We start from the raw sequence: 288,358 nt of genomic DNA, 5'->3' as shown, positions 1-288,358 counted from the left end.
AATAGGGTCCAGTATGCAGCTTGAAGGTGTAGAGGCCAAGAGTATTTTCATGAATGTGTCGAGATATAGTATTAAAAAACTTGAGTGTCTCCCTTGATCCTAGGTCCTGGCAGTGTTGTACAGACTCAGGACAACTGAGCTTTGGAGAAATACGCAGATTTAAAGAGGAGTCCGTAATTTGATTTCTAATGATCATGATCTTTTCGTCAAAGAATTTCATGAATTTATCACTGTTGAAGTGAAAGCTTGGGGAATGCTGCTTTTTAGTTAGCTTTGCGATAGTATCAAAAATACATTTTGGATTGTTCTTATTCTCCTCAATTAAGGGTTAGGGCTCTTAGTACCGTGCAGTATCGGTCTTTCCAAGCTAGTCGGAAGACTTCCATTTTGGTGTAGCGCCATTTCCGTTCCATTTTTCTGGAAGCTTGATTCAGGGCTTGGGTATTCTCTGTATACCAGGGAGCTAGTTACTTATGACAAATGTTTTTTGCTTTCAGGAGTGCGACTGCATCTAGGGTATTATGAAATTTAGTTCCTCAGGTGGTTAACAGTTTGTTGTACTCCGATGTCCTTGGGTGGATGGAGTATGGAAGGGCATCTAAGAATCTTTGGGTTGTCTGAGAATTTATAGCACAGCTTTTGATGTTCCTTGGTTGGGGTCTGAGCAGATTATTTGCTGTGATTGCAAACGTAATAAAATGGTGGTCCAATAGTCCAGGATTATGAGGGAATAAATATTTTGGATCTTAATGTTTTAAGATCCAAAATATTTATTCCACGGGACAAAACTAGGTCCAGAATATGACTCTGGCAGTGAGTAGGTCGGGAGACATGTTAGACAAAGCCCACTGAGTCGATGATGGCTCCGGAAGCCTTTTGGAGTGGGTCTGTGGACTTTTCCATGTGAATATTAAAGTCACCAAAATATATATATATTTTTATATTCGAATATGAGCACTCGCTTCTTCCTTGCTGAGCGGCCTTTCAGGTTATGTCGATATAGGACTAGTTTTGATGTGGATATAGATACTTTTGTACCTGTTTCCTCCAGCATCTTCACATGGTCCTTTGCTGTTGTTCTGGGATTGATTGGCACTTTTCGCACCAAAGTACGTTCATCTCTAAGAGACAGAACGTGTCTTATGACGGCTGTGTTGTCCCATGGTGTTTATACTTGCGTACTATTGTTTGTACAGATGAACGTGGTACCTTCAGGCGTTTGAAAACTGCTCTCAAGGATGAACCAGACTTGAGGAGGTCTACAATTTATTTTCTGAGGTTTTGGCTGATTTCTTTAGATTTTCCCATGATGTGAAACAGAGGCACTGAGTTTGAAGGTAGTCCTTGAAATGCTTCCACAGGTACACCTCCAATTGACTCAAACAATGTCAATTAGCCTATCAGAACCTTCTAAAGCAATGACATAAATTCTGGAACTTTCCAAGCTGTTTAAAGGCACAGTCAACTTAGTGTATGTAAACTTCTGACCCACTGGAATTGTGATACAGTGAATTATAAATGAAATAATCTGCCTGTAAACAATTGTTGGATAAATGACTTGTGTCATGCACAAAGTAGATGTCCTAACCGACTTAACAAAACTATAGTTTGTTAACAGCTACCACCCCCCTTCTTTCAATTTCCGCCTGAAGACATTCCCAAATCTAACTGCCTCTAGCTCAGGCCCAGGAGCAAGGATATGCATATTCTTGGTACCATTTGAAAGAAAACACTCTGAAGATTGTGTAAATGTGAATTGAATGTAGGAGAATATAACACAATAGATCTGGTTTAGATAATACAATGAAAAAACCATACGTTTTTTCTTTTTAATTGTTGTATCGTCATCTTTAAAATGAAAACGATAAAACAAACATTCAGATACGAATATGGGGACAATTTCAGTGAAAAACATGAGAGGGCAACAGTACTTGTGCAAAGTTTCAGAATGATAATTTCCAAAATGAGTGTGCTACATGACATTTATCATGAAGTCACCCAGGTGTCCCACACAAGTAGCCCAAATGTACCCAAGTGGCCAAATTGGTGAAGTTATACATTTTGAAACAAATAACTATATACAAAATACCAAAATGGTATTCTAACACACCCCCCCCCAAGATATGGGCAATTTCGTCTGAAATGTACCATTGTTAAACATATTACCGTTACTTTGTAGACATGACTTCTCTTCAAGCTGCCTCCTTAGATTTGATTGATGGAACAATCCAGCCAATGGTTGCAGCAATACTGAAGAAAAAAAATGTTGTATACAAACGTACAACACTTTCTATACGCTTATGAATCTCTTGGTAACGTGACAAGTGTGTGCAGATAAATCTGCAAGTGTGATTTTGATTCACAGCAGAATATTAATAGTCGTAAATGGACTTGCAATAATTCTGCAAATCTTATTGAATGTATTCAAATGTCATGTTTCAAGTTTGTGACTAGGGATGTGATATGACATTTGTCTGATACCGATATTCTCCCTGCCAAAAAACCCGATACCGATATTTATTTTTATTTTAGCGGCCTTTTAAGCATTCTAGTACACTTAAATAGTTTAAACACACAAACACTCTGACCAAAAAAGTTATACGTAAATGCCAACCATTTTTGGTTACTACAATTTTTTGGTTATTACATGATTCCATGTGTTATTTCATAGACTTGATGTCTTCACTATTATTCTACAGTGTAGAAAATAGTTAAAAAATAAAGAAAAACCCTGGAATGAGTAGGTGTCCAAACTTTTGACTGGTACTGTATGTAAATTTGCTTTCTGTATTACATTTTCAATAAATGGGTGAGGAAAAATATTACATTAATCCGTTTGAATTCAAGCTGTAACCCGACAAAATCCAGGGGTATGAAGTCAAGGGGTATCAAAACTTTCTGAAGGCACTATTAAGTGTTGAGTCTAGCTTAGTCTAGTTTCACAGCATCTGTAGTCCCTGTCCAATTGATAACTGTAATCTGACTGGACACACTGCTACTTTGTTGCAGAATTAGCACAGAAAGCAATATAAGGCTAGTGATCAAAAAGTTACTAAGAATTTAGTATCATTTGGCATCAAGGCGACCCACACCATTCAATTAGCTTTAATGATATACATACCAATCATGGAGCCCGTGTCTGTCTTTGCTGTAGAGCCCATGATGTATGTCTATGCGCTTGGCGGTGCCCTGTTGAATGAAACTGCAGGCCTTTGTCTGTCTGCAGCCTGACCCATTATGTATAAATAGAGGCAGCTTATGATCTGATGGACATGATGAGAGTGTTAATTACTGTCAGACTGACACTAATCTGTCAGGGCGGGGAGATTTGAAGGCTGCAATGGAAGGAGGAAGGGAGGTAAGAGCTGGAGAGGTGTTTTGCTAAAGTGTGATGCAAGTACTTGAGTTGTAATATGTGTAGGATCTGTACAATAGGTTAGCCCAGTTTCCAGTTGTATTTAAGATTGTTTGCTCTTTGATATTTTAAATAAACAATTTTTTAACCAGGTAGGCCAGTTGAGAACAAGTTCTCATTTACAACTGCGACCTGGCCAAGATAAAGCAAAGCAGTGTGACACAAACAACAACACAGAGTTACACATGGAATAAACAAACATACAGTCAAAAACACAATAGAAAAAAAGTCTATATACAGTGTGTGCAAATGGCGTGAGGAGGTAAGGCAATAAATAGGCCATAGTAGCGAAGTAATTACAATTTAGCAAATTAACACTGGAGTGATAGATGAGCAGATGATGATAATTCTTAAATTAAAAGTTAAATTAAAAGTGCAGATGATGATAATTCTTAAATTAAAAGTTTCTCTGCATTTCATTGCATTTTACTGCATATTGTTACATGCAAAATAATGTAAAAAAAATTGATGGTAGAATGTAGACTACACATTTCCTAGCATCTAGCTTACATATCTGCCTGCGCTAAAGCTGTGCTAAAGCCTTATTGAGTGTGTTGTGGATTCTGACTGAAAGCTGTGATCACTTTCAAATGCAAGTTAAACCGATTCTTAACCGAAAGAGCTCTTTGGATTTTAAGAGTAAATTACATGTTTCCTTTACATGCACGAACTGTGCATTTTAATGGTGCCAACCCACCAAGTGGATTGAGTTTGAACAACTTTACTACTACTATCTTTGTCTTTCCTGAGGGCTTCTAGACACACGTTCTCAGTGTGACTGCCAGGGTCTGTTTAGTGTGCCATTCCTAGCACTACCTAACTATGGAGCACAGACCCAGTGATGTCAGACTTGGGACATCCTCTTCCCAGATGATTGTGGCGGCCTCTTTGCTGAACTGGTCCTGCAGATCACCGGGCCTCTGAAAGTGAAACCTTTGACCCAACGGTTGTGGGGATTGGAGCAAGATTTTCTCATTGTCTGCTCCACTAGGGCCTATGCTAAGGCAAGCACTTACTACCGGTGTGAATCGCAGTGCAGGGGTATAAATCCTATAGCACTAACTGCTGCCGCCTGGGTTGTGTTCATTAAAGCATGCAACAGAAAGCGTTTAAAAAAGTTTTGCAATAAAAAACGAAAGTACGTTTTTCTTATTTAATTTTGTGCCTACTGAACATGGCCCTGGTGAAACAGGCATGACCCAGCCAGTGAGTCAGATCCTCAGTGAGTAGTCCTAACTCTTCTGCTATCCTTCTGGGCCTGTTAGGTTCCATTCAAACTGATGGCGGTGATGATGAAATGTACTTTCGTGAGCAGTGTATTGATTTCTGCCTAGTGCTTACACAGCCTATTGACTTTTCCAGAGGCTCATGTTGGAACTTATTGATAAATGTCTCAAGATGTTTACTTGAGTCTTTGCAGGTTCGTGTGTGTGTGTGTGTGTGTGTGTGTGTGTTCTTTGGTTGAATAATGTTGGCAAGGAGGAGGCAGGTGGTCTGACACCAAAGTCAGCACATGTTCCACAAGGGAAAGGCATGTCTGTCCTGTATGGGCAAGGAGTGCCTTTGGACACAATTACATTTATATTACTTCAGAAATGTATTTTTCTTAATTAAACATAAAAATTAAAAGCGTTTGAGCGTATGTCTAATACATACTCTGTCTCTCTTCTTTACCCAGGTGGTGCGGGCGCGGTTGGAGGAGAGGGGCGTGTCAGTACGAGACGTGCGGCTGAACGGCTCTGCAGCCAGCCACGTGCTCTACCAGGACACTGGCATGGGCTACAAGGACCTGGACCTGATCTTCGGTGTGTCTCTGAAGGACGACCAGGCTTTCCGGCTGGTCAAGGACGTGGTAATGGACTGCCTATTGGACTTCCTACCAGCGGGGGTCAGTAAGGAGCGCATCTCGCCGCTAACCCTCAAAGAGGCCTACGTGCAGAAACTGGTGAAAGTATGCAACGACACAGACCGCTGGAGCCTTATCTCACTGTCCAACAACACGGGCAAGAATGTGGAGCTCAAGTTCGTGGACTCTCTCAGGCGGCAGTTTGAATTCAGCGTGGACTCCTTCCAGATTGGCTTGGACTCGCTGCTGCTGTTTGACCACTGCTCAGAGACGGCCATGTCCGAGAGCTTCCACCCCACCGTGATTGGGGAGAGTGTGTATGGGGACTTTGAGGGGGCCATGGGCCATCTGTGTCAGCGGATCATTGCCACGCGCAGCCCCGAGGAGATCCGAGGCGGGGGGCTACTTAAGTACTGCCACTTGCTGGCGCAGGGGTTCAGGCCCATCTGCGAAACAGAGATGAAGGCTCTGCAACGCTACATGTGCTCGCGCTTCTTCATCGACTTCTCTGACATCTGCGAGCAGCAGCGTAAGCTGGAGGCCTACCTGCAGAACCACTTTTCCGGCATGGAGCATAAGCGCTACGAGTGCCTGATGACTCTGCACCAGGTGGTGAATGAAAGCACTGTGTGTCTGATGGGCCATGAGCGGCGCCAGACGCTCAGCCTCATCTCTATGTTGGCGCTGCAGGTGCTGGCTGAGCAGAACGCCATCCCCACGGTGACCAACGTCACCTGCTTCTACCAGCCCGCACCCTACGTACGTGACAACAACTTCAGCAATTACTACATAGCACATGTGCAGCCACACCCACCGCAAGTTCACCACAGTAACTCTCACCATACTTGGCTGCACTGTAACTGAGCTAACAAGCATGTGCAGGGCAGAGGTGGATGTGGCATCCAATGTTTCTCTCCATTGGGTTTGAGTGAGGAGAAGGGCTCGGCGGAATGGCAGCATTGCTCTTTGTCTTTCAAAATAAATAAATAAACTAAGCAAATGGAAATGTGACTTGACTGAAACAATCCTTTACTGCTGTATGATTTTAGCCAATCTTCTCTCAAATTTTTTTTTTCCTCATACGTTTGTTAAGCTGATGGTCCTTTCCACATGTAGCAAGAATGTTGAAGAAGTGAGAAAGAAATCTTTGTTTTTATTTTCTTATTAAAAAAATATTTTATTTTGGAAGAAACAAACTATGAAGCTTTATTTTCAGACTGCTGCTTCAGTTGACTTATTTTTTAAACAACAGTTACAGAACCAAAGATGTATTTTGTTCAGAACAGAAGGGATTATTGTGATTCCAAGTGCCTAAAATGATCTGAGCAATTTACAAAAACGCCTCTATAAAGTGAGAGCTGTGTTTTTTTTTGTTGTTAGGTTTGTGTTGCCTAGATTACTCCAAATCTCTTTTCAGGGACAGAGACATCCATCTTTATGCGATTTAAATACATTTAATTTAAAAAATCCCTATCCTCGTGTTTTTTAAATTCTGAAATATGTGTATTATAAGCATAGCCTGTGTAAATGGGAAAGAAAGGTCTTGATACTGTTGGGTTCTGAGAATATGAAATATACTTATTCATGTCTCTGAGGGAGTGCTGAGGTTTAGAGCGTGTACACCAGAAGTGAATGGTTATAGGAGGAAGGTATATAGTGTGTGCAATTAAGCTTGGAATGTGTTGAGTTCAGGGAAGCAATTTACATGTGGCAGGCATTGATAAGGGGAGAGAGCCATGGATTAGTGATGGAGTGGGGTTGAGGTCAGGTCAGGTAACATTAAGGGAGAAATAAAAGTTTCTGGCGCGTATCACTAGTGTCCTGCCTAGCAGTAAAGAACGATGTTTGTACAGATGTGTAGGAGAAGACTCAGCCTATGAGGAACGGTTAAATATCAGTGCTTGTGTGGAAATGTTTTTGTCTAATGCAGCTGTATTGATCCTCTGGGAAGAATAAACTTGGTTAAGCTTTCATAGTGTCTGTTGAGTTTTTTACTCTGAGAATTAGAACCTAACAATTCCAAAATAGCTCAATGGCCTTGAAATGAATTAGATCAACCTCCTAGTTTATGGATCCTGTCATCTGTTGTACATGCATCTTTAACTACCCATAAAGTGATAGGATTTCTACACCATAGAAACCGTGGGGACTGTAAGTTGCTCTAGATAACAACAAAAATGCAGCTTACATGTCCACCCTTTTTAGAGAGTAATGTAGCTTTGATTATCTTGATGACATACTGACAACTAAGACAACCCAGACCAGTTCCAGGAATTAGCCCGTGGAAAAGCATAGTGTCTGTTGAGTGAGTGCCACTTCTTAAACTGGGCTTGTAAGATCCATTACAATCTGAGGACATGAACCATAAGAAGGCCTTTCTGAAGCACAATGGCCTCTCTCTGGTGTGATACAAAGGCTGGTTTGTTCTCCCACCCATGTTGCCAGTGGAAACGGAATCCTATTTGCTTGAATAATGCCATATCCATGTTATTTTGCTTGTGTATATATATCAGAATATGGTTGCGTCACTCTGGTTGAGTGGCCAGCGTGGATTAATACATGGTAAAATGTGGCGGAGGGAGTGGATGCCCATCTGGAATTGCCATTTCCTTTCACTTGCTTGATTGATACTAGGGAGCATACATTAATGGTAACATTAAAAACTTACAGAACACTACAAAGTGCAATCATTTAGCTTAAGTTATCCAAATCCAGACATTCCCGAGAAGATGTATTCAGTTTAGCATGCATACACACATAATGGTACTCAAAATGTCAGTGCAAGGAACGTGATGTAGCTTCTCTCTTGCTATGTCGCTGCCATTTTATTTTCTCTCCAACAAATCCAAAAACACCACATTGAGCTACAGAATACATGAATAGTTTATATTGGTCTTAATGTGAACTAGTCTGCTTATACAGTGGCAAGAAAAAGTATGTGAACCCTTTGGAATTATCTGGATTTCTGCATAAATTGGTCATACAATTAGATCTGATCTTCGTCTAAGTCACAACAACAGACAGTCTGCTTAAACTAAAAACACCCAAATTATTGAATTTTTCTTGTCTTTATTGAATACATAATTTAAACATTCACTGTGTAGGTTGGAAAATGTATGTGAACCCCTAGGCTAATGACTTCTCCAAAAGCTAATTGGAGTCAGGAATCCGCTAACCTGGAGTACAATCATTGAGACGAGATTGGAGATGTTGGTTAGAGCTACCCTGCCCTATAAAAAACACTCACAAAATTTGAGTTTGCTATTCACAAGAAGCATTGCCTGATGTGAACCATGCCTCGAACAAAAGAGATCTCAGAAGACCCAAGATGAAGAATTGTTGACTTGCATAAAGCTGGAAAGGGTTACACAAGTATCTCTAAAAGCCATGATGCTCATCAGTAAGACAAATTGTCTATAAATGGAGAAAGTTCAGCACTGTTGCTACTCTCCTTAGGAGTGGCCGTCCTGCAAAGATGACTGCAAGAGCACAGCGCAGAATGTGCAATGAGGTCAAGAAGAATCCTAAATTGTCAGCTAAAGACTTACAGACATCTCTGTAACATGCTAGCATCTCTGACGAGTCTCCAATATGTAAAACACTAACCAAGAATGGTGTTCATGGGAGGATCTGGATGTTCCACAGCGCTACTGGAAAAATATTCTGTGGACAGATGAAACTAAAGTTGAGTTGTTTGGAAGGAACACACAACACTACAGTGGCTTGCGAAAGTATTCACGCCCTTGGCATTTTTTTTATTTTGTTGCCTTACAACCTGGAATTAAAATAGATTTTTTGGGGGTTTGTATCATTTGATTTACAATACATGCCTACCACTTTGAAGATTCTAAATATTTTTTATTGTGAAACAAACAAGAAATAAGACAAAAAAACTGAACTTGAGCATGCAAAGTCAATACTTTGTAGAGCCACCTTTTGCAGCAATTACAGCTGCAAGTCTCTTGGGATATGTCTCTATTTGTATTTATTATGGATCCCTGCCAAAGCAGCATGTGACTGTGCATGTATCTGTGCCAATGTTTGTGTTGCTTCACAGTCCCCGCTGTTCCATAAGGTGTTTTATTATCTGTTTATTTGCTTCTCCTGTGGCGGGCCGGGCGCAGTGCACACTGACATGGTCGCCAGGTGTACTGTGTTTCCTCCGACACATTTGTGCGGCTGGCTTCCGGGTTAAGTGGGCATTGTGTCAAGAAGCAGTATAGGCTTGGTTGGGTTGTGTTTCGGAGGATGCACGGCTCTCGACCTGCGCCTCTCCGACATTCGCCTCTCAAATGTATATACATTTGCAAACATTTCTAAATCTTGTTTTTGCTATGTCATTATGCTGTATTGTGTGTAGATTAATGAGGGGAAAAAAATATTCAATACATTTTAGAATAAAGCTGTAACGTAACAAAATGTGGGAAAAGTCCAGGGGTCTGAATACTTTCCGAATACACTGTATGTGTGTGCTGTGTGGAGAAGAGATGACAAGGCAGAGACATGCTAATGACAGACTTGCTTTTTAATGGCCTCCGCAACACACTTCCGCAATTTATTATGGTCTGTAGCTAAGAAGGGATGGTCCTGGTCGGTCCCTGGATGGGAGACCAGATGCTGCTGGAAGTGGTGTTGGAGGGCCAGTAGGAGGCACTCTTTCCCCTGATCGCCCAAAAATATCCCAATGCCCCATGGCTTTGATTGGGGACATTGCCCTGTGTAGGGTGCCGTCTTTCAGATGGGACGTTGTTAAACAGTTGCCCTGACTCTCTGTGGCCACTAAAGATCCCATGGCACTCATTGTAAGAGTGCGGGTGTTAACCTCGGTGTCCTGGCTAAATTCCCAATCTGCCCCTCATACCCTTATGGCCACCCAATCATCCCCAGCTTCCAATTGGCTCATTCATCCCCCCTCCTCTCCCCTGTAACTATTCCCCATGTCGTTGCTGTAAATGACAATATGTTCTCAGTCAACTTACCTAGTTAAATAAGGGTTCAATAAATACAATCTATAGTACTTATCTCCAGTAATGAAAAAAGGCATGTTTGCCAAAGGGATGGTTTACAACCTCTTGATCCCCATCATCTATGGGATTTGCTCCCAGGAATCTGCCCAGATTTTGTCTTCAAATTGCACATGTTGTAGAACAAATTTGATTGTCTGTCAGATTGTGTCAGCTCTGTTGTCTATCTGCAGCGTTCAGAAAGTTTCACATCCCTGAATACACTGCAAGTCCATCGAGCATTGGGAGACTGGCAGGATATAGGTGTTTTTCATTCAGCTTTATAATGGTGATCAGATGGCCTTTAGTGGAGTTACATCATGCTGTAGGAGTTGAAGGGTAACACCGCTGTCACCGCTGAACGGGATGATGGGCCAGACGATTAGCGATTAGCTTTGCCATGGCACCACTTTCTGTCCCCCACCATTTGGGATTTTCACTCTATCCTCAGAATAGTTTGAAAGATTGAGACAGTGAGGAATATGCATCTTCATTTTGTTTATCTCCGTCTCTTCAATATAAACTCTCCTCTCTCTGTAATAAACCAACAGATGCTACCACTTTCACTCAGTAACCAGACGGTCTGAACAGTTTGTGTGTGTGTGCACACGTGGGTGTATGAATGCCTGTGTGTGTGTCTGTGCGTGTCCATCTGTATGTGTCTGTGTTTGCATGTGTGTCTGTTTGTCTTTTCTGGTTCGCTCCATTGTCTTTGCCTTCTTTCAATGTCCAAAAAGTTATTGTTCAACTTAATGTCTTGAGTTCATCATGTAAAGTCTTTGTCAGCTTAAAAAATCTAGCTGTCTGGTAATAATGGTCATAGAAGTTTTCACTTATTTTAGCTGTAAGCGTATATTGTTAAAGACATCCGAATGTTGATGTAAGTTCTCCAGTTGCCTCCCTATGAAACTGAAAAACAGTCTACAGTCAGATCAGGTGATGGGTTAGGACCTCACTTTTCCATGGGCCCACCTACACAGCCTGGCGTCATGTGGAGCTCGTCTAAGGCTCCTCATTGTCTCCACTGCCTGCATTCCTGGAAGCAGACGGGATGTTTGATGGAGAAGGGGTCGTCTTGCTTTTCATCATTGGTGGAGAGGTGCTTCGCAGGCCTCTCAGTGGCTGTATCAGGAGACATGGTTCGTCCCCTGGGGTTGCTGGGTTAGCTGTTTAGATTATGATCCAATCAGATGTCGGTTTGTTTTAAAGTTTTCCACGTCTGATTCTGAAATCCTTCCCTCACTCCCCCTCACATTCTCTCTCTCTGTCAGTCTGCAAGCCGTCCTCTCTCTGTCAGGAATGTTGGTTTCCAGATTAATGAGATCTATTTGTAATGATTCCATTTCTTTGACATTAATCTCTGATATGCAAAGATATGACCTGATCCTGGATGTTGTGAACTGCTCCTCAGGAGTCTCAAAAATCCAGACTGCAGTGTTCAATAATCCAGACACTGGTTCACAATGTGTATGCTTTGGCCAGAGTACTAGTTTCATCCACAGTCTCTGGTTTTACCCAGAGCAGGTGTAGGCCTGTGTGGGATCAACGACCTGTCTGTTTCATCCAGTCATGTCAACTGGCATCACATTTACAAGCCTCCACTTGTTCAGTTTTCCCAATGAGGCAAACTCATAGTAAGTGGTGAGGGTGGACTCCCTCCCTACCCGCCACTTGCTCCAGATGTGTAGTCCAAATGTATTGACATTTCTCCCCTGTCTTTGGACAATGGTTCATCCTGTCCACGTTGCTTTCCTCTCACTGAAGGGGGTTCCAGTCTGGGATGTGATTTGTAGCAGCTATCTCACTCTTGGCTCACAGGGAGGGGAAGGGGATTAAATCAAATGTTATTTGTTACATTCTTCGTAAACAACAGGTGTAGACTAACAGTGAAATGCTTACTTTTGGACCCTTCCCAACAATGCAGGGAGAAAAAAATATATATACAAAAAACAAAATAAAAAAAATAATATGAGGAATAAATACACAATGAGTAATGATAACTTGGCTATATTCACGGGGTACCAGTACCGAGTCAATGTGCAGGGTACGAGGTAATTGAGGTAGATATATACTGTAGGTAGGGATAAAGTGACTAGGCAACAGGATAGATAATAAACAGTAACAGCAGCGTATGTGATGAGTCAAAAGAGTTAGTGCAAAAAGTGTAAATTCCGTTAGTCCGGGTAGCCATTGGTTAACTATTTAGCAGTCTTATGGCTTCGTGGTAGAAGCTGTTTAGGGTCCTGTTGGTGCTGTGCGGTAGCAGAGAGAAAAGTCTATGACTTGAGTGGCTGGAGTCTGACAATTTTTAGGGCCTTCCTCTGATACCGACCGGTGTAGAGGTCCTAGATAGCAGGGAGCTGGCCCAAGTAATGTACTGAGCCGTACATACTACCATCTGTAGCACCTTGTGGTCGGAAGCCAAACAGTTGCCATACTAAGCGGTGATGCAGCCAGTCAAGATGATCTCAATGGTGCAGCTGTAGAACTTTGAGGATATGAGGGCCCATGCTGAATCTTTTCAGCCTCCTGAGGGGGAAGAGGTATTGTTGTGTCCTCTTAACGAATGTGTTGGTGTATGTGGCCCAGGAGAATTCCTTAGTGATGTGGACACCGAGGAACCTCTCGACCTGCTCCACTACAGCCCTGTCCATGTGCTTTCTCGGCTCGCCTTTAGCCAAATACATTTAAACTCAGTTTTTCACAATTCCTGAAATTTAATCACTGTAAAAATTCCCTGTCTTAGGTCAGTTAGGTTCACCACTTTATTTAAGAATGTGAAATGTAAAAATAATAGTAGAGAGAATGATTTATTTCAGCTTTTATTTATTTCATCACATTCCCAGTGGGTCAGAAGTTTAAATACGCTCAATAAGTATTTGGTAGCATTGCCTTTAAATTGTTTAACTTGGGTCAAACGTTTTGGGTAGCCTTCCATAAGCTTAGCAACATAAGTTGGGTGAATTCCTCCTGACAGAGCTGGTGTAACTGAGTTAGCTTTCTAGGCCTCCTTGCTCGCACACGCTTTTTCAGTTCTGCCCAACAAATGTTCTATACCAGTACCCCCTGTATATAGCCTCGCTATTGTTATTTTATTGCTGCTCTTGAATTATTATTATAATTTTTTTTTGTATTTTTAACTGCATTGTTGGTTTAGGGGCTTGTAAGCACTTCACTGTGGCAAATACAATTTTATTTGATTTAAAGGGAATTCATTTAAGGGGAGTTATACTTGTAAGGGGTGCGTACTAGCGGCAGAGAAGTCAGGCGGAGGAGTGCAAAAACTGTGTCTACAATGGTGCAGTTTAATAATAACAACCACCGGAAACCGAACAAACAATCAATGGGTACAAAACCCGTTGTACACCAGATAAACCTGCACATGCACTTACAATAAACAATTCTGGACAAGGACATGGGGGGGAAGAGGGTTAAATACACAACATGTAATGATGGAATTGAAACCAGGTGTGTGGGAAGACAAGACAAAACAAATGGAAAATGAAAAGTGGATCGATGATGGCTAGAAGACCGGCGACGCCGAACGCCGCCCGGAAAAGGAGAGGAACCAACTTCGGCGGAAGTCGTGACAATCCTAAATGTTTATTGCATGACTACCTAGTAAAGTTCAGAATACTGCAGCCAATGTTAATTGGTGATGTGTCCCAAAAGTATTGATATATTAAGTTTCCGACAGGATCGGGCATCAGCAAAAAAAAGTTGTGTAGTGAAAGTTTTCAAAATTATTACAACCAACCAGAATCAATTATTAATACATAATGCAGCTTTAATATTTAAATAAATGTATGATTTCTTAGAGTGGGTAAACTGAGCATTATACAAAATAGTTATGTAATGTATGTCAAGGGACTATATAATGTTACAATATGGGCAATGTTACCATAAAAACATCTTCAAACCTCTTGGAAATAGGGGGCGCCCTTTTCACTTTTGGATAAAATGGTGCCCAAATTAAACGGCCTCGTACTCTGTCCTAGATCATATGATATGCATATTATTATTACTATTGGATAGAAAACACTCTGAAGTTTCTAAAACTGTTTGAATTATATCTGTGAGTAAAACAGAACTCATTTGGCAGGCAAACTTCCAAACAGGAAGTGAAAATTCTGAAATGGGTCTCTGTGAAAGGCATCGCCTATTCAATTGCCTTGTATTTATGGGTCTGTATGCACTTCATACGCCTTCCACTAGATGTCAACAGGCAGTAGAACGTGGAATGAGGTGTCTAGCCTGATGTGGGACCGAATGAGAGCTTTTGGAGTGACAGGTCAGCCATATTGGCAGTACTTGGCAACGCACCTGGGTATGTCATATCTTTGTCTGCAATGCGTTAGGTAGACACGAAGAAATGCTCCGTCTGGGACGTTATTGGATATATATGAGAAAAACATCCTGAAGATTGATTCTCAACTGAGTTTGACCAGTTTATTTGACTTTTATTATCACATATAGAAGTTCTCGTTCAATGCGTCAAATCTTCATGGACACGTGAGCTACACATGCTAGCCAAAGTTGCTAATTCGACAGAAGAAATGGACATTAAAACAAAACAACGATTTATTGTGGAACTAGGATTTCTGGCACTGCATTCTGATGAAAGCTCAAAGGTAAGGGAATATTTATGATGTTATTTCGTATTTTTGTTGACTCCGACATGGCGTAGAATGGCTGAGCGCTGTCTCAGATTATTGCATGCTGTGCTTTTTACTAAAGTCATTTTTTTAAATCTAACACAGCGGTTGCATTAAGAACCAGTGTATCTTTAATTATATGTACAACATGTATTTTTCAGCAAAGTTTATGATGAGTTTCTGTTAGATTACGTGGCTCTCTAAAATTTCTCCGGACATTTGAGCAATTTGTGACCATGGCGCGCCAATGTAAAACCACGATTTGTAGCTATAAATATGCACATTTTCGAACAAAACATAAATGTATTGTATAACATGATGTCATAAAACTGTCATCTGATGAAGTTGTTCAAAGGTTAGTGATTAATTTTATCTCTATTTGTGGGTTTTGTGAAAGATATCTTTACGGTGAAAAAATGGCGTTGTGTTTTGGGCTATTGTGGTGAGCTAACATAAATATATGTTGTGTTTTCGCTGTAAAACATTTTAAAAATCGGACATGTTGGCTGGATTCACAAGATGTTTATCTTTCATTTGCTGTATTGGACTTGTGATTTCATGAAATTATATTAGATCCCTGTGGCGCTAGGCTAGGCTATGCTAGTCAGCGTTTCTGATGACAATGATCCCGGATCCAGGATGGGTAGTCCAGAAAGGTTAAAGTAAATATGGACAACATTTCATTTACATGTGCTATGGCAATAAAAACAGACACTAGCTGCTAGACAGCTTGTGGTGCAGCTAGTTGATGAGGGTTAGGGAGAAGCGCCGGTGGGACTTTTTGAGCTAAGTGTCTAAGGGCAGTAAAGGATATCAGGGTGCCTAGGAACTTGAAGCTGCTGATCATCTCCATGTCAATGTACAGTAGATGGGAGAATGGTCATTAGGTCTAACCATCTACTTTGTTTTGCTTACGCTGAGGCTGTTGTCCTATCACCATTATGTGAGGTCCCACAGCTCCACATTTTTGTATTAATACAAATTTGTTATTACAGGGTTTTCACCCAGAGGCCTGAGTCTGCTAACCAGTTTGTGAGGCAGGATGGAAAGCAGAGCTATAAACGAAAATGCACTCTGACGCATGTAAAATGCATAATTGACAAATTTGTTGGGACAATAGGCAAACTGGAGTTGGTCCAGTGAATGTTTGCAACCATGTGCTACACGATATCTATTGTTCCAGTTTTTAAAATCGATATCTATTGTTCCAGTTTTTAAAATCGATATCGACCGGGCTGCAGTGGAGATGGTAAGAAGCTTCGATATCATGGGGACCTAACTTCTAACGTCCTTTCCTGGTACACCCACACAGACACTGCAGTCAAAAATGCCAACCAGCAGCTCTCCATCCTACGGTAGCTGAAGAAGTTTTGCCTGACAAACATGAAGAAGCCTATCGATCCCAATGGCTAGCTGACTACACAACCACTTTTGCTAGGTGAAGCTGACCAGCCTAAACTTCCTTTAAAGGTTCATAAGTACACTTATTGACTCAGTGTAACTCACTTTCTACATCTCATGGCTCCTCATTTCACCCAACATTTCTCCTTCTCCGTTTTCTAAGTTCCACCTCTGTTCTCGTCTTTCCAGCAAACCGATTCGCTGAGGGGAAAACTTTTTGCAACTTTTTTTTTGTTGAGAAAACTGTCCAGTTCTCAGCAAGTGTCTCTTAAATCAGAGGTTCTTAAAGTGGGGTCTGCGGAGGTACTGCATGGGGTCGTGGCCAGATAAAAAAATATTACATACATATTACATACAGCTTTTAGCACGATGTCTGGTCACTACAAGTACTTGGCGATGCCATTTGGCTTAGCCAATGCTCCGTCAGTGTTCCAGGCATTCGTCTAAGGAGGTGTTCCTGGACATGCTCGGATGCCAGGTGGTTGTGTATATCGACCACATCCTGGTCTACTTGGCTACCTTGGAGGATCACATTGCTCACGTCCGATTAGTCCTGGAATGCCTCCTGGCTAACCAACTGTTTGTCAAGACCGAGAAGTGCCAATTTTGTCAGGAGACTGTCTCCTTGCTAGGCTACCAAATGAGCCCACAAGGAGTGAAGATGGACGTCAAGAAGGTAGATGAAGTCAGGTTATGGCCAGTTCCAACCACCATAAAGGGGTTACAACAGTTTTTGGGGTTTGCCAATTTCTACCATCGTTTCATCGCCACTCCTCTTTCCTCAAGGGTGGTCCCCGTAGGTTGGTGGGGAGTCCAGCAGCTGATGAGGCCTTCCGCCTATTGAAGTGACGTTTCACCTCCGCCCCATTGCGCAAACACCCAGATCGAAAGGTTTCCTTTGTTCTGGAGATGGACGCTTCAGAGGTGGGCGTGGGGTCAGTTTTGTCTCAACGACAAGGTAATTCACAAAAAGTGTGTCCGTATTACTCTAAGAAACTGTTCCCTGTAGAGAGGAATTACGACGTTGGCGATCGAGAGCTCCTGGCGGTGAAGTTGGCATTAAAGGAGTGGAGACACTGGCTGGAGGGCGCCTAGGACCCATTTGTCATCCTCACCAACCATCGGAACCTGGAGCACATACGAACAGCGAGGAGGCTGAATCCGGGCCAAGCAAGGTGGGCCCTTTTCTTTACGAGATTTGACTTCACGCTGACCTATCGCCCAGGCTCAAAGAACACCAACGCCGATGCCCTGTCCCATCTCTACGATTCGAGAGAGGGTCCTGAATGCACCCATAATCCCTTCCTCTCGAGTTGTAGCCCCTGTGGTCTGGGACGTAGATGTGGACATTTGCCAGGCTCTAGAGAAGGAGCCCGCACCCACTACCTGTCCTCCTGAGCGAATCTACATTCCCACGGGGGTAAGGGATCAGCTGCGGATCTGGGAGCACACAGCTGTTGTTGCTGGAAATCTATATTTTATTATTTATTTCACCTTTATTTAACCAGGTAGGCTAGTTGAGAACAAGTTCTCATATGCAACTGCGACCTGGCCAAGAGAAAGCATAGCAGTTCGACACATACATAACATACATATCAAGACTAGTCATTCAACTGAGACTGCTCTTCTCTGTGTCACGGAGGCGCTCCGCACTGCTAAAGCTAACTCTCTCTCCTCTGCTCTCATCCTTCTAGACCTATCGGCTGCCTTTGATACTGTGAACCATCAGATCCTCCTCTCCACCCTCTCCGAGCTGGGCATATCCGGCGCGGCCCACGCTTGGATTGCGTCCTACCTGACAGGTCGCTCCTACCAGGTGGCGTGGCGAGAATCTGTCTCCGCACCACGTGCTCTCACCACTGGTGTCCCCAGGGCTCTGTTCTAGGCCCTCTCCTATTCTCGCTATACACCAAGTCACTTGGCTCTGTCATATCCTCACATGGTCTCTCCTATCATTGCTATGCAGACGACACACAATTAATCTTCTCCTTTCCCCCCTCTGATAACCAGGTGGTGAATCGCATCTCTGCATGTCTGGCAGACATATCAGTGTGGATGACGGATCACCACCTCAAGCTGAACCTCGGCAAGACGGAGCTGCTCTTCCTCCCGGGGAAGGACTGCCCGTTCCATGATCTCGCCATCACGGTTGACAACTCCATTGTGTCCTCCTCCCAGAGTGCTAAGAACCTTGGCGTGATCCTGGACAACACCCTGTCGTTCTCAACTAACATCAAGGCGGTGACCCGTTCCTGTAGGTTCATGCTCTACAACATTCGCAGAGTACGACCCTGCCTCACGCAGGAAGCGGCGCAGGTCCTAATCCAGGCACTTGTCATCTCCCGTCTGGATTACTGCAACTCGCTGTTGGCTGGGCTCCCTGCCTGTGCCATTAAACCCCTACAACTCATTCAGAACGCCGCAGCCCGTCTGGTGTTCAACTTTCCCAAGTTCTCTCACGTCACCCCGCTCCTCCGCTCTCTCCACTGGCTTCCAGTTGAAGCTCGCATCCGCTACAAGACCATGGTGCTTGCCTACGGAGCTGTGAGGGGAACGGCACCTCCGTACCTTCAGGCTCTGATCAGGCCCCACACCCAAACAAGGGCACTGCGTTCATACACCTCTGGCCTGCTCGCCTCCCTACCTCTGAGGAAGTACAGTTCCCGCTCAGCCCAGTCAAAACTGTTCGCTGCTCTGGCACCCCAATGGTGGAACAAACTTCCTCACGACGCCAGGTCAGCGGAGTCAATCACCACCTTCCGGAGACACCTGAAACCCCACCTCTTTAAGGAATACCTAGGATAGGATAAAGTAATCCTTCTAACCCCCCCCCCCCCCTTAAAAGAGTTAGATGCACTATTGTAAAGTGGTTGTTCCACTGGATATCATAAGGTGAATGCACCAATTTGTAAGTCGCTCTGGATAAGAGCGTCTGCTAAATGACTTAAATGTTAAAATGTTAAACATACAACAACACAGAGTTACACATGGAATAAACAACATGGTCAATATTACAGTAGAAAAAAAAGGAAAACAAAAGTCTATATACAGTGAGTGCAAATGAGGTAGGATAAGGGAGTTAAGGCAATAAATAGGCCATGGTGGTGAAGTAATTACAGTATAGCAATTAAACACTGGAATGGTAGATGTGCAGAAGATGAATGTGCAAGTAGAGAACTGGAAGGAAAGGTGGCCAAAGTATGAATTGGCTTTGGGGGTGACCAGTGAGATATACCTGCTGGAGTGCAAGGTACGAGTGGGTGCTGTTATGGTAACCAGTGAGCTGTGATTAGGTGGGTTTTACCTAGCAGAGACTTGTAGATGACCTGGAGCTAGTGGGTTTGGCGATGAGGGCCAGCCAACGAGAGCGTACAGGTCGCAGTGGTGGGTAGTATATGGGGCTTTGGTGACAAAATGGATAGCACTGTGATAGACCACATCCAATTTGTTGAGTAGAGTGTTGGAGGCTATTTTATAAATGACATCGCCGAAGTTGAGGATCAGTAGGATGGTCAGTTTTACAAGTGTATGTTTGGCAGCATGAGTGAAGGATTCTTTGTTGCGAAATAGGAAGCCGATTCTAGATTTAATTTTGGATTGGAGATGCTTAATGTGAGTCTGGAAGGGGAGTTTACAGTCTATCCAGACACCTAGGTATTTGTAGTTATCCACATACTCACATAATCCATACAGAGTTGTGATGCTGGACAGGTGGTTAGGTGCGGGCAGTGATTGGTTGAAGAGCATGCATTTAGTTTTACTTGCATTTAAGAGCAGTTGGAGGCCATGGAAGAAGAGTTGTATGGCATTAAAGCTCGTCTTGAGGTTAGTTAACAGTGTCCAACGAAGGGCCAAATGAATAAAGAATGGTGTTCTCTGCATAGAGGTGGATCAGAGAATCACCAGCAGCAAGAGCGACATCATTGATGTATACAGAGAAGAGTGTCGGCCCGAGAATTGAACCCTGTGGCACCCCCATAGAGAATGCCAGAGGTCAGGGCAACAGGTCCTCCGATTTGACACACTGAACTCTATCAGAGAAGTAGTTGGTAAACCAGGCGAGGAAATAATTTGAGAAACCAAGGCTGTTGAGTCTCCCAATAAGAATGTGGTGATTGACAGAGTCGAAAGCCTTGGCCAGGTCGATGAATATGGCTGCACCATAACGTCTCTTATCAATGGCGGTTATGATATCAGTTAGGACCTTGAGCGTGGCTGAGGTGCACCCATGACCAGCTCTGAAACCAGATTGCATAGCGGAGAAGATACGGTGAGATTCGAAATGGTCGGTAATCTGTTTGTTCACTTGGCTTTCGAAAAACCTTAGAAAGGCAGGGTAGGATAGATTTTGGTCTGTAGCAGTTTGGGTCTAGAGTGTCTCTCCCTTTGAATAGGGGGATGACTGCTGCAGCTTTCCAATCTTTGGGAATCTCAAACGATACGAAAGAGAGGTTGAACAGGCTAGTGATACGGGTAGCAACAATTTCGGCACATAATTTTAGAAAGAGAGGGTCCAGATTGTCTAGCCCGGCTGATTTGTAGGGGTCCAGATTTTGCAGCTCTTTCAGAACATCAGCTATCTGGTTTTGGGTGAAGGAGAAATTGGGAGGCTTGGGCGAGTTGCTGTGGGGGGTGCAGGGCTGTTGACCGAGGTAGGGGTAGCCAGGGGGAAGGCATGGTCAGCCGTAGAAAAATGCTTATTGAAATTCTCAATTTTAGTGGATTTATCGGTGGTGACAGTGTTTCCTAGCCTCAGTGCAGTGGTCAGCTAGGAGGAGGTGCTATTATTCTCCATGGACTTTACAGTGTCCCAGAACTTTTTTGAGTTTGTGCTACAGGATGCAAATTTCTGCCTGTAAAAGATAGCCTTGGCTTTCCTAACTGCCTATGGATATTGGTTCCAAAATTCCCTGAAAAGTTGCATATCACGGGGCTATTCGATGCTACAGGATGTTTTTGTGCTTGTCAAGGGCAGTCAGGTCTGGAGTGAACCAAGGGCTATATCTGTTCCTGGTTCAATTTTTTTTGAAAGGGGCATGCTTATTTAAGATGGCACTTTTAATGAATGACCAGGCATCCTCTACTGACGGGATGAAGTCAATATCCTTCCAGGATACCCGGGCCAGGTCGATTAGAAAGGCCTGCTCACTGAAGTGTTTTAGGGAGCGTTTGACAGTGATGAGGGGTGGTCATTTGACCGCGGACCCATTACGGATGCAGGCAATGAGGCAGTGATCGCTGAGATCTTGGTTGAAAACAGCAGAGGTATATTTGGAGGGCAAGTTGGTTAGGATGATATCTATGAGGGTGCCCGTGTTTACAGATTTGGGGTTGTACCTGGTGGGTTCATTGATAATTTGTGTGAGATTGAGGACATCAAGCTTGGACTGTAGGATGGCCGGGTGTTAAAACCTCTTGAAGCCAGGGGGCAGTATTTTGATGGTCGGATAAAAAACGTTCCCAAAGTAAACTGCCTATTTCTCAGGCCCAGAAGATATAATATGCATATAATTGTCAGATTAGGATAGAAACCACTCTAAAGTTTCCAAAAGTATCAAAATATTGTCTGTGAGTACAACAGAACTGATATTGCAGGCGAAAACCTGAGGAAAATCCAACCAGGAAGTGCTGTTTTTCTGAAACTACTCTGTTCCATTGCAAGCCTATCCCCCATTTAAAGGGATAACATTCAGATTCCTTTCCCTATGGATTCCACAGTGTGTGAACAGTCTTTAGACATAGTTTCAACCTTTATTCTGAAAAATGAGCGAGAATGATCACATCGCGTCAGTGGATAGCCAGATGTCCTTAGATTTGTTCATGCGTGCGCCACTGGTAGCGAGACATTTTCTTTCTCTCTTGTATTGAAAAGTTTAGCGTCCGGTTGAAATATTAGCGATTATTTATTGTAAAAACAACCTGAGGATTGATTATAAAAACTTTCAACATGTTTCAACTAACTTTACGGTACTATTTGGAATTTTTGTCTGCCCGTCGTGACCTGCACGAGCCTGTGGATTACTCAACAAAACGCGCCAACCAAATGGAGGTTTTTGGATATAAAAATAATCTTTATCGAACAAAACAAACATTTGTGTAACTGGGAGTCTCGTGAGTGCAAACATCCGAAGATCATCAAAGGTAAGCGATTCATTTTATTGCTTTTCTGACTTTCGTGACCAATCTACTTTGCTGCTAGGTGTTTGTAATGCTTTTTCTACTGAGAGCTGTCCTCACATAATCGCATGGTTTGCTTTCGCTGTAAAGCTTTTTTGAAATCTGACACGCCAGGTAGATTAACAAGCTAAGCTGTGTTTTGGTATATTACACTTGTGATTTCATGAAAAGTAAATATTTTTAGTAATTTAATTTGAATTTGTCGCTCTGCAATACAGCAGATGTTGACGAAAATTATCCCGCTAATGGGATCGGTGCGCCAAGAGATTTTAAGCATGTCCCATGTCCCAGTTTAGGTCACCTAGCAGTACGAGCTCTGAAGATTGATAGCTGGGGGCAGAGGGTGGCCTATAGCAAGCGGCAACGGTGAGAGACTTGTTTCTGGAAAGGTGAATTTTTAAAAGTAGAAGCTCAAATTGTTCGGGTACAGACATGGATAGTAAGACAGAACTCTGCAGGCTAACTCCGCCCCCTTTGGCAGTTCTATCTTGTCGGAAAATGTTATAGTTAGGGATGGAAATTTCTGGGTTTTTGGTAGTCTTCCTGAGCCAGGATTCAGACACGGCTAGGACATCCGGGTTGGCAGAGTGTGCTAGGGCAGTGAATAAAACAAACTTAGGGAGGAGGCTTCTAATGTTAACATGCATGAAACCAAGGCTTTTACGGTTAAAGAAGTCAACAAATGAGAGCGCCTGGGGAATAGGAGTGGAGCTAGGCACTGCAGGGCCTAGGTTAACCTTCACATCACCAGAGGAACAGAGGAGGAGTAGGATAAGGGTACGGCTAAAGACTAAAATAACTGGTCGCCTAGTACGTTCAGAACAGAGAGTAAAAGGAACCGATTTCTGGGCGTGAAGAATTGATTCAAGGCATAATGTACAGACAAAGGTATGGTAAGATGTGAATACAGTGGGGGTAAACCTGTGCATAGAGTGACAATGAAAGAGATATTGTCTCTAGGAATATAATTTAAACCAGGTGATGTCACCGAATGTGTTGGAGGTGGAATTAAAGTGTTCACTAAGGCGTATTGAGCAGGGCTAGATATGGATGCTTCTACACCTGCATTCTAGCTGTTTGGGGTTTTAGGCTGGGTCTCTGTACAGCACTTCGAGATATTAGCTGATGTACGAAGGGCTATATAAAATACACTTGATTGATTGATTGATTGATAGCTAGAAGCTCTACAGTGAAACCAGGCAATAAATACTAACCAAAACAGCAATCGACAAGGCATGTATATATCCCCGCCATGCTCCAGCAGGGAAACTCCGTCCCCTTCCTGTGCCTCAGCGTCCCTGGTCTCATCTATCCATTAACTTTGTCACTGATATACAGTGTAGACATGGTTAATGTTGTAAATGACTATTGTAGCTGGAAATGGCAGATTTTGTTAATGGAATATCTACATAGGCGTACAGAGGCCCATTATGAGCAACCATCACTCCTGTGTTCCAATGGAATGTTGTGTTAGCTAATCCAAGTTTATAATTTATAAAGGCTAAATGATTATTAGAAAACACTTTTGCATTTATGTTAGCACAGCTGTCCTGATTAAAGAAGCAATAAAACTGGCCTTCTTTAAACTAGTTGAGTATCTGGAGCGTCAGCATTTGTGTGTTCAATTATAGGCTCAAAATGGCCAGAAACAAAGAACTTTCTTCTGAAACTTTTCAGTATTCTTCTGAGAAATTAAGACTATTCCATGCGATAAATTTCCAAGAAACTGAAGATCTCTTACAGCGCTATGTACTACTCCCTTCACAGAACAGCGCAAACTGGCTCTAACCAGAATATAAAGATGAGTGGGAGGCCCCGGTGCACAACTGAGCAAGAGGACAAGTACATTAGAATGTCTAGTTTGAGAAACAGACGCCTCACAAGTCCTTAACTGGCAGCTTCATTAAATAGTACCCACAAAACACCAGTCTCAAAGTCAACAGTGAAGAGGCGACTCCGGAATGCTGGCCTTTTAGGCAGAGTTGTGAAGAAAAATCCATATCTCAGACTCGCCAATAAAAATATAAGATTAAGATGGGCAAAAGAACACAGACACTGGACAGAGGAACTCTGCCTAGAAGGCCAGAATCCCGGAATCGCCTCTTCACTGTTGACAATGAGACTGGTGTTTTGCGGGTACTATTTAATTGTAGGCCTGGTCCTAGCTTTGTGATATATAGTAGGTTGGTTCCTGCTAGTACTATAAAGTATAGGGTAAGTCCCGGAAGGTAAGCTCGAGCAGGCTGGTACCTGTAGGGAAAGTCCTAGGGCGTAAATCCTGATTGGGTTAGTTCATGTGACTACTATAAGAACAGGGTGAGTCATAGAAGGTAAGCCCAAGCAGGCTGGAACCTGCAAAGGGTAAGTCCTAGGAGGTAAGACCCGGGTGGGGTTGGTTCCCTGCTAAACCTTTAACGAGAGGGTGAAAGTCTCAGCCGCAGTGGCAATGAGGCAGTAGAATGTGTATGGATGGATAAAGTGACATGCTTGTTTCCTACGATAAAAAGTTGCAATTCAAGGTTAAAAGAAAAGCAATAAGATGTTTGAACACTGTTGAATTTGGGTGTATTAGCAGTAGTAATAAAGAGAGGTTGGTTGTATGCCCTGTTGGGGTGGTGAACCATGACAGATTATGTGGAAATAGGAAGATAAGCATGAATAATTTTGGTAATGTGTGTTATCAACAGTGATATTTGAGGCGCAATACTGGAATAAGACATTAAGTAATCCTTCTCTCCAGTAATATATTTGCAGACGCTATGGTATAGGTTCTAATACAAGGTATTAAGTGCCGTGACCAATTAATAGGCACAAATACAAAAACTATTATCCGGGGAAGTGGCTAGTGCTACCTTGGAAAATTGTTAATAGAAGGTGTGTATTAGAGACAGGAGTGAGGAAATCTAAACACCCTGGGCACCGATGGGAGAGGTTTGGGAATAATAACTATTGATATGGCAACAGAGGGCCCGATTCTCCAAGCGGAGTTAGAGGATTTTAATAAAGCCATGGAGGCGCTGAAAGAAACTGACGAGCATTCTACCAATTCGGCTCGAATATAGGTAATTAATATATGTATTTAGCTACAAAAAGACTGGTACTTCGGCTTCGATGGCAGGTTTGAAACCTGTGATCAAAACGACAATAGTGGGGGCATTGGATGAAATAGAGCAAGATGTTTTAAGAGTGGAATATAACTCCGCTCACTTCGCAGACGAGCGAGGGGTTAATACGGCCACAGTGAAAGTCACCAACAGTGATTTCAATGGCCAAGGTAAGACAAAGAAACGTAGCGAAAAAACATCAAAGCGTAGGGAGATAGTCCCACATCTAAAACAGGGAGCTATCGGACTTTGGAGGAATGGAATTGAGCCTACTGCATTCTGAGGAAATGCTGCCATGCAAACCTTCATAGTGGTTTATGGCTCGGTTCGATCAATAGTGGATCAGAGCCAACTTTTTAATAGAGGCCAGGGATCAAATATTGCGGATTCCTTATGATGAGAAATTGGCTAAATTTGTCACAGGAAATTATATTTTGGATTGAAGAATCTAGGCGAAATGCCAGGGGAATGGATTCTAGAGGTAAAAAATTTAAATTAACTGGCCAAACACTCCTTGTAAACTCAGAAAGCCTTGGTTTTTCTTTGATGTCATGAGACATTTTATGTGGTATTACTCTGAAATAAATGTTTTATCTATGTCGTCTTATTCTGAAATAGATTTCTAGAATGTACGAAAGGGTGGCGGGGTATTGGCGAATTAGTGAAGGGATTACTAAACCGAAAATAAACTTTACACTTTTTTAGTTAGTTCATGAACATTGTGGTGCGGTGGTTATGGAGAATAGTACATTAACTTCTTTGGGATAGTTGGCAGTATTTTCACGTCCGGATGAAAAGCGTGCCCAGAGTAAACTGCATGCTACTCAGGCCCAGATGCTAGGATATCCGTATTATATTTGGATAGAAAACACTCTGAAGTTTCTAAAACTGTTTGAATGATGCCTGTGAGTATAACAGAACTCATATGGCAGGCAAAAAAAAAGGGAAATCTGAGGTTTGTAGTTTTTCAACTCTTTGCTTATCCAAGATAGTGGAAATGGGGTCATATTGCACTTGCTAAGGCTTCCACTAGATGTCAACAGTCTTTAGAGGGGGGGGGGGGGGGGGGGGCGAATGAGAGGGGATTGAGTAAGGTCTCTCCCAGATTGCCATGAGCTGACCACGCGTGATCACGTGAGAGTTAGCTTGAGTTCCATTGCATTTCTGAAGACAAAGGAATTCTCCGGTTGGAACATTATTAAAGAATTATGTTAAAAACATCCTAAAGATTGATTCTATACATCGTTTGACATGTTTCTACGTACTGTAACAAACATTTGACTTTGTCTGCACCTAGTGATCGCGCCTCATGAATTTTGATTACTGGGCTAAACGCGATAACAAAAAGGAGGTATTTGGACAAATGATAGACTTCATTGAACAAAACAAACATTTATTGTGGAACTGGGATTCCTGGGAGTGCATTCTGATTTAGATCATCAAAGGTAAGTGAATATTTATAATGCTATTTCTGGCTTCTGTTGACTCCACAACATGGCGGATATCTGTATGGCTTGATTTTGTGTCTGAGCGCTATACTCAGATTATTGCATGGTGTGCTTTTTCTGTAAAGCTTTTGAAATCTGACACAGTGGTTGCATTAAGAAGTATATCTTTAATTCCATATATAAACACTTGTGTTTTCATCAACATTTATGATGAGTATTTCTGTAAATTGATGTGGCTCTCTGCAAAATCACCGGATGTTTTGGAAGCAAAGCTAAACATAACGCGCCAATGTTAACTGAAATTTTTGGATATAAATATGAACTTTATCAAACAAAACGTACATGTATTGTGTAACATGAAGTCCTATGAGTGTCATCTGAAGATCATCAAAGGTTAGTGATTCATTTTATCTCTATTTCTGCTTTTTGTGACTCCTCCTTTTGGCTGGAAAAATGGCTGTGTTTTTCTGTGACTAGGCACTCACCTAACATAATCGCATGGTATGCTTTCGTTGTAAAGCCTTTTTGAAGGCTTTTGCCCTGCCATATGAGTTTTGTTATACACAGACATCATTCAAACAGTTTTAGAAACGTCAGTGTTTTCTATCCAAATCTACTAATAATATGCATATCGTAGCTTCTGCAACTGAGTAACAGGCAGTTTACTCTGGGCACCTTATTCATCCAAGCTACTCAATACTGCCCCCCAGCCATAAGAAGTTAAGCTTTCATAGTGTCTATCAAGTTTTTTTCCCCTGAGAATTAGAACCTAACTCTTCGGATGAAGAGGAGGAGCAGGGATTCGACCAAAACGCAGCGTTGTGAAATGACATTATATTTATTTAACAAGACAAAAAACAAACTATACTTGATACTAAACAAAATAACAAAACGAATGTAGACTGACCTGAACGTAAGAACTTACATGTAACGAAGAACGCACAAACAGGAAAAACAGACTACACAAAAGAACGAACGTACAAACAAACCGAGACAGTCCCGTGTGGCGCGACAAACACAGACACAGGAGACAACCACCCACAACAATCAATGTGAAAACACCTACCTTAATATGGCTCTCAATCAGAGGAAATGAAAACCACCTGCCTCTAATTGAGAACCATATCAGGTCACCCTTTACCAACATAGAAACACATAACATAGACTGCCCACCCAAAACTCACGCCCTGACCGACTAACATACAAAATAACAGAAAACCGGCCAGGAACGTGACACTAACATTATACATACTATACACATTTAGGAAGACGTCATGAAGTACTCACCAGCCAGTTTTGGTACACCACACTGTTCACAAAAATGAATTGCTCCTACAGACAGGGAATGCAGTATAAAGCAGGCAGGTGGGCATTTTGGCATTCAGTTACTGTTAGATTGAACGTTAGAATGGGCAAAACTAGTGACCTAAGCAACCTAAGCAACCAGCGTGGTATGATCATCGGTGCCAGGCGCCCTGGACCAGATACTAACTGTTACTATTGATTTTGACCCCTCCCCCCCTTTGTTCAGGGACACATTATTCAATTTATGTTAGTCGCATGTCTGTGGAACTTGTTCAGTTCATGTCTGTTGTTGAATATTGTTATGTTCATACAAATATTTACACATGTTAAGTTTCCTGAAAATAAACACAGTTGACAGTGAGAGGACGTTTCTTTTTTTTTGCTGAGTTTATATCTAATGCAAATAACTTTACTTGGTGAAGGATGTTCAAAAAAGGGGTAGTTTGAGTTTACCCTCCACAATGTGTGGTCACATTTCAAAAAGGCTGACATCCCCCCAATTAAATGGCTATGGGTTCCTAACATTTAGCAGTGCTGGCTATTCATTGAAATGTACATTGCAAGTTGCAATGTTGTCTGTGGCTTCGATTTGAACATAGTTTGAAGCAATAAACAGGTCATGAAATTAAATTTACATTGGAATGTATGCTTTGTATTAATTAATGCCCTCAATACGATAGACTATAATTGGCTTGACCACAGACAATTTCACCCTTAATGACAGTGATCAACACTTTGTGTGAAGCGGTTTAGAGAGTTGCATCTCTTTAACAAAGCAACTGGAGTCAGGTTAAAGTGAAGACAAATATTCTTAAAATGGTCTGTGGCCGGGGTAAGCCAATCTAAGTTAAAATCCTCTAAAACGAATCATTTGGATGACAGAAAAGGTTTGTAAAGAACACTAAAGTTGTAAAGAACACTGTAAAGACACAACCCCATCTCACACAACTTTGTCAAAATAGTCCTCATGATAAGATACCCAATACCAGAGTGACATCTTCTGCACAATAAAGGGACTCCAACTTTCCTGCGCAATAACGTGACTCCAACTTTCCTCCATAGTAAATTAATGTGAACACTAGAAAACACTCCAACTTGTGTGCACACTTGTGTACTACCTACTAGTTATTTTTTTGCAGCTGTCAGAGCTGTGTAGCTTGTTAAAGTGGAGGTGTGTCACCACATGACTAGCACCCTACATGCGGGGTTCAATGATGTATATAAACACTGGATTGCTATTGGCCAATAAGAAGCCTTGAAGCCATTAGTTGCTATATTGACACTCCCCAGAAGCAGTCCTCTATAGGAATGAATGTAATTTTACAGTATTTCAAATAAATGTTTTAAGGACAAAATTACCGGTATTTAAGTATTTTTCTTGTTGTAGTGGGGACAGTAACAGTCAAACGTTCTATCTAAAAATTATACTTTAAGGAAAATGTTTTATTATATATTTTGTATTTGTATGTTTAGCTCACATAATATAATAAAAAATAATGCATTAAGGTGTATAATAGAAAAAATGTGGCGAAAACAAATGTAGACATTAATAAATGCATTTCTAAAGCTTCCAAAATATTTGTTACAACGTTGGGGAATTGCCAAGATGGAGGTGCGGTGGCTTCAAAACAGCGCCCCCTGTTTTGTCATCTAGTGCATATATAAATGATTGGCCATATTTCAATGTATTAATCAAACATTAACTTCTGACCTTGTTTTAGGCTACATGGTTTACTACTAACGTATATCATATAACATTATTCATTATATCTTCAAACTAAAGTGTAGACCCACAGAGTGGGATATTTTAGTGTGTGGATCAATACGCAACTAGAGAGAGCAATAGTAATGGGAAAATTAATGTTTGTTTTGGGATAAATCACAATCACAGGCTTAAGAGATCATATATGTTTTGTTCTGAGATAATGTCATCAGCTAACGTCACTTCTTGTGAATTTTGAAGCATGTATGTAATAAAAACAAGCACATAATATCATGACCTTTATGAATTATGAAGCCTTTATGTGCTTTATCCCATAGAACAAAACAAAACATATTACTGCACCTGTACATAGCCCATCTATAGTTTAGCCCAAACAACTACCTCTTCCCCTACTGTATTTATTTATTTATTTTGCTCCTTTGCACCCCATTATTTCTATTTCTACTTTGCACGTTCTTCCACTGCAAATCTACCATTCCAGTGTTTACTTGCTATATTGTATTTACTTCGCCACCATGGCATTTTTTTGCCTTTACCTCCCTTATCTCACCTCATTTGCTCACATTGTATATAGACTTCATTTTCTACTATATCATTGACTGTATGTTTGTTTGTTTTACTCCATGTGTAACTCTGTGTTGTTCTATGTGCCGAACTGCTTTGCTTTATCTTGGCCAGGTCTCAATTGTAAATGAGAACTTGTTCTCAACTTGCCTACCTGGTTAAATAAAGGTGAAATAAATAAAAAATAAGATGTGTTAACGTCAAACATTATTTATGTCGTTTATCACAAAACTCCATTATTTCCCCATTAATTCCCCCTATAAGAATTGCTGAACGAACCAGAGTAACTAATTTCCGGTTTTTAGGACTACAAACTGGCAATCACTATTGAGCAAGGCTCATTGGCATTGGGGTTCTCTCCAAAGTCCCCTGAAAAAGTTTGCATAGCCCACTGTATTAAAGTAAGATCATATAAAGACGATATTAGTGTCAGACCCATAGAAAAGTCTATATTTAGTTGTTGCCATGTGTCTCATGGGCATTTTGACCTAATGGTCAGACGATCCGACAAATGTCGTTCTGCCTGTAATTTAAGGACACGCCTCTTCTCCGAATGGAATGGACCGCGCCATAACGTAAAGTCCTATCTACGTAGGATGAACATTTACATTTTTTATTATATAGCATTTTACATAACATATTATTGTACGTTTAATCCATGCCAGAAACTATGACGCGAGAAGAGGAGTTAATTCGGATTGCAAAAAAACTGGACAAGATGGTGTCTAGAAATAACACGGTGAGTGTATTTTGACGCCTTGTTTTCTGTCGCATGTTTTTCTGTCACCTCGTGCAGTCAAATGTATGAAATCATGTGTAGATACATGCTTTATTTTGAATTTGCAATGACGTATTCCATTTTATAGTTATCTACATTTAATACAAAGTTTTACATTTCGAGGTTGTGCTTTAAAAAGTTGTGCAAGTGGCAAATGCTGAACGGGTGTTTGGCACAGGATTGTCCAGCTTTTGCCTATTAAGCAAGACCGTGCGATATACACACACACACTGAATAAAACTACGAATGCAAAAGTGTGAGACTTAAAGCATTCTGGTATTCTACAACAACTCCGTGAATGGAACCGAAAGTAAAACAACGCACGGTCGTGACAGTGGCGTGCTATGGGGCTGTATTTTGTTAGTATGGGCCAATTGTTCAGTTCTGTTTTGGCGGATTCACTGATCGTTCACTGATACCTTTAATGATATTCCTTATTAACATAGACTACATAAACACAACTATTTTGACTATTAGGCTACATTACTATTACAAGATTTGTACATAGTCATTATAGTATTACAGTTTGTTATTGATTGTAATTTTGATTAATACCATTGATTACGTGTCAATAGTGTGATCACTTAAAAACAGACTGTAGAAACATGTGCAGCTGCTACAGTAGGGCTACTAATTACAGTACAAACCCGTCCTGCAGCATTAATTCAATAATACTATGCTCCCACCATCACCCTGCTCTTCATAGTCAGCACAGGGTACTACACAGAGGTGCAACTTTGGTTTTAGAAATTGCGGGACCTAACCTGTCTGCGGGTCCTCCCTCTGAATTGTTTTGGGCATCTAGAGCTAATTTTCTGCATTTCTACACAATATAATATTACCCTTTTGCGGTCACTTTGATTGTAAGAATATAATATATTTTTAAACACTTCTACATGAATGTGGATGATACCATGATTATGGATAATCCTGAATGAATAGTGAATAATGATGAGTTAGAAAGTTATAGATGCACAAATATCATATCTCCACTGCGTCTCCAGACTCTGTCACGTCTGTCACATGTGCTCAGTGTGAACCTGCTTTCATCTGTGAAGAGCACAGGGCGCCAGTGGCGAATTTGCCAATCTTGGTGTTCTCTGGCAAATGCCAAACGTGCTGCACGGTGTTGGGCTGTAAGCACAACCCCCACCTGTGGACGTCGGGCCCTCATACCACCCTCATGGAGTCTGTTTCTGACCGTTTGAGCAGACACATGCACATTTGTGGCCTGCTGGAGGTCATTTTGCAGGGCTCTGGCAGTGCTCCTCCTTGCACAAAGGCGGAGGTAGCGGTCCTGCTGCTGGGTTGTTGCCCTCCTACGGCCTCCTCCACGTCTCCTGATGTACTGGCCTGTCTCCTGATTTTTTTGACCACGTGGACTGGGATGTGTTCCGAATAGCCTCAGACAATAACATTGATGTATACGCTGACTCGGTGAGCGAGTTTATTAGCAAGTGCATCGGAGATGTCGTATCCACTGTGACTATTAAAACCTTTCCTAACCAGAAACCGTGGATTGATGGAAGCATTCGCACAAAACTGAAAGTGTGAACCACTTCTTTTAATCATGGCAAGGCGACTGGAAACGTGACCGAATGCAAACAGTACAGCTATTTCCTCAGCAAGGCAATCAAACAAGCAAAGCGTCAGTATAGAGACAAAGTAGAGTCGCAATTCAACGGCTCAAACACAAGACGTATGTGGCAGGGTCTACAGTCAATCACGGATTACAAAAAGAAAACCAGCCCCGCGATGTCTTGCTCCCAGACAAATTAAACAAATTCTTTGCTCGCTTTGAGGACAATACAGTGCCACTGACACAGCCTGCTACCAAAGCCTGTGGGCTCTCCTACTCCGTGGCCAACGTGAGTTAAACATTATAACGTGTTAACCCTCGCAAGGCTGCCGGCCCAGACGGCATCACTAGCCGCGTCCTCAGAGCATGCGCAGGCCAGCTGGCTGGTGTGTTTACGGACATATTCAATCAATCCCTATCCCAGTCTGTTGTCCCCACATGCTTCAAGATGGCCACCATTGTTCCTGTTCCCAAGAAAGCTAAGGTAACTGAACTAAATGCCCCGTTGCACTCACTTCTGTCATCATGAAGTGCTTTGAGATACTAGTCAAGGATCATATCACTTCCACCCTACCTGATACCTTAGACCCACTCCAATTTTCTTACCGCCCCAATAAGTCCACTGACGATGCAATCGCCATCACACTGCACACTGACCTATCCCATCTGGACAAGAGGAATACCTATGTAAGAATGCTGTTCATTGACTACAACTCAGCATTTAACACCATAGTACCCTCCAAACTCGTCATTAAGCTCGACCCAGCCTTGTGCAACTGGGTCCTGGACTTTCTGACGGGCCGTCCCCTGGTGGTGAAAAGGAATCAACATCTCCACCCCGCTGATCCTTAACACTGGGGCCCCACAAGGGTGCGTTCTCAGCCCTCTCCTGTACTCCCTGTTCACCCATGACTGCGTGGCCATGCATGCTTCCAACTCAATCATCAAGTTTGCAGACGACACTACAGTGGTAGGCCTGATTACCAATAACGATGAGACGGCCTACAGAGAGGAGGTGAGGGCCCTCGGAGTGTGGGGTCAGGAAAACAACCTCTCACTCGACGCCAACAAAACAAAGGAGATAATCGTGGACTTTGGGAAACAGCAGAGGGATCACCCCCCCCCCCCCCCATCCAAATCGACGGGACAGTAGTGGAGAAGGTGGAAAGTTTTAAGTTCCTCGGCGTACACAGACAAACTGATATGGTCCAGTGTGTTGAAAAAGGCGCAACAGCACCTCTTCAACCTCAGGGGGCTGAAAAAATGTTGGCTTGTCACCTAAAACACTCAAACTTTTACAGATGCACAATCGAGAGCATCCTGTCGGGCTGTATCACCACCTGATACGGCAACTGCACCGCCCTCAACCACAAGGCTCTCCAGAGGGTAGTGCGGTCTGCGCAACGCATCACAGAGGGCAAACTACCTGCCCTCTAGGACACCTACAGCACCTGATGTCACAGGAAGGCCAAAAAGAACAACAGCCACCTGAGCCACTGCCTGTTCACCCCACTATCATCCAGAAGGCGAGGTCAGTACAGGTGCATCAAAGCTGAGACCGAGAGACTGAAAAACAGCTATCTCAAGGCCATCAGACTGTTAAGCAGCCATCTAGCACATTGGAGGCTGCTGCCTATAGTCATAGACTAGAAATCACTGGCCACTTTAACTTCTCTGCGCTACGGATCCCTTTTACGGGATCACTTTCCTAAACAACCGCTAGAATTGCAGGGCGCCAAATGCATAAATATTACAAAAAATATTTATAATCATGCAATCACAAGTGAAATATACCAAAACACAGCTTAGCTTGTTGTTAATCCACCTATCATGTCAGATTTTGAAAATATACTTTACAGCGAAAGAAATCCAAGCTTTTGTGAGTGTAGCAATCAATGCTACAGCAGCTAGCCCCAAATTAGCATGGTCACGAAAATCAGAAAAGCAATAAAATTCATCGCTTACCTTTGATAATCTTCGGATGTTTCCACTCACGAGACTCCCAGTTACACAACAAATGTTATATTTGTTCGATAAATATTACTTTTATCACACAAAAAACGCCATTTGGGTTGCGCATTATGTTGAGAAAACAAAAGCCTTCTTCCATTCGACAAATTCCAAAAAGTATCCGTAATGGTCATAGAAACATGTCAAATGTTTTTTATAATCAATCCTCAGGTTGTTTTTAACAAACATAATCGATAATATTTCTACCGGACCATAACCTATTCAATAAGATAGAAAAGAAAATGAGGAGCCCCTCGCACGCAGGAAACATTCAGAGGACACCTGACTACTTATGAAACATCTCGCTCATTTTTCAAAATAAAAGCCTGAAACTGTCTAAAGCCTGGTCACAGCCTGAGGAAGCCATTGGAAAAGGAATCTGGTTGATACCCCTTTAAATAGAGGATAGACGGTCCAGGGAACACAGATTAATTAAAAAAAATAATAATAATCACTTCCGGATTATATTTTCTCAGGTTTTCGCCTGCAGAATAAGTATTGTTATACTCACAGACAATATTTTGACAGTTTTGGAAACTTTGGAGTGTTTTCTATCCTAATCTGTAAATTATATGCATATTCTACGATCTGGGCCAGAGAAAATGTCCGTTTACGTTGGGAACGTTTAAAAAAAAAAAAAAAAAAAGAGAAAAAAAAGAAAGAAGAATCTGACCCCTAGCGCTAAGAGGTTTTAAGGAATGGAACACTAGTCACTTTAATAATGTTTACATATCTTGCATTACTCATCTCAAATGTATACAATGTATTCTATACTAATCTACGGTATCTTAGTCACTTAATAATGTTTACATATCTTGCATTACTCATCACATATGTATATACTGTATTCTATACTATTCTATGTTATCTTAGTCACTCGTTCATATGTATATAGTCTTAATTCATTCCTACTTAGATTTGTGTTTTGTGTATATGTTGTGTAATTTGTTAAATATCACTTGTTAGATGTTACTGTACTGTCGGAGCTAGAAGCACAAGCATTTCGCTACACCCACAATAACATCTGCTAAACACGTGTATGTGACCAAGAAAATTTAATTTGATATAGATAAGGAATAACAAAAATCCAATTATCGAACCCTGTGGCAGGATGTCTTGATCCTGGTTGATGCACAGCAGCTAGCATAATCAAATTGTTGTAATATTTCATGATCAAACGCTTTGGATAAATCAAAAAAAGATTCCGAGAGTGTATTCATTATTGTTCAGGGTGGTAAAAATGTTGTCCACAAGTTGCAAAAGATCCATCTCTGTGGAGAAGTTTTTTTAACGAAAACCATATTGGTGCTCATATAGAATACAGTTTTGATTTTAAATGTTTCAACATTCTCTTATACACCAATTTTTCTAGGATTTTTTAAAAACATGATGGTACAGATATTGGGAGATCATTTGTAAAATATCTTGGATCCCCAGATTTATAGAGGGGGATAACTTTAGGAACAATACCAGTTTGCATAGATTTGGTGAAAATATACGTTAGAGGCTCAATAATTTATTTAAATTTAAACAGAGAAGGGAAATGTTCCTTCATGTAATCCAAGGTATTTCCATCAGTTTTCTCTATTTTCTTTGACAGAGAGGAACAAACATTCACAAAAAAGTTATTACATTCACATTACATCAGGATCACTATAGGTCTTACTACCAACAATAAATTGAGATGGGATAGTTGTAGATTAGGACACCTACACCACCCGATGTCACAGGAAGGCCATAAAGATCATCAAGGACAACAACCACCCAAGCCACTACCTGTTCACCCCGCTATCATCCAGAAGGCGAGGTCAGTACAGGTGCATCCAAGCAGGGACCGAGAGACTGAAAAACAGCTTCTATCTCAAGGCCATCAGACTGTTAAACAGCCACCACTAACATTTAGCGGCCGCTGCCAACAAACTGACTCAACTCCAGCCACTTTAAAAATGGGAATTGATGGAAATTATGTAAAAATGTACCACCAGCCACTTTAAACAATGCCACCTAATATAATGTTTACATACCCTACATTACACATCTCTTATGTATATGTATATACTGTACTCTATATCATCTACTGCATCTTGCCATCTTTATGTAATACATGTACCACTAGCCACTTTAAACTATGCCACTTTATGTTTACATACCCTACAGTACTCATCTCATAGGTATATACCGTACTCTATACCATCTACTGCACCTTGCCTATGCCGTCTGTACCATCACTCATTCATATATCTTTATGTACATATTAGTAGTTGCGGAATTGTTAGGTTAGATTACTTGTTGTTATTACTGCATTGTCGGAACCAGAAGCACAAGCATTTCGCTACACTCGCATTAACATCTGCTAACCATGTGTATGTGACTAATAAATTTGATTTGATTACTTGTTCTTATTCAACAGTTGATTGATGATTTTCCAAGTTGACTTTATATTATTTAAGGATTCTTGGAATTAAAATACATTTTTGGGGATGTCCATTTTGGGGATGTTATATATTTTATTCATCTGCAAAAGTTCACTTCAGCGCCATCACAGGCTGGTCTTCTCTGGTTGTCTGACTGTGCTGAGACCCCTGTCACCATTTGATTACCTTGGTGTACATTATATTATCCAAGAATAGAATCAATGATTCAATCATTTAAATTACCGTTATTCCCAGATCCCAGACTGTAGACTACCCATGAACTCAAGATGGAACTTTGTTTCCATTCACTGATTGTTATAATATACTGCAAAATTCACCTGACCTCCGTAGACTGGTCTTCCCTGGCTGTCCGACCCTGCAGGGACACCTGTCACCATCTGATCCTGCTAAGACATGATGAGAATAGTGTTGTGTACTGACTTTGCACCATGACAGTGAAGCCTCTAGAGCTGTTTATTACTGTCAATGGGAAAAGTAAGGAATTCCCTAGGGAAACTGACAGATCAATAACGTTTCATTGCTACTGTATACTGACTGTTGGGGGGGAAATAATATCAAACGTTAGCCAACTTTTGGCTAGATCTAATGGTAGATCAACTGGCGAAAACGAGGCAAGTTAATTTACTTCTGTTGAAACGATTTCCATACACACAACAGCTGTTCGATACTGCTACCTGACAGATTGCTAGGCTAAACTGGCTGTGGTAGCTACTAGCTAGCTAGATAGCTAGCTAAGTTAGTTCATTCACTTCAGACAGAACTTCAGTCGAGAGGGGATGAAACATTAGCTAACGTTACATGTCAGTTACACTACTAGCTCAGCTCTGGGAATATAATTTTTTCCTTTCTGTTAAGTCAAACAGCAGTTACCATGCCAGCTACATCAGTCAAATAAAGAGTAGCTAGTTTCTGCCCTACTTGCTTTTACAACTTAGAAAAAATCACAACACACACATATAACAACTGCCTCTGTTCGCATGCTCTGTGGTCTCCGGACGGTCCTAAATCCAGCCGGTTGAAACCACCAAACAGCCAACCCGACCACTCTGAGTTGTCCGCATGGTCCTAAAGCACACCGGGGCCACTTATTTTTATTTATTTATCACAATGCAATGATAAAACTGGGGGGTGGCAAAAATGCAATTTCAGAATGAGGGCAACTTTCACATCCCCAGTGAAAGTTGCACCCCTGGTACTACATATGTAATGAAAATAAATAATTCTGCTGCTCTCCCTGTTGGCTACAACTTCCAATACCATCATCTCCATCTTTGTGTACATAGGAGGGTGCCCTGGACCTGCTGAATGAACTGAAGAGCTTCAACATGACGCTGAAACTTCTGCAGGTAGAGGACCTTCAACAGGAAAATCCCACTCACCTGTTATGTATCATTTAGGTGTACAGAAGTTTCATATTTTAGGCTACTTCTACGTTCAACATTAAATATTATCAAATGCATGGGGAATACAGTGCAGTCAATTTCCCCACAAACACGGAATGGATTATATAGTTATGCCTACTCCAAATGATGTGTGAACTCATTATAAAATTGTAAACTCATTATTTCAAGGATCACATGCAACAAAACATTCTCTCTGCTGAATAGGAAACGAGGATCGGCATGTCTGTGAATGGAATCAGGAAGCACTGCACAGACGACGTGGTCGTTTCCCTGGCCAAGATCCTCATCAAGGACTGGAAGAGACTGCTGGGTAGGATTGTAGGAGACTGTCTTTTAGAACGTGGAGCTGTCTGGAGTTGCGTTTTACACTTTACACAGTACCTAGAGACAACATTTTACCCTCTTTGCCCCCTAGATGCTGCACGTACTCAGAGTACTGAGAGGCCCAATGACATGAAGAATGGGGTTGACTCCAGCAAAGCCACAGGGTCCTCAGTCAGGTCCCCTTTAGAGAAAGACACCAGGTAGGTGCATACACACACACTCAAACCATTGCCTGCGTGTGAAGGCAAAAATGTAAACATAAGAAAGGGGAAGATATGGTATCTGGTGTGGTCTGTTTTTTTTGCTATAGTCACAAGAGGCTGGATGTTTCTGATTCAGATCCTCAATCTGAAAAGGAAGAACAATGTTGAACACAAAAAAAAAGACGAGGAAGCTGTTGACCTTTAAAAAGAGCGATATACAGAGGCATTCAAAATCAAAACGGCATGCAGAACAATCCAAAAATGGAAAACATATAGAAGATGCCAGAAAAGAAAGACCTGTAGAACACTCCAAAAAAGAACAACACTTAGAAGAACCCAAAAAATGAGACACTTCGAAGGATCCAGAAAAGAAAGACATGTACCTGTACATGACACAAAAAAATGAAAGATGTGCAAGAACCCAAGAAAGAAAGACATTTAGAAGAACCCCAAAAATGAGAAACACAGACGAACCCAGAAGGGTGAGTTTTGCAGATGAAACGAGAAATGAAAGACACACAGAGGAATGCACAAAGGAGATACCATTGTACGAACCCCCACGAGAGACCTGTTGAAAACCGCAGACAAGGGTGTGAGAGGTGCCTCTGTTAAGTTGATTCCATACAGTCTAGAGAGGACAAGTGCTGGGCCTCAGGGATGTATTGTGCTTTCAGGAGAAGCGTCTTGGATGATCTTTACCCCTCTTGTTACTCTCCTCCTTCGGCCTCCCCGACCACCCCGTCTTCCTCCCCCTGTCAGACGTATGTCTGAGGAGGTGAATAAACGGGTGAAGAAGGAGAGAGAGAGAGGTCAGGATGGATAGATACTCTAGTGTCAACGCATGGAACTTTTCTGAGAACACTATTACTTTCAGATGCTTTGGTACATTACTGAATGAGTGGTTTGTACAGATATAAGGCTACAGCTCGAGATGTTTATATTGGAAGCCCTTGAGATGGACTGCACACTAACCTTGTTGTTTAACTGACTTGTTCATACGGCATACCACTGGGCACCACATGTCATTTCAACGTAGAAATGTGGGTAATATTTGGTTGAGACGTTGATCAATGAGATTTCAACCTTTATTCACCCACTCAAAAAGTCAGACGGAAGTTTGTTGAATTACAAATGCGTTTTCACTGTGCTTGCAGCCATCTAAAAGCATATCTAAATTCCAATGGGGAAACAATGTCAGATTGTTGGTTTAGTCCTCATCTAAATGTGTTAGCAGTGTACTTTCAACCATTTTAAAAGCACCACAAAGTTGAAAAGGGGAATACAATGTCAGATATTTAGTATTTATACCTAAACGTAATGTTTTATCACTGTGCTTCATCTAATTGCACTACCAAATTACCTGGATTGCAGTTGAGATTACATTAAAAGTACATAGTGCAAGTGTACCAATGCTTTAGATATTCTGCACAGATTATTATAGCAATTGTGAAGATCTCCACAGAACGGCAACTTTTGCACGCTATCTTGAACATGCACGCGTTCTATGATTACATAAGAAGACATTTATAGTTACAGTTGGCTAACTTCAATGTGGCCCTTTCCTGCAGTCAAATGACCTAGTGGTCAAATGGGTGGAATATTATTCATAATTTCATAATTAATAAACAAATAAAATAATGTATCCGGTGTTTCTATGTCAAACGGGTTTGTTATAGTTCAGTCTTCTGTGATGTATATAAAGTGTAATATTGGAATGCAAACTAAACATTTTATACATCTCTATATCTGATATGGTACATGTCTTCTTTTTTTAAGCCCATAACCATGTGTGTGAGGTGTATACTTTTGTCTCAAAGTATATTTGAAACACTCTGTGTGACCCTGTTTAGCCCACTGCAGTAAAAAGTTAAGGTTGAATAAATACTGTTTCTTTAGTTTGTAAAATTGCCTTAACTTTATGCCATTTACTGTATTACAAAAGTCATATTGAATTGTGTTTGGTTGTCAACACAATCAAATATCAACATTTTAAAGGATATACTGTATAATGCTTGGATGGTTTCATCTGAGCCACTGGCCTAATCCTATTCTTTAACGTTTTATTTTTTATTTAGTTGGAGATGTGAATCCAACATAATTTCTTAACTTGACGACACGTTATTATGCAATTTATTGTATTGCAAAAGGGATATTGAATTGTGTTTGATTGTCAACTCAACCAAATATCAACATTTGAACATCAACATGTGTCTTTTGTGCCACTGACTTAGTCTGGCTTTAATTCCAGTTTGTTTACAAATGAATAATGTATATGTTGGATTCATTTCTCCATTTCAACCAAGAATCAAAGTTAAAGATTACGACTAAATCAGTTTGTGCCCAGTGGGTAGTGACCTTGAAGAGTGACTTACCCAGCACCCACTTCTGCATGGTGCGCGGTGTGAGCACGGTCAATGCATGCTTTCCTTGATCATTCGATTTGTGCTAGTTGTATTCGTTTCGGAAAGCATGGTTTGACTCAGATTTCATTTGGACTATTTCAATTTCCATTCAGGAGAGATTCTTCAGACACTCTGTCTCCTTCTCATCCTCGTCCCACCCCTCCGTCCAGATATCACTCAGTGAAGGTGAAGAAAGAGAGGTCAGAGGGCATGCTGTTTGTGAATAGACTGAGTTGTCTATTTTGGTCCATAGTTTGTGATAGATCATCACTGACCTCTGTTTTATCAGACACAGTGAATTATGCCCTGAAATCACTGTTTTACGGTTTGTTTTGTTATCATAGGTTGTACTTTTATACAGCACAGCAAAGTCAAAATCATTGCAACAATGAGCATGTTCCTCGTTTTTTGATGATAAACTCTCAGCGATACACAGAAAATGTCAAAAGTTTTCAGAATTGCAATAGATTTAGTCTGTTGGTTTTTCATTTAGGAAAAAAGCTCCTCCTGACCCTAATGCCCCACTTCCTCCTCATCCTTATCCTTCTATGCCCACTGCAGCAGAGGTCAAGGAGAGGTCAGTCACCTTCTCTTCTGTCAAACTATATTTATTTCACAAGACATATTGGACTACAGTATAAATTGTCCTTCCTGTATTACACTTTTGCTCAAATTTGTATTCTATTCTACTGAGCCATTTACTTTATGTTCATTCGTATTCTTATCTTTTATTACTTCTTATAGTTGTTGCATTGTCGAGGAGCAACCTGCAAGCAGTGATGGCAAAAGTACGCAAATGTCATACTTGTGTAAAAGTAAAGATACCGTAATAGAAAATGACTCAAGTGAAAGTCACCCAGTAAAATACTACTTGTGTAAAAGTCTAAAAGTATTTGGTTTTAAATATACTTAAGTATCAAAAGTAAATGTAATTGCTAAAATATACTTAATTATATTTACTTGAGGCGGCAGGTAGCCTAGTGGTTAGAGCATTGGGCCAGTAACCGAAATGTTACGGAAAATGGGTGTCAAGGAAAATGTATGGAGTGAAAAGTACATAATTATTTTTAGGAATGTAGTAAATTAAAAGTTGTCAAAAATATAAATTGTAAAGTACAGATACTGCAAAAAACTACTTAAGCAGTGAATTTTAACTTAAGTACTTTACACCACTGCCTGCAAGTAAGCGTTTGGTTGGATGGTGCATGTGTATCCCCTATATACGACTAATAAATCTTGAAACATGAGTGTGCTATCGATAGTAGTGATGATCGAAAAGAGCCTCCGTGGATTTCTGTGGTTAGAAAAGAGACTCCAGACCCCAATGCTCCTTTTGCACCTCTTCCTCTCCATCTCCATCCTCCCCCTCCTGTGAAGCGTCCGTCAGTGGAAGTCAAAAAGGAGAGGGTCAAGGTCGCTTTGATGTTGCATGGTTGTTTTTTTGTGTGGTTACTTTTGAGTGTCAGCAATGTTTGTTCTCTGTGACATTGTTGAACTGCTCCTATTGACAGATATGCTAAATGGATTATATTCATTCCGACACAACGCACTTTTGTTGCTTTTCCTTGTGAGGTTTCAAACATCACTTTCTTTGCTGTTTGCGACCCAGAGAGGAGTTGTCAGATTACAAACCCGTTTCTCTGAAGGTGATGTCATCTGACCATGTGAAAAAGGATGGGTCTGGGATCTGTAAATCATACTACCTCATTCATGTTGAGTGTGCTCAATTGTGTTTCGCCTTTTCAGTACATGTTCCTAATGTCATGATAAATATAGTATCCAACAGTCATTTAATAGTTCCTGTTATATAGTGCCTTCGGAATGTATCCAGACCCCTTGACCTTTTCCACATTTTGTTAGGTTACAGCCTTATTTTAAAATTGATTAAATTGTTTGTTTAAAAAAAAAAAAAATCATCTCTGGGTAACACATTACCCCATAATGACTAAGCAAAAACGAGTTTAGAAATGATCGCTAATTTATTAAGAATAAAAACAAAAAAATATCAGTATTCAGCACCTTTGGCAGTGATTACAGCCTCAAGTCTTCTTGGGTATGACGCTACAAGCTTGGCACACCTGTATTTGGGGAGTTTCTCCAAGTCTTCTCTGCAGAGCCTCTCAAACTCTGTCAGGTTCGATGGGGAGCGTCGCTGCACAGCTATTTTCATGTACTAGAGATGTTCGATCGGGTTCAAGTCCGGGCTCTAGCTGGGCCACTCAAGGACATTCAGAGACTTGTCTCGAAGCCACTCCTGCGTTGTCTTGGCTGTGTGTCTTGGCTGTGTGCTTTGGGTCGTTGTCCTGTTGGAAGGTGTACCTTCACCCCAGTCTGAGGTCCTGACTAGTCTCCCAGTCCCTGCTGCTGAAAAACATCCCCACAGAATGATGCTGCCACTACCATGCTTCACCGTAGGGATGGTGCCAGATTTCATCCAGATGTGACGCTTGGCATTCAGGACAAAGAGTTCAATTTTGGTTTCATCAGACCAGAGAATCTTGTTTTCCCATGGTCTGAGAATCTTTAGGTGCCTTTTGGCAAACTCCAAACGGGCTGTCATGTGCCTTTTTTTACTGAGGGGCTTGCGTCTGACCACTCTACCATAAAAGCCGAATGGTGGAGTGCTGCAGAGATGGTTGTATTTCTAGAAGGTTCTCCCATCTCCACAGAGGAACTCTAGAGCTCTGTCAGAGTGACCATTGAGTTCTTGGTCACCTCCCTTGACCAAGGCCCTTCTCTCCCGATTGCTCAGTTTGGCCGGGTGGCCAACTCTAGGAATAGTCTTGGTGGTTCCAAACTTCTTCCGTTTAACAATGATGGAGGCCACTGTGTTCTTAGGGACCTTCAATGCTGCAGAAATGTTTTGGTATCCTTTCCCAGATCTGTGCCTCGACACAATCCTGTCTTGGAGCTGTACAGACAATTCCTTCGACCTCATGGCTTGGTTTTTGCTCTGACATGCACTGTCCACTGTGGGACCTTATATAGACAGGTCATGTCTAAAAGTGCCCAAAAGAAAGGCAGGTCATGCCTTTCCAAATCATGTCCAATCAATTGAATTTACCACAGGTGGACTCCAAGTTGTAGAAACATCTCAAGGATGATCAATAGAAACAGGATGCACCTGAGCTCAATTTCGAGTCTCATAGCAAAGGATCTGAATACTTATGTAAATACGGTATTTTTGTTTTGCAAACATTTCTAAAAACCTGTTTTTGCTTTGCCATTATGGGGTGTTCTGTGTAGATGGCTGAGGAAATTGTTTTATTTTATCCATTTTAGATTAGGGCTGTAACAAAATAAAAATTGGAAAAAGTCGAAGGGTTTGAATACTTTCATGACATTCTCTAAATGTGGATGATGATGATGATGATATAATTTTGATAAATTAGATGAAGATTATTATGACAACAGTTGCAAAGCACTGCTAAACGTTCTCCTTTTGCAGAAAATACTCCGATAGCATAGTGCCCAAAAGACCATCTGTTGATGCCAAGGAAGAAAGGTTGGCAAGCCATAGTGCACAGGAGCATGCATAATTATACACTGCATGTGGGCCTATGTGCTTGTTTGAGTTGAATCCCACTGACATGAGTTGTGGTTGTATATTTGGTGATATTAGAGAGTTGTGTGTTAACCCCTTCATTGGAGCAGAGGTCTTCATAGGGAAATACTGTATGTGTGCATATTTATCTGTGCTTCGCCACCTTGTCATGTTGTCTGCCCTCTGCTGGTGAAGCTGTTTGATCAAGCATGCCTGCTCCCTGAATGCCATGTGCTTTTTGCCTATCAGCAATGGCTGCAATACATGCAAATATTACATACAAATGTTTCCTGTTTTAGAAAGGATTTGTCAGATTCCAAACCAAAACCTGCTAAATGGCCAAGTCTGGATGGCAAGAAAGACAGGTCTGCATAAGCAGCATCATATTATGTACCCAATAATTGGTGGATGTACAGTCGTGGCCAAAAGTTTTGAGAATGACACAAATACTAATTTCCACAAAGTTTGCTGCTTCATTGTCTTTAGATAATTGTCAGATGTTACTATGGAATATAATATAATTACAAGCATTTCATAAGTGTCAAAGGATTTTATTGACAATTACCTGAAGTTGATGTAAAGAGTCAATGTTTGCAGTGTTGACCCTTCTTTTTCAAGACTTCTGCAATCCACCCTGGCATGCTATCAATTAACTTCTGGGCCACATCCTGACTGATGGCAGCCCATTCTTGCATAATCAATGCTTGGAGTTTGTCAGAATTTGTGGGTTTTTGTTTGTCCACCCACCTCTTGAGGATTGACCATAAATTCTCAATGGGATTAAGGTCTGGGGAGTTTCCTGGCCATGTACCCAAAATATCGATGTTTTGTTCCCCGAGCCACTTAGTTATCACTTTTGCCTTATGGCAAGGTGCTCCATCATGCTGAAAAAGGCATTGTTCGTCACCAAACTGTTCCTGGATGGTTGGGAGAAGTTGCTCTCGGAGGATGTGTTGGTACCATTCTTTTTTCATGGCTGTGTTCTTAGGCAAAGTTGTGAGTAAGCCCACTCCCTTGGCTGAGAAGCAACCCCACACATGAATGGTCTCAGGATGCTTTACTGTTGGCATGACACAGGACTGATGGTAGCGCTATCCTTGTCTTCCCCGGACAAGCTTTTTTCCGGATTCCCCAAACAATCGGAAAGGGGATTCATCAGAGAAAATGACGTTACCCCGGTCCTCAGCAGTCCAATCCCTGTACCTTTTGCAGAATATCAGTCTGTCCCTGATGTTTTCCTGGAGAGAAGTGGCTTCTTTGCTGCCTTTCTTGACACCAGACCATCCTCCAAAAGTCTTCGCCTCACTGTGTGTGCAGATGCACTCACACCTGCCTGCTGCCATTCCTGAGCAAGCTTTGTACTGGTGGTGCCCCGATCCCGCAGCTGAATCAACTTTAGGAGACGGTCCTGGCGCTTGCTGAACTTTCTTGGGCGCCCTGAAGCCTTCTTCACAACAATTGAACCGCTCTCCTTGAAGTTCTTGATGATCCGATAAATGGTTGATTTAGGCGTAATCTTACTGGCAGCAATATCCTTGCCTGTGAAGCCCTTTTTGTGCAAAGCAATGATGACGGCACGTGTTTCCTTGCACGTAACCATGCTTGACAGAGGAAGAACAATGATTCCAAGCACCACCCTCCTTTTGAAGCTTCCAGTCTGTTATTCGAACTCAATCAGCATGACAGAGTGATCTCCAGCCTTGTCTTCATCAACGCTCACACCAAGAGAATCACTGACATGATGTCAGCTGGTCTTTTTGTGGCAGGGCTGAAATGCAGTGGAAATATTTTTGGGGGATTCAGTTAATTTGCATGGCAAAGAGGGACTTTGCAATTAATTGCAATTCATCTGATCACTCTTCATAACATTCTGGAGTATATGCAAATTGCCATCATACAAACTGAGGCAGCAGACTTTGTGAAAATTAATATTTGTGTCATTCTCAACTTTTGTCCACGACTGTACTAAACTTCACTCTAAAAACACTTATTGACCTCACTTTTAAACCTGTATGAAGTGAACTTTGAAGGAAAATTATTAAATCAAGAAATATTGTAATTTGTAAAGCTCTTTTCTCACACCCAAGCACAGATTTTTTAAAATTATATAATAATAAAAGCACATCAATCAATGCTATATGCAGGTGTTGACCAATCCATTGAACAGAATTAACATTGGTCATTGAAAGCTCTTCTGAACAGCTCAGTCATTTAGTTGTGCCTTAAGCAAGGCCAGAGACTCTACAGCCCTGGCAGTGACTTTAAGTGCGTTCCACATAGTCACCCATAGTTTTTTGTCTGCTGTGGGACTGCTGAAGGGAGATGGACCTGTAGGAGCGAAGGGAGTGTACGACGAAGTCAGACAGATACTTGGGTCCAGAGTTGTGGATAGCTTGGTAGGTGTGAAACATAATTTTAAAGTCAATGCGTGAGCATGTGGGGAGCCACTGGAGGTTGAACAGAGCTGGAGTGATGTGCTCATGGGGGAAGTGTGGTTGAGGACACATGCAGCACAGTTCTGGACATATTGTAGCCTTCTTAGGCACTTGTCAGATTGTTCAACCAACACGGTATTACAATAGTCCAGACGGGATAAGATAAACGTGTGGATGAGTTGCTCAGCTGGAGGCTGTAAACGCGTAGGTTACATAGGTCGTAACCTGGCAATGCTTCATAGATAGAAACATTTAACTTTGGTAACACTTCTGATGTGGGCCTCAAACGAGAGCTGACTGTCAAATATCACACCCAGATTGCGGACCTCACTGGAGGGTAGGACCTTGACACCATCAATATTGAGGCCGTAGCTGCTGATTTAGTCGATGATGCGAGTGCCAATCAGGAAGACCTCTGTCTTTTTGCAGTTTAACTGCAGGAAACTCAGCTGTAACCACGCTTTGATGTCCTGCAGGCAGCTGACCAGGAATGCAGTGGCATTGGCAGTGTTTGTGGAGATATACAGCTGAGTGTCGTCAGCATAAAAGTTAAAGACCAGTCCATGTTTCCCAGTGGCAGCATGTAGATCCAAAACAGTAGCTGCCCTAGGACCGAGCCTTGAGGGACCCCCTGGCGGATCAGTGAGATAGGACCTGAACCAGTCCAGGACAGTGTCTGACAGGCCCGGTAGCTTCATCATGCCATCCAGCAGAATGGCATGGCTGACCGTGGCAAATGCTGCATTGAGGTCCAGCAGTTTGAGGATGCTGGCAGCCCCAGAGTCCGCATTCATGAGGAGGTCATTGGTGACCCTTACCAAGGCAGTCTCTGTGTCTGAAACCAGACGGCAAGGGCTTGAGTAGGTTGTGATTGGCAAGATGTTGTTGGAGTTGACTAGACATATCATGTTCGAGGAGCTTACTCAGCAAGGTCAGGTTGGAGATAGGCCTGTAGTTCTGGAGGTTGTCAGGGTCAGATCCAGGCTTTTTAAGTACTGGTGTGAGTGCGGCGAGTTTGAGCTGTGGAGGAACACATCCAGTGGTTAATGATTTCTGTAAAAAAAGGCTCCAGAACAGATAACTAGGACTTGACAAGTGAGGTGGGGATAGGGTCAAGTGAGCAAGTGGTGGGCCTCATTATTCTAACCAGCTTGGTTACATCAGCTGCAGGGAGCGTAGGACTGTGTAGATCAACTACAGGGGCTGGAGAGGACAGGATGGTGTTGTTATTTTAGATTTTCAATTTTGCTTTGGAAGAAACAAAGGTATTGATTGCACCGTTCTGGGGAGGCTGAGGTAGCAGAGTTGTTCACAGGCTGAAGCAGCTTGCTCACAGTAGAGAACAGCACCTGGGAGTAACCAGTGCTTTTGGTGGTGGTGGTGGTGGTAGTAGTAGTAGTATGGTCAAATGAAAGTAAGAAAAACAGTATCTAGCACTCACTCAGATGAACAGCAGTGTCACAAGGTGGTGACAGGGTTTCCTCTCTCTCTCGTTGTAGGAAGGACTCCACTGACTCCAAGCACAGTCTTTCTGTGAAACGTCATTCGACTGACTCTAAATCAGACAGGTAGGTACTGGCTCTCATTCAGATTCATTACTATGACTGACACTTCTCTGGTCATTACTGCTAAATGCCTTAAAATGTTGCCATGAGCTATCCAGTGGGCGAAGTACATCCGTCAGCATCTAGTTTTAATTGACATTCGATTGAATTTCAAATAACATGACATCAATATTAAATCAACATAAGTGAAAAGGAGTGGGAAAAGTACTCAATTGTCATACTTAAGTAAAAGTAAATGCTAGTAGATTATTTATTTTTTTACGGACAGACGGGGGCACACTCAAACACTCAGACATAATTTACAAATGCAGTATTTGTGTTTAGTTAGTCCGCCAGATCAGAGGCAGTAGGGATGACAACGTATTCTATGTGCGTGAATTGGACCATCATTCTGTCCTGCCTGAGCATTCAAAATGTAACGAGTGCTTTTTGCTACCAGGGAAAATGTATGGAAGTTAAAAGTACTTAGTTTCTTTAGGGATGTAGTGGATTAAAAGTTGCAAAAAATATACCAAACAAAAAATGTAAAGTGTTGGTCCCTTGTTTCATGAGCTGAAATAAAAGATCCCAGAATTTTTTCATACACACAAAAGGCTTATTTCCCTTAAATTGTGTGCACAAATTTGTTTACATCCCTGTTAGTGAGCATTTCTCCTTTGCCAAGATAATCCTTCCTCCTGACGTGTGGCATGTCCTTGTGCTGGGGACATAGAAGGCCACTCTAAAATGTGCAGTTTTGTCACACAACACAATACCACAGATGTCTAAAGTTTTGAGGGAGCGTGCAATTGGCAAGCTGACTGCAGGAATGTCCACCAGAGCTGTTACCAGATAATTTAATGTTCATTTCTCCACCATAAGCCACCTCCAACGTCATTTTAGATAATTTGGCAGTACAACCAACTGGCCTCACAACCGCAGACCAAGTCTCACCATGTGAGCCCAGGACCTCCACATTCGGCTTCTTCACCTGCAGGATCGTCTAAGACCAGCCCCCCGGAAAGCTGAGGAAACTGTGGGTTTGTACAACCAAAGAATTACTGCACAAACTGTCAGAAACCATCTCAGGGAAGCTCATCTGCGTGCTCGTCGTCCTCACCAGGGTCTTTACCTGACTGCAGTTCGGCATCTTACCCGAGTTCAGTGGCAAATGCTCACCTTCGATGGTCACTGGCACGCTGGAGAAGTCTGCTCTTCATAGCTGAATCCCGTTTCAACTGTACCGGTAAGATGGCATTGTGTGGGCGAGCGGTTTGCTGATGTCAACGTTGTGAACAGAGTGCCCCATGGTGGCTGTGGGGTTATGGTATGGGCAGGCATAAGCTACGGACAACTAATACAATTGCATTTTATCGATGGGAATTTGAATGCACAGAGATACGTGACGAGATCCTGAGGCCCATTGTCGTGCCATTCATCTGCCTCATGTTTCAGCATGATGATAGTGCACGACCACATGTCGCAAGGATCTCTACACAATTCCCTGGAAGCTGAAAATGTCCCAGTTCTTCCTTGGCCTTCATAATCACTAGACATGTCACCCATTGAGCATGTTTTGGATGCTCTGTATCCATTTCCCGCTAATATCCAGCAACTTCGCACAGCCTTTGAAGAGGAGTGGGACAACATTCCACAGGCCACAATCAACTCTATGCGAAGGAGATGTGTCCCGCAGCATGAAGCAAATTATTGTCACACCAGATACTGAATGGTTTTATGATCCACTCCCCTACAATTTGTTTAAGTTATGTGACCAACAGATGCGTATCTGTATTTCCAGTCATGTGAAGTCCATAGATTAGGGCCTAATTTCTTTAGATGAACAGTAACTTCATTTATAGTTGTTTCATTTATATTTTTGTTCAGTGTATAAATAGTAAAGTATAGATACCACCCAAAAAATACTTATGTATATTTACTTCAAGGAAAACTAAAAACAGAAAATATTGCATCATAACGGGACAGATTTTTGTGTTTTTCAAATTATGTATCCTGAGAACTTGATTGCTGACACAAAATATTGTGGGTCTATATCAACAATGGACTAAGAAATCTAGCCCGTATGATGATTTTGGATCATATGATGCTCCGTTTTGCAACTTTCAATAATCAATGAATCAATTTCAGTAATCTTGTCCTGTAGGAAGCATTTTGCATCATATGAAGCCAAATGCATTTCTGTATTTTGAAAGTTAGGTAACTTGATTGCTTTCAGAATAGAGTAATCTGGCCTGTAATGATGCATTTTGTGTCATATGAAAGTTACGTATCTTGAAAACTTGATTGTTGACATGCAAAATATTTTGGGACAATATCAACAATGGACTGATGAAACAAATACCAAAATACACATTTTGGGGTGTAGTTTTCCTTTAAGTACTTTACACCACTGCAAGCGAGCCATGTCATTGCATTTTAGTTAAAATGTTGATAAAAAAATACAATTTCCGTGTACGTTTTCCACATTTTGACAAAGTTCGATTTTTTTTTTACATTTTATTTGTTGAAATGACATTGAATCAATCAGTGGGTAGTAACCCCTTCTCTCTTTCAAATTGTAAATAATTTACTACCTCTCTTTAGGAGGGACTCTATGGGTTCCAAGACTAGCAGCTCACCCTCAGCTAAGAAGCTCCCTAGTGAGACGTAAGAGTGCCCCTTTCTTATGCATACAGAAAAGCTCATTTCCTTTTCTTATTTATTTTACTGCGTCATCAAGGCTTTTTTATTTACTTTGCATAATGGAGCGCATTAAGATACGGATGTTTGTTCACTCCATTGCTTTTTCTGTCTCTGTTTGTTTCAGGAAAGAATCTCATGGCTCCAAGTCCTCTCACCCTGGCCCTCTGCAGAGAAAGTCCTCAACGGACAGTATTGAACGGTACCCTTTTTAACTGGAAAATACTATCTACTGTACTACTGAAATCATTATGGATCAGATTTTAAACTCTTGATTGACGTATATGCTGTTTGGCTTGTGTACGATGACCAGGAGAAAGAAAGAGATGCCAAAGATCCCCACCACCCCCACCAGTCCCATGTCCCCCTCCTTCAGCTCAGCAGGGGTTCCCCTGTCCCCTTGCCTGGCCACTGGAGAAACCATCAGGGACAAATGCATCGAGATGCTGGCTGCAGCTCTACGCACAGATGGTGGGGAAAAGAGCAGCCACTAACTGAATGGATCAGAGTACAAGTACAGACACTCACAGAGATAAGAGATCAAGAGATCAATCTGCACATAAAGTGACTCAACGCACATTCATTCACACACACAGTACAGTATGGAAATGAACGGTTACATTAAATTAATAGCGGTTACATTACACACAGAATGATAGATTTTGTAGATGAAGAGAGTAAACGTAATACCCTCAGTTTTCTCTCCTCAGATAACTTCAAAGAATTTGGGACAAACTGTGACTCAATGGCAGCAGAAATTGAAGATCATATCCTTTTAAATCTGCTTGTGGTTCTGAAGTATTTTAGTTTCAATTTGCAGTGTGTTTGCAGAGCTGCCATTTGCTCTTTTGGCTTTGAATATAACACATGTTATATTTGTTTGAACTTTGATTGTCACCGTTAGATATTTCAGCCAGGTGGTGATGAAGGCTTCCTTAACTGTCCTCCGCTGCACATATTTACAAGGAGACGGGAGCCACAGATATGAAGTATAAAAACAGGGTGCGGAGCCGCATCAGCAACCTGAAGGACTCCAAAAACCCTGGGCTGCGGAGGAACGTCCTGGCTGGAGGCATAGAGCTGAGACGCTTCGCCATCATGTCTGCTGAGGTACTGTAAACTTCTGTCATATCAACCCGTGACCCACCCCTGCCTCTAACATATTCCTAAGATGTTGTATTAAAGAGAGAGTCAAGCACCTACCAAAACATTGAGTAGACAAATTTCCCTCAGAGATTTCGTCTGTCTGTCTAGGAGATGGCTAGTGATGAGCTGAAGCAGCTGAGGAACAATCTGACTAAGGAGGCCATTAGGGAACACCAGCTGTCCAAAACCGGCGGTACCATTTCTGACCTGTTTCAGTGCAGCAAGTGCAAAAAAAAGAACTGCACCTACAACCAGGTAAACAAACCATACTCTGCATACACACCATATTCTGCATATTACAAGGTATATACTATATTTTACTTAAACAGATACACACGGCTCACTGCTCACTGCACTGAAAACATACATATGCTCTACATACTGACCCAATATCAGTTTTATATTGTACACTCCTCCAGTTACATTTTACACAGTGAGATACAGTGGAGACAGCCTGTTCTGTTGAATGAAAGCTGCCTTCGTATTAACTGTGTGTGTGTGTGTGTGTGTGTGTGTGTGTGTGTGTAGATGCAGACCCGCAGCGCTGACGAGCCTATGACCACTTTTGTCCTCTGTAACGAGTGCGGGAACCGCTGGAAGGTGAGACATTTCCCTCACCAGTTCAGATAAAGCCCATTTAAAATAGATAACGCTAGTCCAGCACATACAGTGGTGTCTCTGAGGCATAACAATGGTCCACAGACATAAATAATCTATCCATTTACTAATATTCATTTTCTTTTCTATTCCAGTTCTGCTGATGTGGCCCAGCTCCAATGACGATGTTGCAGACCACATTTTTTCTATGAGGGGTTATAATGTTTAGCAATGAGTAATTTTACAAAAACAAAAATGAATACTTACAATTTACTTTTTAAGATGGGCTCCCGAGTGGAACAGCGGTCTAAGGCACTGCAAGAGGCGTCACTACAGTCTCTGGTTCAATTCCAGGCTGTATCACATCTGGCCGTGATTGGGAGTCCCATAGGGCGGGGCACAATTGGCTCAGCGTCGTCCGGGTTTGGCCTGGGTAGACTGTCATTGTAAATAAGAATTTGTTCTTAACTGACTTGCCTAGTTAAACAAAGGTTACATTTCAAATATGGTGCTTTTAATGGGGGTTGCATTTTTTTTGTAAGAGGCAGGGGTTGAGACAGTCTCCAGATTGATGGCAGTGTCATTTAATCTGTCCTGGTTGGACACATGGTGTTGAGGAGATTGAATGAGTAAACAGTATTGAAATTATGCTAATTAATACAAAATAATGTCATTGTCAAATTGTGTTTGAACTACCGGTGAAATGGAAAGTCAATATACTGTACCACTAAGAGCAGCCACAAGATGGCGAGGAAGAGTAAGTTATACTGTAAGAGCTCCCACTTGCAAATGACATATCATTTAGGGAGTGAATGTTATTTACAGTACCAGTCAAAAGTTTGTACACACCTACTCATTCAAGGGTTTTTCTTTATTTGAACTGTTTTCTACATTGTATAATAATAGTGAAGACATCAAAACTATGAAATAACATATATGGTATCATGCAGTAACCAGCATTTTTTTACATTTACATTTACATTTAAGTCATTTAGCAGACGCTCTTATCCAGAGCGACTTACAAATTGGTGCATTCACCTTATGACATCCATTTTAAAACAAATCAAAATATATTTGAGGTTCTTCAGAGTAGCCACCCTTTGCCTTGATGACAGCTTTGCACACTCTTGGCATTCTCTCAACCAGCTTCATGAGGTAGTCACCTGGAATGCATTTCAATTAACAGGTGTGCCTTGTGCGTTTGAGTCAATCAGTTGTGTTGTGACAAGATAGGTCTATCTTCTGTATACCACCCCTATTTGGTAAAAGACCAAGTCCATATTATGGCAAGAGAAGCTCAAATAAGTTCATTAGAGTTAACTGCACCTCAGATTGCAGCCCAAATAAATGCTTCACAGAGTTTATGTAACACATCTCAACATCAACTGTTCAGAGGAGACTGACTGCATTAATCAGGCCTTCATGGTCGATTTGCTGCAAAGAAACCACTACTAAAGTACACCAATAAGAAGAAGAGACTTGCTTGGGCCAAGAAACATGAGCAATGGACATTAGACTGGTGGAAATCTGTCCTTTGGTCTGATTAGTCAATTTTTTGAATTTTGGTTTCAAACGCAGAGTTGGTGAACTGATGATCTCTGCATGTGTGGTTCCCACCGTGAAGCATGGAGGAGGAGATGTGGGGGTACTTTGCTGGTGACACTGTGATTTATTTAGAATTCCAGGCACACTTAACCAGCATGGCTACCACAGCATTCTGCAGCGATGCGCCATCCCACCTGGTTTTCCCTTAGTGGGACTATCATTTGTTTTTCAACAGAACAATGACCCAACACACCTTCAGGCTGTGTAAGGGCTATTTGACAAAGAAGGAGAGCGATGACCTGCTGCATCAGATGATGACCTGGCAATCACCTGACCTCAACCCAATTTAGATGGTTTGGGATTAATTGGACCGCAGAGTGAAGGAAAAGCATCCAATAAGTGCTCAGCATACGTGGGAACTCCTTCAAGACTGTTGGAAAAGCATTCTAGGTGAAGCTGGTTGATAGAATGTCTAGAGTGAGCAAAGCTGTCCTCAAGGCAAAGGGTTGCTATTGTAATGATTCTTGTCTACATTGTAGACAATTGTAAAAAAAAACATTCAATGAGTAGGTGTGTCAAAACTATTGACTGGTACTGTACAATGAGGGTTACATGGAGAAAAATGGACCTCTGAAATGAAAATAGACAGCCCTTCAGCAAAATATATTTTACCTAACGCATTTTACCTAATGCCGAAAAAAACAAGTGACCCTTCATAGCCTGGTTCCTCTCTAGGTTTCTTCCTAGGTTTTGGCCTTTCTAGGGAGTTTTTCCTAGCCACCGTGCTTCTACACCTGCATTACTAGCTGTTTGGGGTTTTAGGCTGGGTTTCTGTACAGCACTTCAAGATATTAGCTGATGTACGAAGGGCTATATAAAATAAAATTGATTGATTGATTGACCCTTCGCTATACCCAATATAATAATTAAATTCATAAAGTGGATAGCAGAGAACATGTCTACCGTTCACCCTCACTTCTTGGACAGACCAGAGCCTTCGATATGCAGTTTAGAAACTTTTCTTCATGCTTTAAGCATGGCAACGCAGGAATTTTGATAGCGCACACAGGGCTCAATTTGTAAAGCCTGATAAGCAACTAATTCTTAAACACTGAGAAATATTGACAATTCATCTATTATATACTGTGCTTCTACACCTGCATTGCTTGCTGTTTGGGGTTTTAGGCTGGGTTTCTGTACAGCACTTCGAGATATTAGCTGATGTACAAAGGGCTATATAAACTTGATATTACAAGTTAAATGACATGCCCCTACACTGACATTGAAAATAATACTAAACCCTCCCCATTTTCCTCCAGGTACCCATTATGCACATTTTGATCAATCCTTTAGTATCTGGCATTTTTCATGTTTCCAGCTGTGTGAAATTAGGCATTTTAAATAATTGACTCTTTATCATTGATAAGAAAAACAATAGTTACAAATTCACTGAGGCTCTGTTTCAATATTTACAGTACTTAGAATTAAGTCATGTAGTTGGGCATGCATTCTAAGTAGGACATTGGAAGGTAGCCTGACAGGATTAGGAGACAGACATGAAATATCAACAGACCAAATATAATAAATCATGTTCACAGCTTCATTCTACAACCCCTTGTACAGTAGTTATAAACCTATTACACGTATCGCCTCAAATCAGCCTCTGTCTATTGTGAGTGAGATGGTGCTATCGAGCAAGATGAATCATCATTGAGCAAGCAAACACTTGAGTCGAGAGTGCAGAGGATGGGTCCAACGAGCAGAGGATGAGTGCATACATTTTGTGGAGAGGTTAGAAGGATGTGTTACGCGAGCGGACAGGCTTAACTTGACCACTTGCAAGTGTGACTTTGGTCGAGCAGAATATAATTGCCACAAATCAAAAAGAAAAATGTCTGATTCATAAAATATAGAACCATGAGCTAAGAAACAGTTCAAACAGGTAAAACATTTATTTAAAAGCATCAAATTGTCCACCAACAATAGTTACATGTCTGTCAAGTTTTCACTCTCAATTTCTCAAGTTGCTCTCTCGCAATCTATATAGAGGACAGGAAGATACAGACAATGGAATTAGTAGTATGAAGTCTAAGGGCTGAATCCCAATTTAAAATACTTGTAGCTCAAATTTTTATGCAAATGACATCAATGCATGATTTACGCAAAAGTCTCAGTTGTGTTTAACAGTGTCTGTATGTGGGAACTAACCAAGTCGATGAATGTGTATAGGGACTGGACATCACTGAGTGCGGAGTAGAGGGGTAAGCTCAGATGAACAGTGTACTCCATCCTTACCTCGAAACACAGGTCTGGGGAGCACCAAATATCTGAGGAGAAGAGAGGAATGTCACAAAACACTGCACTTAATCACAAACAAGAAAAGTGGGCAAACGAAAATACAGGCTTGTAATATAGGGTGTATACAGAGAGTGGAAAATAAAACAAAGGAAGGGCTAGAAAAGTAACGATTTGGTGAAGTGGTAAAAGAGGATGATAGCAGTGTTATGTGTGATGATTGTGAGGCGCTATACAAATTTGACAGTCACAAGATGGGGACTTCAAATAGGCCTATGGCACGTCATGGGAACTGTAGCCTGCTGGTCAGATATGTTAAATGGAAACTGAAATCTGAGCACTGACTGCAGGTCTATAACCTCTCACATAGCCTCAGTGGCATGTGTTCATGGAAGCCTGGCTTCCCCAAAACATTTACCAAGAAAAAAACATTATTTTATCTTTCGTCTCTCTGTTTCATAACTTTCCTTCAATTCCCAAGAGGCTGAATGTACTGTATCTCACGGGATGAAGCATTCAAGCTAAACGGCGCCCCTCTGACTCTGTATGTGTAGGCCATCTATCTGATGCTTTCTGGTCCAAAATAGTATGACATTATTGCCACACTTAACATTGAAAGCAAGGGAAGTCAGCAAGCATTTGGCCTCCCTTGATAAAAAAAAGTGTAAAATAATTGCCAATCAGCGTTGAGCTAAACTGAGTGTGCTCAACAGTGAATGATCCTGGCTCACCCCCAAAAAAGCGTCAAGGGAAGCCAGTTTGGATTTGGCGTCACTCCTATCAAATCACATTGTGAGCATATGTGACCTGATTGTTGCAAGTCACGACTTCACAGGAGAGCCGTTTGAACGTAAAATATTTTTTATCAAAATGCGTTTTTTGGCAGAAATGCCTTCTCGAACGTGAACTTTCATGTGCCTTAATAACAAAGTTGTATACCATCTGTAAATACGAATACAATTGTTAAATTATGAGCCTTGTCGGTTAAGCTACAGAAAAAGACAGCAACCTTCCCATTAGCCATGATTGGCTGAGATAATGAGTGGGCTACATGCCGAGAGATGAGTTTGGATTTGTCTGCCATGTAGAACGCTTCTGTCTAGTTGAGCTTGTCAGTCTGTGTTGGTAATCCTGTCGAACGCGGCTTTTTTTTTTTTTGTGTAGTCGAGCTGCATAAGTGTTGCTCTCCACTTTCTGGAGGATCAAGTTTTGAAATCAGTAGAATTAGAGTATGATAGCTAAAGAGATGGAGAAAACACCTGTCTCTAGATTAAATAAAACAAAATTTTATTTTTCACATGTGTAAAATACAACAGGTGTAGTAGACATTACAGTGAAATGCTTACTTACAAGCCCGTAAATAAATATTTTTGGGGATAGGGGGCAGTATTCGGAAGTTTGGATGACTGAGGTGCACAAAGTAAACTGCCTGTTACTCAGGCCCAGATGCTAGGATATGCATATAATTAGTAGATCTGGATAGAAAACACTCTAGTGTCCGGAACTGTTAAAATAAGGTCTGTGAGTATAACAGAACTGATATGGCAGGCGAAAACCTGAGGAAAATCCATCCAGGAAGTGGGATATTTTTGATGTGAGTACTTTTCAATTGAATGCCAATACAGAATGTAATGGGTTAGGACCCAGATTGCAGTTCCTATGACTTCCACTAGATGTCAACAGTCTTTAGACATTGTTTCAGGCTTGTTTTCTGAAAAATGAAGAAGAATGAGACCATTTTGTAAGTGGACTGTAGAATGAACCAGAGCTGGTTTGCGCGCGTGACCGATTGAGCCCCCTTCGTTGTTTTTCCTTACTATTGAATACTTTATTGTCCGGTTGAAATATTATCGATTATTTAGACAATAGACAACCTAAGGATTAATTATAAACATCGTTTGACATGTTTCGACGAACTTTACCGGTACTATTAGGATGTTTTCGTCTGCATGTTGTGACCGCCTTTGAGCCAGTGGATTACTGAACAAAACATGCCAACAAAACTGAGTTTTTGGGAAATAAAGAGGAACTTTATCGAACAAAACAAACATTTATTGTGTAACAGGGACTCTTGTGACTGCAACCAGATGAAGATCATCAAAGGTAAGTGATAAATTATATCGCTATTTCAGACATTCGTGACTCCTCTACTTGGCTTGAAAATGTTTGCATGCTTTTGTAAGCGGGGCGCTGTCCTCAGATGATCGCATGGTTTGCTTTCGCCGTAAAGCCTTTTTGAAATCTGAGACTAACAAGAAGTTCATCTTTATTCCGATGTATAACACTTGTATCTTTTATGAATGTTTATTATGAGTTTTTCTGTATTTTGAATTTGGCGCTCTGCAATTTCACCGGATGTTGTCGAGGTGGGTCGCTAGCGGAACGCCTATCCCTAATTAACCAACAACACTTTAAAAATTAAAGTGTTAAGTAAAAAATAATGAATAAAAGTAACATAATTAAACAGCAGCAGTAAAATAACAATACAGTTGAGGTAATATGTACATGTAGGTAGAGTTATTAAAGTGACTATGCATAGATTATAAACAGAGAGTAGCAGCAGCGTAAAAGAGGGGTCTGGGTAGCCCTTTGATTATTTGTTCAGGAGTCTTATGGCTTTGGGGTAGAAGCTGTTTAGAAGTCTTTTGGACCTCGACTTGGTGCTCCGGTACCGTTTGCCGTGCGGTAGCAGAGAGAATAGTGTGTGACTAGGGTGGCTGGAGTCTTTGACAGTTTTTAGTGCATTCCCCTGACACCGCCTGATATAGAGGTCTTGGATGACAGAAAGCTTGGCCCAAGTGATGTACTGGGCCACATGCATTACCCTCTGTAGTGCCTTGCGGTCGGAGGCCGAGCAGTTGCCATACCAGGCAGTGATGCAACCAGTCAGGATGCTCTCGATGGTGCAGCTGTAGAACCTTTTGAGGATCTTGAGGACCCATGCCAAATCTTTTCAGTCTCCTGAGGGGGAATAGACTTTGTTGTACCCTCTTCATGACTGTCTTGGTGTGTTTGAACCATGACAGTTTGTTGGTTATGTGGACACAAAGGAACTTGAAGCTCTCAACCTGTTCCACTAAAAATGGCGCTGGAGAAGAAGGCAGACGTTTTACTTGTCCCCAACCGTGTTTGTGTTTTTTTAAATAATTTTTTTACTTATTTTGTATACCGGGATTCCTCTGATGGCATTGAGGAGTACACCACATCAGTCATTGGCTTCATCAATAAGTGCATCGATGACGTTGTCCCCACAGGTACTGTACGTACATACCCCAACCAGAAGCCATGGATTACAGGCAACATCCGCACTGAGCTAAAGGCTACAGCTGCCACTTTCAAGGAGCAGGACTCTAACCCAGAAGCTTATAAGAAATCACGCTATGCCCTCCGACAAACCATCAAACAGGCAAAGCATCAATACAGGACTAAGATCGAATCGTACTACACCTTCTCTGATGCTCGTCGGATGTGGCAGGGCTTGCAAACCATTACAGACTACAAAGGGAAGCACAGCCGAGAGCTGCCCAGTGACACAAGCCTACCAGACAAGCTAAACTACTTCTATGCTCGCTTCAAGGAAAATGGCACTGAAACATGCATGAGAGCACCAGCTGTTCCGGAAGACTGTGTGATCGCTCTCTGCAGCCGATGTGAGTGACCTTTAGACAGGTCAACATTCACAAGGCCACAGGGCCAGACAGATTACCAGGACGTTTACTGCAAGCATGCGCTGACCAACTGGCAAGTGTCTTCACTGACATTTTCAACTTCTCCCTGTCCGAGTCTAATACCAACATGTTTCAAGCAGACCACCATAGTTCCTGTGCCCAAGAACACTAAGGTAACCTGCCTAAATGACTACCAACCTGTAGCACTCACGTCTGTAGCCTGGAAGTGCTTTGGAAGGCTGGTCATAGTTCACATCAACAAAATTATTCCAGAAACCCTAGACCCATTCCAATTTGCATACCGCCCCAACATCCACAGATGATGCACTCTCTATTGCACTCCACACTGCCCTTTCCCACCTGGACAAAAGGAACACTTATGTGAGAATGCTATTCATTGACTACAGCTCAGCGTTCAACACCATAGTACCCTCAAAGCTCATCACAAAGCTAAGAACCCTGGGTCTAAACACCTCCCTCTGCAACTGGATCCTGGACTTCCTGACGGGCTGCCCCCAGGTGGTAAGGGTAGGTAACAACACATCCGCCACGGTGATCCTCAACACAGGGGCCCCTCAGGGGTGCGTGCTCATCCCCCTCTTGGACTCCCTGTTCACTCATGACTGCAAGACCAGGCACGACGACAACACCATCATTACGTTTTCAGATGACACAACAGTGGTAGGCCTAGTCACCGACAACAACGAGACAGCATATAGGGAGGAGGTCAGAGACCTGGCTGTGTGGTGCTAGGACAACAACCTCTCCCTCAATGTGATCAAGACAAAAGAGATGATTGTGGACTACAGGAAAAAGAGGACCGAGCACGCACCCATTCTCATCGATGGGACTGCAGTGAGCAGGTTGAGAGCTTCATATTCCTTGGTGTCCACATAACCAACAAACTAACATGGACAGTCGTGAAGCGGGCACGACAAAATCTATTCCCCCTCAGGAGACTGAAAAGATTTGGCATGGGCCCTCAGATCCACAAAAGGTTCTACAGCTGCACCATCGAGAGCATCCTGACTGGTTGCATCACTGCCTGGTATGGCAACTGACATTTACAATAATTTATTATTATTTGACCATGCTGGTCATTTATGAACATTTGAACATCTTGGCCATGTTCTGTTATAATCTCCACCCGGCACAGCCAGAAGAGTACTGGCCACCCCTCATAGCCTGGTTCCTCTCTAGGTTTCTTCCTAGGTTTTGGCCTTTCTAGGGAGTTTTTCCTAGCCACCGTGCTTCTACACCTGCATTGCTTGCTGTTTGGGGTTTTAGGCTGGGTTTCTGTACAGCACTTTGATTTATCAGCTGATGTAAGAAGGGCTATATAAATACATTTGATTAGGTTTGATTTACAGAATGTAGTGCGAATGGCCCAGTACATCACTGGGGCCAAGCTTCCTACCATCCAGGACCTCTTTACCAGGCGGTGTCAGAGGAAGGCACTAAAAATTGTCAAAGACTCCAGCCACCCTAGTCACATACTGTTCTCTCTGCTACCGCACAGCAAGCGGTACCGGGGCGCAAAGTCTAGGTCCAAGAGGCTTCTAAACAGCTTCTACCCCCAAGCCATAAGACTCCTGAACATCTGGTGAAATGGTTACCCAAACTATTTGCGTTGCCCCCCCCCCCCCCCCACCTTTCCACACCACTGGCACTCTCTGTTGTCATCTATGCATAGTCACTTTAATTAACTCTACCTACATGTACGTATTACCTCAACTAACCGGTGCCCCGCACATTGACTCTGTACCGGTACCCCCTGTATTGTTATTTTACTGCTGCTGTAGATACAGTTGAAGTCAGAAGTTTACATACACAGTTTGGAGTCATTAAAACTCGTTTTTCAACCTCTCCACAAATTATTTGTTAACAAACTATAGTTTTGGCAAGTCGGTTAGGACATCTACTTTGTGCACGACACAAGTAATCTTTCCAACAATTGTTTACAGACAGATTATTTCACATATCACAATTCTTATCACAATTCAACTGGGTCAGAAGTTTACATACACTAAGTTGACTGTCCCTTTAAACAACTTGGAAAGTTCCAGAAAATTATGTCATGGCTTGTAGAAGCTTCGGATTGGCTAATTGACATCATTTGAGTCAATTGGAGGTGTACCTGTGGATGTATTTCAAGGCCTACCTTCAAACTCAGTGCCTCTTTGCTTGACATCATGGGAAAATCTAAAGAAATCATCCAAGACCTCAGAAAAACAATTGTAGACCACAAGTCTGGTTCATCCTTGGGAGCAATTTCCAAACATCTGAAGGTACCACGTTCATCTGTACAAACAATACCACGCAAGTATAAACACCATGGGACCAGGCAGCCGTCATACCATTCAGGAAGGAGACTCGTTCTGTCTCCTAGAGATGAACGTACTATGGTGTGAAAAGTGCAAATCAATCCCAGAACAACAGCAAAGGACCTTGTGAAGATGCTGGAGGAAACAGGTACAAAAGTATCTATATCCACAGTAAAACAAGTCCTATATCGACATAACATGAAAGACCACTCAGCAAGGAAGAAGCCACTGCTCCAAAACCGCCATAAAAAAACAGACTACGGTTTGCAATTGCACATGGGGACAAAGATTGTACTTTTTTGTAAAAATGTCCTCTGGTCTGATGAAACAAAAATAGTTTCGCCATAATGACCATTGTTATGTTTGGAGGAAAAAGGGGGAGGCTTGCAAGCCGAAGAACACCATCCCAACCGTGAAGCACGAGGGTGGCAGCACCATGATGTGGGGGTGCTTTGCTGCAGGGGGACTAGTGCACTTCACAAAATAGATGGCATCATGAGGTAGGAAAATGATGTGGATTTATTGATGCAACATCTCAAGACATCAGTCAGGAAGTTTAAGCTTGGTCGCAAATTGGTTTTCCAAATGGACAATGACCCCAAGCATACTTCCAGTTGTGGCAAAATGGCTTAAGTACAACAAAGTCAAGGTATTGGAGTGGCCATCACAAAGCCCTTACCTCAACCCTATGGAAAATGTGTGGGCAGAACTGAAAAAGCATGTGTGAGCAAGAAGGCCTACAAACCTCACTCAGTTACACCAGCTCTGTCAAGAGGAATGAGCCAATATTCACCCAACTTATTGTGGGAAGCTTGTGGAAGGCTACTCAAAATGTTTGACCCAAGTTAAACAATTTAAAGGCAATGCTACCAAATACTAATTGAGTGTATGTAAACTTCTGACTCACTGGGAATGTGATGAAAGAAATAAAAGCTGAAAGAAATAATTCTCTCTACTATTATTCTGACATTTCACAATCTTAAAATAAAGTGGTGATCCTAACTGACCTAAGACAGGGAATTTTACTAGGATTGAATGTCCGGAATTGTGAAACTGAGTTTAAATGTATTTGGCTAAGGTGTATGTAAACTTCAACTGCAGTTATTTTTTACTGCTGCTCTTTAATTACTTGTTACTTTTCTCTCTTATTCTTATCCATATTTTTTAAAACTACACTGTTGGTTAGGGGCTCGTAAGTAAGCATTTCACTGTAATGTCTACACCGGTTGTATTCGGCGCATGTGACTAATAAAATTTGATTTGAAAAGGATTTGAAAAGGATTCAAAACGGACGTCGGAGCGGATAAACAACATGATTAGAAAGGGAGGAAGGAGTGAATAGGACATTTATTCAACTGTGAAGACGAACTTTGGAATTACAAACAGTAACATTTTCTTGGTGCCGTGACCCTGTCCATGAATTTCAAGGCCGCATAGACACAATGACTTATCAGTGACCCACTCTGTCGCTGAGTTGTTGCTGTACATTGTCCCAAGGGTGTAGGTAGTTATAATGTAAGTAACCTAATTTATGTTCCTCTCACTCCCCTGAATGCCTCTTTCAAATTCAACAGCTATTGTCAGCAGTATTCATACAAGTTATGGTGTTAGCACTGAGGTGGTTTGCCCTAGTAGGAAGCCCCCTGTGTAGTTCACCATGCACTATCAACTCAAACATAAATATCACTGTCATGTCTACCTCTGATAAAAATCCCAGTAAAGCAATAAAAACAATCAAGCATCCCAGAAAAGCGCAAAAAATATCCCACATTAACATATGTAGCCTAAGAAACAAGGTTCATGAAATTAATAACTTGCTAGTAACATATAAATATATATATCCGCCGCTATGACTTCATGTTTTAGCATGATAGTGCACGACCACATGTCGCAAGGATCTCTACACAATTCCCGGAAGCTGAAAATGTCCCAGTTCTTCCATGGCCTGCAAACTCACTAGACATGCCACCCATTGAGCATTTTCGGGATGCTCTGTATCGACATGTACGACAGTGTGTTCCAGTTCCCGCCAATATCCAGTAGCTTCGCACAGCCATTGAAGAGGAGTAGGACAACATTACACAGGCCACAATCAACAGCCTGATCAACTCTATGCGAAGGAGATGTGTCGCACTGCATGAGGCAAATGGTGGTCACACCAGATATTAACTGGTTACTCCACGCTCCTACCGTTTTTCAAGGTATCTGTGACCAACGGATGCATATCTGTATTGTCAGTCATGTGAAATCTATAGATTTGGGCCTAATGAATTTCAATTGACTGTTGTCCTTATCTGAACTGTAACTCAGTAAAATCTTTGAAATTTTTGCTTTTATATTTTTGTTAAGTATATATAACTACTGTAACCTTTTTAGATTTAAAATCGCTCTACCAGTGGTTATCCAGGATATTGGGCTCCCGAGTGGCGCAGCGGTCTAAGGCTCTGCATCTCAGTGCTAGTGGCTACCCCCTGACTAACCTCTTTGTCCCGAAGCAAGCACCTGTGAGCCTGGAACTAGCCTCGTGCTAGGCCCATCCCCCGGCTAGCTAAAGAGGTCCATCAGCCACTCCTTGGGCTACAATACATATTTTGCCAATTGTCCTATGCCCCTTTTACTGCAGACATGGAGCCCCGCCGATTCCATCACGACTGGTCTACAAACGTAACTGCCGAGGGGTTTCAACAGGCTCCTCCGTCGCGATGTCCCTTGAAGGCCCATCTGCCAGCTTGCTAGCCGCGGCCCGCTAACTGTCTAGAGCATATCGGACTGTTAGCTGAAGAAGACCATCAGCCAATTTCTTGTGCTACAATACCTATTTTGCCAATTGGCCTGGACCCTTTTACTGCCTACACGGAGCCCTGCCGATCCAACACGGCTGGTCTGCCGACGTAACCATCAAGGGGGCTACAACAGATTTCTTCTGTCGCGACATCCCCCTAAAGCCCATCTGCTAGCCTGCTAGCCCTGGCCCGCTATCTGTCTGAATCGCCGTGTCTCCAGCTCGCCTAGCTTCCCACTGGTCCCTATGATCACTCGCCTACGCATACCTCTCCCTAATGTCAATATGTCTTGTCCATTGCTGTTTTGGTTAGTGAGTATTGTCTTATTTCACTGCAGAGACTCCAGCCCTGCTCAATATGCTTTAGCTAGCCCTTGTTTCACCTCCCACACATGCGGTGACCTCACAGGGTCTAAATGATGTCTCTAGAGACAAAATCTCTCTTTTCGTCACTCAATGCCTAGCTTTACCTCCACTGTACTCACATCCTACCATACCCTTGTCTGTACATTATGCATAGAATCTATTCTTCCGCGCTCAGAAACCTGCTCCTTTTATTCTTTGTTCCGAACGCAGTAGACGACCAGTTCTTAAAGCCTTTAGCTGTACCCTTATCCTAATCCTCCTCTGTTCCTCTGGTGAGGTAGAGGTTAATCCAGGCCCTGCAGCGCCTAGCTCCACTCCCATTACCCAGGTGCTCTCATTGACTTCTGTAACCGTAAAAGCCTTGGTTTCATTCATGTTAACATTAGAAGCCTCCTCCCTAAGTTTGTTTTACTCACTGCTTTAGCACACTCTGCCAACCCAGATGTCCTAGCCATGTGTATGAATCCTGGCTTAGGAAGGCCACCAGATATCCTGAAAGTTCCATCCCTAACTATAACATTTTCCGACAAGATAGAACTGCCAAAGGGGGCAGTGTTGCAATCTACTGCAGAGATGGCCTGCAGAGTTCTGTCATACTATCCAGGTCTGTGCCCAAACAATTCGAGCTTCTACTTCTAAAAATCCACCTTTCCAGAAACAAGTCTCTCACTGTCGAGGCTTGTTATAGACCACCTTCTGCCTCCAGCTGTGCCCTGGACACCATATGTGAATTGATTGGCCCCCATCTATCTTCAGAGCTCGTACTGTTAGGTAACCTAAACTGGGAAATGCTTAACATCCCGGCCGTCCTACAAGCTAAGCTAGATGCCCTCAATCTCACACAAATTATCAATGAACCTACCAGGTACAACCCAAATCTGTAAACACGGGCACCCTCAAAAATATCATCCTGACCAACCTGCCCACTAAATACACCTCTGCTGTCTTCAATCAGGATCTCAGCGATCACTGCCTCATTGGGTCTGCGGTCAAACAACCACCCCTCATCGCTGTCAAACGCTCCCTAACACACTTCAGCGAGCAGGCTATTCTAATCGACCTGGAAGGATATTGACCTCATTCCATCAGTAGAGGATGCCTGGTTATTCTTGTGCTTTCCTCACCATCTTAAATAAGTATGCCCCATTCAAAAAACGTAGAACCAGGAACAGATATAGCCCTTGGTTCACTCCAGACCTGACTGCCCTTGACAAGCACAAAAACATCCTGTGGCGTACTTCATTAGCATCAAATAGCCCCGCAATATGCAACTTTTCAGGGAAGTTAGGAACCAATTTACACAGGCAGTTAGGAAAGCTAAGGCTAGCTTTATCAAACAGAAATTTGCATCCTGTAGTACTAATTCCAAAAAGTTCTGGGACACTGTGAAGTCCATGGAGAATAAGAGCAACTCCTCCCAGCTGCCCACTGCACTGAGGCTAGGAAACACTGTCACCACCGATAAATCCACTATAATTGAGAATTTCAATAAGCATTTTTCTTCGACTGGCCATGCTTTCCACCTGGCTACCCCTACCCCGGTCAACAGCTCTGCACCCCCCACATAAACTTGCCCAAACCTCCCCCATTTCTCCTTCACCCAAATCCAGATAGCTGATGTTCTGAAAGAGTTGCAAAATCTGGACCCCTACAAATCAGCTGGGCTAGACAATCTGGACCCTCTCTTTCTAAAATGATCTGCCTCAATTGTTGCAACCCCTAGCCTGTTCAACTTCTCTTTCGTATCATCCCCAAAGATTGGAAATCTGCCGCGGTCATAATCCTCTTCAAAGGGGGAGACACTCGAGACCCAAACTGTTATAGACCTATATCCATCCTGCCCTGCCTTTCTAAAGACTTCGAAAGCCAAGTTAACAAACAGATCACCGAACATTTCGAATCCCACCGTACCTTCTCCCCTATGCAATATGGTTTTCAAGCTGGTCATGGGTGCACCTCAGCCACGCTCAAGGTCCTAACTGATATCTTAACCGCCATCGATAAAATACAATACTGTGCAGCCGTATTCTTCGACCTGACCAAGGTTTTCGACTCTGTCAATCACCACATTCATATCGGCAGACTCAACAGCTTTGGTTTCTCAAATGACTGCCTGGCCTGGTTCACCAACTACTTCTCAGACTGAGTTCAGTGTGTCAAATCGGAGGGCCTGTTGTCCGGACCTCTGGCAGTCTCTATGGGGGTGCCACAATGTTCAATTCTCAGACCGAATCTTTTCTCTGTATACATTAATGATGTTGCTTTGCTTCTGGTGAATCTCTGATCCACCTCTACGCAGACGACACCATTCTGTATACTTCTGGCCCTTCTTTGGACACTATGTTAACTAACCTCCAGTTACAACTCTCCTTCCGTGGCCTCCAATTGCTCTTAAATGCAAGTTAAACTAAATGCATGCTCTTCAAATGATCGCTACCCGCTACTGCCCGCTCATTCAGCATCACTACTCTGAACGGTTCTAACTTAGAATATGTGGACAATTACAAATACCTAGGTGTCTGGTTAGACTGCAAACTCTCCTTCCAGACTCACATTAAGCATCTCCAATCCAAAATTAAATCTAGAATCGGCTTCCTATTTCACAACAAAGCATCCTTCACTCATGCTGCCAAACATACCCTTGTAAAACTGACCATCCTACCGATCCTTGACTTTGGCGGTCATTTACAAAATAGCCTCCAACACTACTCAGCAAATTGGATGCAGTCTATCACAGTGCCGTCCGTTTTGTCACCAACGCCACATATACTTCCCACCACTGCGACCTGTATGCTCTCGTTGGCTGGCCCTCGCTTCATATTCGGCGCTAAACCCACTGGCTCCAGGTCATCTATGAATCTTTGCTAGGGAAAGCCCTGCCTTAACTCAGCTCACTGGTCACCATAGCAGCACCCACCCGTAGTATGCACTCCAGCATGTATATTTCACTGGTCACCCCCAAAGCCTATTCCTCCTTTGGCCGCCTTTCCTTCCAGTTCTCTGCTGCCAATGTCTGGAACGAATTGCAAAAATCACTGAAGCTGGAGACTCATTTCTCCCTCACTAATTTTAAACATCAGCTCTCAGAGCAGCTCACAGATCATTGCACCTGTACATAGCCCATCTGTAAATAGCCCATCCAACTATCTCATCCCCATATTGTTATTTTTCTTTTTGCTCCTTTGCACCCCAGTATCTCTACTTGCACATTTATCTTCTGCACAGCTATCACTCCAGTGTTTAATTGCTAAATTGTAATTACTTCGCCACTACGGCCTATTTATTGACTTACCTCCCTAATCTTACATCATTAGCACACATTGTATATAGATTTTTTGTATTGTGTTATTACCTGTACATTTGTTTATTCCATGTGTAACTCTGTGTTGTTGTTTTTGTCGCACTGCTTTGCTTTATCTTGGCTAGGTCGCAGTTGTAAATGAGAACTTGTTCTCAACTGGCCTACCTGGTGAAATAATATATATTTTTTAAATTGTAAATTAGAATGTGTTCTTAACTGACTCGACTAGTTAAATAAATAAAGGTTAAATAAAACTAAATAAATAAAAATTCAATGCGATCACGCTTTGTTGACACATGACACATGCAGATCGATTCAAGTTGGCTTTTTGTTGCTTCCCGCATCAGGATTCAAAGAAATGTCCAGACGAATACTGCAAGAAACATGATCCTAACACTATCCAATAATTAGTTTAATCATAAGCAAGTGGGCTTCTTTCCCTTTCCCTTTCAATGACTTCAAATTGGCCTCAATGCGTATAGAAATGTCTCCTCCTCTCCCATTACACAAACAGGGCGTCATACTCGATGGAAGGCGGCCTACTGTCTGCTCTCCATCCTCCGTCACATCATAACCAACCTCTCATTAGTGAGCGCCATTAAAAATACATCATCCATCTGGGAGGTTCCTGTGTGCCCACACTGCCCTGGTCTCCTGGTGTGTCTATTCACAGCATGCCAAGAGGAAGGCTAACTCTCTCTTTAATGTGGAAGTGATGACTCAAAATTAAGTGCCATCCCAGTATGGGGGTGTCACAACCATCCCCTAAATGAGATGCAGTGGTAACTATGGCGTGGTGACAATACTGCTACTGCTGCTACTTCCTCCTCCACATCCTCTCTCAACAATGGAGATCAGAGATCAGATGACGTTAGTGGGGTGCTGTTTCCAGACAGAGAGGGAGGCAGATATGTTTGAAGGTGGATTACAGCTACAGTACTGTGACGTCAGTGAAACATGGCTGTTTCCTCTTCCCTTTCTCTATTGCGAATAAACCTTGGCAGGAGAAACAGGAGTCTGACTAAGTGACGGCTGCTGTGCCCCCAGGGTTGGGTTGCTTCCCCCAGGGGCATTATTGCTTTGACGTCATCCCAGCCGTGGCTAATGGTACCCTTTCTCCCCTTATTAAGGGTACTGGTCCATAGCCCGCCCGCCCTCCTACTCTATTTGTGTTTAATGAAAAATAGGAAGCCTGGGCTGCAATTGGTAATTTTTCCCCAAATGTACAATGCTCTTCTTCATGCTAACCTTGCTATTAATGTCTCATATAGCCACCAATGACATCTATTAAGCACTAATATTGACATTGAGGCTTCTTGGAACCTGGTATGGGCTGTCCATTAGGTGTTAATACCCATCCTATAAGCCACTTTGCTCCTCCATAGCTTCCTGTCACCAAGGTCCTCGGCACAGTAGCTCCTCCATTATGGCATTCATTAGGCCTGTACACTCACTCCATCCTAACAGGCGTATAGGGCAGCTTTGGAGACGTTGTAATTGGCATACTGATGTTGTCTGGACCAGATCCCATATTCTCAATTCAGAAGTGTTGATAATAACTGGTTGAAGTATTGAAGACAGCTAATGCTTGATCAGGGACAAAGGCAGTGTTTGAGAACTTAGCCTACTGGAAGACAAAGAGCGAGCTGCAGACAGAGGCTATTCCATGGGAGAACAATTTGATCTGAGTATCAGTACTAGAGAATTACATTTGGGATCAGAGGGTGGCCATTGAGCTAAGGGATTGACCTTTCTAAATTGGCATTAGCAGGCCTGGCGATACTCTCTGAAGTGTCAGAAAACTGAGCTTTCCTCTTTGTTCAGTGGGACATAGTGGGGTAGCTTCTCCATGGCTGTGCAGTTAATTGTCTGGGCTACAGTAATAGAGAGCCCATTGTTCCACTTGAAAGGCACTGTGGCCTTTGGGTAGGTGGGCTCAAATGTCAGCATGGGTGCTTTCAGCACCACAACTAACACTGGCGCTGTCATCAAAGGACATAATAAAAAGTCAGGGACGGAGGCTCCAAACATGAGCAGAATCAGACCCTCCTGGCATTTTTCACTCAATGAAAAGTCCTTAAATAGATTTTCTCGTTCTCTCCCCACGGCTTACAACACACCTCCTACAGAGCTCTTTCTCTCCATCTAGCTCTCTCCCTCGTGTTTCTACTCCACCACCTTCTTGGTGTCCTTCCATGCTGCTAGCCCTATCTGCTTGGTTTCTCGCGCCCAGTCAGCCCAGGCAGTGCTCCTTCTCTCATTACTTTGGTTTCACTCAGTGATGGGAGTGAGAAGAGAGACATGGTACTCTGTCCCACACCCCGGGGGCCCAATCCTTCTCTTTATTCACACCTAGGGCCAGCTCAATCAGCCACACACAGGGCGTGGGCACCTGCCTTCCCAGGAACAGACATTGAAGGGCTAGATAGTTGTATTGGTCATTGTCATTAGACTTTGCTATTTAATTTATTTTTAGACCGAAGTTATTCAAATCTTTAGTGCACTAAGGATTTTATTAAGTATATTATACTTTAAGTATATTATACAATCTTCTAATAAACCTAAGATGTCTGAAATAAAACAAAGATGGATACTGAGATGCATATTTTCTTGCAAGCCAAAGGCAGTGACAATTAACCAAATACAATTGTTTAATGCCAGTTGATTCTACTGGAGCTAATTAAATGAAGAAAAATCTAGACATGTTACAGGTGCTTGTTTCAGAATGGCAATATTTTCTTCATTATTCTGTTGTCAGAGCTCCCATCCTACAGTCATTGTTGTAAAGGGCAGACTGTAGCAGAACACAAATTAGAGTTCCATTTCTTATTGCTGGCTGCACTCTTCTTTGGGGACACTGTCAGTTAACTCCACACAAATAATGTGCCCACTCCGCTCCCTCTGTGTGACTGGGCTGTTGTGACAGGCCCGTCTGTAATATACTGAGTAATAATGACCTACAGCCCTAATCCTGCTAGTCCCCACTGTAACAACTGGCAACTGTTGGCTAATCAAAAAAACAATGAAGTGTGGGAGAGCAAACAAAACAAATAGCATTGAGATGCTGGAATGTAATTGAAATGTCCTTTGAGATCTTCTCCAAATGGGTTCTTCTGCTGTAATGAGGAGATGAGGAGGGGATTCCGATCTGTTCTCTCTCTGCTGTGTGAATCCCCCCCGCATCAACATTATTTGACCGATCAGCTAGTCCAAAACACTCTAACACAGGCGGCAGGTATGAAATTAACAGACCGGAGAAAGTGGTTGTGGTTCCTTTTCTTTTGCATTGTCCCTAAACGTGTTTTCTTTTGCCCGACAAAATAAGTCCAGTACAAGGTAGGGTCCAAAGCTGAAACAGCATAAAAAAAAAGCAAAGAAACATACACTTAGTAGCTGACCAAAAGGCCGTGGTCAAAAAGGGAACACAAAACAACAAACGGCTTCCCTTGTCTTTAGACTATCGTCTACACATCATATTTACAGGCAGAACGCTTCCCTCTATCTATAACCTGCCTTGTTTAACATCGAGTCACGGTGCATCAGATGAAGAAGTGTTCTCTGAGGTAGGAAAGTCCAAGGTCCTCACAGATCCCTGTGTCTACACCCAATCCCCCAGAGCTTTTTTCCTGGCACACCTATATAGAGGGAGACACCAAGCCAATTAGTGGGCCCAGGTGTGTACTAATTGGCTTTACACTGAGGAGGGTGCTGTCGTGCCATCTTCCTCCGGCTGGTCACAAACCCTCACAATTATTGCTATCAATAATTGCAATCAGTCATATATAAATGCCTGTACTTGAAGTCATATAAACATTGTTTCAGAATGAACATTTGAATCTTATTATAATGTGTCAAATGTTAGACGATTAACTTGTGCCTCAAGAAGAATTCCTCATATATATTCAAGGTATGGAGAGAAATTAAGATGCCATGAATGTACTATGCAGTACTGGTCCTGTGTAAGAAGTAGAGAAATTAGATACCTTTTAGGTTGAGAGTTAGGGTGAAAATATGCATGAATGTGTTTCTGTACAAAGTAGCTTAACAAATGAAGGTGTGAGGGAGGAACCTAATGGTATGAGTGGGTGAGCAGGGTATGGTGTCGAAAATTTGACCTGTCACATACACTATTACATTTCCGATCAAAACAGGGGAAAATAAAATGGTCTCCTGTAACAAACTGTGCGGGGAGGCAGATAACATTGTAACATTATCAAAATAATGAGTTATTAGCAGTTGTGTATGTAAGAAACATCCAGAAGAAAGATAAACTATAGCCTTGTGTTTAAAAGCACTCCTAGCTCTTGTTTGTCGGTAATGTTCCCCACCCACAGTCTGCAGATAAATCATTGTTTGCGGAGAGAGTGAGATTGGTCTTTATGAAATAAGAGAGAAGCAAACAGATTCTGATTCTCCAGAGGCTAATTCTCCAGAGACACCTCAGACTGGCAGCCGTGCAGCCAACACCTAGCTGTTTGAACCTCAGCATTTGTTTACTAAGCCACCACTGTTCTCCTCAAATTCAGCACAATCTGCAAACACAGATGCTGGCTTTGCCCAATGCAAGTAATGGAAAATGTCCCCAAAATAATCTGTATTTCTTTGACCTTTGAAAGGTATTAAACATAGCAACACCTCTTAGAAACCAACATACAGGTAGGCAAAGAAAGCTGAATGTACTGTGCATAATGTACTGTTATTTCATATACAATGCTATCGGTTCCTAACAGAACAGATGTTCACAATACCACCTAACTTATATAAAGTATGGCCATCTACTTCAAGACAAGGTAAGGAGGACATTAAACCAATTGGAATGCAGGCATTGTATCAGCATCCACCTCCTTTCCCTAGCATTGTATCTAGTCAGTGTAGTGCTTTATTTCTTATATCATCATCCTAAACTCGCAATTGCCTCAGATAGACGGCTATACTGTATGAAGGTAATTGTGACATACCAACATGATCGTCATCACCACCCGACCCCTCCACCTCAAACAAAGCGGATAAACAAACCAAAACCATCCCTGTCTGTTGCTATGTGTATGATATGTTTAGGGGTGGTTAATGCATCCCGAGGTTTCCATTGGGTAGATGAGTGATGACTGCAATCAGACTGGCTGTGGTGGCTAATCATGACGGATTCTCCTCTGGGGTGTGCACAGCGAACATTACTCAGCTCACTGTTTAGGCCAACCAGACAACGGTAAATTCCCTTTTCCTAAAAGAGTGACATATTACAGTTTTCAGATGACGAAAAAGGGACAAAAGCCGCCCAATCTTGTGGCAGAGGGATAAAATGACAGCGGATTAGAGAAAAGCATCTTATTCTCCTGACGGCAGTCAGCTCACACAGTTACAATTATTTCACTCATGCTACATTTTTTCACAAGCTCTCTCTATCTGCTTTCGAGCTACTTTCGTCTACCTGCAATTTTAGCTTCCAAAAATAGTATTCTCTGACCTTTATTTTTTATTGACTCTGCCCTAGCATAGCCTTTTGCTCTTTGTTTTCCTGCTTCATCCCCTTCAAAGATGAAATGCCACTTTTGCTGTCAAGGTTAAAAACAAATTTATTTGTTTTTTTTTTCAGAAACCAATTTCTCCAGGGGCATTGTGTTTATTTTTCTAGCGCAAAGCTCATCCACAATACTTTTTTTTCTGAAATTCTAATGTTAATCCTCAGACAAAAATAAAAAGTGATTGAAGGGTATGCTCCAGGACAATAAAAATATATTTAGAAAAAACATATCCATTGATTTTAGGGGCCGCTCACGTATTGAATGAACAAATCCAAGAAGTAGCATTTGGAGCTTCTGTTTATCATGCAGGCCTATTATCGGCTTTCAGCTGCACTGATGACTGTTGTCTTAAAGACAGGGGTCTTTAAAAAGGTCACATGGTGAAGAGTTCAAAAGATTGTTTTAATCACAAACAAATCAAATCAAAGTTTATTGGTCCCGTACATAGATTTGTATATTTTATTACAGGTGCAGTGAAATGCTTGTGTTTATAGTTCCAACAGTGGAGTAATGCCTAACAATACACACACAATCCAAAAGTAAAAAGAAAGAAATTAAGAAATATCAGAACGAGCGATGTCTGAGTCCAGAATATACACAGAGTACAAAACATTAGAACACCTGCTCTTTCCATGACATAGACTGACCAGGTGAATCAATGTGAAAGCTATGATCCCTTATTGGTGTCACCTGTTAAATCCACAATCTGTGTAGGGAGGAGACAGGTTAAAGAAGGATTTTTAAGCATTGAAGACATGGTTTGTGTATGTGTGCCATTCAGAGGGTGAATGGGCAAGACAAAAAATGTTAGTGCCTTTGAACGGGATATGGTAGTAGGTGCCAGGCACACCGGTTTGAGTTGGTAAAGAACTGCTCAACAGTTTCCCATGTGTATCAAGAATGAGACATCCAGCCAACTTGACAATTGTAGGAATCATTGGATTATTTGCATTTGTATTTATTAGGGATACATACCCATTACTCTTCCTGGGGTCCAAACTTATTAAAGCACTTAAAACAGTACATTATTTAACATTAGACACCACTACATATCTACAACAAAAAATGTATAATTCCACCATACAACAATATTACAATGCACGTGTGTGTAGAGTGCGTGTACTAGCGTGTGTGCGTATTCGTGTGTCTTTTCACAGTCCCCGCTGTTCCATAAGGTGTATTTTTTATCAGTTTTTTAGATCTGATTCTACTGCTTGCATCAATTACCGGATGTGGAATAGAGTTCCATCTAGTCATGGTTCCACGTAGTACTGTGCGCCTCCCATGGTCTGTTCTGGAATTGCCGATTGTGGAGAGACCTCTGGTGGCCTGTTGTGTGGGGTATGCATGGGTGTCCAAGCTGTGTACTAGTAGTATAAATAGACAGTTCAGTTCATTCAGCTTGTCAACACTTCTTACAAAAACAAGTAGTGATGAAGTCATTCTCTCCTCCACTTTGAGCCATGAAAGATTGACATGCATATTATTAATGTTAGCTCTCCGTATACATTTAAGGGACAGCCGTGCTGTCCTGTTCTGAGCCAATTAAAATGTTCCTAAGTCCCTCTTTGTGGCAGCTGACCACACGACTGAACAGTAGTCCCGGTGCGACAAAACTATAGCCTGTAGGACATAGTGTTGTTAAGAAGGCAAAGCAGTGCTTTTTTATGGATAGACTTCTCCCCATTTTAGCTACTGTTGTGTCAACATGTTTTGACCATGACAGTTTACAATCCAGGGTTACTCCAAGCAGTTTAGTCACCTCAACTTGGAAAATTTCCACAGCCAATCCAATCAAAATGTCACATGCACAACAGGTGTAGACCTTACCGTGAAATGCTTACTTATAAGCCCTTAACTTCTAAGTGATCCCTTTGCGCGATTTGACAACACCCAGTGAAATAGCACCGCGCCAAATTCAAAAACAGAAATACTCATAATAATAATTAATAAATCACACAAGTGTTATACACTGGTTTAAAGATGAACTTCCTGTTAATCCAGCCACAGTGTCATATTTCTAAAAGGCTTTACGGCGAAAGCAAACCATGCTATTATCTGAGGACATCACCCCATCAAACATACACATGAAAATCATAATTCAACCTGCCAGGCACAACACAAAAGTCAGAAATAACATAATTCATGCCTTACCTTTGAAGATCTTCTTCTGTTGGCACTCAAATGTCCATTAAACATCACAAATGGTCCTTTTGTTCGATTAATTCTGTCGTTATATCCCCAAAATGTCAATTTATTTAGCGCGTTTGATTCTGAAAATACACCTTTTCCAACTCGCGCAACATGACTACAAAATATCTAATAAGTTACCTGTAAACTTGATCCAGACATTTCAAACAACTTTCCTAATCCAACTTTAGGTATTTTTAAATGTAAATAATCGATAAAATTTAAGACGGAATAAACTGTGTTCAATAGCGGATAAAAACAAAGTGGAGCGAGCTTTCACACTCCCCAACCACAACTGTACACTTCACTCGACCCTTGTTCTGAACAGCACTACTTCTGCATTTCTCAAAGGAAAAACAGCAACCAATTTCTAAAGACATCCAGTGGAAGCGATAGGAACTGCAAGCAAGTGCCTTAGAAATCTAGATCCCCATAGAAAACCGATTGAAAAGAAAGTGACCTCAAAAAAAAAAAATGCTGGATGGTTTGTCCTCTGGGTTTCGCCTGCCAAATAGGTTATGTTATACTCACAGACATAAATGTAACAGTTTTAGAAACTTTAGAGTGTTTTCTATCAAGATCTACCAATTATATGCATATCCTAGCTTCTGGGCCTGAGTAGCGGGCAGTTTACTTTGGGCACACTTTTCATCTGGACGTGAAAATAGTGCCCCCTAGCCTTAAGAAGTTTTAACCAACAATGCAGTTCAAGAAAGAGTTAAGATAATATTTAATAAATAAACTGAAAATGTAATGTAATGTAAATAGTCCAGGTGGCCATTTGATTAATTGTTCAGAAGTCTTATGGCTTGGGGGTAAAAGCTGTTAAGAAGCCTTTTGGTCCAAGACTTGGCGCTCCGGTACCGCTTCCCATGCGGAAGCAGAGAGTACAGTCAATGACTTGGGTGACTGGAGTCTTTGAAAGAAAGTTGGGCCTGTCACGATTGTCGTATGAGTGAGACCAAGGCGCAGCGTGGTATAAGTCCATTCTCTTTTAATGAATGAACACTTAACAAAAACAACAAAAACAACGGACGAAACGTGAAGCTATACAAATAGTGCAGACAGGCAACTACACATAGACAATATCCCACAAACACAAAAGGGAAATGGCTGCCTAAATATGATCCCCAATCAGAGACAACGATAAACAGCTGCCTCTGATTGGGAACCATATCAGGCCACCATAGACATACAAATACACCTAGATAACCCACCCAAGTCACCATCACGCCCCAACTAACACAGAGAAAAAACAGCTTACTATGTTCAGGGCGTGACAAGGCCTTCTTCTGACACCGCCTAGTATATAAACTCAGCAAAAAAGGAAACGTCCCTTTTTCAGGACCCTGTCTTTCAAAGATTATTCGTAAAAATCCAAATAACTTCATAGCTCTTCATTGTAAAGGGTTTAAACACTGTTTCCCATGCTTGTTCAATGAACCATAAACAATTAATGAACATGCACCTGTGGAACGGTCGTTAAGACACTACCAACTTACGGACGGTAGGCAATTAAGGTCACAGTTATAAAAACTTAGGACCCGAAAGAGGCCTTTCTACTGACTCTGAAAAACACCAAAATAAAGATGCCCAGGGTCCCTTGAACGTGCCTCAGGCATGCTGCAAGGAGGCATGAGGACTGCAGATGTGGCCAGGGCAATACATTGCAATGTCCGTACTGTGAGACACCTAAGACAGCGCTACAGGGAGACAGGATGGAGAGCTGATCGTCCTCGCAGTGGCAGACCATGTGTAACAACACCTGCACAGGATCGGTACATCCGAACATCACACCTGCAGGAAGAGTAGAGGATGGCAACAACAAATGCCCGAGTTACACCAGGAACGCACAATCCCTCCATCAGTGCTCAGACTGTCCGCAATAGGCTGAGAGAGGCTGGACTGAGGGATTGTAGGCCTTTTGTAAGGCAGGTCCTCACCAGACATCATCGGCAACAACGTCGCACAAACCCACCGTCGCTGGACCGGACAGGACTGGCAAAAAGTGCTCTTCACTGACGAGTCACGGTTTTGTCTCACCGGGGGTGATGGTCGGATTCACATTTATCGTCAACAGAATGAGCGTTACACCGAGGCCTGTATTCTGGAGCGGGATCGATTTGTTTACTGTGAACACAGTCATGGGAAGCACAAAATATCACAAATCACCCAGAAAAACAGTTACATTCCTCCACAGATAAGTCCCCAATAAATACTTTAAATTATAACAACGACACCATAACATCAAGATTAAATGTATTTTGAAATTTGATCTAGCAATACAATGCATTAAAACGAAAAGAAAATATTTTAAAAAGGGATGAATATACAGTCGTGGTCAAAAGTTGAGAATGACGCAAATATTAATTTTCACAAAGTCTGCTGCCTCAGTTTGTATGTGGGCAATTTGCATATACTCCAGAATGTTATGGAGAGTGATCAGATGAATTGCAAAGTCCTTCTTTGCCATGCAAATGAACTGAATCCCCCAAAAACATTTCCACTGCAATTCAGCCCTGCCACAAAAGGACCAGCTGACATCATGTCAGTGATTCTCTCGTTAACACAGGTGTGTGTGTTGACGAGGATAAGGCTGGAGATCACTCTGTCATGCTGATTGAGTTCGAATAACAGACTGGAAGCTTCAAAAGGAGGGTGGTGCTTGGAATCATTGTTCTTCCTCTGTCAAGCATGGTTACCTGCAAGGAAACACGTGTCGTCATCATTGCTTTGCACAAAAAGGGCTTCACAGGCAAGGATATTGCTGCCAGTAAGATTGCACCTAAATTAACCACTTATCGGATCATCAAGAACTTCAAGAAGAGCGGTTCAATTGTTGTGAAGGCGGCTTCAGGGCACCCAAGAAAGTCCAGCAAGTGCCAGGACCATCTCCTAAAGTTGATTCAGCTGCGGGATCGGGGCACCACCAGTACAGAGCTTGAGTGCATCTGCACGCAAAGTGAGGCGAAGACTTTTGGAGGATGGCCTGGTGTCAAGAAGGGCAGCAAAGAAGCCACTTCTCTCCAGGAAAAACATCAGGGACAGACTAATATTCTGCAAAAGGTACAGGGATTGGACTGCTGAGGACTGGGGTATTTGTGTCATTCTCAAAACTTTTGGCCACGACTGTAGAGATATATGGGTCTGTAGCGAAGTCTAGCCAACATTTTGATACAGGATGTAATGATGTGTATCAAAACTGTCAACCGGTAACAACGAAGGGCACTATAATAGATGGCATCCATAGTTTAAAGAGTAATAGCAGCTGCACTTTGATAAATAATATCACCATAATCAAGAACAGATAGAAAGGTTGACTAAATCATCTGCTTCCTACTGAGAAAGGCACAATCTGTTTCTGTAGAAAAAGCCAACTTTAAATTGTAGCTTCTTTACCAGTTCATAAATTTTTTAAACATGAAATCCATAATATTCCAAATGCCTAAGTATTTATATATGGGAACATGTTTGATTGGCAAACAATCTAATGGTGTAATATGTAGTTCATCTGAAACATCTGAAGAGTTCAAAACATATATTTTGTTTTGCCTGTATTAAGCACAAGTTTTAAATCAGCAAGGGATTCCTGCTTAGCTACAATATCAGACTTTAGTTTTGACAGCCAGATCAGTAGTCTAGGCGGTAGTATACAGATAGTTTTTAACTTTTTGGCTTACATGTTTTGCATGTTATTTTGGCATTAATAAGTGTCACATATCAGTTTGTTCGCAATGTAAAAAATAAAAAGAATTGAGTTAATAAAGCTGCATACAAACATGCTCTCTTTTTTGCTTTCTTGAGTAAGGCAGCTCCAAAATGCAGCTGTTTCAGCCTAGCTCAGGGCTTTCTATGGTGGTGGGGTAGCGAGCGGAAAATATGGAGCGTAGGAGTTGGTAATGTTCTCTATTTATAGTGCAATTAATGTATTGTTTAGTGTTGTGTAGTGGCTTTGCTGGCATGCATCCCACTTTATTGCATTTTTTTGCCCCACCAAGATTTACAGGAAAAATCCCCACTCCTCCATCCCAATATTCTTGTGAATGGGATTAGAAGTTATTTCAAAGAGATAGCCCGCTGAAATAAAATGGTGATTGAATGCAGCAATGATGCAATTTTTTTCCGTAATGAGGCCAGTGTCTGAATTACTTTGTTGTGACAGTGAGGAGGAAGTAGAAACCGTCAGGGATTTTACAGTTTTCCAGAATTTAGCTGGGTTCCCATTACAATCAGAAAGAGTGGTTACACAATAATCAGATTTAGCCTTTCTGATTTGTCTTACACAATGATTCCTCAGTTGCTTAAAAGCTTGCCAGTCCGGGCCTAAGTCTGTGTTTCTGGCCTTGACCCAAGCATCATCTCTTTTTATGAATGACTTCAATCTACCTTTAACCCTTAGTTTTTTGAAGGGAGCATGATAATCCACAATAGTATAGAAGACATATGCAAAAAGGCTGAACGCTAAATCAGGTTCAGGGATAGCTGAAATACAACCAAGGTCACTAAAATAAAGATCATGTAAAAAAGCCTACGTTTTTAAAGTTCCTCTTTGTAATGACATCCGGCTCAGAGTTTTGTATTCTCAGATCTCTAACACAAACAACTGGGCAATGGTCACTAATGTCTTGGGCGAAGACACCTGTAGAAACTAAGATCGTTCACTTAAGATCAATCAGAGTTGACCTTGAAGGATGTTTAGGGTTGGACCCTGTAGGTTTAGTCAACAACTAGCTTAGGTTTGGAACACTACACATATCTTTTAGATTGTCTGAAGCTTGCATTTCTCAATCATAATTTGCTTCACCTAGGATAATAAGTTCTGACATAATAAAAGTAGACAACAAATGAGTTAACTCCTCGAGTGCACAAAGGTTAGCCGAGGGAGGACGGTATAGACCCCTATAACAGTTATGGATACATTTTTCCCCAGACAAAGGCTTAAAGATTGTAGCAAAACAATTTGGCCAAGGGAAATGGATTTCAGTAAAGATACTTTTTTTATAAGAACAGCCACTCCACCACCTCTACCCTGTCTGTCAGCTCTGAACACATAACTTTCAATATTAATATCGGAGTCCCGAATGTCGCCAGGGATCCAACTGTCCGGATTCATCTACATAGCCCAGATCTTGATGTAATCCAGTTAAGGAAGTAAGTTCCTAATGTTCAGATGCATCAACCCAAGTCTTTTACAATTTGTGACATCACATGGAGTCTCCAACTCAAACAAGTTACGTTCAATAAGAGGTTGCAGGCCCTGTCTGATGGTTGATATTGATATACTGTACAGTTGAAGTCGGAAGTTTACATACACCTTAGTTGAAAATACATTTAAACTCAGTTTTTCACAATTCCTGACATTTGATCCTAGTAAAAATTCCCTGTCTTAGGTCAGTTAGGATCACCACTTTATTTTAAGAATGTGAAATGTCAGAATATTAGTAGAGAGAATGATTTATTTCAGCTTTTATTTCTTTCATCACATTCCCAGTGGGTCAGAAGTTTACATACACTCAATTAGTATTTTGTAGCATTGCGATTAAATTGTTTAATTTGGGTCAAATATTTCGGGTAGCCTTCCACAAGCTTCCCACAATAAGTTGGGTGAATATTGGCCCATTCCTCCTGACAGAGCTGGTGTAACTGTAGGCCTCCTTGCTCGCACACGCTCTTTCAGTTCTGCCCACAAACGTTCTATAGGATTGAGGTCAGGGCTTTGTGATGGCAAATCCAATACCTTGAATTTGTTGTCCTTAAGCCATTTTGTCACAACTTTGGAAGTATGCTTGAGGTCATTGTCCATTTGGAAGATCCATTTGCGACCAAGCCTTTACCTCCTGACTGATGCCTTGAGATGTTGCTTCAATATAGCCACATCATTTTCCTGCCTCATGATGCCATCTATTTTGTGAAGTGCATCAGTCCCTCCTGCAGCAAAGCATCCCCACATCATGATGCTGCCACCCCCGTGCTTCACGGTTGGGATGGTGTTCTTTGGCTTGCAAGCCTCCCCCTTTTTCCTCCAAACATAATGATGGTCAATATGGCCAAACAGTTCTATTTTTGTTTCATCAGACCAGAGGACAATTCTACAAAAAAGTACAATCTTTGTCCCCATGTGCAGTTGCAAACCGTAGTATGGCTTTTTTTATGGTGGTTTTGGAGTAGTGGCTTCTTCCTTGCTGAGCAGCCTTTCAGGTTATGTTGATATAGGACTCGTTTCACTGTGGATATAGATACTTTTGTACCGGTTTCCTCTAGCATCTTCACAAGGTCCTTTGCTGTTGTTCTGGGATTGATTTGTACTTTTCGCACCAAAGTACATTCATCTCTAGGAGACAGAACGAGTCTCCTTCCTGAGCGGTATGATGGCTGCGTGGTCTCATGGTGTTTACACTTGCGTACTATTGTTTGTACAGATGAACTTGGTATCTTCAGGCGTTTTAAAATTGCTCCCAAGGATGAACCAGTGATCGTCCTTTTTTCTGAGGTCTTGGCTGATTTCATTTGATTTCCCCATGATGTCAAGCAAAGAGAACCTGAGTTTGAAGGTAGGCCTTGAAATACATCCACAGGCACACCTCCAATTGACTCAAACGATGTCAATTAGCCCATCAGAAGCTTCTAAAGGCATTTTCTGGAATTTTCCAAGCTGTTTAAAGGCACAGTCAACTTAGTGTATGTAAACGTCTGACCCACTGGAATTGTGATACAGTGAATTATAAGTGAAATAATCTGTCTGTAAACAATTGTTGGAAAAATGACTTGTGTCATGCACAAAGTAGATGTTCTAACCGACTTGCCAAAACTATAGTTTGTTAACAATACATTTGTGGAGTGGTTGAAAAACGAGTTTTAATGACTACAACCTAAGTGTATGTAAACTTCCAACTCCAACTGTAGATGACATGGCAATAAGATTGCATAAAACTGAACCATTTGGTCTATCCCTATTAGTAAGAGGAAGGAGTATGAATTCAAACTACTTTTCCAAGGTTAGAACCATAGGGCCTGATGTCACAGCCAATGTCAATATGGGGAACTGAGTATCCAACAATGGAATGTTATAAACTGACTTTCATGGGCTTTGGTTGCTATCATGCATCAGCTCAAGCCCTCTACGTGATTTTAAAACCGAGGGGGTATTCAAGTTTATGGAATTCACATTTGAAATAAAAGCACAGGCGGAGATATAGCCCGGCAGGATTTCTTCAGCCTCCTGAGGTTGAAGAGGTGCTGTTGCGCCTTCTTCACCACACTGTCTGTGTGAAGGGACCATTTCAGGTCGACACACCTGACTCCTATCTAGAGTCTTTGATGAGATATATGGTTAGAATTTAAATCTCGTAAACTAAGCACTGCTACAGATCCTCAGTAGGTGTGTTATGTGGGAGTGATGGAGACTCCAGAAAAGTAATCTTACATAAGCAAGAACAGTTAGTGACAGTGTTACAGATACGTTCTGAAAGTTCGCTTTGATACTTCACTTCAGAGTGAGCTTAAAGGCTAATGCAACCGAATGCAACTTGGTTTCTTGGGTTTCAATCAATTGTTCCTTGATAGTTAATTATTTTACATTCAGCAGCCCTACACCTCTGAGGTAAGAACCTAGGTGGAAGAGGCTGTCTGAACTAATGCATTCAGTTGGGTGACCCTTTGGTTCAGGAAAGGAAAAGTCGAGAGAGGGGTTTAGTTTTCAAATGATTAACTTTGCAGCTATACATCTGTCTGTTATACAGTATGTTATCATACCCCCCTTAAATATTTTATTAGACCTCTGCTACCCCCAGCATTTATTAATTGCATTACCGCTATGGCCCAGTGAGTTAATTTCAATGAGGTGAAGGCCTAGGGAGTTCACTGATGGAAGTCTAAAGGCCACGGGAGAAGGGGATATATTGGGCTCCCAAGTGGCGCAGCGGTCTAAGGCATTGCATCTCAGTGCTAGAGGACACACTACAGACCATGGTTCGATTCCGGGCTGTATCAGAACCAGATGTGATAGGGTGTCCCATAGGGCGGAGCACAATTTGCCCAGCATTATGTGGTTTAGGGGAGGGATTGACCTGAGTAGCCCGTCATTGTACAATTAGAATTTGTTTTTAACTGAATAAATATATTGCCATCGTTAGCAACAATACACATACCCTAACAAGCAACCCCATCAGTTCAGGGGTTACCATGAATTTAACAGTCGCTTATAGCTCAATGCAAATACAATTCTGAATTTCATCTTACAGAACACATGCAATACAGTATCAAAGAAAGTACTGTGTAATGACACAGTTCAATAATTAAAATGTACAGTATTATACTCTGAAAAAGTAAATGCTACTGTAATCAGAATGAATGAAATTCATTGAGGGGAAGGGTTTGTATTCCACAGTAATTACTAAGGATTGGTGCAATCAGGTTGGCTGCTAGTTACAAACATTACAGCGTGGCTATTTGGTATTTTATATCACTTTCACTTCTAGAGGCCTTAAGAAAAGTTTCCAAACTGGCAGCAACTACAGGGCAAAACAGACCAAAAGAACATGTCAAAATAAGGTTATGCTTGAGTAAAAGTAAATATACAGTACCTTTATTACTCAAGTAAAAGTGAAAGTTACCCAGTAAAATACTACTTGAGTAAAAGTCAAATTATCTGGATTTAAATGTACTTAAGTAAAGAAAGTCACATTCACATTGAATACTCATTTAATTTCAGGTAAGACTTGACTTAGATTTCAAAAGTTGCTTAAATTAATATATCTTTGTAACGGTTTTCTTCCAGGGGTGAAGGAGAGGACCAAAGTGCAGCGCGGCTAGTGTTAAACATGTTTAATAAAGAACAAGTGAAACACTACAAACAACAATACAAAATAACAAATGTGCAAAAACCGACACAGACCTATCTGGTGCAGACAATCACAGAGACAGGAAACAAACACCTACAAAATCCCAACACAAAACAAGCCTCCTATATATGATTCTCAATCAGGGACAACGATTACCATCTGCCTCTGATTGAGAACCATATTAGGCTGGACATAGAAACAGACAAACTAGACACACAACATAGAATTCCCACCCAGCTCACGTTCTGACCAACTAAACACATACAAAAAAACAGAAAACAGGTCAGGAACGTGACAATCTTGCCCAACTTTTCTATAGTCACACATTTTTTTCAACAAATTTCAGCATTTATTTTCAAATATTTCCTCAAATACGTTATGCATATAATCATTCAAACTATTAAAAGGACAATAGGTGAAACTACCGTGAGCTGAAAAAATAATTTAAGATTATTTTCATAAAAAATATAGGGTAACATGGTTGAAATTAGAATAACGGGATTGCGCAACGTAACAGGGTTAAATGGATTACATGACTTTTGATTGTAGATCATGACATAAATGTGACAAATAAATACCCAGGACCACAGGAATGTTGTTTAATAATATTTTATATATATGTTTTCGAAGAAGGAAACAGGATGAGTAGGAATGATAAAAAATAAACATGTCAACAAGACCACAAACTGGATCTGATCAAATATTCAATGGACAAACATAAAAAAATATATACACTGCTCAAAAAAATAAAGGGAACACTTAAACAACACAATGTAACTCCAAGTCAATCACACTTCTGTGAAATCAAACTGTCCACTTAGGAAGCAACACTGATTGACAATAAATGTCACATGCTGTTGTGCAAATGGAATAGACAAAAGGTGGAAATTATAGGCAATTAGTAAGACACCCCCCAAAACAGGACTGATTCTGCAGGTGGTGACCACAGACCACTTCTCAGTTCCTATGCTTCCTGGCTGATGTTTTGGTCACTTTTGAATGCTGGCAGTGCTCTCACTCTAGTGGTAGCATGAGACGGAGTCTACAACCCACACAAGTGGCTCAGGTAGTGCAGTTCATCCAGGATGGCACATCAATGCGAACTGTGGCAAAAAGGTTTGCTGTGTCTGTCAGCGTAGTGTCCAGAGCATGCAGGCGCTACCAGGAGACAGGCCAGTACATCAGGAAACGTGGAGGAGGCCGTAGGAGGGCAACAACCCAGCAGCAGGACCGCTACCTCCGCCTTAGTGCAAGGAGGTGCACTGCCAGCGCCCTGCAAAATGACCTCCAGCAGGCCACAAATGTGCATGTGTCTGCTCAAACGGTCAGAAACAGACTCCATGAGGGTGGTATGAGGGCCCGACGTCCACAGGTGGGGGTTGTGCTTACAGCCCAACACCGTGCAGGACGTTTGGCATTTGCCAGAGAACACCAAGATTGGCAAATTCGCCACTGGCGCCCTGTGCTCTTCACAAATGAAAGCAGGTTCACACTGAGCACATGAGCACGTGACAGACTTGACAGAGTCTGGAGACGCCGTGGAGAACGTTCTGCTGCCTGCAACATCCTCCAGCATGACCGGTTAGGCGATGGGTCAGTCATGGTGTGGGGTGGCATTTCTTTGTGGGGCCGCACAGCCCTCCATGTGCTCGCCAGAGGTAGCCTGACTGCCATTAGGTACCGAGATGAGATCCTCAGACCCCTTGTGAGACCATATGCTGACACATGCACATTTGTGGCCTGCTGGAGGTCATTTTGCAGGGCTCTGGCAGTGCACCTCCTTGCACTAAGGCGGAGGTAGCGGTCCTGCTGCTGGGTTGTTGCCCTCCTACGGCCTCCTCCACGTCTCCTGATGTACTGGCCTGTCTCCTGGTAGCGCCTGCATGCTCTGGACACTACGCTGACAGACACAGCAAACCTTTTTGCCACAGTTCACATTGATGTGCCATCCTGGATGAACTGCACTACCTGAGCCACTTGTGTGGGTTGTAGACTCCGTCTCATGCTACCACTAGAGTGAGAGCACCGCCAGCATTCAAAAGTGACCAAAACATCAGCCAGGAAGCATAGGAACTGAGAAGTGGTCTGTGGTCACCACCTGCAGAATCACTCCTGTTTTGGGGGGTGTCTTGCTAATTGCCTATAATTTCCACCTTTTGTCTATTCCATTTGCACAACAGCATGTGAAATTTATTGTCAATCAGTGTTGCTTCCTAAGTGGACAGTTTGATTTCACAGAAGTGTGATTGACTTGGAGTTACATTGTGTTGTTTAAGTGTTCCCTTTATTTTTTTGAGCAGTGTATATTACAGTAGACCAACAACCTGCCATTAAAATGAATGAGCATATCAAAAATAGTCATGAACTGATCAATATTTTAGAAAGTTGATGTTATAATGTTCAGATTTTATTTTAGTGGCTGGACAGAGTATCCCATACCTCACTTGCGATGGCCATGTGGCGTGAGGTAACGTTCTCTGGGGCAGGAATGAGGGTCAGCACATCCTCAAAGGGATACCAAAAGGAGATCGTCCCTCAACAGCCAGAAAAAAACGGTTTCCACCCACTCTATGCATACATTTCACCTGGCAGTGGGTCTTATTCACCTCTTGGATGCTCCCTGGGTAGATGGTGTGGTCGTACACCAAGGCACACCATTTCCCCACCACCTCTGGACTGTGCCACTGCACTTCTTCTGTTGTGCTGTATCGAGGTCGACCGATTATGATTTTTCAACGCAGATACCGATACTGATTATTGGAGGACCAAAAAAAGCCGATACCGATTAATCGGCCGATTTTTATATATATATATATTTGTAATAATGACAATTGCAACAATACTGAATGAACAATGAACACTTTTATTTTAACTTAATATAATAAATAAATAACATCTTTTTAGTTTCAAATAAATAATGAAACATGTTCAATTTGGTTGAAATAATGCAAAAACACAGTGTTTGAGAAGAAAGTAAAGCTACAATATGTGCCATGTAAAAAAGCTAACGTTTAAGTTCCTTGCTCAGAACATGAGAACATAAGAAAGCTGGTGGTTCAATATTCCCAGTTCTTCAATATTCCCAGTTAAGAAGTTTTAGGTTGTAGTTATTATAGGAAGTATGACGCGTCAACTATTTCTCTCTATACCATTTGCATTTCATATGCCTTTGACTATTGGATGTTCTTATAGGCACTTTAGTATTGCCAACCTAATTTCGAAAGTCCTAAACAGCGCTGTGCTTCAAGCATTGCTAAGAGCTGCTGGCAAACACAGTAAAGTGCTGTTTGAATGAATGCTTACGAGCCTGCTGCTGCCTACCACCGCTCAGTCAGACTGCTATCAAATATCAAATATAGACTTAATGATAATAAACACACAGAAATATGAGCCTTTGGTCATTAATATGGTCAAATCCGGAAGCTATCATTTCCAAAACAAAATATGTATTATTTCAGTGAAATACAGAACTGTTCCGTATTGTATCGAACGGGTGGCAACCAGGGGGCCCAAACGGTTGCATATACGCTGACTCTGCTTGCACTGAACGCAAGAGAAGTGACACAATTTCCCTAGTTAATATTGCCTGCAAACATGAATTTATTTTAACTAAATATGCAGGTTTAAAAAATAATATACTTCTGTGTATTGATTTTAAGAACGGCATTGATATTTATGGTCAGGTACGATTGTGCTTTTTTCGCAAATGCACTTTTGTTAAATCATCACCCTTTGGTGAAGTTGAAGTAGGCTGTGATTCGATGATAAATTAACAGGCACCGCGTTGATTATATGCAACGCAGGACAGGCTAGTTAAGCTAGTAATATCATCAACCATGTGTAGTTAACTAGTGATTATGTGAAGATTGTTTTTTATAAGATAAGTTTAATGCTAGCTAGCAACTTACCTTGGCTCCTTGCAGCCACAAGTACCTTTTGACGCTGCACTCGCGTAACAGGTGGTCAGCCTGCCACGCAGTTTCCTTGTGGATTGCAATGTAATAGGCCAAAATTGGTGTCCAAAAAGGCAGATTACCGATTGTTATGAAAACTTGAAATCGGTGCTATTTATTCGTCCATGCCGAGTAATCGGTTGACCTCTAGTGCTGTGTATGGGGTCTTCTGTGTGGTCATCTGTGGGATTAAAGCTGAAGCAGTCACACTTCAGATTCCCTGTTGCAGAACACATGCAGCTGACGTCGCGGTAAAGATTTTTCCTCATTGTGGACGGTACGGCTGGAAGGTCAGCTGGCATTTCTTTCACTGGATCCTCCACAGCTTGCTCCTTATTGTAAAACAATTTTACCTTCGATTGTCCCTCACTCAGAGCTTGGTACAGGGACAATGCCGTGGGGATATCAACTCCTTGGCTGACAAGCCTGTCGGCCCTCCTCTTCAATGTGCCACCAACACCATCTGGGGCACCTTTGCCATGACTGGCTTCAAAGTAGTTCCAGGTTCCTCTTGTAAACCCCTTCTTGAAAATTTCAGTACAAAAGATGTAAAAATACCCACGCTGCTTGTACTGTATGCAGGGACTGTCACTAAGAAACTGGATGGTTGTCACATCTGGGCATCTCTCTCGGATTTCCCTCAGGATGGGCTCCTGGTGTTGTCATATGGCAGGTGGTCCCAGTCTGGGTGCCGATACAGTGCAGAAGGAGGTAGGGACAGATGCACCCCCCACATAGTAAACCCCATTGTGCAAAGTGGCCTGTTTTGTGATGCACCAAAATGGACAGCTTGTACTTGAATGCTGTAGTTCTCAGAGAAGTCAATATGGACTGCACATTCATTTGCAGGGAGGTCCAGCTTCAGGGCCCATGAGAAAGCATATTGCTGTCTGATGTCGCCGTTTCTACGTCTTTCCTCCACTTCGCTTTCTCTTTTTCTAAGTACTGCTGTCTCCTCTGTTCAACAGCATCACGCCTGGCATGGTAGTGCCTCTGCTTTTCAGCAGAGATCAATGGTGTGCCAGAACTCTGTTGAATGACGTGGCAAATTGCGGTTTTAGTGTTCATTTTACTATAGATAATAGATTGTCCCTTCTGAGTGAACTGAAGGAGATACAACCCTGTTACTGTAGTGCAACACGGTTACTTGAATTATAGTAACAGGGTTTCAAGTAACAAGGTTGTAAATCAATGCTAATGTTAGCTTTTTCTCAGGAATAGATGCTAGCTGTGGAATGTAGCATTACTGTCAAGGTCAACTAACAAAGTTAGTTATACAAATAAAAACAGAAAACTTTGAAATTAATTTGTCTTATTCTGATAATATGAGTAACAGGGTTGTGTTGGTTAGAGAGACACACTCAATCAAGACTGAAAATATTGGAAAAATATGAAAAATAGAAGAGAGGACTTACCTTTGGTCTACCCATGGTGTTAGCAAATGGCTTGAGGATGTAATTTCCTCTGTGTCATGTGACTCACTGTTTTTTCTCTTCCTCTGCCAGGCTAAATAGGTTTTGGTAACAGGGCTGTGTGCATGTTGTGAGACACAACTTCAGTGCATAATTGATATCATTTCAAATATGTTGATGATTAAACAAATTGTTTTAACAACTACAAGAGACATAAATCAACAAAATCATACCAAAAAAAATTGGATTTAAAACTTATTTGAACTGTTATATTTGATGTGCAAGGTGGGACAATAGAAAAATGCCATTTTAGGGGGTGCTCGAGAGCAATTTGGTATTTTAAATAATTTTGGAACCATTTTTTGTCTACAACTATATTTACATTTTGTCACGGGACAAGTATAATTTACACAACAAGTGCATGTTTTAGTATTTTGGGCATGGATTATTTGAAATTTCATGGGTGGGACAGAAAATGTCCTCAATTCTGGAATGACCAATGGGAGTAAAAAGTCCATATTTCCTTTATGAATGTAGTGGAGTATAAGTTAAAAAAAAGATATCAATATTAAATGTTATTGCTGTCATAAGCGCCCCGAAGCAATATGTTGTTTAGAAATTGCTGTAGAAACCAAGCCATTCATTTCTTTTAAAACTGGGTGAACCTGAAAAGAATAGGCAATGTTTTACTTCATTATTTTAATTTTAGCAACCAGCCTAATAGACGTTAGCTATTAGGGTAGGCTATCATGCAGGCTGTCGTCTCGATGCCCATTTACTTGCGCATTAGGCTAATGTCAATTAGAAAATTAGAGAGCAATTTAAGAGCAACGCACACCTACCCATGTCTTGCTTAGCACCAGTGCGTTCTCGCCAAGGGAAGTAGACTGCACTTGCCACCGCCGTCACCACCCCGTTGCATTGCGCGTACCTCGATAGGATCGGATACCTGTCTTTCAGAACATCTTTCCATACCTTCGCCAGAGCCTGTGATGTCAGTGATGACAATTGAATGAGGTCTGATCAGTGCTTTCACACGTTCCTCGTCTGCTCTCGTGCGCTCAACAAAATCTGCATTTGGGGAGTCCGCAGGCATCTGCACTACAGGAAAGGAAAAGACATCACTGACTTTGACTATAACGAAGTTTTATCTGCTAGGCTAATATTGCACCTGAATACGATGGAGTTTCCTACCCTGTCCGCGGCTGATTTAGCCGACCTGTATTCTGTGATCACTTTCAATGCCACATTGCCTGAGGATTCTACAGGGCTGCCATCAAGAGACAATGACACCGAGAAGGGTTCATCGAAGGACACCACAAGTATTATAATCGCAGTATCTATAACTGCGCTCTACTCTGTTATATGCATCGTTGGACTGCTTGGAAACATCCTCGTTATGTATGGAGTGGTGAGGTAAGAAAGCCTATCTACTGTAGCTCTTTTGGTGACCCTAATGGAAATAATGAATACAAGCAGTCTTATGTCCGTTTTCTACTGTAAAGTGATTGAATTTTAATGTTGAATATCACCACAAGTGAACTGATATAGTTTATTATATAATCAGAGGCATTTGCATCCTCCAGCTAACTCACATTATTATTACGGATAGGCTATGTAGTGCCACAGGTGCATAGTGAGAAAAGGAGACAACAAACCCACGCCACTCATGCCCTACCATCCACCAAGCTCTAGCATCAAGCAGTTAAATTGCAGTAGTGGAAAAAGTACTCAATTGTCATATTTGAATAAAAGTAAAGATATCTTAATAGAAAATGACTTAAGTGAAAGTGAGTCACCCAGTAAAATACTACTTGAGTAAAAGTCTAAAAGTATCTTTTTTTTTATTTACTTAAAGTACAGTGGTGGAAAAAGTACTCAACTGTCATACTGGTTTAGAAGTAGCAAGTAAAAATAAATGTGGTACATCAAATTCCTTATATTAAGCAAACCAGATGCAACAATTCACTTATTTAAATTTATGGACAGCCCACTCAGCACACTCAGACATAATTTACAAGCACAGTGATTGAGTTTAGTGAGTCCACCAGATCAGAGGCAGTTGGGATGACAATGCATTCTATTAATAGTTGTGTGAATTTGACCATATTGCTGTCCTACCTGAGCATTCGAAATACAACAAGTACTTTTGGCTGCCAGGGAAATTCTATGGGAGTAAAAAAAAAAAAAAAATGTATAGGAATAAATACCCCAAATAACTAGTACTTTAAATTAGTTTTTACTTTGTTACTTTACACCACTGCAAAATTGTAAAGCGCTTCCTGGCTATAAGTGACAAAGACATGTAGGAACGATTTAAATTAATTACATTCACATAAACATTTATAAGAAATTCACAAGCAAAAACAGTCTAAGTCTTGTCAATCTCATCATAAATGTTTAAAACATAATGTAGCAAACTAAACTCATGTTGCTTTTATGTGATGCTTATTACATGCTTGGCTGTCTTATTATATTGTGAAGATATTGTGAATTGTTGCAGAATATTATGTCAAATTGCAAAATGTGAACTGTGATTTTCACGGCAGCTATGATACATTAGCCTATGAAGCTGTCCCGTGTGCATGTCCCGTGTGGCTCAGTTGGTAGAGCATGGCGCTTGCAACGCCAGGGTTGTGGGTTCAATTCCCACGGGGGGACCAGGATGAATATGTATGAACTTTCCAATTTGTAAGTCGCTCTGGATAAGAGCGTCTGCTAAATAATGTAAATGTAAGCTGGAACTGTACTCTCTATAGACCTCAGCTCTGATTTGAGGTATTGACTTCTCTTCTGGCTGCACTAGGGCCTTAGATCAACGAATAAACGGTACCCAAGATCTAATCACCAAATTCAAGACTGTTGAGATAAGATAACTTGGCTGAGATAAGATGGAGTTTTCTGGTTAGGTCAGAGGCAATTAATCAGTGTATCAGTGTGATGACATGGGCTGAGTCAGAAAAAAACTATAATTACGAACTGTTTAATCCTTGCTTCCTCCACCCCTCTCAAAGCTCACTGGAGGAGAAGGTCCTCCAATGCATGTTAAGAGGAATCGAGGAAACAAGGATGGAGGAACGAGGAAGCAAGGATTTGACGGCTAGTAACGTTTTCAGACACAGCCCATGTCTCGATCCCTCTCCCACCAGTAGTGTGTATTCATGGATGCCAAGGGAAGCCAGCCTTCCCCAAAAAATATTTACCAATAATTTTTTTTTTAAACATACTAAATTATTGATCATTCATCTCTCTGTGTTTCATAAATGCATCTCACCGGAGAAAGCATTTGAGCGAACGAAACAGCGCCCCTCTGTCTCAGTATGTGTAGCTTATCTATCAGATGTTGTCTGGTCAGAAAGCGTCTGACATTGTTGCTGCCCGTAACATTGAATAATAATAACAATTCAGCATTGAGCTAAACAGAGTAACCTCAGTTGTGAATTGTCACGGCGCACCAAATAAAAGTGTCAAGGGAAGCCAGTTTGGATTTGGCTTCAGACCAAACATCAGAGTACGTAGCTGAACACTGTATGCTGGAAACACTCAGTTTGTTATTTTAACTAAAACATAACCTGTAATGAACACGATGGGAGACAGAGAGCTGGTTTCAAGCGCAGGTCGCAGCAGGTGTTTATTTGTCAAGGACCACAGGAGGAGGCAGGTTGCTGGGTCCAGGGGCAGGCAGAAGGTCATTCCTGGGTTAGCCTGTCTAGGCTGAGGGTGCCGCTAGCGGCACTCCCCCCCCACCCCCACTGAAAAGGCAGAGCCGCGAAATTCAAAAAAAATATTTTTTTAAAATATTTAACTTTCACACATTAAAGTCCAATACAGCTAATGAAAGACACAGATCTTGTGAATCCAGCCAACATGTCCGATTTTTAAAATGTTTTACAGGGAAGACACAATATGTAAAGATGTAAATCTATTAGCTAAAAACACATTAGCATAATCCACCATCTTTTATTTGTCCACCAACACCAGTAGCTATCACCAATTCGGCTAAACTAAGATATTTATAGCCCCTAACCAAGAAAAAAACTCATCAGATGACAGTCTGATAACATATTTATGGTATGGGATAGGTTTTGTTAGAAAAATGTGCATATTTCAGGTAGATGGCATAGGTTACAATTGCACCCACCGTCACAAATGGACTAGAATAACTACATAGAGCAACGTGTTTACCTACTTACTAATCATCAAACATTTCGTAAAAATACACAGCATACACTAATCGAAAGACACAGATCCTGTGAATACAGACAATATTTCAGATTTTCTAAGTGTCTTACAGCGAAAACACAATAAATCGTTATATTAGCATAGCACATAGCACATAGCAGCCCAGCATTGATTCTAGCCAAAGTGAGCGATAACGTCAACATCGCCAAAATATATAAATTTTTTCACTAACCTTCTCAGAATTCTTCAGATGACACTCCTGTAACATCATATTACACAATCCATATAGAGTTTGATCGAAAATGTGCATATTTAGCCACCAAAATCATGGTTAGACAATGTGAAATGTAGCCCAGCTGGTGAGAAAATGTCCGTGCGCCATATTAGACAGTGATCTACTCTTATACATAAATATTCATAAACGTGACTAAAAAATATAGGGTGGACAGGGATTGATAAACAATTTAATTCTTAATACAATCGCGGAATTACATTTTTTAAATTATCCTTACTTTTCAATACAGTTTGCGCCAAGCAAAGCTACGTCAAAAAACATGGCGTCCTAAGCCACTAACATTTTTCGACAGAAACACGATTTATCATAATAAAAATGTCCTACTTTGAGCTGTTCTTCCATCAGTATCTTGGGCAAAGGATCCTTTCTTGGGTCTAATCGTCTTTTGGTGGAAAGCTGTCCTCTTGCCATGTGGAAATGCCAACTGCGTTCGGGATGAACTGGAAGCGTGCCCAGCAATTCACAGCGTTTCAGAAATAAATGTCCCAAAATCGCACTAAACGGATATAAATTGCTATAAAACGCTTTAAATTAACTACCTTATGATGTTTTTAACTCCTATAACGAGTAGAAACATGACCAGAGTAATATTACTCCCTCCACTAATGCTTGGAACAAGTGCGGGTCGATGTCCTCCAGGCGCATAACGCAGCAAGAAAAGAGTTCCTAGCTACAGGGTTTTTTAATTTGTAGTGCCTGTGAACGCGCAATCGACCCCATTCAAATCGTCATCACGTAAAGGCACCCAGGGGAAGACGTAAGCAGTGTCCGTATACTCATAGCAATAACTGTGGCCTTTTAACTGACTCCAGATCAGGGGCCAACATTTCTGAAATCTGACTCCATGTCAGGGAAATTGCTGTAGAATGGGTTCTGTTCCACTTAGAGACAACATTTCAACTCCTATAGAAACTATAGACTGTTTTCTATCCAATAATAATAATAATATGCATGTTGTACGATCAAGAATTTTGTGGGAAGCCGTTTCAAAAATTACACGATTAGCATAAATAGTGACAACAGCGCCCCCAGCCTCAACAGGTTAGAGGAAGTGGAGTCAAATAGATGGGATAAGGAATCAGCCTTCACATTGTTTCTTGCCAGGCAGATTGGTGAAGTTGAATCGGGTGAAGAAGAGTGCCCAGCGAGCGTGTCTGGGGTTGAGCATCTTAGCACTTCTTAAGCACTCCAAATTGCAGTGGTCGGTAAGGACAAGGAATGGGTGATGAGCTCCCTCTAACCAGTGGTGCCACTCTTCAATAGCCAGCTTAATGGCGAGGAACTCTCGGTTCCCGACATCATAGTTCCTCTCAGTGGGTGACAGTTTCTTGGAAAAGCACCACATCGGTGTAATTTGGGAGGTGTCCATACCCGCTGAGAGAGAAGCGCTCCGAGGCCAACCTTGGATGCATCAACCTCCAGAACAAAATTAAGGGTAGGATCTGGCTGCCTAAGGATGGGTGCAGAGGTGAAAAGGCGTTTCAAGGTCTCAAATGCCGTAAGGGCGGTGTCAGTCCATTGGAGGGCACGGGTTTTTTGACTGGTGAGAGCTGAGAGAGGAGCGGTTGTGCTGCTGCAGTTTTGGATGAACCGGCGGTAGTAGTTGGAAAATCCTAGGAAATGTTGTAGTTCCTTTACGGTGGTAGGTTTGGGCCAGTTAAGCACGGCCGTGACTTTGCCTTCTTCCATGTTGACCCCTCCTGATGTCAACACGAAACCTAGGAAGGTTACCGTGGTAATGTGAAATGCGCTCTTCTCAGCCTTGACATAAAGATGGTGGTCCTGTAGCCGTTGGATGACTTGTTGCACATGCTGTACGTGTTCTGCAATCGAGTGAGAGTAGATCAAGATGTCGTCAATGTACACGATGAGGAACTGGTTGATCAAGTCTTGGAAAACTTAAGATTGCAGGATCATTGGTGAGACCGTAGGCCATAACCAGGTATTCGTAGTGACCCCTAGCGGTGATGAATGCCGTCTTCCACTCATTCCCACTTCGGATACAGACCAGGTTGTAAGCACTACGTAGGTCCAGTTTGGAGTAGATGGTAGCCTGTCCAACTTGTTCTAGTGCGGCTGATATCAGAGGGAAGCTATTCTTGATGGTAAGGTCATTGAGGGGTTGGTCATCTGTGCAGGGACAGAGACTACCATCCTTTTTTTCACAAAAAAGATACTGGAAGCAGCCGAGACGTGAATGGACGGATGAATCCCATGTCGAGGGCCTCTTCTATATAGGTGTCCATAGCCTCATTCTTTGGGCTTGACAAGGGGTTGATCTGACCCTTAGGGGGCGATGCCACAGGAAGGAGGTCGATTGCGCAGTCCTCCGGGCGATGAGGGGGCAGAATGGACGCCTTTCTTGCTGAAGACACTCAGGAACTGGGCATATACAGGTGGGATGTGGGTTGGAATGGCAGACTCCAATCCTTCTATAGAGGTGGCTCGACAGGGTAGATTGAAGCAGTTCTTAAACAGGTGGGAGATCATGACAGAAGTTCCCCTTGCCGCCAGGCAATGGCAGGGTTGTGAAGGACTGAGGATGGGGGGGTTCTTTAGGCGAAGACAACACCACTAACTGAATAACCTCAGAGTGAAGGAAGCCAATCTGAAGGGTGAAAGTGTCGGTCATGCGAGTCACAAGACCAGTTCTGAGAGGTTGTCCGTCCAGCGCATTAATCCTAAAGGGAGGATTAACAGGGATTAGTTTGACTCTGACTCTTAACTGTTGTGCCAATTGTTTGTCAATAAAATTACCTGCAGCCCCCCCCAAGTCCACTAGTCCCTCCACAAACTGAGTGACCCCATTAGCAGAAATAAGAGCAGGGATACCTAACTGCCTTTTGGTAATATTCAAAAACGTAGAGGTGCTTACCTGTGCGGAAGTGGAGGGGTTGTGGTCACCCCTTCGTGGGAGGCGAACCGGACAGCTATTAAGTAGGTGGTTACTCTCTCCACAATAGAGGCACATAACCTCCAATGTCTTGCATGGGTTTGGGGCTATTAGACCGTGGTGGACGACAGAAGGGAGTGGAAGACTCGCAGGCCATGGGTGACTGTATAGGTCTGCTATCCACCAGTAGGTTGCCAATGGATTTGGACATCCGGATGTATTGGTTTAGGTCCGTTAAATCTCCTCTGCAGGCCAGTTCGGTCTGCAACTCCCGATTAACCTGTTGGGGATGGGGGCGCTGTTTAGACTATTTATGCTAATGTGGCTAATTTTTTAAACGGCTTCCCACAAAATCCTTGATCGTACAATATGCATATTATTATTATTATTGGATAGAAAACAGTCTATAGTTTCTATAGGAGTTGAAATTTTGTCTCTAAGTGGAACAGAGCCCATTCTACAGCAATTTCCCTGACATGGAGTCAGATTTGAGAAACGTTGGCCACTTTTCTGAAGTCATTTAAAAGGGCTCTGTCGTTGCTATGACTATACGGACACTTCTTACGTCTTCCCCTGGATGCCTTTACGTGATGACGATTCCAACGGGCTCGATTGCTCGTTCACAGGCCCTACAAATGAAAAAAACCTTTAGCTAGCAAGTCTTTTCTTGCTGCGTAACGCGCGTGGAAGACACCGACCCTCTCCTGTTCCAAGCGTTAGTTTAGCCTGTTATATTTCTCCGGTCATCTTTTCACTCGTTATAGGAGTTACAAACATCACAAAGTAGTTAATTTAAAGCGTTTTATAGCAATTTATATCCGTTTAGTGCGATTTTGGGACTATTATTTTTGCAACGATGTGAAAAGTTGGACACGCTTTTCAGTTCATCCCGAACGTAGTTGACATTTCCACATGGCAAGAGGACAGCTTTCCACCAAAAGACGATTTCTCCCAAGAAAGGATCCTTTGCCCAAGATACTGATGGAAGAACAGCTCAAGGTAGGACATTTTTATTATGATAAATCGTGTTTCTGTCGAAACATTTTAGTGGCTTAGGACGCCATGTTTTTTGACGTAGCTTCGCTTGGCGCAAACTGTATTGAAAAGTAAGGATAAATTAAAAAATGTAATAACGCAATTGTATTAAGAATTAAATTGTCTATCAATCCCTGTCCACCCTATATTTTTTAGTCACGTTTATGAGTATTTATGTATAAGAGTAGATCACTGTCTAAGTGGCGCAAGGACGTTTTCTTTACCAGCTTGTCTACATTTCACATTGTCTAACCATGATTTTGGTGGCTAAATATAAACATTTTCGATCAAACTGTATATGCATGTTGTAATGTGATGTTACAGGAGTGTCATCGGAAGAATTCTGAGAAGGTTAGTGAAAAAATTAATATCTTTTGGCGATGTTGACTTTTATCGCTCACTTTGGCTAGAATCAATGCTGGGCTGCTAATTGCTATGTGCTAAGCTAATATAACGATTTATTGTGTTTTCGCTGTAAGACACTTAGAAAATCTGAAATATTGTCTGTATTCACAGGATCTGTGTCTTTCGATTCGTGTATGCTGTGTATTTTTACGAAATGTTTGATGATTAGTAGTTAGGTAAACACGTTGCTCATTGTAATTATTCTAGTCCATTTGTGATGGTGGGTGCAATTGTAAACTATGCCATATACCTGAAATATGCACTTTTTTCTAACAAAACCTATCCCATACCATAAATATGTTATCAGACTGTCATCTAATGAGTTTTTTTGTTGGTTAGGGGCTATAAATATCTTAGTTTAGCCGAATTGGTGATGGCTACTGGTGTTGGTGGACAAATAAAAGATGGTGGATTATGCTAATGTGTTTTTAGGTAATAGATGTACATCTTTACATATTGTGTCTTCCCTGTAAAACATTTTAAAAATCGGAAATGTTGACTGGATTCATAAGATCTGTGTCTTTCATTAGCTGTATTGGACTTTAATGTGTGAAAGTTAAATATTTTAAAAAAATATTTTTTTTGAATTTCGCGGCACTGGTTTTTCAGTGGGGGGGGGGGGGGGGTGCCGCTAGCGCCACGCTGATCCTAGACAGGTTAAGACCTCTCCGGTAGACTGTAAGGAGAGCTGGTTCACTCCATCCACTACTGGCAGCCATGGTGCAGAACTCAAGGGCATACTCAGTGACGGATCGACGGCCCTGTTACAGCTCACATAACAGGTCCCCGATGTGACGACCTGAAACTGAATGGTCGAACACCAAGAGGGCGTGGAAACGTGATTCAGAGGACAGATCAGAACTTTGAGCGGCCCACAGGGCTGCAACCCAATCCAGAGCTTTGCGTGTGAGTAGGGAGATGACGAAGTCCACCCTGTCTTTGTCAGAGGTGGAGTTAGCAGGGTGATGGTGGATGTACAGGTTACATTGTATGAGAAATCCTTGACATTTCCCTGGGGAGCCGTCGTATTTATTAGGCATGGATATGGGGGGAGATGAACGAGAGGAGGCTGTGGCACCTGATATCGGTGTAGCAGGAAGGGACTGGCGAAGGAGGTTGCAGAGTTCATCGATTCGTTCCTCCTGTCGGGCTGGACATAGCTGCAGCGCCGCTGAATCCATCTGTCGTTTTTGGGTGAGGTATTCTGTAATGAACACGATGGGAGATAGAGAGCTGGTTTCAAGCGCAGGGCGCAGCAGGTGTTTATTGTCAAGGACAACAGGAGGTAGCTGGGTCCAGGGGCAGGCAGAAGGTCATACACAGGGGGTCCAAAAAGGCAACAGTACAGGCAGGGAAAAGGCTAGTACCGTTGTCCGGGAGATCAGGCAATAGGTTGATAACAGGAAATCCGATAGGCTAAAGAACAGGCAGGGAATAGGCAAAAGGCATCATTAGTGAGGCATGCAAAACTATCATACACGGGAGGATGAACTAACAGGGAGGAACCCAGCACTCCGAATAGTAGTTTGTCACAAAACAAACAATACCTCACAATGATGGGGTGCAAAGAACTGAACTAAACAGTGTGTGATAATGACATACAGGTGTGTGAACAGGTGATCAGAATTCAGGTGATTGGGATCTGGAGAGTGAGCTGCGTTCAGGGGATCTACGTGTTTGAGAGTGTGAGTTGGAAGCAGAAGTTACATAACCAATCTTTGTTAAACATAAATACCAAACTTGTTTTTGCATGGATTCTGTGAAGCGTTTAGATTTTAACAGCTAGGACTGCTATTTCTTGTCTCAGAATCTTGCTTAGCTGACAGGTTAAAGTGTGCGTGAAAGAGCTAACATAACCTAACGAATTGCTTGAAATGTGAGAGTGGGAGGATATCCTTGTCCTTCTCACCATCCGTGAGAAATGTGACTGTTCCTGTTGCAAAAACAATGTCCTATCCCGGAGCTGGAGTAAATTACATTACTAAGCTGCTCCTGAATGTACTACGCCAGGACATGGACATCGATTCTATCGTAGTCCATGTGGGTTCTAATGACATTATGAAAGGCAGCTCTGAACAGTTGAATTTGGATTTCAAAGAGCTGATTGACTTTCTGCTAGACACTAATAAAAGATCCATCACATCTGGCCCTGTGCCCTCTGAATTGTGGCATTGAAGGGTTTAGCAGGATTCTTTCTCTTCACAACTGGCTATGTGATTATTGCAGCTCATCAATGGGTGTAACTTTTGTTGACAATTTCGATACCTTTTGGAAACAAAACACGTTTTACAAGGAGGATGGGATCCACCCATATCATTTGGGTTCCTGGGTCCTTTCACAGCATTATAAGCCTGTGTTGAGACAATTGCTTATCAATGACCCAAGCCCAGCTCAGTTAATCCATACCATGGATCCATACCTGTGTCGCTGAGTCATCATAATGCTTTAGCAAATGTACATTATACCAGGGGCATTGGTAGACACAATCAAAGTAACCTAATTTATGTCCCTCTAACTGCCCTGAATGCCTTTGCTGATCCTACAGCTATTGTATGCAGCAATCATGTGCATATGAACCAGATTTATGCTATTAGCACTGAGTCAGTGTGCCCTAGTAGGAAGTCCACTGTGTGCACCTCACCATCCATGAACATAAATAACATGAGAATAACTACTTCTGCTAAGCTTCCCTGTAAAGCAATGAAAGCAAGCAAGCATCCCAGAAAAGTGCTCAAATAGCCCACGCTAACATATGGAACTTAAGAAACAAGGTTCATGAAATTAATAACTTGCTAGTAACAGATGACATTCATATTCTGACTATCTCTGAAACTCACTTCGACAATAGCTTTGATAAAGTGGTAGCAATACAAGGTTATAACATTTACAGAAAATACTAATTGCTGTTTATATTCAGAACCACATTCCTGTAAAGATTAGAGGGGATCTCATGTTAAATACTGTTGAAGTAATATGGCTACAGGCTCATCTGCCTCACCTAAAGCACATTCTGGTGGGAAGCTGCTATAGATCACCAAGTGTTAACAGTCAGTATCTGGATAGCATGTGTGAAATGCTTGATAATGTATGTAATATCTGTCACGACTGCTCCCGTGCCCCTCGAGCGCCAGGCTCCCAAGCATTGCGCACTCCTGCCACCATCATTACGCACACCAGCCACCCCCCGCCACACGCATCAGCGATTATTGGACTCATCTGGACTCAATCATCTCTGTCATTACCTTCGCTATGTCTCTGTGGTTCCCCGCTCTGTTTCCTGTTTCTGTATTAATGTTCGTATGTCTTTGTATACCCGTGTACTGACGCTGTTCCTGTCCTGTTACCTGTATGTTCCCCATTCAATTTTAAACTCCCCGGACCTGCTTCTCATCTCCAGCGTCGGTCCTTACAATATCAACAGAGAGATATACTTTCTTGGTGATTTAAATATTGACTGACTTTCATCAAACGGCCACTCAAGAAAAAGCTGCAAACTGTAAGTAGTGCCTGCAATCTGGTTCAGGTTATCAGTCAACCTACCAGGGTAGTTAAAAATAGCACAGGAATGAAATCATCAACATGTATTGATCACATCTTTACTAATGCTGCAGAAATTTGTTTGAAAGCAGTATCCAGGTCCATTGGATGTAGTGATCACAATATACAGTGGGGTAAAAAAGTATTTAGTCAGCCACCAATTGTGCAAGTTCTCCCACTTAAAAAGATGAGAGAGGCCTGTAATTTTCATCATAGGTACACTTCAACTATGACAGACAAAATGAGAAGAAAAAAAATCCAGAAAATCACATTGTAGGATTTTTTATGAATTTATTTGCAAATTATGGTGGAAAATAAGTATTTGGTCAATAGCAAAAGTTTCTCTCAATACTTTGTTATATACCCTTTGTTGGCAATGACAGAGGTCAAACGTTTTCTGTAAGTCTTCACAAGGTTTTCACACACTGTTGCTGGTATTTTGGCCCATTCCTCCATGCAGATCTCCTCTAGAGCAGTGATGTTTTGGGGCTGTTGCTGGGCAACACGGACTTTCAACTCCCTACAAAGATTTTCTATGGGGTTGAGATCTGGAGACTGGCTAGGCCACTCCAGGACCTTGAAATGCTTCTTACGAAGCCACTCCTTCGTTGCCCGGGCGGTGTGTTTGGGATCATTGTCATGCTGAAAGACCCAGCCACGTTTCATCTTCAATGCCCTTGCTGATGGAAGGAGGTTTTCACTCAAAATCTCACGATACATGGCCCCATTCATTCTTTCCTTTACACGGATCAGTCGTCCTGGTCCCTTTGCAGAAAAACAGCCCCAAAGATTGATGTTTCCACCCCCATGCTTCACAGTAGGTATGGTGTTCTTTGGATGCAACTCAGCATTTTTTGTCCTCCAAACACGACGAGTTGAGTTTTTACCAAAAAGTTCTATTTTGGTTTCATCTGACCATATGACATTCTCCCAATCTTCTTCTGGATCATCCAAATGCTCTCTAGCAAACTTCAGATGGGCCTGGACATGTACTGGCTTAAGCAGGGGGACACGTCTGGCACTGCAGGATTTGAGTCCCTGGCGGCGTAGTGTGTTACTGATGGTAGGCTTTGTTACTTTGGTCCCAGCTCTCTGCAGGTCATTCACTAGGTCCCCCCGTGTGGTTCTGGGATTTTTGCTCACCGTTCTTGTGATCATTTTGACCCCACGGGGTGAGATCTTCGTGGAGCCCCAGATCGAGGGAGATTATCAGTGGTCTTGTATATCTTCCATTTCCTAATAATTGCTCCCACAGTTGATTTCTTCAAACCAAGCTGCTTACCTATTGCAGATTCAGTCTTCCCAGCCTGGTGCAGGTCTACAATTTTGTTTCTGGTGTCCTTTGGTCTTGGCCATAGTGGAGTTTGGAGTGTGACTGTTTGAGGTTGTGGACAGGTGTCTTTTATACTGATAACAAGTTCAAACAGGTGCCATTAATACAGGTAACGAGTGGAGGACAGAGGAGCCTCTTAAAGAAGAAGTTACAGGTCTGTGAGAGCCAGAAATCTTGCTTGTTTGTATGTGACCAAATACTTATTTTCCACCATAATTTGCAAATAAATTCATAGAAAATCCTACAATGTGATTTTCTGGATTTTTTTTTCTCATTTTGTCTGTCATAGTTGAAGTGTACCTATGATGAAAATTACAGGCCTCTCTCATCTTTTTAAGTGGGAGAACTTGCACAATTGGTGGCTGACTAAATACTTTTTTGCCCCACTGTAGTAGCCATATCTAGGAAAACCAAAGTTCCAAAGGTTGGGTCTAATATAGTGTATAATTTAAAAAAATCTATATTCAACCTTTATTTAACTAGACAAGTCAGTTAAGAATAAATTCTTATTTACAATGACGGCCTACTCCTGCCAAACCCAGACAACGCTGGGCCAATTATGCGCCGCCCAATCACTGCTGGATGTGACGCAGCCTGAATTCGAACCAGGGACTGCAGTGACGCCTCTTGCACTGAGATGCAGTGCCTTAGACCGCTGCGTCACTCGAGACCCCAAAAAGTTGTTGATGTAAAGCATATTTATTGGTCCATGGTGTGTAATGAGGACCAAACAGAAGTGGCACTTGACACATTTATGAAATTGCTTATCCCAGTTACTAATAAGCATGCACCCATTTAAGAAAATGACTGTAAAACTGTTATGGATTGATGAGGATTTTAAAAATGGTGTGGTTGAGAGGGATGATGCAAAAGGAATGGCAAATAAGTCTGGCTGCACAACTGATTGGCAAACGTACTGCAAATTGAGAAATCATGTGACTAAACTGAATAAAAAGAAGAAGAAACTACACCATGAAACAAAGATAAATGACATAAAGCATGATAGTAAAAAGCTTTGGAGCACCTTCAATGACATTTTGGGGAAAAAGGTTCACTCCATCATTCATTGAATCAGATGGCTCATTCATCACAAAAGCCACTGATGTTGCCAACTACTTTAATGATTTTTTTAATTTGCAAGATTAGCAAACTTAGGCATGACATGCCAGCAACAAACGCTGACACTACACATCCAAGTATATCTGACCAAATTATGAAAGACAAGCATTGTAATTTTGAATTCCGTAAAGTGCGTGTGGTGAAGGTAGAAAAATGATTGTTGTCTATCAACAATGACAAGCCACCGGGATCTGACAACTTGGATGGAAAATTACTGAGGATAATAGAGGACAAATTGCCACTCCTATTTGCCATATCTTCAATTTAAGCCTACTAGAAAGTGTGTGCCCTCAGGCCTGGAGGGAAGCAAAAGTAATTCCGCTACGTAAGAATAGTAAAGCCCCCTTTCCTGGCTCAAATAGCCAACCAATCAGCCTTTTACTAACCCTTAGTAAACTTTTGGATAAAAAATTGTTTGACCAGATACAATGACATTTACAAGTACAGCACATACGGCAGTTTTTATTGTTCTTTGAACTCACAACGATACAAGAGTGCTCTATTATCCAATATCTGGATCAATTGTGCTATTTTGTTAGTTTTTTGTATTTTGTGTAACTTATTTATTTGTTTTGTGTAACTTATTTGTTAACATACTGTGTACATAATGTTGCTGCTACCGCCTCTTATGATTGAAAATAACTTCTGGACATCAGAACAGCAATTACTCACCGCAGACTGGAAGAAACGTTTTCCTTTAACGAGTCCGACGAGAAGCAAATCCTTCTTTCACGAGAACAGGCCCAGATCCCCGCCTTTTGCATGAAGAAAAGGCACAGGAAAATGTGCTGCAGATCAAGCAGCCTTCTGAGAATCCGTAGGCAAGCGAGTAAACTCCCACTGCCATCCGTTATTCTTGCTAACGTGCAATCATTGGAAAATAAAATTGATGATCTATGATTAAGATTATCCTACCAACGGGACATTAAAAACTGTTACATCTTATGTTTCACCAAGATGTGGCTAAACGACAATACGGACAATATAGAGAGACGCTACCTCTGGTAAGACGATATTTGTCTATTTGACAATAACAGCTGGTGCTCAATGTCTAATATTAAAGAAGTCTCGAGGTATTGCTCACCTGAGGTAGAGTACGTTATGATAAGCTGTAGACCACACTATCTACCAAGAAAGTTCTCATCTATATTATTTGTAGCAGTCTATTTACCACCACAGAGCGAAGCTGGCACTAAGACCGCTCTCAACCAACTATATAAGGCCATAAGCACAGAAGAAAATACTCACCCAGAAGCGGCGCTTCTAGCGGCCAGGGACTTTAATGCAGGCAAACTTAAATCAGTTTTACCTAAGTTTAGCCAGCATGTCACTTGCAACCAGAGAAAAAAATCCTAAACGACCTTTACTTCACACACAGAGATGCATACAAAGCTCTCCCCCGCTCTCCATTTGTAAAATATGACCATAATTCTATCCTTCTGATTCCTGCTTACAAGCAAGAACTAAAGCAGGAAGTACCAGTGACTCGCTCAATACGGAAGTGGTAAGATGACGCAGATGCTACACTACAAGACTGTTTTTCTAGCACAGACTGGAATGTGTTCCGGGATTCATCCAATGGCATTGAGGAGTACACCACCTCAGTCATCGGCTTCATCAATAAGTGCATCGACGACGTCGTCCCCACAGTGACTGTACGTACAGTGGTTCCTCCTTTAAAAGTTGTCTCATACTGCAGCACACCTTGCGTGCTGTGGCACGTCATTTAATTGTTTATTTTTATTTTTTATTTACTGCAAGTTATTTGCAGTTTGACCACCAGACGGCATCTTTGAGAAGCATTTGATAGTATTCCGTATGGGCATTACCTGAGAATTTAAAACCTTTTTTGTAATAACATTAATATTTGGGATTGATTTTAAGAAATTTGGCTTAATTAATTTGATTAATATTATGGTGTTTCTATTCAGAGAAAAATGAAAAATGAAACTCAGGGTTTCCGTTAGGATGGAATGGAAAATATGGAACTGTACAACATGGGAGTAGGCTACAGGATTGGAGGATTCTAAATTGTTTGCCTTAACAACTTTGTTCCAATATTTCTGTAAATCAGTGATATTTATTCCCATAGTAATTATTTATGGATCCATAACTAAATCAGCATCTGCATTTTGAAAGAGTATTTTTTTAATCATTATTTTATTAACTGGCCTGCTACACTACAAGCTACACTGCTACACTCTGGCCTGCTCGCCTCCCTACCACTGAGGAAGTACAGTTCCCGCTCAGCCCAGTCAAAACTGTTCGCTGCTCTGGCACCAATGGTGGAACAAACTCCCTCACGACGCTAGGACAGCGGAGTCAATCACCACCTTCCGGAGACACCTGAAACCCCACCTCTTTAAGGAATACCTAGGATAGGATAAAGTAATCCTTCTGACCCCCCCCCCCCTTAAAAGATTTAGATGCACTATTGTAAAGTGGCTGTTCTACTGGATGTCATAAGGTGAATGCACCAATGTGTAAGTCGCTCTGGATAAGAGCGTCTGCTAAATGACTTAAATGTAAATGTAAATGTAATTAACAAAATGTGTTTATTTGTTTATTAGGCTACTGTGCAGTCTACAATACATATTGTAGTAAACATAGGAAAGTCCCCAAATCCTTACATAAGGGAGAGCATACCATGTCTGTACTACAGAATGTGGAGCAAAACCCCATTGGGGAGGAAGGAGTAGGCTGTCCTTGTAAATAAGAATTTGTTCTTAACTGATTCCATATGTGTTATTTCATAGTTGTGATGTCTTCACTATTATTCTACAATGTAGTATAAATCCTGGAATGAAATCCTGGAATGAGTAGGTGTGTCCAAACTTTTGACTAGTACTTGCTGGAACGGACAATATGGCGCTGTACAACGTGGTAGTCGGCAGTACAGTACTGGGCTATATAGCTAAAGAATCCCTGTGTCGTGCGGATGAGAGACCGGAGTTCAAATTCCCATATGGGGAGGAAGGAGTAGGCTTGTTTCAGAGTAGCCATGCTTGTCTCAGAGCAGCGCAAAATGGTGCTAAAATATATGTAGGCTTTTGCTTCTAACTTCAATAATATTCTTTATATTCTTCTAACAAATATTTGTTTCAAGGACGTGACTCTCCGCAAATAATTACATTTAGAGGATTGGAGGACTAAATTAATATCTAAGGGGCATTTTCCGTTAGAGATTCTCAGATATTCTCACAGATTCTAAGGAGCTTTTATATAATTCTAAATTAATTAATAATAATAATCGCATTGTTTAAAAAGTAATGATATTTTGGAGTTTTCGTTTTCATTTAACCTAGAGTGAGCGAGAAAAAGGTCATTCTTGAACATGGGGTGAGACATTCTCACTAATTTGTAAATAAAGCCAGTTTGTTATTTAGAATAATTTATTTCAGGAGAAACCTAAGAGATTATTTAGCAGACATCACTTACTTATATTCAGTCAACACATATCTTAAGAATATCATGGAACATTTGAACATTTTCATTTCTCCATGCTTGTCTTAGAGCAGCGCAAACTTGCTGAAATAGACGTCCGCAGCGGAAAAGCAATGTATTCTGTGCCAACTTCGTGGTATCCTTTCGGTTACACATCCTTGGAATAGCAGAACAGCATAAAGGTCCGGGCGGTCCTTGCTGTGCCTGGTGAGCAGTTGGTCAAGTTCTGTTGTCAGAGGAGGAATGGAAATGTCAGGGTGAACCTGCCACGTATGTTGACTCTGCTTGTCAGAGATGGAGTTCCAGAGCTCACAGGTGTGCCTGGCATGGACTGTGACTCCATCTCGTTCCTCGCCCTTTTCAACGCGTGAGTGAGTCAATGATTCCAATGATTAGTCTTACAAACAAAGAACTTTGCATCCTGCAGGCCCAGGCATGGATCAAAGCTGGCGAGACATTCAATAACATCATCTTCACAGATGAATCAACCGTGGCCCTTGAGCAATTTGCTCAAAATTGCTACAGAAAAAAAAGTTAGAAGATTAACGAAAGCATAAAGATGTTAATGAAGAAATGCTGTTTTGAGTTAGAAATATAACAGTTTAGAGTACTTAAGCATTGAATACATTGCAAGTTGAGGGATTTTCACAACAGTAGCCGGGTTATAAAAAGTCTGTTGTCCTGCTAATAGGAAACTTTTGCATGATGGGCTACATTCTTTATTGTACCCACAATGTCACACATAATTGGTATCTACCTCTCCAATTACTTTTAGAGTTTGGGATTTACAAATGTGCGCTTTTAATTATTAGTTACATTGTTTTAGTTCGAAGGTGCAGACTTTTTTTCTTTAAATGATTGTTTTATGTAGGATGCTTCATTTTTGACCAGTTGCAATTGCAATTAAAAAAAATCCTACTTCTATTAGGCTGTTAAGCCTCATAGCCTACCTCAGCCAGGTAGGTTATTTTATATAGATCTAAGCTCCGAAGAAATAGACTCCAATTAAGCCCTCTTGTTGTTTGTAAAGTCAAATTAAAATGAAGATTATTGTTGATATGAATTGCTCGACTGGTGCAGGTTTTCTCCATCTGTTGGTGTGCAACACTTGCATAACAAGTTAGCTATATTTTCAGCACCAGCCACTGTTCACCTCCTATTGATTGCGCTGTGGTTGCCGCCAGTTGCAAAAAATGTTTTTACCTTTATTTAACAAGGCAAGTCAGGTAAGAACAAATTCTTATTTATAATGAAGGCCTACCCCGGCCAAACCCGGATGACACTGGGCGAATTGTGTGCCGCCCTATGCCACTCCCAATCACGGTCGGATGTGATACAGCCTGAATTCAAACCAGGGACTGTAGACCACTGCACCCCTCGGGAGCCTTGACATACATATATATACACCGCTCAAAAAAATAAAGGGAACACTTAAACAACACAATGTAACTCCAAGTCAATCACACTTCTGTGAAATCAAACTGTCCACTTAGGAAGCAACCCTGATTGACAATAAATCTCACATGCTGTTGTGCAAATGGAATAGACAAAAGGTGGAAATTATAGGCAATTAGCAAGACACCCCCAATAAAGGAGTGGTTCTGCAGGTGGTGACCACAGACCACTTCTCAGTTCCTATGCTTCCTGGCTGATGTTTTGGTCACTTTTGAATCCCGGCGGTGATTTCACTCTAGTGGTAGCATGAGACGGAGTCTACAACCCACACAAGTGGCTCAGGTAGTGCAGCTCATCCAGGATGGCACATCAATGCGAGCTGTGGCAAGAAGGTTTGCTGTGTCTGTCAGCGTAGTGTCCAGAGCATGGAGGCGCTAACAGGAGACAGGCCAGTACATCAGGAGACGTGGAGGAGGCCGTAGGAGGGCAACAACCCAGCAGCAGGACCGCTACCTCCGCCTTTGTGCAAGGAGGATTAGGAGGAGCACTGCCAGAGCCCTGCAAAATGACCTCCAGCAGGCCACAAATGTGCATGTGCCTGCTCAAACAGTCAGAAACAGACTCCATGAGGGTGGTATGAGGGCCCGACGTCCACAGGTGGGGGTTGTGCTTACAGCCCAACACCGTGCAGGACTTTTGGCATTTGCCAGAGAACACCAAGATTGGCAAATTCGCCACTGGCGCCCTGTGCTCTTCACAGATGAAAGCAGGTTCACACGCACATGTGACAGACGTGACAGAGTCTGCAGACGCCGTGGAGAACTTTCTGCTGCCTGCAACATCCTCCAGCATGACCGGTTTGGCGGTGGGTCAGTCATGGTGTGGGGTGGCATTTCTTTGGGGGGGCGCACAGCCCTCCATGTGCTCGCCAGAGGTAGCCTGACTGCCATTAGGTACCGAGATGAGATCCTCAGACCCCTTGTGAGACCATATGCTGGTGCGGTTGGCCCTGGGTTCTTTCTAATGCAAGACAATGCTAGACCTCATGTGGCTGGAGTGTGTTAGCAGTTCCTGCAAGAGGAAGGCATTGATGCCATGGACTGGCCCGCCCGTTCCCCAGACCTGAATCCAATTGAGCACATCTGGGACATCATGTCTCGCTCCATCCACCAACGCCACGTTGCACCACAGACTCCAGGAGTTGGCGGATGCTTTAGTCCAGGTCTGGGAGGAGATCCCTCAGGAGACCATCCGCCACCTCATCAGGAGCATGCCCAGGCGTTGTAGGGAGGTCATAGAGGCACGTGGAGGCCACACACACTACTGAGCCTCATTTTGACTTGTTTTAAGGAAATTACATCAAAGTTGGATCAGCCTGTAGTGTGGTTTTCCACTTTAATTTTGAGTGTGAATCCAAATCCAGACCTCCATGGGTTGATAAATTTGATTTCCATTGATAATTTTTGTGTGATTTTGTAGTCAGCACATTCAACTATGTAAAGAAAAAAGTATTTAATAAGAATATTTCATTCATTCAGATCTAGGATGTGTTATTTTAGTGTTCCCTTTATTTTTTTGAGCAGTGTATATATATATATATATATATATATATATATATATATATATATATATATATATATATATATATATATATATATATATATATATATATATATACAAAAAAAATCTGAACATTAACCGTGTGTAGGTAGATACGTGTGTAGGTAGGTACGTGGAAAGATAGATACAAATGATTTCTTGCAAGTTGGGGAGGGGTTCACACCTAGCTCGGCTATTAGACAATTCTTTAGTAAAGGTTGAATAGTCTATTGTTCAGCTAATAGCCCATCCTGCTACACTTGTGAAAAACGAATAATAATACTTTTTAATACTTTTTTATATGTTAAAGATTCCAATTAATAAAGTGTTTTTAGCCACAATCGGCCCAACCCCAATTGATACATTTGGGCACAGTCGATAGCGTGCTGGACTTCGGGCTAGAATGTTGAGGGTTTCAAACCTGCTCCCTGCTTGATTCATTACATTATTACACCGGTCTCTGAGCAAATAGCCTGGATTGTTACTCCCATCTCGTCTCTCGCTCTCTTCCACGCGTCATTCAGCACGCTTGTGGGTGTGCTGGCAGGATGTACTGTTTTTTATTCTGTATATATGAATTACAAATCAGCCTTTAAACAGGTCAACATTCACAAAGCCGCTGGGACAGACAGATTAAAGGACATGTACTCAACTGACCCATAGCACTCACGTCTGTAGCCATGAAGTGCTTTGAAAGGCAGGTCATGGCTCAGATCAACAGCATCCTCCCAGACACCCTAGACCCACTCCAATTTGCATACCGCCCCAACAGATCCACAGATGATGCAATCTCAATCACACTCCACACTGCCCTTTCTCACCTAGACAAAAGGAACACCTATTGAAGACTGCTGTTCATTGACTACAGCTCAGCGTTCAACACCATAGTGCCCACAAAGCTCATCACTAAGCTAAGGACTCTGAGACTTAACACCTCCCTCTACAACTGGATCCTGGACTTCCTGATGGGCCACCCCCAGGTGGTAAGAGTAGGCAACAACACGTCTGCCATGCTGATCCTTAACACTGGTGCCCCTCAGGGGTGTGTATGACTGCATGGCCAAACACGACTCCAACACCATCATTAAGTTTGCTGACGACACAATAGTGGTAGGCCTGATCACCGACAACGATGAGACGGCCTATAGAGAGGAGGTCAGAGAACTGGCAGTGTGGTGCCAAGACAACAACCTCTCCCTCGATGTGAGCAAGACAAAGGATCTGATCATGGACTACAGGAAAAGCCGGGCCAAACACACCCCCATTAACATCGACGGGGCTGTAGCAGAGCAGGTTGAGTTTCAAGTTCCTTGGTGTCCACATCACCAACGAACTATCATGGTCCAAACATACAAAGACAGTCGTGAAGAGGGCATGACAAAACCTTTTCTCCTTCAGGAGACTGAGGGAGAAATGGGTCCCCAGTTCCTAAAAAGGTTATACAGCTGCACCATCGAGAGCATCCTGACAGGTTGCATCACCAGCTGGTATGGAAGCTGCTCAACATCTGACCATAAGGCGCTACAGAGGGTAGTGTGAACGGACCAGTTCATCACTGGGGCCAAGCTTTCTGCCATCCAGGACCTATATAATAGGAGGTGTCAGAGGAAAGCCCATAAAATTGTCAGACTTCAGTCACCAAAGTTATTTTCTCTACCGCACAGCAAGCAGTACCGGAACGTACCAAAATGCTAGGACCAAAAGGCTCCTCAACAGCTTCTACCCCCAATCCACAAGACTGCTGAACAATTAATGAAATCGCCACCGGACAATTTACATTGAGCCCCCCCTCCCTTTTGTACACTGCTGCTACACGCTGTTTATTTTCAATGCATTGTCACTTCACCCCCACCTACATGTAAAAATTACCTCAACTAACCTGTACCCTCGCACACTGACTTGGTACCGGTGCCCCCTGTATATAGCCTCGTTATTCTTATTCTTATTGTGTTACTTTTTACTATAGTCTACTTGGTAAATATTTTCTTAACTCTTCTTGAACTGCACTGTTGGTTAAGGGCTTGTAATTAAGCATTTCACTGTAAAATTTTACACTTGTTGTATTCGGCGCATGTGACAAATAAAGTTTGATTTGAATTACTCCTCAGTGCAATACAGATACCTTGCCTTCTGAGATCTGTAGTATTTGACAAGCTAATAAACAGAATTGCCCTCTCTCTGTCCAGATACACCAAAATGAAGACAGCCACTAACATCTACATCTTCAACTTGGCCCTGGCCGATGCTTTGGCAACCAGCACTCTGCCCTTCCAGAGTGCCAAGTACCTGATGAACACCTGGCCCTTCGGCGAGTTCCTGTGTAAAGTGATCCTCGCCGTTGACTACTACAACATGTTCACCAGTATCTTCACCCTGACCATGATGAGCGTGGACCGCTACATCGCTGTGTGCCACCCGGTCAGAGCCCTGGACTTTAGAACGTCCGCCAAGGCCAAGATGATCAACGTGTGCATCTGGATCCTCTCCTCTGCCATCGGAGTGCCCATCATGGTCATGGCGGTTACCAAGGTGACAGACAAAGGTGAGCAGTCCATATGAGCTGTACCGTATGTGCTCCAGACACCAACATCCACATATCCATATGCTAACCATTTGATTGTTTATCACTCAGGCAATACAGGGTGCATGCTGCAGTTCCCTCAGCCAGACTGGTACTGGGACATGGTGACTAAGATCTGCGTGTTCGTATTTGCCTTCGTGGTGCCAGTCCTGGTCATCACCATCTGCTACGGCCTGATGATTCTCCGCCTGAAGAATGTCCGGCTGCTCTCCGGATCCAAGGAGAAAGATCGGAATATGCGGCGCATTACCCACATGGTCCTGGTGGTGGTGGCGGTCTTCATAATTTGCTGGACGCCCATCCACATCTTTATCATCCTCAGGACCATGGTGCAGATCAACAGCACGAACCCCTATGTGATCGCCAGCTGGCACCTGTGCATCGCCCTGGGCTACATGAACAGCAGCCTCAACCCCCTGCTCTATGCCTTCCTGGACGGGAACTTCAAGAGGTGCTTCAGGGATTTCTGCCTGCCTTTCCGCTCCAACATGGACCAGAGTAGCTTCTCCAGAGCCCGCAACTCCACGCGAGAGCCCACCACCGTGTGTCCCCCGAGAGTGTTGGTGAGGAAGCCTGTATGACTAGGCATGGAGCAGTGTCCTGGAGACTCCCGCTCACGGACAGTCCAGGCCGACTTACAGACTGATGTCACACAGTTCTCCACAGATGTCTGACAGTAGCTCTGGCTTTAGACTTACAGCACAAAACCCACTGCAACATTTGCATAGAGTGTGATGTCACATTTTTGGGCCTATCCAGACAAAAACTAGATTTACTCTTCCTCTAACCTAACATAGCAGACATAAATTCCCACATCTGGGTTTCAGTGGAAAAGAGTCTACAGTGGCTTGCGAAAGTATTCATCCTCCTTGGCATTTTTCCAGTTTCTTTGCCTTACAACCTGGAAATAAAATAGATTTTTGGGGGGTTTGTATCATTTGATTTACACAACATGCCTACCACTTTGAAGATGCAAAATATGTGTTATTGTGAAACAAACAAGAAGTAAGACAAAAAAAAAGAAAACTTGAGCGTGCATAACTATTCACCCTCCCAAAGTCAATACTTTGTAGAGCGACCTTTTGCAGCAATTACAGCTGCAAGTCTCTTGGGGTATGTCTCTATAAGCTTGGCACATCTAGCCACTGGGATTTTTGCCCATTCTTCAAGGCAAAACTGCTCCAGCTCCTTTAAGTTGGATGGTTTCCGCTGGTGTACAGGAATCTTTATGTCATACCACAGATTCTAAATTGGATTGAGGTCTGGGCTTTGACTAGGCCATTCTAAGACATTTAAATGTTTCCCCTTAAACCACTTGTTGCTTTAGCAGTATGCTTAGGGTCATTGTCCTGCTGGAAGATGAACCTCCGGTCCAGTCACAAAAACCTGAAACAGGTTTCCCTCAAGAATTTCACTGTATTTAGCGCCATCCGTCATTCCTTCAATTCTGACCAGCTTCCCAGTCCCTGCCGATGAAAAACATCCCCACAGCATGATGCTGCTACTATCATGCTTCACGGTGGGGATGGAGTTCTTGAGGTGATGAGAGGTGTTGGGTTTGCACCAGACATAGTGTTTTCCTTGATGGCCAAAAAGCTCAATTTTAGTCTCAACTGACCAGAGTACCTCCTTCCATATGTTTGGGGAGTCTCCCACATGCCTTTGGCGAACACCAAATGTGTTTGCTTATTTTGTTCTTCAAGCAATGGCTTTTTTCTGGCCACTCTTCCGTAAGCCCAGCTCTGTGGAGTGAACGGCTTAAAGTGGTCCTATGGCCAGATACTCCAATCTTTGCTATGGAGCTTTGCAGCTCCTTCAGGATTATCGTTGGTCTCTTTGTTGCCTCTGATAAATGCCCTCCTTGCCTGGTCGGTGAGTTTTGGTGGGCGGCCCTCTCTTGGCAGGTTTGTTGTGGTGCCAAATTCTTTCCATTTATTAAGAATGGATTTAATGGTGCTTCGTGGGATGTTCAAAGTTTCAGATATTTTTTTATAACCCAGCCCTGATCTGTACTTCTCCACAATGTTATCCCTGACCTGTTTGGAGAGCTCCTTGGTCTTTATGGTGCCGCTTGCTTGGTGGTGCCGCTTGCTTAGTGGTGTTGCAGACCCTGGAGCCTTTCAGAACAGGTGTGTGTATATATACTGAGATCATGTGACACTTAGATTGCACACAGGTGGACTTTATTTAACTAATTATGTGACTTCTGAAGGTAATTGGTTGCACCAGATCTTATTTAGGGGCTTCATAGCAAAGGGGGCGAATACATATGCACGCACCACCTTTCTGTTTTTTATTTTTTTGAATTTTTTTAAACAAGTCATTTTTTTCATTTCACTTTACCAATTTGGACTATTTTGTGTATGTCCATTACATGAAATCCAAATAAAATTCAATTTAAATTACTGGTTGTAATGCAACAAAATAGGAAATACTTTTGCAAGGCACTGTAGGTTGAAATAGCTGTATCCCTGAAAACCCAGATACATCCGGTTGTTGCATCGGCCAGGGCCAAAAATCTGTCATTCTGCCCCTGAGCAAGGCAGTTAACCCACTGTTTCCCGGGCGCCGAAGCCGTGGATGTTGATTAAGGCAGCCCCCTGCATCTCCCTGATTCAGAGGGGTTGGGTTGAATGCGGAAGACACATTTCAGTTGAAGGCATTCAGTTGTACAACTGACTAGATATCTCCATTTCCCTTTTTGTTCCCGTGTTGTTGCATAATGACCAATACGCTACCACTCACTGGGCACAGACATCAGTTCAACCCCTGGTGTAGCACACCTCCTGAGGTCGGGCCCCCCAGATAGCATTTGAACACTTCATAAGACATGATTTTATTCATTTTTTATTACAGGAAATTAGCTTTAAAACTGCAAAATGTTCTCTGCCGATAATGGATATTAGCTGAAAAATTATCGTATGTAGTTTCTTGCAATAGCCCTCTGTGACTTTAAAGAATATTTATCTCAAAACTTTGCTTTCTGAAAGATGTGTCTGGAGATTTGGTTAACTTCATCAGAATTGCCTAAAATCCTAAAATAATCAGGAATGAGCATGGTCAGCTATACCATATTCATGTCCTCGTTACTAGTGCAACAAAACCACTCATGGTCTAAAGTTCTCTACTTTTGATAGATTTAACAAACAATATTGGAATCACCATGGTCACAATCATAAACTGTCAACTCCATCTGCCTGATAGATTAAAATAATATGAATTTTGGGTTTAAATATGTTACATGTAATTGGGTTTTAGAGACATAAAGCAACTGAGGAAAAAATAAATTGCTGCTGTGCATAACACTTGAATGAAGAAGAAAAATGTAATCTTTGTAAAAAACATCAACTCTGTCAGATTGCTGAAAGATCTGATAGAATGAGTATGTTTTTATTGGGGATTTTCAAATGAATCATTTTCCATATCTTACAAATGTTTTGTATTATACTTTTAGAGTCAAAAATATGTCTGTTTTGAGAGTCTGTTGTCAACTCCGTCATTGGCTTTTCACCTCTGTCACTGATGGCTACGCCCCTTAAGATCAATATTTTTGTCAATATTCTGAACAAATATTGTAATCACTGTTCTGCAACATATGGCTCAAAAAATTGAAGTATTTGCTCTGCTATGTTTGCTTTCTAAATCTAGAAAAACCTAGCTCTGGAGGATTTAATAGTGCTATAAAGAAAAAACAAAAAGACCTTTTGGAAATTTGTTTTAAATATTTGAATAATCTAATATTAGAGTTAAACAATTAAGGTCTTTAAACACTTTAAACACACTATTACTGTAAAAAGTAAATGCCTTTTATGGTGTCAGACGGAGTTTAAATAAATCCAGTTAGTTGCATTTTATGAAAGAATTTTTTTAAATTAGGTTGTTCCATTAGATGATGTGATAGCTGATACTTTGGTCTATAAAAAATACAGTGCCTTCGGAAAGAATTCAGACCCCTTGACTTTTTCCACATTTTGTTACGTTACAGCCTTATTCTAAAATTAATAAAATATTTTTTTGAATCGCAGTGATCTACACACAATACCCCATAATGACAAAGTGAAAACAGGTTTTTAGAAATTCTAGCAAATGTATTTACATAAGTATTCAAACCGTTTGCTAAGAGACTCGACATTGAGCTCAGGTGCGTCCTGTTTCCATTGATCATCCTTGAGATGTTTCAACAACTTGATTGGAGTCCACCTGTGGTAAATTCAATTGATTGGACATGATTTGGTAAGGCACCTGTCTATATAAGGTCCCACAGTTGACAGTGCATGTCAGAGCAAAAACCAAGCCATGAGGTCAAAGGAATTGTCTGTAGAGCACAGCTCTGGGGAAGGGTACCAAAAAATGTCTGCAGCATTGAAGGTCCCCAAGAACACAGTGGCCGGTGTCATTCATCATTCCTAAATGGAAGAAGTTTGGAACCACCAAGACTCTTACTAGAGCTGGCCATCTGGCGAAACTGATCAATCGGGGGAGAAGGGCCTTGGTCAGGGAGGTGATGGTCACTCTGACAGAGCTCTAGAGTTCCTCTGTGGAGATGGGAGAACCTTCCAGAAGGACAACCATCTCTGTAATACTCCATCAATCAGGCATTTATGGTAGAGTGGTCAGATGGAAGCCACTGGTCAGTAAAAGGCACATGACAGCTCCCTTGGAGTTTGCCAAAAGGCACCTAAACAACAAGATTCTCTGGTCTGATGAAACAAAGATTCAACTCTGGCACCATCCCTACGGTGAAGCATGGTGGGGTCAGCATCATACTGTGTGGGTGTTTTTCAGCGGCAGGGACTAGGAGGCTAGTCAGGATTGAGGCAAAGATGAATGGAGGAAAGCACAGAGAGATCCTTGATGTAAACCTGCTCCAGAGTGCTCAGGAACTCAGACTTCCCACAGGACAACGACCCTAAGCACACAGCCAAGACAACACAGGAGTGGCTTCGGGAAAAGACTCTGAATGTCCTTGAGTGGCCCAGCCAGAGCCCTGACCTGAACCCATTCTAATATCTCTGGAGAGACCTGTGCAGCAACGCTCCCCATCTAACCTGACAGAGCTTGAGATGTTCTGCAGAGAAGAATGGGAGAAACTCTCCAAATACAGGTGTGCCAAGCTTGTAGTGTCATACCCAAGAAGACTCGAGGCTATAATTGCTGCCAAAGGTGCTTCAACAAAGTACTGAGTAAAGGGTCTAAATACTTATGTAAATGTGATACTTTTATATAAATTAGCAACAATTCTAAAAACCTTTTTTTGCTTTGTCATTATGGGGTATTGTGTGTAGATTGACGAGGAAAAAAAATATTTATTCAATTTTAGAATAAACAAAATGTGGGAAAATCAAGGTGTCTGAATACTTTCCAACAGCACTGTATATATATTTCAAATGTTGCTAATATTAAAACAAATAGTTCTGGATTGTCCCGTATTTCAAGAGTCCCTGACCTCTATAACAGCAACAACAAAAAAACATCTCTGCCACATGGAAAAAAAGATAAATCCTAAAATATTTTTGGGGGGGGGTTTATTTTTTGCGGTTGTTGGGCCTTGCTCGAACCTTGCAGGGTGCACAGCTATATGTGTCCTACGCCACTTAGTTAAATGTATAGTTTTGATTTACATTTAGTTGAGTTTTCAACTAAAGTGAATTCAACAAAAAAAAGTATGTAATTAGATTTTGGGTGAAAATAAATACTAAATGCCCTTAAGTTGATGACTTCTTGCAAATCCAATCAGTTTTCCATGTTGATTCAACGTCATCACATAGATTTTTGGGGTTGAAATGATGTGGAAACAATATTGATTCAACCAGTTTTTTTTCCAGTGGGAAGTCTGTAGCATGTCTTGCAGTTTAATTAAATATTGTAACATTATTGACTTACTATGTATAAATCTTGTCAGTTGCTTCTGGCAGCAAATTAGTTGTTTTAGACAACAACAAAAAAACGATTTATTTTACCTATACCAAATTTCTTTGTTATGTTTTAAAGAATACATTTGGATTTATATTGCTTTGCTGTAGTAGATGCTCAGCTAATTTAACAATGGGAAGCATTAACATAAATAAATATCTGCATTGTGTTTTAGAAGTACTGAATGTGTGTGATGCATACAGTATACGTTATGTGCCTTTTATTTATTGGTTTCTTCCATTTATGAGTTTCTTGAAGCATGCAGTGGGCTACATGTGAGGATTGTGTGATGGTGTATTGTACAATCTCACTGAAGTGAGAGGTTGGAGTATAATAAAAAAAAAATCAGCACTTAAGACATTTTATAAAACTTTGTTTTGCAGGAGTTGGCAGGGCTGAATCCTAACATTTATATAATTTCTGTGGAAATAACCAACTAACATGCAAGTCAATCAATAAATTACATGTATTTATAAAGCCCTTTTTACATCAGAAACCCAGCCTAAAACCCCAATGTAGATGTAAAAGCACAGTGGCTAGGAAAAACTACTAGAGCGGAACCGGCTCTGAGGGGTGGCCAGTACTCTTTTGGCTGTGCATGGTGGAGATTATAAGAATATTTGTATTCTGATTTACTATGGATCCTGATTAGCTGCTGCCATGGGGTCCAGCAAAATTAAGGCAGTTATACAATTTTAAAAAAGCATTATACTCTCAGGCCCTGACTCGACTACCAGATATCTACAACACAAAATCCATGTATACGTGTGTGTATAGTGCATATGTTATCGTGTGTGCGTATGCATGTGTCTGTGCCTATGTGTGTTGTTACACAGTCCCCAGTGTTCCATAAGGTGTATTTGTATCTGTTTTTAAATCTAATTTTACTGCTTGCATGAGTTACTTGATGTGGAATAGTACTGTATCTAGTACTGTATGCTTCCCATAGTCTGTTCTGGACTTGGGGACTGTAAAGAGACCTCTGGTGGCATGTCTTGTGGGGTATGCATGGCTGGCCGAGCTGTGTGCCAGTAGTTCAAAGAGACAGCTTGGTGCATTCAATATGTCAATACCTCTCACAAATATAAGTAGTGATGAAGTCAATCTCCTCTCCGCTTTGAGCCAGGAGAGATTGACAGTCATATTATTAATGTTAGCTCTCTGTGTACATCCAAGGGCCAGCCGTGCTGCCCTGTTCTGAGCCAATTGCAATTTTCCTAAGTCCCTCTTTGTGGCAAGTGACCATACGACTGAACAGTAGTTCAGGTGCGACAAAACTAGGGCCTGTAGGACCTGCCTTGTTGATAGTGCTGTTAAGAATGCAGGGTTGTGCTTTATTATGGACAGACTTTATTAGGACTAACTCATTCCTTGCCACCCATTCTGAAACTAACTGCAGCTCTTTGTTAAGTGTTTCAGTCATTACAGTTGCTGTAGTAGCTGACATGCATAGTGTTGAGTTATCCACATACATAGAATAACTGGCTTTACTTAAAGCTAGTTGCATGTCGTTAATAAAACATTTTAAAAGTAAGGGACCTAGACAGCTGCCCTGGGGAATTCCTGATTCTACCTGGACTATGTTGGAGAGACTTATATTTAAGAACACCCTCTGTGTTCTGTTAGACGGGTAACTCTTTATCCAAAATGTAGCAGGGGGAGTAAAGCCTTAACACGTAAGTCTAACAAAACAGTCCCAACAATCTTTTTATTATCTATTTCTCTCAGCCAATCATCAGTATTTTGTTTAAGTGCCGTGCTTGTTGAATGTCTTTCCCTATAAGTGTGCTAAATGTCTATTGTCATTTTGTGTACTGTAAAATAGCATTTCATCTGGTCAAACACACATTTTTCCAAAAGTTTACTAAGGGTTGGTAACAGCTTTACTATTCTTAGGTAGCGGAATTACTTTTGCTTCCCTCCAGGCCCAAGGGCACACATTTTTTAGTAGACTTAAATTGAAGAATTGGCAAATAGAAGTGGCAATATCATCTGCTATTATCATCAGTAGTTTTCCATCCAAGTTGTCAGACAACTTGGATGGAAATCATCAGTAGTTTTTATCATCAGTAGTTTTTCATCAGTAGTTTTTGGCAAATAGAAGTGGCAATATCATCTGCTATTATCATCAGTAGTTTTCCATCCAAGTTGTCAGACCCCAATGGCTTGTCATTGTTGATAGACAGCAAAAATGTTTTCACCACTTCCACACTCACTTTACAGAATTCGAAATTACAATGCTTGTTGTTCATAATTTGGAAAGATATATATATAATGGCAAGAAAAAGTATTTTGGACCATTCCTCTTTTTAAAACTGTTTCAGTTTAGCAATATTCTTGGGATGCCTGGTGTGAACTGCTCTCTTGAGGTCTTGCCACAGCATCTCAATCGGGTTGCAAAATGTCTTGATAAACTTGGGAATTCATTTTTCCGTTGATGATCGCAAGCTGTCCAGGCCCTGAGGCAGCAAAGCAGCTCCAAAGCATGATGCTCCCATCACCATACTTTACAGTTGGGATGAGGTTTTGATGTTGGCGTGCTGTGCCTTTTTTTTCTCCACACATAGTGTTGGGTGTTCCTTCCAAACAACTCAACTTTCCACTAGGCTACCCCTACCCCGGCCAACAGCTCTGCACCCCCCGCAGAAACTTGTCCAAGTCCCGGGCCTGGTCGATTAGAAAGGCCTGGTCGCTGAAGTGATTTAGGGAGCATGATGAGGGGTGGTCGTTTGACCGCGGAGCCATTACGGACGCAGGCAATGAGGCAGTGATCGCTGAGATCCTGGTTGAAGACAGCAGAGGTGTATTTAGAGGGCAAGTTGGTCAGGATGATATCTATGAGGGTGCACATGGTTACGGATTTAGGGTTGTACCTGGTAGGTTCACTGATAATTTGTGTGAGATTGAGGGCATCTAGCTTAGATTGTAGGACGGCCGAGGTGTTAAGCATATCCCAGATATGCATCTGTTGGTCACAGATACCTTCTTTTTTTTAAGTAGGGGCGTGGAGTAACCAGTCAATATGTGACCACCATTTGCCTCATGCAGTGCGACACATCTCCTTCGCATAGAGTTTATCAGGCTGTTGATTGTGGCCTATGGAATGTTGTCCCACTCCTCTTCAATGGCTGTGCGAAGTTGCTGGATATTGTCGGGAACTGGAACAAGCTGTCGTACACGTCGATCCAGAGCATCCCAAAAATGCTGAATGGGGTGACATGTCTGGTGAGTATGCAGGCCATGGAAGAACCAGGACGTTTTTAGCTTCCATGAATTGTGTACAGATCCTTGCCACATGGGGCAGTGCATTATCATTCAGAAATTTTAGGTGATGGCCTCAGGATCTCGTCACGGTATATGCATTCAAATTACCATCGATAAAATGCCATTGCGTTCGTTGTCCGTTGCTTATGCCTGCCCATACCATAACCCCCCCACCACCATGGGGCACTCTGTTCACAACGTTGACATCAGCAAACCACTCGCCCACACGACACCATCTGCCCGGTACAGTTGAAATCTGGATTCATCCGTGAATAGCACACTTCTCCACTCTGCCAGTCGCCATCAAAGGTGAGCATTTGCCCACTGAAGTCGGTAACAACGCCGAACTGCAGTCAGGTCAAGACCTTGGTGATGACGACGAGCATGCAGATGAGCTTCCATGAGATGTTTCTGACAGTTTGTGCAGAAATTGTGCAGAAATTCTTTGGTTGTGCAGACCCACAGTTTCCTCAGCCACTGTCTGGGTGGCTGGTCTCAGACGATCTCGAAGGTGAAGAAGCTGGATGTGGAGGTCCTTTGCTGGCATGATTACACATGGTCTGCGGTTGTGAGGCTGGTTGAACTTACTGCCAAATTCTCTAAAATACGATTGGAGGCGGCTTGAGATATCTGTGGCATTGTGTTGTATGACAAAACTGCACATTTTAGAGTGGCCTTTTATTGTCCCCAGCACAAGGTGCACATGTGTAATGATCATGCTGTTTAATCAGCTTTTTGATATGCCACACCTGTCAGGTGGATGGATTGTCTTGGCACAGGAGAAATGCTCGCTAACATGGATGTAAACAATGTGTGCACACAATTTGAGCTAAACACTTTACATGTTTCTTTTATATTTTTGTTCACTGTACAAGATTAGAGTATTTTTTTAATCTACCAAATAGTGCTGAAAAGGAGACGATGTACTCTGCATGTATTTACATGGCTTTCTTTAATTGATCCCTAAAATTCTGAACCTTTCTCTCCATATATTGTAGTCTGTCGAGAGGTGTATAAGTAAAGGAACACCAAATTTAAAGGGATGGATTTATAAATGTGTTGAAAACCCTATTGAATGAAAACTCTTTTGGCCAGCAAGTGAGAGGGTTTTCACAGGTTGAGTAAAATGTATTCAGCACGGGCAAGGGAACCATGCCTGCAACATTGAAATTATCGCCAGCCTGTTATGCACCTGCGTAAGGTAAGTCTGAATACCAACTTCTGAGAAAAAAAATGTCTGAATCGGGTCCATATTCAATAAGAACCTCCCATTCTACAATCTCAATGTGGCACCTTAAAAAGATGGACTGCCTTACAGGATGGCACATCATTTATCCTTGTTTGCCTGTTTATCATGCTCAGTAAGGTGGCAGCCTGGCAGCCCTTTTCATCATGGTAATGTAGAAAAACCAGCTCTTGTAGTCGGGAAAACTGTTAAGCATTCACCCAGGGTTTATTTAATAGTGATCTGCTTATAGGCAAGGAACATCTGGTTCAGATCAGCACTCTCCTCTCTACTCGCTTCTTGTTAAGCGTATCTATTATATAAGACATACTGTACATATTGGCATCCAAGTGATACACCCCCCCCCCTTTCAATGTATAACACATGCGGGGTTGCCACATTCCATACTCCCCTTCAACTTGGATAATAGCTTTAAAGCACACAGTACATTTGTCTAACACAGTTGTCATTAAACTTACATTTTCCTTCACAGTGATGTGAGGTGAGGGCACGTGTCAACGTCACAGTGTGCCAGACATGCCTACTGAGAGCAAACCATAGGCGAAAGAGAACTTAGCAACAAAATTAATATTTCAAGAGGAGACAGACGTCAAATTCCTTGACTTTAACCAAAAGGTTGGATCTGTCAATCTGGTGGAATCCAATTAAGGCACTCCAAATAGGAACTCTTTCTCCTGTCAATTCTAAAACCAATTCTGTGCCAGTGTCATCAAGATTTTAAGAAATCTTGACTAGAATATGCTATTCTTTAAAGGAGCATGGAAATGACTTTGCTTCTGAATAGTCGTGTATGTCTTTTTTTGTATATATTTCAATATATTTTCAATCTCTTTTCCATTTTTAAATTAAATATACTTTCCGGTAACCCGCCTCACCCAATGTGATACGGATCCGCTATTTTTTAGACCTTATAGCCAGAACCTCTATCAGAAGCGAACCAGCTCAAATCAAATCAAGTTTTATTTGTCACATACACATGGTTAGCAGATGTTAATGCGAGTGTAGCGAAATGCTTGTGCTTCTAGTTCCGACAATGCAGTAATAACCAACGAGTAATCTAACCTACCAATTCCACAACTACTACCTTATACACACAAGTGTAAAGGGATAAAGAAATTGTACATAAAGATATATGAATGAGTGATGGTACAGAACGGCATAGGCAAGATGCAGTAGATGGTATCGAGTACAGTATATACATATGAGATGAGTAATGTAGGGTATGTAAACATAAAAGTGACATAGTTTAAAGTGGCTAGTGATACATGTATTACATAAAGATGGCAAGATGCAGTACATGATATAGAGTACAGTATATACATCTACATTATATTAAGTGGCATTGTTTAAAGTGGCTAGTGATACATTTTTTATCAATTTCCATGATTAAAGTGAGCTGGAGTTGAGTCAGTATGTTGGCAGCAGCCACTCAATGTTAGTGGTGGCTGTTTAACAGTCTGATGGCCTTAAGATAGAAGCTGTTTTTCAGTCTCTCGGTCCCTGCTTTGATGCACCTGTACTGACCTCGCCTTCTGGATGATAGCGGGGTGAACAGGCAGTGACTCGGGTGGTTGTTGTCCTTGATGATCTTTATGGCCTTCCTGTGACATCGGGTGGTGTAGGTGTCCTAGAGGGCAGGTAGTTTGCCCCCAGTGATGCGTTGTGCAGACCTCACTACCCTCTGGAGAGCCTTACGGTTGTGGGCGGAGCAGTTGCCGTACCAGGCGGTGATACAGCCCGACAGGATGCTCATTAGCTAGTAACTATTTAGTCAATGCCAGCCACTGCTAGCGGCCTTTACCTTCTGTACAGACACCAGACGTTTTTTAGCCTGGATAATACTTGCCAGCCTGCCAGTATCGGACTGTTTTCTCCACTGCAACGCCGGATTCCTGCCGTAAGCCCTGGACCATTACTCCAGATCATCACAGCTAGCTAGCTGCCACCGAGTTGCCCAGCCCCGAAACTAGCCCTGAGCCAGGCCCACACAGCTGATGCCTCACAGACTCTACCCCAACACGGCTAGAATCCACTACTCCACCGGATCCTTGTCGTAAGCTCTGGACCTTTGCATCGTATCATCGCTGCTAGCTAGCTGCTACTGAGTGGCTATAGTGGCTAACGCCCCTGCCCCAAAGCTAGCACCAGTTAGCCGCGAGACAGGCGCATCTCCCGGCTAGCAAACAAAATTACTACAACTACAATACCTCTTTCTCATTCTGGCCTGGACCCTTTGTCGTCAAGGAGCCCCGCCTTACCACCACGACTGGTCTGCCGACGTAACTCAATCCGCTGTGCCCGCAACCAGCCTTTGCTGGACGTCGGAGCAGACGCTTCTACTAACCCCGGCCTGCTAACTTTAAACTCTGTGTCTCTCGCGTGCTAGCATAGTAACGACTACCCCGCGGCTTCCCGGTTCCATCTATTGCTGCTCAGTGGACCCTATGATCACTTGGCAACATAGCTGATGCCTGCTGGACTGTTCATTAATCACGGTACTCCATTTTGTTTATTTTTTGGTTTATCTGTCGGCCCCAGCCTCAAACTCAGGCCCTGTGTGTAGTTAACCGACCCTCTCTGCCCATTCATTACCAATTACCTGTTATTCTTGTCTTAGCCGATTAGCTGTTGTTGTCTTACCCATTGTCTTAGCTAGCTCTACCAATCAACACCTGTGATTGCTTTATGCCTCGCTTTATGTCTCTCTCAAATGTCAATATGCCTTGTATACTGTTGTTTAGGATAGTTATCAATGTTTTAGTTTACTGCGGAGCCCCTAGTCCCACTCAACACGCCTCAGATACCTCCTTTGTCCCACCTCCCACACATGCGGTGACCTCACCCAGCATAACTAGCGTGTCCAGAAATGCACCTGTCTTATCATCACTCAGTGCCTGGGTTTACGTCCACTGTACCCGCACCCCACCATAACCGTCTGTACAGTCGTGGCCAAAAGTTTTGAGAATGACACAAATATTAATTTTCACAAAGTCTGCTGCCTCCGTTTGTATGATGGCAATTTGCATATACTCCAGAATGTTGTAAAGAGTGATCAGATTAATTGCAAAGTCCCTCTTTGCCATGCAAATGAACTGAATCCCCCAAAAACATTTCCACTGCATTTCAGCCCTGCCACAAAAGGACCAGCTGACATGTCAGTTATTCTCTCGTTAGTGTTGACGAGGACAAGGTTGGACATCACTCTGTCATGCTGATTGAGTTCGAATAACAGACTGGAAGCTTCAAAAGGAGGGTGGTGCTTGGAATCAGTGTTCTTCATCTGTCCATGATGGTTACCTGCAAGGAAACACGTGCCGTCATCATTGCTTTGCACAAAAACGGCTTCACAGGCAAGGATATTTCTGCCAGTAAGACTGCACCTAAATCAACCATTTATTGGATCATCAAGAACTTCAAGGAGAGCAGTTCAATTGTTGTGAAGAAGGCTTCAGGGCGCCCAATAAAGTCCAGCAAGCGCCAGGACCGTCTCCTAAAGTTGATTCAGCTGCGGGATCGGGGCACCACCAGTACAGAGCTTGCTCAGGAATGGCAGCAGGCAGGTGTGAGGCGAAGACTTTTGGAGGATGGCCTGGTGTCAAGAAGGGCAGCATAGAAGCCACTTCTCTCCAGGAAAAACATCAGGGACAGACTGATATTCTGCAAAAGGTACAGGGATTGGACTGCTGAGGACTGGGGTAGAGTCATTTTCTCTGATGAATCCCCTTTCCGATTGTTTGGGGCATCCGGAAAAAAAGCTGAGCGCTACCATCAGTCCTGTGTCATGCCAACAGTAAAGCATTCTGAGACCATTCATGTGTGGTGTTGCTTCTCAGCCAAGGGAGTGGGCTCACTCACAATTTTGCCTAAGAACACAGCCATGAATAAAGAATGGTACCAACACATCCTCCGAGAGCAACTTCTCCCAACTATCCAGGAACAGTTTGGTGACAAATAATGCCTTTTCCAGCATGATGGAGCACCTTGCCATAAGGCAAAGTGATAACTAAGTGGCTTGGGGAACAAAACATCGATATTTTGGGTCCATGGCCAGGAAACTCCCCAGACCTTAATCCCATTGAGAACTTGTGGTCAATCCTCAAAAGGCGGGTGGACAAACAAAACCCCACAAATTCTGACAAACTCCAAGCATTGATTATGCAAGAATGGGCTGCCATCAGTCATGATGTGGCCCAGAAGTTAATTGACAGCATTGCCAGGGCAGATTGCAGAGGTCTTGAAAAAGAAGGGTCAACACTCCAAATATTGACTCTTTGCATCAACTTCATGTCATTGTCAATAAAAGCCTTTGACACTTATGAAATGCTTGTAATTTGCTTGTAAAGACACTGCTTGTAAAGACACTGAAGCAGCAAACTGTCAAAGGGGGAGGAGTTGCAATCTACTCCAGAGATAGCCTGTAAAGTTCTGTCATACTTTCCAGGTCTATGCCCAAACAGTTCGAGCTTCTAATTTTATAAATTAATCTCTCCAGAAATAAGTCGCTCACTGTTGCCACCTGTTATAGACTCCCCTCAGCTCCCAGCTGTGCCCTGGACACCATATGTGAATTGATTGCCCCCCATCTATCTTCAGAGTTCGTTCTGTTAGGTGACCTAAACTGGGATATGCTTAACACCCCGGTAGTCCTACAATCTAAGCTAGATACCCTCAAACTTACACAAATGATCAAGGAACCTACCAGGTACAACCCTAAATCCGTAAACATGGGCACCCTCATAGATATTATCTTGCCCAACTTGCCCTCCAAATAAACCTCTGCTGTTTTCAATCAGGATCTCAGCGATCACTGCCTCATTGCCTGCATCGGCTATGGGTCCGCAGTCAAACGACCACCCCTCATCACTGTCACCTGCTCCCTAAAACACTTCTGCGAGCAGGCCTTTTTAATCGACCTGGCCTGGAAATACTGGAAGGATATTGACCTCATCCCGTCAGTAGAGGATGCCCGGTCGTTCTTTAAAAGTAATTTCCTCACCATCTAAATAAGCATGCCCCTTTCAAAAAATGTAGAACTAAGAACAGATAAAGCCCTTGGTTCACTCCAGACCTGACTGCCCACGACCAGCATAAAAACATCCTGTGGCGGACTGCACTAGCAGCGAATATTCCCAGCGATATGCACATTTTCAGGGATGTCAGGAACCAATACACGCAGTCAGTCAGGAAAGCAAAGACTATCTTTTTCAAACAGGAATTTGCATCCTGTAGCTCTAACTCCAAAAAGTTTTGGGAGAATAAGAGCACCTCTTCCCAGCTGCCCACTGCACTGAAGCTAGGTAACACTGTCACCACCGATAAATCCATGATAATCGAGAATTTCAATAAGCATTTATCTACTGCTGGCCATGCTTTCCTCCTGGCTAACCCAACCCTCCGCACCCCACGCAGCTACTTGCCCAAGTCTCCCCAGCTTCTCCTTCACCCAAATCCAGATAGCAGATGTTCTGAAAGAGCTGTAAAACCAGGACCTGTACAAATCAGCTGGGCTAGACAATCTGGACCCTTTCTAAAATTATCCACCGCCATTGTTACAACCCCCATTACCAGTCTGTTCAACTTCTCTTTCGTATAGTCTAAGATCCCTAAAGATTAGAAAGCTGCCGTGGTCATCCCCCTCTTCAAAGGAGGAGACACTCTAGACCCAAACTGTTATAGACCTATATCCATCCTGCTCTGCCTTTTTAAAGTCTTCGAAAGCCAAGTTAATAAACAGATCACTGACCATTTCGAATCCCACCATACCTTCTCTGCTGTGCAATCCGGTTTCCGAGCCGGTCATGGGTGCACCTCAGCCACGCTCAAGGCACTAAACGATATCATAACTGCCATCGATAAAAGACAGTACTGTGCAGCCGTCTTCATCGACCTGGCCAAGGCTTTCGACTCTGTCAATCACCGTATTCTTATCGGCAGACTCAACAGCCTTGGTTTCTCAAATGACTGCCTCGCCTGGTTCACCAACTACTTCTCAGACAGAGTTCAGTGTGTCAAATCGGAGGGCCTGTTGTCCGGACCTCTGGCAGTCTCTATGGGGGTGCCAGAGGGTTCAATTCTCGGGCCGACTCTTTTCTCTGTATATATCAATGATGTCGCTCTTGCTGCAGGTGATTCCCTGATCCAGCTGTACGCAGCCGACACCATTCTGTAAACGTCTGGCCGTTCTTTGGACACTGTGTTAACCTCTCTAGTGTACGTGAGACGTTAGCGTCGCACCTCTTCAAATTCAAAACAACAGAAATCCGATAATTAAAATTCCTCAAACATACATGTATTTTACACCATTTTAAAGATACACTTGTTGTAAATCCAGCCACAGTGTCCGATTTCAAAAAGGCTTTACGACGAAAGCAAACCAAACGATTATGTTAGGTGAGTGCCTATTCACAGAATAACACAGCCATTTTTCCAGCCAAAGAGAGGATTCACAAAAAGCAGAAATATAGATAAAATTAATCACTAACCTTTGATGATCTTCATCAGATGACACTCATAGGACTTCATGGTACACAATACATGTATGTTTTGTTCGGTAAAGTTCATATTTATATCCAAAAATCTGAGTTTACATTGGCGCCTTACGTTCAGAAGTCACAAAACATCCTTTGATTTTGCAGAGAGCCACATCAATTTACATGAATACTCATAATAAACATTGCTAAAAGATACAACTGTTATGCATGGAATTTTAGATGCACTTCTCCTTAATGCAACCGCTGTGTCAGATTTCAAAAAAGCTTTACGAAAAAAGCAACCCATGCAATAATCTGAGTCGGCGCTCAGAGCCCAATCAAGACACAAATATAGCCGCCATATTATGCAGTCAACAGAAGTCAGAAGTAACATTATAAACATTCCCTTACCTTTGATGATCTTCATCAGAATGCATTCATAGGAATCCCAGTTCCACAATAAATGTTTGTTTTGATTGATTATGCCCAAATTCCTCCTTGTTGTTCTAGCGTTCAGTACACTTTCCAAACTCATGACGCGCGGGCAGGTTCAGCGGAAAGTACGGACGAAAAGTTAAAAAAAGTTATATTACAGTCCGTAAAAACATGACAAACGAAGTATTGAATCAATCTCTAGGATGTTTTTAACATAATTCTTCAATAATGTTCCAACCGGAGTATTGCTGTGTCTTCAGAAGTGCGATGGAACAGAGCTCGCTCTCACGTGAACGCGCCTGGTCAGGGCATGTTCAGGTCATGATAGACCTGACTCATTCCTGTCTCATTCGGCCCCACTTCCCAGTAGTGGCATCAGACAAGGTTCTAACGACTGTTGACATCTAGTGGAAGCCTTAGGAAGTGCAAAATTACCAATATCCCACTGTATCTTCAAAAGGAGCTGAGTTGAAAATCGAGCAACCTCAGATTTCCCACTTTCTGGTTGGATTTTTTCTCAGGTTTTTGCCTGCCAAATAAGTTCTGTTATACTCACAGGCATGATCCAAACAGTTTTAGAAACTTCAGAGTGTTTTCTATCCAAATCTATTAATAACATGCATATCTTAGCTTCTGGGCCTGAGTAGCAGGCAGTTTACTTTGGACACGCTTTTCATCCGGACGTCAAAATACCGCCCCCTATCCCAAAGAAGTTATCTTCAGGATTGGTGGGTCCCCTGCTGGATGGTTGAGCTAACATAGGCTAATGCGATTAGCATGAGGTTGCAGGTAACCCCTACCTTGTCACAACACAACTGATTGGCTCAAACATATTAAGAAAGAAATTCCATAAATGTACTTTTATTAAGGCACACCTGTTAATTGAAATGCATTCCAGGTGACTACCTCATGAAGCTGGTTGAAACAAAGGCAAAAGTGTGCAAAGCTGTCATCCAGGCAAAGGGTGGCTACATTGAAGAATCTCAAATATGTTTTGATATGTTTAAGACTTTTGGTTACTTCATGATTCCATATGTATTTCATAGTTTTGATATCTTATTCTACAATGTAGAAAATATAAAAAAGAATGAAAAGCAGGACTGAAACCCCTACACAGATTCTAACCAGATGTTGAACTGGAAAAACAACTATTTCCATTGATCGTTAATTCCCTACTGACCTCTAGTCCTCTGCATTGTGTAGTATTTTAAAATATTCTTACACTCCCCCCTAGACCATTTTAAAAATAAATATATTTAAAATGTATTTTTAGAAAACATGAAAAAATAGACCGATTAAAAACATTAGCAGTAAGGATAAAATAATTTACATGAAACACTTTGCATTTATATAAAACACAAATGGCATATTTTACTTGCCGTTACAATAAGATATAGAATTCACACAAAGTTATAGAAAAGAGGTATTAACAGGTGTGATACCACATCTGAGAGAGCATGGTTCATTACAGCACCAAGGACAGTTACCACAGGCACATTTACCACAATCATGAGGCTTGGTGTGATGAAGACCCTTATGATCCCTAACACATTCTTGTGAACACCACTGACTGTCACGCCCTGATCTTTTTCATCTGTCCTTGTGCTCGTCTCCACCCCCCTCCAGGTGTCGCCCATCTTCCCCACTTATCCCCTGGGTATTTATACCTGTGTTTTCTGTCTGTCTGTGCCAGTTCGTCTTGTTTGTTCAAGTCAACCAGCGTTTTCTCAGCTCCTGTTTTTCCCCAGTCTCTTTTTCTCGTCCTCCTGGTTTTGACCCTTGCCTGTCAAGACTCTGAGCCCGCCTGACCCTGAGCCTGCCTGCACCTTTGCTGCTACTCTGGATTATCAACCCCTGCCTGCCTCGACCTGTCATTTGCCTAAACCTGTTGTTGCAATAAACATTGTAACTTCAACACAGTCTGCACTTTTGTCTTACCTGAAACCTGATAGTACGAACTGGCCATGACTGACCCAGCAGACTTGGACCAGCTCCGCAATGCCATCTCCTCCCAATCATTAGTAGACACGAGGAGTTGCTTCGCAGTTTGATGGAAGGGTTCCAGGATGTGGCCGAACATCACGACCTAGAATTGGACGCAATTGCGGGAGCAATTCCGTGGGTTGCCTACCAGGCAGCCTACCATGACGGTAACCTCCCAACCCCTCAGTAACCCAGCTGGTAGCAGCGCTTACCTCCCCCGGAGCGCTACGATGGAGATTCCAGAACCTGCCGGCCCTTTCTCTCCCTCGTTTTCGAGCTGCAGCCTTCTTCGTTCCCCTCGGACAGCTCGAAGATAGCGTACATTATTACGAGGATGTCCGGAAGGGCATTTTCCTGGGCCACGGCAGTGTGGGAGCAACAATCCGCTGTCTGCCTCAGTCTGGATTTATTCGTGGCGGAGGTGAGAAAAGTTTGAGGCTCTGGTGTCCGGGAGAGAGGCTGCACGGAAGTTACTCCAGCTTCGGCAGGACACTCTCAGTGAGGCAGACTATGTGGTGGAGTTCCGCACACTAGCAGCGGAGGGTACCTGGAACCCAGAAGCACTGTTCGACACGTTCCTGCATGGATTGTCGAGGAGGTAAAGAATGAGCTGGCAGCCCGAGAACTACTGACGGATCTCGACTCACTCATCGCTTTAACCATTCGGATCGATGGTCGGCTACAGGAACGTAGGAGGGAGAAGAGGTTCGATTGCAGTCCCAATCGCTCACTCAGGGATCCCACCTTGCATCTGATGAACTCCGGAAGTCCCCGGCGTCTACGTCCCCGAGAGGATCCGAGCTTACTGAGTCCCTCCAGGAGCCTCCGGAGACTGCCGATTCACCTCTTCCCAAGCCGATGCAGCTCGGCAGGGCTAGGCTGTCTACAGCCGAACGTGTAGGCAGACTTGAGACCCAGACTTGTCTGTATTGCGGTACTGCCGGTCATTATGTGTCTACTTGTCCCTTCAAGAGACCTAGCTCATTCGTTGGAGTGAGTACTCTGGTGGGCCTTAAAATTATTTTTCGTCTCCCCTTGCTTGCTCGCCCCCCTCTCCATGCCCTCCTGTGGTGGGGCGACCAGTCCAAGTCTCTCCAGGTACTCATCGACACGGGGGCCGATGTGAGTCTCATGGACGTTACCCCGTAATCCCTCTCCATTCCCATGGGTGTTAGAGTGCTGGACGGGCGCTCTATAGGCCGGGTCACCCACCAGACCACCCCCATCAACCTATGAGTGTCGGAGAACCACAGCGAGACGATCCAATTCCTGCTGGTTGAGTCTCTGCAGGTTCCCGTGGTATTGGGATTCTCTTGGCTCAAGCGACACAATCTCTCCATTGATTGGGCTACTGGTGCCATCGTTGGCTGGAGCCCGTCCTGCCACACTCATTGCCTGAAGTCAGCTCTACCTGCCCCGGGGCGTCTTCCTGGGGACTGGGAAAAATTATCCCGGACCTCTCCGCCAGCTCTGTAGAGTACCAGGACCTCCGGGAGGGGTTCAGTAAGGCCCAGGCCACTTCGCTTCCGCAGCACCGACCGGTATCCAAGAAGGTCGAGCCTGAGGCGCTGACATGCCGCTACAGTGCCGCGGCTACACCCCCAGAAGCAGAGACCTTTCCCCCATGCTCCAAGATCATTAGCCCCTCTGCTGTTTGTCCTCTGTTGCCCTCCGTATTTTTCCTAACTTATCTGTGTCTAGAGTTAAAACCATGTCTGACTGCCCCTGACCCTGAGCCTGGCTGCCATCCTGTACCTTTTCCACTAGTCTGGATTATCGACCCCTGCTTGCCTTGAACAGTCGTTTGCCTGCCCCTGTTGTTGCAATAAACATTGTTACTTCAACACAGTCTTACCTGAAACCTGATACTGACACCCATCTCCAAAAGGACACGGTTGATGAATCTTATGATATCCCCTATCACGTAACCGGCAGATTTTAGCAGACAAACATTGGGAAATAGCGCACTTGATCACCTGGATGAGGATAAGAAATATAACCACAACTCCCACTATTGGAAGTATCATGCTCACCAAACAACTTCACCATGTGCCAAAAGTGGAAGACAACCACATGACTAATCCTAAATCATCTGGATTGTAATCATGATATTTAGCGCCCTCAGTCCTGATCTTTTGGATTATGTCAGTTATTTCCTCAGAATTATCAGGAATGTAAGTACAGCATTCAGCACCAATAACAGTACATGTACCCACTTGTGCTTACAGAAGATAGTCCAGGGCCAAACGATTTTGCATCGCCGCAGTCCGAATGGCAACCATCTCAGCAGTAATTAACTCAAGACTCCTATTAGCTAGGATTTCCAAAGAGTTAGGCATATTAATAACTTCCAGTGCTATTTTAGAAATACCATAAGAGGGAAAAGCAATCGCAAAGAATCTCTCAGTTTCTGTAATCACACGTTTATGGCGTTGTGAAAAAGGAGAGGAACGTCTGGTTCCAACTCACACACTCAAACACGTAGATCCCCTGAACGCAGCTCACGCTCCAGATCCCAATCACCTGAATTCTGATCACCTGTAGCACTATTTTCCCATAATTTTATCATCCAGTGTATGATAGTGAGGCAGGCAAAAACGAACGATGCCTTTTGCCTATTCCCTACCTGTACCTTAGACGATCGGATTTCCTGTTATCAACCTATTGCCTGATCTCTCAGATGACGTTGGTAACCATAACTAGGCATAGGATCCACAGATAAAGTAAGTCCCATTAGGAGCTATCATACCATTATTGATGATATTACCAAAGGTATTGGCATAAAAAGTAATCATAGTGCCATTACTGAGAGTCAATTCAGCAGAAAGACATTCCGCAACCTTAGTACGGTTACAAGCAGATGGGTCTGTTGTCTGATCACACGTATTCTGTCCTACTTTGACAAACGCGTCCTGGTGCATTTGAGACAAGTTCCGAGAGAGTGACCTATTAAAACATAACCACCCAACAGGAGCATGTGTAATAACTAGGTAAGGTGGTTGCTGATTAGTGTCATTGGTCATTTCAAATGAAGGAAGGTACCTATCACTCCAGGACGTTAGCTCCTCCCCCAACTCATCCATATCTTTTTGAATGGACACACATCCAGGAGTATCAGGCCTCCCCCAGCACCTATCTGCAGATCCTCCAGCACCTATCTGCAGAACTAGGTACTCTCGCATGTTGATACTCAACATTCTCACCCCAATTAGTACCAATAATCACCGTATACCAATTAACATCTCTCCATATACCCAACATTTCACTCTGGTTAAAAGGAATAGCCCCTCTGGGAATTCCTGCCTTTGATGTGAATGGAGCATACGTACAAACCCAACAACTACTTTGATTGACCATAGTGGAGAGAAAGAGCTAGAAACGTATTGACGCCTCAGTGTCCCTCATTCTGCTGATGCATCTCTGTGTTGGAAATGGAACCACCACCCACACCCTGTATTAGGAGGAAACTCAAAGAAAATCATTTAAACCATCTTTCACTTGTCTGCAAGACAATAATATTCAATCGTCCTGTTGTCAAGGTAATAATTCACAAAGTCCTTTAAAAGTGACCAGCTCTTCCACACTGGTATCAGTCCCACATAGATAACTATCAGAATTATATTCTGACAGTCTGCCGGTAGTGAGGAATTCTTCCGTTCCACTGGTTGATAAGGATGTCTCTAATGAACACTTCACCGGTGATCTTGTATCTTTTCAGCTACAGTCCTTGTGTAACAGTTGTTAAAGTACTTTTTGAATTTCACCAGGTTCATATATTAATATGGCATGTTGATTTGTTATTATGCATGCCACATATATTCCAACCGATTTCATACGTACACCAACTGAGATGGGACGTAAGAGGGGGTCTGTTAGTTTACCTCCACGACATCCAGCAAACTCTGCTGCTGAGCCGGAGAGAGCTTCTTAAATTTCTGCATCAGCATTGTGTCGTTGGGGCTGCTGTCCCGTTTCCATTTTCCCTTAGACAGACCCTACTTCTCATAAGAAAAACATACTAATATGATGGAATTTAAGACTTAATACTCTGTCCACATAGAAAACCATGTAGCAGCAGTATTCAAAATGGAACTTTGGGGAAAAGTACGGAATGTATTCTTCATGATGATCATATGTTGCCAGTGACCCGAAATCCCGCAATAATGGCATTCACCAGGTTTCTCTTCTGCTGAACGAATGTTGGTTTCACTCGGAACCTGCACAACTCTGATAACAGCCGATCTATTGCGTTGATTGATGTCTCTGTCCAGTCTTGACAGCCTGTCGATGACGTCGCCGTAGTTCTCTCCCAATAAGTAGCTGTGGAAACAAAAGTTTTTCACAAATCAACATGTATGGATTGCATCAGCTGATGGGTGATTGCCCCATTTTTGGAGTAATTGAGTGCATCTTCATCTTCCATGTCGGGTAACCCACTGTGTCCAACCACCTCTGCTCTAAACATTTCTTCAAATTCAACAAACGGTTCTTTTGGTTTTTGGACACATTTAGTTCTCTCCCCCCAATTGTTTTTTTACATTGGTCAGACCCTTAAGGAAAACATGTATGCTCTTCACCCCCCACAGCTCTATATACCTTTTTTTCAAGTACGCCATGTTCACGGTTGTTTAAAACAAAGGCTAATAACTGTAACCAATTATAAGGATGTAGATTGTGGAATTTCTTATAACGCTTCAAATGGTCCCACATCTTCATACCCACATCTCGTGGATGCTTCAAAGTCTTCTTTATTCATCCAACTGTTTTGGAGATGCTGATTTATGTGTGATTAGCCACCGGAGGTTTGTCTTTACTACCTTTTACAGCCGGTGTTCTGGTTGGCCTAAGACATCGTTTGTCACCGCTGTCATAATCTGTGGACTCAAAGCCAGGCAGTGCTGACCAGATGCTTGAAACCTGATCTGCCTTGCGCAATTCAAAGTGAGGATGGAGGGAACACAGGTGGGGGACAAGTCTGACGTTTTCACCCACGAAAATGGAAGAAGTTCAAGATGACGGTCAATCACCCTCGGTCTGGGGCTCCATGCAAGATCTCACCTCGTGGGGCATCAATGATCATGAGGAAGGTGAGGGACTACACGGCAGGACCTGGTCAATGACCTGAAGAGAGCTGGGACCACAGTCTCAAAGAAAACCATTAGTAACACACTACGCCGTCATGGATTAAAATCCTGCAGCGCACGCAAGGTCCCCCTGCTCAAGCCAGCGCATGTCCAGGCCCATCTGAAGTTTGCCAATGACCATCTGGATGATCCAGAGGAGGAATGGGAGAAGGTCATGTGGGCTGATGAGACAAAAATAGAGCTTTTTGGTCTAAACTCCACTCGCCGTGTTTGGAGGAAGAAGAAGGATGAGTACAACCCCAGGAACACCATCCCAACCATGAAGCATGGAGGTGGAAACATCATTCTTTGGGGATGCTTTTCTGCAAAGGGGACAGGACGACTGCACCGTATTGAGGGGAGGATGGATGGGGCCATGTATCGCGAGATCTTGGTCAACAACCTCCTTCCCTCAATAAGAGCATTGAAGATGGGTCGTGGCTGGGTCTTCCAGCATGACAATGACCCGAAACACACAGCCAGGGCAACTAAGGAGTGGCTCCGTAAGAAGCATCTCAAGGTCCTGGAGTGGCCTAGCCAGTCTCCAGACCTGAACCCAATAGAAAATCTTTGGAGGGAGCTGAAAGTCCGTATTGCCCAGCGACAGCCCCGAAACCTGAAGGATCTGGAGAAGGTATCAGCAACCATCATTCCTGTGCTCCAATGGCACGTTGTGTTAGCTAATCCAAGTTTATCATTTTAAAATGCTAATTGATAATTAGAAAACCACTCTTCCCCTCTCCTGTGGGAGAGAGGGGGTTTGGCTATCTGTCAGCCATTGCCAGTTGATCTGGCACCTTTGATCCTCACCAAGGAGAGAGAGTCATGACAGCTCTAATGGGTTAAATGAGTGACTACTAGCTCTGCAGCCTTAAAACTTCTTATGGCTGCAAGCCCTAAGTCGGGCTCAATATGACAACAGCCAGTCCAAGTGCAGGGCGCGAAATTCAAAAGATATTTTTTAGAAATATTTAACTTTCACACATTAACAAGTCCAATACAGCAAATGAAAGATAAACATCTTGTGAATCCAGCCAACATGTCCGATTTTTTAAATGTTTTACAGCGAAAACACCACGTATATTTATGTTAGCTCACCACCAAATACAAAAAAGCACAGACATTTCTTTCACAGCACAGGTAGCTTGCACAAAACCGACCAAATAGAGATAGAATTAGTCACTAACCAAGAAACAACTTCATCAGATGACAGTCTTTTAACATGTTATACAATAAATCTATGTTTTGTTCGAAAAATGTGCATATTTAAGGTATAAATCATAGTTTTACATTGCAGCTGCAATCACAAGTAGCACCGAAGCAGCTAGAACAATTACAGCGACCAAATTGAAATACCTAAATACTCATCATAAAACATTTATGAAAAATACATGGTGTACAGCAAATGAAAGACAAACATCTTGTGAATCCAGCCAATATTTCCGACACTTTAAGTGTTTTACAGCGAAAACACAATATAGCATTATATTAGCTTACCACAATAGCCAAAAACACAACCCATTTATCAGCAGCAAAAGTTAGCGATCGCAAAAAAACTGAAAAAGATATATACTTTTTCACTAACCTGGACAAACTTCATCAGATGACAGTCCTATAACATCAGGCTATACAATACACTTATGTTTTGTTCGAAAATGTGCATATTTAGAGCTGAAATCCGTGGTTATACATTGTGAAAACGTAGCAACTATTTTCCAGAATCTCCGGATATATTTCTGACACTCACCTATTCTGACCAAATAATTAATCATAAACTTTACTAAAAAATACATGTTGTACAGCAAATTATAGATACACTAGTTCTTAATGCAATCGCCGTGTTAGAATTCTAAAAATAACTTTAGTACGACATGCAGCTTACGTTATAGCGAGACATCGCCCAAAATATGAGCGGAATATACGTCTAAACATTTTCGACAGAAATACGAAATAACATCATAAATGGGTCCTACTTTTGTTGAGATTCCATCAGAATCTTGCACAAGGGGTCCTTTGTCCAGAACAATCGTTGTTTGGTTTTAGAATGTCCTTTTTCCCTCTCGAATTAGCAACCAAAACTAGCAAAGTGGCGCGAAGCTGTCCATCGTCACCAAACGCAGAGAACAGAACACGCCAAAAACAAATCTGATAAAACTATATTGAAAAAACATACTTTCCGATGATATTGTCACATTTATCAAATAAAATCAAAGCCGGAGATAGTAGCCGTCTATAACGAAAGCTTTTCAGAAGCCAATGCTGATGTCCTACCCGCGCCTTCCTGAACAAAGGAAATTGGGGTCATGTCATTCCAAGACCTCTTTTTTGACCTCAGATCAAGCTATACACTCCATTTCTTCTCTCACTGCCTATTGACATCTAGTGGAAGGTGTATGAAGTGCATGTATACTAATAGATTTCAAGCAGATTAATAGGGAGGCCCTGGAACAGAGCCTCGATTTCAGATTTTTCCCTTTCTAACAGGAAGTTTGCTGCAAAATTAGTTCTGTTTTACTCACAGATATAATTCAAACGGTTTTAGAAACTTGAGAGTGTTTTCTATCCAATAGTAATAGAAATATGCATATTGTACGAGCAAGAATAGAGTACGAGGCCGTTTGACATGGGCACCTTTCATCCAAGCTACTCAATACTGCCCCTGCAGCCATAAGAAGTTAAGCTGCAGGTGCCTTCTTTTAATCTGCTAAACAGTAACATCAGTATTCATGATGAATCCATAGGCTGTTTGAGGTAAAATCCAATTTCAAAATCCATAAACACTGGCCCTCAGCTACTTCAAATCTCATCTACAGTAATACACAGAAGCTGAGAGCTGCTAACTTTCTCCCTGAAGGCGGCTATTGAAAATATACTGAACAAAAATAAAACGCAACATGTAAAGTGTTGGTCCCATGTTTCATGAGCTGTAATAAAAGTTTAGACATTTTCCATAAGCACAAAAAGGTTCTCAAATTGGGCACACATTTGTTTACATCCCTGTTTGTGAGCATTTCTCCTTTGCCATGATAATCCATCCACCTGAAAGGTGTGGCATATCAAGAAACTGATTAGCATGACCATTACACAGGTGCACCTTGTACTGAGGACAATTAAAGGCCACTATAAATCACAATGCTACAGGTGTCTCAAGTTCAGGGAGCGTGCAATTGGCATGCTGACTGCAGGAATGTCAACCAAAGCTGTTTTTGATTTAATGTACATTTTTCTACCATATACTGCCTCCAATGTCATTTTAGAGAATTTGGCAGTACGTCCAATTGGCCTCACAACTACAGACCACGTGTAACCCCACCAGCCCAGAACCTCCACATCTGGCTTCTTCACCTGCGGGATGGTCTGAGACGAGCCACCCGGACAGTTGATGAAACTGTGGGTTTGCACAACTGAAGAATTTCTGCACAAACTGTCAGAAACCATCTCAGGGAAGCTCATCTGCGTGCTCTTCGTCATTACCAGGGTCTTGGCCTGACTGCAGTTCGGCATCGTAACTGACTTCAGTGGCCAAATTCTCTCCTTCGATGGCCACTGGCACATTGGAGAAGTGTGCTCTTCACGGCTGAATCCCGGTTTCAACTCTACCGGCAGACAGTGTTTATGGCGTTATGTGGATAAGCGGTTTACTGATGTCAATGTTGTGAACAGAGTGCCCTATGGTGGCTGGCAGGTTATGGTATGGGCAGGCATAAGCTACGGACAACGAACACAATTGTATTTTATCGATGGCAATTTGAATGCACAGAGATACCGTGACAAGATCCTGAATTCTATTGTCGTGCCATTCATCCACCGCCATCACCTCATGTTTCAGCATGATAATTCATGGGCAAGGATCCGTACACAATTCCTGAGAGCTGAAAATGTCCCAGTTCTTCCATGGCCTGCATACTCAGACATGTCACCCATTGAATATGTTTGGGATGCTCTGGCTCGACGTGTACGACAGCGTGTTCCAGTTCCCGCCAATATCTACCGACTTCGCACAGTCATTGAAGAGGAACAACATTCCACAGGCCACAATCAACAGCCTGATCAACTTTATGCTTAGGAGATGTGTCCTGCTGCATGAGGCAGAAGGTGGTCACACCAGATACTGACTGTTTTTTTGATCCATGCCCCTACACAGATGTATTCTGTATTCCCAGTCATGTAAAATCCATAGATTGGAGCCTAATGAATTCATTTCAATTGACTGATATCCTTTTATGAACTGTAACTCAGTAAAATCTTTGAAATCGTTGCATGTTGCGTTTATTTCTGTTCAGTGCAGCTGTATGAGCTTGGCTGTACTCACACCATCAACAGGGTTCTCAACCCAGAGTGAGCAAAGCTTTCAACATCTGCAGATGGGGATAAAAAAATGTCAGTGATGCACACAGATGCATGTCATGGTTTGTCACTGATGCTGATAATGTTCAAGTATCTAGTTGATTTGCTATTAGATAAACATACTACTGTGTAACCACTGGGCAACTAACCACCCCAGTGGTTAGAGTGTTGGACTAGTAACCGAAAGGTTGCAAGATCGAATCCCTGAGCTGACAAGGTGACAATCTGTCGTTCTGCCCCTGAACAAGGCAGTTAACACAATGTTCCTAGGCAGTCATTGAAAATAAGAATTTGTTCTTAACTGACTTGCCTAGTTAAATAAAGGTACAATAAAAAATCTGGTACAGTTTCTCCCTTGACAACTGCAGGGCTGCCCCAGCCCGTATCACAAGGTGTTCCACAACGCTCAGTATTAGTTCCATTACTGTTTAGTATTTACATGCTACCCCTTGATCAGATCCTCCATCAATTTAGACTCAGATTTCACTGTTATCAAGATGACACACATCTACATCCACACAACCGAACTCTACTCTGCCACTCCCCTCTGTTGTTGACTGTCTCCGTGAAGTGAAAACTTAGATGAGCAATAACTTTTTTAAACAAAAAAAAAGGCAAACAAGACAATGCTCAAGACAATGTCAACTCAATGACAATCAACAGTTGCACCAGTCACTAAAACTCCGCAGTCAGGAACCTTGGTGTTACATTTGTTCTATACATCAGTTGGGGTCTCTATAAGCTTCAATATGAGGACCTAAACCTAGTTTGAAAGTGCATCCTTGTAGCTGTATGGTCTAATATAGTCAAAATGTTTGCTTTAGGGTAAGTTGAACCAATGGCCATTGGATGAGTTGAGCCAATGGCAAGTTGAGCAAATGTAAGTGTTTTCTTCTCAGGCATAATGCAAGGCATTATCACTGGGATATGAGGTAAAGGGGCCTATGTTAAGTGTTTAAAAAAAAAATGTTTATTAGGTGTTAAGCCGGTGTTAAGATCCTTAAAATTATTAACTTCTAACGAGTCACAAACCCGGATCCGGGATCCCCCCCATCAAAAAAGCTGACTAGCATAGCCTAGCCTAAAGCCACAGGGATATCATATAATAAAATGTTCATGAAATCACAAGTCCAAGACACCAAATGAAAGATACACATCTTGTGAAACCAGCCATCATTTCTGATTTTTAAAATGTTTTACAGGGAAGACACAATATGTATTTCTATTAGCTAACCACCATAGCAAAATACACAACTTTTTTTTCCCACCATTTTTTTCCTGCATAGGTAGCTATCACAAATTCGACCAAATAAAGATATAGTCACTAACCAAGAAACAACTTCATCAGATGACAGTCTGATAACATATTTATTGTATAGCATATGTTTTGTTCGAAAAATTTGCAAATTTCAGGTATAAATCATAGTTTTACATTGCAGCCACCATCACAACTCTCACCAAAGCAACTAGAATAACTACAGAGAGCAACGTGAATTACCTAAATACTCATCATAAAACATTTATGAAAAATACACAGCGTACAGCAAATGAAAGACAAAGATCTTGTGAATTCAGCCAATATTTCAGATTCTTTAAGTGTTTTACAGCGAAAACACAATTTAGCATTATATTAGCTTACTACAATAGCCAACCACACAGCAGCATTGATTCATGCACGTTAGCGATAGCGAATAAACCAGCAAAAGATATTACATATTTCACTAACCTTCTCAAAACTTCATCAGATGACAGTCCTATAACATCATATTACACAATACATATATTGTTTGTTCGAAAATGTGCATATTTAGCGGCACAAATCGTGGTTATACAATGAGAATAGTAGCCAAGCTGCCAACAAAATGTCGGGAGAAATCTTGGGAGAGGCACCTAATCTAATCAATAACTAATCATAAACTTGACAAAAAAATACAGGTTGGACAGCAAATGAAAGATACATTAGTTCTTAATGCAACCGCTGTGTTAGATTTTTTTAAATGAACGTTACTACGACATACAGCGTGCGTTAAAGCGAGACCGCACCGAAATTCATGGCGGAATAGTAGTGTAACATTTTTCAACAGAACAACGAATTAACATCATAAATAGTTCTTACTTTTTGATGAGCTTCCATCAGAATCTTGTGCAAGTTGTTCTTTGTCCAGAATCATCGTTGCTCGGTTGTAGATTGTCGTCTTCAACTTAGGAATTAGCAGCAAACATTAGCTATGTGGCCCAGACGTGTCCAACTCTTCATAACGCAGCACAAAGAAAATTCAGAAAATCGCAATATACTGATATAAACTGATATAACTCGGTTTAAAATTATTATTTCCCTTTTTACCTGGCACACTGCCTGCCCTCCAGGACACCTACAGCATCTGATGTTACAGAAAGGCCAAAAAGATCATCAAGGACATCAACCACCCGAGCCACGGCCTGTTCACCCCTCTATCATCCAGAAAGCAAGATCAGTACAGGTGCATCAAAGCTGGGACCGAGAGACTGAAAAACAGCTTCTATCTCAAGGCCATCAGACTGTTAAATAGCCATCACTAGCCGGCTACCACCCGGCTACTCAACCCTGCACCTTAGAGGCTGCTGCCTAATGTACATAGACATGGAACACTAGTCACTTTAATAATGTTTACATGCTGCTTTACTCATCTCATTATGTATATACTTTATTCTATTCTACTGTATTTAGTCAATGCCACTCTGCCATTGCTCGTCCTAATATTTCTATATTTCTTAATTCCATTCTTTTACTTTTAGATTTGTGTATTGTTGGGAATTGTTAAGATACTACTGCCCTGTTGGAGCTAGAAACACAAGCATTTTGCTACACCCGCAATAACAACTGCTAAATATGTGACCAATAAAATTTGATTTATCAGCAGGAACATGGAGCACTCCATGCCAGTAAGTCATGATATTTTTTTCCCTATAGATTGCACTAAACTATTTCAAAAGCTAATACTGCACTCATATAAGAAGTGGAGAAGCCCTATGCATCATACAATAGTCTACTCCTGGAGTAACTCCCTGTCAGTGTCACACCCTGATGTTTCACCTGTCTTTGTGATTGTCTCCACCCCCTCTAGGTGTCACCCATCTTCCCTGTGTATTTATACCGGTGTTCTCGGTTTGTCTGTTGCCAGTTTGTCAAGTCAACCAGCATTTTTTTGCATCAGCTCCTGCTTTTCCCCAGTCTCTTTTCTCATCCTCCTGGTTTTGACCCTTGCCTGTCATGACCCTGAGCCCGCTCGCCGGACCACTCTGCCGGCCCCTGAGCCTGCCTGCCATCTTTTACCTTTGCCCCGTTTCTGGATTACCAACCTCTGCCAGACCTGAGCCTGCCTGTCGTCCTGTACCTTTGCCCCCGTTGAAGTAACAATGTTTATTACAGCAACACGGTCTGCATCTGGGTCTTACCTTTATCCTGATCGTCAGAGACTGTGATTAGAGGGTTAGGGAGGAGGCCCTGGGCCAGTGGTAGGTCAGGGGTGAGGGCTCTTTCTTTCAAGCACACTCACTACCTCTTTCCGTCTCTCTCAAGGACCTCCAGAGCCTTCTGACCGACTACCTGCGATCTCTCCAGAGCACAGAGATGTAAGCTCCACTCATAATAGTATACTTGATGCACTATGTAAACCTCCTTCACTATGGCAGTCTTCTTGTGTGATGCTAGCATATTATCCAGGGCCAATGGTCAGATTGGATTTACTGTACTCACTCCAACTCATGCTCTCAACCCTGTAAAAATCAACCAGACTTTTATCAAAACTAACCTGTGTCCATCCCCCTTTCCTCTAGATGAGTATGCTGGGCTATGGAACTCTAGAGCAGCACGTACAAAAACGTGCCACCCTGTTGTCAGCTATCCAAAGACTTCCAATGGCCACATTTTGTGGATGACCAAATGCAATACAGTTTTGTATAAACAATTAATTTTTTTATTGTAAGATTACAAAACTACTTTTTCATAGCATGTTGGTCTTCAATTTGTACTAACTTTTGTGATAAGTTAAACATCAAGACAAATCCACGTAGAGCTTGAGATTTAAAGTGAACACATTTTTAATAATCTCTCTCATACAGGTGTCTCAACTAAAATATATATCTCAAACAAGATTAAAGAATGGGACAAAGTAAATATAAATCAGTGCTGGCGTCCGTAGCAGTTTATATGAGTTTGAGTGGGTTCCGTACTATACATGTTGACAGAATGGCTGCGAGACTGTTGCTGTACTCCCAGGTAAGGCCCTTGCTTCCAGAACCACTGAAGACCCCAATATTCAGTCAGGAAGCTTGAAGATGCGTTACCATCCAAGCCCATTTCACAGCATGCAGTGGCCTGATAAGGAGATGACAATAAATGCATTATGTACCTTTCATCACCAAAGCTTGATATGGAAATTAACATACAAAGATTAAGTTCATGAACTTTGACTGTAGTACTGTACCTCTGGGGTCGTGTGGTGAAAGACTGTTGTGCAAGGTATTGGGCAACAGCTTTCTTCCCGGGCCTGTATTCACAAAGCGTCTTCAGAGTAGGAACAGTGATCTAGGACCAGCTCCCCTTACATAAAAGGCAAAACTGATCCTAAAATCAGTACTCCTACTCTGAGATGCTTCGTGAATACGGGCCCTGATCAGTCTGCATGCTGCTTTCTAGTGATCCAACTCCCTCTTCATCTGAAATGTAACACCACCAAAAACACGAATAAGTCAATAACTTAGATAACTAATGAAACACTAATGTAAATGTGCACAAGCCTACTCAGCCAAATTATACCAAAACCACAGCCTATTTGCAGTGAACTTGTGCATATTTTCAGTCACCAGTGCATCAAAAAAACAGGCAGGGGAACGAAGAAGTTTGACCAAAGTCTTCACAACAGTATACTTAACAAAAATATAAACACAACATGTAAAGTGTTGGTCCCATGTTTCATGAGCTGAAATAAAAGATCCCAGAAATGTTCCATACACACGAAAAGCTTATTTCTCTAAAGTTTTGTGCACGATTTTACATCCACGTTAGTGAGAATTTTGCCTTTGCCAAGATAATCCATCCACCTGACAGGTGTGGCATATCAAGAAGCTGATCGTCTGAAATCAACCACCCGGACAGCTGATGAAACTGGGTTTGCACAAAAAAAAATCTGTACGAACTGTCAGAAACCGTCTCAGGAAAGCTCAGCAGCGTGCTCGTCATCTTCACTAGGGTCTTGACCGGACTGCATTTTGGCATCGTTACTGACTTAAGTAGGAAAATGCTCACCTTCGATGGCCACTGGCACGCTGGAGAGGTGTACTCTTCATGGATGAATTCCGGATTTAACTGTACCGGGCAGATAGTGTGTATGGCTCGTGGCATTTTAAGATACCGTGACGAGATCCTGAGGCCCACTGCCGTGCCATTAATTCGCTCCCATCACATGTTTCAGCATGACAATGCATGGCCCCATGTCGCAAGGATTTGTACACAATTCCTGGAAGCTCAAAATGTCACAGTTCTTCCATGGCCTGCATACTCACCAAATATGTCACCCATTGAGCACGTTTGGAATGCTCTGGATCAACATGTACGACAGCGTGTTCCTGTTCCCGCCAATATCCAGCAACCTCGCACAGCCATTAGAGAGTAGTGGGACCACATTCCACAATCAACAGCCTGATCAACTCTATGCGAAGGAGATGTGTCGCGCAGCATGAGGCAAATGGTGGTCACACAAGATACTGACTGGTTTTCTAATCCAACCCCCTAGATTTTTTAAAAGGTATCTGTGATAACAGATGCATGTCTGTATTCCCAGTCATGTGAAATCCATAGATTAGGGCCCAATGAATTCATTTCAATTGACTGATTTTCTTATTAACTGTAACTCAGTAAAATCTTTGAAAATTGTGCATGTTGTGTTTATATTTTTGTTCAGTGTAGGTATTATAGCTAGCAAATATTATTTTCTTGCAACATTAGCCAACTTTCTCCCAGCAATTTCAATCTAGCTAGCGGCATTTTTTTAATCAACTTTACCAATCAGATGGATAGTTTAGCAAATATAGCTATTAGTTTTCCCATCGCATTTAAAGCTGCCTGATACAGCTTGCCAGTGAAGTAGGATGAATAAGTCAGAAGCCAGCTAGCAATTTCAATTTCAGGCCTTTTACCAACAAAAATCATGTACAAGTATAAAATAGACAATTACCTTCAAGCAGATCATGTTCGTTTTATATTAGGACTTCAGGCCGAGGAGTAATAGCCACTTGTTTGTAGAACTAGCATCTTCACCAGATGTTGTCCACATTCAGCTCGTTTTCACTTAATGAGCGTCACACGCAAAATCACATGCATGCACTTGAGGGGGCGTTTACTACCCTTCTCAGTTCTTTCTTTGGCAGCCAGGGCAAATGTTTTTGCCATCTACAATTGGTGTATAATCTATTTATATTGGCAAATTTAACTTGCAACATGGCCTTAATAAGGCAACAAAGTCAGATTGCAACGCTAACATGCTTGGTCAACGGCATACATAAAGGCCATGATAATTCTTTGAGGCAATATTGCCGAGCAACAGAGCTCGCCAGCTTTGAGTCCTACAACCCGGAAATGAGTTACCTCTGGTTCGCTCAGCCATCCCTATGAGCAAAATTAATGGCGAAAGAATAGTGGAGGTGACGTTTTGATAACCATTTAAAGCGCTCTCGGACAAGGTGACTTTTATCAATATATTCGGCTGTATTTACTCTACTTTTATGCTAATTAGCATTTTCGAATCAAACATCATGCAAAACCACAAATCTCTGAAAGCTCCTGCACGCCATCTCTAGCGGACACCTTTGCTAACAATTATTGTGTCAATTTAAAACTTGCACAAGACAGATCACAGAATTGTCCATTTAAATAATTGTTTCCACATTTATTCATTACTACATTTATCTAACATTAGATAGTTAATACAGAGATTCTTACCTTTGCCTCGATTCGACAGTCTCGTTTTGTGGGGGTAAATACAGGGCAAATATGGATAAAAGTAAGATTTACACGGTTATCAAAACGTCATGCCAGGGTATGCCTACACAAAATCCAGCCATTATTTTAAGTGTTTCCAAAATCACCTATGGGAAAAATGAATGGTGGAAAAACAATTGGAAGAATTTCCCTGTTTGACCACTAGGTTTTATGGGTATTATGACATACTGTGCTACTCTATAGGGTTTTGGAATAAATGCAGCAAATAATGTCTGAAGTTAACACAAGCTTAGAGATCTTGAGGGAGTGTACAATTGGCATGCTGCCTGCAGGAATGTCCACCAGAGCTGTTGCCAAAGAATTGAATGCCTTCAACATCGCTTTAGAGAATTAGGCAGTACGTCCAACCGGCCAAACAACCGCAGACTGCGTGTAACTACGCCAGTCCAGGAACTCCTCATCAGGTTTCTTCACCTTCCGGATCGTCTGGGGGGGGGGGGGGGGGGGGGGGTAAATTCAGTCAATTGACTGATTTCCTTATTAACTGTTTTATTTAACTAGGCAAGTAAGTTATTAAGAACACATTCTTATTTACAATGGCGGCCTACCCCGGGAAGACGCTGGGCCAATTGTGATACAGCCTGGAATCGAACCAGGGTCTGTAGTGACACCTCTAAGCACTGAGCTGCAGCGTCTTAGACCGCTGCGTCACTCGGGAGCCAACTGTAACTCTGTAAAATCGTTGCATTTATAAGAGGTTCTTTAGCATTTCAAAGCTTTGAGAAACATACTTCATGAGTCATTAGTCAGATGAACGCCATTACAAAAATCCAAGGACACAATTCCCTTCTCACTAGCACAAAGGCGGCCTGTGGTTTTGATCTATGCCACAGAACAATCATTTGCAACTTCAAGTGATATTAATTTACACTGTCTGCCTTATAGAAATATATGTTGACGGACTGATAAATGTGTGGCTGTCTTACTCAAGTCATCACTATGGCCATCTGTTATTGGGTCATCAATGTACTGTATTACCAGCGACAATCCCTGTACAAAGTTTGCCATTGCAGTGTGCAAAAAAATAAATAATAATAATTCCAAACAGTAAAATTGTACTTTATTTCCGAGTTGGACCAGCAAATAATTGTGCAAGGGGGTACAGTGAACAGCTGTCTCAACTACATGGTTCAAGACACCTTAGGCCAGACTTTCAACTGAAAGGACCTTGCTGACAAGAAATACTAGTACTCATCTTACTGATGCCGCTGGGGGGGGGGGGGGGTTATTGCTTGGAACAAAAATTGGAATCTTAAAAGGCTGTGACTTGGGATTTCATTAAAAGGCTCGTCCACTATTTTCCCCACACACATACTGGCATCCTAAAGATTGTCATAAAAAAATAACTAAGCAAACTAGATTTTTTAAAAGTGTTTCTCTTGCTTAATGATCATGATCTACTGAACCACATCCAAATACATTAGGGGATTTTTGCACTGAGTGGGAGATTGAGCCCTCTAACAGACTAGTCAGTCTCACCCCTGCCCCATCACGTTCCCTCCACGGCTTACCTGGCTCTGCACAGGAAGGCACATTCATCCACAAACCCCTCCCCCACATGTAGGTATTTAACACAAATCCCTCTGGTGCAGACCAACAAGGTCAACCTTCCCCTGCCTGAAGATACATCAACTCTCCAGCTTGTCTTTGACCAGCAGGACTGTGTGCTGCCCGCCGCTGGCCACCATCAGTACTATGCGGTTCTCCAGCTGCTTGCCCGTCATCTCTACAGGGCTCCATTCGTCATTCTCCTCACCTGTGCCAAGCTGGAGGTTAGTGCCCATACCCCAGGCATACACAGACCCTGCAATAAATACACACATCAGTGGACCATATACACAATGGCCTTGGAGTCATTCCTATCACAATTACACACAATAATGTAGACATGCACAACATCAGCAGATTATTATTTTTTATAAACCAGAAATACACTAGCTATGACCTCACCTTGTTTGGTGACAGCGTAGCTGACCGATGCCCCACATGCCACCACCTGGGCTACATCCAGTCCTTCCACAGGCGTGGGTTCGCTCTTCTCCTCTGCCCCCTGGCCCAGACCCAGACGCCCATACTCTGCCCGGCCCAGGCTGTACACCTTCCCTATAAGAGGACAGAGAAAGGAGACATCTCTGTATCCTGTACCTTCCCAATTTGTGCTGCACTATGCAGTTGACAGATTCTTGAACAGTCCAAGTTCTGACATTTTAAACGCTCTTGATCAGATCAACTAAAATATGGGCCCCGACGCACTTACCGGCAGAGTCGAGGCAAACTGTGTGGTGCTGTCCCCCTGAGAAGCCAATCCAGTTAATGGTGGAGTTTTTGAAGGTGGTAAGTTTTATTGGAACGAAGCATGTGTTGATGAGTTTGGTCCCTGAAAACATTAGTACAGAGGTCTATGGTCAATGGGTACTGTGTGACTCTCCAACACACCCAACTGCAATTCTAGAGCAGATCAGAGACTCAGTGTGCATAAATAACCAGGTTTCCAGCCAACCTTTCTATGTCAGATAAAAAAAAATGTTGCTGGAAATGCCTTTATGCGCATTTATTGACAACCACCATAAAGTAAAAATGTTCATATTTCTTTATGCAGATTACTCAAATTTCTTTTTTCTTCTTTCCTTTAAATTTGACCCCCTTTTCATGGTATCCAATTGCTAGTAATTACTGTCTCATCGCTACAACTCCCGTACGGGCTCGGGAGAGACGAAGGTCGAAAGAAACACAACCCAACCAAGCCGCACTGCTTCTTAACACAGCGCGCCTCCAACCCGGAAGCCAGCCGCACCAATGTGTTGGAGGAAACACCGTGCACCTGGCTCCCTTGGTTAGCGCGCACTGCGCCCGGCCCTCTACCGGAGTCGCTGGTGCGCGATGAGACAAGGATATCCCTACCGGCCAAACCCTCCCTAACCCGGACGACGCTTCGCCCCACGGACCTCCCGGTCGCGGCCAGCTGCGACAGAGCCTGGGCGTGAACCCAGAGTCTCTGGTGGCGCAGCTAGTGCTGTGATGCGATGCAGTGCCCTAGACCACTGCGCCACCCAGGAGGCCCCGTTTTCTCAATTTTCACATAAATCTGTTGCCAATTGGATGGAAACCTAGCTATAGTTGATGAATTAAGCTCAAATTGGAGGATAAACCAAGTTCTACAGTATTTCTAAAGGTTGTCGAATACATTTTTATCTTATGCTCACCAAGCTGATGGTAGTTTGACAGTCCAAATCCATAGACGTGGCCTTCTTTTGACACAGCAATGGTCATATAAGCCCCACAGAAGGCATCTGTGAAGTGAACTTTGCCCCTAGACTGGACCTTCACAATCTGAGGTATCAGCAACCGCACTATAATCATACAGAAACACATGTCCTGACTGTCACCCATAGCAGTCAAAACAGAGAATAGTGGTACAGATATCCATTCATCATATGAGTGCTCACACCCAAACTACAGCTGAATGAATACAGTGTCAGAGGTAAATGGTTTCAGTTGGTACATACACAGCCCTTTCCTGCCCCCTCGGTTGGCAAAGAGCTCTGGCACCCTTCCCAGCTGCCCCTGCTCTCCGCAGCCTGATGTGTAGAGGTCACCGCTTGCGGTCAGCATCACCAAGTGGTCATTACCTGGGGGTCAGAGGTCACGAATATGGTCTTATAACCAGGGCAGCATTGAGCAAGAAAAGATATGGTAGAAAGCTCAGATGTAGTACAAACATGCCTCTGACCCGCAGAAGGAATCACGTCAGTTCTAATCATTATATTTTTATTGAACGTGGTCCAGACCTCTGGGCAAGCAGAACTTAAGCAGAGAACCCATAAAGGTTAGGGACAGAGCCCCCATTTCTCACCTGATGCTATTTTCATCACAGGCCCTTTCATGGGGACCTTGACAGGCACAGTAACCTTCTTCATAGGCTCTAGTAGACCAATGACTCCGCTGTTATCCTAATGCAAATGGGACAATGTGTGAAATGTGAGAATAGCAGGTTCTCTGACTTTGATATATGATAGAGATGGCATATGCTGCTGCTACTGTTTATTATCAGTTACTTTATTCCTAGTTATACAGTGCATGTACATATCTACCTCGCACCCCTGCACATCGACTCAGTATAGGTACTCTGTGTATATATATATATATATCATTACTCATTGTGTATTTATTACATGTATTAATTTCTATTATTTTTACATTTTCTTTCTCTGCATTGTTGAGAAAAGCCCATAAGCATTTAACTGTTAGTCCACACCTGTTTACGAAGCATGTCACAAATAAAATTGTATTGCATTTGATTAGTTAAAAGGCAGATGCAATGCAAGTCAATGGAAAATCTATTTAAGATTATTTGAGTAACAGAATGGTGCATAAACAGTTTCCAGGGTGTTTGACAGCGGTTAAACCCTACTCACCCTGAAAGAGCCCCAGATGTATACTGCACCGTCCTCTGTGAGTGCAGCTGTGTGACTGTCCCCAGCGGACACCTGAACCACCCTCTCGTCCAGGGACACCTTTCCTGGCACCATCTCAGAGCCCTCCTCTGTAGTCTCTCGACCCAGAGCACCCTCGTCATTGCAGCCAAACGTGTAGATCTACACCAGTGACAAGCATCTTGTTACTAAGCAAAGTCATATATGCTTAAGATACGGTTTCTCAGTCCCGGGTTAATCTTAGTCCAGGGTGTATATTCACAAAGTGTCTCCCAAGTAGGAGTGCTGATCTAGGATCAGTTTTGCCTTTTAAATAAGATCTAGATCAGCACACTTACTATGAGCCAGTGTTCATTTTCACAGCTATTTTAGATTTAGCCATCAGGCGGTTTAGTAATTTCCTCTTTCGTAGTTTGTCACATTTCCCTCTACATTTTCCTCCATAAACAAATTTATATTTACCCCCAATAGTGTTCACATTAAGATAGGCCTATTTGGACAAGGCTACAATTCCCACATAGTTGGCAACATTGCTTGTAGCAGATTGTAAAAAAGTCAGACATTATTTATCATATAGGCTACAAAGCCTTGGCTACCAGTAAAAGAATTTGGGCCCATACAGCTCAGATCTTCTCCCCATCATAACCTCGTGATGTGGGTAAACAGTGATCCCCCCCCCCCCCCTTTTTATTTATTACTTTTTGTTTTTAAATGGGAGAACCTGAGCATTCCAACAATGCCAAAATTATTAATTTACTCCTAATATTTCAACAAATTGCCTTAATATTTCCAATCAGATAAAAGCAAAAGCACTCGCATTTCCCTCACGCGAGAGCATCAGCAGATGAATAAACAGCGCACATGGTAATAGAGCTTCTGATGTGATCAAAGCAAAAATAGCCTATATGTAAGAGAGAGTAAACAACGTTATTGGTTCTAGTTGAGGTTAGTTACAATTGAAGTGTCCTGGCTGCACATCAGTTCAAAAGAGAAGTGACTGGAGTGACCTAGTAGCTGTGTGTGTGTGGTAGAGCCAGACAGATCAGCTTAATCAACCACTGCAACTGAAAGACCACTGAGAGGATCACATTATATTCCACAAAGGCATGTATGCTTATGGGACACAAACGTCTCAAAAGGAGCTTCATGTGAAATGATGTCAATTAGTATCACATGGAACTCTCGTCTCTTCACATTTGTCAACTAAAATGAAAAAACATTTTTAATCGTTATCGTTTTCTTCAGGGCATTTCAACTCATTATCGTCATTTGTTTGCGTCAGGAAAAAGTAATAGACAAGTATTTTTCATAATTGTTGATGAAATAAAAGCTCTGAGCCAATTCATGAATACAGGGCCTGAACTTAGAAGCATTTCCAATAGATACTCAATTGAGCCTTTTCCCCCCCACCTTAATTTAACCAGGTAGGCCAGTTGAGAACAAGTTCTCATTTACAACTACAACCTGGCCAAGATAAAGCAAAGCGACAAAAACAGAATTAAACATGGGAACAAACATACAGTCAATAACATCTGTATACAGTGTGTGCAAATGAAGTAAGGAGGTAAGGCAATAAATAGGCCAAGTGGCAAAGTAATTACAGTTTAGCAATTGACACGAGTGATATGTGCAAATGAGGATGTGCAAGTAGAAATACTGGTGTGCAAAAGAGCAGAAAAACAAAAACAAATATGGGATGAGATGGGTAGTTGGTTGGATGGGTTATTTACAGATGGGCTGTGTACAGCTGCAGCGATCGGTAACCCGCTCTGACAGCTGATGCTTAAAGTTAGTGAGGGAGATAAGTCTCCAACTTCAGTGATTAAAAAAAAAAAAAAAAAGACCAGTAGCATGGTTAATCTGGATTTATGAAATTGGATGCTGTATCTTGAGACAGTTGAAGTTGGATCTGCTGCCTTCACTCACATTTCCAGTGTCACTGAGACAGACTGTGTGCATGCCCCCCGCCGCCACCTGCACCACACCCTCAGGCAGGGTCACCAGGGCCGGCCTCTTCCTCTCCATGATGTCCTCTCCCAGACCCAGCTGTCCTACGTCCCCTTGGCCCAGCACTAGAACCAGACCCTTATCCTTCCCATGGCTGCTGTGGGAAACTGACACCAACAGTATTATTTAATCCAAACTGTAGTATCTTTATGGAAATTACGCAAATAACAAGCACAGTGTTTTGATGATTCTATTTCAAAGGACTCATACTAGGGGAGTGTTCAAGTAGGCAGCTTGACAACGAGATTGAACATTAACAATAGACTTCATATTGGCTTAATGGAGTCAAGTCAGTGGCTTACCTTTAACTTTCTTAGGATCCTTTACTTCCTCTGGTTTACTTTCCTTCGGTCTCTTCAGAGCCTTCTTTGCAGGCATGGCTACAACAGACCCTGCACAAAACACAACTCGTGTGAGAAGATTTGAGGGGGAAACAAGCCTGTAGGAACAGAAAATGAAGACTGCATTTAATATAGCAAATAATTGTTTTAGGAAGGTTATTAGAGGAAGCACAATTCTAGATAACAGTACCAATAATATTGCTGCAGTAGGATATCAGCTACAAAGTCAAATGTGACCTATGGAAGAGGGCTGTGTGATTTTGGACTTGGAACAGATGTCAGGAATTGGCTATTATTCAGTCAACGGCTAGCCTAACCAATGCGGACAGCTGTTGCACAAGATGTACGTGCAGCGAGACTTGGACAAGAGTGGTATGCAACGTTACGACCGACAGGCGCAAACAATATAGCTACTTGTTCCTGGCTGCAAACAACCATCCTGTTAACTTTAGCCATGTGGTTGATACACTTCCCAGGGACATGGTGATGGCTATAGCTAGTACTGCCATCAATTGTCGGTACATTTGTTAGACTGGTGTATATTGTTATAGTAAATACAGAACTTAGTCACCTTGGTCAGCTAGCTTGTTAGCTAGAACTAAGCTAATGTTAGCATACAAGCGACTGTGGTTGCAATGAAAACGTTAGCCAGCTAACGTTAGCTAGCTAAGTTAACAGTTGGCAATTGAGTTTGTTTAAACCAGAAAGTGTGCTAACGTGTTCGCTATTTTACCAACACAAAGCTGACGCTAACTAGCTACACTTTAAACGGGAAGGTTAGGCTTATCTAACATTGCCAAAATGAGTTGGCTAACGTTATCTGAAAGTTAGCTTGCTAGCTGATTCATTGGTACATGGATGAAAATATACCGCTAAACGAATCCAAAAGAACTAAACAGCTCGTGGTTATATTAAGATAACTCGTATATTCCGTTTTCACCAAGGGAAAAATATTAAATACCGACATAACTTACTTGCCTGTACCGTGGATCACTTTGGTAGCTGACAGAGATGTAGCCACGCTGGTTCAGTGTGCGTGTTACGGTAGGCTATCCCAGTCGGCAACTGTTCTACACAGACCACGCGCCCTCAATTTTTAAAGAGACAGTGGCCGTGTTAGAAATCTGTCTTGCCAATTACTGCACACCGTATGAACTATTTAGAACGTACTGTTTAGTAAAAACGAAAACAGTCTTAACGTATGCATCAAATTCTATAGGTAGACTTGACAGAAATAGTAGCAAAAGTTAAATATTGAACTTTCACACATATCAACTAAAACAGTTTGACTTGCAGAATCGATTATGTCAGTCTGATCAAGGCGTTAAAGCTGCACTATACAGAAATCGCAGCCGCCATTACCTGGTTGCTAAAATTCAAATAGTTCTAATACGTTTATGTGACAAAACAAGCACTTAAGTTTAGTTTTTGCTTCTTTTACTTTGAGTTTTGTACATCAGCTTCAAACAGCTGAAAATACAATATTTTTTGTTATGGAAAATATTTCACAGAGGTTTAGCTGGTACAATGATTCTCTATACTAAACTTAACGAGAAGCATAGAAATAGCGCACATAAAACAGATTTACCGCTTCTTAGACTTGCTTTGAATGAGAATGACAGATCTATAACTCATATTTCTATGTGAATTTGGACGTTTGCCCCAAAAGTTACAGATTGCAGCTCCTTTTCTTTCCTAGACTAATTTCCTTCTTTCTTAGCGTCCTTTCATTTCCTCTTTTCCTAACTTCCTTTCCTTCTTCCATTCCTTTCCTCTCTACTGTGCGTTGTTGATACCTGCCACAAAATAAAGGAAACACTTGAGTAAATGAGGGATACAAAGTATATTGAAAACAGGTGCTTCTCTTAAGGTAGCTAGGAAAGGAAAGGAAGCTAGGAAAGGAGAAATAAAGAGAGTTAGGAAAGGGAGCGAGAAAAGGAATCTAGGAAAGAAAAGGAAGAAGGAAAGGAAGCTAGCAAAGGTAGATAGGGATGGAGGTGAGGAAAGGGATGTAGGGAAAGAAAGGAAGCAAGGAAAGGAGGAAAGGAAGCTAGGACAGGAAAGAAAGGAGGAAAATAAAGGGAGTTAGGGAAGGGAGCGAGGAATGGAGAAAAGGAATTTAAGAAAGAAAATTAGGAAAGGAAAGGAAGAAGGAAAGGAAGCTAGGAAAAGAGGAAAGGAGCTAGGAAAGGTAAGGAGATGAGAATAGGGAAGGGGGTGAGAATATTTAGGTTGGGAAGGAAAGGAAGCTAGGGAAGGAAAGGAAGCTAGGAAAGGAAAGAAAGCTAGGAAATTAGAAAAAGAAAGGGATATAGAAAAGGAGAGAGGAAAGGAATCTAAGAAAGAAAATGAGGAGTACACATGTATGTGGTAGGGATTAAGGATCTAAACCTAGGCCAGCTAGTGACTAAGCCTACACGGCCTAACCATAAAGATCCTTCAAAGTCAACTCTGATTGATTCTATTTTAACGAATACCTCTGAGAAATATGTTTCTACTGGTGTCTTCGCCCCAAGATATTAGTGACCATTGCCAAGATGTGTGTGTTAATACAAAAATATAAGCCTTGTGTCATCACAGACTAATTTTAAAAACTTCCGTGAACAGGCTTTTTTACACAATCTTTATTTTAGTGACCTTGATTGTAATTTCAGCTGTCCCTGAACCAGATTTAGCTTTGAGCCTCGTCAATACTATTGTTGAAAATCATAATCCCTTAAAAACAAATTAAGGGTTAAAGGTAGATCGAAAGAACACAAGCTTAGGCCCAGACTGGCAAGCTTTTAAGCAACTGAGGCATAGCCGCGGGAAGTAGGGGTGCTGACTGTGCTGCAGCACCCCCTAAAAAACAATACACTGTACTAGCTATATTGATAAATGCTATATTTTATGCAAGAAAAAGTGTGAACCCTTTAGAAATACATGGATTTCTGCATAAATTGGTCATAAAATTTGATGTGAGCTTCATCTAGGTCACAACAATAGACAAACACATTCTGCTTAAACTAATGACACAAACAACTGGCAACAGGGATCCTCAAATCAATCAAGAGGTGTCAGAGTAGGTTTAAATAGCTATAATCTCAGCTAAAATCAGACACATTTACACACATTGGCTTAAACAGTAAAATCAGATTAGATTCTGGGGTATAATGGTCTTGGTGTGGATTGCTTTTACCGAGTCTTGAAGCAGCTACAGCCGTGTTTGAGCGTTATAGGACGGACTGATAATACTTAATACTCGAAAGAAAAAGATGTAAGCAGGCCTTACACATGGGCAGGCTTTAAGCGACAAAAAAATACTATTTCGATATCCGAATGTTTAAGCATAGTAGTGGTCATTCAGCTGATCACACATCCAAAGTCCATTTGCCAGACATAAGGTTTCATTCTCCTGAGAAATGACAGGAAAGCTATTGTACATGAGTTAAAACAACCAGTTCTGCCTGAAAAATCATGTCTTTATTGAACACACCGTGAAAACATTCACAGTGCAGGGTGGAAAAAGTATGTGAACCCTTGGATTTAATAACTGGTTGACCCTCCTTTGGCAGCAATAACCTCAACCAAACATTTTCTGTAGTTGCAGATCAGACCTGCACAACAGTCAGGAGGAATTTTAAAGAGAACCATCCTCTTTACAAAACTGTTTCAGTTCAGCAATATTCTTGGGATGTCTTGTGTGAACTACTCTCTTGAGGTCATGCCACAGCATCTCAATCGGGTTGAGGTCAGGACTCTGACTGGCCCACTCCAGAAGGCATATTTTCTTTTGTTGAAGCCATTCTGTTGTTGATTTACTTCTGTGTTTTGGATCGTTGTCCTGTTGCATCACCCGACTTCTGTTGAGCTTCAATTGGTGGACAGATAGCCTAACATTCTTCTGCAAAATGTCTTGATAAACTTGGGAATTCATTTTTTCGTCAATGATAGCAAGCTGTCCAGGCCCAGAGGAAGCAAAGCAGCCCCAAACCATGATGCTCCATCCACCATACTTTACAGTTGGGATGATGTTTTGATGTTGGTGTGCTATGCTTTTTTTTCTCCACACATAGTGTTCCTTCCAAACAACTCAACTGTAGTTTCACTGTCCACAGAATAATTAGCCAGTAGCGCTGTGGAACATCCAGTTCCACTTTTGCAAACTTCAGACGTGCAGCAATGTTTTTTTGTTGACAGAAGTGGCTTCTTCCGTGGTGCCCCACTATGAACACCATTCTTGTTTAGTGTTTTGCGTATCATAGACTCGTCAACAGAGATGTTAGCATGTTCCAGAGATTTCTGGAGCTGACACTTTAGGATTCTTCTTAACCTCATTGAGCATTCTGCGCTGTGCTCTTGCAGTCATCTTTGGAGGACGGTCACTCCTAAGGAGAGTAGCAACAGTGCTGAACTTTCTCCATTTATAGACAATTTGTCTTACTGTGGACTGATGAACATCAAGGCTTTAAGATGTATTTTTGTAACCCTTTCTATATTTATGCAAGTAAACTCCTGAGATCTCTTTTGTTTGAGGCATGGTTCACATCAGGCAATGCTTCTTGTGAATAGCAAACTCAAATTTTGTGAGTGTTTTCTATAGGGCAAGGCAGCTCTAACCAACATCTCCAATCTCGTCTCATTGATTGGACTCCAGGTTAGCTGACTCCTATCTCCAATTAGCTTTTGGAGATGTCATTAGCCTAGGGGTTCACATACTTTTCCCAACCTACACTGTGAATGTTTAAATGATGTATTCAATATAGACAATAAAAATACAATAATTTGTGTGTTATTAGTTTAAGCACACTATGTTTGTTTATTGTTGACCAATTTATGCAGAAATTCAGGTAATTCAAAAGTGTTCACATACTTTTTCTTGCCACTGTATATTATTCTTTTTTTTTCTTCTTTTTTTAAAACGAAAGTAGTGCATTGGGCCTTTCTAGTATTAGCGTACCAATATAGACTTCTGTAAGGTGGGCAACAACGCTGGCCGCCCAAAAATTCAGCATCTCAGCTTTGGCAAAAAAGGTAGTTGTATAATTTTTTTTATTTCACCTTTATTTAACCAGTAGGCCAGTTGAGAACAAGTTCTCATTTACAACTGCGACCTGGCCAAAATAAAGCAAAGCAGTGCAACAAAAACAACAACACAGAGTTACACGTAAACAAATGTACAGTCAATAACACAAAATAAAAGAAAAATAGAAACATCTATGTACAGTGTGTACAAATGTAGAAGAGTAGGGAGGTAGGAAATAAATATGACCTAAAGGCGAAAATAATTACAATTTTGCATTAACACTGGAGTGATAGATGTGCAGATGATGATGTGCAAGTAGAGATACTGGGGTGCAAGAGGGTAAGTAATAATATGGGGATGAGGTAGTCGGGTATGCTATTTACAGATTGGCTGTGTACAGGTATAGTGACCGGTAAGCTGCTCAGACAGCTGATGCTTAAAGTTAGTGAGGGAGTTATTAGACTCCAGCTTCAAAGATTTTTGCAATTTGTTCCAGTCATTGGCAGCAGAGAACTGGAAGGAAAGGCGGCCAAAGGAAGTGTTGGCTTTGGGGATGACTAGTGCAATATACCTGCTGGAGCGGGTGCTATGGGTGGGTGTTGCTATGGTGACCAGTGAACTGAGATAAGGCGGGGCTTTACCTAGCAAAGACTTATAGATGACCTGGAGCCAGTGGGTTTGGCGACGGATAAGTAGTGATGCTGGCCAGTCAACGAAAGCATACAGGTCGCAGTGGTGGGTAGTATATGGGGCTTTGGTGATAAAACGCATGGCGCTGTGATAGATTACTAATTAAGAACAGTATCTTGCAGGATTCAATAGTTGGAATTGTAAGAGTTGTTGCCCTGTCCCTTTCTCTGCAATTTCCATTCTAATGGAATCCAGAAAGAACAAAACCCTGTCCTCAAACATTTACATCAAAAGGTGCAAAGTTATGGGCAAAGACACAAAACATCCACATGAAATAAAAAAAATGTCTTGATCAAATAACATGGGAAACAAACACTTTTTGTAGAGTTTTCATTTACCATTCTTACAAACCACTTAATGTAAATGTACATTACTGTATTGTACATAGGCTGGTCATCTAGGTCTGTACCTGTACACTTTCCAACACCACGAAGAAAAACAATGCACAATACAGTACTTGAGTACAGTCATGGCCAAAAGTTGAGAATGACACAAATATTAATTTTCACAAAGTCTGCTGCCTCAGTTTGTATGATGGCAATTTGCATATACTCCAGAATGTTATAAAGAGTGATCAGGTGAATTGCAATTAATTGCAAAGTCCCTCTTTGCTATGCAAATTAACTGAATCCCCCAAAAATGCTTGGTCAGGAATGGCAGCAGGCAGGTGTGAGTGCATCTGCACGCACAGTGAGGCGAAGACTCCAGGAAAAACATCAGGGACAGTGATATTCTGCAAACGGTACAGGGATTGGACTGCTGAGGACTGGGGTAAAGTCATTTTCTCTGATGAATCCCCTTTCCGATTGTTTGGGGCATCCGGAAAAAATCTTGTCCGGAGAAGACAAGGTGAGCGCTACCATCAGTCCTGTGTGGGGTTGCTTCTCAGCCAAGGGAGTGGGCTCACTCACAATTTTGCCTAAGAACACAGCCATGAATAAAGAATGGTACCAACACATCCTCAGAGAGCAACTTCTCCCAATCTTCCAGGAACAGTTTGGTGACAAACAATGCCTTTTCCAGCATGATGGAGCACCTTGCCATAAGGCAAAAGTGTTAACTTAGTGTCTCGGGTCCAAGTCCAAGAAACTCCCCAGACCTTAATCCCATTGAGAACTTGTGGTCAATCCTCAAAAGGCAGGTGGACAAACAAAAACCCACAAATTCTGACAAACTCCAAGCAAGCATTGATTATGCAAGAATGGGCTGCCATCAGTCAGGATGTGGCCCAGAAGTTAATTGACATGATGCCAGGGCGGATTGCAGAGGTCTTGAAAAAGAAGGGGCAACACTGCAAATATTGACTCTTTGCATCAACTTCATGTAATTGTCAATAAAAGCCATTGACACTTATGAAATGCTTGTAATTATACTTCAGTATTCCATAGTAACATCTGACAAAAATATCTAAAGACACTGAGGCAGCAGGTTTTGTGAAAATTAATATTTGTGTCATTCTCAAAACTTTTGGCCACGACTGTAGAACCCCAAAGATCCCATTTTCCTAAGAGTAGAAGCTTTTCATCTAGTAGAATCAACGAGGAAGAGGCGAAGCGAGAAGTTTAAATACCCAAATCTGTACACAAAAATAAGCCCACAGAGTGAGGAATTTTTGTATGGAAGTCAGTAACCAAGTTTAGATCCACAGTTTTTATGCGAGTAAAGTCATACCATGTTTTCAAAAAATCACAATGTGATTTCATATAAAATGTCAACAGATCATTTTTTCATTCGACATGGTGGGATATTTTTGTGTCAGTAAAATGTATTATGCAAGAATTGCCAATGGGAAAACATTTATGCGCAAATATTGATATAATAAAATCAAAGTTAACTTGGAGTCACGCAAAGACATGTGTCGTCCTCACACTACGACTTGTCGGGAAAGCAAGCAATTTTTTAGGCTACAGATTAAATAAATTATGAACTTCACATGGTGGTGAAAGGGAAAGGTAATGAGCTTGATACTCCTATCCAATAATTATCGAGGGTCTTATTCTGTTGACATGATGATCGATGCTTAACTGCTGTTTGACAAATACAAATATGAATTGCTTTTATCCATATTAATCTCATCATGTAGACTAGCCTACCCCCAACAGCCTACTAGCACTGTGTCTGTTATTGGCTAGAGCTCACACGCCAAGACCAGAGTAGGCACGTTTGCTATTTAACAGTTTTGGTGATCTGTAGAGTGAAAAATGCAATGGAAACACATTGAACTTTAGATTTTTATTCGGTACATGAAAACTGAAGCAAACATTTCTTTGTGTGCACTATGTCATTTTTATTCACACCAAGTCCTTTAGGACACACCACTGGAGGGAAAATGTCCATCTATCCTTTATGCAGATTTTAGATCGCATGAAAATCTGCCTCCAATTGGATGGATACCTAGCTAATGAGAGAGTGTCGAATTTGATCAACAAAATGTTTTATTGCTAATTTGCTACTTAAGGCTAATTCGATCAAATAGAAGTTTCGCAAATGGTCAGGTTGTTACGAATGCACTGATATAAGTGGACGCATGTGGCATTTCAGCAAAATTGTCATAGAGATGGATAAAGGACTCATAATGGATATACATTGCCATTACAGGTCTTTCACCATTTTAATGTAATCAATTGGTTGGGATTTCGGCAGGTAGCCTAGCGGTTAAGAGCGTTGGGCCAGAAACAGAAAAGTCACTGGATCCTGCGCCGGCTCTGCATGCTGTGTCTCCGGGGCGCTGGGAGGGTGCAGTTCGCCCTATGCCTGCGCTCCGCCCGTGCCGGGCGAATGTGGGCATTGAGCCTAAGGGAGAGGTGCGAGTGGTATGCACCAGATCTCCAGTGCTCCCCCACAGCCCGGTTCAACCTGTGCCTACACTCTGAAGGGTCCGGGCTAAAGTGCTCATCCAGCCCGCTGCCACCTAAGTGGGCCAAGACTAAGGTGGAGTGGGGTCTACGTCCCGCACCAGAGCCGCCACCGCGGTGAAATGCCCACCCAGACCCTCCCCTATAGGTACAGGTTTTGCTGCTGGAGTCCGCACCTTTGGGTGGGCGGGGAGGGGGGGGTACTGTCACGTCCTGACCTTAGTTCATTTTTTATGTCTCTATTTTGGTTTGGTCAGGGCGTGAGTTGGGGTGGGCATTCTATGTTCTATGTTGTTTTCCTATGTGTTTGGCCTGGTATGGTTCCCAATCAGAGGCAGCTGTCAATCGTTGTCTCTGAGAACCAGACTTAGGTAGCCTGTTCCCATCTGTGTTTGTGGGTAGTTGTTTCCTGTTTTGTGTTGTGTCACCTTGCAGGACTGTTTCGATTTTCGTTTGTTACATTCACTTTGTTATTTTGTCTTTTCGTGTTCAGTTAATAAATTAACATGGACACTTACCACGCTGCATATTGGTCCGATCCTTCCTATTCCTTGTCCAAAGAAGACGACAATCGTTACATGTCCAGCCAAAGTAGCCTATATTTCCATGAAACATTTCCCCCACAATACTGCAAAAATACCATAACTTGAGAAGTCGTTGGGAAGTAATTTATCTGAAGCCTTTAGGCCTAATATATAGCCCTATGTGTGTCACAGATGCGTGTCTATAGCAAAATAGCTGGCAATTCAGGAAGAGTGGAATTCTAGAAAACAGCTGCTGGTTGTCAGTGAAAGCGCAGCGCAGAGAGATGCAGAGGAAAGTCATACGCTACTTTTTATTCGTCTTTTATAGCGAGCCACTATGTGCTCCTGTAACGGCATACATAATCCTACATAATTGGACAAATAAATATTGTAAACCATAGCCTAGCCTACCTCATTGCCAATTTCGCTTTTCAATCAATCAATCAAGTTTATTTTATATAGCCCTTCGTACATCAGCTAATATCTCGAAGTGCTGTACAGAAACCCAGCCTAAAACCCCAAACAGCAAGCAATGCAGGTGTAGAAGCACGGTGGCTAGGAAAAACTCCCTAGAAAGGCCAAAACCTAGGAAGAAACCTAGAGAGGAACCAGGCTATGAGGGGTGGCCAGTCCTCTTCTGGCTGTGCCGGGTGGAGATTATAACAGAACTATGCCAAGATGTTCAAAATGTTCATAAGTGACAGGCATGGTCAAATAATAATCATGAATAATTTTCAGTTGGCTTTTCATAGCCGATCATTAAGAGTTGAAAACAGCAGGTCTGGGACAGGTGGCGGTTCCATAACCGCAGGCAGAACAGTTGAAACTGGAATAGCAACAAGGCCAGGTGGACTGGGGACAGCAAGGAGTCAACATGCCCGGTAGTCCTGACGTATGGTCCTAGGGCTCAGGTCCTCCGAGAGAGAGAAAGAAAGAGAGAAGGAGAAAATTAGAGAGAGCCAAGATTTTCAAAATGTTCATAAATGACAAGCATGGTCAAATAATAATCAGGAATAAATGTCAGTTGGCTTTTCATAGCTGATCATTAAGAGTTGAAAACAGCAGGTCTGGGACAGGTAGGGGTTCCGTAACCGCAGGCAGAGCAGTTGAAACTGGAACAGCAGTTTGTCCAAAAATGATGCAGAAAAATTAATCCATGCATTTGTTACTTCTAGGTTAGACTACTGCAATGCTCTACTTTCCGGCTACCCGGATAAAGCACTAAATAAACTTCAGTTAGTGCTAAATACGGCTGCTAGAATCCTGACTAGAACCAAGAAATTTGATCATATTACTCCAGTGCTAGCTTCCCTACGCTGGCTTCCTGTTAAGGCAAGGGCTGATTTCAAGGTTTTACTGTTAACCTATAAAGCGTTACATGGGCTTGCTCCTACCTATCTTTCCGAGTTGGTCCTGCCGTACATACCTATACGTACGCTACGGTCACAAGACGCAGGCCTCCTAATTGTCCCTAGAATTTCTAAGCAAACAGCGGGAGGCAGGGCTTTCTCCTATAGATCTCCATTTTTATGGAACGGTCTGCCTACCCATGTGAGAGACGCAGACTCGGTCTCAACCTTTAAGTCTTTACTGAAGACTTATCTCTTCAGTAGGTCATATGATTGAGTGTAGTCTGGCCCAGGAGTGTGAAGGTGAACGGAAAGGCTCTGGAGCAACGAACCGCCCTTGCTGTCTCTGCCTGGCCGGTCCCCCTCTCTCCACTGGGATTCTCTGCCTCTAACCCTATTGTGGGGACAAAGTCACTGGCTTACTAGTGCTCTTCCATGCCGTCCCTAGGAGGGGTGCATCACTTGAGTGGGTTGAGTCACTGACTTGATCTTCCTGGACGGTTTTGCGCTCACTTGGGCTCGTGAGGTAGAGGACATCTTCGTGGGCTATACTCAGCCGTGTCTCAGGCTAGTAAGTTGGTGGTCTGTTGATATCCCTCTAGTGGTGTGGAAGTTGTGCTTTGGCAAAGTTGGTAGCGTTTTATCCTGCCTAGTTGGCCCAGTCCGGCGATATCGTTGGACGGGGCCACAGTGTCCCCCAACTCACCCCCCCCCGTCTCAGCCTCCAGTATCTATGCTGCAATAGTCTATGTGTCGGTGGGCTAGGGTCAGTCTGTTATATCTGGTGTAATTGTCCTGTCTTATCTGGTGTCCTGCGAGAATTTAAGTATGCTCCCTCTAATTCTCTCTCTATCCCTCTCTCCCTCCCCTCCCGGAGGACCTGAGCTTTAGGACCATGCCTCAGGACAACCTGGCCTGATGACTCCTGGCTGTCCCCATTCCACCTGGTCGTGCTGCTGCTCCAGTTTCAACTGTTCTGCCTGTGGCTAGGGAACCCTGACCTGTTCACAAGACCTGCTACCTCGCTCTCTCTCTCTCCCTCTCTCTCACACGTGCTGTCTCGACCTCTGAATGCTTGACTATGAAAAGCCAACTGACATTTACTCCTGAGGTACTGACCTGTTGCCCCCTCTACAATCACTGTGATTATTATTTGACCCTGCTGTTGATCTATGAATGTTTTAACATCTTGAAGAACAATCTGGCCTTAATGGCCATGTACTCTTATAATCTCCGCCAGGCACAGCCAGAGGATTGGCCACCACTCAGAGCCTGGTTCCTCTCTAGGTTTCTTCCAAGGTTCCTGCATTTCTAGTGAGTTTTTCCTAGCCACCGTGCATCTACATCTGCATTGCTTGCTGTTTGGGGTTTTAGGCTGGGTTTCTGTATTGCAATTTGTGATATCTGCTGATGTAAAAAGGGGTTTATAAATAAATGTGATTGATTTGTTATTGTTTCTACTGCTGATTGCCACTATAAGCATTACGATTGTCGTAAGAAATGATATCGTTATTTACGATGCAACTTTTTAAATGTTTCCCAAACAAGCACTTAGAGTGAACCTGTAAGAGTGACAGCAAAGAGCGTCGTTGGGGGCATGTTCGGTTTTTCACCTGATTCTGTTGGGGGAGCTGTCCAGTTCACTGGTGCTGAAATAGATGCCACTTGTGTCATAAGAAAACACAACTAATAGCCCACATTTCATGTGAAACGTAAGCATATACATTTCATAGACTCGTTTTTATGAATAAAAAAAATAACACTAATCTACATTTGTCATGTAATGTTGATATACAAAAATATACACTACCAGTCAAAAGTTTTAGAACACCTACTTAAGGGTTTTTCTTTATTTGTACTATTCTCTACATTGTAGAATAATAGTGAAGACATCACAACTATGAAATAACACATGGAATCATGTAGTAACCAAAAAAGTGTTAAACAAATCAAAATATATTTTATATTTGAGGTTCTTCAATAGCCACCTTTTGCCTTGATGATAGCTTTGCACACTCTTGGCATTCTCTCAACCAGCTTCATGAAGTAGTCACCTGGAATGCATTTAAATAAACAGGTGTGCCTTCTTAAAAGATCATTTGTAAATTTATTTCCTTCTTAAAAGTTGTTTGGGATAGGGGGCAGCATTTTCACTTTTGGATTAATAGCATGCCCAGAGTGAACTGCCTCCTACTCAGTCCCAGATGCTAATATATGCATATTATTATTAGTGTTGGATAGAAAACACTCTGAAGTTTCTAAAACTGTTTGAATGATTTCTGTGAGTATAACAGAACTCATATGGCAGGCAAAAACCTGAGAAAAAATCCAAACAGGAAGTGGGAAATCCGAGGTTTGTAGTTTTTGAACTCACCCCTATCGAATAGACAGTGGGATATGGGTTATTTTTCACTTCCTAAGGCTTCTCATGTGAAGGGGGGCCGGATGGGAGCTGTTTTACTAAGGGGTCTGCCTACAGCCTCGTTCTCAGTCACGCGCTTTCACTTGAGAGGTTGCTCTCGTTCCAGTGGATTTCTACAGACAATGGAATTCTCCGGTTGGAACATTATGGAACTTTTATGATAAAAACATCCTAAAGATTGATTCTATACTTAGTTTGACAAGTTTCTTCGACCTGTAATATAACTTTTTGAATGTTTCATCCGAAGTTAATATTTCTAATGCTATTTATGAATAATGTTGATTACCCAACATGGCAGAGATTTCTCTGGCTGGTTTGGGCTCTGAGCGCCATTCTCAGATTATGCTTTTTCCGTAAAGTTTTTTTGAAATCTGACAAGGAGAACTGTATCTAAAGTTTCATGTATAATAGCTGTATTTTCATCAACATTTATTATGAGTATTTCTGTGAATTCATGTGGCTCTCTGAAATATCACTGCATGTTTTGGAACTACTGAATCTAACACGCAAATGTAAAATAAGATTTTTGGATATAAATATGAATTTTACAGAACAAAACATTCATGTATTGTGTAACATGAAGTCCTATGAGTGTCATCTGATGAAGATCATCAAAGGTTAGTGATTCATTTTATCTCTATTTGTGCTTTTTGTGACTCCTCTCTTTGGTGGGAAAAATGGCTGGGTTTATCTGTGACTTGGTGGTGACCTAACATAATCGTTTGTGGAGCTTTCGCTGTAAAGCATTTTTGAAATCAGACACTGTGGCTGGATTAACGAGAATTTTATCTTTAAAATGGTGCCTAATACTTGTATGTTTGAGAAATTTCATTTATGAGATTTCTGTTGATTTGTATTTGGCGCCCTGCAATTTTATTGGCTGTTGGCGAGGGGTTCCCCAGTCCTAGACAGGTTAATGCGTTTGAGCCAATCAGTTGTGTTGTGATAAGGTGGGGTTTAATACAGAAGATAGCCCTATTTGGTAAAATACTAAGTCCATATTATGGCAAGAACAGCTCAAATAAGCAAAGAGAAACGACAGTCCATCATTACTTTAAGACATGAAGGTCAGTCAATCCGGAAAATGTCAAGAACTTTGAAAGTTTCTTCAAGTACAGTCGCAAAAACCATCAAGCGCTATGATGAAACTGGCTCTCACAAGGTCCGCCACAGGAAAGGAAGACCCAGAGTTACCTCTGCTGCAGTGAACAAGTTATTTAGAGTTACCAGCCTCAGAAATTGCAGCCCAAATAAATACTTCACAGAGTTGAAGCAACAGACACATCTCAACATCAGCTGTTCAGAGGAGACTGTGTGAATCAGGCCTTCGTGGTCGAATTGCCGCAAAGAAACCACTACTAAAGGACACCAATAAGAAGAAGAGACTTGCTTGGGCCAAGAAACACGAGCAATGGACATTAGACCGTTGGAAATTTGTAATTTGGTCTGAAGTCCAAATTGAAGATTTTTGGTTTCAACCGCCGTGTCTTTGTGAGACGCGGTGTTGGTGAACGGATGATCTCCGCATGTGTATTTCCCACCGTAAGGCTTGGAGGAGGTGGTGTTATGGTGTGGGGGTGCTTTGCTGGTGACACTGTGATTTATTTAGAATTCAAGGCACACTTAACCAGAATGGCTACCACAGCATTCTGCAGCTAAACGCCATCCCATCTGGTTTGGGCGTAGTTGGGACTATCATTTATTATTCAACAGGACAATGACCCAACACACCTACAGGCTGTGTAAGGGCTATTTTACCTCGAAGGAGAGTGATGGAGTGCTGCATCAGATGACCTGGCCTCTACAATCACTCAACCTCAACCAAATTGAAATGGTTTGGGATGAGTCGGACTGCATTTGAAGGAAAATCAGCCAACAAGTGCTCAGCATATGTGGGAACTCCTTCAAGACTGGTGGAAAAGCCTTCCAGGTGAAGCAGGTTGAGAGAATGCCAAGAGTGTGCAAAGCTGTCAAGGCAAAAGGTGGCTATTTGAAGAATCTCAAATATAAAATATATTTTGTTTAACAGTTTCTTTTGGTTACTACATGATTCCACATGTGTTATTTCATAGTTTTGATGTAGAAAATAGTAGAAATAAAGAAAAACCCTTGAATGAGTATGTGTTCTAAAACGTTTGACTGGTACTTTATATATTTCCCGAGCTTTCTTAGTGTTTATGTCTTAGACATATAAACTCAGCAAAAAAAGAAACATCCTCTCACCGTCAACTGCGTTTATTTTCAGCAAAGTTAACATGTGTAAATATTTGTATGACATAACAAGATTCAACAACTGAGACATAAACTGAATAAGTTCCACAGAAATGTAACTAACAGAAATGGAATAATGTGTCCTTGAACAAAGGGCAGGGGGGGGGGGGGGGGGGGTCAAAATCAAAAATAACAGTCAGTATCTGGTGTGGCCACCAGCTGCAGTAAGTACTGCAGTGGAACTCCTCCTCGTGGACTGCACCAGATTTGCCAGTTCTTGCTGTGAGATGTTACCCCACTCTTCCACCAAGGCACCTGCAAATTCCCGGACATTTCTGGGGGCAATGGCCCTAGCCCTCACACTCCAATCCAACAGGTCCCAGACGTGCTCAGTGGGATTGAGATTCGGGCTCTTCGCTGGCCATGGCAGAACACTGACATTCCTGTCTTGCAGGAAATCACGCACAGAACGAGCGGTATTGCTGGTGGCATTGTCATGCTGGAGGGCCATGTCAGGGTGAGCCTGCAGGAAGGGTACCACATGAGGGAGGAGGATGTCTTCCCTGTAACGCACAGTGTTGGGATTGCATGCAATGACAACAAGCTCGGTCCGATGATGCTGTGAAACACCGCCCCAGACCATGACGGACCCTCCACCTCCAAATCGATCCTGCTCCAGAGTACAGGCCTCGGTGAAACGCTCATTACTTTGACGAACTAGGAGACTCTGAAATTTCTGACTTGCTAACTGGTTGTAGTTAATCACATGCCGTGTTCAAAAGAAATTGCAAAAAAAAGATTCTGATTATCTTAACTTGTGAACACGGCATAAAACCCAGCCCTGAAACAAAAATAATTTGCATGTCATCTTATAGGAAGACACAGAAGACTCAGGGAAAATCTGATTCCAAATATATCATACTTTGACTAAAACGATAACATTGACTTACATCATGGGTAAACTCTGGCTATCGTCTTTCATGTCAAAAAAGTGGATTTTTACTGGTGTGGGAATTTAAAGGCCCAGCTAGTCAAAATTGTATCAGCTGATGCAACGAACACTAAGAGTGAAAAATTGTGTTCAGTGTCATTTCCTGATAGTTGCTGGTTGAAAAAGCAATCTACACAGGACCTTCTAATCAGCAGCTTTGCATGGCTGGGAGTTTCAGCTTTCGATGGTGACATCCCCATGCAGTAAATTGGTTAATAGACCAAAAAACAAAGAGTTCCAAACCTCTGCCAATAACAGCTAGTTTTCCCCTCCCTACCCAGACAATAGCTAGATTTCCATTCAATTGGAGACACATTTTCATGTGAATATTCTAAAATACACATAACGAAAACATGCACATTTTCCCAACAGTGGTGTGTTTCCACCAAGCTGCTGATATAAATCAGTGCACGATGACGTAGGGCACGCAAAATGTACTTTTGCTTACGTTTTCATCAAAAGTTTGATGTGTTTACATCGCATTTCCAACTCTGATAGTTTTGTCACAAAAACTGTTGCGTTAAATAGCAAATGTGCCTACTCTGGTCTTGGCACATGCGCACGGTTTTCAGATAGAGTGTGGGTAGGCTTTGCAGGTAGGTTAGTCTACATGATGAGATTATTATGGATAAGAGAGAGAATATTTTAATTTGTCAAACAGCAGTCAAGCATCATGCCACAAGAATAAGACCCGCAATATTTACGAACAAATGGCAGCATTTACAAAATTGTGCCAAAACTTCCTGTTTCGATCACAGCTGTCGCAATGACTTATTCGCATAAAAACTGGATGGAAACATGATTTGTCCTATCAAAATTCTTGCTTGAGAAATATTGTTTTTCGAAAAAGCATTTTTTTAAAAACACTTTTTAGGGAAATCTATTACAGTAAAGTACTTGTTAACCAGAAATTATTTTATCTTTTTTCATATTAACTAGTCTAGATCCACTTGTAGGTTCTTGTGATTCAGCTATATGCCTGAATCCCAGATGAGTGAGAGATGCACCATCTTGAATGATGAAGTATCATCTTTCCCATTTCATTTGGAATTATAGGATATAGCTGGATCATCACAATTGAAGGCGGGAGGTGGGACGTGGGACGTGGACTCTATCTAAATTAGGCAATTCATTCTGGAGTGAACCATCACTTTACAGTACAGCACGCACATATTTATTCACAAGTGAGCTATTAATGCCGCATTCAAGTGCTAGTCGGAAGTAGGAAACTCGAAGATGTTAGACTTGCTAATTGTTTGAACGCGGCACGTGTAACTGCAAACAGTTAGCAAGTCTTACTTTTCTTAGTTTCCTAGTTCCGACTATTATTATACCTTTATTTCAACAAGGAACACAGACTGAGACCAAGGTCTCTTTTACAGCTGGGCCCTGCATATACATGTTTACACATACAGTTTAGGTACAATGATTAAAAAACTAAACAAGACAAACAAAACGATCACAGATAATACATTTTTTTTTTTTTAAATACAGCAACAGATTTCATTTACACATAGGTTATTCTACTAACAGCACAAGAACTTGCATTACCCAAAACACTTACAAGCAATACAAAAAAAAAATGCTCCAATAAATATTTAAAATGAGTAAGGGGGACAAGAGTCTCAAGTTTAAGTTTAGTCTGCAGGCTATTCCATAGGCAAGGAGCGTAACAGGAAAAGGCAGCCATACCCAACTCGGTGGAAATCGCATGGGCCTCAAGTGTAATCCATGCTTGAGACCTGGTTTAAGGAATTCTAATTCTAATATTGATGAGTGATGATAAATAAGAAGGTAGTTTATTCAGAAGTGCTTTATAGACAAACACGAGAGCATGTTGTTCTCGTCTCACGGACAGTGAAGTCCAACCCACGTTTTGATATAAAACACAGTGGTGAGTTCTGTAGCTAGCACCCGTAATAAACCTAAGTGAGCAAAGATAAGTAGCATCCAGCGATTTAAGTGTTGATGCCGTAGCATGCATGCAAATAATATCCCCATCATCTATAACAGACATAAAAGTAGCTTGCACAATTTGTCTTCTATTTGTAGAGGACAAGCATGTCCTGTTTCTATAGAGGAAGCCTAGTTTGATTTTTAGCCGTTTACAAAGTTAGTCAATATGCATTTTAAAAGACAGTTTATCATCCAACCATATCCCTAAGTATTTATATGCAGAGACCTGATTAATTCGAGAACCATCTAAGCTCGTAAGTGAAAGTGTATTTTCAACCAACTTTTTGAACCTATTAAAAATCATAAAATGTGTTTTCTTTGCATTTAAAACAAGTTTCAGCTGTATAAAATACCCTTGTAATATCTTAAAATATGTCTCCAATAGTGATAATGCTTGGTCAGCCGTTGAAGCGATAGAGTACATGACAGTGTCATCAGCATATAAATGATTTTGACACTTTCTTTTCTCATCACCGATATTGTTTATGTAGAGTGAACCGTAATGGACCAAGTATAGAACCTTGTGGGACCCCTTTAACCAACTCCAATGGCTCTGACTGGATGCCGTCGACTCTAACAGCCTGACTTCTATCCTTTAGATAGTCATGAAACCAACAACAGGCATCCAGTCCCAGTCCTATTGACGACAGCTTACCCAAAAGTATCGCATGGTCTACAGTGTCAAAAGCTTTAGATAAATCTATGAACAAGGCGGCACAGTACTTTCTATTATCTAGGGCATTAGTAATATCATTTACAACACATACAGTGGCCGTAATAGTACTGTGTTTAGGTCTAAAGCCATATTGATTACTAGAAAGAGTATTGTTAACAGTTAAAAAAGATTGCAGTTGCCTATTCACCAGTGACTCTAGAATTTTAGCCAAACAGGAGAGCTTAGAGATGGGACGATAATTATCCAATTCACTACCATCCCCTCCCTTGAGGAGTGGTAAAACAAAAGCTGTTTTCCAAGATTTAGGAATCTTTCCTATGACAAACGTTTGATTAATAATATGCGTCACTATACTAGCAATAATAGGTGCCGCACACTTGAGTAAATATGGATCCAGATTGTCAGCGCCTAATGATTTATTAGAATCTATAGCAGATAGTGCAGATAAGACCTCATCTTCTGTGACTTTTTGAAAATTAAAAACCGGCTTACTGTTTTCCACATCAGCTAAAGGCCGAGGGACTGAAACAATAGACCGGTCAGGATCATGTTGGCCATTTTTTCTTTCAAAAAGAAAACCAGCAGAAATAAAATGCTTATTAAAAACATCACAAATTTCAGTTCGGTCACTGATGATCCCAGATTCCGATGTAATTTGCTTCGGCAGGGAAGTCAAGGAGTTTCCTCGTTTAAGTGAGTTGACAGTTTTCCAGAATTTAGCGGGATCACCAGCAGACTCTGTCATAGCATCAAGATAGCATCAAGAAAATACCTAGATTTTGCCTTTTTTATTCCTCCGGTCCATTTATTTCTCAATTGCCTAAAAAGCAGCCAATTAGCTGTTTCGCCAGTTTTCCTCGCCAAGGCCTATGCTTGATTCTTTTGCAGAAAAATGATTTTCAAATCACAGGAGAACCAAGGATTAGTTTGATTTTTTACCCTAAGTCTCATTAACGGGGCGTGTTTATCAGCCATGAAGGTAAATATTTACGAAAAGAAAGAGAACGCTAAAACTGGGTCCATTATGCAGTTTACGGATAAAAGCTCTGAATAATAAAGGTCATGAATAAAGGCTTGCTCTGAAAAGTGTTTATAATTTCTCTTTAGAATTATACGTGGGTCAGGGTTTTTCAGCCTAGTATCTCTGATACATGCAATAGGGCAGTGGTCACTGATGTCATTAGCAAATAACCCACTAGCTATATTTTTGTGAGGTGTATTTTTTAAGATAAGGCCTATTAATGTAGATTTTTGGGGGTCTTTTGGATTAGGACGGGTAGGTATAGTTATTAGTTGAGTAAGATTTAGTTTGTTACAAATATCTTTTAATTTAAACGATGCTGGCATCAGCCAGTCCAGATTGAGATCTCTGATAATCAATAATTCAGAGGTTGTATAATTAGACATTAACTCAAACAATTTGCTTAGTGCAGATACCGGAGCTGAGGGTGGGCGATAAACTCCCGCTAGCGTTAATAGTGCATTATGACCAAGGACCACATTTAGAACTAAGCATTCATACTATTTTGGAACAGAAGTTGAAATGGACACAGTGACATCTAGGTTGCATTTAACACATATGGCAATACCTCCTCCTCTATCCACTCTGTCTGCTCTGTAGACATTATACCCAGCTAACAGAACATCTGAGCCTGGAACAGACACACAGAGCCAGGATTCAGATATAATCATTATGTCAGCATGTGATTGTGAGATCAGTATTTCAATCAAATCTCACTTTTGGATCAAGCTTCTAGCATTCAAATGAATAATTCCTAGGCCACTATTTCGAGAGCTCATATCAGAAGGAGCATTCAAGGTAATATTAGATGAGTAACGCTTCCTTATGTAACTACTGACAGGCCTGAGTTGGATGGAGATGAGCTTACTTTTAACAATACCCCTCTGCCTGTGCGAGGAAATGGCAACACGGTACCTTGACAGTAGTGTAACAATAACATAAAGTCCATCAAAAGTTTCATCCCTGTTAGCAGCAACTGTAGAGCTATTTAAAGCTATGGGGGGAGCAGTCAGTATAGGCTGATGGGGAAATCGACCAATTCCGAGTATCAACCCCCATGGCTATATATTGTCAGTTCTCACATGCCCTGTATGAGGCGATAGTGAGAGCCAGGTTTTAGGAGAGAATGCTTGTACCATACCTATTCAGATGTAATCCATCCCGGAGAAATACATTTGGACGATGTAGAAAAGCTGTAAAATTGTCCACATATTGTATGCTTATTGAACAACAATAACATTTAAACCAGATGTGTAGCTGGCGTATACGACTGAAATTATTATCCGTAGAGCGTGGAGACGGGAATGGACCTGAAATAATGCATTGTTTAGCACGTGAACGCGGCATAAGTCCAACAACAAGACACAAAGAGTGATTAAGGTTTTTAATTAGAGTCAGTTACTAAAATTCTACATTTCATAAAAAAACAAAGTAAAACTGAACAGGTACACTTAAAGATTCCCATTGTTGTAGTGTTTAATCATATAGTAATATTTTGTGCTTAGAAAAATAGCAACATATAATACTTTATTATATTTAACATTTATTTTCAAATAATAAGGAAGAAAAAGATTTACACAACAGTAACCTAAATGCATCTGTACAGCAAAGGACCCTGTAATCTACTGACCAGAAGACAATGCATGATACATTTCTCCAGATAAAAATGTATTTTCCTGACGAAATTATTCCCTGTCAACCGTAAAATGCACTAAATTGTTCTTTCATGTTTGATTAATCAAATCCTGATCTACACTAACTGCACTTTGATACATTCTAAAGATTTGTAACATTTTAACTTGTTTTATTTAAGATGCCATCATCATGATCTTAGCATTTTAAAACAGCTATTATTTGCAGCATTGCATGGTTTGACCTATGTAGAGAAGTACAAAAAATTCTAATAAAAAAGCATAAATTAAAAAAAAAGAATTATGTATTGATTCAATAATTGCACTGTGTGTTGGCTCATGCAGCGAATTGAAGAAAGCTGCGACATGAAAAACCAGCATTCTACTGTTAGCATAGGGCTCAGTGTCTGGCAAAAAAAGAACGAAACAAATAAAAAGAATAGCACACCAACTACCTCCTCATTGTGTTCTTTCCTATGACTAGTATAAGCTCAAATGCTCACCCCACGTTACAGCCAAATACAAATACAGGCAGGGCAGGCTAGCGGTTAAGAACATTGGGCCAGTAACCAAAAGTTTGCTGGTTCGAATCCCCAAGCCGACTAGGCGGGAAAAATCTGCCGATGTGCCCTTGAGCAAGGCACTTAACCCTAATTGCTCCTGTAAGTCGCTCTGGATAAGAGCGTCTGCTAAATGACTAAAATGTAAAAATGCACACTACAAAACAGGTTCAAATAAAAGCAGTAATTTCTGTTGTGATCAAAATATTATGCATTACAGTTGTCATTATTAGAACTCTCCAAAGTTTCAGTCTAACAAATCACAGAAATCTATACACAATTATCCCAGAGCTTTTCCAGTCTTGGGAACGGCAAATCCCACAGTCGACTTCCTCATCCTCTTTCTGCAGCTTCCTCTCTAACATGTATTATTACTGTGTTTATTATTGTAGCCGTAATTATTATTACTGTAATATTATTAGATTTACATCTCTGCAACATGGGTTAACTGTGCAATACAGAGTAAAAGCAGAAAAAAGGCAACATCGAAAGAGGCGGCAAAAGGTCTTTGTCAGGGGAACCAAGTCCCTGAGGGATAACACACATCGGCAGAGTGGCTCACAGTCAACCCCCTCGGTCAAGCCCATCTGCCAGCTCTCCACTTTGTTGGCACTTGGTCCCCCCTACTGTCCAGGAGAAATACTGCATCTGGTCCTCAGTCCCCGTTTTCAGTTCAGTCAATTCCAGGGCCTTCCTTGATAATCTGTACAGTACATTCAGCAACATAAAAAAGGCAGTCTGTTTAGGGAGCACCAAGACCCTACGACTCCTCTCCAGAGACTCTGCCAGCCACTGGTTAAGAAAGTGCTTTCCAGTATAGGGTGGATGCTAAGGCCGGTGGAACCTAAAGAAAGGGACATCAATGATAATTTGATCAATCACAACAACTCAACATTTCAAAAAGGTATTTTCCAAGGCTGTAAGGGACCGAAACAAATGTCTTGGTATGTTAATTCAAGATCTATATTATGGAATGGTGTATATAACTTCATGTTATCCATAAGCTGAGGAAGTACCTTGTATAGATCCTACTGTCTTCATGAACCTCCATTTCAGAGCTCTTAAAGTCATTGAGCTCCTTCCGAATGGCAGCCTGGACGAAGGAGGGAAAGTTAATATAGTGAAGACTCGCATAAACAGCATCTAAATACTAAAGTAAAGACAGAAATATATACTTCCTTTACTGGGCAATAAGATATACTGGTGTCAATAAATAAGTGCATTACAAGCCGTGATTTAGGGAGCTATGAGTGACAGCTGATTGTACCTTGTCGGCGGGTGTTAGCTTGGTCCAGGGCTTGTCCGCTCGCCGATCGTAATCATTGGCTGTGGTGACCTCCACATACTCGTGGAAGCGCAAGATCTTTCTGGCCTGAAGCTCAGCAACCGTGGGCCTCTGACTCAGCTAGAGGAGTTAAATTAAGAGTTTAAAACCTGTTGAGGATAGAGGGCGCTATTTACACTTTGGGGGAAAATCGTGCCCAATTTAAATGGCCTCGTACTCTATTCTTGCTCGTACAATATGAATATTATTATTACTATTGGATAGAAAACACTCTAGTTTCTAAAACCGTTTGAATTATATCTGTGAGTAAAACAGAAGACATTTTGCAGCAAACTTCCTGACAGGAAGTGGAAAATCTGAAATCGATGCTCTGTTTTAGGGCCTGCCTATAAATGTGCTTGATATTTATTAGTATACATGCACTTCAAGTGCCTTCCACTAGATGTCAACAGGCAGTGAGAGAAGAAATGGAGTGTATAACATGATCTGAGGTCGAATAAAAGCTCTTGGCATGACGTGACCCCAATTTCCTGTTTTCTGGAACGCGCGAGAAGTGACCTGGTATTGCCTTCTGTAAAGCTGTCGTTATAGACGACTATTATCTCCGGCTTTGATTTTATTTGATACATGTGACAATATCATCGTAAAGTATGTTTTTTAAAATATAGTTTTATTAGATTATTGAATTTTTTTCGGGACGTTAGGCGTGTTGCTTTGTCTGCGTATGTTCAGGAAGGAGAGCTTCGCGCCACTTTGCTAGCTTTCCGTGTTAATTGACTGGAGAAGAGGACATTCTAAATCCAAACAACAATTGTTCTGGACAAAGGACCCCTTGTACAACATTCTGATGGAAGATCATCAAAAGTAGGACCCATTTTATGATGCTATTTCATATATCTGTCGAACATGTGAACTAGTAGTTTGCGCCCAGATTTTGGGCACGCTCTCGCCATAACGTAAACTGCATGTCGTAATGAAGTTATTTTTAGAATTCTAACACGGCGATTGCATTAAGAACTAGTGTATCTATCATTTCCTAAACAACATGTATTTTTTAGTAATGTTTATGAATAGTTATTTGGTCAGAATATGTGAGTGTCAGAAAAATATCCGGACGTTGTGGGAAAAAGATGCTACGTTAGCACAATGTATAACCACTGATTTCAGCTCTAAATATGCACATTTTCGAACAAAACATAAGTGTATGTATAACCTGATGTTATAGGACTGTCATCTGATGAAGCTTATCAAGGTTAGTCAAAAATTATATATCTTTTGCTGGTTTGTTACGATCGCTTACTTTTGCTGCTGGTAAATAGCTTGTGTTTCTGGCTATTGTGGTAAGCTAATATAATGCTATATTGTGTTTTCGCTGTAAAACACTTAAGAAATCGGAAATATTGGCTGGAATCACAAGATGCCTGTCTTTCATTTGCTGAACACCATGTATTTTTCAGAAATGTTTTATGATGAGTATTTAGGTATTTGACAATGGTGTCTGTAATTACTCTGGCTGCTTCGGTGCTATTTCTGACGGTAGCTGTGATGGTAGCTGCAATGTAAAACTGATTTATAGCTCAAATATGCACATTTTTCGAACAAAACATAGATTTATTGAATAACATGTTATAAGTCATCTGATGAAGTTGTTTCTTGGTTAGTTTGGTTGGTTCTTGGTTAGTAAGGTTGGCTTTGTGCATGCTACCTGTGCTGTGAAAGAAATGTCTGTGCTTTTTTGTATTTGGTGGTGAGCTAACATAAATGTGGTGTTTTCGCTGTAAAACATTTTAAAAATCGGACATGTTGACTGGATTCACAAGATGTGTATCTTTCATTTGCTGTATTGGACTTGTTAATGTGTGAAAGTTAAATATTTCTCAAAAATATATTTTGAATTTCGCGCTCTGCCTTTTCAGTGGAATGTGGGAGGAGTTCCGCTAGCGGAACGCTGGGGCTAGACAGGTTAAAGGGATACTTCAGGATTTTGGCAATGATGAACTTTATCTACTTCCCCAGAGTCAGATGAAATTATGTTCAGTATGAAGGAAGTTAGAGGTAGTTTTGCGAGTCAAAATGGTATCCACAAGTTCATCTGAATCTGGGGAAGTAGATAAAGCGCCTCATTGCCAGTCTCCCTTGAAGAAGACTACCTTCCATCTTCTCTCGTTTTATAACAATTCACTCTAGTTAATCCTCTGTATGTAAATGTTCTGTTAAATGAGAGAACTATCTTATTACAGGTAACAGTGGTGCGTGTGTCACTGGTCTTACCTTCCTGGTGAGCCTACGTTTGATCTCTCGGACCTCTGCCTGCCTGTCTACCTGGTTCTTGGCTGGAAAGGAGAGAGAGAGAGCGAGTCAAACCAATGTTTAGAACCCTGTACAGACATTCACCAAATTGTGCAATTGTTGTCTTTTTCACAAAAATTTGAATTTCCAATGGGACTTAATAAAAGGTACAAATACAAAAGTACACTGACATAATTTTTTCTTCTAATCCACGATGATAAGTGGCCTCATGCTCTTGGAATGTGGCCTCATTTATATAAATAATAAGAATCCTTACTGAGAGAGAAATACCAGTGGGGATTGATCAGTGATTAGGTGAAAACCTAGGCCCCATTCTAATTCCATAAAAGTGCATTATTCCTTCCTCCCTTCAAGGTCTCTGATTAGACATGATCAGACAGGTGAAGGCAAGGGCTCCACGCCTCCACCATAAAGCTTTCACCTGTCGAAGAAATTGTGATGGGGAGTTGGAAAGACTTACGTTGAAGGATGTTTCTCTGCTCCAGCTCCTCTGCACTGGGTCTCTGGCTGAGACGCCTAGAGGATAGAAGTTAGAATATCAATATCACATCAACCTTGTGCTAGATTTGGTGTGTGTATATGTGGAGAGAAAAGAGAGAGAAGAGGAAAGAGCGACAAGAAAATGATAGTGAGACTCTGGGGCTTTATCTATTACCTTGTGAGTGCAGAGCCTATTTGTGTGCGTATGGCATCCCATTGCTCCCTGCTCTGCCACGTCAGCCCTGTTGACCCTTGGTGTGTGTGTCCTGGTGTGTGTCCCGGAGTGCATCGTTCGGTGTGACCGCTGGACTTGTCCTCTCGAGTATGTTTCTCTGGGGCGTGTCGGTTACTCAGTTTCAAAGCTAAAGTGTCTTTCCTTCTGACCCTGCTGGCCAAAGCACCTGAACAAGAACCACAGAGAGATGTAGTCAGGTATACAAAGATATACAGTACCAGTCATTAGTTTGGGCACACCTACTCATTCAAAAGTTCTTTCTTTTCACTATTTTATACATTGTAGAATAATAGTGAAGACATCAAAACTATGAAATAACACATATGGAATCATGTAGTAACCAAAAAAGTCTAAAACAAAACAAAATATATTTAAATGTTTGAGATTCTTCAAAGTAGCCACCCTTTGCCTTGACAGCTTTGCAAACTCTTGGCATTCTCTCAACCAGCTTCACCTGGAATGCTTTTCCAACAGTCTTGAAGGAGTTCCCACATATGCTGAGCACTTGTTGGCTGCTTTTCCTTCAGTCGGCGATCCAACTCATCCCAAACCATCTCAATTGGGTTGAGGTCGGGTGATTGTGGAGGCCAGGTCATCTGATGCAGCACTCCATCACTCTCCTTCTTGGTCAAATAGCCCTTACACAGCCTGAAAGTGTGTAGGGTCATTGTCCTGTTGAAAAACAAATTATAGCCCCACTAAGCGCAAACCTGATGGGATGGCATATTGCTGCAGAATGCTGTGCTAGCCATGCTGGTTAAGTGTGCCTTGAATTCGAAATAAAATCAGACAGTGTCACCAGCAAAGCACCCCTACACTTCCTCCACCGTGCTTCAGATCATCCGTTCACCTACTCTGCGTCTCACAAACACACAGCAGCTGGAACCAAAACTCAAATTTGGACTCATCAGACCAAAGGACAGATTTCCACCGGTCTAATATCCATTGCTCGTGTTCCTTGGCCCAAGCAAGTCTCTTCTTATTATTGTTGTTTTTTAGTATTTGTGTCTTTGCAGCAATTTCGACCATGAAGGCCTGATTCACACAGTCTCCTCTGAACAGTTGATGTTGAGATGTGTCTGTTACTTGAACTGTGAAGCATTTATTTGGACTGCAAATTCTGAGGCTCGTACCTGTACCTCTGCAGCAGAGGTAACTCTTTACTTCCTTTCCTGTGGCGGTCCTCATGAGAGCCAGTTTCATCATGGCACTTTTATTTATCCATTATTTTACCAGGTAAGTTGACTGAGAACACGTTCTCAGCAACAACCTGAGGAATTGTTACAGGGGAGAGGAGGGGGATGAAAGAGCCAATTGTAAACTGGGGATTATTAGGTGACCGTGATGTTTGAGTAGGTGTGTCCAAACCTTTGACTGGTACTGTATAGGTATCATGTGTGGCTCAATTGGTAAGAGTGCAGTGCCAACAATGCCAAATGACGGGTAAATTCCCGCAGGGATCATAGTCACATCATAGCTCACTCTACTGTAATTCACGTCTAAAATGTGTCTGATAGGTGGCATATATATTTTTACAGTATTTTAAAGATGCTGCTGTATCTGAGTATAAATGTTTATCCATAAAGCAATTCAAGTGAGACAGAGATACATACTGGGTGGAGGCTCATCCTCCTCATCATCCTCGTCTGAATCTTCATCTTTATAGAGCACTGGCCCGTCCGAGTCGCTGTCGTCCCTTTGCAAGTCCTGCTGTTCTTCCTCCTCCTCCTCCTCCTCACTGCTGTTGGGTCCCTCAGGGATGACGTTGATGCTGGGCTCTCCCACCATGCACCTCCTGCTCCGTGGCTCCAGCTCTGGCTGGGGGAGCTCCCCATCATACTCCTCCTCTTCTTCGTCATCATCCTCCTCCTCTTCTTCATCATCATCCTCCTCCTCCGAGTAGTCATCCTCAGCCCTGATAGTGAGAAATGGAGCGATGGAGACCAGATGAATTTTCAACAGAAATAGGAAAAGCCGTCAGTCACATATCATTATTGATGGAGCTGATAATAAATCATTGGCATCACAGAAAGATTGTGTGGCTAGATCCTTTCATAAGTCCTTGCCAACTTTACACCTAATGTGTAAAGGTGTGTGTTTTACTCAAGTCTAGAACATTGACGAAATACCCACAGTGACATATAGGACTCACAGTTTCAGAGGCTGGATGCTGACGGCTAGGGGCCGGCTGCGGTCCCCCTGGTACTCGGGCGGTGTCTCGAAGAGCAGGGAGTGAGCTGAGCGCTGGGAGCCGTCGGGATGTGGCTGGGCCGGGCCGGGGCTGGACAGGGCCCTCTGGATCATGATGTGCAGGGGGACGGGGGCCGGCCGCTGGGGGGGCTCATTGGTGGGGCTGGGGGGGTCAAAGAGCAAGGGCTGGGGGATGGGATGTTGGTAGGAGTGCTGGTGGTGGAGGTAGTGCGCTTGCAGATGCTGGCGGGGGGGAGAAGGGGGGATGTGGTTGGGTAAGGGCGGGGACGGGGGAGGCATCTGGAAGCCTGCTGAGTGGTTATGATGGTCCTCAGGAGAAAGCAGGGAAGGGGAGGTGGTGGAGACAGACTGGGTGGACGCAGACGGGTCCTCTGGGTTGCGCTTTGTGACAGGGGTGGTCCTCTTGGGGGGCATCGGTGGGGAGGGCTTAGTTGGCACAAGGCTGGTACCGGCCTGGGTGAGGTTGCCTGTGGGATGGAGAAACAGTTTCTTATCAGAGTGTGTGACACATTCAAACACACATGTTCACTTACTTTATTAACCTAAATCTGGGATTTCAACTGCGGATCAAGTGAGTGCACTTGCTTGTTTACGTCTCCATTTACATGTAAGATCGAGCCCAAGTAACATGGGTGAGTGCATATGAATGGATATACACACCCAGATCACATGACTGAGTCCACATGAATGCATAGGTCCACAAACCCAGGTCACATGACTGGGTCCACATGAATGCATAGGTCCACATGAGTGTATCCGACAGGGTCTTACATTACAAACGGGTGCATGTGGCAATCAAGGTTACAGTGAGGGTTTGAATAAGTACACATGCTCTAGAACACACACAGACCATATACAAATCGAATTGGCCAGTATGCATCCATTGCTTCTTAGCATCTCTGAACTGAGAATTATGAAAAAACCCTGTTCAACCAAGCTGGAATAGACATTTTGCGATTGCATGCAAACCTTTAAATACGTAAGCTCGATGCAGTTGCTGATGAATGTGTCAACATGAAATAGCATTAAAATACAAAGCCATGGAGACATACTGCATTGGAGTACAATAGATCACAGCAGCAGACTGATTGAGCGCCAGACATGAAGCATGCTATAGACTGGATTATAACATCTGCTTTAAACAGAGTCAAGCCCTTTATCTGCCCTTCTCCCCTCTCTCGCTCCAGAGCAGATGTGTGGATTAGCCTTTATGGGGCAGCCTGGTCTGCGCTGCGCTGACACAGCTAGCCATCACAGGAGACACTCAGTAATTCCCCCATTCACATGCCAGAGGTGGTAGTACACATATGGTGGTCAGAGGCCCACGTACACCCACACCTCACTCAACCTTGTTACGCGCATGCAGCCTAACGTGGCATGAGCAGAAGAGAGCAATCAATCCAGGCCATTATAGGTTAGTCCATCAGTTGCATCCAGGTAGCGTTTGGCATGAGGCTTTTCAAGTCAGGATGATGCAATATGATGACACAAGTGACCAGAAGGTTGACGTTAACAGGGGTGTGGCATACAGCCACACATACAACGCAGGCTTGGGAAGACGTTAGAGAGACAGGGTGGGCACCGTTGCTGCGGCGATGCCAGTGAAGAGGGGCATTGGTGGGCATCCTTTGTTTTACCTGACCGCAGGCCTCTGCCGTCCCGCCGGCACAGGTAGACAGGGAGGGACAGGTAGACGTCATAGTCGCCCTCGCGTTTCCAGCAGGACCAGTAGAGGGGCAGTTGGGAGTCATTCTGGTTCTCACCCCCCTGTAGAGTGGAGGCTGGCAGGGGACGAGAGGCACGACACACTACGCTCTCATAGGCTGGCTGAATGTATAGACTTAGGGTGACCAGACATCCCTGATTTCCAGGGACAGTCCCCAATTTTAGTGGCCTGTCCCTGGCTAGAGCTGCCCCCCCCCCCCCAAATATCCCCGATTATCCCTCAGAAAGAAAGATGCAACTGTTGATATTGAAGTTTATATTTCGATAATCAAAACACTGTATCCAGTCAGATTTGCATGTACAAATTGTCTATCCCTGTACCAAACTTGTTTGACCATTTATGAGAACGTTTGATCATTGATACAAACATGTAACCACTGCATGAACAACCATACCCACCAGGCTGCTAAACAAGTGATTCTAAAATGACTAGCCTAAGATAACGGTGGAGGGGTAATCCATTTCTGTGTTAGAATTAATACGTATTTGAAAGGAATATAGTGAAAATTGATAGTTAACTATAGTTCCATACCATTGTATTTTATATTTTTGCACAGCTAGCCCCATATAAAAAAATCCATGATTTTCATTCCAATATCTGGTCACCTTAACCTTAACTACACATACACCAGGGTGGTGTTCATTTGGGCACGTCGTAGCACAACATTTTAAAAACAGTCCAGGTAGTCCTTCCTGGTTTCAGCCATTTAAAAAAAAAAGTGTGGTGTCTAATGAACACGACCAAGGTGGATATGCTTACACTGAACGCACTACCAGCACAAGAGGGTTTGTGTAATTAGAGTACTGCGCTAAGTGTCTGAGGGGCTTGCCTGGGCTGTGAGAGGGGCATCAATGGGGAAAGTGAAGAGGTTATCAAAACTCCTTCAGCTTCGGGCCCTCTAGGTTAGCCGGTGAAGTAATCACTCTGTACCTAGCTACCTGTTAGGAATTTTCCTAATTAACTAGTGGTATACCTTTGAAAAGTCACTACTGGCTCAGCTAGCATTCGTATGCAGTTTGATATGTTTCAACAGCAGCTGGGCAAGCAATGATTGCATATTCCGTATCATGTCGGATGAGATTTTAAAATCTACAAGTATCCGATAACTTTTCCCAAGTAGTTTATGATAACCTTGGTTTGAACATTACCTAACAAAATGCACTGGCTAAAATGCATTGTTGACAGTAACGGAACGTATTGTAATTGTACCAAATTAAGAATGCAGCGAAGCAACTTCGTATTGCCGTTTCTCCTTCCTGCTACATCATGAAAAACCCCCATTGCTCAGAGTATTGTATGCCACCCCTTAACATATCCGACATGGTTTATTACATCGGAATTGTTTACATAATGTGAGAGCTGAAATGTCTACATACATTCTAGAACGTACATATGAAATAGCTTGACAGACTATAGATGGCAAATAGGTGACACGAGCGCATGGCAAATGACTTCCAAGCCCACTAGCTCCAGGTTAAACCAACCAACCTACATGTAAAAATGACACAGGAAACTAGAGGGGATATATACAAAAAATGTGTTTAAACAGTCCTAAGGTAATAGGCGTATCAGATCTCGAAGAGAACAACAGTGAATAAAGTCAGGCTCCCCTGACGAGAAACGCCCCTGGTAAAAACAACATTAATATTGTCTTCGTATGGAGCTGAGCAGCAGCAGGCTCAGAGCCACCAGAGTCAGTGGTGTCCTGGGAGAGTACAATGCCAGGGAAAATCTCTGCTCTGCTGCTGCTGTCTAAAATAGTTCAGTCTTATTAAGTTATCGTCTGGGGAACAGCTGCTGGAGCCGCAGGGATAACAGCATTATAAAGATGAGTGGCAAAGTGTGTGTGTGTGAGATAGAATGCGTGCACATGTCCCTTGTAGTAACGCCTATGCATGTAACGTGAGTCTTCTGCAGACATGCATGTGACTACATGTTACACGAGGAAGCTCCACTGAGTGAATGTGTGTGTGTGTGTGTGTATTGATGCAAGCTGCACCTGGTCTCCTCTGGCATCTCATTAGCTAATTCTGCCATCCCGTGATTAAACAGGCAGCTGCGGTCCCTACTACTACAACCACCACAACTAGTACTACTACTCACCTAACATGGCAGCATTAACGCCCCTGTTGACGGGCTTGGGCAGTGGGAGGGGAGGCTGCTTGGTCGCCTGGGGGGTGGAAGATGGAGCGAAGGACACTACTGCTGAAGATTGGGGGTTGGCGCCTGCAGAGGAGACAGTTCGGGCAGGCATTGCAACTGCAGAGGAAGAAGAGGAGGAAGAGTACGTGGTTGCAGGCTGGTTGGATGGGGTGTGGGATGAGGGTGACCCTTCGCTGCCGGGCTCGGGGGTGGAGCTCATCAGCCACTTGGGGGGCATAACGGACTGTTTGGGGGGCAGAGACTCTCGGAGAGTGTCCCGCAGCAAATCTGGGTCAGGAACAAAATGGCTCTCCGATTCTGCAAAACACACAGCACACATGTTACATAACATACATGTGTTAAAGAGCACTATACATTTAATAACTAATCATCATCATGAGAGACACGAGCGCATTCGTGTCAAAGACCGTACACACAACAACTCGCTACACACTGCTAGCCTTTTTGGACGTGTTTGGCTCTTTCAAAAATGGAAAAGATACTATCTCATCCCTAAAAAACATAAATGTTTCAGTCTTGGGTTGAAGCACTGAGCCAATTTGTGCCATTCACTCAGCCACTCTAGTGAGTGTGTGTGTGTGTGTGTGTCAAAAACCTTGTATGAGATTGTCATTATCAGGGGATCCGCTGTGTAGATAAACAGTGCTGTAATTACAGTACTAAACCCCCATTCCCCTAGCCCTCCACCCTGCTTCTTATCCCACGCCATTCCTCAAAGCTGAAGTTTATTTATAGACAAGTCTTTATCACACGCTGATGTCACAGAGAAAATCGGAAATAGTGCCTTCAGAAAGTATTCACACTCCTTTACTTTTTTCAAATTTTGTTGTGTTACAAAGTGGGATTAAAATGTGTCCTTTTTTGTCAATGATCTACACAAAATGCTCTAATGTCAAAGTGGAAGAAAAATTCTAACATTAGTTTTTTTTTTATGGAAAATAAAACCATAATATATCTTCATTAGATAAGTATTCAACCCCTTGAGTCAATACATGTTAGAATCACCTTTGGCAGCAATTACAGCTCTGAGTCTCTGGCACACCTGGACGGTACAATATTTGGCCATTATTCTTTAAACAATTATTCAAGCTCTGTCAAGTTGATCATTGCTAGACAGCAATTTCCAAGTCTTGCCACAGAGCCAATTTAAGTCAAAACTGTAACTAGGCCACTCAGGCACATTCAAGGTCGTCTTAGTAAGCAAGCCCAGTGTATATTATGGCCTTGTGTTTTAGGTAATTGTCCTGTTGAAAGGTGAATGTGTCTCCCAGTTTCTGTTGGAAAGCAGACTAAACCAAGTTTTTCCTCTAGGACTATGCCTGTGCTTAGCTCTATTCCATTTATTTTCATCCTAAAAAAAACCTCTAATCTTTGCCGATGACAAGCATACCCATAACATGATGCAGCCACCATGCTTGAAAATATGAAGAATAGTACTCCGTGGTGTGTTGGAATACAGGTTTCCTGTACAGGCTTTCTTTGCATTCTGTCATTTATGTTAGTATTGTGGAGTAACTACAATGTTCTTGAGCCATCCTCAGTTATCTCCTATCACAGCCATTAAAATCTAAACTCTAATAGTTTCCTTCCTCTCTGGCAACTGAGTTAGGAAGGGTGCCTGTATCTTTGTAGTGACTTATTTAGGCTTGCCATTACAAAAGGGTTGAACATTTATTGACGCAAGACTTTTCAGCTTTTCATTTTTTATTAATTTGTAAACATTTCTAAAAACATAATTCCACTTTGACATTATGGGGCATTGTGTGTAAATCGGTGACACAAAATCGAAATTTAATCCATTTAAAATTCAGGTTATAACAACAAACGTGGAAAAAGTCAAGGGTGTGAATACTTTCTGAAGGCACTGTAGGTCGGAGAAAACCGAGTGAGAGAGAAAAGGGGAGAAAAGGAGAGGGAGAGAGAGAAAGCCAGAAGATTAAGATATAAATCAGGGAGAGTATAAGATCTAAAATAGACACTAAAGGCCATTTAGCTCAGTGTGTAATAGCTGGAATGGTATCAATTAGCTTTAGCTCTTCAGCAGGGTTACGGTTGAGCTGACAGGCATTAGCTTTTAAGGACAGGAATGGTTAAAACGATAGTGCCGCATTAATTACGAAAGGAGAAGATGAGCTATTCCCTCTATTCCCTTCTGTTCCCGAATAAGACGCATAGCTGGAGCAGGACTCAGGGGAGCAAAGAGGCTCCGAGACTCCTGTCTATATCTGGGGCCAAACCAGAGGACTGAAGAGGAGGAAGATTGACTGGAGAGAGGGCAGTCAGAAAACCAGGCTCCAGGTAGAAGTTGCCCTTATGCAAAGATCTAGGATCAGCTGATCCTTTTCAAATCTTCCATTAGGGGGAAAAACACAAACCTTAGATCAGTGTCTAAGGACAGCTTCACCCTACTCCACAGAATAAGGCCGTGTGTGTGTGTGTGTGTCAAATCAAATTTGATTGGTCTCATACACATATTTAGTAGATGTTATTGCGTGTGTAGCGAAATGCTTGTGTTCCTAGCGTCAACAGTGCAGTAATATCTAACAAGTCACAACAATACACACATATCTAAAAGTAAAATAATGTGTTGGTGTTAATAGCTCACCTCTACGGGCCCTTCCCTCCTCTGCGGACGCGTGCCGGGGGAGGGTGGGTTTCCATGCCGTCTCAGCAGGGCGACTCCTCCTACCGTCCTCTGATGGCGCCTTCTGCAGGCCCGGCCGCTTGTCTCCGTCAGAAGGGTGGAGTCTGCCCCCGCGTCTACCCTCCTCCTGTCCCATACCCTGCACCTGGCCCATCGCCTGGCCCTGCCAGGCCATGTTAGACTTCCACTCCCCCTCCCCCTGGGATCGTACTGCTCCACCTCCTCGCCGGCCCTCCTCCTGCTGTCCGGAGCCTCTGGGGCCACCCTGGTCCCCATGGAGTTCTACATCCGGGGGGAATCGGACCCTGCGGTCCTCTATCTGGGGCAGCCAGGCTGGGTTCACCTTAAAGTCTGAGGGGTTCATCCCAAGGTCTGAGGGGGGTCTTGTCTGGTTCTCCTGCCCTCTGCCCCCTCCACCACCACCACCCACGGGCAGGGTGTGGCCATTCTTCACGTAGGACTGTTTGAGGCTGTGAGGATCGTCCCCATCTGTCACAAAAATGGATACAAGCAGTGAGACTTTCCATACAGAGTCACTCACACATGAGAAGATCTATAAACGAGCACTACTGAGTCACTAACCAAGTGTGAGGGAGGGGTTAGTCAGAAATCTAACAAAGCCATTATCTCTACTCAAAATGTTCTGCATATTTGAGTATAAATGGTGAAACTTAATTGGCTTGTTGAAATAGGGCACATGATGGACTTTTGGATTGGCTCCCTCTGTGCATCTGGACATGGTTTCACAGGCCCCTTCAGAATGAGAGGTTTGAGAAAGGTGTCCTAACTGCCAAACCCTTTGGATCAGAGCTCTGGCCATGGAGGGAAATATGTTTAATAAACGGGCCTCTGCAACACGGCAGAGTGAGTAAGAGCACAGAACACACTTACTTTAAAAGATATTTCGCTGCAGGGCGCAATTCGTTCCACTTTCCCCAGCTCAAGAAAAACACCAATTCATTTTCCTCCAAAAATATACAGTTATACTGTTGAAAAGGAGCATGAGAGTGAATTTGCCATCCTTCAACTGCCATTGAGTGTGCTGAATTACTCATCGACTATGCTGTCTGTGTAGGTGTGATAGCCCTGGACTTTTGTCTGATAAAGATAAAGCCATTTCCAATTTGCTCCCTCCCCCTTGGCTGCCAAAACCCTTAAATGTTTGTAGATCTGAAGGGTCTGGATAGGTATATGCAGGGTAGCGGTGGAGCGTCCACCATGTTGCTTACACTTTACAGATATAGAAACATTGAAAATGTTAGGAGGAAGGAGTAGGGAGCCAACTGGAACTGGCTGATTGAGTCATGTGAGTGAGTGACATCACCAGCGGCAGCACTCTTACCATTCTCTGAGAGCTCCTTCAGCACTCCCTGTTCTATAAGCTCCTGCCTCGGTCGCCTCATCGACATCTTTCTCTCCAGAACTGCCGTCAACACACAGAATTTAAGCCAGTGCATTAACGCACTGAGTTTCCCCCCCAGATTTCTTCCAGATAGCATATAAAACCGAAGATAATATTTCAAATTTTAGTGTGTCATTTCACGTTCCAGAAGTCAAAGATGTAAGTTTACAGATCTTCAGATAAAAAAGATATTATTCTAACCACTATAACAATTGTCTTGTTTAAGCAGACTGAACTGGACACACTGGAAAAGGCCATGGCATGTACATATCACCAGGAGACAGTAAAACACACTGAAAGGCGTTTGATAAAGATTGAATGCAACACGTAAAAACTAACAAACACAATGAAGCCGGAACACAAACCTTCTGAAGTTTCCGTAAACTTCTCGCTGCTTTTCTTCTTCCTCCACTTCCATGGTTTGAAGATCTTGCCGAGGGTAGAGAACTTGCCCTTGCCCTTGCATGGGAGAGGGGTGCTGTCCCCATCTCCCTCTGTCGTGTTGTGCAGGTGGTCAACTTCATCAACTGGAGTAATGGAGTCAGAGAGAGAAGAATGGAGAGTCAAGAAACATTGGTGAAATATGACAACCATATCTGGGCATCTACAACATAACAACAGCACAGAGAGCAGAGGTAACCAGAACCCAGACAATTTCACAGTAGCCTAGCTGAGCTCTAACTCAGGCGAGCAAAACCTTGTGCACAAGCTGCTGTTTAGCCTGGCCCATGCACTCCGAGTAAAGTGTAGTATTAGAGCATTAGCCTACTGCCTAACTGAGCTAGACTGTTACCCATATGCACTCAGAGTAAAGTGCAGAAGAACATTAGCCTAGCTATGCTAGATTGACACCCATATGCACCATGATTAAAGAACATGGGAGGGCCAGGCTCATTAGGAAGGTTATTATCTTTAGCTCAAAGCTCTGGGACTGTGTGTGCTTTGGCAGGGTGATGGTGAAAGCTCATGTACTCCTCCACACATTCACAACAAAGTAACCAACAGCTTTGGGAAGGGAGAGTCCCTCTTACACTGGCCTCCGTCCATAGCTTCCCACAGTCAAGAGTCTCACATTCCTCCCTACTGGGAGAATATTGTTATCAGCCTTTCAACACCAACAGGCTATGTGGAAGCACACATACACACATTTTTCACTAACAAATACACCTTTAAAAATTATTTGGGAGGTAGGACTCGCTCTTTGGCGTCTCTTTCCGAGACACGCACAGACATCCAGCTGCCATGGTAACAGCTCAGGTGACTGACAAGGTGCTGAGCTTCACAAGGCCTCTCACAGAACATCTCTGTGAGCCAGGTTCCTCTCAGGTTGAGGTTTTAATTCAGCAGACATAATATTTACTGTGTAGGGCTGGGGCAAAACAACCAACCAGTCCCACAAAAACAGGATGTCCTGGCAATAACACTACTACAGCAATTCTGCTCACACAACAACGCACGCTTAAAAAAACACTATATTTGCCAGCTGCTGGTGGGCAGAGGTAATAATACTATACAAAACCTTCCTTCAAAAGACCAGAAGTGGAGGAATAGGAGACATGTCAAAAGGTGGAAATGGGCTCCAAAGCAGGGTCGTGGAGGTTATATTACAGAGCTAGTCTACCTGGGTGAGAGCTCAGGGTCCAGCTTCCATGGTGGTGGGACTTGAGGCAACATGCCATGAGGAAGCAGAAGGTTGTGTTCAAAAACTCAAACTCTTGTCCCTAGTCGATCCCAACACCCTAGGTAGGAAGTGGCTGGGGGCGGCTGTGACATCGCAGAGACCCACAGCAGGCTGCTAAACCACATGGGGACAAAACGTCAAAGTTCAGAGGCCAGCTCCAAACCATATACATCCAGCTCCTCAGGAAGTTACAAAAAACAGTGGATTCAGGTTATGATGTGCAAAGAACGAGTTGCTAAATGCAGTTGTCTGTAACACACACTCCCCTGGTTCTCATACACTCAGGCACAGCAGGCTCTGGCAGAGCGGTCTGCCGCTGACAAGGAGAGCACGGCAGGCAGGTCAGCTAAAATCCACTCAAGCAGGATAAGTGCTGGCTGTGCTGGGCCGACACACTCCAGATCCACAGTGGGTTGACTGACTGATACTACCAGAAACACACAGCAGCAGAACATTCACTCTATTCAGCTGGTAGCAAGAAACACAGTTGATCTTATCACAGAGATTGGAAAGGTGACCAAATGGATCCTTCCTATACCCAAAAGGGTGCCTGAAGAGTTGAGTGGAGGTCCGGTGTGTGTAGACTGTCTGCAGCTGTTGACTCGGACAGAGGAAGGGGAGGGTGAGGCCTGGGAAACACAGGGAGGAAACGGCACTCCACCCTGATCCTAACTGTGACAGAACAAAGACAACCTCCACCCCTCACACATCTTACTGTACTGGACATGGAAACAGAGAGCCTGTTTCAACTGATAGCCTGCATTGTAGGCTATAAAGCACACAGGACATAATATTAAGTGATAATGCCTGAGAAGGCGGTGTTTGGAGGATATATTGGCACGGGTGTTAGATAATTGTGCCAATATATCCTTCAAACACCGGCTTCGAGGGCATTATCACTTTTATACAATAGGTTACCAACATATTCAAATAATGATTGACATATTTTCATTAAAAACGTTATTTTGATGAATTTATTCATACTATTTCATCCTTCCACAAGATATAGTCCCGACACAAATCTAGGGTTGCTACTCAAGTTGGCTGGTCGTTCATTCTATCGGTTCGGTTGCTGGAGACGTGACCCAGTCGTTCAGTCTAAATGTTCCATTGCCATACTGGCTGGCAACGTTCTTATCCCTTGCTTGCTAGCTAGGCAACTACGGCAACTACAGTGCAGCCAGAAGAACAGCAAAAGAGCTGCACTTGAATTTGCTTAAGCTGTTTTCTAGTGACATTTATTTGTATGCATCCGTAAAAATGAGCTAAGCACGATTTCGCCTGGTATAGAAAATGTGCTCACTTGTCAGAACACTGTTGTTCAGAAGAGCTAGCCTACAACACAGCTGACACAATCACTTCAAACTGAAGCTGGAAAGACTGCAAACTAGCTGCACTTCATTTGGTTTAACATTTTTTCAAATGACATTTCTTTGTATTTATCCATAAAAATGATTCAAGCTGATTCATGATTTCGACTGGCTGAGAAACGCTGCCTGGCTGTCTCGTTCCGATTCCCGACACGTTCATTACTATGGGACAGCTGAAAATCACATTTGAATATTGAAACAATGTTGCAAACGTCGTAGAGACAGAGAGCAAGGTTTATACAAATCTCAAGAGGTTGAAAACTAAATGTTAGTCTAAAAGAAATGTGAGATAATGTCTAGATGCTTTTAATAGTCGAGATCAAGTTTATAAATTGCCTGGCTGGGCTGATGAGACAGTGGATTGCGCTGTCAGATTTCTATGTAAAAACAAAGGACTCAGAGAGGTCTGGATGACAAGTTCAAAGTGAATGATGCAGTGACAGCCAGGATACCAGTCTAGACAGTTCTGTCCAATCAGGAAGCCAGCGCATCTAGAGCTTGCCAATAAGGAAACAGGGTCAGACTTGGTCGTCACTAGTTATGTTACATTCCCAAATAATAAAAAAATAAATCGCTCCGCAACAGAAATAGGGAACTAACAAAATGACCCTCTGACAACCAGAACGAAACCGGTTGGGTTTTAAAATGGGTTCTGAAAGGCATCCATGGGGGTGCCTACTGACTGGGTGCTGGCCAAACAAAATCGAGTAGGGTCTTAAACACCCACCATGTGTAACCGATGTGAAATGGCAGCTAGGTAGCGGCGGTGACGTAACTTGCCCTGAGATCTTGAAGTAGTTGTTCCCCTTGCTTTGCAAGGGCCGCGGCTTTTGTTGAGTGATGGGTAACGATGCTTCGTGGGTGACTGTTGTTGATGTGTGCAGAGGGTCCCTGGTTCGAGCCCAGGTAGGGGCGAGGAGAGGGACGGAAGCAATACTGTTACACCATGGATTTGCCTGATCACCACTAGATTTGCCTGATCGCAGACAAACTAAAGGAAAAGAAAACTCACACCAACTTAGGTAAGGGAGTGCAAATAAACGTGGCAAAAACCAAACAGGTGAGACAAGATAAAAGGCTGTTTAACATAAGAGATGCCCACTGAAGCATTGGCTCTGTAGCTTTTAAATATTACCTGAAACTAACGACTGACTAACGAGGCGACAGGTCCAACACATCTTGACCAACGAGGATCATTCCAATCAGTCGCATCCACAATTAAATAGGACCAACCTCAAACAAAAGCCTGTAACAGTCACCACAGCCACAAAGTCATAAGTGTCACACCCTGACCATAGATTGTTTATATGTTTCTATGTTTTGTTTGGTCAGGGTGTGATGTGGGTGGGCATTCTGTTGTATTTCTAGGTTGTCTTTTTCTATGTGTTTGGCCTAGTATGGTTCTCAATCAGAGGCAGGTGTCAGTCGTTGTCTCTGATTGGGAGCCATATTTAGGTAGCCTTTTTTTTGTGTGTTTTGTGGGTGGTTGTATCCTGTGTTAGTGTTTTCACCATACGGGACTGTTTCGGGTTGTTTGTTTTGTATTTTTGTTATTTCGTTCAGTGTTCTGTTTGATTGATTAAATTATCATTATGGACACTTACCACGCTGCGTATTGGTCCGATCCTTGCTACTCCTCGCCAGACGAAGAGGACGAAACCCGTTACAATAAGTTCCACCTATTTCTACAATTTATCTTCTTAAAATGCGATTTTAAACCTAACCTTATGCCTAACCTTAAATTAAGAATATTTTTCATTAATTTTTACGATATAGCCAATTTCAACTTTGTGGCTTTACTATCTAGTGTAAACCGCCAGACTGGGATGATCTCAAAGCAATGCTAATAGCCACACCTCAGACTAGTGATGGGAAGTTTACTAGTCGGAGTTGTGGACTTTTCTACTCATTTAGTCAAAAGAACAAATCTTGACTAATTTTGTTCAGTTCAAAAGAATGATTTAAAAAAATAAATAATAACTATTGAGTTAATGAAAAGAGTTAGATTTTTTTTATTACTACAAATCACTACCTCACACCAAGTCTCTCTCCACAAAAAATAAATAGGCCTAAGTGGTATCATTAGGGGAAATTCTTATAAATGTGAATGTCCAGTTGCAGATGGTTCTACAAAACAAAAAAACAGAAAGCTATTAAATCCATGTTTTGTACCGCGCTGGGAGGTTCTTCACCGACACACATCTAGCATTTCCCAGCATCATTGCAGGAACTAGTCATTTCTAGTAGTAGACGACAGCAAGTTACAGTGCGACCAAAACAAAGATCTACACACATGCAAGAGTCATCTCTCGCTCGATACAAAACATGGCTTCAATATTTTTTTTTGTAGAATCCAACCAAATGTTATTTGTCACATGCGCCGAATACAACCGGTGTAGACCTTACAGTGAAATGCTTACTAACAAGCACTTAACCAACAATGCAGTTTTAAGAAAATATATTTTTTATAAAGTAAGAGATAAGAATAACAAATAATTAAAGAGCAGCAGTATAACAATAGCAGGACTATATACAGGGGGTACTGGTACGGAGTCAATGTGCAGGGGACACCGTTGTCGAAGTAATATGTACATGTAGGTAGTTATTAAAGTGACTAAGCATAGATAATAACAGAATAGCAGCAGCGTAGAAGAGGGGTGGGGGAGGCAATGCAAATAGTCTGGGTAGCTATTTGATTACATGTTCAGGAGTCTTAGAGCTTGGGGGTAGAAGCTGTTTAGAAGCCCCTTGGACCTAGACTTGGCACTCCGGTACCGCTTGCCGTGCGGTAGCAGAGAGAACAGTCTATGACTAGGGTGGCTGAAATCTGACAATTTTTACAGCCTTCCTCTGACACCGCCTGGTATAGAGGATGGCACGAAGCCTGGCCCCGGTGATGTACTGGCACTACCCTCTGTAGTGCCTTGCGGTCGGAGGCCGAGCAGTTGCCATAACAGGCAGTCATGCAACCCGTCAGGATGCTCTCGATGGAGTAGCTGTAAAACCTTTTGAGGATCTGAGGACGGCATGCCAAATCTTTTCAGTCTCCTGGGGGTGATAAGGTTTTGTCATGCCCTCTTCACGACTGTCTTGGTGTGCTTGGACCATGTTAGTTTGTTGGTGAGGTGGATGCCAAGGAACTTGAAGCTCTGAACCTGCTCCACTACAGCCCTGTCAATGAAAATGGGGGCGTGCTCAGCAACTGGACAAACATTTATAAGATAACCTTTTACCCGAAACGAGAAAAGTATTGCCAAGAGCAGGTTAGTTGAAAAATCTATGGTGTCATTTTGTATAAGCTAAGCTGTAACGTTGAGTATGGAAACATCGTTATGTAACATATCTTGCGTAAAAAAAACGGTAGTTAATTATGATCCAGGTTTAGCCTCAGCCCCTTGACTTGCAGGAGCAGTCAGGTGAGCATGTGGTGGAGAGCAGATCGTGTTGTTTTAAAGGCCTCAGCAGCAGGCCTGCTGCCTCGAGCAGCCTGATCACACAAGAGTCTGCTTCCGCAAGGAAAGCCCACCCTCTCCATCCCTAAACTAGTCACCTTCCATGTTTTGAAATGGAGCCTAGATAAGCTTTGACTAGTCACTAGTGGGTGGTACCAGAGAGGTAATTCCAATACCTACAGTTATTGGTTGAAAAGATAGCCATTTCGAAACCTGGTTTTGTGTACTTGTGCCTACACACCGGGTCTGACTGGCCATGTGGCATTTCAAATGCCAGATGGGCTGGTTGATTTTTTTCTGTAACTTGTTATTGGCACACTAGGCTGATTATTCGCGGGTTGCCATACTTCATCTCTATAAAATAATAATACTACCCAACCTCATAGGCTTACCCTCCGTGGGATAACAGACCACAACAATACTGAGGGAAGGGGGATGCAATGGCTCCAAAAAAGCACATAATAACTCCCTACACATTGACAGACAATCCTATTTCCAGTAATCCCTCAGAAAAATGTTTCAATATCTCACAGTTTACTGCCGCAAACAGTGAGACATGTGTTTGTGCGGCTAATCTTTTTGTTTTGCACACAGCACGTCAGAAGGGTATCCTGCACTCAGTAATGTGGGTGCAAGCACACACACAACTGATATTCATCCACATGATCCCAGTGATTTTTAGCATTTCCTGTGGTAAAGAGAGAAATAAAGAGTGCAACATTGTTGATTACACAATCTCCTGCTCCGCCTCTCCTCTGCCCTTTCTCCTTCGCAGCTAAGATGTTGAAAAAAAAACTAGAAAAACTGAACACTAAGGATTATATTATAATTGAGTGAAAAGTGCTTGAGTGTATTTATAAAAGGTGCTTGTGTGTACTTGTGAGACTGATTATAGAGCATGTGTATGTGAGTGAGTAAGCTAGAAACTCACCGCTTCGGTGGATGTGTTGGTCCTGAGCTGGGGTCTCCAGAGGAAGGCTCTGTCCCATGATCCAGCCCCAGAGGGGCCTCTTTTGCTCTTTCTACCCAGGAATAGGCACTCCGTGCTGGGCAGAGGAGGAGCACACCTGGTCCACAGCTTGTTCAACCAAGTTCCCTGGTCTCCTCTTTCCCGGACACCTCTGTCTACTTTGCCAGCAACTCTGTGCGACTTTCTTTACCCTCTACCTCTTTTGGTATACTCCTCCCACTCTCCCCTCCCTCTTTCGGTCTCTGTAAGACCTACCCTCCCTGCTCCCTTGAAGTGCTCCCCACCCTCTCCCACTGACCCTCCCTCCTTGGTTCTCTGGGCCGGTCAGCATTCACAGACGGATGCCTATCATTCCTTTGAGCTGCACTGGTGGTGTATAAATATGCGTTTGTATTTTAGTGTGTTTGTGTGTGTGTGAGAGAGTGACATAATTTACCAACATTCTCTGGCTAACCTCTCAGGCTTTAGCCCTTCATATATGCCCACCACAGTGGGATCCTTTCTTGACAGGATCTCTTTCCACTTTGAATGGGGCACTCAGCAGCTTAATAGACCAAAACCAGTAGTAATGAAAGTAGTTTCAGCGGTGGGCTCTGACTGCTCATGTGACCTGACAGTGGCCAGATCCAGGTCAAAGGTTAAATAATGACACCCACTGAGGTATTCATATTCTGTCTCTATGGAGCCACCATATGGATGTACAGCATGAGCAGGAGGCTCCTAACAGCAACTCTGCCAGTAGGGCTGAGAGGTGTGAGTAGTCACAGAGAACTGCAAGGATGGGCCACTGTCCAAGAGAGAAAAATCGGGAAAAAATATAGACAGTAGTACCTTCTCTCTCTCACTTCCGACATAGAAATGAAATTGTTTAAAGCTGAAAAACCAGAGCAGGTACAAAGCTACTAGCTTGTCCTTTGGGAGAGATATCTATTTCTATCTGTGCCCTCTATCAATGGAGATGTAGTTCAGATAGAGAGAGGAGGAAGTTTCTGCTCTGAGACCACACAGCATTCCATCAGCAGAAATGTCGCTAGTACTGCTGAGGAGGTCATGGGCTGGCAGGTAGCCTAGCGGTTAAGAGCAGAAAGGTTGCTGGTCTGAATCCCCGAGCTGACTAGGTAAAAAATCTGTTGACGTGCCCTCGAGCTAGGCACAACCCTAATTGCTCCTGTAAGTCACACTGGATAAGAGCGTCTGCTAAATGACTAAAATGTAAATGTGAAAAATGAATGCACAATGGCGAGCCATTCAAAATGCTTCATATGCTTCACAAAAGCCTTCTTCACATTCACTTCCAGTCAGCACTCATGACAAGAGCAATATTGAGATGATACTGGTTCGTTCCATGTCATTTCAGCAAGCCATGACAACCATGTTGACCTGGCCACTGTTTCAAATGCTAACTTTTAAGCATGAGAATGCATTACATAGGATATGAAGAAACAATACTCTTAGCCGCAGCTTCATACTATACTGAACAAAAATATAAACGCAACATGTAAAGCATTGGTCCCATGTTTCATGAGCTGAAAGAAAAGATTCCAGAAATGTTCCATATGCACAAAAAGCTTGTTTCTCTCAAATTTGTGTACATCCTTGTTAGTGAGAATTTCTCCTTTGCCAAGATATGCCACACCTGTCAGGTGGATGGATTATCAAGAAGCTGATTAAAAAGCACGATCATTACACAGGTGCACCTTGTGCTGGGGACAATAAAAGGCCACACTAAAAAGTGCAGTTGTCACAACACAATGCCACAGATTGAGGGAGCGTGCAATTGGTATGCTGACTGTAGGAATGTCCACCACAACTGTTGCTGTAATGTATTGAAAACAAAGTCACTAAAAACAGACACCCCTTTATTATTATTTTTTTTAAACCAATTTGTTTATGTATTTGTCTGAATTAATCTAAAATATTATATTCTACATGCTTTAGCATTAGTAGTCCATCAGGCCAATAGATGGCGCTGTTGCACTGTGGTAGTCAGGAAAAACAGCAAGTTCTGGCCAAGTGCACGCACCATTCTTCAGAATAAAGAAAGCATCAGAACTTTGCAGATGTAAACTTGTCCGTTCTTTTTAACAGAACTTCCAAACGTTCTAATATCAAAAAAATATGTAATAACATGCAATTTAACAACTTTGTCAAGGTATTATCACGTTATCTGGAGTGTGGACGTTTAGTGCAGACAGTGCGGGTGCATGAGAGAAAGACGATTTTACGGTGGTGCCACTATCTTAAAGCTGAATGTATTGCTGTCAGTTTTCTTTATTGGTAGCAGTTTGTAGAAAAACATTCAGTTATTTTTGTCTTCATATATAAGTGTTTTTATTGTATGAACATGAAATACATTGTGGTTTTCATGTGAAATCATACAGTAGACAGGGTTATTTGTGGAACATTTTTGAATTCTGCTTTAGGTAAAGTGCATTTATGCAGTGTATTTTAAAAGTGTGCACTTGTTTGATGTTAATGTTTTAAAAGTACGAAGAAGAAAATAGACAATTGAACAAGAGAAAAAAAAACATTCTTCAGAATAAAGAAAACACCAGAACTTTGCAGACGTAAACTTGTGTCAGTTATTTTTACTATTACAGGCCACCTCAGCTACAGACTGAGGCCGGTAACATTGCCAGAGAATTTAATGTTAAATTCTCTACAATAAGCCATTCAAGGTCATTTAATTTTTTTTGGCAGTACGTCCAACCGGCCTCAAAACCGCAAACCATGTCTAGCCACGCCAGGCCAGGTCCTCCACACCCTGCTTCTTTACCTGTGGGATCGTCTGAGACCAGCCAACCAGACAGCTGATGAAACTGAGGCGTATTTCTGTCTGTAATAAAGCCCTTTTGTGAGGAAAAACTCATTCTGATTGGCTGGGCGTGGCTCCCCAGTGGGTGGGCCTATGCCCTCCCAGGCCCACCCATGACTGCACCTCTACCCTGTCATGTGAAATCCATAGATTAGGGCCTTATGAATTCATTTAAAATTGACCGATTTCCATAAACACAACAATTTCCATGATTTTACTCAAAATAATTGAAATTGTTGCATTTATATTTTTATTCAGTATACTTGTCAAACATAGGATTTTGTTATGGATTGGCGTGGGGGGTCCGTTGGAATGTTACTCACTAAGATTTTTGTTGGGGTCCAAATTGGATGTTATTTACTATATTTATTGAATATTATATGAATCCTCTAATTTAAAATGGCCAAATTGGGTGCAATCAATCAGCTTAATGTCTCAGAGATCCAATTATATTTTGACAAAATAATGTTGCAGGAATGTTAACCTTATCAGAAACGATTTCAAAACAATTTGAAATGGTGGGTGTCGAAATCCTCTGTCTCGTGCTTTTTGAGGTGGAACAACAAACTGTTTGGGCAAAATACAGAGACAGAAAGAAGGGAGCGTGAAGGGACACACACAAACGATTCCTTCTCAATGGAGAGCGAGCGAGAGATCGGCAGATCCAGCCAGGCTGTTTTGGTTAGAACGAAGAGCATGTTTAAACCCACTACCTGGGGTCACATGCAACATGACAACACAGGGCACTGAACCGACGTGGGGTGTATTCAGATGTGAAACGTTCTGGAAGTCACAGATAGGAATAGAGTGAACAGAGCTGGCATGTTCTGACAGACAATCATATCTGTTCTACACGATACATTCCTATCTGAAAGTTCTATCATGAACAGGCTCCTGGGTTTAAATATTTGTTTTCCTTCAAATCCTTTGAGCGTTTGATTGAGCCTGTCTGGAGTGCCAGGTGGGCGAGGTTTGCACTTTGGGGACTATTATATTGGTTCCATTGTGCTAGGCAAGCTCAATCAAGCACAGCTAAAGTATTTGCTGATTTGAACAGATGAGGTCTCTGACCTTCTTGGGCTGTCTCTCTCGGGTAGGAGCGTTTGGCCAGTAACCGAAAGGTTGCTGGATCAAATCCCAGAGCCGACAAGGTAAAAAAAAGTGTCGTTCTGCACCTGAACAAGGCAGTTAACCCCACTGTTTCCCAGGCACTGATGAAGTGGATATTTATTAAGGCAGCCCTCCGCACCTCTCTGATTCAGAGGGTTTGGGTTAAATGCAGAAGACACATTTCAGTTTTACAACTGACTATGTATGACCCTTTTCCCCTTCCCCTTCTCTGATTCTGAAGATGGAGTCTGTAGTTGTACGGCCCTTTCTCACTGCCCCACATAAAGCCAAACTGGGCTGGCTTCCAGAGAGCGGGAGACAGAGCTGGGCCAATCCGCATGAGCCCGGAACCTGTCGACCTGGAAAACAGACTGGGCCAGGCCTCTTCAGCAGGCAGACGGAACGGAAGCTCAACACACAGACTGGTGCTAACAAGAAAGGGAGGGAGCCCATCTCCCTTGCCTACAGAGGGCGCCATAGAGAACTGAGCTGTCTGCTGTGCGCCGAGAAGCAGCAAAAACAAACTGCCCCATAAACACACCCAGGTCTATATTGCACTACTACACAAACCACAATGAACAAGAAGCCAAACTTACCACGATTTTCCATTACAAGGTCTGAGGCGCAACAGTCAACGGTTCCTGAAAAAGAAATGGCAACATTATTTATTAGCCTGCAGAGGTAAATGGCAAAAGGTCAACTTTAATGAGTAGCATTTATGTAAAAACTGAAAAGACGTACACTGTAGAAGGTCATTGGTGTTGGGAGGTGGTGGTCTTCAGCAGCAGTAGGTAGGTCTGTGGGGAGAGGTTTCAGGCCTCCCTGGAGATGCCCTCTCGGCTCAGTCCCTCTGTCCAGAGAGAGCACAACACACAGTCAGTCACACACAAATGGGAGGGGAGAGCATTTTACCAGCTATAAATGGGGATTGATGAACTCAAGTGACATTCCACATAAAACAACACTTACATATTTAGAGGATTTGGAGTGAGGAGAAGGGTAATGGCATCACTATGACACGCAAACACACATTGTCTTGACGATTGTTTGAAAACTGCATTTTTCCCTCTTCAGATGTACACCCAAATCTGAATTCTAAGCTATTTAATAAAAACAATTAGCAATGAACACATTGTGGTGTGTGGTAACTAAATATTAACTTGGGAAAAGAGAGTTAAAAGACATGCTCATTTACAGTCCATCTAGACTAAAACACACACACGACTCTAGCTGCAGCTCGATGTGACAGTGTCATAGCCAGGGGGACAATATTAAACCTTGGGAACAGAGCGGGAGCACGTTTGCAACTTACTTTTAGTGTCGCCAACTCGAGCAGATCTGCTGTAACAGGGACCTTTTTCAGGGAGAATGAAGGACAAGCACAGGAATGGGGTGGGTGCGTGCGTGTCATGGGAGAGATGGTGGAGTGTCAAGGGAGAGGTGAAAAAGTGTGAGTGCTGGCTAGGGTTGAATGGCTGGAACCCGGTTACCAAGACTAAACACCCAAAACCACTCCCTTTTCCCGGGTTAAATAACTGCGCGAAACCAATAAATTATTTATATTAACAGCGTGACGTTAAACTGTTAATACGCAATGTCTAAACCTGGCTTCTCTACGGCCTCCTCTCTGCATGATCAATCATAAATGCTCATGGTGTGGACAGACCATCTCGGTATGGAATGCAGTTCACACCGCATGTACCCCCATCATGGTAACTTTTTTTTTTAAATACTTGCGACATGTATGCTTACATTTGCTGCAGCATAGCATACTGCTACAGTAATATAAGGACCGAATGCACGTCTAATTTACACATCTCCATCTGGCTTTCGGGGATCAGCGGATTTTTGAATTGTAAAGATATTTTTTATTGCGGCTGCAGTTTTAAAACAGCCTATCACTCGAATATCGTTGCTTTAAAATCAGAGCATGCGCAAGCAGACTCTCCATCAATTCCCTTCAAATTGCTTGAAAATAGATAATCCTGTTCAAGACATCCCAGCCTACCTCTTTCAGGTAATACATTCAATGCAGTATTAGCCTTACATTTAGCTATGAATGATGGGTTATGCATAATAAGCTTCTAACTTATAGCCTCTGTGTCTTTTGCAATACGCATGTGCCTGTGCTCCGCTGGCCTCTAGTTAAAAAACCCTGGCAGGAAAAGCTAGAATAGCTTGCTGGACACTTTATATTTAAAAAAAATGTTATATACGAATAGACTATTTGAAGAGGGACGCAAGTTCGTTTGCTGAATGTTAAATACAACAGTCAACAGAACTGATGTTTAGTTTGAAAGAAGAACGAACGCACGATGGCAGTAGGCTGTATGCAGTTATTTAGTCAGACCCATAACCATTCAAATCTTCATGAAGGGAAGTGAAAGCCATCTGCATCTAATTCTAGTCCTATATTATTCAAGCATGTCATTAGAATGATAAACGTAAAGACAACGAAAATCATTTAATTTAGTGTAACGATCTGGGTGTAGTGGGTGCGAAGTCAGGTGCAGGAAGCAGAGAGTTCAGTGGTAGTGCTAATTTAATGCACAAAACGGCGAACATAAGCCAACCCACAAAACACAGGGCGCACCCAAAACAAATGCCCCAAAGGAATCGTGACATTTAGCTTAACTGTTGAAAGCGAGGAAGGAATGAAGCAACAGGAGGTAAGAGAAAGGGGTAGGCTAGTAACATCAGGGGAAATATTAATAAAAGGTACAGTGCCTTCAGAAAGTATTCAGACCCCTTGACTTTTTCCACATTTTGTTTACAGCCTCATTCCAAAATTGGTTAAAGTTTCCCCCCCTTAAAATCTATACACAACACCTCATAACAGACAGAGAAAACAGGTTTTTAGAAATGTTTGCAAATGTATTAAAAATAAAAAACTGAAATTTACATAAGTATTGAGACACTTTGCTATGAGACTCAAAATTGAGCTCAGGTGCATTTCCATTCATCCTTGAGATGTTTCTACAACTTGATTGGAGTCCACCTGTCGTGAATTAAATTGATTGGACATGATTTGGAAAGGCACGCACCTGTGTTTATAAGGTCCCACAGTTGACAGTGCATGTCAGAGCAAAAACCAAGCCAATGGGGTCGAAGGAATTGTAGAGCTCAGACAGAGGATTGTGTTGAGGCACAAATCTGGGAAAGGGTATTAAAAATTAATTTGCAGGGACCATGTTAGGTGTAATGTCTTTGTGTGTGGTGAGTGAGTGAATGAGTAAGTGAGTGAGTCAGAGGTAAAAGGAGAAAGTAATGAAAAAGCTGGAGGAACAGTAAAAGCTACAACCGTTCTGTCTAACTTGCTGCCCATTGAGGCCTTATATTACTACCATCAGATCATTTCCTGCAACCTCCCACCATGAAATGGTTATGACTTGCTTATAGTTGAGAATGTTTGGGCTAAAGTCTTACTTATGCTAAGGCACAGGTATAGTGGTTAACAAAGGTTAACCTCATGGCAGAGACACATAAGAATGATGCTCCATCCCAGTAATGCATGTTGGTGCTTGGTATGTAACAATGTAAAGGCTTGACCCTGACTCAGTCTGTTCGGTTGAAGTCTTCTATAAAAAAAAAATCTACAAGGAGGGAGCCAGTCCTGCTTCGCCTGAGAGCCCAACAAGCTGTGTGCTACATTTACATTTACATTTAAGTCATTTAGCAGACGCTCTTACCAAGAAACAACCTGCCAATGTCCTCGAAACAGGTTCTTCATGCAGTTCTTCATGGTTTAAAACAGGTGTATTCTACAGGTACTTTAACCATGAAGACATTGATCTAAGTGTCATTTTTGTAAATCTGGTAAAAAAAAAAAAAAAAAAAAGACATTGCAAGGCCAGCGCTCAATAGCTGTGCACTTCTTTTTTCTGCATCACAAGTGAATGTAGGACTCACTCTAGGGTTGGGCGGTGTCATGACACTAGCCCGATCAGTGAATTGGCTAGCAGAGATGTGAACAACCCCCCCCCCCCCCCTCTCCTGTTAGGAGGGGTGGAGGTGGTGGGGTGGCAAACACGTTGTAAATTCCTTGCAAAGACTCTCGTCTCCCTGACCATGCCGTATGGGAGAGAGAGGGTCACAGTAGAACAAAGTAACTCTCCTGACAAATTCTACTACATCCCGAATTTGAGAATTGAACAATATTCCTAATTTGGAGAATGTGTAAACGGTCAGTGGAGAAGCCAGCTACGACCGGTCCGTTTTGTTTCATGTTTGTGACGTCATGAAAGACAATACAGCCACATTACCCTAACTCTGTTTATACAGGTTCCTCAGTTATGAGGCTTGCATCTAATTCTTGTATAAAATGAATGAGTAAAGATGAAACTATTTGCAAAATGATGTAATGTGATGTTAACCTTTAAAATGAGAGAATTGGCCTTCGTTGTAAAATTTAACTAAGTCAGTAGCCACACCCAAGTGAATAGACATTGGTTGGAAATTAGGAAACAACCCCTTTTCCACTCTTGGATAAAAGCCTCAGTGACGAAAAGTCAACTAAGTTCCAAATAACGGGAGTACTTGTCCTCCACAACAATGCATTGCTTTTCCGAAAGAGCGATCGATAGTGGCATATGTATTTATGTGAGAATAGTTTGCCAGGTCCGATAAAGACCCATGCTCCTTAGTCTTCCTTCCAAAACCCCCTTCTCTTCTCTCTATCGTGTTATAACCAAACTGTTTTTGTTTAGTCCACTAGGGACGGTATTTAATGTATAATGTATTGTATATTCTGTAATTGTTTAATTCGTTAGTAAATAAAAAATGGAGCTAATATGTGTATTATTGATTTATAAGTAAAGGCTGGGTTCGTGTAGATAACCAAGAATTTTAGTAGTAAAGAATAATTCATGACAGATTGACTGCTATTGATATAAAAGATCTTCAGATCTTTAAGAGCGGATTCAGGAGATCGCCGCTCTACATAAACGAATGCTTCGGTGGTGCCCCATGTTATTAATGGTTTAATTGTTGCATGGTTTAATTCAATTACGTAATCAATTAAATGTTAGGTAATCAATTTGAAAATAGCATGTCATCTCATTTAACCATAGTATAGACACGACAGCAGTATCCAGATTTTCATACCGTCCTACCGTTTCTGTATAAACAGAAGAAATATACCGTATTCCCGGGGTAAGGGTCTTTCTATTAATAAAATGGGGACAATGTGTGACATTGGGATAAACATTTCTAAATGGTTAAAAAATAAATGAAAAAGATTTCATGCAGTTCCACATGTACTTAGTGGAATAAAAGTGAATATACAAAATTTGTCCATAACTCCACCTATACAACAACATAGGCCTAGGACTATACATCCTTTAAGCGGGGGTCATACAGACGCGCTCCAGCAGGTATATTTCACTGGTCATCCCCAAAGCCAACTCCTCATTTGGCTGCAAAAATCACCAAAGCTGGAGTCTTATATCTCCCTCACTAACTTTAAGCATCAGCTGTCAGAGCAGCTTACCGATCATTGCACCTGTACACAGCCCATCTGTAAATAGCCCACCCAACTAACTCATCCCCATATTGTTATTTATTTTTTGCCCCTTTGCACCCCAGTATCTCTACTTGCACATTCATCTTCTGCACATCTATCACTCCAGTGTTTAATTGCTAAATTGTAATTATTTTGCCACTACGGCCTATTTATTGCCTTACCTCGCTAATCTTACTACATTTGCACACACTGTACATATATTTTTCTATTGCGTTATTGACTGTACGTTTGTTTATCCCATGTGTAACTCTGTGTTGTTTGTGTCGCACTGCTTTGCTTCATCTTGGCCAGGTCGCAGTTGTAAATGAGAACTTGTTCTCAATTGGCTAGCCAAATTCAAGCACTTTCAGGGAATTTTTCATGCACTTAATTGTAAAGGACATCAATGTTGTATAATTGTATATTTTATATAAATTGTACACATAAGGCCTAATTGACCATCCCCAAAAAGAATGTATACATAAAAAATGTCATAAAAAGTATGCCATTACCACTAAGAAAAATGATTTTTTTTGGCCTTGCCAATGCATTGATATTTTAATTATATTTTAAAATCTGTGACAATAATGTGGACCTTGCCTGACAGATTGGATGCATGGTGATTTTTCTGTAACCTATGTGGCCGAGGGAGGCGCAAAATAAAACCATGAATAGCGGTAGCATTAATCTCACCATCGCTGTTTTTATAATGAGAAAGTGACCAAAAAACACGTTCATTTTTTAATGGAAGGATTTGTATGGAAAGCCAAGTTGAAGCCAGAGTTTCGCAACACCCTTCAATTGAAGTGACGAGAAACAAACGAAAGTGGCCACATTTATCACCAAAACCACTCAAAAATGAAATCACGGACAATTAAGAGAGCAGGGGTACATAACTTGGCTACAATAATTACAAGGACTTTTCAAGCACCAAATTTGAAGGTAGGCCGACTATTCATGTAATTTAATTTTTGAGCTCCAAATTCAAGTAGGCTACTTCTGGCCCGTTGTATTGTTTAAAATTGCAGGTGTAAGTAACATGGAAAGCAAAATGTATGTCATGTTATTTCATTACCAGATCATATTGTGAATAAGCCCACTAGGCTATGTCATTTGTTGTCACTATATCTAGAATAATGAATAGGACTAGCGTTGGGGGTTGCGCAATAGTCTATACAATTGAGCACGATAGACTTGGTGTCCAATCCGAGGCACAATAACATGAAATTCTCAGTTAATCAAGCAGACAACAGATGATAAACATCAATTTGCTAGGGATATTAGATCCAAAGTGGATCCAGGCACAACGGTTTTCACAGGCTTAATGAATGAGACACCAAAATATTCTGGATATTCCTTGCGAACACCTTTTTTCCAGCACGTTTGTTGCATCGCATGCACTATCACAACAGATATTAGTCACTTGACTGTCATTCTGAATTCCTTCCTGGGTCAGATGGTGTGAAAATATCACGGCGTAACTAAATCAGCTTGATACCAAATGCACATCCAACAAGTAATATGCAAAATTATTGAAGAACCGCGTAAATGACAGTATTGGTTTAGGTTTTAAGTATCAAGGTTCCAAAGACTGGGCTTAATATAGTGTATAAGAGGTCATACAATAAGTTTTGTAGGGATTCATATGTTGATGTAAAGAATATTTGCTGGTCTGTGGTGTGTAATGAGGAGCAACCGGACGCTACACTTGACACATTTATGAAGTTACTAATAAGCACACACCCATTATGAAAATTACTGTAAAAACTGAAAAAATCCCCTTGGATTGATAAGGAATTGAAAAATTGTATGGTTGAGAGGGATGAGGCAAAAGGTATGGCAAATAAGTCTGGCAGCCCAACTGACTGGCAAACATACTGCAAATTAAGAAATCATGTGACTAAGCTAAATAAAAATAAACTATACTATACTATGAAAAAGATAAATAATATAAAGAATGGTAGTAAAACGTTTTGCAGCACCTTCATTTTGGGGGAGAAAAGCCAACTTGGCTCCTTCATTCATTGAATCGGATGCCTCATATATCACAAAACCCACTGATATTGCTAACTACTTTAATGACTTTTTCATTTGCAAGATAAGCCAACTTAGGGATGACATGCCAGAATCAAAATGTTGACACTACACATCCAAGCATATCTGACCAAATTATGAAAAGAGAAGAACTGTACTACTGAATTCCCGTAAAGTCAGTGTGGAAGAGGTGAAAAAAAATATTGTTGTCTATCAACAATGACGGTCTGACAATATTGCCACATTTGAAATGTAATCCTACTAGGAAGTGTGTGCCCTCAGGATGGGGAGGGAAGCTAAAGTCATTCCGCTTCCCAAGAATAGTCAAGCCCCCCTTACTGGCTCAAATAGCCGATCAATCAGCCTGTTACCAACCCTTAGTAAACTTCTGGAAAAAATTGTGTTTGACCTGATAAAATGCTATTTTACAGTAAACAAATTGACAGACTTTCAGCACACATATAATAGTGAAGGACACTGAACAACCACGGCACTTACACAAATGACTGATGATTGGCTGAGAGAAATTGATAATTAAATGATTGTGGGGGCTGACTTGTTAGAATTCAGTGCAGCTTTTGACATTAGAGTTCCTTGTCTAACAGAACACAGAGGGTGTTCTTTAATGTAGAAGCAGGAATTCCCTAGGGTAGCTGTTTAGGCCCGTGCTTTTTTTCAATGTTTACTTACGACAACACTTAAAGAGATGCAGTTAGTTTCGGAATAGCAAGGAATAAGTTAGTACTAAATATTTCCAAAACTAAAAGCATTGTATTTGGGACAACTCATTCAATAAACCCTAAACCTCAACTACATCCCCTAATGCATAATACTGAAATAGAGCAAGTTGAGGTGACTAATGCAAGCAGGTAACTGACGCAAGCAGTAGAATCAGATTTAAAGAAGCAGGTAAAAATACACCTTACGGAACAGCGGGGACTGTAAAGTAACACTGCCTTAGCAGCAGCTAAATGGGGATACAAGGTAAGGTGAAATGAAAGAAATAGAAGGTAAGGTGACTCTTACGGTTAGAAGCATTTGATTTTGCAATCGCATACATCATTTTGGATTTGTGTTATCATGAAAACTGTTTTAACCCTGTAACATAAGGAGACAAAAAATGTTACTTGGACTGCATTTTTGAGATCTCTATACAAAAAAAGAAACTGTCCAACAGCTAGATCCAGGATTCTTACAGGGCTCAATGTCTAATTTAACTGATTCATCCTTAATATATAATATAACGACAACTTACACTGCCATAAATGCAAGGACAGAAAAGTTACACAATTTTGGACAAATCCGTCGAGACACAAACAGTTTTAAATCAACTCGTACATTTGATTGAATATATATCAATGATCCCCCTTATACGTTAATGTAATGACATGAAAACTCTTGGCAGATTATTATCAATGACTTATCAACAGCTTTGTAACAAGTTATTGTGAGAAATCCTCACTGGTACCTTCGTTTATAGAAAGACCCATAAACGGTATATCGGCCGAGCCTGCCAAATTAAATTTCTTGCATGAGTGATAGCGGGGGTACTAGTGATAGCAGCGGGGGGGGGGGTAGTGGATAGTTATATATTGGGATATTATTATATGATATCTTGTATCATTTTGGCGATATCATTTTTGTGCTAGTTTGCTTTACCTGCACCAAAATGTCATAACTTGTTCTCAATCTTCTTTTTATAGGGAGCCAATTAGTTTTCAGCACTTTTATTTCCATAACTGATCAAAACTTCATGGTTCTCGTCTCTGCAGCAGACATGGAGAGCAATATGTTTGTAACATCGAATTGCAATAAAATCACAGTATTGAATTGCAAAACATATACAATTGTGTGAATCGCAATACATATTATATTGGCACCTAAGTATGGTAATAATATCATACCGTGAGATCCCTGGCAATTCCCAACCCTACAAATGACTATCACTATACATTGTCTTTCTTTAATGAATATTGTGTTAGTAACCCATGACTACATGGGCAAAAGCCTGTTTAGACAATGTGACGGCTGTCATCCTGAGAGGCCCCATTGACCAGAGCTATAAATACACACCGTCCAATCAATGCCCCGCCGTGAGGTAATAATTCTGTCCAGGACACAGGGTTCTACTGCTCTATTACACTCACACACAGCCATTACCTAGACTAATAGTCTGTCTAGGACTCTATGCGGAGGGTTCTACTGCACACACACACACCTCCCATCGTCAGGCTACCATTTAATATGACTGATTGCTCTCTTTCAGAAGCATCATTACCCCTTATGAGTTTCTCTTGCTGTATGAGTGTAGGAACAAAGCTTCGCTTTTCAACCACAAAAGGCAGCTAAAAGGGTAAAGGAATGAAACTGAACTGAACAAGTGGCAGTGACACCAGATAAGCCCCATCCTTTCCTTGAGTTCAGAGCCTGGGCTAAATGTATTGGACTTTTAGCATTGAAAGACAGGTAGTCACTGAATTATTGGACAAGGTGCGAGAGCACACACCACAGAGGCAGCAGACGTCAGGGTGGTTGAAGATGACGTTTCTCACACTCCTGACTCGCCCAGTACCACTGCTTGGTGAGTCACAGCAGAATCTGGAGCAGAGTGGCGAGCATTTCCAGATCTTAGAAAAGTGTGAGTGATCTTATACATCTCGTTATGTCCTCATCTTTATTCTCAGCCTTTGAATGCATCACTGCATGTGATTTGAAACAGAGAAATGTGCTCTCTCGTTCGCTCTTCTTCTTCTCATGCTCACAGCACACTGCTGGGCGATACCGCTGCACTCAATCAATGCTTTTCAGCACCGCCACAGTCTCACTGTGTCAAAGTCAAACAGTCCAGAGACTTCAAATCACTCACTCTTCCACCACAGCGATGCCAGATATACACCACTTGTCTTTGACACATAACACGTCAGTCTCCAGTCCGACCACACCTGACCTCACACTGACTGTCAAGCAGGAGGGTGCAAGTACCAGGCATCACAGGTCAGAAAGCACAGGTCAGGAGGAATCACAAACTAGTTGTTGCTTGAGTCACTACTATATAATCATTTGTAGAGTGCACCACTTTCACTGGCTGGCACTCCACTAGCGATGATTCAATTACAACGCGAGCGGAAACGGGAGCAGCTGGCTTGGTTATGTGATCTTTAAATAGCAGGCCAGCCCACCTCTCACTGCAGGGTTGCTTGGGTTTTGGGAACAAATAGCCGCCAATAAAGCAGAGGAAAAAAAATTGTTATTCCCAGTTATCTCCGCTTCCCAAAGCCAACACTGAGCTCAGCCTATGACATGCATCTAGCGCTACACATCTAGAAGTAGATATGCATTGCCAAGCACTGCAGTTGTCCAGAACCAGAGCCTAAAGCAGGTGGACCCAGTGCCATACTCACTGCTCTGGAAGGGCCTTTGACAGATCTCTCCCCTGCCAAAGGTGTCTTGGAGCTGGGTGCGCAGTGGCAGACATACAGCCTCTCTGGTCCCTCTCGTGCGAATCTCTCCGATCAGCACCGCTCCCCAGCCCCCCTCTCGGATACGGACAGAAGATAGAGTCTGTTCTCAATCCGGGCCAGCTACACGTCATCACCGCACCTACCCCAGAATAGCACCACTCACCGCAGGGACTAATGGCCCACTTTCCCAAGGAGCCCAAAATGCTCCTCTCCTCTGAAAAACTTTACTTCTTCTCTCCACCTGTTTAGAGCACTGTTCAACAGTAAGCTAGTGCAAATGGACCTTTGAAATTCACTGTTCTTCGGTCGCTACGAGCAATGCGAATGTCTTTTTATCCTCTGCCCAAAAGGCAGAAGTAAGGACTCCACTCAATGTGGTCTGTGGAAGTGAAGTTCCTGATTACAGTACATACAGTAGACAAGATCTTTGGCTTGGACAGCTGTCATGTATCAGCATAATCTAGCTTGAACCCACACCTTTTGCATGGTCAGTATTTTCACCCACCCATCTCCCAAGCTCTCTGCATCCCATATTTCCGTTCTCGTGCCTAAATGCACTTCCACTGTTTAAAGCCAGTGAGTCCGCAGTCTCCGCACCCTCCACCCTGCTAGTGGACTAAGATGAGGGGAGAACAGAGTACATTAACTGACAGCATTTATGTTAGCCGGCAAAAATAAATACATGAAAAGCCGATAAAAATGCCCGGATAAATAAGGCTTTTTAATTCATTGGTGTAAATACCAGTCGATGATGATACATTTCACCGTCATGCTTATCGGTCTATAGGTTAGTGTAATTAAATTGGCCTGTGTATTCGTTAGTCATCATGCATCTTATTTATCCAACACAACTATCATACGCGCACGCATACAGAGCCTATTTTGAGTGGGATTTCTTCTGCAGCTCCTCAGCTGGTTGCTGCTAGAGTAAAACATGTACTTTTTTAAAGCCCATTCATTGCGCCACAAATCCAAATCGCATGTTTAAAACAGTTTTATTGCACACTTAAAAAGAGCTAAAAAAAAACAACAATTCTAAACTGGTAATTGAAGCACGACTCCTATTCAACATTCAAATGCAGGCAACAGCCTATTAGTGCGTCACCCACCACTGCAATAGGAGCTGGAGGCAGAATGCATTTTGAAAACATACTTAATTGTTTGAAACCTTTTTCAAATAGCTTACTGTGAGGAACTATAGTTTTAATATTATAACTTGCAATGGATATACTTTTTTTTATTTTTTATAAACACTTTCCTACATTTCCTGTGCAGCAGGCCAGGTACTTCTATGCGTGCTCAGGTGTGCGCACACTACCTCAACATTATCAGAAAAGACAAACCAGACACATGCTCAACGCTCATATGGAGCACACCAAACAAAAGACAATGAAAGACATGGACAAATCTCGTAAATTATGGTTATGAAATAATCCAAAACTTGTTTCTCACAAGTGTATAGCAGGTTATGAACTCTGCAAACAACGTTTCCACTCCAAGAATGATTAAGGTAAATGACTAATTAATACACGAATTAACAGATTTAAAAAATAATTTATGACAGGATAAGACAATCATAAGAACAATGTACATAACAAAACTCAGACAAATAAACACACACACACACACACACACGATACAACACATTTGGACAAGAGAGTTATCAGCAATGCCACAGTGTAGCCTACAAAAATATAATAATCAATAATTTCAAGAAGCCTTCTGAAACTATCTTCTATGAATCTCCCTGCCAAGAAACCTGCTTGATCATGGTGGATCATGGATCATGGTGGATATCTTGTATGTATGTATGTATACATTGACAGTATACGGGCATCACAACCAAGTAACGTGAGGAGTCTCCAATTTAAGTTTAATTGGGTCTTTCTATTGACCGTTTGCATCTTGCTTTAATAATAAGGAAATTACTCCCTCCTGTTGGGTCCTGGATTGGTTTACAGCACAGAAAGAATAGTAAGGGTTTCTTAATTTCTGTGAAGAACGTTTTACATACCGCAATTGGAATTCCATCTAAAACATGGGGACTTCAACTATGACAGACAAAATGAGAAAAAGAAATCCAGAAAATCACATTGTAGGATTTTTAATGGATTTATTTGCAAATTATGGTGGAAAATAAGTATTTGGTCAATAACAAAAGTTTCTCTCAATACTTTGTTATATACCCTTTGTTGGCAATGACAGAGGTCAAACGTTTTCTGTAAGTCTTCACAAGGTTTTCACACACTGTTGCTGGTATTTTGGCCCATTCCTCCATGCAGATCTCCTCTAGAGCAGTGATGTTTTGGGGCTGTTGCTGGGCAACACAGACTTTCAACTCCCTCCAAAGATTTTCTATGGGGTTGAGATCTGGAGACTGGATAGGCCACTCCAGGACCTTGAAATGCTTTTTACGAAGCCACTCCTTCATTGCCCGGGCGGTGTGTTTGGGATCATTGTCATCCTGAAAGACCCAGCCACGTTTCATCTTCAATGCCCTTGCTGATGGAAGGAGGTTTTCACTCAAAATCTCACAATACATGGCCCCATTCATTCTTTCCTTTACACGGATCAGTCGTCCTGGTCCCTTTGCAGAAAAACAGCCCCAAAGCATGATGTTTCCATGCTTTTCCACCCCCATGCTTCAAACCTGTTTGAGGTTGTGGACAGGTGTCTTTTATACTGATAACAAGTTCAAAGCATTCTTTGTCCTCCAAACACGACGAGTTGAGTTTTTACCAAAAAGTTCTATTTTGGTTTCATCTGACCATATGACATTCTCCCAATCTTCTTCTGGATCATCCAAATGCTCTCTAGCAAACTTCAGACGGGCCTGGACATGTACTGGCTTAAGCAGGGGGACACGTCTAGCACTGCAGGATTTGAGTCCCTGGCGGCGTAGTGTGTTACTGATGGTAGGCTTTGCTACTTTGTCCCAGCTCTCTGCAGGTCATTCACTAGGTCCCCCCGTGTGGTTCTGGGATTTTTGCTCTCCGTTCTTGTGATCTTTTTGACCCCACGGGGTGAGATCTTGCGTGGAGCCCCAGATCGAGGGAGATGAGTGGTCTTGTATGTCTTCCATTTCCTAATAATTGCTCCCACAGTTGATTTCTTCAAACCAAGCTGCTTACCTATTGCAGAGTCAGTCTTCCCAGCCTGGTGCAGGTCTACAATTTTGTTTCTGGTGTCCTTTGACAGCTCTTTGGTCTTGGCCATAGTGGAGTTTGAAGTGTGACTGTTTGAGGTTGTGGACAGGTGTCTTTTATACTGATAACAAGTTCAAACAGGTGCCATTAATACAGGTAACGAGTGGAGACAGAGGAGCCTCTTAAAGAAGAAGTTACAGGTCTGTGAGAGCCAGAAGTCTTGCTTGTTTCTTTTCCTCATTTTGTCTGTCATAGTTGAAGTGTACCTATGATGAAAATTACAGGCCTCTCATCTTTTTAAGTGGGAGAACTTGCACAATTGGTGGCTGACTAAATACTTTTTTGCCCCACTGTATATATAGCAGATGTTATTGGGGGTGTAGAAAAATGCTTTTCTGTGAATACTTGTGAGATTTTAGGGCTGGCTTCTGTTTGAAATAATTTGTTCCTTCCATTAATATCGCAATTCTCTAAAATGAGTTGATATTTTTTCTGGAAAAATGTCTCTGCTGTAAATGCATTAAATGTAAATGCATGGAGTATTTTTCACCATGTTCCATCCACGCGGTTTTAGACCTACAGTATAGATGATACCCCCAACCACCTGTTGATGAAGTCTCTCTAGCCCTCTTTGTTTTCCATTGAGCAATTGTAATGTTGTAATTTAAATCTTAAAAATAATTGTACATTTGTTGGTTTAGAGCAGGTATTCCCAAACTAGGGTACGGTACGTGTAATGCCGCCGGGGGTACGCCAAATGACATGTTTTTAAATTAATTTTTTCACATTTTCAAACAGTCCATTTATATTTTCCAACGGGGTTAAACATTTGGGTGAGGTTTTATTCTCACCTGAGTAGCCTCGTTTCACTGCCAAAAATACAATTAAAACCATTTAGCGTTCAGCGAAATAAAACGTGAAATACAGGTAGCCCAGTCAAATAATTAACATCCAATCACATTAAGCGTTACTCTCTCGCGGGAATTCCACTAACGGTCCATATAATAGCCAAACGTAGCTGCTGCTCATGTTGGTATCTGTACTGATGGCGCAAAAGCCATTACAGGGAGACATAGTGGAGTGGTAACGTGTGTGCAAGCAATTGCTCCCAACGCCACCGAGAGCAACTTGCTGCCAAGGGAATGTCTGACAGCTTGAAAGACGTTTTGGACACTACAGTGAAAATGGTTAACTTTGTTAATTAAAGCAAGGCCCCTGAACTCGTGTATTTTCTGCACTATGCAATGATATGGGCAGCGACCATGTAATGCTTTTACAACATACAGAAGTGCGCGGGTTAACTAGCGGCAAGAATTGACACTTTTTGTTTTTTTAATTGAGAGACGAGCTTAAAGTTGTCTTTACTGACCATCATTTTTACTTGTCTGACCACTTGAATGATGACGAGTTTCTCACACGACTGGCCAATCTGGATGATGTTTTTTTGCGCCTGAATGATCTGAATCTAGGATTACAGGGACTCTCCGCAACTATATTCAATGTGCGGGACAAAAATTGAGGCTGTGATGAAGAAGTTGGAGCTCTTCTCTGGCTGCATTAACAAGGACAACACACAGGTCCAAAACCCTGGACCTCTTGGGAATTCCTCACTGACATGTTAGATTGTAATAACAGTGGTTTGAACGTAAACTTTCTGCAATAACAGTTTGATACCTTAGAAGTGAGTGAAAAGGAAATAAAGTAAAAAAAATAATAAATCAGTCTCGCCTTTTCCCTTCTTCACCAAGTATATCTAATTGACTGGAGATTTTAAATATCCAGATATCTACTAGATCCAGAGAGGATAAAGAGTTGAAGTCGGAAGTTTACATGCCCTTAGGTTGGAGTCATTAAAACTCGCTTTTCAACCACTCCACAAATTTCTTGTTTACAAACTATAGTTTTGGCAAGTCGGTTAGGACATATACTTTGTGCATGACAAGTAAATTTTCAAACAATTGTTTACAGACAGATTATTTCACTTATAATTCACTGTATCACAATTTCAGTGGGTCAGAAGTGTACAGTCGTGGCCAAAAGTTGAGAATGACACAAATATTAATTTTCACAAAGTCTGCTGCCGCAGTTTGTATGATGGCAATTTGCATATACTCCAGAATGTTGTGAAGAGTGATCAGATGATCACATTTGCCATGCAAATGAACTGAATCCCCAAAAAATATTTCCACTGCATTTCAGCCCTGCCACAAAAGGACCAGCTGACATGTCAGTGATTCTCTCGGTTACACAGGTGTGAGTGTTGACGAGGACAAGGCTGGAAATCACTCTGTCATGCTGATTGAGTTCGAATAACAGACTGGAAAGCGTCAAAAGGAGTGTGGTGCTTGGAATCATTGTTCTTCCTCTGTCAGCCATGGTTCCCTGCAAGGAAACACATGTCGTCATCATTGCTTTGTACAAAAAGGGCTTCACAGGCAAGGATATTGCTGCCAGTAAGATTGCACCTAAATCAACCATTTGTCGGATCATCAAGAACTTCAAGGAGAGCGGTTCAATTGTTGTGAAGAAGGCTTCAGGGCGCCCAAGAAGGTTCAGCAAGCGCCAGGACCGTCTCCTAAAGTTGATTCAGCTGCGGGATCGGGGCACCACCAGTACAGAGCTTGCTCAGGAATGGCAGCAGGCAGGTGTGAGTGCATCCGCACGCATAGCGAGGCGAAGACTTTTGGAGGATGGCCTGGTGTCAAGAAGGGCAGCAAAGAAGCCACTTCTCTCCAGGAAAAACATCAGGGACAGACTGATATTCTGCAAAAGGTATAGGGATTGGACTGCTGAGGACTGGGGTAAAGTCATTTTCTCTGATGAATCCCCTTTCCGATTGTTTGGGGCATCCGGAAAAAAGCTTGTCCGGGGAAGACAAGGTGAGCGCTAGCATCAGTCCTGTGTCATGCCAACAGTAAAGCATCCTGAGACCATTCATGTGTGGGGTTGCTTCTCAGCCAAGGGAGTGGGCTCACTCACAATTTTGCCTAAGAACACAGCCATGAATAAGGAATGGTACCAACACATCCTCCGAGAGCAACTTCTCCCAACCATCCAGGAACAGTTTGGTGACGAACAATGCCTTTTCCAGCATGATGGAGCACCTTGCCATAAGGCAAGATAACTCAGCGGCTCGGGGAAGAAAATATAGATATTTTGGGTCCATGGCCAGGTAACTCCCCAGACCTTAATCCCATTGAGAACTTGTGGTCAATCCTCAAGAGGCGGGTGGACAAATAAAAACCTACAAATTCTGACAATTTCCAAGCATTGATTATGCAAGAATGGGCTGCCATCAGTCAGGATGTGGCCCAGAAGTTAATTGACAGCATGCCAGGGCGGATTGCAGAGGTCTTGAAAAAGAAGGGTCAACACTGCAAATATTGACTCTTTGCATCAACTTCATGTAATTGTCAATAAAAGCCTTTGACACATATGAAATGCTTGTAATTATACTTCAGTATTCCATAGTAACATTTGACAAAAATATCTAAAGACACTGAAGCAGCAAACTTTGTGGAAATTAATTTGTGTCATTATCAAAACTTTTGGCCACGACTGTACATACACTAAATTGATAGTGCCTTTAAATAGCTTGGAAAATTCCAACTCCAGAAAATGATGTCATGGCTTTAGAAGCTTCTGATAGGCTAATTGACAAAATTTGAGTCAATTGGAGGTGTACCTAAGTTCAAACTCTGTGCCTATTTGCTTGACATCATGGGAAAATCAAAAGAAATCAGCCAAGACCTCAGAACAACAATTGTAGACCTCCACAAGTTTGGTTCATCCTTGGAATTTTTTTCCAAACGCCTAAGGTACCACGCTCATCTGTACAAACAATAGTACGCAAGTATAAACACCATGGGACCACACAGCCGTCATACCGCTCAGGAAGGAGACACGTTCTGTCTCATAGAGATGAGCGTACTTTGGTGCGAAAAGTGAAAATCAATCACAGAACAACTGCAAAGGACCTTGTGAAGATGCTGGAAGAAACAGGTACAAAAGTTTCTATATCGACATTACCTGAAAGGCCGCTCAGCAAGGAAGAAGCCACTGCTCAAAAAAACGCCATAAAAAAGCCAGACTACGGTTTGCAACTGCACATGGGGACAAAGTTCATACTTTTTGGAGAAATGTCCTCTGGTCTAAAGAAACAAAAATATAACTGTTTGGCCATAATGACCATCGTTATGTCTAGAGGAAAAAGGGGAGGCTTGCAAGCCAAAGAACACCATCCCAACCGTGAAGCATAGGGGTGGCAGCATCATGTTGTGGGGGTGCTTTGTTGCAGGAGCGACTGGTGCACTTCACAAAATAGATGGCTTCATTAGGGAGGGAAATTATGTGGATATATGGAAGCAACATCTCAAGACATCAGTCAGGAAGTTAAAGCTTGACCACAAAATGGTCTTCCAAATGGACAATGACCCCAAGCATACTTCCAAAGTTGTGGCAAATGGCTTAAGGACAACAAAGTCAAGGTATTGGAGTAGCCATCCCAAAGCCCTGACCTCAATCTTTTAGAACATTTGTGGGCAGAACTGAAAAAGCATGTTCGAGCAAGGAGGCCTACAAACCTGACTCAGTTACACCAGCTCTGTCAGGAGGAATGGGCCAAAATTCACTCAACTTATTGTGGGAAGCTTGTGGAAAGCTACCCGAAACGTTTGACCCAAGTTAAACAATTTAAAGGCAATGCTACCAAATACTAATTGAGTGTATGTAAACTTCTGACCCACTGGGAATGTGAGGAAATAAAAAAAGGATTCTCTACTATTATTCTGACATTTCACATCCTTAAAATAAAGTGGTGATCCTAACTGACCTAAAACAGGGACTTTTCACAAGGATTAAATGACAGGAATTGTGGAAAAACTTAGTTTAAATGTATTTGGCTAAGGTGTATGTAAACCTCCGACTTCAACTGTATGCTGAAAGAGCTTGTGGGTGATAATTTGACATGCGGCTCCCAGTTCTATCGATTGCTGAATTTGAACTGTATTAAAATCTCCAACCATTCTAATTTGTTCATTACAATCCTTAAATTTCTGTATTGTTCCTCTCAAAAAAAGAAAATCCACATTTGGGGCATAGAGGTTGATGAGACAATAAACTAAAGTTGTCCACTGATATATCTAATATAATACATCTCTCGTGAGAATCTCATAAAATCACATGGATATTAGCTAATCTGATTACCAATAAGAATCCCTCTTTTGTTTCTTAAGCCATGATTAAAGAAATACAGTGCCTTCGGAAAGTACTGATACCCCTTGACATTTTCCATATTTTATTACGTGACACCCTTATTCTAAATGGTATTCAATTGTTTTTTCCCCTCATCAATCTACACACCCACACACACACACACTCCATAATGAAAAAACACATTTTGCAAATTTATTTAAAAAATATTTAAAAATATATATATATCACATTTACTTAAGTATTCAAACCATTTACTCAGTACTTTGTTGAAGCGCCTTTGGCAGCAATTACAGCCTTGAGTCTTCTTGAGTATAACACGGAACCCAAACCGGCTGTGCGCGTGCGCCATTGTGCGCTATCGTGCATACATTTATTTTGCCCCCCCACACCAAACGCGATCATGACACGCAGGTTAAAATTTCAAAACAAACTCTGAACCAATGACATTAAATTTGGGGACAGGTCGAAAAGCATTAAACATGTATGGCAATTTAGCTAGTTAGCTTGCACTTGCTAGCTAACGTTAATTTGTTCTATTTAGATAGCTTGCTGTTGCTAGCTAATTTGTCCTGGGATATAAACATTGACTTGTTATATTACCTGAAATGCACAAGGACCTCTACTCCGACAATTAAGCCACACATAAAACGGCCAACCGAATCGCTTCTAGTCATCTCTCCTCCTTCCAGGCTTTTTCATCTTTGAACTTATATGGTGATCGCATCTAAACTTTCATTGTATTACCATGACAACCGGCAACAAAGTTCATCTTTCAATCATCCACGTAGGTATTACCAGTGAGGAGATTGCACGTGGGTTCCTGCTTCTATAAACCAATGAGGAGATGGGAGAGGCAGGACTTGCAGCGCTATCTGCGTCAGAAATAGAAAGGAGTTCTATTTTAGCCCTTATTTTAGACGCTTGTTGGCACGCGCGCGCGAGCAAGTGTGGGTGCAATAATTGAATAACATGTATTTCTAAATGTATTTTGCGACGCTCGCGCACGCGACGTGTTCGGTCTGGTCAGCATGTTACACTACAAGCTTGGCACACCTGTATTTGGGGAGTTTTTCCATTCTTCTCTGGAGAACCTCAAGATCGGTCAGGTTGGATGGGGAGCGTCACAGCACAGCTATTTTCAGGTCTCTCCAGAGACGTTAAATCGAGTTCGAGTCCGGGCTCTGACTGGACATTCAGAGACTTGTCCCGAAGCCACTCCTGCGTTGTCTTGGCTGTGCGCTTAGGGTCGTTGTTCTGTTGGAAGGTGAACTGTCACCCCAGCCTGAGGTCCTGAGCACTCTCAAGCAGGTTTTCATCAAAGATCTCTCTGTACTTTGCCCTGTTAATCTTTCCCTCAATCCTGACTAATCTTCCAGTCCCTTCCGCTGAGGAGTGGCTTCCGTCTGGAAGATTGTTGCAGAGACGGGATAATCTTCCAGAAGGACAACTATCTCCACAGAGGAACTCTAGAGCTCTGTCAGAGTGACCATCGGGTTCTTGGTCACCTACCTGACCAAGGCCCTTCTCCCCCAATTGCTCAGTTTGGCCGGGCGGACCAGCTCTAGGAACAGTCTTGGTGGTTCCAAACTTCTTCCATTTAAGAATGATGGAGGCCACTGTGTTCTTGGGGACCTTCAATGCTGCAGACATTTTTTGGTACCCTTCCCCAGATCTGTGCCTCGCCATAATCCTGTCTGGGAGCTCTATGGACAATTCCTTCTACCTCATGGCTTGGTTTTTGCTCCGACATGCACTGTCAACTGTAGGACCTTATATAGACAGGTGTGTGCCTTCCCAAATCATGTCCAATCAATTCAATTTTACCACAGGTGGACTCCAAGTTGTAGAAGCATCTCAAGGATGATCAATGGAAATAGGATGCACCTGAGCTCAATTTTGAGTCTCATAGCAAAGGGTCTGAATACTTATGTATATAAGATACTTCTGTTATTTATTCTAAAAACCTGTTTTCACTTTGTCATTATGGGGTATTGTGTGTAGATTGATGAGGAAAAACAATTATTCAAGCCGTTTTAAAATAAGGCTATAACGTAACAAAATGTGGAAAAGGGGAAGGGCCTGAATTCTTCCCGAATGCACTGTACAACCTCCCCAATGACGCTTCCATTTTGCTTCTTCCTTAGCTAGAGTGACAACCAAATGATGGAGATTAATGGTACATTTACTAATGGTGACATATGTAAAAATGGAGAATCAATAAATCAATGAATGCGAAAAATTGGCGGGATACAGCTAAACCATTCTTGAGAGACACCCCTATATCGTCGCCACACACCCCTCCCCTTCTTGTCAACTTTTAAATGATAATAAAGACATTATCTTCAGACATATTTGAGATGCTTTTCACTGACAGACGCAATTTAATAATCAGCTATCCCTATTGCCACTCACAATGTCCAAATTGTGGGCTTCCCAAATAGGCACAGGCCTACGAGCTTGTACCTCCACAGCAATTTTTTCCAAGAGACTAATGATCCTCGACTCCTCTGGCTAAGTTATGCTTTCTGATGAAGTATTTTGAATGATTTTATTTATTTCTGTATAGACAGGAGAAATAATTTTATTTTGGCAAATGTATTTCCATTTACTTCCCCAATGGCACACCACTATGCCATTTCTCTCCTGTTCCATTGGTTTTCATATCAACTTTATTTTGTTGTCCAGAAGCCAAAAGCTACAAACCCATTCATATTAGCAACCCATCTGAGTTGTTGTATCTTTAGGATTCACCATCTTTCAAAGTTTCTGACAGAGATTTTCATCTCCGCTATCAGGTGCGAATTGCATTGTGGCCAATATTTGAAAAGGACGTTTTATTGGCTGCTTCATTACATGAGTTGCATGTTCTGTTAAAATGCATTACCATAATCTAAATGTGATTTCTGTAATTCTGAGAACCGCGTGTGGACGCCGTTATGCACACAATGCATATGTGTCAGGTACATTTCTCAAAACGGCTGGTAAATTAAAATCTTCCCGGTCATGTTGTCTGGCGCAACATTTTCCTAACAGAAACCCTGGCTGAGAGCTATTGAAGTGGCTCGTCAGAGACCTGTCTCCTCTTTGGTCTAACTGAATCATGCCCAGCTGATGGGTTAAGCATCCTGCTCTGCTTATAATGGCCCATTACCCATGGCAGTGCATTCCAAAAGGAGGTGGCGAGCACCGCAAGAGCACTGATACAGCGTTTTCTCTGACAGGCAAATTAACGTCAAGACCTCTCAGGCCACAAATAGTCAGCATCTATTTGTGGCCACAAAAGCTTATTTCTAATACATCCATCTGAAAAGGTGTGGCATATCAAGAGGCTGATTAAACAGCATGATCATTACACAGGTGCACCTTGTGCTTGGGACAATAAAAATCCACTAAAATATGCAGTTGTGTCACACAACATAATTCCACAGATATCTAAAGTTTTGAGGGAGCTTGCAATTGGCATGCTGACTGCAGGAATGTCCACCAGAGCTGTTGCAAAATAATTCTATGTTAATTTCTCTACCATATACCGCATCCAACGTCGTTTTAAAGAATTTGGCAGTAGGTCCAAACAGCCTCACAACCGCAGACCACGTGTAACCATACCAGCCCAGGACCTCCACATCCGGCTTCTTCACCTACAGGATCATCTAAGACCAACCACCCAGACAGCTGATAAAACTGTGGGTTTGCACAATCGAAGAATTTCTGCACAAACTGCCATCTGCATGCTCGTTGTCCTCAGCAGGATCTTATTTTTATTTTTTTAATATATATATATATTTTTTTGTACAATATATTTATTGCCATTTCTTCTTTTTTTTACAATTATCAAAATGACAGATAATGCCCCGTTATTCCTTCCACCTACACAAAACACCATGCTACATGGGGGCACATCGTTCAAAACCCATCCCTCCCCAACACAGGAACACCTCCCTCCCCTCTACCGGTATTAGCGTCACTGATTAACAACAAAAAAAGAAACAGAATGACCTTCAAATTCCATGCTAGAAAATAAATTATTCAACACAAATAAATAATAATAATACATTAATGAAGAAAGTAGTAATGAGGCAGCTAAGGTATCATTTCTAGAAACTGCTGAAAGTCCCCCCAGACATCAGTAAATTCAAAGGGTTTATTACATAAATTGTATGTAATTCTTTCAGATGGAATATAGGAAGATAGTTCTTTTAGCCACATCTGCTTGCTTGGCGGAATGTCACTCTTCCATATAATAGCTGTGCATTTATTGTCTGCAATGACTGCCAATTTAATGAATATGGTTTTGCTACAAATATTAACTGGTAGAACAGAATAATCTCCAAGAAGAATAAGGGAAGGATCTAGTGGTACCGTTATATTAGTGACCTGTGATAAGATCAGAATAATGTCTTTCCAATAATTGCTTAGTTCAGGGCAGGACAAAAACATATGCATAAGTTTGCCCACTTCCGTTTTACACCTTGGACACAATTGTGAATTGATCTTATACAGTTTCTCTCTAAAGCAGACCCTATGTAAAATATTGAATTTCATCAACTTGTGCCATATGTTAAATGAAAGACGCTGAGCATCTAAAAAGAGCTTTCCCCATTTCTCATCCTCAAAAATGAGACCAAGGTCATCATGCCACTTCATGCAAGCTTTCAGATGTTCACCATTCCCCAACAGAGCTTGAAGCCTAGAGTACATGTAGGAAATGAAACCTTTTACCCCTTTCCTTTCCAGCCACAGTTTATCAGTTAACCTCCTGTGGCTGAAGGGGGAGTATTGAGTAGCTTGGATGAAAGGTGCACAGATGTGCCCAAAGTAAACAGCCTGCTCCTCAGTCATAGTTGCTAATATATGCATATTATTATTAGTATTGGATAGAAAACACTCTGAAGTTTCTAAAACTGTTTGAATTATGTCTGTGAGTATAACAGAACTCATATGGCAGGCAAAAACCATATTCCAAACAGGAAGTGGAAATTCTGAGGCTGGTCGAGTTTCAACCAAGATCTCATTGAAATCACAGCGAGATATGAATGAGTATTCACTTCCTACGGCTTCCACTAGATGTCAACAGTCTGTAGAACTTTGTCTGATGACTCTACTGTGAAGGGGGCCGAATGAGAGGATAATTAGTCACCACTGCCATGAGGTGACCATTCTTTGACCATGCGTGTTCACATGAGAGGGAGCTCCGTTCCATCGCTCATCTGAAGTCAATGTAATTCTCCGGTTGGAACGTTATTCAAGATTTATGTTAACAACATTCTAAAGATTGATTCAATACATCGTTTGACATGTTTCTACTGACTCTTACAGAACTTTTGGACATTGTCAGGTTTTAGTGAGCGCTTCGTGACTTTGTTTACCAAATGCGCTAACCAAAGTAGCTAATTGGACATAAATAACGGACATTATCGAACAAATCAAGCATTTATTGTGGCCCTAGGATTCCTGGGAGTGCATTCTGATGAAGATCATCAAAGGTAAGGGAATATTTATCATGTCATTTCTGGTTTCTGTTGACTCCAACATGGCGGCAAATTTGACTATTGTTCTGAGCTCCGTCTCAGATTATTGCATGGTTTGCTTTTTCAGTAAAGTTTTTTTGAAATCTGACACAGCGGTTGCATTATGGAGAGGTGTATCTATAATTCCATGTGTATAACTTGTATTATCATCTACATTTATGATGAGTATTTCTGTTGAAACGATGTGGCTATGCAAAATCACTGGATGTTTTTGGAACTAGTTAATGTAACGCGCCAATGTATACTCACGATTTTTTGATATAAATATGAACTTTATCAAACAAAACATACATGTATTGTGTAACATGAAGTCCTATGAGTGTCATCTGATGAAGATCAAAGGTTAGTGATTCATTTTATCTCTATTTGTGCTTTTGTGACTGCTATCTTTCGCTGGAAAAATGGCTGTGCTTATTGTGGTTTGGTGTGACCTAACATAATCGTTTGTAGTGCTTTCGCTGAAAAGCATATTTGAAATTGGACACTTTGGTGGGATTAACAACAAGATTACCTTTAAAATGGTATAAGACACATGTATGTTTGAGGAATTTTAATTATGAGATTTCTGTTGTTTTGAATTTGGTGCCCTGCACTTTCACTGGCTGTTGTCATATCATCCTGTTACCGGGATTGCATCCATAAGAAGTTAAGCTAGATGTACCTGATATGCATCGCATCACTCTAATTAGGTTAATTCTAAATTATATGCATATGGAAATAGAAGTACATTGACTGTTCCTTGTAGCATGAAAATATTGTTAGTCAAGTTACAAAATACAATTTGATTACAACAATAATGACCGGACTATTTAGCCCCACTTGAGCAAGTCTCAACAACAACAACAAAAACCTTGGGTGCGTTCATAGTCACCAACAGAGCCTACCCGCACACCCAAATGTCAACCAATCGGCATTCCCCAATGCGCCCTGAAACCTGTGCCGCGCGGCGACAAAAGTGATGACCACAAACGCACCCCAGCAGGTCAGGAAAAAAGACATAAATCTCTGATATATAAATGAAAACCTTTACCAGACGATAACTATCATCTCTCAAATATAAAATAGGGCCAAGTAGTTAAACAATCACCATCCTCCCGAGTTCACCTTCCTTTCCCAAAATATTATACACTGCTCAAAAAAATAAAGGGAACACTAAAATAACACATCCTAGATCTGAATGAATGAAATATTCTTATGAAATACTTTTTTCTTTACATAGTTGAATGTGCTGACAACAAAATCACACAAAAATTATCAATGGAAATCAAATTTATCAACCCATGGAGGTCTGGATTTGGAGTCACACTCAAAATTAAAGTGGAAAACCACACTACAGGCTGATCCAACTTTGATGTAATGTCCTTAAAACAAGTCAAAATTAGGCTCAGTAGTGTGTGTGGCCTCCACGTGCCTGTATGACCTCCCTACAACGCCTGGGCATGCTCCTGATGAGGTGGCGGATGGTCTCCTGAGGGATCTCCTCCCAGACCTGGACTAAATTATTAGATTATAGTTAAATTACAGAAATGGTTTGACAGTTTAACACCCTGCAAACATACACTGTGTATCACATTTTATATTCCTTGTGTCACTATTTTATTATATTTTTACAAAAAAATGTTTAACTGTACACCAGTTGTATTTGGCTCATGTGACAGAACATTTTATTTGACATAATGATACACCATGCATCCAACACGTCTGTACTATCCTGTTTTAAGTAGTCTCTGTAAGACAGGACTACATTGGCAAAACGGGCAGCAGTGTTTTGCTACTGTATTACCACAGAGTTAGTAGATGCTTTGGTATTACTGCATGCTGACTGTCCAGCATTAAGACAACCACAAAGAACTCCTTTCAACATAGCCTAACTACAACCCCAACAACACAGGCACCTACCTCACAGAGACTGCTCTGCTCAAACACAAACAATGTGCCAATGTCCTCTAATTTAACATAAACTTGAAAACATCAAATCCCCTTTGGTTTAGGGAAGAAAATTATGACAATTTAAATATTCATACAGTGGCAAGAAAATGTAAGTGAACCCTTTGGAATTATCTGGATTTCTGCATAAATTGGTCATGAAATTTGTTCTGATCTTCATCTTCACAACAATAGACAAACACAGTGTGCTTTAAACTAATAACACAAATTATTGTATTTTTGTCTATACTGAATACATAATTTAAACATTCACAGTGTATGTTGGAAAAAGTATGTGAACCCCTAGGTTAATGACATCCCCAAAAGCTAATTGGCGTCAGCTAACCTGTTCAATCAATGAGATGAGATCGGAGATGTTGGTTTGAGCTGCCCTGCCCTATAAAAAACTCACAAAAATTGAGTTTGCTATTCACAAGAAGCATTGCCTGATGTGAAACATGCCTTGAACAAAAGAGATTTCAGCAGACCTACGATTAAGAATTGTTGACTTGCATAAACCTGGAAAGGGTTACAAAAGTATCTCTAAAAACATTGGATGTTCATCAGTCCACGGAAAGACAAAATGTCTATAAATGGAGAAAGTTCAGCAATGCTGCTACTCTCCCTAGGAGTGGCCGTCCTCCAAAGATGACTGCAAGAGCACAGCGCAGAATGTTCAATGAGGTTAACTTCTTCTGGCTGCAAGCCCGAGGCCGCCCACAATATGACAACAGCCAGCTCAAGTGCAGGGCGCGAAATTCAAAAGATATATTTTTTTATATTTAACTTTCACACATTAACAAGTCCAATACAGCAAATGAAAGGTACACATCTTGTGAATCCAGCCAACATGTCCGATTTTTAAAATGTTTTACAGCGAAAACAGCACGTATATTTATGTTAGCTCACCACCAAATACAAAGAAGGACAGACATTTTTCACAGCACAGGTAGCATGCACAAAGCCAACCTAACTAACCAAGAACCAACCAAACTAACCAAGAAACAACTTCATCAGATGACAGTCTTATAACATGTTATACAATAAATCTATGTTTTGTTCGAAAAATGTGCATATTTCAGGTATAAATCATAGTTTACATTGCAGCTACAATCAGAAATTGCACCGAAAGCAGCCAGAATAATTACAGACACCAACGTCAAATACCTAATTACTCATCATAAAACATTTCTGAAAAATACATAGTGTACAGCAAATGAAAGACAGGCATCTTGTGATTCCAGCCAATATTTCCGATTTATTAAGTGTTTTACAGCGAAAACACAATATAGCGTTATATTAGCTTACCACAATAGCCAGAAAGACAAGCCATTTCCCAGTAGCAAAAGTTAGCGATCGTAACAAACCAGTAAAATATATATATTTTTTGACTAACCTTGATATTCTTCATCAGATGACAGTCCTATAACATCAGGTTATACATACACTTATGTTTTGTTCGAAAATGTGCATATTTAGAGCTGAAATCAGTGGTTACACATTGTGCTAACTTAGCTACTTTTTCCACAACGTCCAGATATTTTCCTGACACTTTTTCTGACACACATATTCTGACCAAATAGCTATTCATAAACATAACTAAAAAATACATGTTGTATAGGAAATGATAGATCCATTAGTTCTTAATGAAATCGCAGTGTTAGAATTCTAAAAATAACTTCATTACGATATGCAGCTACAGTATAGCTAGAGTGCCCAAACGTTGGGCGTCGGCAACTAGTTCACATGTACGACAGATATATGAAATAGTATCATAAAATGTTTCTTACTTTTGCTGATCTTTCATCAGAATGTTGGACAAGGTGTCCTTTGTCAAGAACAATCGTTGTTTGGATTTGGAACGTCCATTATCCCTCTCGATTTAGCAAGCACACTTGCCAAGTGGCACGACGCTCTCCATGTCAGCAAACGGAAGAGAACGGAACACGGCAAAACTCCCGAAAAAATTTCAATAATCTGATTAAACTATATTGAAAAAACATACTTTACGATGATATGGTCACATGTATCAAATAAAATCAAAGCCGGAGATAGTAGTCGCCTATAACGATAGCTAAACAGAAGGCAAATCCATGTCTCTCTTCGCGCCTTCCTGAAAACAGGAAATGGAGGACACGTCATTCCATGAGCTGTAATTCGAGTTCAGATCAAGTTACACAGTCCATTTCTTCTCTCACTCCTTGTCGACATCTAGTGGAAGACGTATGAAGTGCATCTAAACTAATAAATAACAAGGGCTTTAATAGGCAGCCCCTGGAACAGAGCCTCAATTTCAGACTTTCCACTTCCTGTCAGGAAGTTTGCTGCAGATGAGTTCTGTTTCACTCACAGATATAATTCAAACGGTTTTAGAAACTAGAGAGTGTTTTCTATCCAATAGTAATAATAATATGCATATTGTACGAGCAAGAATTGAGTACGAGGCCTTTTTGAAATGGGCACCTTTTATCTGGCTACTCAATACTGCCCCTTCAGCCCAAACAGGTTAAGAAGAATCCTAGAATCCAAGACTTACAGAAATCTCTGGAACTTGCTAACATCTCTGTTGACGAGTCTACGATACATAAAACACTAAAGAAGAAAGATGGCGCTGGAGCAGAACTTGGCCCAACCGATTGTGTTTTTTAAATTTGTTTTGGCTACCGTCTCTTATGACCGAAAATAACTTCTAGACATCAGGACTGCGATTACTAGCCACGGACTAACAGAATCCTTTTTCTTCTTTCACGACTCTGATGAGCCCGAGCCCGAGGCGGAGGATATACGGCTCCCTCGGGAACAGGTCCCGACCCCGTGAAGAGGAGGCAGAGAAAGAGAGGCCGGAGAGCAAGCTGTACTTCTGAGAAGTCAGAGGCGATTGAATAAACCCCCACTTCACTCAATTCTGTTAGCAAACATGCAATCATTGGACAATAAAATGGAAGACTTACTGGAAAGATTAAACTACCAACGGGACATTAAAAACGAACAGTTTATGCTTCACGGAGTCGTGGCTGAACGGCTGAATGGCTGGTTATACGATGTTCCGGCAGGATAGAACAGCGGCATCTGGTAAGACAAGGGGCGGCGGTCTAAGTATTTTTTGTAAACAACAGCTGGTGCAAAATATCTAAGGAAGTCTCGAGCTATTGCTCGCCTGAAGTAGAGTTTTTCATGATAAGCTGTAGAAAACACTGTATTTTTCGTAGCTGTCTACATACCACCACAGACCGATGATGGCACTAAGATAGCATTGAATGAGCTGTTTTCCGCCATAAGCAAACAAGAAAACACTCAACCAGAGTAGGCACTCCTAGTAGCCGGGGACTTTAATGCAGGGAAACTTAAATCCGTTTTACCAAATTTCTATCAGCATGTTAAATGTGCACCAGAGGGAAACTCTGGACCACCTATACTCCACACACAGAGATGCATACAAAGCTCTCCCTCGCCCTCCATTTGGCAAATCTGACCATAATTCCATCCTCCTGATTCCTGCTTACAAGCAAAAACTAAAGCAGGAAGCAACAGTGACTCGGTCAATAAAAAGTGGTTAGATGAAGCAGATGCTAAGCTACAGGACTGTTTTGCTAGCACCGACTGGAATATGTTCCAAGATTCCTCCAATGGCATTGAGGAGTACACCACATCTGTCATTGGCTTCATCAATAAGTGCATTGACGACGTCGTTCCTACAGTGACCGTATGTACATACCCCACCAGACGCCATGGATTACAGGCAGCATCCGCACTGAGCTAAAGGCCAGAGCTGCCGCATTCAAGGAGCAGGACTCTAACCCGGAAGCTTATAAGAAATCCCACTATGCCCTCCGACGAACCATCAAACAGGCAAAGCATCAATACAGGACTAAGATCGAGTCGTACTACACCGGCTCCGACGCTCGTCGGATGTGACCCATTACAGACTAAAAAGGGAAGCACAGCAGAGAGCTGCCCAGTGACACAAGCCTACCGGACGAGCTAAACTACTACTGTGTGATCACACTCTCTGCAGCCGATGTGAGTAAGATCTTTAGACAGGTCAACATTCACAAGGCCGCAGGGCCAGACGGATTACCTGGACTTGTACTGCGAGCATGCGCTGACCAACTAACAAGTGTCTACTGACATTTTCAAACTCTTCATGTCCCGAGTCTGTAAAACCAACATGTTTTAAGCAGACCACCATAGTCCCTGTGCCCAAGATCACTAATAAACCTGCCTAAATGACTAACGACCCGTAGCACTCACATCTGTAGCCATGAAGAGCTTTGAAAGGCTGGTCATGGCTCACATCAACTTCATCATCCCAGAAACCCTAGACCCACTCCAATTTGCATACCGCCCCAACAGATCCACAGATGTTGCAGTCTATTGCACTCTATTGCACTCCACACTACCCTTTCCCACCTGGACAAAAAGGAACACCTATGTGAGAATGCTATTCATTGACTACAGATCAGCGTTCAACACCATAGTGCACTCAAAGCTCATCAATAAGCTAAGGTCCCTGGGACTAAACACCTCCCTCTGCAATTGGATCCTGGACTTCCTGTCGGGGAGCCCCCAGGTGGTAAGGGTAGGTAACAATACATCCGCCACACTGATCCTGAACACAGGGGCCCCTCAGGGGTGCATGTTCAGACCCATCCTGTACTCCCTGTTCACTCATGACTGCACGGCCAGGCAAGACTCCAACATCATCATTAAATCTGCAGATGACACAACAGTGGTAGGCCTGATCACTGACAACAACGAGACGGCCTATAGGGAGGAGGTTAGAGACCTGGCTGTGTGGTGCCAGGACAACAATCTCTCCCTCAACGTGATCAAGACAAAGGAGATGATTGTGGACTACAGGGAAAAGAGCACACCCCCATTCTCGTCAACGGGGCTACAGTGGAGCAGGTTGAGAGCTTCAAGTTCCTTGGTGTCTACATCACCAACAAACTAACATGATCTAAGCACACCATGAAAGTCGTGAAGCGGGCACGACAAAGCCTATTCCCCCTCAGCAGACTGAAAAGATTTGGCATGGCTCCTCAGACCCTCAAAAGGTTCTACAGCTGCACCATCGAGAGCATCCTGACTGGTTGCATCACTGCCTTGTATAGCAACTGCTCGGCCTCTGACCTCAAGGCATTAAGTGTAGTGTGAACAGCCCAGTACATCACTGGAGCCAAGCTTCCTGCCATCCAGGACCTACATACCAGGCAGTGTCAGAGGAAGGACCTAAAAATTGTCAAAGACTCCAGCCACCCTAGTCATAGACTGTTGGCTCTAATACCACACGAAAAGAGGTACCGGAGCGCCAAGTCTAGGTCCAAGAGTCTTCTAAACAGCTTCTACCCCCAAGCCATAAGACTCCTGAACATCTAGTCAAATGGCCACCCAGACTATTTGCATTGCCCTCCACACCACTGCCACTCTCTGTTGTCATCTATGCAGTCACTTTAACTCTACCTACATGTACAGTTGTGGCCAAAAGTTGAATGACACAAATATTAATTTTCACAAAGTCTGCTGCCTCAATTTGTATGATGGCAATTTGCATATACTCCAGAATGTTGTGAAGAGTGATCAGATGAATTGCAAAGTCCCTCTTTGCCATGCAAATGAACTGAATCCCCCCAAAACATTTCCACTGCATTTCAGCCCTGCCACAAAAGGACCAGCTGACATCATGTCAGTGATTCTCTCGTTAACACAGGTGTGAGTGTTGACGAGGACAAGGCTGGAGATCACTCTGTCATGCTGATTGAGTTCGAATAACAGACTGGAAGCTTCAAAAGGAGGGGGGTGCTTGGAATCATTGTCCTTCCTCTGTCATCCATGATTCCCTGCAAGGAAACACATGCCGTCATCATTGCTTTGCACAAAAAGGGCTTCACAGGCAAGGATATTGCTTCCAGTAAGATTGCACCTAAATCAACCATTTATCGGATCATCAAGAACTTCAAGGAGAGCGGTTCAATTGTTGTGAAGAAGGCTTCAGGGCGCCCAAGAAAGTCCAGCAAGCGCCAGGACCGTCTCCTAAAGTTGATTCAGCTGCGGGATCAGGGCACCACCAGTACAGAGCTTGCTCAGGAATGGCAGCAGGCAGGTGTGAGTGCATCTGCACGCACAGTGAGGCAAAAACTTTTGGAGGTTGGCCTGGTGTCAAGAAGGGCAGCAAAGAAGCCACTTCTCTCCAGGAAAAACATCAGGGACAGACTGATATTCTGCAAAAGGTACAGGGATTGGACTGCTGAGGACTGGGGTAAAGTCATTTTCTCTGATGAATCCCCTTTCCGATTGTTTGGGGCATCCGGAAAAAAGCTTGTCCGGGGAAGACAAGGTGAGCGCTAGCATCAGTCCTGTGTCATGCCAACAGTAAAGCATCCATTCATGTGTGGGGTTGCTTCTCAGCCTAGGGAGTGGGCTCACTCACAATTTTGCCTAAGAACACAGCCATGAATAAGGAATGGTACCAACACATCCTCCGAGAGCAACTTCTCCCAACCATCCAGGAACAGTTTGGTGACGAACAATGCCTTTTCCAGCATGATGGAGCACCTTGCCATAAGGCAAAAGTGATAACTCAGCGGCTCGGGGAAGAAAATATAGATATTTTGGGTCCATGGCCAGGTAACTCCCCAGACCTTAATCCCATTGAGAACTTGTGGTCAATCCTCAAGAGGCAGGTGGACAAATAAAAACCTACAAATTCTGACAATTTCCAATCATTGATTATGCAAGAATGGGCTGCCATCAGTCAGGACATAGCCCAGAAGTTAATTGACAGCATGCCAGGGCGGAATGCAGAGGACTTGAAAAAGAAGGGTCAACACTGCAAATATTGACTCTTTGCATCAACTTCATGTAATGGTCAATAAAAGCCTTTGACCCGTATGAAATGCTTGTAATTATACTTCAGTAGTCCATAGTAACATCTGACAAAAATATCTAAAGACACTGAAGCAGCAATCTTTGTGGAAATTAATATTTGGGTCATTCTCAAAACTTTTGGCCACAAGTGTACATACTACCTGAACTAACCGGTGCCCCCGAACATTGACTCTGTACCGGCACCCCCCTGTATATATTGTTATTTTTTACTGCTAATCTTTAATTACTTGCTACTTTTCTCTTATTCTTATCCGTATTTTTTAAACTGCACTGTTGGTTAGGGGCTCGTAAGTAAGCATTTCACTGTAAGGTCTACACCTGTTGTATTCGGTGCATGTGACTAATACAATTTGATTTGTGTTCATGGGAGGACACCACGGAAGAAGCCACTGCTGGCGAAAAAAAACATTGCTGCACATCTGAAGTTCACAAAAGAGAACCTGGAGTTTCCACAGCGCAACTGGCAAAATATTCTGTGGACAGATTAAACTAAAGTTGAGTTGTTTGGAAGGGAGAAAAAAAGGCACAGCACACCAACATCAAAACCTCATCCCAACTGTAAAGTATGGTTGAGGGAGAATTATGGTTTGGGGCTACTTTGCTGCCTCAGGGCCCGAACAGCTTGCTATCATCAACGGAAAAATGAATTCCCAAGTTTATCAAGACATTTTGCAGGAGAATGTTAGGGGACAAAGATCGTACTTGGGAGAAATGTCCTCTGGTCTGATGAAACAAAAATAGAACCGTTTGGCCATAATGACCAACGTTATGGAGGAAAAAGGGGGAGGCTTACAAGCTGAAAATCACCATCCCAACCGTGAAGCACGGGGGTGGCAGCATCATGTTGTGGGGGTGCTTTGCTGCAGGAGGGACTGGTGCACTTCACAAAATAGATGGCATCATGAGGGGGGGAAATTATGTGGATATGTTGAAGCAACATCTCAAGACATCAGTCAGGAAGTTAAAGCCTGGTCGCAAATGGGTCTTCCAAATGGACAATGACCACAAGCATTCTTCCAAAGTTGTGGCAAAATGACTTAAGGACAACAAAGTCAAGGTATTGGAGTGGCCATCACAAAGCCCTGACCTCAATCCCATAGAAAATGTGTGAGCAGAACAGAAAAAGCGTGTGCGAGCAAGGAGGCCTACAAACCTGACTCAGTTACACCAGCTCTGTCAGGAAGAATGGGCCAAAATAAAGCTGAAATAAATCATTCTCTCTACTATTATTCTGACATTTCACATTCTTAAAACAAAGTGGCGATCCTAACTGACCTAAGACAGGGAATGTTAACTAGGATTAAATGTCAGGAAATGTTGAAATACCGAGTGTATTTGGCTAAAGTGTATGAAAACTTCCGACTTCAACTGTAGATTATAAATCTAATCTAATATAAATCTAATCTGATAAATCTAAAATATCGCAGAGTGGAGTAATAGTATATGGAATCAGTGATCATTTTATTACATTTTGCACAAGGAGGATTCTTAAAGATATATTTAAGTGTCACAAAACCGTTAGAATCAGAGGACTCAAAAAATACTGTGTTGAAAAGTTTAGGGAGGAAGTGGGTAAAATTGACTGGTCACCTGTGCTAGATAGTGTAGGGGTAGACATTGCCTGGGAAGTCTTTAAATGTAGATTCCTTGATGTGGTGAATGTGATGGCTCCCATTAGACGGGTCAGGGTAAAACAGACATCTAGCCCTTGGTTTAATCATGAGATTCTAGAATCTATCCAAGCAAGGAATAAGTCTTAATTTTTTTTTAAGAACTCTTACTCTTAAGAGCAGCATGATTTTGTCCTATATAAACATCACAGAAATTAAGGAAAGAGCAGGATGGATAAAGCTAAGAGGGGTTACACTTTGCTGAGAAAATAATTGAGAACAAAAATGACCCTAAAAAGCTTTGGAAATCATTTAAGGAACTAGGCTGTAGTAGTACTACCAAAACCAAACTAAACAGTATTGGACTGAACATCCGGGGGGAGACGGTATATGAAAAAGCAGAGGTTGCCAATGAATTCAACTATTCTTTTTCCTTCTGTTGCCAGAAAGCTGGTCAGCAAGCTGCCCACCAGTTCTGGTTTGTATGGAAGCAACCAAGTCAAGAAGTATTATGTAGTTAGGGGTTCAGCCAAACTCTTTTTCTTTTGCAAAGGTAGCAACAACCAAAATAGTCAGTATGCTGGCAGAGCTTAAATGCTCCCAAGCAACAGGCCTGGATAATATTCCTGCAAGGTTTCTTATAGATTCTGCTGAGCAAATTGGCCCTTGTATTACGCATATCGCTAATCTCTCTCTTGAACAATGTACCTTTCCCAGGGACATGAAACAAGCTAAAGTTATACCTCTGTATAAGAAGGGGATAAAGTCTGACCCTGGGAATTATAGGCCTGTATCTATCCTCTCTATAACATCAAAGATCTTGGAGAGAGTTGTACATGAGCAAATGTATGAATATGTTAACAAACAGGGTCTAATGTATGGTTTTCAGGCGGGTTTTAGAAAAACATACTCCACTGATTCATGTCTACTTTATTTGATTGACTTCATCAGGAAAGAGATTGATGAGGGAAATCTGTGTGGAATGGTACTGCTTGACCTACAGAAGGCCTGTGATACAGTTAACCACTGTCTCCTAATCTCCAAACTGGAGGCACTGGGGTTAAGCAGTATCCCTCTAGGCTGGGTAAAGTCCTGTTTATCAGGAAGGGAGCAAGGAGTAGAGGTTAATGGTTCACTGTCTCGGGCAAAACCAATGAGTTGTGGCGTTCCGCAGGGGAGCGTACTTGGGCCTCTGCTGTTTTTATTGTATATTAACGATATGAAAGATCCTTGTTCTTGCCGTCTTTTTCTTTATGCGGATGACTCTACACTTCTGGTGTCTCACAAAATTAAAACTATGTTGGAGAACATACTTAGCACAGAGCTTACCAAAATTAGCAAATGGCTTGGAGATAATAAGCTATCTCTGCACTTAGGGAAAACTGAAGCAATTATTTTTGGATCCAGACCTAAATTGTGTAGGTTGTCTGAAATCAGAGTGGAGTTAGAGGGTGAGGTGCTGACTACTAAAACCTCTATTAGCTACTTAAGATGTATCCTTGATGAAAGCTTGGGAGGTGTGAGCATGGCCAATAAAGTGCTAGGGAAGGTTAATGCCAGGACTAAGTTTTTGGCTAGAAAGTCCAAGCTGCTTGATAAGAACTCCATGAAAGTGCTAGCTACTGCCCTCATTCAATGCCATTTTGACTATGCTAGTACTTCCTGGTTTGAGGGCTTATCTAAACTTATGAAGGGGAAGCTCCAGATAGCCCAGAATAAGCTGACCAGGGTAGTATTGAAGGTGAGTCCACGTACTCACATAGGCAGGAGCTGCTTTCAGGAACTAAACTGGCTACCTGTTGAGGCTAGGGTGTCCCAGATTAGACTAGGTTTGGTTTACAGGAGTATTTATGGTCCTGCGCCCAGATATCTAAGTGATTACTTTCCTCGTGTTAGGGATGCACACAATCACAGCACCAGATCAGGTGTTGCTGATGTGTACTTATACAGGTTCAGGAGTAATGCTGGGAAAGGTACTTTCTTGTATACTGGAGCCTCAGAATGGATTGAGTTGCCTCTGCCCATAAAAACAACATCCTCTCAGGGCAGCTTTAAAAATAAAGTAAAAATATGTTTGATGTCTTCTGTGCCCATATGAATAACCCCTATGACGTAACTGGAATGATGAGATAGATGTTCTTCCTCTCTGTTTTTGTTTTATTATTTCACTGCCATACTGGGTTCGATCTTGTCTAGCCATCTTGTCTCAAGAGGACCACAATGGAAATAAGTCCCAGACTTTATTGTGTGTTATCCTTGATGATTTTATTAATGTGCATGTAAGGCTTTTTCAAGTTTTATATGTGCTTGTTTTTTTTAAATGGTCGAATTAATAAACTAAACTAAATTAAGACACTGCGGAGCTGGCGCGAGATATGTCTCAGAAAACCTACCTAATTCAGTCATTTTCTATTAAGGTATCTTTACTTTTACTCAAGTATGACAATTGGGTACTTTTCCCACAACTGGTTAGGCACTACAGCTTAGGCTTACGCACGGATACCAAATAGCTAGCCTAAAATAACTAAACAAAAACCTCAATGTAGCCTATAGATATAAATTGCACAAGAATAATACATTCATGGATTTAAGGTATTGTTCTTTTTAGTCAACCCACCCGCTCTTTATCCACACAATATTTCATGACCCTAAACCCGTCTGCCCCACGGATAAAACCGTGGATTGAATCAACCCGCACATCACTAATGTCAGTTTACTTAACTAGCAGTCGTTCAATCTTCTCAGTGTAACAGTTGGGCTAAGGGGACAATTCGGAGTACAACGCATTTCTCATCCCTGGATTGAGGTACTTTTTCAGAGACATATCTTGTGCCAGCTCCACAGCGTTTTAATTTACACAGGAAGCCTGTCCGACTCTACCCCGTTCACAGACGCTAACTGCTTTAGCGCCTATTAAAAGATAGTATCTTTTGACCAGGGGAGTATATTTAAACAACAGAGTTACACATGGAATAAACCAGCGTACAGTCAATAACACAATAGGGGGGGAAAAAGTCTATATACAGTGCGTGCAAATGGCGTGAGGTGGTAAGGCAAAAAATAGGCCATAGTAGCGAAGTAATTACAATTGAGCAAAATTAACACTGGAGTGATAGATGAGCAGATGGTGATGTGCAAGTAGAAAAACTGGTGTGCAAAAGAGCAGAAAAGTAAATTAAAAACAATATGGGGATGAGGTGGGCTATTTACAGATGGGCTATGTACAGCTGCAGCGATCGGTAAGCTGCTCAGATAGCTGATGTTTAAAGTTAGTGAAGGAGATATGAGTCTCCAGCTTCAGCGATGTTTGCAATTTGTTCCAGTCATTGGCAGCAGAGAACGGGAAGGCGTCCAAAGGAGGTGTTGGCTTTGGGGATGACCAGTGAGATATAACTGCTGGAGCGCGTGCGTCGGGTGGGTGTTGTTATCGTGACCAGTGAGCTGAGATAAGGCGGAACTTTACCTAGCATAGACTTATAGATGACCTGGAGCCAGTGGGTCTGGCGACGAATATGTAGTGAGGGCCAGCCGACTAGAGCATACAGGTCGCAGTGGTGGGTGGAATAAGAGGCTTTGGTAACAAAATGGATGGCACTGTGATAGACTGCATCCAATTTGCTGAGTAGAGTATTGGAAGCTATTTTGTAGATGACGTCGCCAAATTCGAGGATCGGTAGGATAGTCAGTTTTACGAGGGTATGTTTGGCAGCATGAGTGAAGGAGGATTTGTTGCAAAATAGGAAGACAATTCTAGATTTAGTTTTGGATTGGAGATGTTTAATAGGAATCTGGAAGGATTGTTTACAGTCTAGCCAGACACCTAGGTATTTGTAGTTGTTCACATATTCTAAGTCAGAACCGTCCAGGGTAGTGATGCTAGTCGGTCGGGCGGGTGCGGGCAGCGAACGGTTGAAAAGCATGCATTTGGTTTTACAATCGTTTAAGAGCAGTTGGAGGCCACGGAAGGAGTGTTGTACGGCATTGAAGCTCGTTGGGAGGTTAGTTACCATAGTGTCCAAAGAAGGGCCGGATGTATACAGAATGGTGTCGTCTGCGTAGAGGTGGATCAGGGAATCACCTGCAGCAATAGCGACATCGTTGATATATACAGAGAAAAGAGTCGGCCCGAGAATTGAACCGTGGTTCCCCCATAGACTGCCAGAGGTTCGGACAACAGGCCTTCCGATTTGACACACTGTACTCTATCTGAGAAGTAGTTGGTGAACCAGGCGAGGCAGTCATTTGAGAAACCAAGGCTGTTGAGTCTGCCGATAACAATACGATGATTGACAGAGTCGAAAGCCTTGGCCAGGTCGATGAAGACGGCTGCACAGTACTGTCTTTTATCGATGGTTGATATATCGTTTAGTACCTTGAGCGTGGCTGAGGTGCACCCGTGACCAGCTCGAAAACCGGATTGCACAGCGGATAAGGTACGGTGGGATTCGAAATGGTCAGTGATCTGTTTACTAACTTGGCTTTCGAAGACTTTAGAAAGGCAGGGTAGGATGGATATAGGTCTATAACAGTTTGGGTCTAGAGTGTCACCCCCTTTGAAGAGGGGGATGACCGCGGCAGCTTTTCCAATTTGGGCAAGTAGATGCGGGTGGTGCAGAGCTGTTGGCCGGGGTTGGGGTAGCCAGGAGGAAAGCATGGCCAGCCGTAGAGAAATGCTTATTGAAATTCTCGATTATCGTGGATTTATCGGTGGTGACAGTGTTACCTAGCCTCAGTGCAGTGGGCAGCTGGGAGGAGGTGCTCTTATTCTCCATGGACTTTGCAGTGTCCCAAAACCTTTTGGAGTTAGAGCTACAGGATGCAAATTTCTGTTTGAAAAAGCTAGCCTTTGCTTTCCTGATTGACTACGTATGTTGGCATAGCCTATTCGTAGACTCAGTTTAGCCTATTGTGCATATCAAAGAAAGCCGCAGCAACATTTCTAACTGTTACTAATGGCTGAACAGTGGGCAAATGATGGACCTTCAGGAAACCAACCGCATAGATAACTATAGCGGCTGTTTTCAAACTAATTAAGTAGCCTACAAGTTCTGGTTAGCCTACTTAGCAACTGGCTATTTCGTCAACTGTAGCCTATCATTCTTGCCAAAAAAACGAATTGAATAGACAACGCAGTTGAAAATCAACCCACAGGGATGAAGAATAGTCACCATATATCAACAACAAAAAATCAAACAGCAGCCTGTGGCTTACCTCTTTGTAGGAGAAAGAGGCTTGCTAATTGCCACCCAGTGTAACATCACCGCTCCATCCCACTGATAACATCTAGAGAGCGTCATCACGCGCATCCATTGTGCTTGAACGCCAACAGAGCATCACTGGAGATCAAGCCAAGATGGAAAATACATAATCACTGATTTAACCGGTAAAAACAAAATAAATACTCATAAAAAAATGTCATTTGGAAAAAAGTTATTACAAATCTATATTTTCAACGGCAATGGAATTGTCTCTTAGTGATTGCCAAGTTAAAACCACGTTCATTGTGTTTTGCTGGGAATTATTCCATCTCTGTTTATATAGCATGTTACTACATACCTTCTCTCCTGACTCATGAATTGCCCTCCTCTTGTTTGGAAATCGGTTATAGTCGATTTAATATAGCTAGGCTACTCAGCCATTTCCTCACCAAACACTTTTTCCCAGGCCCCCATCGAAACTTTTTTTTTACCGGAATGACCGGAAACAACCTGGAGGGCATTTCGGTAGTAGTAGTTCTTGTGTAAAACCGCAGCCAAGAGCATCTCAGTAGCCTACTATGTGTGGTAGTCGCAAATCGAATCTGCCTTGGATTAAAAAGACTTCAATACCCAGCAAGCATTGTAAGGAAAATGGTCCAAGCGCACTGTTTTAACTGTTTTCGTAATCTGAAATCATTGATGTTTCCAAATGAAATAACGGATTACAGCTGACTGTTACAATACAGTATTTTTTGTTTCAATGTGAGCGATGTTGAATTTAATATTTTCATATTTTTATCATCACTAAAGACCATAATAGGGGTGCCGTCTTTCGGATGGGACGTTAAACGGGTGTCCTGACTCTCTGAGGTCATTAAAGATCCCATGGCATTTATCGTAAGAGTAGGGGTGTTAACCCCGGTGTCCTGGCTAAATTCCCAATCTGGCCCTCAAACCATCATGGTCACCTAATAATCCCCAGTTTACAATTGGCTCATTCATCCCCCTCCTCTCCCCTGTAACTACTCCCCAGGTCGTTGCTGCAAATGAGAACGTGTTCTCAGTCAACTTACCTGGTAAAATAACGGTAAAATAAAATAAATAAATAAAAATAATAATATGCTGGTAACTGGTCTCACAAGCTTTCAGAGCAATTTGAGCACACATGGAGCATGGACAACTCTAAAGATAAATGTGTTTTAAGAGCTTTTGATGAGTCAAGATTGAAATATATTTTTTTAGCAAAAGACAAAGCTCTTGATGTACTGCACTCTTATGGGGGGGCTGACTAGAACCATAAAATGTTCTACAACTGTTCCTGTAGGAGAACACGTTTTTGGTTTCAGGTAGAAAACTTTTTGGGCTGGGTAGAGCCCTTTTTGGTATCAGGTAGAACATTTTCACCAATATGAACTAAACGTGTTCTACCTTGAACCAAGAAAGGGGTCTCCTACAGGGACAACTGCAGAACCTGCTTTGAACCCTTTTTCTAAGAGTGTGCAGGTGAAGGCATAAGTCTTACTTCATGTCAAACAATTGTATTATTGTTTCATATGTAACAAATATATAGAACGTGTCATATCAACTGTAATAGCCTAATTGTTGCCATGAATAGAACAAATATGTATTAAGTCAGTTTATCATACTGAAGAGAATTTTTAGATTGAAGGTAAATTGAATTGAATCAGACCAAGTAGGCTACAGAATAGCTAAAGCCTGTAAACTCTCTGCAAGCTTCAGCTTCAATTTACATTGGACATACAGCCTCATCTAGTGGCTGAATGGTAGTAAATCGTTTACTGCCCTCTGAACATTCTGCTTATTTTCTTATTGTTATAGTCATACTTTAGGAATGATCTTGTGCCAGTAGGATGTGATGTGAAGGGAAGGCAGGAAGGACTAACAGACTATGAAACAAAGAGTTGGATCAGCTGGAAACTGCGGCAGAACATTACAAATACACTACTGTTTTTATTGACCATAATAGATTTCAGGGGAATAACTTTTGGTAAAACAGAACTCATCAATTTCCATAATCACAATTTAATGTATATATATTTTTTGCCTAAATGCCATATTTCTTATTGGAAGGTTTGTGTGAGGACACTGCATTGAAAACAGATCATAAGAGAACATGTTTTTCCCTTTGATTAAAAATAAATAATTTGATTGTTACTGGACAAAGGAATGCAATGATGACTACTGAAAACTAACATTTTAACCTTTACAACATGCACATCTGATCGAATTTAGTACTCCGTTGGTACTCTCTAAAAGGTTCTCTACATCTAGAACTGAATGAAGGACGTTTTTTTAAATACATATTCTAGTATTATGAAACCCGTTATGCACTTGACTAAATCATTGCCGATAATGTGTACAGAGCTGCCTGTCAACAACTTTTCCATGTAACTTCCTCAAGGAAGAATCATTTTTAAGTCTATAAATATGATTCCAGCTTGATGGTTGTTCTTAGATTGAGACATTATAAAGTAATCAGGCATTGGGCAGTATTACACCTCCTTAGATATGAGCATGTGCCCTTTCCTCTGATAACATTGCCATGCCTCTCTCTGCTTAACAACAACAGAAACATTAAGGTACAGTATAGTAGAGTTAGGCTCACTACTGTATTTCTTATTTCTTCAGAACTCTGTCTGTCTGAGGTGTTGATGGAACACTGCAGCCGGATGTTTTGTCCAACATAACGAAACATGAGCTGGTTCCCAGGTGTTAGAAAAACATCAAAACATAGTGAAACCAGAGACAGATATGTGTTGTGATGGGTTGTTTCAGGTTTTCTTGTGCTGTATCAGGTTGCCTTTGCATGTTATGAGCCATTATTTATTCCGGTAGTCCATACTATTATGCAGCGGGTAGAATGGATGAGGCCACAATCTAGGCAGGAATGTCTATGTTCAGGGGACCAGGCTAGCTGCAGAGGATTTGATCACTGGCCACAGCTGGATAGCAGGACAACCAGGGCTGGCTCCAGGCATAAGCAATAAGCGGTCGCTTAGGGTCCCCAGGCATTAGGGGTCCCCTGACCTAAAAACATATATATATTTTTTTTAAGAACTTATTTGGAGTCTCAACTTATTGTTTATATTCAGAATAGTAGAATACACAAGGTGCAATTTCAAAATGTTTTTGTGCATCAGCAGTTTTTCTCTTGTTATGTCAGTCACTGACAGTCACTCAATTAGCCATGTCAGCTAACAATGTTTTGATAGGTAAGTTAGTCTAGCCATCTATCTACTGTAAACTGGTAGTAATCATGTCCGAATACCGACCTGGCACCCAGAACGTGATTTCCAGGGGGCCTGTCATGCCAAAAAGTGTGTGTGTTCCCTCCCCCTGTAGGGCTGTTGCTAGAACTTGCAAAAGTCTGACCGGCCTACGCAATTAACCAAAGCGTCCATTGCTATGCTGGTTGCGTGGCTCTATTTTACCCTGTAGCAGATGCGGCGGATGGAGGACGCGGGCAGTTCTAATTCTATTTCACCTCCTAAGCGCTCGCTTGGTCCGCACTAATTTATTACCTCAGAATCACTCTCCAAGGATTTCCATATATTTGTCTTTATATAATGTAATGACCAGAATAGATCATAAAGGAACAATTGTCCAGACAGAGGTTTGAATTTACGAATTAACGGTTTATTAACCCAACTTTACACAGGCTACTGTTTGGCCGTAGCCCACGCCAAATAAATGAAAGATAACCCCAAAGCCAACCGTGACCTTCTCTTGTGAAGGCCAGACGTAAGAGAGAGAACAAAGGCTAAACCTGGTCTTAACTTCCAATGCTTCATCCCCCTGCCCAACCCCCCTCCACGCCACTCCGCCAACCGCCAGGATGCCCGGCATCAGAACATTCCAGGCATTACCGTGGTTGGCAGATAGCAGGTTGATTGGCATGTCACAACCACCTCCTAGCCTAACACATAACACACAGCTGTCTATTGAAGCTCTTTTTAGGTTGATTTTAGATTGACATTGCTAGATACTTATTTACCTCAGCCTGCCTAGTCAGCTAGCTAGCCAGACAGTTTTATTTAGCTAACGTTAGCTACCTAGCTAACTTTTATTGTAGCTTTCTGTTTGTATGTAGCTTGCACTTTAATGGCATCCCTCGAGGAGATGTTATTTTATCTTTCCAACCAGGCAAAGTACCATGAAGACACCACTGATCTCAACAAGAGGCGCACCATTCCTAGGGGGGCAGAGAATATCACAATTCAGGGTAACGTTAAGTAGTTACCTACTATTAGATCACAGGAAGGATTTATTGTACAATCATTTTTTTAAATCTAGCCATCTAGGGTCTCCACAGTGCTAGGTAAATCTGCTTTTAGTTTTAATGCACTGAATTTCTGGAACAAAATTCAAAATACATTTAATCTTGATGTTCTGGTGCCATTCAGGCAATTTAAAGTACTGATGATTGGGGACTTATTTGTGGAGGAATGTAACTTCTTTGCTGGGTGAGTTGTGATCTTTTATTTGTGCTTCCCATGACTGTATTTTTGTATTTTAATGTGTATATGTTTGGGTATAATGTGTATATTTATTTTGTGTATAAACTGGGCACATTTGTAAAAAAGACCTAGGTCTCAATATGTTTTCTAAAATAAAGGTTAAATAAAAAAATATTAATAAAATAAGAAGTTGGTAATTTACAGTACCAGTTAAAAGTTTGGACACAACTACTCATTCCAGGTTTTTCTTTATTGTGACCATTATCTACATGGTAGAATAATAGTGAAGACATGGAAACTATGAAATAACACATATGGAATCATGTAGTAACCAAAAAATTGTTAAACAAATCAACATCTATTTTATATTTGAGATTCTTCAAAATAGCTACCCTTTGCCTTGATGACAGCTTTGCACACTTGGCATTCACTCAACCAGCTTCATGAGGTAGTCACCTGGAATGCATTTCAATTAACATATGTCCCTTGTTAAAAGTTAATTTGTGGAATGTCTTTCCTTCTTAATGCATTTGAGCCAATCAGTTGTGTTGGGACAAGGTAGGGGTGGTATACAGAAGATAGCCCTATTTGGTAAAAGACCAAGTCCAAGTTATGGCAAGAACATCTCAAATAAGCAAAGAGAAATGATAGTCCATCATTACTTTAAGACATGAAGGTCAGTCAATATGGAAAATGTTAAGAACTTTGAAAGTTTCTTCAAGTGCAGTCGCAAAAACCATCAAGCTCTATGATTAAACTGACTCTCATGAGGACCGCCACAGGAATGGAAGACCCAGAGTTCATTAGAGGAACCAGCCTCAGGAGTTACCAGCCTCAGAAATTGCAGCCCAAATAAATGCTTCACAGAGTTCAAGTAACTGTACGGACAGACGCTGGGAGATGAGAAGCAAGTAATCTGTTCTTTGGTCTGATGAGTCTAAATTTGAGATTTTTGGTTCCAACTGCTGTGTCTGTGAGACGCACAGTAGGTGAACGGATGATCTCCGCATGTGTGGTTCCCGCCATGAAGCATGGAGGAGGAGGTGTGATGGTATGGGGGTGCTCTGCTGGTGACACTGTCTGTGATTTATTTAGAATTCAAGGCACACTTAACCAGCATGGCTACCTCAGCATTCTGCAGCGATAAGCCATCCCATCTGGTTTGTGCTTAGTGGGACTATCATTTGTTTTTCAACAGGACAATGACCCATCACACCTCCAGGCTGTGTAAGGACTATTTTACCAAGAAGGAGAGTGATGGAGTGCTGCATCAGATGACCTGGCATCCACAATTACCCAACCTCAATCCAATGGAGATGGTTATGGATGAGTTGGACCGCAGAGTGAAGGATAAGCAGCCAACAAGTGCTCAGCATATGTGGGAACTCCTTCAAGACTGTTTAAAAAGCATTCCCAGTGAAGCTGGTTCAGAGAATGTCAAGAGTTTGCAAAGCTGTCATCAAGGCAAAGGGTCGCTACTCTGAAGAACCTAAAATCTAAAATATATTTAGATTTGTTTTTAAAAAATATGGTTACTACATATGTGTTAATTCATAGTTTTGATGTCTTCACTATTATTCTACAATGTAGAATATAGTAAAAATACCGAAAAACCCTTGAATGAATAGGTGTGTCCAAACTGTAGATGTGACTGGTACTGTACATGTTGCCGGCCATCGAGCAGCAGAAAGGGGGCACAGATTGTGGGCGGTTTGAGGAACCCTCCATGACACGATATCTGAAATCCATGGGGGTATTTTTCTCCCTGTTCTGCTGAGTATTTTTCTCTGCTCATACAGGTGTAATGAAGCCCTAGCGCACTAATTTGAATACTTATTTTTTTGTGATTCATCAGGGGTGCTGCAGCAACCTACCGCCTATGCCGGTGCAGGAGATGATGCAAGCATTTTCATGTGTCTTGTTTGTCTCATGTTGTCAATGTCCATGCATTTGTCTGTCCATGGTGTCTGTCATCTGTAATCTGTTTTGTCTGTTGTTTTCTCCAACCTTGTTGACACTGCTTGGCCGGCTCCCCACCTCAAGGCGTTAGGTAATTTTACGACATTGCATCTTCTGTAAATTGCAAGATATTGTAAATAACTTTAATCATGTTGTAATAATAATGTTTTAATTTGTTTAAAGATGTGTTTTCTTGCAGACATTGGCAGTGTGAAAGCTGGTAAGTTGGTTTGTAAGTATATAGCATAGAGTTGAATGAGTCTGCTTTCTGGTAAATATTTGAAAGAATTGTCTGAAAATTTTAACAATTTTACAAAAAATATTGACTGAAATTGACTGTTCAGTTCCTTACTGGTCCTTAAAACCCCTTCTCCCTAGCAATTCATATGTTGTGCCCAATTACAAATCAAACTTTAGGGCAGGGTTGGTTTGGAATTGGACATTGGTTTCTAGTTAGTGTTTGCATATCTGGAGGTTCTAGATTTGTGTAAGTAATATGGCAGAAGTGTCCCAGAGCCATTTCCCAGCAGGGTGGAGTCATCACCATATTGCTACACCTATCCAAGCCCCATCAGGTCAAACACTGAAATGATACAGTAGGGGGTTAAGGGCCTTAATTAAGGGCCTTTACACAAATGCAGAGTACTATATATAGCTGATACTAACAATGCTCAGTCATGGTTGGTTCAACCCCCCTCATGCAGATTGGGGCATCATAAACCACTCTGGCTTCATCCTGTCATTATCTGCACATGGGTTGTTGTCTTAACCCCACCCTGGCTTAGTTTCCCAGATGCAAGGATGATTTTGAGACAATGAGGGATTGTTCTACTCCTAGCCTTCCGGGTGGCGCAGTGGTCTAGGGCACTGCATCGCAGTGCTAGCTGCGCCACCAGAGTCTCTGGGTTCGCGCCCAGGCTGGGCTGGGTTCGCGCCCAGGCTCTGTCGCAGCCGGCCGCAACCGGGAGGTCCGTGGGGCGACGCACAATTGGCATAGCGTCGTCCAGGTTAGGGAGGGTTTGGCCGGTAGGGATATCCTTGTCTCAGTATATAAAATGTATGCACTCTACTGTAAGTCGCTCTGGATAAGAGCGTCTGCTAAATGACTAAAATGTAAAAATGTAAATGTAAACTATCTCTAGTAAAACACATTCCTGTCTATGTAATGCAGTCTTCAACTAATTTGTCAGCTCAAGCCATCTCTGTTAACCAAACGCCCAGATTAGCTGCAGGGAACTAGAGTGGAGCCCATGAAAAGACAGACACTAGCAGGATAGAAATGTCTTACTATAAATTAAATATAAATTGTTAACCATTAATATCAAATAAATCAGGTAAATATGTAATTTTGCCCTCACAAGGCTTCCTTATCCAAGCTTTGATAACATATTATATTGGAGGATCTAAAATTAATACCAATAGTTTGTCACTGTTTTCTATCTCGTCATTGCAGTCATGAAATGTTCAGAATTTTTCCATAATGAACCTTCATGTCACAATTTCTTTCAGAATCTTATTCTGAAAGGGATGACTGACTATGTCATGATCAAACATTTATCTTACAATTTCTCTTTATTTCCTAACCGATATGAAAGACCCCTTTGAAAAGGACAATCTGACGTGATCATCTATCTGACATTACCGCATTATTGGAATACTGACAAATTCTTATATTATCAGTTACAGAACTATACAGACTTTCTAAGCCTGTGTGTGTGCCCTCCTGATGTCACGCTCGTCGTAATGATGAGACCAAGGCGCAGCGTGGTATGCGTACATTCTCTTGACTGAATGAAACACTGAACAAAAACAACAAAACCAACGAATGAAACGTGACTTTATACGACTAGTGCAGACAGTCAACCACAACACAAACGAGGAAAATGGCTACCTAAATATGAACCCCAATCAGAGACAACGATAAACAGCTGTCTCTGATTGGGAACCATATCATGCCAACATAAACATACAAAACCCCTAGACATACAAAACACTAGACATAGAAAAACCCTAGACATACAAACTAGCGTACCCACCCTAGTCACACCCTGACCTAACCAAAATATATAGAAAAACAGAGATATCTAAGGTGACACCTGACCTATTGTCTACAGTGATGTGAACCATTTTGGCTTTAGTATCAAATGAGTTGTGAGGAATGAACATACTACCTACGCTTCACTTAACTATACCAACATATCTCCTCAAACCAAAACGTTGGAAATAATGTCAGCTCAGTAACATTTGAGGTAAGCTAGTAATTTACTGATCTCAGAATGCAATATCTTAGAATAGTCTTCAATCACTGCATTATCTCTTGTCAGTTTAGGCTGACTGAACACAGGAAGGGTGAATGTGATGTTAGCTTCTGCAGTTTGAAGTCTGGCTTATACAGTAGACCATTTGGAGACTTCCAGCACCATGGACAGAGTTTAGCCAGCCCAGTAAAGGCATAGCCAGATGCAAGATTCTGCTGCCAGCTGATTTAAAAGCCATGATGCAGGTTCTCATAGGAAATCACTTCACACGGTCACAGTATAGCTGTTCATTGTTACTGATGAATAGAATATAGAAGTGGTTTAACAGAAACTATACCCAGTGAGTGGCATGCTGTTTTCATATAAATATGGTTGGGTACTTTTGCTAACAGATCGTATTGGGGTATGACAAAGGTGCACCTTGGCAACAGCCAAACGGGGGGAAAAACATTACCTCATTATCAACCCTCCACTACTTCATATCACTTCCTCTCATTGACCAACAACTAGCCTGCTACTTCCTGTCGTTTCTCCCTCCTCAACTTTGGATGAAAAGGAATGGGAGAAAATATCCTGTTTTTCTGTGTAGAACCAAGATGACTATTGTTAGATTCTAAATGAACCTATTAAAACTCATGAACGCTTAATACAGCTCAAACTAAATGTATACAGAATGTAAAAGTTATACATTACCCTCGATCCCTCAGTGACATTAATAAGAGGGTAGTGCGGGTAAAGGGCAGTGCGTACAGCCCAGTACATCACGGGCTAAGCTGCCTGCCAACCAGGACCTCTAAACCAGGCGGTGTCAGAGGAAGGCCCTAAAAATTGTCAAAGACCCCAGCCACCCCAGTCATAGACTGTTCTCTCTACTACCGCATGGCAAGCGGTACCGGAGCAACAAGTCTAGGACCAAAAGGCTACTCAACTGTTTTTACCCCCAAGCCATAAAACTCCTGAACAGGTAATCAAATGGCTACCCGGACTATTTGCATTGTGTGCCCCCCCCCCCCAACCCCTCTTTTACGCTTCTACTGCTACTCTCTGTTTATCATATATGCACAGTCACTTCAACCATACCTACATGTACATACTACCTCAATCAGCCCAACTAACCGGTGCCTGTATATAGCCTCGCTACTGTTATAGCCTCGCTACTGTTATTTTTCACTGTCTTTTTTACTGTTGTTTTTATTTCTTTACTTATCTATTGTTCACCTAATACCTTCTTTTTTTTAACTTAAAAATTGCACTGTTGATTAGAGCCTGTAAGTAAGCATTTCACTGTAAGATCTACACCTGTTGCATTCAGCGCACGTGACAAATAAACTTTGATTTGATTTGAAGTATATTTCATATTCTCAGAACCCAACAGTCCCTCCTCTTGAACAATAGCTTCCTACTGTTCGACTTTCATAAACTTGGAAATTACTTCTAAATGAACAAACAATGATAACAAAACATGAAAATAAAACATGATTAACATTCACAGTGAGGTTTACAAACTCAGAGACTTGTGGACTCTGTCCTATAGTCACACCATACATACTCTTATTTCCATTTCTAGTAGAACAGTGATAATAACGTGTCTGCTGGAGCTGTTGACTTCTTCCATTTCAACTTTCTCTTTCTGGTCCCTAAGAGAGTGATAGCACAAGACTTGAAAAGCAATGAGAAACACAAGACATAACAGTATTAACAATGTGGTAAGCTATGCATATTTATATATGCAAAGAAAACCCAAAGTCTGATAACATGATGATTCCCACTCTCTCTTCACCTGACTCTATGCCTTCAGAATACTTTTCTGCTGGATTCCACAAAAATGAAGGCCTTGAAAAACCTCCTCATGCTTTCACCCAGTATTCCCCATCAGGCTACAGGTTATAAGAGGTGTTCCCAAGCCATTTAATTTCCACTTTGTTCTCCATTTCCTTCTTCCTCCATTGCCACCTGATAGGCACGTCACCTGATAGGCAAGTGCGTATCCCTAATCAACGCTACATCGTCTTGATGTAACTCAGCACTGGATACACGTTTCACATCAATGTGTAACCCTCTCACCAGGATCGAATATGACTCTCACTATATTAACTGATGTAGAGTATCTCAACAGCATGGGATGTTAGGTGCGAAGGACATCTCCAATAAGAATTCCTATTGTAATCTGTCTAGGGTGATGACAATATGGTATTAACTTCAGATGAAATTATTATAGGCTTCTGTTATTGTTTCAGGATAGGCTTTCCCATGCATTAAATGACATTAAAAACAGTTTATGACTCCACCAAGGCAACCTACATATGGTTTAATATGTGTATTATTACTTTTTCATAGCACAACATCAAAATAAATCAAAATACCATGTCCAAATTATTTCAAGCTTGTTTAACCTGTTGGTGCGCATTGGAGCTAAAAAAAAACAACACACATGAAGTCCAGAAGCACTCCACCGTTGTGGTTATTCACTACTTGAAAATATTCCTTCAGCGAAGTATGGCAGTTCTGTAAGGGGTGCGTACTGGCGGCAGAGAAGTCAGAACAAAAACTGTTACAACGGCGCAGTTTAATAATAAAAATCACTGTAAACAAAACAATCAATACAATGGGTACAAAACCCGTCGCACACCAGACATAACGTGCACAAGCACTTACAATAAACAATACCGGACAAGGACATGGGGGGAACAGAGGGTTAAATACACAACGTGTAATGATGGACTTGAAACCAGGTGTGTGGGAAGACAAGACAAAACAAATGGAAAATGAAAAGTGGATCGATGATGGCTAGAAGACCAGCGACGCCAACCGCCGAACGCCGCCCGAACAAGTAGAGGAACCAACTTCGGCAGAAGTCGTGACAAGTTCCTTGCAGGTTTCCTCACAAGACCCACAGCAAGCACAACTATCAATGCAGACAGTACCCTTTAGCAGTAACCGATATCCCATGGGAACATGAATTCGTTAACTTGACCTTATTGGTCAAAACTTATACTTAAAAGTAAACCAACTTATTCACTTATACATTAAAGAAATATTTCTACAAAAGAAATGCATTAACATTACAATTTAGGAGCAATTCCATCACCTTTTAAATATAATACCAATTAATCATAACAAATAAACTCAATACTTGGTTTAACAAGAATAAACTCAATACCTAGTTCAAACAAGGGTATTACAAATGCCTCAAGAGTGCTGCCTCCAGAATGTTGTCCAGTGTACAATTACCCCAACATCTATCCTCTTATATGATGCATTAACCAATAAAGCAACTAACCCAACCCAACTATGGCGGTTAAAGTAGCTCCCAGACCCAACTCATCTGCATGTCTACAATGGAATCTAGTGTTTCTCTCTCTTTAGCTCCGCTTCCTTTGTCAAGGCGTCTTCAAGCCTTGACAGAGGTGAGCTGGATCTCACTTCACGTGAGAAGTGTGAACCCACCGAGGAGAGACATGACGATCTTTACCACTGCAGGTGCTGAAAGGAGTACTGGTGTATCTTGATATACACTCAATCTCCCGAATTCAGCCCGTGCTTCATCTCCTGCTCCTCATGTGCAGATTTCACTCAGGGAATATACACACACTACAATGCATAGGTCATTTCCTGACAACAGGACAACATAGACTCTCCCATTTTGGCCAGGTCACTAATTTGTGACCTGTGAATAACAGCACCCGATACTCCCATCGGTCTCCCAGTTGCCACTTCATGCGGCGTGAGTCCTCATAAAATGATATCCCAACAATGCTACTAAAGTAACCCCTGCTACAAAGTAGTCCAATTCCATGCTGTTACTATAGCCTCTTTCAATTACTGTCCCTACAGCGACTGCCGTGAGAATAACTACTGCATGGAATCTGTCAAGTGTTTGCTGGCTGTTAGAAATGGGGAAGAGATTAATGACTTTGGAGGAACATCCAACCTAACAAAACTCTGAGTCACAGGTTTCTTGAAAGTTGACAATAATGTCTGAAATGCCAACACTATCGCTGCTACTCTCATCATGATCTGGGTATGTGTACATACTAGTCTCTATATTGTGCACAGTTATCTGTCTCTTTCTCCTATGAGCTGTCTCTAGTAACAATATACATAAAGTGGTATCCTCCCCAGAGACTATGACCCTGACCTTCATTTATGAGCCCCTACAAAACTCCACCCCAGCCACATTCCATCCCACTTAACAGCCTTATGTAAGCATTCTGTCTCCAACACAGGCCTCATATGTACCTCACCTCCTGCTACAAATACATTTGCACATATATCATTCCATCTAACCCATAACTCATTAGTCACTACTCCTAATGCACTTCTACAGTTATAAACATACTAAAACATTCTCCAATTAATATACATCAGTCCCTCCTCTGGAACAATGATCACTCTTATGTTCCATGAAACCTAAAAACATATTGACTTGAACAGGGAAGAGAGAAAGTACATGTTTAATAATTTCTCACCACCCTTGATGCGACTAAGACTGGGGAAATAACCGTCCATCCGTTCCGTTCTAAGCCCATGGGATGCTTTGTTTAGTATGGTCAGGGCGTGAGTTGGGGTGGGCATTCTATGTTATGTGTTTCTATGTTTAGGTTCATTGTTAATTAGCCTGATATGGTTCTCAATCAGGGGCAGGTGTTTTACGTTTCCTCTGATTGAGAACCATATTAAGGTAGGCTGTTCACACCGTTTGTTGGTGGGTGATTGTTCCTGTGTCAGTGTTTGTACCACACGGAACTGTCTATGTCTAAACGTTAGTAGCTTGTGTCTGCACTTTCGTTTTGTAGCTTCACGGTCGTTTGTTGTTTTTGTTAGTTTGTAAAAGTGTTTTGTTTCGTGGTCATCTTCGTCAATAAAAGGGAAGATGTATTCGTATCACGCTGCGCCTTGGTCCTCTCTTCCACAGAAATAAGATCGTGACAGAATTACCCACCAACCAAGGACCAAGCAGCGTGGGAAAAAGCAGCAGCAGCGCAAGAAGGAGGAATGGACATGGGAGGACGTTTTGGACGGCAAGGGTTGCTACACATGGGAGGAGATCCTGGCTGGAAAGTATCGCCTCCCATGGGAACAGCTGGAGGCAGCTAGGAGAGCAGAGGCAACCGGAGAGAGGAACCGGCGTTATGAAGGTACGCGGCTAGCACGGAAGCCTGTGAGTCAAGCCCAAAAATGTATTGGGGGGGGCTACAACGGAGTGTGGCGAAGTCAGGTAGGAGACCTGCGCCAACTCCCCGTGCTTACCGTGGAGAGCGAGAGTACGGGCAGACACCGTGTTATGCGGTAAAGCGCACGGTGTCTCCTATACGTGTGCATAGCCCGGTGCGGGTTATTCCACCTCCCCGCACTGGCAGGGCTAGATTGAGTATTGAGCCAGGTGCCATGAAGCCGGCTCAACGCGTCTGGTCTCCAGTGCGTCTCCTCGGGCCGGCATACATGGCACCAGCCTTACGCATGGTGTCCCCGGTTCGCCAACACAGCCCAGTGCGGGTTATTCCACCTCCCCGCACGGGTCGGGCTAAGGGGAGCATTCAACCAGGTAAGGTTGGGCAGGCTCGGTGCTCAAGGGAGCCAGTACGCCTGCACGGTCCGGTATATCCGGCGCCACCTCCCGCCCCAGCCCAGTACCACCAGTGCCAACACTACGCACCAGGGTTCCTGTGCGTCTCCAGAGCCCTGTTCCTCCTCCACGCACTAGCCCTGTGGTGCGCGTCTCCAGCCCATTACCACCAGTGCCTACACCACGCACCAAGCCTCACGGTCGTTTGTTGTTTTTGTTAGTTTGTAAAAGTGTTTTGTTTCGTGTTCATCTTCGTCAATAAAAGAGAAGATGTATTCGTATCACGCTGCGCCTTGGTCCTCTCTTCCACAGAAAGACGATCGTGACAGTACTGTATCATCCAGCAATCTTTATGTATTGATGCGATTTAACATTACATTACATTACAAAACCCCTTCATGGTTGACCCAAGCTATCATCCAGTGAGTTCTCTAATAACCTCCCTCTCGGAGGACACTTAAAGATAAGGTTTCTAGAGAGAGAAACCCTCCCTAGGCCCAATAAATTAGAGCAGCGCACCCACCCCTCACAGTTTGAGAGTAGCGCTCTCTCTCGCTTTATCCAAATCATAATTAAAACCTTTTATAAATTATCCTACCCACATTTAGAATGACAGTCCTTAGTGCTTTACTTTGAGTCTATCACTCGAATTCAAGCTTCTCAACCTAGCACACATCATCACGGTTAGAATGTACATTTACAAACGGGACCTTTTATTGCCGGTAATAACTCTTCTCATTACAACCCCCATTTGTCCCTGTTTTCCTGTCTCGAGTGGCATGGTAATGAACGATCGTTATCTCAATGCATTCTTAGTCTAATTTGCAATACATTTCGTTGTGTGTAGACCCTCCTCAATAAACCTGTCAACCCAACTAAGCAATTACGGGCAAGGTTGACCACCCCCCCTTCTCCCGGCACTTATCCTTCTAGCGTGTCTTCAGTGGTTATTCTTCAGATAGCGTTACAGTTCATCTTCCAAACGGCACATATGTAACTCTTGCCTGTCACATTTGATGGCCCTTGATAATGTCCCGATTTCAATATCCAAATAAATCTGTTCTTCCCACTCACCTGAGCCGCCACCACCCTTCTGTTTGGTCCATTTCTCCCACCAGTACACCAGCAGCATGAGAGAGGTTTGAATGTTATCTATCTCCATGCTCACTCCACATGCGGACTCATGGTGTACTCCTGCCACCCGTACCCAGGTTGATAGGAGTGTTAAAAGTCAATGTCGCATTGAACGCCTTTTTCACTCTTTCTTCAGCCGTTAGGGAGGGTTTTGAGGTTCACACACTGTTCGCGGTCAACTTATTCCTTCCATGCATTAAGACACCATCTGACATCACATTTGCCATAACTTGGGAGAGAACAAAGCAAAACAACAGTTTAAGACACTTCTGAATCTGGAAATCCAGAACATCCATTTACCGTATGATACATTATTACATTCCTAATTTTCTTAATACCATTATCTCTAAGACAAATGTCAAAGAGCATAACAACATACTGTGAAGGTCCTGAATATTTCTGAACCGTCTCAGTGCTTCTCCTTCTAATAGGGCACTTCCCCTTTAATTCCCCATAGCCAGCATCAGCTGCACAAAGGTGAAGTTGTGATTGAGACATGAATGAGGATGTGTACTACCCTCAGTTCATGAAGCTTCGCTATTCCGTTTGTTTTGTTGCCTTAAAGCGAGTTTACCCAGGATTGGATCCACTCTGTGCGTCTGTGGACTACACCTCTCCGTTGTTCAAAGTGGCCTTTTCTCCGCTGGAGATATGTTGGCGGATTGGATTGTATGACTGACCACAACTTTTTGTACACGGTATTTCATTTGTTTTGGGGTGATGTATACTGTGATTTATGTAGTTGTGAGGACGTATTAGTCTTTGATTAGTCTTTGATACGCTTTATAGTTGTGTTGTAAAATAAGTGTTAGAGTGTATGAATAAACTGGGTTTACGCTACGGACCAACGTTGCGTGACTAAGGTCACTGGAGTCCCTTATTTACCGGGCTGGACTCTTTTTATGCCCGAGGTACAGGACATTTCTAAATGAACAAGAGCGCATTATTTGTTATATTGTTGTGTGTGTGTGTGTGATCATTTATGTTGAAACTTCTTCTGGCTGCAAGCCCGAGGCCGGCCACAATATGACAACAGCCACTTCAAGTGCAGGGCGCGAAATTCAAAATATATATTTTTAAAATATTTAACTTTCACACATTAACAAGTCCAATACAGCATTTGAAAGATAAACATCTTGTGAATCCAGCCAACATGTCCGATTTTTAAAATGTTTTACAGCGAAAACAGCACGTATATTTATGTTAGCTCACCACCAAATACAAAAAAGGACAGACATTTTTCACAGCACAGGTAGCATGCACAAAGCCAACCTAACTAACCAAGAACCAACCAAACTAACCAAGAAACAACTTCATCAGATGACAGTCTTATAACATGTTATACAATAAATCTATGTTTTGTTCGAAAATGTGCATATTTAGAGCTGAAATCAGTGGTTACACATTGTGCTAAGGTAGCATCTTTTTCCCAGAACGTCCGGATATTTTTCTGACTCTCACATATTCTGACCAAATAACTATTCATAAACATTACTAAAAAATACATGTTGTATAGGAAATTATAGATACACTAGTTCTTAATGCAATCGCAGTGTTAGAATTCTAAAAATAACTTCATTACGACATAAGGCTTACGTTATGGCGAGCGAGTGCCCAAAACCTGGGCGCAAAACTAATAGTACACAGTTCGACAGATATATGAAATAGCATCATAAAATGGGTCCTACTTTTGATGAGCTTCCATCAGAATGTTGTACAAGAGGTCCTTTGTCAAGAACAATCGTTGTTTGGATTTAGAACGTCCTTTTTCCCTCTTGAATTAGCAAGCGCACTAGCCAAGTGGCGCGAAGCTCTCCTTCCTGAACAAAGGCACACAACGCAACACGCCTAACGTCCCGAATAAATTTCAATAATCTAATAACACTATATTGAAAAAACATACTTTACGATGATATTGTCACATGTATCAAATAAAATCAAAGCCGGAGATAGTAGTCGCCTATAACGACAGCTTTTCAGAAGGCAATTCCAGGTCCATCCTCACGCATTCCAGAAAACAGGAAATGGGTGACACGTCATTCCAAGAGGATTTATTCCACCTCTGTCACGTTCCTGACCTGTTTTCCTTTGTCATGTATTTGTTTTAGTTGGTCAGGGCGTGAGTTGGGTGGGTTGTCTATGGTTGATTTTCTATGTTGGGATTTTGTGTTCGGCCTGGTATGATTCTCAATCAGAGACAGCTGTCAATCGTTGTCCCTGATTAAGAATCATACTTAGGCAGCCAGGGTTTCACTTGTGTTTTGTGGGTGTTTGTTCCTGTGGAGGTTTTGTTGCCACACAGGACGGTTTCGGTTTTGTCACGTTGGTTGTTTTTGTATTTTGAAGTGTTTTGTTGATTTTCATTAAAAGAATGAACACTAACCACTCTGCGTTTTGGTCCCCACCTTCTGTCAGCGAGGACAGCCGTAACAACCTCAGACCAAGATAAACACTCCATTTCTTCTCTCACTCTTGACATCTAGGGGAAGGTGTATGACATGCATGTATACTAATACGTATCATGCCCATTTATAGGCAGGACCTAGAACAGAGCATAGTTTTCAGACTTTCCACTTCCTGGTCAGGAAGTTTGTGCCAAATGAGTTCTGTTTTACTCACAGATATAATTTAAAACGGTTTTAGAAACTAGAGAGTGTTTTCTATCCAATAGTAATAATAATATGCATATTGTACGAGCAAGAATTGAGTACGAGGCCGTTTGAAATGGGCACCTTTTATCAGAGCTACTCAATACTGCCCCTGCAGCCAGAATAAGTTAATACAACCACGCAAAAGAATACACTTGTTTGAAGTTCTTTCCAATGTCTTAAGGGGTTTATGTATATTTATAAAAGTATATTTCCATCCTGACTTTTACATAAGTCCTTTGTATTGGTGTGACTTGACGGACCAGATGGGACTCATTCCCTCCCAAACAAAAAAGGAGAAACCAATGTTTTCTCTGGTAGGCACAACCTACCTGGCACCCCTATAAATAAACTCAAGTCAAAACCGTTACAATACTGTCACTGTTGAAACCATTTTCAAAATTAGATCATACTCCCTTATTTTACTGGCGACCTTTCGGAACAGTTACCAGATCAGGGAGTTAGCACTCTAACCCATGGGAGGGAATACCAACATTACAGCAGACCCAATCTGGTGAAATTTGTTTCAAAACAAAGACAAAAATGAAATCAGCAATACACATATCACAATCCATTTGGAGTAACTGTCAACCCATATTAACATATTTTTCACTGAACAAAATATATTTGCTTATTTACCCAAGGACCAGGGCCCCAGGGAACTGGTAATTTCTCCTTTGAACACATGATTCACATCGTGATTCAAAAACAAACAACACTGTATGTTAAATCAACTTAGAATTACAACTCTTGATAACTCCATAAGAAAATAATGGCATCCCATAAGGTAATGGTAAAATAGACTAGAGACTGGTGTCTCTCATTCATAATATAATTAAATCCCACCTGTCTCGATAATTTCTAGTGAGATTGATCAATTCTCACCAGAAAGTCAGAACACAGGTCATTCAACACCATTAAGTATTCCCTTTTCTTTCCCTGTCCTTCAGAAACCATTTCAAAACATTTCAAACATTTCCATCATTCTACGTACTAAGTTTAAACCCAGATTGAACCCCACACAATAAATCCCACAGGATGAACACCAATAACAAAAACTCATACCTGGTGAGATGTGTGTGCATGCTGGTGTGGGTGTGGTAAACCATAGGTCAAAGACACACACATGACCAGGCCTTACTTATCTGGGAACTCCGTTTATGGCCTAATCCAGATACCTTTATACTTATAAAACTGCAGAATTTCACTAACTGTTCTCCCCAGACCATATCCTCAGGAAACATTCCAAAGTGAGATAATGAAACCCCCTCTTCTGAAAAAGAAAGTGTACATTTCGTTAGCATTCACTATGCCACTGCACCACAATGCCCTTCATGTTCATGTCCCCCCAAAAATGTTGAAGTTCATTTTAGGTTTGGTAACCCCAATGCTAATTTCTCGTGACTGTTCCTTCCTTTAGTCCATTCTATAAATCTATTTCAGAATAAGACGACATAAAATGTAAATCTATTTCATAATGAGACGACATAAAACGTCTCATGAGATTAAAAACACTCCCAAGGTTTTCTGAGTTTGTAAGGAGTGTTTGACCAGATCATTTTAATTTGTTACCTCTTTAGAATCCATTCCCCTGGTATTTCGCCTAGATTCTTCAACCCAAAATACTTTTTCCTGTGGCAAAGTTAGCCAATTTCTCATCACAAGGAATCTGCAATATTTGATCCCTGGCATCTATTAAAAAGTTCTGTAAGACGTGGTCTCCCTTCACATTGTTACGTTCCCCAGTTTCTGTGTTCTGTTTTGTATTTGAGTGTGTGTTTCAGGAGATGGCTTCCTGAAGTACTCCCAACCAGCTGATTGGTCAACCTCAGGCTAATTGGTGATTGGAGCTGACCCCGCCCCCTCGTCAAGAAGCAGCTGACTCTAATCACCATTGCCACCTGAAGATAAAAGCCAGTGTTCTGCCCAAGAGGGTAGAGAGAAGATGAGATTTGGAGAGAGAGGAGAGAGATGAGATAAGGAGTAGAGAGATGAGATAAGGAGTAGAGAGATGAGATAAGGAGTAGAGAGATGAGATAAGGAGTAGAGAGATGAGATAAGGAGTAGAGAGATGAGATAAGGAGTAGAGAGATGAGATAAGGAGTAGAGAGATGAGATAAGGAGTAGAGAGATGAGATAAGGAGTAGAGAGATGAGATAAGGAGTAGAGAGATGAGATAAGGAGTAGAGAGATGAGATAAGGAGTAGAGAGATGAGATAAGGAGTAGAGAGATGAGATAAGGAGTAGAGATTTGGAGATTGAGAGAGAGAAAAATTAGATTGTGATATAGTGTGGGTTGTGTATCAGAAAGTGTGGTATGTACTGTTGTTGTTGGTAGCAGTTTTTCTATGTCCTGTGTTTGAGAAATCATTAATAATTACTCTGTTTCATTTGTTCCCAGGGGGGAAGGAGAAGGCACTTTGGGAGTGCTTAGGCAAGAGGCCCGCGGGCATACATATACCCGTAGTATAGTTACTGTCTAGGCACACTAGGTAAGACCTGGGCGGACCACCCCCTGTATTTTGGTTAGGGCACCAGACGGTGCTAAGTTAGGTAAGTTAAGTGGGTAGGCAGGTTAGATAGGAGAGGGGGAACTTTGATATTTACTTTCTTTGCTTTGGTTCCGTCCAGCCCCTTTTCCCCATATTACCGTGTAAGAAAATAAATTCTAGTAAACGGTAAATTCTGCTTTTGTGTCATCCTTACTCGCACCTACAGTCCATACCTCTTGCACTTCAGAGAGTTGAGTTGTAGCAGGGAGTTGCGTTCCCTCTTCTCAGAGGCGTGCGTAACATAATGGGGGCTCATCCGGGATTCCATTAAACCCACCGGACCCTGCTGCACTGAGCTCTCTGTGGTTAGTGATTGAGGTGTGATGGTGGGTTGTGAGTTTGGATGACTTGTTTAGTTTGTGTTTTCAGTAAATTGTTGTGTACAAGATGGCTGCCTCAGCCATCTCCAAGTTCATTGAAGCGCCCTCTATTGATTGTTTGGTGAGGTTTCGAAAACTAGACCTTATAGCTATAGCTGACCATTATGGATTTGTTATCCCTGAGAAAGCCCTAAAGGCTGAGCTTTTGGTGCTAGTCAGGGAGGGTTTAGTAAGAGAAAGAATTCTCTCATTGAAAGGAGAGGAGACGGGTAGACTTTCCGATGCCAAGTCGGAGGACAGGGCGGAGGAAGGGGTTGCTCGTACCCCCTTTACATTGCCTCGATTCGATCCTTTATCTTCTGCTTCAGGTCGTTCAGACGGGACCGCTAGGCTGAAGGTGAGGCTGGCCCGGTAAGAAATGGAGCAAAAAGATAAAGAGAGACAAATGCATTTTGACCTTGAAATTAGGAAAATAGAAGCCGACAAGGAGGTGAGGATCCGACAGCTAGAGCTAGATGCTGGCTCCGGTACGACTCCAAAAGCTGCTCATCATCAAGCCCACTTTGATGTAAGTAAAAATATCGCTTTAGTCCCACCATTCCGAGAGTCGGAAGTTGATTCCTATTTCTCTGCGTTTGAGCGTGTGGCCGCTGCGCTACATTGGCCACTTGAGGTTTGGCCGCTCCTGTTGCAATGTAAATTGTCTGGGAAAGCCCAGGAAGTAGTAGCTGCTCTCTCCCTGGAAGACAGTTTACACTATGATACAGTTAAAACTACCGTGTTGCGGGCTTATGAGTTGGTGCCTGAAGCTTATAGACAGCGCTTCAGGAACCACAAGAAACCCTCTCACCGTACTTTTGTTGAGTTTGCTAGGGACAAAGAGTCTCTGTTTAATCGATGGTGTTCAGCCAGCAAAGCTAACACCTTTGCTGATATTCGGGAGTTGATGCTGTTGGAGGATTTTAAAAGCAACCTCCCTGATAGAATTGTAGTTCATTTAAATGAACAGAAAGTGGTGACATTGGCCCAGGCAGCAGTGTTGGCAGATGAGTACGCTTTGACACACAAGACTGTCTTTGGTGCACCTCGTTTTGAAGGTAGACTGATTACGTCATCAGTGCCTCATTCAGGTCGCTTTTCCTCTGACAAGCCTTTTCATGAGATCCGTGAATGTTTTTACTGTCACCAAAAGGGTCACGTGATTGCGGACTGCCCAGTTTTGAAAAATAAACCGAAACAGTCCCAATCACCGTCCCCAAAAAGGAAAAGTTTGGGTTTAGTCAAGTCTTTGGCTCGTCCGTTGGTCCGAGGTATTGATTCAGCATTTGAGAAACCGGATCCTGTTTATGCTCCGTTTATTTCTGCCGGTTGTGTTTCCTTAACTGGAGAACAAGCTGATCAAAAGCCAATTAAAATCTTACGAGACACCGGGGCGGCGCAGTCAGTAATCATTACTGATGCTTTACCCTGGTCTCCTGAAACGTATTGTGGCTCACATGTTATATTACAGGGGATAGAGACAAAAACAGTACCTGTACCATTACACTGGGTCCACTTAGTGTCAGACTTGGTATCAGGACGTTTCCGTGTTGGTGTAGTGTCTACACTGCCAGTAAAAGGAGTCACATTGCTACTAGGGAATGATATTGCTGGTGGTAACGTTACTCCTGTGTTAGAGGTAGTAGACAACCCAGAAATCAAAATTGCAGATGAGAAATTGGTTCAAGCATTTCCACATGTTTTTCCTGCTTGTGTGTTAACGAGGGCACAATCTCGCAAGCTTGGAGATGTGGTGGATTTGGCTAGTTCCATTTTTGAGAATATTGAAGTAGAAGACAATGCACCGAGTATTCCTTCTGCAAGTCCGACAGTTTTTACTCCTGTAAAAACTAAGAAAGGGGACTGCGAAATCGCGCCCCAATTACATGACATTCTTTTGTCTGTCACCCCTGAGAAGGTGATTGAATGTCAAAAAGGAGACACCAGTCTTCGTAAGTGTTTTGCTTCGGTAATTTCCATTGAAGAAGCTAAAACTAGAGAGACTGCCTACTTTATGGAAGCAGGAGTTTTGATGCGTAAATGGGCAGCTCATGACACCGTTAATGACTGGAGTGAAGTGTGTCAAGTGGTTGTTCCTACACCGTTCCGACAGCAGGTGCTGTCACTCGCCCATGACCAGGCGTGGTCTGGACATTTGGGGATCACAAAGACTTATAACCGGGTCCTTCGTAATTTTTTCTGGCCAGGTTTGAAGTCTGATGTGGTCCAATTTTGTAAAACATGTCAGGTATGTCAACTCACTGGGAAAGCGAATCAAACAGTTCCTAGAGCACCGCTCTACCCGATTCCTGTGGTGGGGGAACAGTTTGAAAGAGTGATAGTTGATTGTGTAGGTCCGTTGCCGAAAACCAGGTCAGGTAACCAGTTCCTATTAACAATAATGTGCAGTGCTACTCGATACCCAGAGGCTATTCCTCTCCGTACTATTACGGCTAAGACTGTGGTGAAGGCACTGGTGAAGTTCTTCTCTACGTTTGGACTCCCTAAAGTAATCCAAACTGATCAGGGATCCAACTTCATGTCCAAAATGTTTTACATTTACATTTTACATTTACATTTTAGTCATTTAGCAGACGCTCTTATCCAGAGCGACTTACAAATTGGAAAGTTCATACATATTCATCCTGGTCCCCCCGTGGGAAGTGAACCCTGGTCCCCCCGTGGGAAATGAACCCACAACCCTGGCGTTGCAAGCGCCATGCTCTACCAACTGAGCCACACGGGACCACCAACTGAGCCACACGGGACCAGCCTGACGGTACGTCCCGCTTATGCACGGACTATCGTCGAGTAAATGCAGTTACAAAGTCTGATTCTTTTCCTCTACCTCGATTAGATGACTGCATTGATAGAATTGGCTCTGCTGCTTACGTTAGTAAGTTAGATTTGTTAACCTGTTGGGGATGGGGGCGCTGTTTAGACTATTTATGCTAATGTGGCTAATTTTTTAAACGGCTTCCCACAAAATCCTTGATCGTACAATATGCATATTATTATTATTATTGGATAGAAAACAGTCTATAGTTTCTATAGGAGTTGAAATTTTGTCTCTAAGTGGAACAGAGCCCATTCTACAGCAATTTCCCTGACATGGAGTCAGATTTGAGAAATGTTGGCCACTTTTCTGAAGTCAGTTAAAAGGGCACTGTCGTTGCTATGACTATACGGACACTTCTTACGTCTTCCCCTGGATGCCTTTACGTGATGACGATTCCAACGGGGTCGATTGCTCGTTCACAGGCCCTACAAATGAAAAAAACCTTTAGCTAGCAAGTCTTTTCTTGCTGCGTAACGCGCGTGGAAGACACCGACCCTCTCCTGTTCCAAGCGTTAGTTTAGCCTGTTATATTTCTCCGGTCATCTTTTCACTCGTTATAGGAGTTAAAAACATCATAAGGTAATTAATTTAAAGCGTTTTATAGCAATTTATATCCGTTTAGTGCGATTTTGGGACATTTATTTTTGCAACGATGTGAAAAGTTGGGCATGCTTTTCAGTTCATCCCGAACTCAGTTGACATTTCCACATGGCAAGAGGACAGCTTTCCACCAAAAGACGATTTCTCCCAAGAAAGGATCCTTTGCCCAAGATACTGATGGAAGAACAGCTCAAGGTAGGACATTTTTATTATGATAAATCGTGTTTCTGTCGAAACATTTTAGTGGCTTAGGACGCCATGTTTTTTGACGTAGCTTCGCTTGGCGCAAACTGTATTGAAAAGTAAGGATAAATTAAAAAATGTAATAACGCAATTGTATTAAGAATTAAATTGTCTATCAATCCCTGTCCACCCTATATTTTTTAGTCACGTTTATGAGTATTTATGTATAAGAGTAGATCACTGTCTAAGTGGCGCAAGGACATTTTCTGACCAGCTGAGCTACATTTCACATTGTCTAACCATGATTTTGGTGGCTAAATATAAACATTTTCGATCAAACTGTATATGCATGTTGTAATGTGATGTTACAGGAGTGTCATCGGAAGAATTCTGAGAAGGTTAGTGAAAAAATTAATATCTTTTGGCGATGTTGACTTTTATCGCTCACTTTGGCTAGAATCAATGCTGGGCTGCTAATTGCTATGTGCTAAGCTAATATAACGATTTATTGTGTTTTCGCTGTAAGACACTTAGAAAATCTGAAATATTGTCTGTATTCACAGGATCTGTGTCTTTCGATTCGTGTATGCTGTGTATTTTTACGAAATGTTTGATGATTAGTAGTTAGGTAAACACGTTGCTCATTGTAATTATTCTAGTCCATTTGTGATGGTGGGTGCAATTGTAAACTATGCCATATACCTGAAATATGCACTTTTTTCTAACAAAACCTATCCCATACCATAAATATGTTATCAGACTGTCATCTAATGAGTTTTTTTGTTGGTTAGGGGCTATAAATATCTTAGTTTAGCCGAATTGGTGATGGCTACTGGTGTTGGTGGACAAATAAAAGATGGTGGATTATGCTAATGTGTTTTTAGGTAATAGATGTACATCTTTACATATTGTGTCTTCCCTGTAAAACATTTTAAAAATCGGAAATGTTGACTGGATTCACAAGATCTGTGTCTTTCATTAGCTGTATTGGACTTTAATGTGTGAAAGTTAAATATTTTAAAAAAATATTTTTTTTGAATTTCGCGGCACTGGTTTTTCAGTGGGGGGGGGGGGGGTGTGCCGCTAGCGCCACGCTGATCCTAGACAGGTTAAAAGGTTATTGGCAGGTGCCTCTGACCTCTAGAGCTTCTGACATATCGGCTTTTGTTACGCCTGATAACTTTGTACAATACACTGTGATGCCCTTTGGCATGTGTAATGCACCTGCTACTTTTCAGCGTCTAGTTAACATTGTGTTTGCAGATGTGCCAAATTGTACTGCATACCTTGATGATGTGGTGATACATTCGTCTACTTGGTCTGATCATCTCTCCACTTTGAAAAGTGTGTTTCAGCGGTTGGAGAATGCTTCTTTAACCCTCAATTTGGCCAAGTGTGAGTTTGGGAAGGCTACGGTGACTTACTTAGGGAAACAAGTGGGACGAGGTCAAGTGCGCCCAGTAACTGGCAAGGTGGAGGCAATTGTTGCTTTTCCTGCTCCCACGACTCGACGCCAGTTGCGCAGATTCCTAGGGATGGTAGGGTACTATCGTACATTCTGTAAGAATTTCTCGACGGTAGTAGCTCCCCTTTCATCTCTGCTTAGTCCCAAGGTACCATTTAGGTGGTCCAAGGACTGTAACCATGCTTTTGAGTCCGCTAAAGCGCTACTTTGTAGTGCCCCAGTGCTTGCCGCCCCCAACTTTGACAAACCTTTTAAGTTGGAGGTTGACGCTAGTATAGTGGGGGTGGGTGCGGTTCTCTTACAGGAAGATGAAGACGGAGTGGATCGGCCCGTCAGTTTCTTTTCCCGTAAGTTCAACTCGTGTCAGTCAAGGTACTCCACAATTGAACAAGAGACGCTAGCTTTATTGCTAGCCTTACAGTTCTTTGAGGTATATGTGGGATCCAGTGCCTTTCCTGTAATGGTCTTCACGGACCATAATCCTTTAGTGTTCTTAAAGCAAATGTACAATCAGAACCGCCGCCTTATGCGGTGGGCTCTGATTGTACAAGGATATAATGTACAGATAGCCTATGTGAAGGGCTCAGCGAATGTGGTTGCTGACGCTCTATCACGGGTTTACTAACTGGGGAAGCGTTGGTTTTTGTTATTACAAACTGTATGTTTGCAATTTTTGTGGTGGGCGTGTTACGTTCCCCAGTTTCTGTGTTCTGTTTTGTATTTGAGTGTGTGTTTCAGGAGATGGCTTCCTGAAGTACTCCCAACCAGCTGATTGGTCAACCTCAGGCTAAGTGGTGATTGGAGCTGACCCCGCCCCCTCGTCAAGAAGCAGCTGACTCTAATCACCATTGCCACCTGAAGATAAAAGCCAGTGTTCTGCCCAAGAGGGTAGAGAGAAGATGAGATTTGGAGAGAGAGGAGAGAGATGAGATAAGGAGTAGAGATTTGGAGATTGAGAGAGAGAAAAATTAGATTGTGATATAGTGTGGGTTGTGTATCAGAAAGTGTGGTATGTACTGTTGTTGTTGGTAGCAGTTTTTCTATGTCCTGTGTTTGAGAAATCATTAATAATTACTCTGTTTCATTTGTTCCCAGGGGGGAAGGAGAAGGCACTTTGGGAGTGCTTAGGCAAGAGGCCCGCGGGCATACATATACCCGTAGTATATTTACTGTCTAGGCACACTAGGTAAGACCTGGGCGGACCACCCCCTGTATTTTGGTTAGGGCACCAGACGGTGCTAAGTTAGGTAAGTTAAGTGGGTAGGCAGGTTAGATAGGAGAGGGGGAACTTTGATATTTACTTTCTTTGCTTTGGTTCCGTCCAGCCCCTTTTCCCCATATTACCGTGTAAGAAAATAAATTCTAGTAAACGGTAAATTCTGCTTTTGTGTCATCCTTACTCGCACCTACAGTCCATACCTCTTGCACTTCAGAGAGTTGAGTTGTAGCAGGGAGTTGCGTTCCCTCTTCTCAGAGGCGTGCGTAACACACATAAAAACCATAATCTCTTTGAACCACTATTGATCTAACAGAGGCCATGCTCTGCTATTTTCCTGTCCCGCTGCTTTCAAGGGGATTTGTTGCGGCTCCTATGAAAAAATGCAAACGCTTGCATGGCAGCATTTCCTCCGAATGCAGCAGGCTCCATTCCCACTCTACACTCATCCTTCCAATGACCAACGGCCCCACATCTAAAACAGGGATCTACCTCCCTACACTTTTATGTTTTTTTTGCTAGGTTTCTTTGTCTTACCGTGGCCATTGAAACCATAGTTAGTAACTTTCACTGTGGCCATATTAACCCTTCGCACGTATGTGAAGTGCGCAGAGTTATATTCCACTCTCAACGCGTCTTGCTCTATTAGATTGGATTTTCCGTTAGCCAGGAAATGCTGACCAATTTTATCCAGTTTGCTCAATTTCTCCCATATTCGAACCGAATTGCTAGAATGCTCGTGCGCTTCTTTCAGCTCCTCCATGGCTTTACTATAATCCTATAGCTGTCACGCCCTGGCCTTAGTATTCTTTGTTTTATTTATTATTTTAGTTAGGTCAGGGTGTGACATGGGGAATGTTTGTGTTTTGTCGGTTTTGGGTGATTATATGGTAAAGGGGGTGTTGGGTGTAGTGTATGGGTTTGTGTTGAGTGCATGTGTCTAGCTGTGTCTATGTTGGTTTAGTTTTCTAGGAGAGTCTATGGTTGCCTGAATGAGTTCCCAATTAGAGACAGCTGATTTCTGTTGTCTCTGATTGGGAGCCATATTTAGGGTAGCCATAGGCTTTCATTTGATGTGGGTAATTTTCTATGTTATACGTTTGTAGCCTGTGTGTGCACTTCGTTCTTAGCTTCACGATCGTTTTCTTGTTTTGTTTAGTGTATAAGTGTTTTTGTTTCGTTTTGCCTTCGTATTCATTAAAAGGAATATGGCTTATTTTCCTACTGCTGCGTTTTGGTCCGTCAATCCTCCACACGATCGTGACAATAGCCCTGCTTTACAGGGAGAATCGGGGTAAATCGATTCTCTCTAAGAGATTTACCCTCCACAGGAACTATCGTGCTCGAGACTTACCCTTTACATACAAGACTTTACCCTCCACAGGATTTATCCTGCTCAGGACTTACCCTCTTTAAAGCTATGAATCTTACCCTCCACAGGATCTATCCTGCTAGGGACTTGCCTTCTTTAAAGCTACGACCGGTCGTAATAATACAATTTGACCACTAAATAAGCTCAGGCTTTCTAGGTCCGTGTCCTATAATTGGTTCAGCCTACGACTTTCATCTCCCCAAGATGTCAAAATTAGTGATAACAGGTGTAGGAACTGTGACTACCTTGTTTCTGGTGCCGGCTCCTGTTTCACTGATTCGGAATCTCTAGTTCAACTGTAAATCGTGGTGAATCCTGCTTGCAGCGCCAACTGTTAGGTTCTAAATGAACCTATTAAAACATCACGGACGCTTAATAAAGCTCAAACCAAGTTTATTCACCCATTGGGTTGATACAGCTGCATAAGACAAAAGACATATTCACACAAGCACTGATATTTAACCTTTTCTCCTATGCTGAGTCTCCTCCTGCACATCTGAACAGCCAATGCATCTCTGTTGCTAGACAGAACCTTAGTGATATCTGTTCTTCCTCACTTCATCCCGACCTGACCTCTGCCCCAAAGTGCTCACTCCTCCCCAACTCACGGCTGTCATGTCGACTCGTACCAGAGGATCCCTGATGGCTAACAATAATATATCCGTACAGAATGTAAACGTTTCATATTCTCAGAACCCAACACTATTTCATAGAAAACCGTAAGGTTTACCCAGCCGATGAGTAACACTGGGAATGAAATATCCAGGGTACATTTTAAACACTTCCTGCATCAGAATTATGGGTTTTGAGTTTTGCAACCCTTGTTGCAGTGGAGCAGATTTGAGCATAGCAGGTTACTTTAAATGGAGCAGGGTTTTGGCAGAGGATAGATTTCTGATGCAGAACTGTAGGTGGATCCACAATTATCTGAGTAATGTACAGTATAAGAGAACATTAAGGGACATGTTGTGACCTTGTTGCCCTCTCGTCTATTATTGTTGTGGTGACACGAGGAAACACGAGGACTATGCTGGGGCCTGTCTGGAGAGCCTGGCCGAAGGCGTACTCTACAGTAGATGTATTACAACAAGTATGACTGGAATTGGGCTGATTGCATCACACTGCTGAAGGGGAGATTCGATTATTTGAAAGTCATCTCATTAAAAACCCCAGTAAAGACATTTCCCAGTGTTACTCATCGTCTCAGCAATAGGCCTATGTCCTACAGGTCAGCAAGGGGCCATGATAACTAAGAATGGGTGGTGCAGGAGACTACCACAATGACACATTTGGTCATAGGAAATGTGCCAAGAGATCCTTATAACAACACAAACTGGCCTGCTTTTGAAGGGCAAATCAATTTTTTTTATTCATTTGAGCTTTTTAAGTCCTTGGCCATTTATCTACCTTGGGCCTCCGTTTGAACTCAGAGCAGTGTTTGCGTTGGCTTAAGAGACTGGGAGAAGGTGAAACTACTGTACAGAAACAGAAAAATAATATTCTATTTCTCGATTATTTGCTCCACGTGGCATACATCAGCATGTGAGAGTATTTTTCAAAACAGTTATAGTTAATAGTTTGTTTCCTAGTAAAGTGAATGGAGAATCCTAATGTATAGGTCTGTGGAGAGCTACAATTACCCATATTTACGTAACAATGCAATATTATATCATGTTGCTCCTCACTACAGACGTGTTACATCATCAATAAGCTAAATTTCAATGGTATCCTTTCAACGTTTCACATTCTGGTGAGACGCTCCCTTCAGTGGGTTGGTGTCTCAGGACACTCTGTTCAAAATGTGGTTCTACACCACTGCCAAATTAATAATCATATACTGTACGTTACATAGTTCAGAAATGGCCCATTCAATCTCACCTATGAGTTTTCATTAATAAGTCCACTCTTCACACAACTCTAAAGTGACATTTTGTTTTTCGACACCAACCTCATCAATTAACAGTACATATAGTATGATGTGGAGTGATAATAATTTATATGATTCAGCAAATTCAAAGTGCTCAGTCATTGCTTATTAGGTTTCCCTTTCTGTCCCAAGTATACATCAGGAAAAAACTGTTTAAATCTGTTAAGGCTAGGGGGTGCTGTTGTCACTATTTATGGTAATCGTGTAATTTTTGAAACGGCTTCCTACAAAATTCTTGATAGTACAATATGCATATTATTATTATTATTGGATAGAAAACAGTCTATAGTTTCTATAGGAGTTGAAATTTTGTCTCTAAGTGGAACAGAACTCATTCTACAGCAATTTCCCTGACATGGAGTCAGATTTCAGAAATTTTGGCCCCTGTTCTGGAGTCAGTTTTAAGGCCACTGTTATTCCTATGAGTATATGGACACTGCTTACGTCTTCCCCTGGATGCCTTTACGTGATGACGATTTGAATGGTGTCGATTGCACAATCACAGGCACTATAAATGAAAAAACCCTGTAGGTAGGAACTCTTTTCTTGGTGCGTCATGCGCGCGGAGGATACCGACCCACTGTTTTTCCAAGCACTAGTGAAGCCAGTTATATTTCTCCGGTCATATTTCTACTCGTTATAGGAGTTAAAAACATAAGGTAGTTAATTTAAAGCGTTTTATAGCAATTTATATCCGTTTAGTGCGATTTTGGGACATTTATTTCTGAGACGCTGTGAATCTCTGGGCACGCTTCCAGTTCATGCCGAACGCAGTTGGCATTTCCACATGGCAAGAGGACAGCTTTCCACCAAAAGACGATTATACCCAAGAAAGGATGCTTCGCCCAAGATTCTGATGGAAGAACAGCTCAAAGTACGAACAATTTATTATGATAAATCGTGTTTCTGTCGAAAAATGTTAGTGGCTTAGGACGCCATTTTTTTTGACTTAGCTTCGCTTGGCGCAAACTGTATTGAAAAGTAAGGATAATTTAAAAAATGTAATTCCGCGATTGTAGTAAGAATTAAATTGTCTATCAATCGCTGTCCACCCTATATTTTTTAGTCACGTTTATGAGTATTTATGTATACGACTAGTATGGCGCACTGTCTAATATGGCGCACGAACATTTTCTCACCAGCTGGGCTACTTTTCTCATTGTCTAACCATGATTTTGGTGGCTAAATATGCACATTTTCGAACAAACTGTATATGTATGTTGTAATGTGATGTTACAGGAGTGTCATCTGAAGAATTCTGAGAAGGTTAGTGAAAAAATTAATATATTTTGGCGATGTTTACGTTATCGCTCTCTTTGGCTAGAATCAATGCTGCTAGAATCGCTCTCTTTGGCTAGAATCAATGTTTGCACATGTGCTATGCTAATATAACGATTTATTGTGTTTTCGCTGTAAGACACTTAGAAAATCTGAAATATTGTCTGTATTCACAGGATCTGTGTCTTTCGATTAGTGTATGCTGTGTATTTTTACGAAATGTTTGATGATTAGTAGTTAGGTAAACACGTTGCTCATTGTAATTATTCTAGTCCATTTGTGACGGTGGGTGCAATTGTAAACTATGCCATCTACCTGAAATATGCACATTTTTCTAACAAAACCTATCCTATACCATAAATATGTTATCAGACTGTCATCTGATGAGTTTTTTTCTTGGTTAGGGGCTATCAATATCTTAGTTTAGCCGAATTGGTGATAGCTACTGTTGTTGGTGGACAAAGTAAAGATGGTGGATTATGCTAATGTGTTTTTAGCTAATAGATTTACATCTTTACATATTGTGTCTTCCCTGTAAAACATTTTAAAAATCGGACATGTTGGCTGGATTCACAAGATCTGTGTCTTTCATTAGCTGTATTGGACTTTAATGTGTGAAAGTTAAATATTTAAAAAAAATATTTTTTTTGAATTTCGCGGCTCTGCCTTTTCAGTGGGGGTGGGGGGGGTGTGCCGCTAGCGGAACGTGTGTCCTTGAAAGGTTAAATCCAGGCAACTTGAATATGCCTACTGTCTCTTATTCCACGGGCTAGATGTGTTCTGTACCACACCATAAAACAATAACAACACAGGAGAATTGGCCACATGTGACTTTGGTGCAATTCCTTGTCCCTTCACATTCCCTTTATAATATGTTTGTTTGCAGGTTTATAAACCAGTCCATTCCGGCTGCACTCCTTGACCCATCAGAAAATTTGCAACGGAACTATTACACTGTGTTGTATGTAACATAGAGTTCATCATCTAGTCAACGCAGTCAAATAAGGAGAGTCAGGCAAGTATTTTGTATAATTCAACCATTCATTTGTTTATTACTACACACTGCTTCACACAGTCACTCAATACAGAAGTGGTCTAAATCAAAATCTCAAGAATTTAATAAATAGTCAATGATATACCATATCGTGTGTTTCAATGTTATGTATTTTTTACTCCCACCCATACGCACATATACACTGAGTGTACAACACATTAAGGACACCTGCTCTTTCCATGACATAAACTGACCAGGTGAATCCAGGTGAAAGCTATTATCCCTTATTGATGTCACTTAAATCCACTTCAATCATTCTAGACGAAGGGGAGGAGACAGGTTAAAGAATCATTATTAAGACTTGACACATTTGAGACATGGATTATATATGTGTGCCAGTTAGAGGGTGAATGGGCAAGACTTAAGTGCCTTTGAATGGGGTATGGTAGTAGGTGCCAAGCTCACCGGTTTGTATCAAGAACTGTAACACTGCTGGGATTTCACGCTCAACAGTTTCCCATGTGTATCAAGAATGGTCCACCACCAAAGGACATCCAGTCAACTTTACAGCTCAATATTAGGAAGGTATTCTTAATGTTTTGTACACTAAGTGTATAATCCTAAACATTGCACCTTTAAATGACCTCAGTCATTTTCCCTGATGAATAACCTGCATAGCAATCATAATATGTTGTTATTATACAATCAAATAATGGAGAGATTAAATATGTTAGGCAAAAGAAAGAGAAAAACACAGTGGTTATCGCATACATAATTTTGATGATCGTATCAGTAGCCTGTCAGTCATATTCTCCCTGTCACATTCTTTCCATCATGACAGCAATGGTCTGCCACTGTTTTGAACACAGACAGCCAGCATACACACATCAAGTGTTCTCTCCTTTACGGCTACCTGGCCAGAGTCTGCCAGTAGCATGGACCACCCTTGTCCCTCCTGCCCCTAACATAAATATTTTGCTGCACAAATAGCCTGTCTGCATCATGCTTGATCCATCCCTCAAGATAGATCTAGCATTCTCTGTCTTCAGGCCTCTGTCACATTTTGTTTTCCAACCTCAATTTATGTGTGCAAACCGACAAACAGACAAGGCAGTCCCACCGGTCTGTGGCCTTCCTGCATGTGACACATCTCTCTACCAGCAGCCCTTTGTTCTGCTCCTCTCCATGTTGGAGGAGTGTCATTTGTTCTGGTGCTCACTCTTCTCTCCTCACTCTGTCTGCCATGCCATGTCGTTTAGCGCTCATCAAGCCCAGGGGCCCTGGCTGCTTCCTTCCTGGGTGGGAAGGCCCATCCCCTGGTTCTCTCAGAGGCTCTGACCATGGATCTATGGAGGAAAGAGACACTGGTCAGCAACATAATCACAAAGGTCATCTTGTGGTACAATATGAAATAATTCTGTGTACAGCCTACGCTTAATTTGATAACCAGAATAGCAAACAGCTGTTCCAGGACTTATTTAAACTCACCTAAGGAAAGTCAACAGGTTGGCACGGGAGCTCTTAATGGCACTCTGGGGTGAAGAGTTATCTGAGCTGCACACAAGAAGAGAGAGAGATGTGGCAGACATTTTAAACATGACATCATAAAACGGTGATCAGTGAAAGAGTTCTCCAAAAGCTATGGAATAAACCATATAATGACACAGCAATTTACCTCGGTGTTGCGAACCGTGAATTGTGGTGGACTTTTACTGTTGTGATAAGATACAGTGCCTTCAGAAAGTTTTCACACACATGGACTTTTTCCACATTTTGTTGTGTTACAGCCTGAATTTACAACCCCTCTTTTAAGCTACTGCTACTCTCTGTTTATCATATATGCATAGTCACTTTAACCATACCGAGATGTACATACTGCCTCAATTAGCCCGACTAACCGGTGCCTGTATATAGCCTGCTACTGTTATAGCCTCGCTACTGTTATAGCCTTGCTACTGTTATTTTTCACTGTCTTTTTTACTGTTGTTTCTATTTCTTTACTTATCTATTGTTCACCTAATACCTATTTTTTACTTAAAAATTGCACTGTTGGTTAGAGGCTGTAAGTAAGCATTTCACTGTAAGGTCTACTTCACCTGTTCTATTCTGCGCACGTGACAAATAAATCCTTTTTTTTTTTGCCAATTTGGCAATCTAAAGACAACTTTATTGTACTTTATTGTACACTAAAAGTTTTACTGACATCATTGCAAGGTCATAGACCAAACAATAATGCCTTTACAATATAATTTCTAAGGGCTCTATTCAATCTGGATAGCTGAAGTGTTACAGACTGCGCGCTAGAAATGTCAAGGTCATTTGTGATTGAGCCGAACATACTGTATGCAGCGTTTACCGTGAATGCAGTCTCCGCTACTGCCTTTCAATTTCAATCCCGCTGTAAGGTAACGGATTGAATAGAGCCCTATCTGTCCCTAAGTGAAAAACAGCCCCTATGTCTCTCCCAATGAGGAACAATGAGTGCAATGAGTCTCTGGGTGTCTCTAGGTGCCTGTATTTGTTTCTCTATCATCCTTAGGAACCATTAATCCTTAACTCAGCCTTTCAATGCTTGAGACTCCTACACACTTCACTCCCCTGTCCCTTCAGCCAATCAAAACATGTGGTGGGGATGCCAGAGCAGCCTGGGATTACACTGCCCCCTCGGGCACTCCGTAACATTGTGGTGCAGATTCATTCCACCGTGAGAGGGAACGCCTGTGTGATACACACAATAACACTCCGTCAAGCTAATAATAGCATCCCAGAGAAGTGAGCTATGCTCTCAGACCACCACGCCTTGTGCACCTTGAAGAGCTCCAACGGGGAGTCCCTATTGTTCTGTGTACTCAAATGGCTGACTAATAAAAGTAATACATTCCACAGTGACTGAGTATCTGTCTGTCTGCGGTGGTGGTGGTGGTGTGTGTGTGATGGTGTCTTGGCCCTTGTTTTGACCCCAACTCACCTGTCCAGACAGAAGCTGATGCAGGTGTGGTCGTCAGAGTCGGCACACACACAGCGACCGGAGGACCTACGGCGACGTGACAGAGGGCTGCCCAAGCCGTAAACAGTGGTCTTACTGCAGAAGGGGAAAGAAAGAAAGGGAATATCAGTTTTATCAGTGACCCTCAAGATATAACCACAATGTTTATAGACTTTGTTCCTTGGCATTAATAAAATGAAAATGCAGTGATGCCAGACAGGGATGATTGCCAGAATAATGTCATATTGATACTAGCTAAAATAAAAAAAACGGTGCAAATATTAATGTTGATCGATAATGTTGATATCATCACACAGGGACGTAATTGACCCACATAAGTGAATTGCTCAAGTATATGTCTGCGAAGCTGAGTAGGTATTTGTTTGACGTACTTGATGGTGTGTAGTGTAAGTAAGTGTACGTGCATCTGTTTCGCTCTAAGAATGTATATACTTCTGTGAGGTGTGTGTGCCCACCTTGGTGTGTTGACCCAGATGATGTCGAGATGGCAAAAGTAGTGGCATTCAGAGTCCAGCTGGTTGTTGCAGGCACAGCGTTTGGTCCGCACTCTGTGAGGTGGAGCCAGATCACTGGACTTAGGCCTCTCTGACAGTGGATGTCCAGAACCTACATGACAGACATGGATATGGCTTAGAAACCAATCCTGGTGCATCAAGACCATACAATCCACCATCCGTTACAGTTACTAGTTACCTGTCCAAAATTGTAATCAGTAACGTAACTTTTGGATTACCCAAACTCAGTAACATAATCTGATTACGTTCCGTTACTTTTAGATTACTTTCCCCTTAAGAGACATTAGAAGAAGACAAAAATGCATGTTACCAATTGAACGACATCTATTGCAGGATAAATCAATGTTAAAGTTTATAAGGATGTTCAATTTTACTTTATGGGTTGATTATGTAGAATTCTTCTAACCCATCGCTTTCAACTACATATAATAATATGATTAAATTATAATTTTACATTAAAAACCAAAGTCTATCAGAATTCCAGTCATTCCAATAAATGTTATACCCCTTGATCATCAAGAATAGGACTTGGAAATATGGAAGTATTGATTGGCCAAATTGTTTTACCTGAGCATAACCCCAAAACTAAGGACGTATTAGCCAGCCTTACTCTGTTGTTCATGATTTTGTTGTCATGGAGTACTGATTGTGCTCATTGATTCGAGTTGAAAAATAAATGCTGCGCTCATTAAATGGCATGTTTTGAGCAATTCTGAAAAGTACTATTTACCTGTGAAAAATGAATGCCATATGCTGCATTTGCTATAGGCCTATTGTTGACCTTTTTGTTGTTGACACTTTGATATCTTGATAATATGCAGTTGGTTAAAGGGCAAATCCACAGATGAAACAATAACCAAACAATCGCCCGGCCTCTGTTTTGGTACCTCCAAGCGTTTATTCAAGTTGGATAATCTTTGGATGCCGACAGCAATCGCATTATTGGAAAGCTTAGACTGTAGCCTACAAAAGCCTATTCGTTCTCTTTTCCCGCGATCCATCAAACACATTTGGTGTGTCATCATAGTGGTCTCTGACTTGTGGTCAGACTCACTCAGGTGGAACAAATTTACATTTGCGCCTTTTTTCAATGCTGATTTGAATGCCATTGAGAAAACAGAAGTGTCAAATATTTTTTCCCCCAAACATCCTTTCTGAATTTAAAAGTAATCCTCAAAGTAGTCATCTAGTTTTTCAAAAGTGTCTGTAATCTGATTACATTTTTTTTTAATGCTTGTAATGTAATGGATTACAGTTAAAAAAAATATATAATCCCTTACTCCCCAACCCTGCCAACAGTATAAAGGAACACTAGACAAGTGTATTATTACCGGTACTCAGCTATTTTCCTTGATCTATCACACCAGTCTAATCAATCATTTCCGTGGAAAACTAGTAATCATCTATAATCGCTGTTATCTGTCTGTTCAAACATTCAAATAGTGAAGGACCAGACATTTAGAGGAAACTTCACCTCTTTATTGACACAGTGGAGTCATAACATCTCATTTGTCCCTATACAGAGATGACCAGAGTATGGAGAAACACATCCTCTGGTATTTTCTGACTGTACAATGACAAGTCTACAACCAGCAAGCAAACATTGTCATGCTCTCACAAGTTCAAGTGTAAGGTGCTTTTGACAACCAAGGTCACTCAAATACAAGATAATCCATTTGCTGTGTGAGATGAAGAGGTTCTCCAGATAATCAACATTTGAGAATGTGTACCCCTGAGCTAGTCAGCAAGGTTGAAGTGAGATTCAACACTGGTCTTAATGTGTTAACAATAAATCTCCATTGATGATGTGACAGTTGGAACGGGGCTTGCTGAAACGTGTCTCTTTGTTGCTTTGTATATCTTGTCACTGAATTTAATGAGTGTGCTTATGAGTAAGTCTTTACATTGCTCTAGACAATGAGAACATGTGGACGATGCTGCACCATGTCACCATTTTATAGGGATATTAATTCGTTTAAATGGAAAGTCAGCTAGTGTTTTGTTGATGCAAGACAGTAGCCTAGAACCTCAATACAATGTCATATTTTTTTGCATCGTGCGTCATTCCAAAATAATATTTTTATGATATTTTGTATTTAGTTATGCATTCAGAAAATGATCAGTGGAAGACACTTGACCATTATTTTTCAACGCTTCAATGACATGATTAAGTCTATGTTGGCTTGTGGAGGAAATAACAAAATCCTAAATCCTATTATAATAATAGCGCTGTGGTACTTACCTTCCTGCATGGACACACACACGGTGATGAGAAGGAGCAGGCTGGCGTGTGCTGACATGGTTGCTGTTGGTCTGTTTGTCGAGCTCACGGTGAAGTGTAATATCCTTAAATGCGCTTTGGCAAATTATCCCAGCTGTCTTCTGCGTTGCTGCTTGCTTGTTTGTCTGCAGGTGTCTGAGCGGTGGCCCTCAACTTATAGTTCTCTTTCCCCATGATGTCACACTGGAAGCCCTGCCCCTTGCTGCTACAATGTTACACAACTCCTCCAGAGGGTTTGAGCCTCTGCTGAAAATTCCAGGAATCTATGTTCACTCCACCCCAACACAACTCCCCAACCTGCAGGTCACTGGACAGACAACAGTTCACTTATCCTCTGTAGCATGTTGCATTCACTTTCCACATGCAATTTGGTTGTGTGACATATACTTTTTCTGTCATATTTTGAGTGATGTTTGACATATGGCGAGAGCCTTGAGGGGGAGAGTAGGAGGGAAGGAGGGAGAGGGAGGGAGGGAGTGGAAGACCATGAGGAAAAGGAGAGAGATGGTTCCTGATTGCCTGCTTTGCATGTAGTCTGCAAGGGAAGGCCAGGGTGCCGTGGAAACAATGTTCAGGGGGAATGTTATCCAATAAAGGGGAGTTGGCAGATGGTGATGGCATGTGGTGGTGGAGCAGATGTGCAGATGTGCATTGGGTGACAATTGACTCATTTCGGGATTGATTGACAGATCAAATTAATTCCCCATGGGGTGTTGAATATTATTTAAGTGTAATTCCACCCTCCATACGCTACTTATTTTCTCAAGCTTTATTTATAGTCTAGACAGTGCAGATGATTGCAGTTGTAACATGTACTGTTTGAATACTGCTGGAAGTGTTACTACTAGGCCATGCGTGCGCCACAGAATAAGATTTTCATTCACACGCAGTTTTGGGTCTACAGTCCCATCGGAAAGTATTCAGACCCCTTTACTTTTTCCACATTTTGTTACATTACAGTCTTATTGTAACTGTTTTTTTCCCCTCATCAAGCTTTCACACAATACCCCATAATGACAAAGTAAAAACAGCTTTTAGAAATGTTTGATAATATATATATACATATCAAATCAAATCAAAGTTTATTTGTCACGTGCGCCGAATACAACAGGTGTAGACCTTACAGTAGATATATATTTAAATAAGTATTCAGACCCTTTACTCAGTACTTTGTCGAAGCACCTTTGGCAGCGATTACAGCATTGAGTCTTATTGAGTATGATGCTACAAGCTTGGCACAACTGTATTTGGGGAGTTTCTCTCATTCTTCTCTGCAGATCCTCTCAAGCTCTGTCAGGTTGAATGGGGAGCGTTGCTGCACAGGTATTTTCAGGTCTCTTCAGAGATGTTGGATTGGTTTCAAGTCCTGGCTCTGGCTGGGCCACTCAAGGACATTCAGAAACTTGTCCCGAAGCCACTCCTGTGTTGTCTTGACTGTGTGCTTAGGGTCGTTGTCCTGTTGGAAGGTCAACTCTTGTCCCAGTCTGAGGTCCTGAGGGCTCTGGAGCAGGTTTTCATCAAGGATCTCTCTGTACTTTGCTCCATTCAATTTTCCCTCAAACCTGCCTAGTCTCCTAGTCCCTGCTGTTGAAAAACATCCCCACAGCATGATGCTGCCACCACCGTGCTCCACCGTAGGGATGGTGCCAGGTTTCTTCCAGACATGACACTTGGCATTCAGGCCAAAGAGTTCAATCTTGGTTTCATCAGACCAGAGAATCTTGTTTCTCATGGTCTGAGAGTCTTTAGGTGCCTTTTGGCAAACTCCAAGCGGGCTGTCATGTGCCTTTTACTGTGAAGTGGCTTCTGTCTCGCCACTCTACCAGAAAGGCCTGATTGGTGGTGCTGCAGAGATTGTTGTCCTTCTGGAAGGTTCTCCCATCTCCACAGAGGAACTCTGAGCTTTGTCAGTGTGACCATCGGGTTCTTGGTCACCTCCCTGACCAAGGCCCTTCTTCCCCGATTGCTCAGTTTGGCTGGGCGGCCAGCTCTAGGAAGAGTTTTGGTGGTTCCAAACTTCTTCCATTTAAGAATGATGGAGGCCAATGTGTTCTTGGGGATATTAAATGATATTCAATGCATACCTTTTTTGGTACCCTTCCCCAGATCTGTGCCTCGACACAATCCTGTCTCGGAGCTCTGTGGACAATTCCTTCGACCTCATGGCTTGGTTTTTGCTCTGACATGCACTGTCAACTTTGGGACCACATATAGACAGGTGTGTGCCTTTCCCAATCATGTCTAATCAATTTAAATTACCACAGGTGGACTACCAATCAAGTTGCGGAAACATCTCAAATATAATCAATGGAAACAGGATACACCTGCGCTCAATTTAGAATCTCATAGCAAAGGGTCTGAGTACTTATGTAAATAAGGTATTTCTGTTTTTTAATTGCTAAAAATTGCTATAAACCTGTTTTTGATTTGTCGTTATAGGGTATTGTGTGTAGATTGCTGAGGAAAATGTTTTATGTAATCCATTAGAATAATGCTGTTATCTAACCAAATGTGTAAAAAGTCAAGGGGTCTGAATACTTTCCAAAGGCACTGAACATTAAATGATTCAGGCAAGATGTGCTTTGAGAACATGATGCATTATTTTGAGGTCTGAGAATATTACGTTCATCTGATTAGTCATTGAACAAGATAAATAGGGTGCAATGGAAATTGAAGACCAGAATGGAAATAAACTCTGGGCTTTGCTTTTTAATCCTCGATTATTTTTGGTGTATTGAATGTTGTCGCCAACTGGAGCAACTTACTACTTTTAATTATCCAATCAATTCAGTCAATTAATCTAAAGGACGTGGTTATGATGAACACTTCACCTAATAATGGTAATTGGGTTGAAGAGAGTTAAAGACAATAGATGTGAGGCGAAGGCCAAGGTACAATACTCACGGTAAATCATGAGACAACCCTTATGACACACTACCTCAAAGTCAGCAACGTACCACACAAAACATCTCATGCAATACAGAAGCAGTGTTTGGAAAATGAAGGCTACAAACCAACAGCGATATCTCTACTACCATTGCCAGCTATTACGTTGTCGTTGTTTTGACAACTGCACTGTCAAAGAAGTAGCTAAACTGTTTCCGGAATTAGATTTGACC

At 42.0% G+C, this 288,358-nt stretch overlaps 6 protein-coding genes and 2 long non-coding RNA genes across 22 annotated transcripts in view; 4 read left to right on the top strand and 4 right to left on the bottom strand.

Annotated features, from left to right (window-relative positions):
* LOC129837638 (terminal nucleotidyltransferase 5A-like) overlaps positions 1-7,232 on the top strand; it is a 20,610-nt gene extending 13,378 nt beyond the window's left edge. The window contains exon 2 of the mRNA XM_055903953.1: positions 5,094-7,232. Coding sequence (XP_055759928.1) covers positions 5,094-6,125 — 1,032 coding nt within the window. The 3' untranslated portion in view covers positions 6,126-7,232. The remainder of the gene's footprint in view (positions 1-5,093) is intronic.
* Positions 7,233-30,983: 23,751 nt separating this feature from the next.
* On the top strand, positions 30,984-56,187 carry LOC129837488 (transcription elongation factor A protein 3-like). 7 transcript variants are annotated; one of them, XM_055903690.1, is made up of 17 exons: positions 30,984-31,380; positions 38,727-38,789; positions 39,051-39,156; positions 39,262-39,370; positions 41,889-41,975; positions 42,269-42,352; positions 45,224-45,280; positions 45,619-45,684; positions 49,254-49,322; positions 51,903-51,965; positions 52,126-52,200; positions 52,312-52,469; positions 52,709-52,769; positions 52,958-53,108; positions 53,253-53,399; positions 53,673-53,744; positions 53,897-56,187. In XM_055903690.1, the coding sequence occupies exons 1-17, from the start codon at positions 31,300-31,302 to the stop codon at positions 53,903-53,905; spliced, it is 1,458 nt and encodes a 485-aa protein (XP_055759665.1). In that variant the 5' UTR covers positions 30,984-31,299; the 3' UTR covers positions 53,906-56,187. The 7 variants fall into 7 exon arrangements, with proteins under 7 accessions (XP_055759665.1, XP_055759666.1, XP_055759667.1 ...); XM_055903691.1 differs by lacking the exon at positions 45,619-45,684 and having other exon boundaries at positions 30,986-31,380; XM_055903692.1 differs by lacking the exons at positions 45,224-45,280; positions 45,619-45,684 and having other exon boundaries at positions 30,987-31,380.
* Positions 56,188-92,847: 36,660 nt separating this feature from the next.
* On the top strand, positions 92,848-122,007 carry LOC129837767 (delta-type opioid receptor-like). Of its 2 annotated transcripts, none has more exons than XM_055904198.1 (3): positions 92,848-93,355; positions 115,363-115,696; positions 115,757-122,007. In XM_055904198.1, the coding sequence occupies exons 1-3, from the start codon at positions 92,952-92,954 to the stop codon at positions 116,336-116,338; spliced, it is 1,320 nt and encodes a 439-aa protein (XP_055760173.1). In that variant the 5' UTR covers positions 92,848-92,951; the 3' UTR covers positions 116,339-122,007. The 2 variants fall into 2 exon arrangements, with proteins under 2 accessions (XP_055760173.1, XP_055760171.1); XM_055904196.1 differs by having other exon boundaries at positions 115,363-115,718; positions 115,809-122,007.
* A 24,239-nt stretch (positions 122,008-146,246) lies between these two features.
* Positions 146,247-148,700, top strand: LOC129837923 (uncharacterized). Its single transcript, XR_008756783.1, has 2 exons — positions 146,247-148,150; positions 148,355-148,700. It is a non-coding gene; the product is annotated as an uncharacterized LOC129837923 (long non-coding RNA).
* Positions 148,543-151,952, bottom strand: LOC129837922 (uncharacterized). The gene is made up of 3 exons (XR_008756782.1): positions 150,754-151,952; positions 149,005-149,236; positions 148,543-148,895 (listed from the first exon to the last, which is right to left on the bottom strand). It is a non-coding gene; the product is annotated as an uncharacterized LOC129837922 (long non-coding RNA).
* Positions 151,953-152,615: 663 nt separating this feature from the next.
* Positions 152,616-159,439, bottom strand: LOC129837528 (regulator of chromosome condensation-like). Of its 4 annotated transcripts, none has more exons than XM_055903774.1 (10): positions 159,333-159,439; positions 158,320-158,456; positions 157,937-158,124; positions 155,993-156,172; positions 155,431-155,527; positions 155,084-155,206; positions 154,781-154,927; positions 153,835-153,954; positions 153,528-153,680; positions 152,616-153,381 (listed from the first exon to the last, which is right to left on the bottom strand). In XM_055903774.1, the coding sequence occupies exons 2-10, from the start codon at positions 158,393-158,395 to the stop codon at positions 153,206-153,208; spliced, it is 1,260 nt and encodes a 419-aa protein (XP_055759749.1). In that variant the 5' UTR covers positions 158,396-158,456; positions 159,333-159,439; the 3' UTR covers positions 152,616-153,205. The 4 variants fall into 4 exon arrangements, with proteins under 4 accessions (XP_055759749.1, XP_055759752.1, XP_055759750.1 ...); XM_055903777.1 differs by having other exon boundaries at positions 158,320-158,409; positions 159,337-159,438; XM_055903775.1 differs by having other exon boundaries at positions 158,320-158,409; positions 159,333-159,437.
* Positions 159,440-179,428: 19,989 nt separating this feature from the next.
* On the bottom strand, positions 179,429-247,114 carry LOC129837480 (phosphatase and actin regulator 4B-like). Of its 5 annotated transcripts, XM_055903678.1 has the most exons (17): positions 246,967-247,114; positions 246,622-246,746; positions 206,845-206,953; positions 206,700-206,744; positions 195,071-195,232; positions 194,646-194,726; positions 193,265-193,792; positions 190,600-190,956; positions 188,408-188,551; positions 186,712-187,237; positions 186,173-186,474; positions 184,500-184,725; positions 184,305-184,360; positions 183,806-183,867; positions 181,517-181,654; positions 181,266-181,342; positions 179,429-181,093 (listed from the first exon to the last, which is right to left on the bottom strand). In XM_055903678.1, exons 4-17 carry the CDS (start codon positions 206,710-206,712, stop codon positions 181,078-181,080), a joined length of 2,688 nt encoding a protein of 895 aa, XP_055759653.1. In that variant the 5' UTR covers positions 206,713-206,744; positions 206,845-206,953; positions 246,622-246,746; positions 246,967-247,114; the 3' UTR covers positions 179,429-181,077. The 5 variants fall into 5 exon arrangements, with proteins under 5 accessions (XP_055759653.1, XP_055759650.1, XP_055759655.1 ...); XM_055903675.1 differs by lacking the exons at positions 206,845-206,953; positions 246,622-246,746; positions 246,967-247,114 and adding an exon at positions 196,327-196,500; XM_055903680.1 differs by lacking the exons at positions 188,408-188,551; positions 206,845-206,953; positions 246,622-246,746; positions 246,967-247,114 and adding an exon at positions 196,327-196,500.
* A 32,368-nt stretch (positions 247,115-279,482) lies between these two features.
* Positions 279,483-285,440, bottom strand: LOC129837885 (endothelin-2-like). The gene is made up of 5 exons (XM_055904387.1): positions 285,201-285,440; positions 282,899-283,049; positions 282,405-282,518; positions 280,925-280,990; positions 279,483-280,782 (listed from the first exon to the last, which is right to left on the bottom strand). The coding sequence occupies exons 1-5, from the start codon at positions 285,256-285,258 to the stop codon at positions 280,692-280,694; spliced, it is 480 nt and encodes a 159-aa protein (XP_055760362.1). The 5' UTR covers positions 285,259-285,440; the 3' UTR covers positions 279,483-280,691.
* Between the last annotated feature and the right edge of the window lie 2,918 nt (positions 285,441-288,358).

Source organism: Salvelinus fontinalis, chromosome 38 (assembly GCF_029448725.1).
Source record: "Salvelinus fontinalis isolate EN_2023a chromosome 38, ASM2944872v1, whole genome shotgun sequence".
In the NCBI taxonomy this organism is placed as follows: domain Eukaryota; kingdom Metazoa; phylum Chordata; class Actinopteri; order Salmoniformes; family Salmonidae; genus Salvelinus; species Salvelinus fontinalis.
The sequence above is the reverse complement of the archived record's forward strand: the minus strand, read 5'-3'. Positions and strand labels throughout refer to the sequence as shown.

Bases quoted from the DNA above. Each gene is read 5' to 3' on its own strand.
- LOC129837885 (XM_055904387.1), bottom strand. From the start codon at position 285,258: ATGTCAGCACACGCCAGCCTGCTCCTTCTCATCACCGTGTGTGTGTCC. The intron at 283,050-285,200 runs GTAAGTACCACA...TCTGTCATGTAG, and splicing joins GTGTGTGTCCATGCAGGAAG to GTTCTGGACATCCACTGTCA. The intron at 282,519-282,898 runs GTGGGCACACAC...CCCCTTCTGCAG, and splicing joins ATCTGGGTCAACACACCAAG to TAAGACCACTGTTTACGGCT.
- LOC129837480 (XM_055903675.1), bottom strand. From the start codon at position 196,384: ATGGCATGTTGCCTCAAGTCCCACCACCATGGAAGCTGGACCCTGAGC. The intron at 195,233-196,326 runs GTAGACTAGCTC...CCATTACTCCAG, and splicing joins GACCCTGAGCTCTCACCCAG to TTGATGAAGTTGACCACCTG. The intron at 190,957-193,264 runs GTGAGCTATTAA...TGTGTTTTGCAG, and splicing joins GGAGGGAAGGGCCCGTAGAG to AATCGGAGAGCCATTTTGTT.
- LOC129837528 (XM_055903774.1), bottom strand. From the start codon at position 158,395: ATGCCTGCAAAGAAGGCTCTGAAGAGACCGAAGGAAAGTAAACCAGAG. The intron at 158,125-158,319 runs GTAAGCCACTGA...TGTTGGTGTCAG, and splicing joins GGATCCTAAGAAAGTTAAAG to TTTCCCACAGCAGCCATGGG. The intron at 155,207-155,430 runs GTGAGAAATGGG...TCTGACCCCCAG, and splicing joins TGTGATGAAAATAGCATCAG to GTAATGACCACTTGGTGATG.
- LOC129837488 (XM_055903690.1), top strand. From the start codon at position 31,300: ATGCCAGAAACTATGACGCGAGAAGAGGAGTTAATTCGGATTGCAAAA. The intron at 39,371-41,888 runs GTAGGTGCATAC...ATTTCCATTCAG, and splicing joins CCTTTAGAGAAAGACACCAG to GAGAGATTCTTCAGACACTC. The intron at 52,770-52,957 runs CCTTTTAAATCT...CGCTGCACATAT, and splicing joins GCAGAAATTGAAGATCATAT to TTACAAGGAGACGGGAGCCA.
- LOC129837767 (XM_055904198.1), top strand. From the start codon at position 92,952: ATGAGGTCTGATCAGTGCTTTCACACGTTCCTCGTCTGCTCTCGTGCG. The intron at 93,356-115,362 runs GTAAGAAAGCCT...CTCTCTGTCCAG, and splicing joins GTTATGTATGGAGTGGTGAG to ATACACCAAAATGAAGACAG. The intron at 115,697-115,756 runs GTTACCAAGGTG...TATGTGCTCCAG, and splicing joins TGCCCATCATGGTCATGGCG to ACACCAACATCCACATATCC.